Below are 288,358 nucleotides of genomic sequence, written 5' to 3'. Positions count from 1 at the left end.
TAACTTTGAGCTTTATCGTTTTGGCAAGATCACCACTGCTGATGGTGTGTATCGGATAGAGGACTGCTCTCACTCAAAGCTTCAGAAAGAAATAGAATCATAAAATCGTTACAGTTGGAAAAGACCTTTAAGATCATTGAGTCCAACCACTCACCTCACAGTGCCCAGCCCAGCACTAACTTATGTCTCTCGGCATCTCATCTATGTGTCTTTTGAATACCTCTGGGGATGGTGACTCCATCACCTCCCTGGGGAGCCCATTCCAATGCTTAACAACCCTCTCAGTGAGAAAGATCTTAGCCTCATGTCCAATCTAAACCTCCTCTGAACACTGAAATAAAACGTCAACTAGTGTGTCTCTTCAGCCAAATGCTTTTCAGTCACACAGTCCCTGACATAGCTTTGTATCCATGCGTATGGCAGGAGAGAGGCTCTGACCTTGTCTTGGGTGCTCAGGGAGACATCCAGTGTCAGAGAGCAGAGGCTGAGTGTTCCAGTGGGCTCCTGTGCCTTGCCACTGGTGCCAGGTAGGCAAAAGGGAAGCTCACATGCTGCAGGCTGTGCTACCCTGGAGAAATCTCTCCCTTGTGTGAGAGAATCTGCCTGGTTTTGACATATCTCAAGGGTTCTGCTAGCCCTTCAAGAGGGCGGGTGGCCTCCTGGGCAGCGTGGCTGGGTCACGCTCCAGGCAGCCCAACTTTTCCCCACATGGTGCTAATGCAAGACACTGAGAGTAAACATGTTTCCTGTGGAGATAGCAAAAGGTAGCTCCTAACCTCACCTAGAGGTTAGGAAGCTTGATTTATGTTGTGTTGGTTCTTGTTATCAATGACGAGCAAAAATCCTCCCACTGTATGCTGCTAAATGCCCTTAGATTCCCCTAACTGAAGAAGTCCATTTTTACCATTCTACTGTAATTTAAATACTGGCCCACTATGTTGCCTGTCTAAAATGCAATGGATGAGAAAATGAATGCAGAAAAATTGTAAAGGTGTTTGGGCATTATTCCTGTTCAGCACCATCTTGAGTTAATCTCAGATTAATAAGTAGTCTTTCTAAATTTAATATGAATACTACTTTACAAAAGCTATATGCAACAATCTCAGAATAATGCAGGTTCTTTGCTGTCTATTTACTTTCTAATTAGCCCTATGAGAAACTTAACTCTCTTACAGTAACTTCAAAGATATTTGATAAGAATGAATGCTTTCAGATTAATACCTTTTGCTTGCTAGAATAAGGTTGTGTGTATCGTTTCCATCAGGTAGTCTGCAATAATGCGATGTCTTTATGTAATATACTTTTGTTACATATAATGAAGCTCATTACCAACTGGCTCGTTCAAATGTTGACTCCATTCTTTTGCATACAATTTGTTTTGAACTCTATTTGCAAATGTGCTGTTAATAAAATGTTTTACCTGTTAACAAAAACTGATAAGCATCACATTCGTGTGAGGTGATTTTATACTGATACAAATATTTTGTGCAATATTATGCACAGACCCTATCATTTGTTGGTTGTTAGTGATTAGAAAGTAGCCTTTCTTGAGGTGCTGAACAAAGTGTCTTAACTTACTCTATTTTCTAAACTGGGCAGGTGTAAGACATTGGACTATAGTATTTGTGGAGAGTGTCAGAGTATTCTTAAGCACTTTCCTGGTACTCTTTGTCAGGTTGTCTCAGGAAACAAATACATTTTTAAAGCGCTGGTTTAGTCTCCCATTCTAGCTTTAATTTGTGCAACGGTACCTTCACCATATCAGACGAACTTGATGATTGACTAAAACTGTGCTACCTCACTTTCTGCAGAAACAGCTAATGCCGTGTGAGAAACCCATTTTATGTGTCAGAATATTTATATGAGTTTGTACTCCCACTCCTGTGCACACTTCACTGCACTTGTTCTTTTTGCTTTGATCAACCACTCCAAAAAATATTTGCAAACTTTCACATGCATTGGAATAGGATACTCAGTCCAATCCTGTCCAGCAGTGTCTTATTGTGAAAGTGAATATGTTATTTGGTGGCATTTAAGACATGTATGCTGTTATCTTCCAAACGGTTACAACACTGATACGTACTCTTTTCATCTGTGAAAGATCATCTGTATCCTTCCCTAGCCAACAAATTCTGGCATTGATTAACCCAAACAAATCTGAGGCTTTTGGCTTTCAGACTCAGTCCATTAATTCTATCCAGAATAGAGGTTAGGATATACAAAACCTATTCTGTTTGGCAACTTTTCCTGTAGCTATTTAGAAAAGCCAAGCTGATGTCAGAACAGCAAAGATTTACAGTGCAGTGACCGGGGCGAGTGTGTAAGACCCTGTGTGTCAAATGAGTCAGTCTTTCCTCTTCAGGACAGCTCTAACTGCATCTACCATCTAAGAAACCTGTGCGGCCCATTTTTGTAGAAAAGAAGAAATCATATCAGAGGAAAATACTCCTGGGTTATTTTTTTCCCATGTCTAAGAAGAAAGGACAGCTTGTCAACAACAGGCAAGCTTAACTGTTAAAGAACCTTCTTCAACTGTATCCCCTCACTCAGTACTTACCTCAGCGGTCTTCTGAATTCTGCTGTGTTTCATCAGTCTCCCTGCAGCTGAATAACGTGATCTCTTTCGACAGCTTCACTGGGATAGATTTTTGGAGAACTTCAAGAATGAAGGTATGTGGCACCCACATGCATACTGCAGGTGTGCAGATCAACCTGCTCAGGCAGCTTTCGAAGTAGCTTTATTGGTTTAGAGCATAGCATGCTAGTGTTGCCAAGGAAAAAAAGAAAAACATTTAGAAAACGATTTCTGCCTGTACACTCTGCTGATCCTAAAGAAGTCATCTGCAGCAGGAATATCCCACAAGATTTTCACCACCTGAAACTCTCATGCAGGGATGAAGTTTTTAAGTAATATCTGTGAAGCACTTGAGGGTAATGGAATAAAACCATGTTTTAAAAAAGGTCCAAGAGAAAATTTACTAGGATATTGAGTGTTTTGGTAAATAGCTTTAGATTTTTGCAAACACAACTGGAAAATTACTTTTCCTTTGTATGCTTCGATCTTTCCCCCATGGGAAATAGTTTTCCACCAATGAGAAAATACTCTGCTGATTTTTTTGCCCTCTAGTGAATGTAAAAAAATATGTATTTACAGGTGTTTGTAACAGCTTGGCTTTGGTAGCGGTTTGTTAAGGTATCTTTATCCAGTCTCAAAGATAATCTATAAGCAGAATATACCTAAGTAGGCACATAAAGCAGTTACTTATTGACTAGCCTGCAGACCAGAAAGGTAAGATTTCACAAAACGTTAGGCTAAGCATGAGTGTGCTCACCCAGCAAGGTATCTGTGGTGGCTGTGCTGGCCAGGCAGGCATCGGGCTGGAGGGGAAGGGTCAGTTCCTACAGCTCCCCAAAGCAGACCCTCCATGTTACCACATTTACAGCTTCTACCAAGCTCTGTCAGTGTCCTGGCATGGGTGGCTTGTCCCAACAAACCAACCTGATGCATCCTGACTAGCCTCACCCTTTGCTTCCTTTAGTTTTTATACCTTTCCATGTTGCTGCTTTCCCTTCTGAGTCCTTGAGAAATTGTGATGCAACAGCTCTACCTCTGTTACCTTTCCCATTTCTCCACTGACTTTCTCACAGCTTTTTTTCAGCAGTCTGAGGCAAGGTTACACAGCTGGGCTGGATCAGGACTGGGCCTTGGTGCACAGGCAGCTGCAGCCCTGGGAGAAGGGAGGGAGCCATATGGCTGGGGCTGTGGCAAGGGGAGGGATATATTCCAGATCTTCCTTGTGTCAAAAACATTTTTAATTGCAGTTGGAGGAGAGGGTATTCAAAGAGCTCCACGTGTTGCTGTCTTTGCCAAAACAGAATGAAAACTAGGTTTCAAACAGATATAAGGGGCCAGTGTAGCTAGGTGGAATAAAATGCTCCAGAAGTTACCAGCTGTGTATATCAAAAGTTCATGACCTCCTTTAGCCCTGCTCTGCTCACTTTCCATAGTTCAACAAATTCCAGCTGTCAGTAGGCAGAAGGCTCTTACGTGAGTGGGAAGGAGGCAGCTCTTCAGCAAGTCACAGGCTTCACAGAAAAAAGTCCATTCCCACTTGTGCAGTCGCTGTGCTGTGAGCTCTTGAAGTAACAGAAGTTACTGAACAAAGACAGCAGTAGGGAAGTCAGCTTGCATATGAGAGTGGGAACCCTTGAGGTTTAAGTTCTTTCTTAGTAAACTATTTGCATTTAAGAGAGTAGTTTAGCTCCATCTTCACTATGGTGTCTCTGGAAGCAGCAAAGCTTTACCCTCCATTTCAGGGTGAATTTTGTACCAAAATTTTGTACCAATTTTGTACCAAAGTGTTGAAAATTCAGGTTTCAGTTATTTAAAAAGAAAAAATAAAATAAAATAAGCAGTTCCAGGAATTCCCCTCCTGAAAATATTTTGCAGATGAAACCAGCTATTCATCTCTGGGAAAACAATTTGGGACAAACCATACCATTGCGTGTGTTGCAGTATGCTCAGCTCATCTGTTGCCGATAATGAGCATCTGATCAGCCCTGCAATGCTCAGTGCCGCCCCGGCTCAAGGCTGGAATCAATTTCCTAAGCAACATCGTGCTCATCAGCAAACCCAACCACTGGGACGTGTCCTTTTTGCAGCAGACTCACACTGGTGAGGGAGTGCGGTAGAGCCCCAGGCTCAGAGGGGCACTCAATGCTGGCCTGGGCTCAGGCTCTCCCCACTTTGGAGGGGGACAGACTGGAGGGACCCTGCCCCACGGCTGCTGCTCCTCCAAGGGGAGCTGAGATAACACCTTATCTTGCAGCCAGCAGAGGGCATCTCCGCTGTAAACTGAAATAACCCAAAAAGGGAACTCCCATTCATAGGATGTAGTTACGGTGCATTTGTAGTTCCCTATTTTTGAAAGCAAAACTTCATCCTGCCTTTGCACAATACAATGTCAGTGCTCACATTTCTAATAATGTGGTTTTACTCATGATTAAGACCGCAATAGGATTGTCTTTTATCAGAGGGAAAAAAAAGCCGTGTTCTTTTTTTGTTGTTGTTGTTAATGAAATGCATAAGGGTGCCTTCACGGCACAGCAGGCATGGGGGAAAATTTAAAAAAAAAAAAAGAAAAAAAGAAAAAAAAGAATCTAATCAAAACCACAACATTGCCAAAAACACAAGTGCTCCAGGCAGGGTCAAGGAGAACCGACAAGTAGCTCATATGTGACAGACGAACACAAGAGAAGCCAAACAGCAAGGGAATTCTGGAGAAGTCAGGCAGACTGCAAAAATTCAAGCCAGACCAGAACAAGAAACCTTCTTCCCACTGACTCAAAACCAGTCTATTTGCATGTACTCTTGGAAACATCCTTTTTATTGTTATTATATCAAAACAATTGAAAACACATTTGTTTAAAACACAGTGTAAATGAAATACACCCCTTTCTCGGGAAGTAAATAAAACTCTGAAAAGAAATTGCTTATCTAGGGGGCTAAATGAAAAATCTATACTGCAAAACAGATATAAAAGGCTGCTCATTTTTTGCAAAGTTTATCCAAGAAGATCTTTCAGTGGTTATTAAAGGAGATTTCTTATGTATTTTATTTCTTATGTGTCTATCCAGGTTGCTAGTACAGATGGGGAAGATGGGAGGAAGGGGCAACAGGAATAGTTATTTTTGCTGCCTTGTCTCTAACTGAAGTATAGCTTGGATCTAATGAATAAATTGACCATAAGCCATAGAGGATGACAGTGTTTTTTCTAGCATCCATTTTGGTCACGGGGAACTGGCTTGCCTACACATTTCAGGCAGTCACGTTTGCCTCTGGTTTTGCTGGACATTCAGATTTATACTGCATCATAAACGCCCTAGGCAAGGCCAATGACTCTGCCCTGCACAGTCTTGCTCTTAGATGTGGACTACAAGAAGCACTTGTTAATCTCTGCCAGGGATTTTGTCACTCTTCAAAGTAATGAGATGAATCACTTCTGGACTAGGCCAAATTACTGTATCAGGCACAATGAAAGACCCAAAGAGCAACCAGAACAAATAGGATGGTTCATAGACTTTCATGAATAAAAATACTGTAAGTCTGGAAACATAAAGTATTTCTCTGTCCTGAATATGCTTTAGCCTTAGGCTAAACACTGCACAGACATAGGCTTGAATTTCTGGAAAAGGGTCTGATCCAGGCGTGTGTTTGCAATTATTGAGAATTGCTTTTTATATTGAATGAGGACTGGGGAGAAAAAGACACAAATCCCTCCTTCCCCCCAAAAAAATCCCAAAATTTCAGACTGGAAAGCTCTTCTGTGTGTTTTTTCTTTGCAGTCTCAAGTAGTTGCAATTATCTTCTTTTGACATCCGACTCAATGTCAGCATGACTGTGTTTGTAATAGGTTTTATATGCTGCTGCAAGCAGAACTCAAATTAGGATTGGTGTGACCAAAGGACAATAGCTCTGCCAACAAGACAGACTTTTTTTGATCTGACTAGCAGATGCTCTGTTAGCGTCTCTCACTTTTTTGCTTCTCTCTTGCCTAAAGGACTGAAACCAGCCTGTCAGTGTGATTGTACTCATGGGAGCTACAACTGTTTGCACAAGATCTGAATCTAGCCTAAATATCTACTTTAATAACTGCTTCCAACAGCTACTTGTGAAGGCTCTGAAGGTGAATTCCATTCAATATATCAAAGCTTTAAAAAGCAGAGATTTTTCCAGAAATGGCTACTCTTTTTATGGAGGCTATTTTGCACCCTAGTGGTTTATTTTAGATAGTGACAAATTGTTCCTGCATATCCATGATCATCAAGCACTTGCAAGAATAATATTACAGGGGGAGGGGGCTAGAAAGAGGCCCTGCTGTGATTCAAACCTTGAATTTCTTTTTTTTTTCCCCCTCCCATTGCTTGACAGTAGTTTTGGAAGAAGAAGTAACTACAGACATATTAAAGACCTGGCATAAAATATTGGACCAGCTTTTCAGGTGTCATTGAAGGGCAGCAGGTCTAGAGGTGTTTCTCCAGTCCAGACTGAAGATCTTAACTAGCTTCAGCTTTTCAAGCAAGCCTGAAGGCTACTGACTGTCAGTCATCCTGACAAGGTGATGACTAATGGGGACAACTAGCTCCCTCCCCTAACATGATGTCTGTCATGGCGATTTGAAAGGGAATAAGAACACTTTTCCCTAAGGAAACAGGTTGGCAAGTGGGTTTGGGGCCGTTAAAGCTTTAGTGTAGTTTCATATTAACAAAATGTCAAAAAGTTGTTCCAACTAAGAGGAGGTCCAAGTCCATAATGTCTGCTCCATAAATTCCTATTAAATTCATGTTCACATATTGAAAAATACACTCTGTAGCCAACCTGTAATTCCACAGGAGTAAGCTGCAGAATTTCCATTGGCTTCAAAGGGAGAAAGATACAGTTTTGTATTGTATGATCCATAAAGTAACAGCATTTAAAATTTAAGTAGTAACTAGTTAAACTGTCTAGGAGTTAAAAAGTAGCAGCTGTCAGTAATTTACCTTGTTTCTATCACTTTCAGAATGGTATTTCCAGTTAATAAACAGAACTGAGACACATCTGACTGGTTATTATTCATTATCACCATTTTCCAGATGCTAATTGTTAAAGCTAGTGCTTAAGGAAGTGTCCCGCGTATCTGACGGATTGATTTTAGCACCTATCTCTCAACAAACTTTATTTTTGGATCTGCTGAGTGCCCAGAGCACGAAGGTCAGTTTGTGATTCATATTCATTGCTGAATTTTAAGAACCAAAGTGCCTTCACTTCCTTAGCCCACGTCTTAGTGAATGAGCTTTAGTATGGCTGACGGCATGGATCTTGGCAGAACTTACTGAAAAGAAAGGAGAAAGCCAAAGGAGTTACCACCAGTGAATTAGACGAGTTGTGACCAAGTGACCAAGAAGCAATCAGGCTATAATGTAAGAGCCACTGTGAAAAGCTACATGACTAATCTGTATTGTCATTGTGTGACTGGTAAAAGGAGGGAGGATGTAGCACAATAGTCAATTCACTGGAAGAACAATGCAGTCATTCAGCAGGGCACTATTCTGAACTAATTTAAATGACAGTAGAGCAGCCCACTCTTGACTTAAGAAAACACGAGTCATTCAAATTCTGTATCTAATAATGAAATTGTTCCACTGACTTATTTGTTGACATAAATTACATATAGCTAATATGTTCCTGTTGCAGACCCCGAGGACTCTTTGTTTATGCTAAATGTGAATGTATTCTAGCACATGAATTACTATCCTCCTGCTTGCTTCTTGGGCGCCTCCAGAATAAGTAATATGTTGGCATAACTTTGCCATTTGTCAGCCAGCAGTCTGGTAGCACATTTGCTCGTCAATCTAATTTTAACCTTTTCTCATACAAGCACTTGGTAGTTCATGTAAATCAACCAGACAGTCTGTCATTCAATAGGATACTATCTTCATAGTCTTCTCAACTATGTGCTCTATCATGTGTATTCATTTTTTAGTAGCAGAGGAAAAGTAAAACTAATATATTACTTCTGGTTTCTTAATACCAGAATGCCAGGAATCTCTTTATTACCACAATAGAGACAAATGATATGTCTAGCAGAGGCTTTGGACAAGGGGCCTGGTAATGCATTCAGCACTTTCTGAATGGAAATGTCTGTTCTGAATGGTAAGTAGTGCAATGCATGATTAGAGGCTTCATAGCACATATTCTAAGTCTGTTCCTATTGTCACTGTAATTTAAAGCTAAGAATACAAAAAGCCCCCCATGCAACTGATGAATTAAAATTTTATTTTTAAATAATTATTCTGTGGTTCCAACAAGTTTCATGGTAAAATACTTATGCTGACTGCAAAAGTGAACGGAATTCATTCTGAAATACAGATGAGTTTGTAAATGCTCATTTCTTGTGGTAATTTGTGTAAATGACATGAAAGGTTTACTGGCACGTCCTTTTTCATGTTCTTCAGGAGTTGATTTGGCTATGAAAATAAATGCTTGAAAGGCAGCTATTTTGTCAGGGTTGCTGTAACTATGCATCACTTTAAGGTCTTTCATTTTTTTTAACACGAATGAAGTTCATAGTCCGTTTATGCAGCTGAAAACTCATTCTGGCTCTTTCAGATATTTTACTGCATTAAAAATGATTGAAAAATGGCAATTGTAAAGTTATACTGAAATGATCTGTGGTGTCTGTCCATGTGTGATTGAGTCCCACCTGACACCTGTAATAGTTCACTGCATGGTACAATAGTTAACTGTTTTAATAATTATGAAAATTATAGTTTGACTGATCCAAATTCTCCTTATTAATACTCTCAGATTAGTAACACTGTACTTCATTAAACTCCACTCAGGGTTATGGCTATATATATTTCATACTAGACTCTGTTCTGAATACCAATTTATGACACTGTACATGGTCTGGAGCGGACTCTAAGGAGTTCCTGCATTTGGCCTCAGCACGGTGCTTAACAGTCCCCTTACCAAAGAGCAGACGTGAAGCTCCTTCCCTCCTGTATCATCACAAAGCTCATGTTTAGTCCATACTCTCTTGTGCTGCTGTTTACCTGCAGACTCCATCATGCTTCGAGTCCCTTCCTACTGCCATGCCACCTTTCTAGCAGCTTTTGTGCATGATATTTACTCCAAAATTTACCTCTGTTGCTGTGGAATTAATTCACTTGTGTTTAATTCCTGGGTATGAGCTGTATCTAATGATATTTGTGCAATTTCTGCCACAAAGTTATGTTTTTCATTTGAGTTAGCACTGTAATAGAAGTAATAGTACATAAACTCCTTCCACCACCTCCAGCATCTATCTACAAATCAAGTACAGGTAATATTTGCCCATCATGATCTAAAGTGATGTAAGACTTAGTTTAGCACTGACCCAAAGTTTTAGCCACGGATTAAGTAAATATCTTCAAGAACTCAGGTCTGAGATTTCTGATCATCTTAAAAAATATATACATCAGAAGAATTTGTCCCATGAAATATTTGGGTACTTCTATTACTAAATTTTGTATAGCAGGGGCATACATGAGTTTATGCTCCATGCATAACTGAGGAAGTCCTCACATGGGAGTTTGTTGGGCTTCTGTATCTAGACTTTTTATGCCAGGCAGCTGCAGCTTTTGCTCTCGGGGATGTATCTATGCAAATTCAATACAGTCAGTGAGGTGGACTGTCATAACTGGTGACAGCATTTGATTTAAACTTGTCAAAAATAATTTTACATGTAAATTTTTCATTACACCTTAGACCCTTCAGTTTACCACCACCATTCGTGCAGCTGCCAGCTTTACCTAGCTCAGGGAAACATATAACCAATAAATGTTTGCTCTGAAGAAAAGTAGTGAATTTGTAGAGGTGGGGATGGGCTGCATTTTGTTACAGGAAAAATATTTTGTGATCTTATTGTTTGTGCATGAAGGCACATGTAGTTGTGTTTAATGAACGTCCCTTTTCCTCTCCAACTTTCCATGACTCTCAGTCCTTATGGATTACTTAGAAACGTAATTGATCAACAGGAACTGAAGTTACAGAGTTATATATAGGGTATGAATCTGACCTCAGATCTTTATTTAAGAAGGAAATTAATCTTTTAATTCTGTGCCTGGATGAACAAAATAGACAAATTATGGTAATGAGTTGCTACTACTGCGACTCATTGTTTTTCCCTGGGGTACATATCTAAGGACAAACGCGGTTCTACTTATTAGCAATATATTTCTCCAGGACCCAAAGGTAAAATCCAACTGTCTCTATTGGGAGTGCTCAGTCTTTCTCTTTTCATGTGAATTTTTTACATTATTCAAAAAGCCCTGAAATGCATTTTCAGGTACTGCTAACAAGACATCTTTAAAAAATATTTCCATAGAGCTGTCAATCATACTGATTCTGTTAATGGCCATTGCTTTATTAATCTTGACTCAGACCCACTTGTTAGATAGCAAATCTAGATATCAAAGTCTAAATTCAGCTCACTTCATTGCTTACATAACGTTTCCTCCAAAAAGGGAAAGCAGATGCAAGCCACAGGACAAGGACAGCTCTTGGTTATCATTTCTAGCAACCTCAGTGTTAAATTGGTGCACAAAAGGTAAATGCCACAACAATGTACTGTCAACCTGAGTTCCATGTATGTAGGACCCATATTCTAAGGAGAAATGAGGATATTCTGCTCACTGCAGCGTATGTCTGGCATTCTGGCTGGTCAGTCTGCATATTGGTCCTCATTGCCTCACCAGATTAAAGAAGAAAGTGAAAGGACATAGGTGTTGTAGTGGTGCAGGCAATATTCACTCAAAGACGTAGAGAGTCTAAGTAACGCACATGCAGAGACATACACAAGCAATGCAGCACAACCACCAGAGTTGACTCAAAGCCACCCTTCCTTTGCTAGCTACCTCCTTATATGCTGCTTCTGCCCATGAGATCACCCAGGGCCCAATTGATTAACTTGCAGCACCTGTTTCTGAAGTAGCTTGCCAGCTGCATTAACTTATCCCTACCATCTTTATTCAAGCTGGCTGGTCCAAGCTACATTTGTGCCTATACACAGGGATGTGGTTTAGTGGTGGGCTCAGCAGTTGTAAGGTTAGTGGTTGGACTTGATGGTCTAAAACATCATTTCTAACTAAAATTATTCTATGATTCTACAAAAGAATAATGTGCTAAAAATGTAGCTATAAACACTCTCCTGAAAGGAAGATTTGGCAAGGTACACTTAGGAAGAGACTACATTTATTTAAGTAAATAATAATACTAAAACCAAGAAACAATCCTCTCAGATCTAATAAATTACCTGGTATCTGTAAGTTTTGGTCTAATATCTTTTGATAGATTAATGGTACTTTTATGATAAAATGATCATAACAGTATATTGTACTTTTCCACTGTACTGGAACGTGGCCCAGATGTTCAGTAGAGAAATTTTATTGCAAAGTCAATTTGTAGACATTTAAATTCCATTTTTAAGAGCAAGTAACAGAATTCCCTCGTGTGTCACAGTCCTGGTGCCATACTGACAGTAAAAGCTCAGGAAAATGGGCTTTATGGTTTGTACTATAGAGACAGCTATAAATGCATATGAGTGTCTGTTTCATGGGGCGAGGCTGCTGGGTTTACTTAAGGTTGGGGGAGTTCTCCAGTGCTGGGTCCTGCCCCTCACCTCACACTGCCAGGAGCAGTTTGTGCTCTTGGCACATCACGGGCACACAGCTCAGTAACCCCATGTGCCAGCCATGGCTTCCCAAAGCAATTTAGGACTTAGTGTTTCTGACTAACTGCAGCTGACATCCAGAAACAGGGGAGGGCAGGGAAGCACCTCTTACTTCATGGGACTCCTTGCTGCATTCTGCTACATCTGTGTTCTCCAGGCTCTTCTAGCCTCCTAATCAACTGCCAATTTACAACTTTAGGCCCTAATTAGCTTCCAGGGATACATCGGTGAAAAGCCTTGAGGTGGGTTTATGAGAGGCAAAAAGTGTTATTATTCCTTCAGAGCAAAATTTGTCCTGTGCTAATTTTTCATCCAATTCTAATAGACTCTTCCAGTATAACTTACAACTCTCACTCTGGCCTTACTTTATCTCTTATCAATTCTACTTTGGGTCCATGCCCAGCTCCCTGAAATCTGCTTGCCATTTGTTCCCCTCTTCCTCCCCTTTGAAACACCTCTGCAACTCAGCTGGTCTTGGAGGAAATTGCCCTCCACCACTTGTCCTTTCAGATCCCAGCACAGGCTGGACTGAATACAGAGCCATCTCCAGCCCAAGGCAACTTTCTGTGAAAAAGCAGACACAGGCGTAAGTGAGACTACATTTAAAAAGTATCCTCCAGTGGTGCCCACAGTTCTCCTCCCTGAGGTGTGCTCTCCAGGCATGGTTCTGACCAAGTGCCACATTGCAGCTCAGCCTGCCTCATCTGAAGGTGGCTCAGAATAGGGACAGGTTGAGTAGAGCCAGAGTGTCTAAGAGCTTTGTGAGGTGTCCTGTGTCACTCCACATGACTCACCCTCCAAGAGAGGCAAGAGCTATGCCAGCAGCTCACCGGTGAGAGTCACCCACAGTCACAAACAAGGTGAGTGAAGTTTGCTGAGGCTGTTTAGTCTAGAAAAGAGGGGCTGTTTAGAAAAGAGGAGACTGAGGGGAGAGCTTATTAATATTTACAAATATCTAAATGGTGGGTGTCAGGAGGTTGGGATATCCTTTTTTTTCTATAGTAGCTAGCAACAGGACAAGGGGTAATGGGATGAAGCTGGAACACAAAAAGTTCCACTTAAATATAAGAAAAGACTATTTGACTGTTCAGGTGAGGGAGCCCTGGCACAGGCTGCCCAGAGGGGTTGTGGAGGCTCCTTCCTTGGAGGTCTTCAAGACCTGCCTGGACCTGTTTCTGTGCGACCTGATCTAGGTGAACCTGCTTCTGCAGAGGGGTTGGACTAGATCTCTAAAGGTCCCTTCCAACTCCTACCACTCTATGATTCTATGATTCCATTTCCTTGAAGGCAAAGAGGAGGAGAGGACAATACGGGGTGTTCATTCTGTGACAGCACACTCCATATGCTTGCAGCATGAGAGTCAGCTCAGAGCCCCTTTGCCTCTCCACCTGTGTGTATCAGCACAAGGGGCTGTGCTTCAGGCAGCATGGGGTGAACCTGATGAGGGAGGGTGGAGCATGAACTGATTGTTATCTTCCCACTTGCATCTTGCAGTAATGGGGTGGTGGCTCCATAGAGGGAAAGAGGTAGTACTGTGGCTGGGGTTCATGGAGGCTGCATTTGACTCTTCTGCCCCTGTAGTAGGACAGTCTGGCCATGGGGAAGGGGCCAGTGGGCTTATAACCTTGCTATGCTACTACAGGGTGCCACAAGAACCACAGCTCCCAGTCCTGCTCCAAGTAATACCCTTTCTCTGCCTCTTCTCAGGTTTTCCTAATCCTCCACTAAGTGCACCTATAACCCAACATTAGATCCCCATTTCATCCCTGCCTACTTTCTCTGTGCTTTCCTTTTCCTTACAGTGCTCCCCTAGCTCCTCATCCTCTGCTCAGGGAGATGATGTATCCACTGGGATGCTTCTGCTCTTTATGCCCAGCTTCTGACTTAGTACCTTAGAAGAGAGTGTTGATAGCTGTTTGCTGCTCTGATTCACAACATGGCTGGCTCTTATGTTTCCTTTTTCACCCCCTAAGGTAGTTCTGCCTCTGCTATTTCTAGTTTTGTCTGGGGTTCCTCTGTTGTTTATCTCTAATTGTATTCTGCTACTTAGATCAAAGAACCTAGTTTTATGCCTGTTAAGGTGAACCTGCAATATGGTTTATTGAGAAGCATCTTCAGAAATTGTGTGACCTGGGCAGAAAGTAAGTGTGAGAGAAGTGGGAGAACTGCATTGCAGAAAGAGAGTGGTTTAGTGTTATAATGAATATAAAACTAAAAAACTCAGAATTGCTTCAACATTACTCTTATGGGTAATAATGGATTAATTGTTACAGTGACATTGTGCTATGTGTCTCTGTGCTCAAAGGGCTTTTCTTCCCTCTGGAGGGAGGAAAGAAAGTGGTTGCTTAAATCACTATTGACGTACAGCACGCGAATTCCTGTTGTGATTTTATGAACAGCCTCTATCATCGTGTCTCGTGTGGACTGCCTCATGCCCATTGTACTGTGGAATTAGACACACTGTCACCATTCCTATAAATAGCCTGCTTGGTTTTGAAGGGCTATTCGTCTTTCGTCTGGGAAGAATAGGACTTTTGACTAATGGCATTTTAAGCCAGTTTTCTTTAAACTATTCGGAGGAGATAGGATTTGGAGAGTAGGAAATCAGCTAAAACAAGTCAATATTCAAGGTATTAACACTTGAAACACAGACACCCAGTGAGCCTGGAGAATTTGCAAAAAATAGCCAAAGTTAGAAGGAGCAGAAAGGTGGTGTGCTTTTGAAAAGGGAGGCTTGGCTTCAGGGCTGGCAAGGAGCAAGGCAGGTGCCATATGAAGAAAGAGAAGCTCCCTCTGATCCAGTGGAAAGCTGAGCTTCAATGCAAGGACAACTGCATTGTCAGAGTCTGCTCTACACCTGAAAGATGCACAGGTAATGGCAGGTAAGGCTTTCTGTCTGTTTTTGGAGGAAAGGAGGAAGTAATTGCGTGTAGAAAACATTGTGTTTCAGCTATCAGCTCTTTAGCTGTTATCATGGTGTGGAGAGCACGTGCAGGCAAACCCCCTTAGGATTGATTTGCTAAGGAAGGATGTTGCTAGGCTTGTGGAGGGACTGAGGATCCCTGATTATAAGGACAGAGATCATTTGGGCTGTGCAATCCCATTTCTGTGAGTAAATGTGCTGCAGACACTGAAGGGAGCACAGGTCCTGCTGGCCAGCAGTGAGGATGATTTATTGCATGCCATGCAAGAGGCCAAACACAGCACAGCATCAAGTGACAGATGACACGGCTTGGTAGGTGACTTCTCTTGACTATTAAAAGTAACAAATGCCAAGATATTTGGAGATTTTCTTTACAATTAGCAACTGATCTGGAATTCAGACTCCACCTTCCATAGCCTGGGAAGTTTCTAGGAGCATATTGAACTGACAGCAGCACCTTTTGTGCAAACAGTGAATCCTTACCCCAGAAGATTGCCTTCCTGAAGCAAAAGGAGTAGAGCATTGTAGTTAGGGATGTGACTTACTTCTGAACAGTGATGAAAGCACCACGCTTTCCAGTTTTCTCCTCTGTGTGTTTCCTCAGTTGCGGCTGGGGCCATCTGATGAGCATTTCCCTTTCACTCGCAGTGCAGTGCAGCCTGTTTGCTGTCAGCAGCTAATGAAGTCACTTGCAAGACGCCATTCCCTGGGGAAAAGCGCTGCTATGAATAGACCTGCTACTTGCGTCTCTGGTTGCAACACTCTCAGCACTTTTATTCTGCCCCCATCTCTGATGATTGTGCCATTTTTTGAACAACGGTCTTTCGCTCTATATCTACTGTTATTCAGGATGCCAAAAAAGGGTCCTCTCCCTTCTGGCAGAGCTGCAGAGCTCAATGAGTGCTTCTGTGCCGTCCTCAGTGAAAGACGTGGGTTCTGAGGTACCAGAGGCTTGCCAGAAACGTGTAGAAAGTGGATGAGTAATCTCTTTGTGGCAAGTATTTTTAATAATAGCCCACAGTGCACATCATCGATGATATTCCATCTATGCTCATCCTGCACTAAGGAGGGAAAAATAAAGCTTTTCTTTTCTGAGAACAAGATATTTCCATACCACTTAAATAGAAACTGCTAATCAGATGAAAAATAATAGAGAACGTCACCTATTTGCCCAGCTGAGCTTTCACATCTAGGTATGACTAAGCTTGTAGTTTTATAAGGAGTTGTGTGTTGGCCTAGACAGAGGTGAGATATATAATGGATTAAATCAGCAAAAATAAAGACAGATAAAGAAAATATGAATCATGATAACATATGGTCCAAAAGAAGTAACATCATTTAAATATTTTTTACAATTTGTAGAATATACAGTCCTCCTTAGTGCCAGTCAATTCAAGGGCTATTCAATGCAGTAAGTCACTTCAGTGGCTGAGTTGTGTGGTTGAGATCTAACCCAAAATAATTTTAGAGATTAACACCCTTCTAAGAGACTTTAGCTGATGATATCAACAAATGATGAAAAGAGGAAAATTGAGACAAGTTGCATAAAGCTTGAACATTACCTGTTCTTTCTTTGGGAGATGTGGGGGAGCATTTTTTAAAGGATGAGGGGTTTTTTTATATACACAGATCTTTTTACCAGACCTGATATTCTTAATGCGCTCCTGTCAAATCAAGTTGTCAACATTTTACTTCTCAGGAAGCTACAGTGAGGTCTTCAGCAAAACACAAATGTTGTTTCTGTGCTGTGATCTGAATCATTTCTGCATAAGCAGAGCTAAAGTTGTTCTCTGGTATGAACCTTTGTTCAGATGTCTCATTCTGCTGCTTATATAAAACTGAAACAAAAAAAAGGCCCCTGTTACTCCTACTTTTCATATTAATTCTGGATGGCTGAATAAGTTTGAGTGATTCATGTCCTATATTAAAATTTAACATCAGCCTTTAATGTGTTCAGCGTGACACATGGTGTGTCTTATAATATTGATATATCTCATCGACCCAGCAATCTGCATCAGCTTGCTGAAGCATGCCATGAAAGGAAAATGATACAGTAGTCCTGATCTACTTCTCTGTCAAAGCTTTAATTAAAATATTCACACTATCTGTTAAGAGTGAAGGGACTTGGGGAAATTCATAAGGTGCCTGTCCTGTCATTCAAAACATTTCATTTTGAAAGTTTATGGAGGTAGAAATATGCTTCTTAAACTTCTGTGACCTGGTCAGCATCTGTGTTACCCAAAACTTTCATACAACTTGCTCTCTGGTGTCCTATACATAAGAAAATACAAATTAATGCATCAGATTTTTCCCCATACACTTGCTCAGCACTTTCTCCCAGTAACAACCAAAGCAGCTGGGCTGAGTTCAGCTGACTAGCAAAGCTGGAGCAGTGCTGCCGTTGCAGCAGTTCTCATCCTTTACTCAGGGGTCCCAAGGTGCAAACCTGAGGCCAAATTTCTCCTTGATGGTTTGTTTCCCATTGCTGGCACCCAGACAGTCTGAAAGCTGTGACGGAGCAGCACTTGAGCATCTGCAGGCTTGTCATCCATGAGATAGAACCTGTTCAAAATGAGGTTTTATTTAGCACTAGCTGCCCCTGAAATGAGACCCTGCCAGACTACCTAAGAACGGCAATCCTATGATAAAGCCTCTGGGCCGTGTCTGCAGAGGTGTCTTATTAAAGTCATATAGAGATTTTTTTTTTCCTCCTTTAGAAGAACTGTCTAGAAAGTAAATGCTGCTGTCCTTCCCCAGGGCAGAAAACTTACTTGTAATGATGATCCTCATCATCAGAAGATGCTTCTGGTCCCCTTTGGTTTCACAGTACCATGCTAGAAGCAATTCCTCTCATTCAGTAGAAATGGGTATCAAAACCACAGAAAATAACTCAAATGGTTCTTTAAAATCAGCTTCAGAAAGCTTTGCTCCCTTTCTGACCTTTTCCTGGCTTCTGCACCTCTTGTGCTTGGCTGTCTTCCACTCAGGCTTTCAGGCCCAGATTTGGAAATCCCCTGTTCCTGACATAAGTGTTAATTTTCTGGCAGTATTTACCTGCTGTCCTTGTAGAATGGAATCAAGGACTCTGTGATGTCTGTGCTGTTAATCAGAGTATAAATAGACATTTTAAACAGAAAGAGGTTGGCAGATTTCTCCCGTAAGTGCTGCACTAAGGAATTTCTTCAGCCCAGAAGGCTGCTCAGGTTGGAGCTTGTGATGTTCTGTCTGACCCTGAGCCTGGACCCATTCTGGTTGTAAGAGAGTAGTTTCTTCCAAGGAACAATCTTCCTCAAGCATCACTATAAGATCAGTAGCAGCACAGTATCAGAATCGTAAAGAAAACTGTATACTATGAAGACTGTGACCTTAGAAGAATGTAAGCAAAAGCCTGAGTGTCTAAAGCTTTGTCAACATGTAAGCATGAGCTAAATCAAACTATCATTGCTCCACACACAAGCATAACAAATAAACCTGAGAGGGGATTTTTGAAGAGGCAGGGCAAGAAAAGAAAAACACTACTATAAAAGTCATAAAGATGAATCAGCTGGTAGAGCATGGAAAAATAAATATCAATTCAAGATGAAGGAAAAAGAAAGGATTTCTCACTCCACGTGAGCAAGCTGCTGAGGAAGGAGATCTAGTAAAAATGAGTATTTTTATCAGTTATATAACTGCACAGGCATCACGAGTAGTTGTGTGTCAGCACAGTCTGAATGGATAACTTCAATGATTTTGTTTGCTTTTGCATATGTTTAAACCATAAATATTGATTGACTTTCACAAAATGAGACAGAAAATGATGGCATCCTGAGAACATGATAAATATGTACTTTCCACAAGGTGTTATTAGCATATTAACCGGCTTTAGCAGCGAGGTTGGACTAGAGGTCCATTCCAAAGCCTAACATTCTGTGATTTTGTGTGTGATTCTATTCAGTCTACTGCTGGCACTATTTATTAGATTATCTTGCTTTGACGTGTAGGTCGTGTAGCCATCCCCTTCAATCTTCAGGTTAACATGCACAGGCACAAGAGGCATTTGTGTTTTCCCTGCATGCAAGAAAGTTCACAGATTGCAGAGCAAGAGAGGACTTCAATAGCTGTGAAGCCCAGAATGACAGTAGAAAAATAAAATGAATAAACAACACGTTGGATTGACTTTTTCTTGCCCAGATTTCTTCTGCATAGCAGTAAGCACTTGACATATCAGAAATCAGTTTGCTCTGGTCTGTGCCTATAGAAAATGCAGAGTAAGGCAGCTCCTGTGTGTCAGCCCTACAGCCACAATTGCTGTTCCCTGGGGGTTTGCTTATAACCACAGTCATGGCTTGGCATGGTCTCCGAGCACAATCATAGCACCAATGTTTGATCTGTTTGAATTATTCCTTGCTCTCTCCTATTGCTCTCAGACATTACTGAGCACAGCTGTTATGCTCTGACGTAAAAGGCCATTCAGATGCCTCTTCCAAATGAACGTTAACTCACCAACTTCTTTACCCTTATGTATATTTGTCATACAGTGTACTTAGGCACTCAAACTTCTCTCCTGATTAGGATGGGCAGGGTCTTGCTCTAATTGAGAGAGCCTCATCCACCAGATCAGTATCTAACTGTAAATCAAAAGCAAGAATAATGTTGGGAGGAATCACATCATAACTGGCTGAAGTATAATGAAAAACTGACAGCTATGACTCAGGGTCTGCATTTCTGCCCTAACACAGCACTGTATTGTAGACTGACTTTGAATTGCTTTTTCCCATACTCTCAGGTAATGATTAACTCCCAATGACTAAAATATCTCCAGGACAACTGATGAGACATCTCACATGGTTAATCAAGTTCAAAAGTATATTCAAGCTTTCATTTATCTCTTCCATTCAAAAATGCATTTCTTTCAACTGAAGCTATTTTAAAACTGCCCCAAAAATGGAAAGTCAGCAGTACTATTGCAGCATATTTTCAAGCTAAAATGATTGTATTCCAGGCAGATGTAGTTTTATTATTTATTCCATTTATAAAACAGAAGCTATTTTAGCATCTGTGGCAATGCAGTCATCTCTGGGATGAAATATAACTTTGTACCAGCTCGCATTGCAGGATAAGAGACTGAAGGAGGGGGCACTGAGAACACCACAAAACAGGAGAAAACGGAGAGTAGATTTGTTCGGAAGAAAAGCTCCCACTGCAGCATTTCATTCCTGAAGAGGGTGTGTTAAAGCATGCAAGATAATAAAGAGCAGCAGATGTCCTAAGAATTGCTGTTATGAGGAGTGTTGTAAGGCATTTAACTTTTGAGAGGAAAGAGGATTTTTCATCCAAGCTGAATTCCACTGGAGCAAATGCGGTATTAATCTGGAAGCAAGGTTGCTATCATTGATGTCACTATAGTATAACATGATTGCATTATGTAGCACACTACAAAATAATACGTGATAGCAATATATATTTGTATATCAGTAAAAGGGTTGTAAACTAGGAAATAGGGTGGAGAGCTAAGAAGAAGATAAGCCAGGAGAAGGGTGGGAGATATTTGCAACTTCCACACCTGGTTGTGCAAAGCAGAAACCTGTGAACATATTGCAGAGAAAGAAGTATCGGAGGGGACCAAAATGGACAGGAAAAATCAATAACAACATGGGTGGGGACATGGTGTGAATGGCCTGGATGTCATGAATAAAGGTATGTGAGCAACATAATTTAAAAAAATTGCACCTGATGATAGAAGATGAGCTGAGGTGTTTGTGTAAAAAAATTGTGCACAGAGCCAAGAACTACAACACCCAGTAAGACCCCAGTCTGCCAAGAATAGCAAAGTATAGTGGATGAGTATTCTAAGGCTGAAATGCACTTAAACCAATGTATAGACAGTTAACAAAACTAGAAATAAAGACAGAGGTACAGAGGTATCATTCGGTAACAACAAAGTTGTCTGCAGAGGCAGAGAGAGGTAGCACAGGCAGAACTGAATTTATCAAACTAAAGGTCTTCTGAAGGACCGCTAAGGAGCTGTTGCTCATAGATCTAACACAGATGACTACAAGCATGAAAGAGAAACTTCCAAGCATTGCCTCATTGCAGGAGATTGTAACTGCTCAGAAATAGAGTATAAAGCAAATGTCGCTGATAATAGTGGAGCCTGTTATTCCAGGGTGTAATAGCTGCCAAATTTCATCACTAAGCAGTCAATGGACTACCATGATGCTATTCTAGGTGGTCTTTGTTAGGTAGTGATGACATAGAGCAGCTGGCTGTAAAAAATAACATAGCTAAAGTTATCCCAACTTGATTAAATTGAAAATAAGTGAAAGAATAAACAAGAATAAGCCTTTTATTTTCTCCAAACTTATCCTTCTGAAGTGCTGTACCTGAAGAAACTAGTTAGTGAAGTCAAGTAGGTGAAGGTTCCAAATCTGAGTATTAGAATTTCTTTAATTCAAATATTTTTTAAATCTGCACTTTGCACTGTAAGGGTGTTCACACTTTATTGGATGAATAAAACCTTCCAAAACAAGACATTAGGAGTGAGCAAAGAGAGTGAAAATCACAAGGGAAGAGACCTCCACCTTATCAGATGATCAATGAGAACAGTATTTTGGGAAGCCAGAAGCAGAGGGTGCAGTCAGATTTGCTGAGTTTGCAGACCTACCATCTGTAAATAAAATTTGAAAGACTGAATGTTTCTTCTACCACACAAATAAAAGAGAGGCTGGTATGTGAAATCAAGGGGCTACAGATGAAAGATACTGCCCAAACAAAAAAAAATCTTTCTTTCTTTCTTTTTTTCCCGTGAAGAGGATGGTGTAGATGGTGGAGAAATAAAGAATCAGGGTGCCAAGAATCTGTAGAAATAAAAGCTAACATTTACAAACTTGAAAAGTAAATCCAGAGCATAGTAGGCCCAGAGTGGAACGATATCTGTCATTTATCCTAAAATGCTGGAAGAATGAACAAACTAATTTCCAAGCACGAGGGCAAGTTCTTCTTAAAAAGAGAGAGAGGATCTGAGGAACAAGTGACCTCACATCTACAGCTTCATTAATCTGATCTTAGTACTGTGGAAATTTTGGACACATTTTTGCAAGAAAGAATAAATAAGGGTGTGGAGTTAAAAAGGAGAAATGGATGAAAGCAATAAATGTTTAATACAATGTATAAGGACAGAAGAAATGTATACCAGATACCATTTGCTCTGTGAAGGTAATTATTGAGCTGCCTAGAGTTGGGTAGAAATTTTCAAGCATCACAGTTTCACCTAGTCTCTGAAAGTATTAATACTTTTGTTGCTGCTAAAAGTGGCATGGTTAGATGAGGAAAAATATCCATGCCATTATAAAATTGTATAAATTGTGGAGAAACTTGAGAGTTGGAGGTGTGGGGTAGAATTTAATAGCACAAGTGCCAGATCATACACAAATTGAGTGGAAATTGTGGCTTATCGGTTGGGCAAGAGAAAGACCATAATTTCTTGGTCAGTTGTAGAAGGATGCTGAGAGAGCTGGGCTAGAGCCATGACAAAGGCAGAAATGATCCTCCTTAGATTTGATGCAGGAGATAAGATGGGATATGTACATACAGACATCATTATAGAAGGCACTGAAAAAAGCTCTTTGGGTGTATTATGAAGAGTCTGTCACCCATAATTAGGAAAGAGCATTGAAAGAAATGTAGAGAAGTAGTACAGGAGAAAACAAAGAATGGGGGATATAGAATTGCTTTCTATAAATATATCAAGGGGAGGGGAAAGAAGGGCTGGGCAAATACTAGGAAAGGAGAGTTATTTAAGTTACCAGACAATGTTGTCATTAAAACAAATGGATATAAATTGAAAGTTAGTCCATCCAGGCTGGAGCTTAGAAGGTTTCCAGCCATGAGAAGAGTGATGTCTGATACAGTCTTCTAGTAAGAGTGACAGGAACAAACCACTTTAGGTGAGGGTATCACAGTAAAATGGAACTTGTTTGCAAATTGGATAATGGGGAATTCACATAGTTCTTGCATATACCATAAAGGTGAGTAGAGATACTTTTAATTTGCCTCTCTGCCAGGGAGATAAGCAGTCTGAGTAGTCTTATGGTGGCTTTTAATAAGCTAATCAACACAACTGTGTGAGGTGAAAGGATGCTTTTTCATTACCTGTGAGGTCCTTTGCATTGCTGTGTTCTCTGTTTTGTGCTATTGTGGCATGAGGATTTTTGTAGTTTATTGTATCAGATGGAAAGTGTGACTCCATGGTTACCTGTGACATGCTACAAAATATTAAGACTTAGATTTTTTTAAAGTTGTTTAAAATTATGGTAATCTGTGTGCTAAGTGTTCAACCAAAGCGTGGCAATAAAGTTGTAAGCAAATAAGAAGCATAAGGTATGAGTGGATCAAATATTATTAACAGTATTTACATGATCAAAGATTTTGATTGTTAAGGAAAATCTGCCCTGTCTACTCAGCCAAAATAACTCAAAATCGATTTAGGAGGGGTTTTTTTTTTAAAGGTGTTTCTCTTTCCATGTTCTTGCTCCTCCAGGAGTTTAGTTTGATATAAATATCAAGTTTTTACCAGTTCTTTAAGAGGAATTGTAGAAATACTAATATTTCTACATAAAGTCATTTTTCCAATGTTTCTATTTAAAAGTGAGAGATTTAGATTTCCTTTTTGCTATTTTCTTTAAAAATATCTATGTAACAATAAGGCAAGATTTGAAAAAGACAGTAATAATTTATATTGACAAAGATGTCAGAAACAATTTCTGACTCTTCAGAGTGATGTAACTGAGCTTGTAACAAAGACACAAGAAGTGATGCTCTGTTCATTGTGATGGATGATAAGGGAACTTGTAAAAAGCACACTAACAAAAAATTATAACTCTAAAATAACATAAATGACCAAATTGTTTAACAAAGATACGAGCATCTCCAAAGATCTTCACACATGTAGCAAGGCAAAACGTTGCTAAAAGATAGTAGGGCTGTTAGTATCTGAGGGTCTTCATACCTCTAAGCTTTAAAGGACTAACTTCTCTACTCCAGAAAAGCAGTGGCCGTCAGGTGGCAGCACCCTGCACACAGAGCTGCTGAAACCCTCCGTCCGCCGTGTTCCCAGCAAGAGCCTGCACCGACCGCAGCCTGCCTGTAAATAGAAACTCCGGAGGCCAAGTTCAGAATAGCTCCTGGAAAGGTTCAGAAATGTAGCTGCTTTCAGGAAGTGCCTGAGCACGTTTGCCTTAGTTTTTAGCCGCTGTTTGGGTGCTGAGATAAACATGCTTATCTGTTTTGGTTATTCTAGATTAACCTTATTCAAACCGTGTGTTTCAGCAAAGCCCTGGACTTCTGTAGGTCTAAGTACAGCAAGGTCAACTGTAAAATACATTTCTTTTCTGTGTGTAAAGCCAGAGTCAAATCACTTTTTACAAGTGTTTGAATCTCAGCTCAGTAGTTTAGAATTTAGATCTGGATGAATCAGACCTGAATACACCGTGTTGACACAACTCTAATGACTTTGTCAAAAGGAAATCCTTTCTCTGTGCTGTCACCTGGCCCAGCTTGCTGCAGGACTGTGCTAAAGCTTTCTGTTTCTCTTGGTGCTGCTATAACCAGGACTGTCATTGACCTTTCTGTAACGAGGACAGCAGGTCCAGTTGGCACTTAGCATTAATCTGAAGGGAGTAAATTACAGAGAGTACTTCAGCTGAAATGCAGGAGATGTTATGGAGGTGGTGCTCAGTGTGATTCCTGTCACTGATGTATTCAGCTTTGCACCAGCACTAAATGAAGGTGCTTGCTCTGGTGCCCCAGAACCAGGCTTTTATAGCATAGGGAGAATAAAGTGTACCTTTCTGAGGATAGATTTTTGTATGGCATAGCTAGAACAAGGTGTACCAAAACTGAGGATAGATTCAATATGCTCTGTGGAAATCCCTGGCATGTTTTGGGTGCCGTGGGATGGCTGGCTGGCAGTCCCATTTGATTTTTCCCATAAGTTCCACATGAGCCCTTCTGCCTTTCAGGGATTTGATTGTTTCACTTTGAGTGTGAGAGTGTATTCAAATATGAAAAGCAAACAACTCTTTCAAGGTGCTCACCCACGTGAAGGAAACTGAGGACAAAGGTTTGCTCACACCCTTGGCTGGAACCGGCTGGGTCAGAGCTGCAGGCAAGGTAAATACAAGTTGGAAACACCCTGGGTTGCCTGCCTGTTGTTCACTGCACGGTGAGCAATTCCTCCTTCTTCCTCCTCTTCCTCTCTCTTTGTTCAGAGGTAGGTTGTTGACTTCATTTTCCTCCCTTATCTAACAGCAGTGCACTGCTCTGGAAATGAGAGGACACTAGAGCATGAATCATGGCCTGAATCACGACTCTCCAACACCCAACTTTACTCAGAGCTGGAGGGGAAAAATTCATTTCCTCTGTGTGACTCTTTGGTTCCTGTGACCCTCTGGAAGGAGCTACAAACACCTCACATCTACTTCTAAAGCCACTCTCCATCATGTGTGGCAGTTCTTGCAAACACTTTGACCCGTCCCCATCTCAGATGGGCTCTGTGGCTTACCCTGCACAGCAGTGTTTTGGTCCCAGGCCCCTAAAGGGCTATGATATTAGTACACTGCAAATCATGGGAGCTGGAGTGAAGCAGCTCAGTTGCTGTACATTTAGACCTTTGCTTACTGCAGGCTGCATGCTTATAGCGGTTTCTTTGGACTGATGTCATTTTCAGTTGAAGCAGTACTCATCTCTCACTGTGCTGATTAACAAAGGAAGAGATAGCAAATAGCAACTGGCATTTTAACTTTATAAATTCAGAGGCATTTATGTGTTTTACACAGTGATATGATAGGTGGAACTACTGGTTTAGATCTAGAAAAAAAATCAAGAAAAAAAAGGTAAAAACTACTGATTAGTCGCGTTCACCATCACTGTGAATTTCCCCATTAAATAAAACTGTTTATTGGGGATTGTTGCTTCCTCTTTAAACACTTTTGCCAGCTTTTCCTAAAGTATTGTTGGGATCTGTGCAGCAACGAAGGCAGAGACAGGACAGTCCTTCCAGTATCATTGCAGTGTTTGTCTGTGCTGGATTGTCCTGTTTACAGGATATTCACACCGTTATGTGGCTACTCAAATCACCTCTAGTTCCTTGGAGATTGAGCCAAGTTTCAAGCTTGAAAGTGTTTTTCCGAGGCTTCATTGCTTAGCTAATTGACAGGCATCCTCTGAAACATCTGTCATTGCCGTTCTTTGGAACTGGGTCTGTCAGGTTGCTGAGGGATATTTCTGGGTAGACTTTTTCTGAAGAAAATGCCTTCCATTTCTGCTGGCCCCAGAGTCCAGAACACATGTCTTCTTTGGGAGACATTCTATAGACTTTTGCCTTTAAAGTCTACTTCGATTCCCCATTAGAGATCATCAGGAGCTCTCTAGACAGATTTAATTTGGAAGCCAACCAGGGAGAGAGTAAAGTCACTAGATGCTTCCAATACAAAACAACCTGCCTCTGACCTAAGGAGTGTAGGTAGCCCTTTGCCTATTACAGATAGATTGAGGAGATAAATGTCACTGTATATGATGGACAGAAGGGAGACCTCACAAAACTCTCTGCTGAAGGGCAAGGAGAGATATTTTCTGAAGTGCAGGAGATGCTTTCCCCACCTTTATAAGTATTCTGAAAACTGTCTCGGTCTATGGGACGTTCAGACCATAAACTGCTTCATATTTTTCCAGGCATTCTGGGTGAGAGTATATGAGAAGAGCACTGGGAATTAAAAACTGGGGTTTGTGTGAGGCTGAGAGATCACTTACAAGAAATACTCCTCCATATAGCTAGGTATCTAGCTTCTAATTAACAGAGATTTTCCTCGCTCTGATGAGCTTGGGACATACCGATCTCTTATGTTGACTGATAAGCTTTCACTGGAGCTAACATGCCTCCTCTTCCAGGTTTTGTCTAGTACAAGAAGAACTAATTACATGGGCTGGTCTCCTTGTATCTGTAATTATGTTATATCAATTGTCACCCTGTTTGCAGGAGGAGTTGGTATTTTTTCTAAAATGAAGTAATTTTTAGATTTGAATGAGCCCATGTTGAGGTAGGCTTCTGTAGGCAAACACTTGCCATTCTGGAACCTTTACAGATCCATCACCAGGCTGGCTTGTGGAGTTCAACTCAGTGTGCCAGAAAAAGATACATCATTATATAGGTGAAAAGAAAGAGCCCACTATTATTACTAAAATGTGACTTGAGTGTACTGGTTTTTAGTTTATTTCTTATTACTTGTCCTCAATATTAGCTTGCTTTCTTCCTTTCTTTACCTTGATATTCAATGTTTGTTACTTGCCAGTGAGTTTTTAGAAGATTGGTTTCATGAACAGAGTATCTTCCTGTGCTATCTCCATGTATTGAAAGTGCCAGATACGGGGGTAAATGCACTAAAGATTTTATCCTATACAAATTTTATTATATTTGGATAAACCACAGGCTTGCATTGTTCAGCATTGTCCATAATGAAAGATAAACAGCTACTTTCTGTTCTGATGTATCATTATAGAAATGTAACCTTCATTTAATTGAAAAGAGAATTTGCTGCAAAATCAAGGTGTACTGGGTGATGAAAACAACAGTGTTTGTATTCTGTCTGTAATATAAACTACCTTTTGTAGTAGATCAGTAGTACCTTTTCATTTGCGTGAACGAAACAAGACTTGGGGTTACAAACCTTATAAAGAAGGGGAATTTTGCTGTCAAACCAAGCAACACTAGGACCTCAAAGGCTTTTACACATCCTCCCCACATCAATGTGGCTACTCAGGATTGTGATTCTGCTCTTCTAGCATGCATAATAGTTAAAGCATTGCATTAGTAGGGGAATTCCCTGGTAACTTACCTTTAGGTATTACAGAAGATATTTGATGACCTTTCAAAACAAGAATAATTTGTCAGCTTCCTGCCTAGGTTTTCTTACCTTGCCTGAGATCTGCTCTAGGTACATGCTATCTTCCTTCCTGGACCTCTATTAACCTCCTGTGCCCCATCAGTGAGTTTTTTATTTCTACTCTGACCAGTCAAGTGAACTTCTCATGGTGAATTTCTTTTTTAATCAAAGCTAACCTTGATTTTTCTTTCCTTTTTCATAATCATAGAATCATAATCATAGAATAGTTGGGGTTGGAAGGGACCTCCAGAGATCATCCAGTCCAACCCCCCAGCCAAAGCAGGTCCACCTAGACCAGGTCACACAGGAACACATTCAGGTGGGTTTTGAAGACCTCCAGAGAAGGAGCCTCCACACCCTCCATGGGCAGCCTGTGCCAGGGCTCCCTCACCTGAACAGTGAAATAGTTTTTTCTTATGTTTAAATGGAACATTCTGTGTTCCAGCTTCATTCCATTATCCCTTGTCCTGTTGCTAGAAACCATAGAGAAAAGGGATGCCCCAACCTCCTGACATCCACTATTTGTGTACTTGTAAACATTAATGAGATTCCCCCCTCAATCTCCTCTTTTCTAGACTAAACAGCCCCAGTTCCCACAGCCTTTCCTCATAAGAAAGATACTCCAGCCCCTGATCATCTTGGTGGCCCTGCATTGGACTCTCCCTGTCCCTCTTGAGCTGAGGAGCCCAGAACTGGACACAGGACTCCAGATGAGGCCTCACCAGGGCAGACAGGGAGAAGAACCTCCCTCGACCTGCTGGCCACACTCTTCTTTATACATCCCAGGATGCCATTGGCCTTCTTGGCCACAAGGGCACATTGCTGGCTCATATTTAGTTTATTATCAACCAGGAATTTTTTTCCCTCTGTATTTTTGCAATTGGTTGTTTTACTATTTTCTTTTCCTTCTCATTTCTCTCCAGATAATCTGGGGAGGTCTGTTCTTAACAATTTGCAGAAACTTAGTTATTTTATTTAGGCAAGACTTATCCAGATAGTCTTTGGCAGTCATCCCATTCAGAGGCAGGCACTTAGCCTCCAGTCATGCTATCCTTGCCAAGACCTATATAAAATATTACTATATAAGCAAGTGAGAAACTGATAATATCAAACAGAATTTGTAATTTTATGTAAGCTGTATTATTCATTCTCTCTGCACTGAAAAGTTTGCTATCTTGAATCTACAAATAAACATTTTCTAATTGCCAGCTGTTTAGCTGGCTGGTCCTTAATCTGAGATACTGCTGGTGTCTGGTACCTTTTGGTGGCTGAAGGACTGCCACCAAGTCCTCTGAGTACATGTTTTGAAGTGTTACTATATGATCAGGGGCCAGTAAGAGCCCCAAAGTGACCTTCTACATTGAAAGGAAAAACACTGGATTTTGGAGTTCCATAAGGCTGTAGACACAGTGACACTATTAAAGGACAGATATAAAAATGTAAATTAAACACAGGGAAATAAGATGTCTTGGATGGCACTTACAGGAGGATTTTTTTCTTAGTATGAGCAAACATTTTCAGTTGACTCCACTTCTTTTTGACCTTACACAGTTACAGACAGTGTCCTCACAGAGTTGCATCTTCACCAGCTGAGGGAATATAATCTAATCAATGTTTTTTCATACTGCAGGAAATTGCTGTAGCTGACCAAGTGCCTTGCAAAGGACACTCCAAGGTATAGAAACCAGTTGAAGTAGACTCAGGAATGTTAAGGTATGGTTCCACAACAGCCTAAGATGGGCTGAATTCAGCCTAATGTATTCCCACGTTTCCTGCCAATTCTGCCTGTCTTTCCTGTTCCCTTCCTTGACCTGGGGCACTCACTCGGGACTGGGCAGCCACACTGCTCAAGGGACCCGTGCAGGTCAAAAATAGCTCCCCACCTTCCCCACAGAAGATGACTGGATTTTAATGGGATCAGTTTGAATCAGCTCACTGTTTGTTTGGACTGGAGTACTGCTAGGAGGAAAGAGGTGGGAACACAAGAGCAGAGCAAAGGTAGGCTTGATGTAATCCAGCTCAAGCTGCTATGAAACTACTCATAGACTGTGTAAATACTAGTAAAATCAGATGTGCCTGGGAATATTTCCAGGCACTAGAATGAGATTGAGTATGCTATTAAACTGTTAAAATGCTCCCTGGCATGAATTTGACCTTTTCCAATTAACACTCTCTGAAAACAATTTCTGGGCACAATTTGGTTGCTAGAATGGTCCCAATAGGCAATTTGCAAGCATAAACTCCGGTCTTTCTGTGCCAGTTGGCCTCAATGCCCAGGAATGTTTCCAGGCATGTTGAGTTTAACTAGTATAGACCCATCCCTACTGTCACGTCCTGCCCCAGGATTGCAGCTACCACTAGTGTGAAAGGGGAGATCTGATCCTGCCAGTTCTCTTGGTGAGAGCAACCTAGTCCTTATGAGTTAGCTCTGGTAGAATTTCTGGCTGTATTTAAAAAAGGCAGCAACAGAGCTGATGAAAAAATTTTCAGCTGCATTGCATAGGGTCTATTGTAAACCCTTATGTCCTGAGCATATGATTTTCAAAACAGACAACAGCAGAGCATAAAAGACTGAAGAGATGAAATCTACAAAGAAGAAATTTTATTTCCTTTTAGTTATAAGAAATGCATATTTTGCCTTCATTCCAGGTTGGAGGTGGAGGAAAGAGATAGCTGTTATATTGTTTTATCTATGCTGTAGCATATTTGGCCACTTATTACACAGAGTTAAAACTGACATGATTTTTTTTCCAAGTCAGTTGTAGAACTGTAAATGCAATTATTCCTCCTTCTATGTGTTTTTTAAAAATCCAAAGCTGCAGTATTTCCTTTCAGTTTGCAATGTTAATGAAATAAATTTACTCTGTATCTTGAATTACTGAAGCCGGGTCCCCAATTATAATAAGTGGTTGCTTTTTTGTTTTTTTCACAGTTGCCTTTAGAAGTTTCCCTCCACATCAGGAAAACTGAAAAAATGGGATTTTTACATCTCTCCAGGTATACTCACTTGGCAATCATAATGATCCATCTACCTAATGCATTCCCTCAGGGAACAATTAAAAGCATTGTATTAGAGGAGCCTTTTAAGAGTTGCTGTACACACGAAAACCTGCTCTCTTGGCTGGGTTGCTCTAGGACCCAGAGTGACTGGGATTGACAGAAGTCTTCACCTGAATGAATTTTCCCCTTATACCTTATAAGGAGTCCAGGAAAACAAGGAAGTGATAACCACGTTCATGTTACTTTACGCACAGCTTATTCTCTTTACCTGCCCAGGTAGCTCTTGTTTTCGCTTTTGTTCATGGTCTGCCTCGGTAGGGTTGACGTTTCCTCACAATTCAGTGTAGGTGACAACTGAAAACTTACCCTCCAGAAAGATATGATTTTTATGGCACTCTACCTTTACATCAACAATAATTAACACGTTAATTTTTTCTATTTATTTTTTTTTGTCAAGCAGCCAGCACTGAAAACGAATGGGGATTGAATTGCTTTGCCTCTGTGTCCTACTTCTGCAAAGAAATAACTATGTTCAAGGTAAGTCTCAGGGGCAGGGAGATCCATTTTAGTACCTTTTTTTGCATTGTTTTCTTGCTTGAAGTTTACACAAAATAGCTTTCTGTCTTCTGTATTTAATCATTCCTTTCTGTTCAGTGGGTTTTTTTCTTTTGGTCAGACTGCTGTAGGGCTCCCCTGCAAATTCATCTAATATTTATGTGGTCATTACAAAGCACAACTTGTATGAAAGAGACAGGCATTTAAGCTATTTTGGTTATACTAATCACTGTTTGATCTGTTGAGAAATTTAAAACTATACATATGACACTATTTCACCGGTACTTGTACAAGAAATTAAAATCAAATATCTACAGACCTGAGTGAAGCAATTTTAAGCATATAGAGTGAATGTAAATTTGTTTGTTTAATATCCCTGGTTATGTCTTACAAGAAACACACATAGCACTTTACCAGGTGCACTGGAGAAAACAAATAACGTGTTTCCAGTGAAAGTCATAGATAAAGCATTCAAAAATCAGTACGTTGCCAGAAATGGTGTGATTTTAATTTTTATTAGAGATTTAATCTTCTACCAAAGGAAATACTGTTATGAAGGAATCTCATCAGCAATCCTAAACATGACTATATGTGTACACTTTTCATCTCTCACATTCTTTAAATGACAAGATTCTTCAGAAATTGAATTATTAAAACCATCATTAATAGTCTTGTATCTTCTGGGACTGAAATTTAGGGACCTGTTCTCAGGAAAGTGCAGTGACTTGTGAAGATTGTTTGCTTTCCGGACCACACTGTGCTTGGTGTTTTCAAGAGGTAAAGTAAATGATAACCAAAAAAAAATCAAAGTAAGGCTTTAAGTGTTTGTAGTAGCTCTGAGTGATGAATTATTGACTTCATTGGGTTAGCCCGTGGTTTTGTAATGCATGCAGCACTTAGTGAAGCCTTCCTGGGTTCAATCTCTCCTTTATGGTCTAATATTCAATGCTGTTTTGTTTTGTTATTTTTTAAAAAAATACACAACCTTCCTCATCTAAGGCAGAAATCAAAGTGCTGTTAGGGAGGCTTAGGTCATCAGTCTCAGGGCTGACTCATCCTCAGTGTTGATGAAGCACCAGACATCGTGTCAGAGACCAGACTGCATCTTACATATTACATGCCAGGCCAGACAGTGTAAATAGAAGCTGCTTCAGTTTGCATACACAAAGGATTAATCTGTGGTTGATTTTAAGTATGATGTCAGTTTGTAAATTAGTTTGATATAGGTGCAAGTGTTTTAACTAAAACTTTGGGTTTAAAAAAAAAACAAACTGGATTTGTTTCCTGTGCATCTGTTTCAGACTTTCTGTGTAACCCCAAGCAAGTCACTTAATAACTCTGCTTTTAAAACTTCTACTTGTAAAAGATGCTAAATATCCCCCTATTTCATAGTTAATATTCTAGGTCTTAGTTCATTAATGTTAGCAAGATAGTCAGCTATCACAACTAAAAACTTCCCAGAAAAAACACAGAAATAAAGTAAATCTTTTTCATGATAGTTGCTGATTTATGCTTTTGCTGTTTTGAACAGAAAAATGATGCCTGGGATAGACCTAACATATTGCTTTCTGATGTAGCTGACAAAGACCAAACAACACATTTTCAAAAAATAAGTTTTCTAAAAATAATATAACTGTTTGCAAAAAATGTTCACAAGGGAAAAAAACTACTCACATTACGTTACTCTGTTTGCAGTAGTTTTTGTTTGTACTTAACAAACAAAACAGGATTTTCTTGAAATGAAATGTGATCACATAATATTGACTACTGCCATGTATTTTCAGAAAACAAAAATGAAACACATTTATTGATTTTCTTTCTTTTTTTTTTAAGCCAAACAACTCTTGAAAACTTCATAGTAGTAAACATGATTTTTTTTTTTCCTTTATTCATAGACTCATTCACTTGTTTGCTAGAGAACAACACATCAAGAGAGTAAAAGATGTAGGGACTTTAATGTCAGAGTAAACACAAGTGCCTCCAAGGAAACCACTGTTTTCTGTAGGATAAAACCACATCTTTTAATTGTACTTGTAATATGAGTTTGCCTCTTCACATGTTTTGAAAAGTCACATATGTAGCCAAAGGAGATGATATGGATCTCACTTTGAAAGTTTTATAATAGTACATGAATTTTATGCACACTGTATTCAAGAAGTAGTTGGTGAGAGTTTTGCTTGAGCAAAGAGATCAGCTTTGATCTGAAGAAAAATAAACCACTTTTCCCATCAGGTGCCTCAGGATTACTTCCACCAAAATATATAAGCTCCCTGATAATTTTCAGGCATGAAGGGATGACATTTTGGTGGAAAGAAGGGTCTCAGTTCTGGTTTTAAATGGTTTAAAGTAAATTTGGTTTGCTTTGCTAGAAAGTTTTTCAGTGACTGAATTCAGAGGACATTTGTGGCTTAATGGCTGAACCCCAGGTTGCTTGCCTAAATCCAGAAGAAAAGGGCAGCCCCATGTTGTGCTCCTGTGACCATCAGCCAGGAACTGGCTGTTTTGTTGCTGGTTCTGCCAGACATTGCTGAGGTTTGGGTCAAAAGTTCTTGCAGGCCAGAGCAGTTTCTGGTTCAGGAAGCAGCTGACTGATTTTAAGGATTTAAACTCTAGACACAGCTCTAGGAATTGATAATAAGGCACAGAAGTCTCTTTGTAAAACTAACCATTAACTTGACCGCTACGTGGGGATTGTATCTACCCTGCAGCAGTGTAGTGGAAAGGAATGCATAGCAAGTGCTTTGAAATCAGTAACAAAAATAAACTGCAAGCTATCCATCTGATATCGATAGGCCTGTGATTTGACAGGAGAAGGTCAAGTGGGACACTGGGCCAAACGTAACCAAATAGACATGGGCATGCCAGCAGCTCCACTGGCACTGAGGAGCAAGGGAGGGAGGCTGTGGTGCTTGTTGGGCACCAGGCAGGCTAACCAAGACTTGCTACCTGCTTCAGTAAACACGTTAAATAAATGTTGAGGAGAAAGAGTAGGTCAGAAAAAAAAAAGCAGGTACTTCATTGTCAGTTTGTCACAAATTTTGTAGCAGTTTATTATCTGCGAGATCTCTTTTGTTATTAGATTATATTGTTCCATTGCAGTTCAAAACTATTTAGGAAAAAATGATGAATTTGGAGAATAATCTTGCACCAGGAAAACTAGCATCTGATGGAGGCTTTATGTTATCATTCCCAGTACTGTGAGAAGCCGAAAGCAGTTAGTGTCCCAATTCCCATTCCCCAACAATAGAGCAGTTTCTCCCAGGATACCAAGTCGGTATAAGTTACATTAATTATACACCTGTGTGACATGATCCATGAGGGGCAAATTTAAATCTCTGTGCCACCTAGATCTTTTTCTGCTCTGATTTTCACTCACTTGCACCTTTGTTTCTTTTACCTGCGATGGACTGACCTTTTGTCAGCCAGGCGCAGGTGGCTGGTCAGTAAATACATTTAACTCATCCATTCCTTCTCCTGTTTGCTTTAGAATTACACAGACTCGACTGGAATTCATGGGAGGTGTGATACCCCAGAAAACCTTTTGTCAAAAGGATGCCAGTCGACTTTGATTGAATTTCCCATTTCAGAAGTACAAATACACATAAACAAGCCTCTAACTGTAGTGACCCAGAAGAACAATTCTGATGTCACACAGATTTCTCCTCAAAAATTAACTCTCAGGCTGCGACCGGGTAAGTCGCTCAGTTCATAGATGAGACTTTTTTTTTTCAGCTAGTGTGGTATACTAAAGCTTCTCAGACTGAATGATCTAAGACAAATCTTGACAGAATGAAGATAAAAAGCCGGTATAGAGTCCAAATTTATCTGTTGACTCATCAAATTAAAACTGGGTTCAACCAAGTTCAAAATGCTTTCAGAAGTGCTGGGTACATCACAAAATGTTAAGCTGTTGTTGTTCGTGGTTTTTTTTGTTTTCTTCTGTTCTCTTGCCATTGAAATGGCAAGGAGAGAATGGAAGGAAACCCCCTACAGCTCCCCAGTCCTGCTCCTGTGCCTCACCTCCACGGGTCTGGCAAACAACATGTCTCAGAGGCAGCAAAAAATCTTGCTTTGAGGATTTCCAAGGTACTAATGACATTTAGAGAAATACTCCAGATCTACTTCGAGGTCCTGGAGATGTGAATGTTTTCTGGAGAAGATTTGGAATAAAGAAATGTAGGAGATTCCCAGTTATATCATATCATATCATAGTGTTAGAACCAAGGTTAAGACCTGCATGTACACTCCACTTTAAATTTCTAAAGTACGTGGTATGTCCCATAAGTGCTACCTTTAGTCTTAATTGGCTTCATATCTAAATATTCTAAAGCTGCATACTGTTGAAGTGACACTCATATTTTTTTCAAATGATAGCAATCAATTTTAAATTCATGTTTATGGTTTTGCTGAAGAACAGTTTAGAAAAAACATCTGGAACTGCTTTTCATTTTTCAGACCCTTGCTCGAGGTTTGTGTTGAGAGACAATTTTTGAAGTTGTATTAATTCTACTGGTGATTTAAAATACAAGATAATTTTCATATATATACATAAGTTTATGAAGAAATTTCTAATACCATCAGTGCTAATATGTATTCCATTTTCCTGTGACCTTAACAGGCCATGAAGAAACAATACAGATCAAGGTTCGCCAAACCGAAGATTATCCAATTGATCTCTATTACCTCATGGATCTTTCGGCCTCCATGGATGATGATCTGAATACAATCAAAGAATTGGGTTCAACTCTTTCTAAAGAAATGTCAAAACTGACAAGCAACTTCAAACTGGGTTTTGGATCTTTTGTTGAAAAACCAGTTTCACCATTTATCAAAACTATAGCTGCAGAAATAAACAATCCTTGCAGGTAGGCAGGGAAAATACCTACATTAGTTTGCATGCCAACATTCAGTCAAAATATTAACCTTTAGGATAAAATTCAATTCAGCAGCCTCACTGGAACGTCTGCACTGTTCCAACTGTAAATGAGTCAGTTTGAGAAACACGATTTGATTTTTCTAGTTTCATACTTCAATCATTAGTCTCTTGAGATTTATTCAATTGTTGAGTCTTACTGAGAAATCTGAGAGTGACTCTGCTTTTTAGCTCTTGCTGCTAGTTTCAAATGTGCTTAATGGGTTAGCAATCAGGTATACAGAATAATTATGTGTTTTTCTTTAATTTGCTAGAATACACACATATGTAAGAATTTCATGACATTGCTATATTAAGCAGGTACAATCTCAAACCCAACATAGAATATCAGTTTCATTTACCATCAATGTTGTTTTCCTGGGTTTTTTGGCCTTAAGGTCTAGTAGCAATACCTCAGTCCAGGCTGCCCTAGCCCTTTCCTAACCTACATGGAGGAGAAGCTCTGCTATAAACCCTGAAGCAGGACTGAAGCAGCTTGGTGGTTCTCTCTGAATGTCATTAAGCAACCACAGATCCTAATGTGCTTTGGAGTATGAAAATAAGGCACAGCAGGAAGCATGGCAAGGATGGCACCTTGTTAACTGCTGGAATTTGCTCTAGCAGGCATTTTTTCCAGGCTTTATGCAGATCTTTTGTGTTGTCTGCCTCATTGGATGCTCTTTGTTTTTCTTAAGTTTTTCACTATATCTCTCTCAGACACAGAAAAGAGATATATGACCAAAAACTAATCCCAACAGGCTTGTGAAGTAGCCATTTTAGTGATTTTTCACTCTGTAGTATCCATAAGCTGTCTCACTTATCTTGTAGAAGTGTACCATATGAGTGCTTACCCACCTTTGGATACAAACATGTTTTGCCACTAACAAATGATGCTGAAAAATTCAATGAAATTGTGAAGGGACAGCAAATCTCTGCTAATATAGACACTCCAGAGGGAGGATTCGATGCAATTATGCAGGCAGCTGTTTGCAAGGTAATTGAAAAATCTAGATATATTATTCATTCTTCTGTATATTACCATTTCTAGTATTATTTGGTTGTATTTCAAAACAGCAGATCATCATTTCTCATGACTTTTTTTTAATGCAGTCCAAGAGCCTCATTAGATTTCTGTGAAAATACTGTTGGCTGTATTAAGTAAAACATCCATATTGCAATATTTTACTGTTTCTTTTTAATTGCCGGGGAGGAAAGACAATAATCCACTGTATAATTACTGGATCTGTTTTCTTGATTGTTTTTTCTTTAAATATTTTTTATTAACTATGTTTAGAGTGGTGAGCAGATTGACAGGAACATGGCTGGCCCGTGTTATTAAACACAGGAACAGGGAGACAAAATGTAAGCCAAAGACAATGGAATGAACATCATCTCTTAAGAGATATTGTGATGTTTTTGACACTCCCTTGAAAATTGTTCCCTTCATTTATTTTGAGGTGTCATCCTCCAGATCCTTTGCTGCTTTTCTATATTGTGAGTGCAATACAGCCTGCTAAACTAATGTATTTTAAATGACAGGAAAAAATTGGATGGAGGAATGATTCTCTACATTTGCTGGTGTTTGTGAGTGATGCCGATTCCCATTTTGGGATGGACAGTAAACTTGCAGGGATTGTTATTCCTAATGATGGCAACTGTCATTTGGACCACAATAATGAATATTCCATGTCAACTGTTCTGGTAATTTATTATGATTATTGTACAACTTTGCATTCTGGAAAATTAAAGATGAGCAGCTTGGAAAATACTGGAAGTATATCTTTATCACAAATGTGTAAAAGCTGAGGAAGCCAAATATTTCATGTAATCTATTTCATTTGTAATTGCTCTTTTTTTGTAAAAAAGAAAACAGTGTGTTTGTATGGAGTTGGGATAGAATGCAACTAGAATAAAAAGAAAGCCCAAATCTGATTCCTGCGAAGTCAGAAAACACATTGAACAGGAATGACTAGTATTTCCATCTGCAGGGAAAGTTTGAATTAATCATTTTCCCTGTAAAAGTGTGAACACTTCTTACAGGAAGAGTTTGAGAATTTGTAAGATATTGTTCATGTAGGACAACTTACTAGCCTAAGAATGCATGTTCAAAAATACAGAATATAGAAGCTATGGTGTTCAGTGTAGAACAAACACCCCGTTGCTCTGTGCAGTGTTATTCTTTGAATTATATATATATATATATATATATGTATATATAATAGTTGCTACTGAGCCAAGTGTCCCAGTATAGAGGCTGGCACCATATTTTTCTCAGAGGGGCTTCCATAAAAGCAACATGAGGAAATGGTATACACTGCCTTATTTTGTATACATGTAGTGCCTAGTTATAGTATATACTCTCCAGAGAATACAGTGTTAATTACAATCATTTCAATGTGTGGTTCATGGGAAATAATTGACAACTGGATACACTTGAAACAGATTGACGTGGCTCTCTTCTGTTTGTTTGCAGGAGTATCCCACAATTGGACAATTAATTGACAAACTTGTGCAAAACAATGTTCTGTTAATCTTTGCTGTAACGAATGAGCAAGTTCACATATATGAGGTGAGTAAGCTAAAATGTTCTGTTCGCCAGTATTTGTTTCAAAGTTTGCCCTTTTTCTCAGCTGATACAGGAACTCTAGTACTAAGGGATGAATTCTGCAAGATTTTAATACAATAAAAATAGCTAGGAAATTATATATTGGAGGAACTGTTTCAGGTATTGATTTTGGTGTTCATAGGTGTTCAAATTTGGTTTCAAATTAAATCACACTAATTTTTTACATCAAAGATTGCCAAACTAGGCATTGCTAAACTATTCAGTATGATCATTATGATTAGCCTTTTGTATTTTATAAGGCTACAGAAGGACAGTTGAGCCTTTTCCTACTTTTGAAAACAAGAATGCATTCTGAAATATGCAGTTGTCTTCAACTCTGAGATAATGGGATTGTTTCTTTTTAGCTGATCTGAGAGTTTTCTTTATTTTCTTTGTTTTGGTGTCTCTTTCCAATGAGACAAATAGGAAAGTAGCAGCAAGATTAGAAATACAGAAGATGATGGACAAAATCCTCTTCCCTCACATCTACTGAGGGAAAATATTTCATTACAAGAACATTTTTAATACATTTAATATAAATCACACTAGTATTCATACTATCAGTCATCTGTGCAGGCACTTGTTTCCAGCTTCCACAGATACAAACTGTCTTGAAGACCCATGCTGCTTTTGGCTTGTTGGATATTCAAGCTGTGAGCTGATGCAATGCTGCTAACAGCTGCTTAACTGCTTTTTGCAGTGAATATGAGCAAAAGCCTTCTAAGATAAAATAAGAGGGATATTAGCAATTCTTATTTCCTTTTCTGTCTGGTCTTGTTGCTGGGAAGAAACCTTCACACTCAAAAGGAAATTCTAGATAGGAATTTGGTAAGGATAAGAAGGGTTTTTGCAATCTGAGTTTGGCTGCCTGGCCACATACTGTTGCACGAAGGGGAACAAGAGGCAAGAAATTGTGTCTCCAGATTTATTCAAGTTGTTTGAGATGGAGTTAATAAAGGTGATCCTGCTGCTATGATAAGCTCAACTTTCCGAAGGAAAAGTCTTTGTGCAACGTTCCTCATTAAAAGCCAGAATTAGAGGAATGAGAAGAAAGGTGCCCCTCTGGTGAAACAACTACGTGGAAAATAGGAAAGAAAAGGTAGGGAAAAAAGTCCTGTGTCACAGCAGAGAGAGCAAATGGGTCCTCGAGGTGCTCACCAGTATGATGGTTTCCAGTTTCTGTCCTCTGTGTAACCCAGGGAAGACCTCCAACAATGTCTGATTCCAGTTGTAGGGTTGTCTTGACTAAGACTAATAGTACAGATGTTTGACAGAAGTTAGAAGCATCACATCTCAGAAACTGCTTCCCAGATTGCAGTCTTGACAAAAGAGGAAACACTCTGCATCTTGGAGCACTGACTGCCTGGCGTTTTTAAACTCTACGTTGAATATTGAGCTGAAGTGTGAAAATTTAGATCACAATAGTAGAAGTCAATCACTTACAAATGCAGTGAGATTCTGTAGTCATAGCAAAAATTGGTTAAAAATTGTACATTAGAAACTTCTACTAAATCTCATTATTGGTCAACAATTTTTTAATGGAGTCCCATGTAATGACAGGAGAAATCTTTTCCCTGATTTTAATAGGAGCTGTGTGAATAAAGGCTGTTCTAGGAGGCAGTTTAGAAACATTTCTTTGATTTACAGAGCCTTATTTTCTCCAAAGAGTATTTTGTCTTACTGATGCCATTGTATTTTCCCTTGGACATTTCTGGTGGTCACCCTCAGAGTTGGCCAACTGTATTCTTATCAGTGGGGATCTATCTCAGTATTCCTGTGTCAGTGGTATACCAATATTAAAGTTACAAGTGGCACCTTCTGTTCACTGGGAACACTAAAGGCAGATTTATAGCTAACAAATAATGCATGCCATTTTTAATCCAGCTGGGGAATGGTTTGTTCTTTTAAATTTCTTTGTTAGGAAAAAAAAGTGCAACTGTCTTCAACCTTGTAGGGTATATAGTAATCCCATTCAACATATTCTATCTGTTGCTCTCATCTTTTAATACAGTGCTTATTTGGATAGCTATAGTTGTTACGATCTACTTTCCGTCCTGTGGGTGATGTGGAAAGACAGTCAAAGCAAATACAAAAATAATATATGTCTCATAGTGCAATTTTTCCACATTACAGTATACTTTCAAGGGTCTATGTAGGATCTGCAAATGGCACACTAGTATTATGTTCTCATCCAAGTGATTCAAATTTGTAATGGAAATAACCAGGTATCCATACTCAAGAATGTAAAAAGAACAAAGCAATACAATGAGAGCTCTTGTCTTAAGGCCACTGGTCAGGTAACCTGGAAGAGGTGGGAGACGACCCTAAACTGGCACTTGGACCTGGCCATTAAACCGCTTCTGTCTTGGTGTTTTACTTCTTTTTAAAAGTCTCAGTGATGGAGATTCTGCAATCTCCCTCAGAAAACCCTCCTAAACCTAATTATCCCTTGAGGTGGAAAGCCTCTCCCAAAATATCTCAAATCTATTTGAACTCAGCATCTAATTATATGAGATCCCAAAATTGACCATTGCTATTTATAATTCAGTTCTTAGGGACAAATATACATTAAAATTACCGTGAGGACTTCAAAAGCATCTCTTTAAATAGACTTGATAGATTCTGTTAGTCTTCAGTGCAGTTTTTTTATATTTTTTATTTCTAGCCCTGTATAATCCCCAACAATTTAGTGCAAAATAAATCAGTCATTTAATATTCTTGATCCTCTTCAACTGAATTTTTAGTTTATTCACTTCTATGTATGTGTATTATTATCTAACACATAAGTATTACAGACTGCACAAGAACACCTGTGCTTGGAACATAGCTGGTGTTAGTTTTGATCCTTCCATGCAAGCAAACAGCTACTGCACACCAATCTGAAACAAGGGGAATGTTTAGGACTAGTGATCTCCCTGACCAGAAGGACTTTAAAAGCCATCACATGGAAACATTTATAAGGCCACTCAAAATTAAGTGCAATAGAGAGGAGGATGTTCCTCACACTGACAGCTGAAAATATGGGATTATTTATAAAAAATATATATTTTTCCTCCCAAAATGATCTTTTAAAATTTATTAATATTTTCTAACTTTTTGCACCATTAGTCTCAGCTGTGTCTTACCAAAGCAGCAGGGAATGTTTTTATTCTATAAAAGCTGTTCACTCAAAAAACACCTTTAAATATTACAATAATAATGACATTTTTATAAACTGTGTAAGTTCTCTTTTGTTGAAAACATCAGTCTTTCATGAAGCATCTGCTGCTATTGTTGATATTGTTTGTTTTCAAGCAGATTTTTTTATTATTATTATTATTATTATTTAAACTCAGATAAGGAAAAAGTATCCTTCTTTAATCCTGACTAAGCAGCACTTCTTTTTAAAGAGAAATTTCTCTTTTTTTGGGCAAATATTTGCTCTTCATATCCCAGGAGAATACGACTTGAAAATTGGGGGTTTTTTCAGACTGCATTTCACTGCTGAAAATTGAACTAAAAATATTCCAGTGTCCACACTGGTACAGAATTTCAAATTATTTTTATAAATTTGGCATGTCACTCTATTTATTATGAAAATACTAACATTTACACAGCTAAAAGTTAGACATAACCACACTGAAATGAAATACAAAATGTTACTAACAAGTCACATTATCTCTATAAAAGAGCAGTTCACCTTTTAATGAATATTTCTTAAAAAACTAAATTTCATTACATCCTTTGGGTGTTTTACAATAGCAGCACTCCACAAGCATCAGTCTGTTTCACCTTGTTAATATTTAAACAGAAATATTTGGTAAAAGGTAGGGTTTAACCAATGGACTGGAGGCACACATTTAGACAGGGCTTGCAATGACATCCTTGTAACACCATGCAGAATTTTTTTTTTCAAATAGGAAAGATAAAATGAAATCTTCAGAACAGTACATGCCTGCTGTTTATTTGCATACCATAGATTAAAGGGTGCTATACTTGAAATTCCAGGTTTGTGATCTTTTCCTATAACTATCTCCTGAAAGGTACAAACAGCAGTTTCAATATTCTAGGAATTCTTCAGAGAGCACTAATCACAGGAGGAGTCAGGAATGCAAAGTCACCAGCTGTAACATAAAATGCAGTTAAGCCCACTGATTTACAATAGCATTTTAGAAATTTAATGAATGATAAGTATTCCATACATAATATGTAAAATAACCATAGGGCTTTTGGAGGTGTAAAGTATAAGAGGGATACAAGGATATCGAATCATCCATGTTTATTAATAGATCTCTGTATTTTTATAAATTAAAATAATACCATTGATATGATAAATTGCACAAGAAAAGGAATGCTACAATCTGCTTTTCTAATGATGAACGCTTACTATTTCCCAAAGGCACAGGTACAAGCAGGAGAAGTTCATGTAGTTAAGAAATAGGCAAGATAAACCTTAATTGAGCATATTTAAAATCTAGCTGCCAGTTGTCATCTTATTGTCAAAATATAATTTAATGCAAAAAGAAAAGAAAACTTACCACTGAAATAAATCTTAGCCACAGATCACTGGGGTACATGTGAGGTGTTACATCAAACATAAACCAGCAGCAGTTTTTTAAAGGCATTTGTTCAAAATTCTTGTAGCCCTTAGTTTAAACTTCTTCACTTCTGTGCCCTCATTAATCAGAATTAAAGTCACTCTGTTGCTTGCAAAGATTAAAAAAGTGACTGCTGTTTGTCTTGGGCTGCTTGGTCGAAGACTAGCTAATAGTACAGCAACAGTAGAGCAGTTGAATCTGGTTTTGATTATTTTTATTAGTGAAAAACACAACTGTTGATAGACTATATCATCATCCTTCTAAATTTGAAAAGTTAGAGCTGAAAAATACCATAGTATGAAACTTTCAAGCACACAGAGGTGATTTGGCAATGCATGTCCCATTACTTCATTTTTCGGTGAAATGAGCACTTCTGCATAGGACTGCTTCAATAGAGTGTGTGTTAAATTTGCAGTTGACATGAAAGTGTCACTGTTATTTATTTTAGTTGGCTTCAATAGATGTTGTGTTTTTTCCAGATGGTAACTATTTGTTACCTAGTCTTTTTTGCGCTTTAAATTCTTTTTCATATTTTCAGAACTATGCAAAGCTTATTCCCGGAGCTACTGTTGGCCGACTACAGAAGGATTCTGGAAATATTCTCCAGTTGATCGTTGCTGCATATCAGGTAAGACAGTTGTAATGTGTTTTCTTCCTGCGTGGCTATATTTTCAAAATTAGATTGCAAATTGATGTAAACAAGTGTCTTTGATTATTTTTCTGCATTGATTACAAGAACTTAATTTTGTATGCTTAGTTGCTGACCTCAACAGTAAAAGCTGTTCCCCCTGAGGACTGAGTGAGCACAGGAACAAAATTCCTATAACCTTCTGGCATTCCTTAGTTCTGCTGGAATGTTAAATTCACATCAGTCTCTTATCCATCCTGCTTTCTTTACAGTTCTGTATTTCACATCTATTCTTAAGCCTTCTTTAATATAGGTAGTCACGTCTCTCAGTTCAATACCCCAACAGGGACTCAACTCTCTTCCTGTTGGTAGTTGCCACCAGGGCAGATGTTCAATTGCTCTGCAGGAATCTCTGGGGGAAAAAAACCCACTATCCTGTGCTCTGCACTCTTCTCTGGTTTAGCAATTTGATGCTGCCCCTGTGAGGCTGTTCTGAGGTTTTTAAAAAGCAGAAGGCAGGAGCCGAAATGGATTTGTTTAGATAATACCAAGGCTTGAATGGGTTTATGTAGATAATAACAATAAATAGTGTAAAGATGACAGAAACATAAATACAGTGCTGCTTCGCAGAGCTTTGTTTGTAAAATGCAACATGGCTGCCTGGTTCTTCTCTGCCAGGGGGATGTTTATACACAGTTTTACATGTCTTTATACAGATATATTAATTAATATCTATGCTGATATAGCATAGACTTGTCTCTTCCATCTCAGCCTCTTTTTATTAAAAACCTGCTCTAACAGTTGCCTACAATGTCAAATAGCTCTTATAGCTTCAGATTCTTTCCCCATTTTTTTTCTGCTCATCCTTCTGTCATCCAAATGAGATGATCATCATTATGTCCAAAATTATTTTGGTCTTGGTGATAGGAAGGTAAATGAAATTATTCTAACTGTTCTATTTCTTAGAAAAGCAATACAATTGGTGAGTTACAATTTTTTTTAAATGAAATCCAGAATACCACATATTTCTCCGTTCTGTGGAAAATCAAGTAAACAAAGAACTTTAAGGTTAATCGTGTGAGTCAACAAATTGTAGTGCATATGGGGAGAAATCTTTACATGATTATTAGACATTCAGCAGCACTTCTGGTGTCCAACCTCTTTTTCACCACATCTGGTTCCTATGAGGATTTCTTGAGGCTGGCACTGTAACATATAGACAAATGTTCCTACATTTAACAGCTGAAATACCATTTTATTGTCCAGTAAGTAATGGTAAAACATACAATAATTGTCCCAGTGCTGTGTACTGGAGCTCTTGCTGAAATATTGTCTCAAGTGCAGAATGGTGCTTCCTCTCATTGCAGTGTCATGGCACTTACTGCCTTGCTGGGACATCAAAAGGTGGAGAGTCTATCCTTGTCTCTTCCCCTTAGTGTCTGCTTATGTACCTACTGCTACAATTTTTTTTTCTGTTCTCCTTTTTGAACCTGCTGATATTTTCGGTCTCCACTGCCTTCTGTGGCAAAAAGGTGTTCAATTGCACTGCATCAAGATACATTTTTCTTAATCCCATTTCAAATGGTTCCTTATGCTTTAAAGTTTCACTGAGGGCACCTTAGTTCTGGTGTTGCAGGGTTTGGTGAAAAACAACTCTGCGTTCTTCTTATCTTAGTGTCTTCATGATTTCATAATATTCTATCAGTGAGGCACCTTTCACTCCCTCAGTCTTCTCTCCTATTTGTACAATCCCAGCCTTTAAAATCTTCTCAGTTGCTCCATCCCCTTGGTGACTTTTCTTTACCCTTCCTGAGATGTAGAGGACAGAAGAGTACACAGTACAGGACATACTAAGGCAAAATGATGCCCTCGCTTTTCTTCTCAGCATTCTTGCTTGTGACAGCCAGGACATCCATCCAGGACAGCCGCTGTTGGCTTTTTAGCTGCTGCATGTTTTGAGTAGATCATCTCCCTGAGCTGTCAGTGGTGACCTGGGTACAGCTCCTGAGTTGTTTCAGCTGGTCCTGGTTTCAGGTATTCTGTGAGCAGGGTTTGGAGGGGGCTTTGAGCTCCGTGCTCTCTCCCTTGGCGGGAAGGCAACTGCAAGAACAGTGCTCCTGTCTCTGGGCCAAAACGCGTGTCCTTGTTCAGGTACAGCATGTCTGGACCATGAACCAGTGTTGCTCATAGGTTCTTAACATACATTTCAAGACGTACAAAGTGTTCAAGTAGCAACATGTCACACTCAAAATTTCATGGAGCCCATTTTATTACATTTAACCTTAAAGGTTAATAATCTTATTGCTTCATGATTGAAAGTCTTCCAAGCAGGAAACCCTGAAAACTACTTTATTTGACATAAGTGAAGACATCTGAATTTTTTTGGACTGGGAAGTGGGAAATGAGGGTAGGCCTACAGTTAAACATCCCATGCAAAACAGAAGATCTAATTCCATTTTTGTCACAGACTTTTCATGGTACTCTTAAGAGTATAAATGCCTAATGTCTCTGTTTCTTTACTTACAAAACCAAAAATTAAATAAATGTCTATTTTTCCCCCAAAAGCAAAGTCACACTAAATCTTTTAATGTGCTCTCAAGTCTTTGCTTGCCATACAAACACAAGGTTTGCTAATACCATTCACCATGTGTTGCTATCTAAATGCTTTGGACAGGAAATAAGCAAGTTAAGAAAGTCTGAGCTGTCAAAATATTTGTTACAAGGAGTTCTCATGTTCTTTCCAAGTATGATTCATTTTCTTCTGTAAGCATATTTCTGCTTGCTTTGTTTAACATTGAATTCTGCACATCTTTGTATTGTAGAGCTTTATGATAAAATGCGTTGTGACAGATATCAGGCCATTTGATTCAAGTCATTCCAGGATTTTAAAATTTCAGAAAAGATCCTTTTTTTTTTTCAGTTCTTGGTACTTTTACTTAAAGGAAAATAAGACCAAAGTAGTAATATATTTTAAAAGGACAGGAAATTCAAGGGCTCAAGTTCGTAGCACTGCTTTGTTGTTTCATTCAGAACAATTTTTTTGAACAACAAATATTTTGCTGTGAATGGCTCAGTAAACTGACTGCTATTTGCTCGCAAACTATGGCCAGGCAGCTTAATAGATTCAGAACACCATTAGAAGTCCTCATGGATACCAAGATCTAAGAAACTAGTTTGTCACGGTTTATGCATTCATTTTCAGCCGCCTAAGTTGCACATCTTGACCTCTCACAACAGCAAGGCTTGTTCAAATGACTCGGTACAGACACTAGGATTCAAAGTACTATGACTTGGCATTCAGCAGTATTTAGTTTTTTCTCACAGTTGCATTCTATTTGAGCCTTGCAGTTTTGCAGCTGGTGGAAGAGGGACTACTTGATGATGTTTCCTGTAACACTAGCACATACCAACATTTGTTTGTTATAATTCATCCTTTGCTGAGAGCCCAGTTATTGCAAACAAATTATCTAGCTCTCTGCGTAGTTTCAACATATAACAAACTTGAAGGGAAAATTGGACAGATCCAGAGCTACCAGCATTACCAACCTGATGCCCAGGGCACAGTTTTACTGCTGTGAGCATGTACTGGAAAGAGCTCTGAGTATTCTGTGAATGTGTCTTGCGCAATATTGACATTGTTGCTTTGGTTTACTGACAAGGTTTTCTGAATGAAAAGACATTAAAAAACTCCCACCAAATACAATCCTAAGACAAATTTTCAGGCAATCCAGCACATGTACAAAGGACAGGGAGTTGTTCTCTATGCAGGTTTTTACCTATCCTACTTTTACTTTGTTTTACCCCACCAGATCTTTATTCCAGTGAGTCATCCTGATGCCTTTTCTAGAATGACTCACTGAAATAAGGTCAGCAAGCTCCTCATGCTCTGATTGAAGTGCAGGGAATATTTTGTACAGCAATTAAGCTCAAAATAAGTCGGTGAGACTATTGCTCAACAATTGCCAAGGAACTTTTGAAATTTTCCATTTACTGGATCCCCAGTCCAATGAAGTCATACAGAATTTCCCCACGGTCTGCCATGGGCTTTGGATTAAGGTTAAGTTGTGTAAACAAAGTTGCTATAAAATACTTCAAAGAGTTAAATGAAAAACATAGTATGAGAGTTCAGCAAGTAAGATTTTCACTGAAGAAATGAAATTTTGATTGAACAAATAGATTTAAGAAATGAGAACTTTGTTGAATACAACAAGCACCAGCAGGTCATGAAGTGGGAATTTCCATCGGGAGGAGAAAGCCTTGCAGCTGCAGAAGTTCACTGTGGGGCTCAACTAGCCCTGGAAATGCCACACTGACTCATGGAGGCCCTGCAATGAGGCAAAACTGAGCTAAGAGCCTGTGCTGCTGTGAGAAAGATTGTGAGATTTGATTCTAACAGGAGAGATAAAGAGAGAGCAATATTGACATAGGCTGTCTAATCAGGAAAAACCCGGTGCTAGCAATGCAATCAGAGACACAAATCCATTCCTCAATAAGACCAGAGCTAAAGGAAAACCTGTATAAGTCAGCAGAGCACTTAGTGATGAAAGATGATTTAATAAAACATTGATTTTTTTTCTTCTGCAAGGGCAGGAAATAAGCCCTGTGATACCGGATATTAAACTGATACCACCATTGCTTTCCACTGAAAGCTGGTTCTGTCGGCACTTGCTTTGTTTCACTTGTTCCTCATTTTTCTTGCAATAGAGAAGCCTGCAAATGAAGTGCCTAACCCATGAATTTACTCCTGTGTAAGTCAAGATAAGTTACAGTCCATGTTACACAGACATGGAGCATTAGCAGCACTTGGCAGTGTTACATTGCTCCATTCATTTCACACCTTTTTCCCTTAAGGAGCTGAGGTCCGAGGTAGAACTGGAAATCCTGGGAGAGACAGAAGGACTCAATCTCTCTTTCACAGCCATCTGTAACAATGAGACCATTTTTCCACATCAGAGGAAATGCTCTCGTGTGAAAGTGGGAGACACAGTAAGTAAAGAACAAACTTGCAAAAGATATGAAGTCCAGAGAATTTAGAGCACCAAGGCAGAGAATTTGCTCTTTATTAAATACTCTTATTAATCTTAATAATAAGACGGCACCTATGACTCTCTTGTTCTGTCCTCTGCATGTGCTTCCAGAGCACCCTGCAGAGTCACATGTGCTGCAGCTCTGAGCAGCTGCCATTTTCTCTTGCAGGTCTCTTTCAACATGACTGTAAGTCTCTCCTCTTGTGAAAAAAACAGAAGGCATATTGTGATAAAACCAGTGGGGCTTAGTGACACATTGGACATAGAAATTCATCCGCAGTGCAGCTGTAACTGCCAGACAAAAGCCGAGATGAACAGCCCAAAGTGCAACCAAGGGAAAGGATCATTTGAGTGTGGGGTGTGTGTCTGCAGCCCAGGATACGTGGGGCCACACTGCGAATGCGACGAGAGCTCTCTGGGCTCCAGCTCCTGCAAGGGCTCGGCAGGGCAAAGCTCCTGCAGCGGGAGAGGCGACTGTTATTGCGGGCAGTGCCTGTGCCATCCCTCCCTCTATGGAAAGGTGTATGGGCCGCGCTGCGAGTGCGATGACTTCTCCTGCGTGAGACACAGAGGGCTTCAGTGTGGAGGTACGGTCCCTCAATGCCATTTTTAGTGTCTGCGCTTTAGAGCTTTGTTGTCTCCCTCTCAGCTATGTGCCTGTGAATTTATGTTTTCATCACACACTCAGCTGCAATCAGTTCTGTATAAAGTGTAATTTGTTATTTCTGAATGATCTGTAGACCGAAAACAAGAAACAATTTTAAACCCTGTTTTCAAATTTAAAAATGAGACACCTTTAACCACTCCATAGCTAGTCTAAGTTGGCATGGCTTTATTGGAGCACATCAGCTACCAACACACTGGGTCAGACTTTTACTGGCTGTAGGTAATTGTAGCTCTAAAGAACTCTAGATAAGTATATTGACATACATCAGTGTACGATTTCACTTTCACATAATTCTCAAAGTATAACAATCTTAATCACGGGATAATTCTGAGATTTTTCTCATTTTAACCCAATAACCTCAATGATTTTTGGTTTATCTTAGTAAGACACAATCAAAATTTGAGAACTTGTATTCATGATTTTTTTCTTGAGCTGTAACATTACAAATCATAAATGACTCTATTGAAACAATGACAACAGCATTAAACTTTCAGGAACCAACAATGAGATTGTACTGAATAGATAGGCTGAAATTATGCCGCTATAAATGAAAGAAGGATTTACCCAATAGGTTGTGCACTGTCAGGAGGTGAGATCTGTGCAGAGGACTCTGGCAAAGAGAATGGAGCTGCACTGCCTTACAGCCAGTCTAGGCAAAAAATTTGATCCTCTGGCTTAAAACTGAAAATGCTGGGAAAAGAAGAAAGATCTTTAAGAGAAGAGTCAGAGAGGGGGAAGTATCTGCTTTTATGGAGAATGATTTTAAAGGCCATCATTCAGATTCTTATTAAGAAACTGACCTGAAGTATAATAAATGTTTTTCCAGGCAATGGTGACTGTGATTGTGGGGAATGCATGTGCCACAGTGGATGGACTGGTGAATACTGTAATTGCACAACTGACACCAGCGCCTGCATTGCTGAGGATGGGACACTGTGCAGTGGGAGAGGTCAATGCATCTGTGGGTCGTGTGCTTGCACCCATCCAGGGGCTTCAGGCCAAACGTGTGAAAAATGCCCTCTCTGCGGTGACCCTTGCAGTTCCAGGCGGTAATGTGCTGGTTTTAAGTCTCTGATGTTTGCATAATCCAGGTATCTATTTCCTGCACTGCTTCAGCAGTGTGCTTACCGCTGCTGCTGTTGTTAATTGGATTTACAGACCACAGCCCAAGAGCTTCTTTGACCTTTTAGAGCAGTAGCCATATCACATACATCAACCATTTATCAGTCAGTCTTGTATGAAACAACTTTATAGAAAACTGTTTAATCAACTTCAAGCAGCACAAGTAAAACATCACACTTGCACTGCTGTCCCTGACTGTACAACCAATCAGAATGGTGGCCTTATGTGATTACACCAGGCAAAACCAGGTGAACGTCCTTCCAGTACACAATACAGAATGAAAACATCCCAGCACAGCTGCTACAGCAAAAAGAAGGACTCACAGAAAAAAAAATGGCTTTTAAATTACCATTCTCATGCACATGAATTAATAAGGTCATGCTGTCTGCTGAAGCTTTACACATGTGCAAATTCCTAGTCCAAATTCAGTTAAGCTTGGCTGAATTAAAGAGGCACGACCATGATAAACTAGGTCATAGTCTGGGGATGAAATCAGTGGGTAGCTGTATGTCATGTATAAGTTGAAGATAAATTGACTGTAAATGGTGCTGTGTCTTCTATTCACTGAGCATACAAAATTTATGTAGCTTTCCCGCTGTGAGGCATGGTATATGCCATGGTGCATGATAGTAAAAGCAATCAAAAATGTGTGTGACATAAAGCTAACCAATCTAAGTACACCCATACTTATATTACATGGGCTCTTTTAGGGCTAAAGTCAATCCAAAATGAGCAGTATTCAGTAGAAATTTAAACTAGGAGTTGGATTAAGCTTCACAGAACACAGGTTATTAAGGACCGTGGTTTTGCCTGCTGAGCGCCAATTCAGTGTAAGTTGCATTAATATTTCATGATGATGTCATGTCTACTTATTTAGATTTGAGGCCCATTTCTCTTCCGTACCAGATCTCCACCACTGCACTTTCATGCTTGCCATTGCAGTCTACACCATATCTGAGATGAGAAGCTATTCTGTGGCATGGGATTAAATAATCATTTATGTTAGTGCTAAATTTGACCTACAAAAGCAAGTCGATCCGTTTGTTCAAAGCTTTAAGTAAAGATAATTTCTGCATGCCACAGCTCTAAACATGAATGACAATGCTGCTGCTTTGCTCTGCCCAGCTTGTCAGAGAATAAAAGATATACAATTACACGAGGGGCATTACATTAGCCTATTTAAATATGTCTATTGTATGCAGTGTTAGGCCTTTTCTCTCGGTTTCACTATCCTCTCTTGCTAAAACGCAGGTCAGGGAAAGCCAAAAGAGAAATAACATTGGGCATACCTGGGCAGGGTAACTGAGAGAGCTGAAAAAGCAGGTCAGAGGGGATTGAGATCAATCATTGGGCAGCTGAGAAAAACAGTGATTGTGTGAGAAACATCGGAAATATGACAAAAACACCACAACACTGAAATTGTCTCCATGAGATAGAGGCTATCCCATTACCCACTTGCTTTTATTATTCACTATCTCCATAGCTAGTGATAAGGTCATCTCCATCCCATGACAATCATCTCAGCAGCCTTCAGCATATTCCCATGGATATATGTAACTCAGTGAAACAGGAGATGGGCAGGGGTTTTTGGGGATGTTTGTTGCAGCTATTCTCTTTTATTTAAGCAGTTGTTCCTCCAGGCTGCTTCTGGCTGAAGCTATTTGTGAAGAATTGGTGACACATTTTGCATCAAAATATATGAATTTTGTTCATTGTTCCCTTTTTCCACTAAAAAACTCTGGATTTACGAAATTCCTCATTGAATTTCTGAGAAGATTTTCAGAGACTTCTAAAGAATATGGTTTAGATTGTCTTTTGAAATAATATTTCAGTCATTCCACCACTAAATAAAGTAAATAATTTTCCAATAAATTGCATTAGTATAATTAGAATCTAAATCAGTAACTCCTGAGACAAGTAATCACATTCAAGAGACATCTGTTGAGACACCTGAATAGTGTTTTAATACATTATTCAATAAACTTTCAACAAAGGAATATTTATAGTAGGTGCCCCAGCTTGATCCCTCTGAAGTTGATTTCGGATATTGTTCATCTGATAGGCAGTCCTTTGGCTGGTATTTCATGTGAGCTGCATTCAGAATATTTCTTTTTAAAAACGAGTGTTATGTGTGAGTAACGCCATGTCTCTGATAGACTTGCATGAATAATGTTGCCTGGGGTTCTGCCTGGTAGCTAATAAGCTGGGAGAGAAAAGAGGACAGAAAAGAGAGAGCTTATCCACAATACCTTTATTCAGGTGGAGGGTTTTTTGGTTGTGGTTTTGGTTTTTTTTTCTGTGTGGCAATACCTATCATATTTCTGAGAACTACTGTATCCCTAGCACCAGACCTTTTGTTTTGCTTCTTTTTAAAATGCAGATGCATACATGCTGGCTTTTATACCGTTGCTTTGTGACAGGCAGAGATTGATGAGTTGCTGAATTATTTTCCACAGGAGCTGTGTGGAATGTCACTTGGCTTCCGATGACAAGTCACCAGGAGAATGCAGCGAAAAATGCAAATTGGTTGATGCAACTGTCAGCACCGCAAAGGGTTTGTATACCCAGTCTTCCTTTTTCTGTGTGTATGTGATTAGTGATACTTTCCACTTTCAGTAATTTTAGAACTGAAAATAGCCTTGTTTTTCTGTCATGGAAATACATTAACGCTCACAAGGCAATTGCTGTTTGTCTACAGTACCGTAGAAAGTAGGAAATGCAGATCAGGGCTGGTATTACCCTTCCAGGCTAATTAACTCACTGGATCACACCTACATTCTAAGCAGTTTATGTAAGAATGTATAGAATTTAATAAATGCCAGTCTCTGAAAATCAGCAGCTGATGAAAGCCCTTGAGTTTAAGTCATGCTTGTACCATGAGTTCCAATATGGCTTCTTATACCATACCATAATGACTCCAGTCCTTATGCAGACTCTTCATTACAACTGTCAATTAGACACAGCCCTTTAACCTGTGGCAAAGATATTTCTAGCATTCTAAACACTAAGCACAGATTTCAGTTGTTCTCTGTATTTGGAAACAACTCTCCACCAACAGGAATTTCTGGAATAGGAATTAACCTTGAATAAAATAGTTCCCTCAGAAATAAAGGTAAATCAGAGAAAAATGTACCTGTAGAGGAAGGTGCTTGCCTATTCAGTACACAGTCTGTATTTATTTTAATGGCAATTCTAGGCTCAAATCTATGGCAAAATGCAATTGTGAGGTGAGGCAGGACAAAGCTATATTGCATCCACATCACAGATGTACCCTAAGCATTAAATAAGACAAATGTAAGAATTATATTGACAGTGCAGAGTGCTGTATGCACATCTAAGGTATGTTCCTGCAGGCGTTAAAAGCCCATCCTGAGCTGCACGCATGTAGAAATGTCACTGAGGTACATCTTTCCAACAAAGCTACACCTTTTGTTTTTTATGACATTACTCCATAACACAGAGCTGAAAAGTTACAAATATTGCCTTTGTAAGGAACACTAATTCTAATTATGTGTTTTTATTAAAATTATCATCATGCTTTGCCATTCTGAATATCAGCTTCAAAAACATACAAGCACTTTTATTGTGTCTCTGTAGTTAGTACAGTTGCTTTTGCCAGATGGCAGACATTTGTAGCTAGGAGTATATAAGACATTCTGCTTTCAAATACAATGAATACTAACCAAGAGCAGAAACAGTCACTTATATGGCTCTGTTCACATACACAGAAGTCTCAAGAATATGAGCGTGGCAACATCATCTCCTTTTCCTGCTTATTTCCTTTTTTTTTTAATGTCCTATGTTTCCTTAATTGGGACTGTCAGCTGCTTCTTTAGAATTAATATTTCTTTGCAGCAGTTACAGCAACTGCTGTAGTGAAGGCTGGATAACTGTTCCCATCCTCAAATGCTTATGTAATGGCTCAAAATATTTATTTTGGTATGGAGGTAGCCTCATTAAGAAGTCCTCAGAGGGAAAAAAGTTCTTCAAATTAATAATACATTTTTAAAGTTCCCCAAATCAAAACTGTATTACCTAAACAAAACCACAAACATTTGAAAGTGTTCAAACTAGACCACCATATAATATTTAAGACAGATTATTGAGTAACTTCATATGGTAGCATACTGCTTCTTTCTGGTTTATATTTCCATTTCTTTAATGCTTCAAGGCTTTTTGAAAACTAGAATTAACTCTAGATTAAATAAAATATTAGCACTTTAAAGATTTTCTTTCACTTTTGCATGTGAATGTTGCAACACAATGGCTGGAACTGTGAAGCAATAAAACAAGCATAGGCTTTACACTTTCCCATGTCCTATTTTAGACTCTGAGTCATGCCTTTTACCTTCACTGCTTTGGTTCTTTGCATGCCAGTGGTTTTTCTCTTGCTCCCCAGCAGCAGGGACACTGGTGCAGCCCCTCTGCCTGGATATCTCTCATGGCACAGGGTGGCACAGCAGCTCTGGAGGTGCTGGTGGCTTCATATTTACTGGGCTTAACTCCATGGCAGATATCACTTTGAAATATTTATTTTCATACATTTTTAATATTTGAATATTAAATGCAGCTAATTTCCTCTTTGCCAGATGGCTGTAAGTGGAGCCTTTGTTGCTCTACTCGTCACCCAGGAGGAACAGCAATTCCTTAAAAGCAACTCTTGCCACCAGCCTGGTCACAGGGCACCAGGCTGCTTCTGCCACCAGCCCAACAGACACGGTTGCACTTTCCTTAAAAAACTTTTTCCTACCCCACAGGGCTGACACCACACAAATTCCCAGTGCTGCTCTGTTGTTACGACTCAGTGAGATGAAACCATTCAAAAAAAAAGCATTTAGTTGAGCAAAATACAAACAAGAGAGGACATAACAAATTTACAGACTTTTTTTTTTTAATCCTTTATCTAAGTATCTGTTAGAAAACAGTCTTTTGCATTTCGAGGCTTCAGCTTGCCACTATTACTCAATTCTTCCAGTGTGACACCAGTGATTTTAAATATCATTCACATTAATGAAATTAGGCTGCAGGCAGAAGTGAGAAAAGTATGACGACATACAGCACAATGCAGAAAATTACACAGGTGTAAATTACAAGAGTTTACCTACCTAGGGAAGTTTTTTTGCTGATGAACTGAAAATAATCTGTGCAAGAGTCTCTCTTAGTGATCCTTCATTCTAAAAATAACGTCAGAGAAATGAAAATACTAAGTGTGAACTGGATTCTGAATAGCTTGAACTGCCATCTTTGCTTTCATTTCCACATCCTTGCACATAATTAGATTTCTGCTTTCCTTGGTCTCAAATTATGACAACAAATTAAAAATTACAATTTAAAAATAACTAATATATTTCCAGGGAGAGCCTTCTGGATGACATTTGGAATATGGCTGCAAGTTTTTCTCCACCTTCAGGATAATTAACAACTGTCTCTTTCTTTCTTTTCTTTTATTAAAAAAAGCAATCTAGTATGCTTTGGATCCGCTGACTTAAAAGAGTTGGGAAACAACAAACATTGCAACACTTGTGACAGCGTTACTGGGATTGTGACCCAGCAAAGAGTGCAATTAATTCAGTACCGTCAGTCTGCAGTTTGTAGTTCTTCTAACAAAACCAAATCTTGTTAAATCAGCAAGTCTTGTCTGCCTGTCACCTTAATAGATAGTATTAAGCTGTGCCACCAAGGACAGGTAATAGGTTAAATGCAAGATTATCACAAATCAAGAGTATATTTCCATTAAAAGGCAACCAGATGCATTTCTCTTTTTTATAAAAAGCAGAAAAGGGGACTTTAGAGTAGTCAAGTATTTATCATTGAATATTTTCTATGGTGTTTAATGTTTTCTATAAGACCAAATCTTACAATAATAAGCAATATGGAAAGAAAAGGTTTTAAAAAGTGAGCTCTTATTTCTTTATGTGTCACAGGCTTCTTTAAAATCCATATACTTGTCTGATTCCTACTTTATATTTCATTACTCTTCACAATAAAATTTGAGGACTTTAGATTTTTAGCACAGTTGCCTGTAAAATATCAGCAAGGCTTTTGAAAGGGTAAGAAATAATGGAGAGTGCCAATTATTTTTAAAGAAATGTTTGAGAAGCTTACTGTTTCTTTTTTTTTCTTACCTCTAAAAATAAATTCTAAGAAGTTTTTCTAAAAATGTATTGAAAGGTATACCTAGATTTTCAATACTATTCAAAACATGGGTTATATAGCAACATAATAAGTGTTCATCCCTAGAGGAATTATTGCACACACTTATAAGGTCAGATTCTTTTGCTCCATAAAAATATTTTATAATGGTTATGGTCCAAATCTCAGCATTTCTGGCTCTGGACCAGTAGTCTCAATTTTCAGTTGTCTTATTTGCTTCATATTGTCCCTCATAGCCAACTTCCTTCTGTCTCCCTGTTCGTTTCGAATGAACTTTTCTCAGTTAGGAATCATTTGGGGCGGGGGGGAAGTATTAAACTTTTGTGCAGATCTACATTAAATGGAGAAACAACTAAATGGAGGCAGACTGTCAGCTCAGGTCACTTTTTATCTGCTTCCCTTGGAATCACACAAGGACCCCAGAATCACTATTTTCTTTTATTAGGCTATATTTACTGTTGTGACAGTGCTGGGCACACTGATCTGTGAGAGGGCTATTGTAGAAGAAATAAATGGCAGCCCTTTTTACAGTATCCATTGCTGTCTGAGGTATGTATATCTACTTCTGAAACATAATCTAGATACACATGGTAGGAGTAGCTATAAACCAAAGAAAACATACTGCTTACTCTGTCTTATACTTGAGGGCTATTACATTTCCTAGACAGCTGGTGATTAAGCACTTGGAAGCATTTCCAATTCAGTGAAGTTCACAGTAGGCTAGATTATAAAGGTGCACTAGATGGTCAGTGCAGATTGACAATGCCTGGGTCAATTCTTCAGAAGCGTGAGTGAAAAACTGGAAGCAAACCAAGGCTTGGGTTGGAAGAAAAATTGTTAATTTTAGAAATTCTGAAGGTATTTCTGCTTTCACCTTTCACTCTGTACCGTCCATAGATGAGGCTGTGACAAACATGATGCTAGGAGTATATCTTTTTATTCATTGTTAAATTTAATTTGATCTGATGAATGACTTTTTTTCCCCTCCTTCTGCAGATTATTCAGAGGATAAATCCATTACCTGCTCTTTGCAGGGGGAAAATGAATGTATAACCACATTTCTACTGGCTATAGATGAACAGGGAAGGACAGTCATTCACAGCATAGAACAGACAGGTAAGCGGTGAATATTGCCTTTTCTATGTGAAATCTGATTTTCAAACACAGGCAGGGTGAGCTATCCAAAACCTGAGCTCTTTTAAGCAGCACTGCACCTCCTTGTGTTTGTAACTCTCCTCTGCCCAGCCAAAAGAACCTCCTCAAGTACTAATTTATTGTGGTAGTAAAATAAATACTTGGCTTTTCATGAAAGATGGGAGGATTGATCCTTGGTCTGCAAGAATAAGATAAGTTTTCTATAGCTCTTTTATCATCATTTAAGATGATACCAAATGTCATTTGCATTATATGATAAAACTATAATTCACTTGGGAATGACATATATTTCATAGATGGACTATATAATATCCAAAAGACTGGGTACATGTGCTGAAATTCTACAATATAGTTATAGTCATGTTTAATGTTCCAGTAGTATTAAGTTTTTAATATTTTGTGTAACCAACAGATATTCAACAGATCTCTTTGTGTCCTTTCATTTAATATTGCTTCTTTATTTATTGTTGTTTTACTAGTGATTTTCCATTAAAGCTCCTAATTATGTAGGACAGGAGAGAACACCGACAGCACTTTCCAGCTGCCAAATGGTTTCCAGGCAATAAAAATACCCTTTTTTTTAATTTTTCTTTTTTTTTTTGACACATCCAGTGCAAAGCATTAGTTACATTTTTTAAAAAGTCGTGTAGATTTTCTGTTGGCACAAATGGTGGGGTTTTTTGTTAACCCTTTCTGTAGCCTTTCTCTAGCATACATGTGAGAATGAAAGTGTTTTCACTGCACAAAAATGAAGCTTCTACCATAAGAAAAGTAGCCTGGTTTTGCATAGCTTACAAAGATGGTTGTAACAAAACTAGTACTAAAGAAACACATCCCTTTGTACATCCCTAAGACTAAGATTGATTCTTTCTTATATATATTTACTACACCCTTTAAGTATATCTGAAAAAAACCCAAAAAACAGTGAAAGACACATCTTAAGGAAGGCACAGTTCATTAAATGCTGTGTAGTGGCTTTCTCACAAGCCTACAACAACAAGCTTCGCTGTCATCTGCTCTTCTGCTCCTGGACCCTGAAACTGTTATGCTGTCATGGCTGCAGTGCATATGAAGGCAAACTCAGATGAGACCTTCAGAAATGCTCCAGAAATTGATTTAATTTCTGGAACTGACATTAAGATGACACCAGCAGCCAGAGTGTTAACCCACTGCTCAACCCAGACCCCTCAGAATAAGCTAAATGGCGATATAAATCAAAAAAGTAATGTGAAACAATCATATAAACCAAATAAGACTGATATTCATTTTTCAATGAACTTAAACCATGTTTGAGTGGAAATTGTTTACTTCCATGAGCTGTATTTTTTAATATTAAACTAATCAGACTTCTTTGTGTTTTGGTGAAGCAAAATCTTCAGATTTAATTTTGACTCTGAAATACCGTATGATAAAATTTATTGCAGAACTTGAAATGCAAGTTTCCTTCAAATTGTTGTCAAACGTTTTCAGCAAGTCTAATGGATTTTTTTCCTCAATGCTTTCACGAGTGAAATGCAGCTTCCTTTGCTTTCTCAACATCATTGGTGGCTTCACTCTGATATGGGTCTCACTAGAATTTTTCTTCTGCAACACACTGAATATCAGTTAATTGAAGTAGAGTTTCAGCCATAACATTGCAAACATAATCTTGTCAACTCAGCCCTGGTTTTTAGAATTTTATTGACACCGGTACAAAAATCATTTTCTGACTTTTCAGAATCTGTATCTGTATCCAGCAGCTGTTAATTGAAATAGTAAAGGAGCAGTGGAAGAAGTTAACCATTTTTTTAACATTTTAACGCAATGTTTTTCAACCCCTTTCACAAGCCCTTTAGCAAGCTATCAGGAGGAAAATAACATGGATTTGAAGCAAAAAGCATGCACAGCTCACAGCAAAGAAGCAGCCCAGCATGCTTCTTATCTGGTTTTATTTGCTTAACATTTATTGATTGGATATCCACAGTCATAACTGGGTTTTTTTCCACAGATTGCCCACAGCTTCCAAATATCCCAATGATAATGGTGGGTGTCACCCTTGCTGTCCTTCTCATTGGCATTGTTTTACTTTGTATATGGAAATTACTGGTGTCAGTTCAAGACCGGAAAGAGGTGGCCAAGTTTGAAGCAGAAAAATCAAAAGTTAAATGGCAAACGGTACGTTAACTGTATTTTTTTTCTATGAGGTTCTTTAATTTCACTGCATGATGCACAACTCCCTTTAAAATTTTGCGTCTTGGTTTTGTTCTTTTAAATTAATGGATTTTACCAGTAGGTTTTCACTACATTTAGTATGCTATAATGTAAAATTACAATTTTTTAGGGATGAAAAATAGCTAGAGTTTAATCTCTTGGTTTGATCTCTTTCACATGCAAAGCTGTATTTATAGCATTTTTTAAATTAGTAACCCACCTTTGATTAATCTTAACAAAATTGTTTGCTGCCTATGTAATTATCCCAGCAGAAACCAGGACAGAGGTGTAACCCTTTTCCCAGAAACAGAGCCTGATTTAGGAAAGAGAGATTACTGATGGCCTCTGTCATGATGAGAGCCCACTAACACAGAGGAGTAATGAATGTAAACTGCCCAAAATGTAGGTAAAAGGACAGAGAAAGTCAGGCTTTATCTTCTATCTATAGTTTGCAGATGTTTAATGCAAGCTTATACCACATGTTCCCTTTTCTTTTTTCCTTTCTGCCCTTGACTTTTTTGCTCTTCTGCAAATCTTTAAGACTTCTGAGGCTCTTGGAGAAAAAGCATGTTGAGTAAGCATTTGTGGTGGGTGCCAGGAGGACAGGCAATATGCCACTGTTCACCCAGCTCCATTCTTGTACAAATCCCTGCGATTGCAACATTTCTGCAAGAATGGACACTGCTGGCTGCTCAGCTTTTGAGATGGGAAAAATCAGTTACTTACAGGCAAGACTACTTCAGAATGTTTTCTTAGTCCTTTGAGAGGGCTGCATATGGTAAGAGGGAAGGGAAGGATACACTTAATAGAAGCATTTTAATTTTCTTTTCTGTCACAAGAGGAAATGATGGGAAGTGAATAATGAGAGGCCAGGATTAAAAGCCCAGATGGGACTTGCCCTTCTCTCAGTGTGTGGTAGCCCATGTGGCTGAAGTAAGAGGATCATGACAAGTCACACCTCTCTACCGAGACAATATCTGTGCTTTTAGAACAATCCAACCACAACACCTGATACACAAGTTATATTGCATATACTTGATAATATATTGTTTAATGATGTGCATTACTTTAATCCGGGAGGCATACGTGAAGCAAAACATGTTCCTGACCCTAGACTGGTTTGTGCTGCCTCATACAGACCAGCCTGAATTTCAGTGCCTCAAAAAGTAAGAGAGCTGCTGAGGGCTATTCTAAAATGATCAAAGGTACAAAATCACTTCTGTACAAAGAATAGACCAGAAGTCCTCACTAGGGAAAAGAAACAGCTGGAGGAAGGTGTGTTACTGCTCTGTAAAATTATGACTGAGGAAATTGAAAATGAGATGTTGGTGCACTGACTTTTCCCATAGAAGCATGGTGAGATAGCAGGCTTCAAAGAAGCCAAAAGACATCATTACACAACAACTAACTGCTTAGGGCCTAAGATTTATTTCCAAAGATATTCTGGATTATAAAAGTTGGCATGGATTCAAAATGTCAATAGACAAATCCATAAAGGAAGACATCATCTCTGACCCAGGAGGTTTGTAAAACATGTGTGAGACTTCCCATGGGCAGCTTACATTGCTTTCTGTTCGGTACATATTGCTGGGCCAGGCAGATGTCTGGCTTCAGTTTCTCATGAAGTAGAGTACAAATAATCTTCTGCACATTGGGAAGCAGAGTGATAATAGCTGATGCATATGCAACCTGCATCATAATTCTGGGTCAAGAATCATGGACCAAAACAATCCTTTTGCTGAGGAGGTATGCCCAAGGCAGTGGTGTGCAGCTACAGCTGCTTACAGTTTGAGCAATGGCAAAATGAGTTAAACATTGCATGATTCCCATTTCTTCTTTTTTGTTTGTCTTTTTTAGGAAACAAATCCACTGTACAGAGGGTCAACAACCACTTTTAAAAACGTAACTTACAAGAACCAAGAAAAGCAAAAAGGTGCCATGGCTGCAGATTTCTATTAGCACCTCTGACACTACAAACTGAGTTTTCCTGTCAGGAAATCTAAAACCACTAGTTTCTTCTCAGTTGATTATGTGATCTTTGTTTGCACATTGCAGTGCTATAATTGTTCTGTTAGAGAAAATATATCTTGTGTTGAGAAAACTGTAGGTAACATATTAATGGTAAAGATTAACAAATTTTTTTTTAAACCAACTTTAATATTAAAAGCCTCCATCTTAAAAAAATTAGATCACAAATAATTTTCATTTTCTCATTAATAGAGAGGTTTTAAAATTACCATATGTAAGCTTATTTTTCTGAAATTAGGTACAAATTGTCCTGCGTGAAACAGGACAAGGGGTAATGGGATGAAGCTGGAACACAAAAAGTTCCAGTTAAACATAAGAAAAAACTATTTCACTGTCAGGTGAGGGAGCCCTGGCACAGGCTGCCCAGAGGGGTTGTGGAGGCTCCTTCCTTGGAGGTCTTCAAGACCTGCCTGGACATGTTCCTGTGTGACCTGATCTAGGTGACCCTGCTTCTGCAGGGGGTTTGGACTGGATGATCTCTAAAGGTCCTTTCCAATCCCTACCATTCTATGATTCGATGATATACAGTGAGCTGCTTTGTTCATACACACAAGCCCATGTATCTGCGTTTAGGAATGTATTTGCACCAGTCTGTTCTGTAGGCTGGCTTATTTTTTTTCTTTTTTTCATGAATGCTGCTTAAACTTCTGAGATTAGAGGTTCCCCATATCACCTGTGTGACTGAATAGTTTTTCATCAGAAACAAGTAGTATTATTGTCTGTCTTCTGTGTATCTAAGGTATACAGAAACATCTCTCTAATTCTTTTTTCTCCTGTTTCCAATTTTCTTTGTTGTTGTTGCCGTTTGATGTTCTTTAAGAATCCAGTCCCTGGAGATACCTCAGGGAAAACTAAATCAAGCCTTTACTCAACTTTGCAGAGTTGTTTTCTGTTCCAGGCATAGACTGGTTTGGGTTTTTTTCCCTCTTTTTGCTTTAAATTCTAGTAGAGAGGATCCAGAGCAAAAGAGAAATATCTGTAAGTTAGAGACCTCAGCAGAGTAACTTTAAACCAGAGGATTACCAGAACTCTATTTCACCATTTACATCTTGTTTAGGCACTCAAAATAAATGTCACATGCTGGACCATGACATGAACTGTTGCAGGAATCCTTTATGTACAGGAAAAGTTCACACACACAGACTTAATATCACACAGTACTCTTTAGCTGATATATCCAAAATTGCAAGGTTCTTTCAATGCCCAGCAGCCAAACCCTTCATTCATATGTAAAATAATGTATTCATCTCTTTTGGGCTGGATTTTTGTGAGGGTTTTTTTTCAGGCTACACAACAAATAGGTCTATGAATTCCACTTCATATTCATGTTCGTAACATTAATGAGGAGTGTTAGATCTCAGTTTTAGCTAGTTACTAATGACATCACAAATCCTTATGTTGTAATGCTGTTATCATGCATGGCACTGGGAAAAAAAATAAAGCCCCAAAAAAATCAACTAATATGTTAGCATAAACAACATTGGGCTATTGTAAGCTAATGATAATGTACATTACTTCTTCGTATCTCTTTTCCTCTGCAATTTTTAGTACTCTGGAACAGATGGTCAAAATGTACATAGGAATGTACTTACAAAAGAACACTTGCAACTCAAAGACACATTGACACAGTCACACGCAAATAATGACCTACATTCCCTATGCTAAATCATTTATTTGATCTAAACAACTCTATTTCCATTTTGTAATAAATATTTACAAAGCCTGTGCAACTTCAGTCTCTATATCCTCTACAATTCCTGGGTGTGAGACTGATATATTAGCTAGCTCTGACCCATGCCTGTTTTAGGGCCTGATCCAAAGCCTACTGGAGTCAATGGCTACAGATGAGGATCTAGTTTCAGTGAAACTATTTGTTTTGGTTTACAAAAATTGTTTTGTTTAAACAAGCTGGTTAATACTATCTATTAGTGGATTGGATCCTAGAGTATATATTTCTGTGCAAAGAGAAATAAAGAGTATCGGATGCCTTTTGAAAGGTCATGCTATAACCACATATTAAACACAAAATTATTGCAGGGTGAAGGAAATTGTGGCTGTCATTAAACTGGAAGAGATTAATTACAGGTCCACATCCGTTTTCTTCAGTATTCCTGCATATCTCGTAGTGGAAACTATGCCATAGACGAAGGCTTGCATTTGCAGCCCTTCCAACCACTAGACTCCCACAAATGTCAGTGCAAGTTACAGATTGTACCAAAGTCTCTTTCCCTGGCACATGGATAAACTCACAGGAGGCAAAGCTTTCCCCTGGCTTCTATCTCAGATTCCATTTGGGTTGGGATTGCCTAAGGGACTAGGGAAATCTGGATTTAGCCTATGCAAATTATCTGTTACTCTTTTGTTTTTCACGTAGAAGTCATCAAATAACAAACTTTCTCTGAAAGTATTTTTATTACTTTTAAAGTAATCAAAATCTATGCTGTTTATTAAATACTTTTAAAATTCTATTTCTGAGAAGGCTGATTCTGCTTTTCAGTATTAGAGTTGAAAGCCTTTCTTCTGTAGTTCACCCATTTCAATATTGAAATATATTTCAGTATTCAGACATTAACCAACAAAGTGATGTTTGCATTTCATGTTAAACTCTTGGTGGTCTACATTCCCTGTTCCCAAAGGAGGATTCCATTTCAAAAGCTACTCACTCTTTTTCCATCACTTGCATCTTCTGACCGTCAGCAAAGGTCCAATTTAGTGTGTAGACAATGCTTACAGTCTAATTACTCCTCCTAGCAATCTATCTCCAAATTATTAGAGGTCCAGAAATCAGTCAGTATGTCTTGCAATTTCCCTGCTGTGACTAACTGTACTATAGATGTTCTGTGCACCTTCAAAACCATCAGGATGGAAATCATTCAAATAACTAAGAATTCATCAGAAGAGAGAAAATAGAAGGGCTAGGTGAAAAAGGTCTCTGTTATTAAGAGGTGTCAAAGAATTAGGCTCATTTACATGTGCCATACTTTTAACGTATTAATTTAGATCATAAATTTTGACTTCAACATCCAGATTTCAAAAACTTTCAAGATCTTACTTGGCATTCACCTTAGAAACACGAGTGGTGTTCATCTTTTTTATTAACTGTATTATTTTTATCTTTTAGGATTTGTACCAAAGTTTATCTTCTTCTTTTTTTTTCCTTTACCAAATTATGAGTGTGTTTCTGTGTGGTGAGTGGGATGAAAAAGACTTTCTGCTCTTTTTATGAATATTGTTTTGACCTGAGGCTGGACCTTGAGAATGGCCAAAACATTTTAATAGTAATACTTCTATTCACTGAAGAGTTAAACTGAACAAAAGAGTAATCATTAGCAATTTCATGGTATTTGTGTATCTTTTACACCCTGTAGAATGGTAATTTCAGTAATGTATATTAAATGGATAAGTTTTCATTTCGTTTGTAACAGTTGCATGTTAACCTGTGTTGTATATGCCCAGATTGCATTCAACTTTGTTTGGCAGTATAGTGGGTAATAAGTGTGGGATACAAGATTTGGATGTCAAGTGCAATACTATCTGTGCCTTGTCTGCCTTTATACAGAAGTTTAAGTATGTTTTGCAGGGGGCATAAGGGAGTTATTGCCCCCAAAATCTTATCACACAATCTAAAAATAAAAAAAAAAAGAAAGAAACTATTTTTATCTAGGTCTATTTGAAAGAAACAGGTAAATGACTCAACTTACTTCTGTAAAAAAAAAAAAAAACAAACCAAACTTATCTAACCTTGAATAAAGATTTTAAATTTGAATGTATTTTTAAATATACTTTTATAGTTTGAGGGGTTTTTTTTTCCATTTTGGCAAGTGTCATTATCATTGTTTCCACGTGATTTGATGAATCTCAGCAAATTTCTCATTCTTTGGCATACCTTTGCTCTTACTTCATGACTTCCCTCCCTCTTTTCTAAGACAGTACATGAGATTTAATGTCTGCATTTTATTCTATTTGTGATCCTTTTGCTTTTCAAGGAAATGAATTAATGCTGTAAGCGACCTATTTCTGGATCTCTGATTCATTACATATGGCATTCTTTTATACAGTGATCCCTAAATTGCACAACTTGCTTAAGGCTAAGGATCCATATGTTCTGCAAGTGTAACAGCAGGAATATCTTTTTGGAACTACATGGCAAAGTCCATATTTTCTCTTTAATCTCTTTAATCCTTTTTCCTCTAATGAAAAGATACGTAATTCAGCATCTGATAATGTCCTGCTCTGAGGACAAGAACATTCCTCTGCACCCTCAACAAGACTGTATTTAAAGTCTATTGTATTCTCCAGATGTGCAGTAAGATCAGTTCTCTTGCATTTCACAGACTGGCAAAACTGAAGTTGACACAATTGCATAATGTGTACACATGACATGTAGTTAAGATTTCATTGTACCACCAAAAGCCTACTTGTTTTGTTTGTTTTTAGGAATGTGCTTAGAAAATTTCCTTCAGTATTTTCACTGATATAAATATCAGCTAATATTGCCAACAACAAAAACACAATAATGACAGGTAGTGTAGATAAACGTAAAGGCTTTGGCTTTTAAAAGATCTTGATAGATAAGAAATTTGGTTTTGGAAGCTGGCTCAGTCTCTCCCTTCTACCACTCATCATGCAAAAGCAGAAAGAACTAAAGCCTGACTTTCATTGCAACCTTTCACTTTCTCATCCTATTTACACTAAAGTTTAGATTAATTTTTAATCAAATTGGACAATTTTGTATAGTTTCAAGACACTTCTGTATTCAGATAGATGAAGTTCTCAAGGCATGATGTATTTTTTTTAAGAAGAGATTTTTCCCACAGAGTAACTTTTGCCAAAAGTATTTTTTTTCATTACTATTTCCACATTTAGAATAGACAGGAGTGTAAATAAAGCCAAGGTCTTCATGTAGGAAGAAACAGAAAATTTCCATTTAGTGTTCAACAGTTGGATCTTACTTGTGTTTGGAAAAGTGTGTACTACTAACTTTCAGCTTCAAAATTAATAACTCTAGTTCAAAGGCAAACTGTATCTCTTGTTGATCTTCTTAGGTGAGAGGTTAAAACTTGCTTTCTCTAGAACTCCCAACTGACTTAAAAATCAGATCTACAGTTACAGTATAATTATCATTTAATAAAGTCTCAGTTGCTTCTATTTTAAGTTATGGTAATTTGAAAAAGAACATATTTGAAAAAGAATATATTTTAAAAAGAGGGAAAAAAAATGACCACAAAAAACAACCCTTCACCCCAATCCAGACAGGAAAACCAAACCAAACACAAAAAAAATCAACAACAAAAAGTCCCTAATAGTCTCAGCGGTTATGGAGAAAGTAAACCTGAAAATATATCAAACCAGAAAAAGAATGGTTTAAGCTCAGGGTTCCAAAAAAATCCTTAAAATCAAAGAATGTTTAAATTTTTTAAACACTTCCTCCCTCCCTGCCCAGTGTCTGCAGGGATAAGTCTTCTGTGGTACTGTATCGTGAGCCAACATACAAGGCAGCAATCAAATGAACCATGGTCAAGAGAATTTTACTTTCTACAGATGAAGTGGTCTGCACCTTTCATATTCATCTTAGAGTACTTACAGCAGTCTTCAAGCTGCCTTGGTACAGCAGCAGCAAGAAAACAGTTCAATATCTCCCACTCACAGATTACAGGTTTTGGATTCCTGTTCTGCTGCTCTCTGAATCTGGCAGATACAGAGGTTTATTAGAGAGACAGGCTTCTCGCTGAGCACAGTGTTTACTGTGACAGATTCATCAGCATCCCAAAAAAGCTTGTGGAAAGACTGTCCCTTAGGGTTTGTCCACTAGTGACACTCAAAAAATTCAATACAAAATACATCTAGGAACTTATAATGGGCTGGATAATCCACATGAAAACTGTGTACACAACATTCACTTTGAATTGAACTGGTCTTAATCTAATTTATCTTTACTTCAAAGAAAGGACACGAGTGTCTGAACATGTTTAATTCAGTTTATGTGATTTGCTGTACAGTCAGAGATTTAATTAATTTAGATTAAATTTTGAGTTCTTCCATGTTGAGATTCTGAGGAGATAAAGGAAGAGAAAGATGAATAGCTGGAAACTTTCATGCTTTTCTCCATCCCAAAGGCTAAGACACCTGGCCTGACCAGTTTAATAGCATTGGTGGCAAGTTGATTCCACTGGTTAGAAACTCTTTAGAGCCCTTCAGTGACTCACAGTCAGAGCATCTATTCTATAGCAATGAAAGCATTTCTTGACTGGACATTTGCATCTGATGATAATCAGCCTCAAGATAGTAAACACAATTTCCCTGCAGAGAAATTATGCTGTTCCCACCAACACATCTAGCTCTTTCACTGGAACAATCCACCAGCAAATTTATTCTCTGCCTACCTGAAATAAGCAGTGACAGGAAATCATTGGTTTTATCAACCTAATTATATTTCTCATGCCTGTTAACAAATTTTTAATTTGGGCATGGAAGGATACAAAGGGAAAATATTCTTGCTTTCTCTATTTTCTTAATGGCACCAAATTCAGGGAAGAGAGCAGAAATTTTAACAAGTGATTGCCTGCTGCCTACCCATCTGTATGTGAGTGGATATAATATAAAATATGTAAGAATGAAGAGAGACTCTACCATGGTGTGAAGCCAATGGGAGCTTCACAGAGTCTGGCTTCCAGACTTTCTTAAATCCTGGTTCTTAAATCCTCAAAAATGAGAGTGACTGTATATCTGTTTCACCATAAAACAAAATATTGAAGACAACAAAAAAATAAATGTCTATGCATTTTTACTGAATACAAAGTAAGGTATCTAATGAAAAAATTATTCCACTTGAGAAGAAACTGGTTAAAGAGGAAAAGTAAAATTGTTCAGGGTTTCTCAGCGTGCATGTTCTCTAATAAGCACTGTAAATGTATCCATTAGATTTATGAGTCTAAATGAGTATACACAGATGGAAAAAAAGATCATCTCTTTTGAGGAGGAGTGTACGAGGTGCAAAGGCACACCCTTTCCCAACCTGTGAAGTCATGTCAGCACCAGATACACATTATGCCCTTGTATTTCTGCAAGCATGTATCCTGGTTCTGAGCGTTACACCCAGTCAAGTGGGGTTTTTTTGAGACTGGATTGATGGTACATTGTTCGAGCTTGTCTGTCCTTCCTAAATTGTTGTTCTTAGTCTTTAGTAAATTACAAAGCTTAAGATTATGCCTAGCCCTCACTTCTGCTCACTCTAATTTTCACTAAAGCCAAGCCCAGCTCATGGCCCACACTCTCAGACACCATTAAATCAGCAGGATGGATGCACAGAGAAGTAATGGGACCCAGCAAGAGGTGTTTTGGTGGTGGTCACTGGAGATCAGAAACTGCAGGCTTGGACTGCTGTCGGACTGCCTTGCAGGTCTGCTGCCAAACTGCCGCTGCTGGCTAGTGGGCCGGTGTTGGTATGCAGATGTGGAGGCAATGCACTGACTGCAGGACTTGTGCCTGAAAGCATCAGTTTACCTGGATAAAAAGTGTACTCAATGGTTGACTGTCAGAATCAATGTCCACTCCTGCTTTTTATGGTGGAACCTGTTTATTCCCTATTACTCTTGATTTATGAAGCTTAATTCTGATAAAATGAAGAGGGATTGCACTTAAAGAATTGATTAGCACAGGGTAGAAGATACATCCAGACAAACAAATCAGAACAGTTTCACCAACAAACCTGTTTGCATTATGATCAAGAAAAACACAAAGAAAACTATCCATCCTTAGGTGCATTTAAACCATGAAACAAAAGTTGCGAAAGTTTTCTGGGATTTATATTTATTCTAAAATGTCTCCTAAGAAGAAAATGAGGGCAGGACAAGGGGTAATGGGATGAAGCTGGAACACAAAAAGTTCCTCTTAAATATAAGACAAAATTATTTCACTGTTCAGGTGAGGGAGCCCTGGCACAGGCTGCCCAGAGGGGTTGTGGAGGCTCCTCCCTTGGAGGTCTTCAAGACCCGCCTGGAGATGTTCCTATGCGACCTGATCTAGGTGCTTCTGCAGGGGGGTTGGACTAGATGATCTCTAAAGGTCCCTTCCAACTCTACCATTCTATGATTCTATGATTCTATAACATTTGTTGTTCACAGCGTGTGTCATTTCTGAGTACAACAAATCATAGGTTTGTTTAGTAAACAAGTCTACAGTCTAAAATTAAGAACTTTTCTTGGGAATACACCAAATACTCTTTTGTAGAGACTCTTTGAAATAATTGCCTTATTCTACTATTGATTTCATTATAATGAAATTATAATTCATTATAATTATTGATTTCATTATTGATTTCATTTCATCAAGGGAGCCTTCTATTGTTAGTACAGGCTCCCTCGATGGCAACCGTGTATATTTTAAGCATGCAGACTCTAGGTTAGCAAAGTACTTACATGTCTCAGTTACTTTAGAGCATATATAAAGCATATACAAAGCATAAAGTCATTACAAGAACATAAATGCTTAAAACTTAAGCAAAAAATTAGCTTACTTGCCAGAATAGAAAACTTAGGTTAAATGCTGAGCTCAGTTCTGTGACAAATACTTGAAATGCTTTAGCCAGTGGATTGGCTGTATGTTATGACTCTGAGCTCTGTAAACCTTCACTGGTTAACAAGGATAGAAAGACTGTGGAAAAATATCTCTAGGCATAGGCTGTCTAGGGCAACAAATTCAGGCGTGGGCAGCTAGGAGCAGAGTACTTAAAAGCTGCATGAAGACTGCAGACAAAATAGAGTTCTATTGACTAACTGCTCTTTGCATGTAATTCTCTTTTCCGTGGTGTCCATGTGATTTAATTTTGCTCTACTTATTTAAAGTCCTGACCTAGAACTGGCATTTCTCAGAAGTTCAGTAAAAGGCAACTAAGGGAAAATCCAAGACTGTTCCCTGCACAACATGGTAGCATCCCTTCTCTCAAAGAGTGCAAGACGGAATGTTCAAAGGGCAGGAGAGAGCCACAGCTACTTCCCTTCTTTTCTCAGTGTTCGCTGCAGAGATGCTGACAGCACTTTTGGGACGCTGCAAAGAACTCTTTTCTCCCTCTATTTTACCCATGTCCTTCTAGTCCCACTTCTGAGAGGCAGTTGGAACTGGAGCATGTATAATTTATAACTGTATGTGTATTTTTGCTCTAGCTGTAGGTATTTAAAGTTATACGAAACACGTGATATTTGTGTGTGTGTATTAGCATAAGGAGGATTTATAGTAACATTGCTACGCAATATTAAAGCATCTATATTATAATTAACTATTCTAGGTTTGTGACAAGTGAGCAAATGCTCACTAGCTAGTGTCCTAGCTCACTAGGACAGAGAGCTTCGAATGGTGAAGATTCACTAGAGGGTGGCTCGTGTGGCACAGTAACAGCCACACAGATAGTTCCTCTCTCCATTTCATGCCCTTGCAGGAATAGCAGCTATCTAGCAGAGTTTTAGAAGCATATGGCTGTAGTAATAATGCTCTTGGTGTCACTCTGTGGTGGTTTAAACCCAGCTGGCAATTAAGCACCATACAGTTGATTGCTCACTCCTCCTGCCCCGGTGGATGGGGGAGAGAATCAGGGGAGAATCAAAGGCAATTTAATGGGACAACAAAATGAAGCTAAAATAATAACAATAATGTTAATAAATCATAATATACACAAATCAATTGATGCACAATATAATTACTCACCATCCAGTGACTGATGCCCAGATAATTCTGAGCTGTGGAGTCCCCCAGCAAACTTACCTCAGTTTATATATACTGGGTATGATGCTTCATGGTATGGAATATCCCTTTGGCTAGTTGAGGTCAGCTGTCTCAGTTGTGTTTTGTCACAGCTTCTTGTGTACCACCAGCTTCCTCTGGCAAGGCAGGTGAGAACTTGAAATGTTCTTGACTTTGCATAAGTGCTGCTCAGCAATAGCTAAAACATCAGTGAGTTATCAACATTATTCTCATCCTAAATCCAAACCACAGCACTATACCAGTAGGAAGAATATTAACTTTATTCCAGCTGAAGTTAGGACATACCCTTGTAAGGGAATTTTTCACTTTGGAAACAGAAGTTTCTAGCCTAAAGTTCAAATAGCTAACAAATAAAACTGAGTCACACTTAGGAAAAACCCACATTCTGACCAGTGAACATTAAACTGGCAGCTTACAACTAGGGATCTCAGTCAGTCTGAAACTGGACAGTGTAAGCTGTCCCATAGGGTTGTCTTATCGAATGGGGACTGAAACTGCCGAGCCTGATAGCAGCAGTTGCCTTGGAGGCTGGAGTGGTGTAACAAAAAGACACAGGTAAAGCTGCCAAAAGGAAAAGGGGTGTCGCTGGGAATGGCTGGGACATGTCAGAGGAGCTAGAGAATATGGAGGCAGCGCCTGCAGTGCCTGGAGTGGCAGAGGTGATAAATGAGAGTAGTTCTGCCTTTGAGGTAAACAGGAAAGCTTTTAAGTGAAAGGGAAGATGAATAAAAACTTGGGAGCTGGCCTGAGATGCATTTTTCAGAACTAAACAGGATCTACAATGGTGCCTCAGAAAAAGATGGAATTGTTGCTTGCTGGTCACAGCTAATGCAACCATTGTTGGTTCTGCGTTTTCTTCATTTGGCATTCCCATTCTGCCTGGTAGGGAAAAAAAAAAAGAAGAGACTTGTCCTCAGACTTCAGATTATGAACAGAAATTACTGCATGAGAAGATGCTGAGCACGACACGCTGGATCTGTGTGTATGCCTTGGAAAAGCAATGATTTGTGAGAAAATGGAATTAGTGTGAATTTGATGTGGGCTTGTATTTGTGGATGAAGGCCATGAATGCACACTATTTCAGATCTGCATACAGGTCTCACACTGAAGGCTGAGCTTATGTGTAAGCAAAGACAGAAGGTATTGAACATCCGTAGAGTACCTAAATAGCAAAGGCAGATCAGCTCAGACAAATGCAGATATATATATACGGGTCCAAGTATATACAAAAACAAACAGATAGAAAAGAAATGATGAGAAAAATATTTACAAAACCTGGGTTCCAGTCAGAAACTGAAATAAAGGAGCTGCTCCAAACAAAGAAATAAATTAATAGATTTGGAAAGTTACCCAATTTACTGTGCAAGATAAACATGTCATCAAGTTTACTTCAGAGAATGTTGCCAACCATGTTGGTTTTACAAGCCACACCACAGGAAAAATTGTCTTATTATCGCAATTTAGGCATAGTTTAGCTATAAATATCTAGGCCAGTATTACTGCAGATGCAGTAGAAAGGATTTATCAGCTGAGTAAGAACAGAATAGATTTAAGACAGTAAAAAACTAGTCGAAGAGGAAGATCTGAATATCAAAGAAAAAGAAGAAACAAGGAAAAGTACTCAGAATTAATAAGCTGCTAATTTGCATTAAGTAAAATAATTATAAAACCATTGTTGATATGTTCTTTATTAGGAAACCGTAATCAGAACACGCTTGCTTTGATCATACTGAGCACTGAAATGAAGGAACCCCTGAGTTCCTTCCCACAGCCCAGAGCAGCCTCATTTTTGCTCACTGGCACCTTTAATTTTAAATGTAGTATCACAAACACAGCTTGAGCTCTGAGTGTGACCCAGAAGCAGGTTCTGAAGCAAGAGAAACCTTTTCAGAGCCTCAGTATTCAATGCAGTGGACAAATACTCTTATGTAGACAGTTCTGAGTGGTCAGATTCTTGTAAAAGGTTCATTAACAAACTCCTCTTGCAGAACCTGAAGTCCTCTGAAAGATGCAGCTTTGCTGAGAGGTACATTACACTTCCTTGAGAGTTACAACACTTCTGTCTTGCAAAGTCAGGTCTCTTCTAGAACAGCTTGCTCAGCAATGTTTCCTGCTGTCCTCTGCCAGACACTATTATCTGTTAAACCGGGAGAAACTCTTTCAGTTAGCTATAGCTTCTTTCTAGTTTGGCTTCACTTCTCAATTCTTTTTTTCCTCTGAATCAGCAGTGAGAGGCTCCTGCCAAGTCCAGAAGTTTCTGGTTTTGTCCCTGTATCATGATTGAGGTGGAATAGGGGAACAGAGGTTCATTTAACTTATGATCCAACACTGTACGTGTATTTTTACACATTTATGTATACATTTCTGTACATTTGTATACTTGTCTGTTATACATAAAGACCAATGCAGAAACATCCTCATGCAGATTTAAAATGAACTATCCTGCTGATTCTGGTAAAACTATGTTTAACGCAGAGGTTCTGCTTTCAACTTTCCTCTGCTGTTAACAGCTTCCCTAAGATGAAAACTCAACCCAAGAGGGGCAACTCATGCAGATATTCGACTGAAGGCAGAGATGAACAACATGGAAGAAGGCAATTCTTTTTCCTCATGCCTAAATGTAAAATGATTTCGAGTTGACTTGCTGACCTAGTTAAAAACTCAAGTCTCTGAGTGAGGTCTGTGAAAGTGGGGATGCTCACGGACAAGAGCAGCAAACACGGACTGTGCTATCAATGGTCTTTCACCTCCGGTGTCTATTTTCTGGTTCTTTTTAGGATGAAAGTACCCGGAGTGTATGCATGAGAAAAGGAAGTGTTTTCAGACGGAAAATAGGATGAATACGGAGCTTTCTGTCCGCTTGAATCCACCCCGTGATGTGAGCAGGCGGCCGGGGCTTGCACGAGAGGCGCTTCCGACCCCGGCCAGGCGGCCTCCCGCGGCGCCTCCAGCCCCGGGCCCGCGAGCCGGCGGCTCCAGCGGGCGGCCGCGCCCTGCCCTGCGCCCCTCCCGCCGCCGCAGGAAGGGAGCCCACGGGCCTCCCCCCGGGCAGGGCCTCCCCTCCTTCCCCCGCCGCGGGCCGCCGACGGGGTGGGATAGCTCCTCCGCCCTCCCCGGGGCAGGGCTCGGCGGGGCCGGTCCCGCGCGGAGCGGGAGCGGGTGGGCGCAGTGCCGCTGCAATGCCGGGCGTGCGGCTGCGGCCCCATGCCTGCTGCCTGCTGCTGCCACTGCTGCTGGGCCTGGTGCGGGCCGCCGTCGCCCTCAGTCGGGACGAGGTGCCCTCTCTGCGGAGTGAGTGACGCCTCCGGGGGCGGCCCGGGGATGGGGGGAAGCGGGGCGCGCAGCCCGGGGGCCCTGCGGCGGGTCGAGTGGCGCCGGTGGTCGGCCAGCGGCGGCACCTCGCTCGGCGCTGAGACTTTCAGCTGCCCCCCCACCCCACTCCGCCCGCTCCTGAGCCCCGGCCTTGGATGCGGGACTGGTGGCGGGGGGGAAGCCCGTGGAGCTCTGGCTGCGGGGTCTGCCCCACGGCCCTAGCTGAGCCCCAGCAGCTGCGAGCGCTGCGGGCGGCTGGGACGTGTCAAGGCAGGGACGAGTCTCCTGCTGGGATCAGCCCGGCCCCGGCCGAGAGGGTTTGGGGAGGGTTCAGATCTCGCCCCGCACAGGGGTGAGGGGTTTTGGAGGCGAGAGGTGCCGAGGGCAGGCAACGAACCCCTGCTAACCGTCCCACTGCCTCAGCCCTGCGCTCTTTTTGCCCTCCCCACTTGTTATTCCGCCGTCCATTGCTTTCATTGCACTTGGACAGAATATAGGTGACTTCTTTTCTCTCATTTCCAATAAATTCCCATTATTTTCTCCATTACCATATAAGCAGTTCTCACTGCTTTTTGGGGCGGAAGGAAGTGGCAGGTGAGGAGGAAGGAAATGAAGATAGCTGTCTCTCCTAAGTTTTCTTACAGCCGTTTATTCACTATTAGCTGTGTTGAACCTAAGTAAACAGGAACTTGGAGCTGCTGGTGAACTGTCACCTTGGCATCTGTGGCTTCACATTAGCTTGAGGTTTCACTTCTGTGAGTTAGGCTATTGTTGCTTTGTGCTTATACAGAGGGGCCTGGATGTGTGAGAAGAGGGGCTGTTTCCAAAGGCCTCCTTCCAGCCTCTCAGTTCATAAAGCATAAGCTATCTCTCTTTGGACTTCTGTGGCTTGCAAGTTTATAGAGCCTCATTTTGGGTGCATAATCCTCCCTAACCCCAGAAGCTTTGTAACAAAACCCTTCTATGGAAGTTCCTGCAAAACGGATGGCGTAGCTTCACAAGCAGAAAAGAAGGGAGCCCAGGAAGCCTTTCTAACGCTTGATGTTTCTTCAGCTATCTCATTGCCCCACTTCAGGAAAGGGCTGAGCTAGGGCCTGTGGAACTGTCACTGAGCTTGCCATCGCTCAAGTCTTGCTTCTGCCTTGAGCAGTCTGTTACCCAGCAGCCCTCAGGCTAGCACAGCTCTCTTGACAATTGCATCTTGTAGTTGGGGAAGCAGAAACCACATCCACAAAGGAACTGGGGTCTCACAAATTAGTCTGGTGATTCTTGGTATAAGTTGCTGCAGAATGTAAAAGGGCAACACGCTGTTATTCACAGAGATCATCCATCAGGGTTATTTGTGCAGGCTGGGTAAAACTCTTATCTTTTCTCAGCAGTTGTTGCAAGTCTTAAGAGTCTTACAGATAAAGACATTCAAAGGTTGAGAATCCTTTATCTTTGGGTTGTGATGTTGCTCCCCTCCACCTCCAGGAGGCTACTGCATGGGAGCTGCTGAGGGCTGTCACCACAGAAGTAGAGAGGGAGTTGGCCTAAGAAGTTTATTTAAACGTGAATCCCAGTATCATGGCAAATTAATTGGTGTTTACTGATGCTAACAACATCACAGCTTCCACTTATCTAGCAAATTAACTGTGTTTTCTTGGTCAACCAAGATAAGACTGCTGTGGGAAACATAGTCTAACGATAGAAACAAAGACTCTTTCTGGCCATGTAGATAGAGATGCCCGTGTTGCCCATGGAGGACTGGGTTAGACCGGAAGGATGGAATGTGCACGATATGCACAACTTCACAGCAAACTCAAAAGCATTGGCACAAAGCATTGTCTGATGGCTTTTTTTTTAACTAGGCTCTGACACCTGAGAGCTGTAGAGATTAAGGTTAGGGACTTAACATAGAACAGCTGCTTGTTGCTTGGGAGATTTTAAGTATAACAGGCTGATTCTCACCTGCTACCAGTCAGAAAGGCTTGTCCCTGCTCTGACACCATCCCAAGCTACCAATGCCTCTAGCCATGCAGAAGATAGTTTTTTACCAGTGGTAAAGTTTGCACTGTGACTTTGTCCTTTCTGTAGGTCAGACTGGTTGATGTGCTCTGTGTAGAATCTACAACCAAAAACCTCTCTGTAATCTATATTCTCTCTGTTCTGCTTGTTGTGTGTATGTTATATTGGTGAGCTGATCTCTGGTCTGCACAGCACTGTCTCACTGCTGCTTGACAAACGCCTTTCTTTTTTAGAGCTACACCTAAGATGTATGTACTAAACCCAAACAGGGCATCTGGGTAGAGCTCTGCATCTCTTACTTTTGATGTGGGCTATGTTAGTTTGAGAGGGCTTTTTTATTACAGTTACTGCTTCAGGATGGTAGGTGTAGTGAATTACGGCAAGTAGAAAGAACACGTGGCAAAAATCATCACTGTAAAATTTCAGGGCAAAATGGAAGCGCTGCTTATGTTTTCAGTACATAATTTCTAGATGCATAAAATACATCTCTTGCCTGTAACCTGAGCAGAACTCCGTGCATTAATTACCACTGGATTTCAGAGTGAATTAAATAGCTGAGCTGTTACAGGTTTATATTTTGCTGATTTTTCATTTCCTCAGCTGCAGTCCTTTTTTTTCAGTCAGTGTGCTGTTAAACATTTGGTCCCAAGACATTAAACAGCTGTCTTTTTTTCCACATGCTCACAATGTGATATCACATAGTCCCATGAAGCTATACATGATTGCAAGAAAGCGGGGATGTCAGGCCAAACCTGCAACATCTGCTGTGGTCCAGGGTAGTCATGTATGGTTCAACAGTTACACATTGAAGAGAAAAGGCATACTTTAACCTTGGCTACCTAATCCTACCCTTTCTGTATGTTATTTAGAATGCAAAATATTTTCTTCTGCATCTGCTGCAGAGAGTAACGAATGAGTATGGCAGGGAATATGGCAGTGTCAGCCTTAAACTTTTTAGCTTTTACTTTAATTGCACTCTTGAATCCCACCTCCCACAAATTATTTTACAATGTGCACAGGATGAATTCTTGTAACAGTTAAAGCTGTACTCTATCACTGGGTATTTCTTGGTGACCACCACATTCTTTTTACTTTGAACCCTGGTGATTTTTGGCACTCCAACTTGAGAAACAGTACATAGCCTTGTTTTTCCGATCTTGCAAGCAGTCCACGTGGTAGAATCTCACCTGGCAGTAAATTTCGACCAGTACTCTTATTTTTTGAAGTGCAATTTATTCAGTTATTCTGATGGATATTTTCAGTTTTCTTCCTAAATAGCTCCATCTAGAACATTTGTGTTTTTATACTATTTGATTGATTGCAGTATTCTACAGACTGGAACTTTTCCCTTTTTTTCCCCTTCCCTACTACAGATAAAGGGATATTTATTATCCAAAGTGAAGAGTCCAACTTATGCATTAAAGTGAACACAGGTGGCCTTGTTCTGGAAGACTGCAGCCTCCTCTCAGAAGACATGTTGTGGAAATGGGTGTCCAATCGCCGTCTTTTCAACATAGGCACGAGTACCTGTCTAGGACTGCACATTGGTAGGCCAGAGCAGCTGTTAAGTATGCTTGAATGTGATTCAACTCAGTACTCATTGTGGTGGAACTGCGATGGAAAAACATTAATTGGTGTATCAGGGTACAAATTAGCTGTTGAAAATGGCAAACGTATCGTGGCCAAAAAAATTTCTACTGATGGGTGGAACCAGTACATGTCCTATGGCGAAGACCTTTGTGAACACCCGTTTCAAGGTAAAAAGAGAATTTTTGTCATACAAATATAGATGGGAGAAGTTTTCTAATGTTCTTTTGAAACAAGATCAGGTGCTTACGATCCTTTCCAGCCTCTTTTGTGTTTTGGGGTTCAAAGACTGAGTTTTTATACAAAGTGGTTCAGGTGAGCATGTCACACAATTGATGGGGGTTTTTTATATGTTATATGGACCAGAACAGCTTTTATTATCAAGTAAACCCAAAGAGAGATAATGAGGGATTCGGAATTCCTGTCGCTCAAAATCAGCAGTCACAGCATGTGTGAACCAAGTGTTTGCAATGTTCAGCAACTGGACTCTGAACAGGCCCAATTTTGAAGCAGAGATAAGGCTTTTGATTAATCCTGCTGTACAGCTAGTGAAGGCATAGGAATGTATGTCAAGGTCTAGGTCTTCAGACCTGAACTGTTTTCCAGGTATAAAGAGTAAGATGAACCTGTTGACTGCAAACAGCAGCAGGCAGTCTGTACCTTCACCTCTTCCTTGGCATTTCTGTAGAAGAAAGACCTAGTGTTTACACAGTGTGTCTCAGACTGGAACTGTTGACTCTCCGCATTTTAACAGCATGGTTGGGTTGCAGATCTGGTCTCAGTGGTTTCCTCTATGGGTGTGGCTGGACTTGGCCTCTGCTCTCACCAGGGTCCTTCCTTTGGGACCTGTGATAGATAACCAGGAAAACACTGTAGCATCCAACCTTTTCTTTAAAAAGAAGTGTAGCTTAGATTTAAGACCAGAGAGAAAATATCTAAATCCACACAAAGTCTTACACGTTTGCTACGTACACATCGCGAGATTAAAGTACACCTGGTTTAGCCCTAGTACTGCAACATCTGGGAGAAGAGGATCAGCCTTAGACAGGAACTTGTAGCCTAGTTTCAGGAACAAAGTAATTGCATTGTCAACATCTGCATTGCATTGTCAAAATCTGTCACATCCCATTTCTGTTTTCCTCCTTCTACCCTAGCTTATGCACATGCATATGCAACCCAGCCTTTTAGTCCAGCAGACTGGGGGTGGCATCTCTGCCTTCAAAGAAAAAAAGTGTATATAGCTGTGGTAAGAAGCCTATAGCTGTCAAATTTGGGTTCCTGCCAGGACTGAGACAATCCCCGGCACGTCCTTAGCTAGTAGCATGGTAGTGGGCAGACAAAGAAGCAATCCTGATATTTTTTTTACCATTGTTTTTTGTATTATCTCTTTATATCAGAAGGCTTTAAAGGGGATTTATGGTGTGTAAACTACTTTTTTATATGTGTGCAGCCAGACGTTAACTCTGGAAACCTCTAGGAACCTGGCAATATGTACTGATTCTGTAGTTAAAGGACTTTGATCTTTAGGCTATCAACATGGGATCTTTGACAAACAGTTTAGTTTTAAGTGTGATTGTGGTTCTTTGACCTTTTGTAGAAGCTCTGTGGTTAAGGACACGCTCACTGAGGTAATGCTTTTACAGCTTTTAGTTGCACTGGATTCTTTCAGTATTTTGGTATTCAAAGTACAATAGAAAAAACTATTTTATAAAGTATTAATTGATTGTGACAGCAGATGTATGTCACAACAGTTCTTTAACTAGCTGATTATTCCCCATGGTATAAAAACTTATTTTTGAAAGCTTATTTAATATTCCTTTGTCTTTCATATTTCCTTTCTCATAGAATGACAGAATGGAAAAAACATTAGAAATCCACTTTATAAAGAATGGGAGGAGCAGGGTAAATAATGCTAAATTACTCCTATGTCATAAACTGAGGAGCATGTACCAATTCTGCTATTGTTTTATGTAGTTGCTCTGAAATATAAGTGCAGATTTTAGCCTAGAGAAGATGAGGCTGAGAGGAGACATCATCACTCTCTACAGCTACCTGAAGGGAAGTTGTAGTGAGGTGATGGTCAATCTCTTCTCTCCAGTAATGAATGATAGGACACGAGGAAATGGGTTCAAGTTGTACCAGTAGAGGTTTAGATTGGACATTTGGAAGAACTTTTTCACCGAGAGGGTTATGAAGCATTGGAATGGGCTACCCAGGGAGGTGGCGGAGTCACCATCCCTGGAGATATTCAAAAGACATGTAGATGAGGTACTGAGTGTAGTTTAGTTTAGGACATGGTTTAGTTTAGTGACAGGATTGGCAGTGTGAGGTGAGTGGTTGGTCTTTATGATCTGAAAGGTCTTTTCCAACCATAACGATTATATGATTCTGTGATTTTGTTTAATTGTTCAGGTTTTCATTATTTTTTTCAATTGTATTAAGTTATGAGAATGTGCTTTGTTTCATGGTGGCAAAGTTGGTAAACTATTCTTTCCAAATTCTGTTCACGCTTCACTGTTTGCTGCTCATACTTGTAATGCCGTGTTATCAATTATAACTTAAAAATGGAAAATTACTTTAGACATTTATCATTGCTGCTAAAACCAAGAATAGTGAAATATAGGGGCAAAGAAATTTCTGTGGTGTGCATTCTTTTAATTGCTGCATTTTGTTTCTTCCAGAAACATACACCTTGCTGGGAAATTCTTTTGGTTTCCCTTGTGTTTTTCCATTTAAATATAACAACAAGTGGTATTATGAGTGTACCAGAGATGGAAAGGAATTTGAGTGGTGTGCCACAACAGCTCACTATGAACAAGATGAAAAGTGGGGATTTTGCCCAAATGCTGGTAAGATGTCGCCTGTCTTCTCTCTCCCCCGCCCCCCAAGAGTATCTTTGTTCTTTACTGGTAATTTTAGAGCACACTCTGTTTTAGATTATTTCCTTCTATTAGAGGGGAATGTCTCTTTAAAAAATGCAAAAGAATACTTCAGCAAATTTTGCCATAATTTATCATGTTTGGCCTTTGGAGGCCGAAGTCCTCATCCCAAAAGCAAAACTACAGGGGGTAAGCAAAGGAATGTTATTCCACACAGCCCACTGACCTTACCCTGCAGCTCTCTCTCTTCTGTCCCAGTGATATATGGGTAGCTTCTCTGAAGCATGTAAAATAAAGGTTGCTCTTGCGAAGTCACGTTCTGTGTTTGATTACCTTACATCTTTCTCATTCCTTTTCTTCCATGCACTGCTTGGCCATGTCTTCGGCAGCAAACAGATGCAATAGCTTTAAAAATACTTGAAATCAGAAAGATTTGGGATGTATAATCTTGATTAATATTTCAGCTTCTTTCATAAATAAGCAAAGTAATATTTCCTGTCAGCAGAACCGGTTGGAAAAGCCCTCTCTACTCAAGCTACATTCCATATCTCTGTTCCAAAGCATCTTAAAACCAATTGTAGATAAATCTTAGTAGTGGGGATTTCTGGGCAACCATTTTAATAGATGGTATGTTCAGCCTTGCTTAGACTTTGTAATTACAGTAAGTTTGTTCTCTTGAGTACAATACAGAAGGAGATTCAGTGACAGCTCCTCCACAAGTTGGGTGATGTGTTCATATTTTGAATATTTCAACATTTGGCTTTAGGAACAAATGATCAACTGGTGTAAATCAAAACATAGGTCTGTTGGCTTCATGAGAGCTCTGAAAACCACTACCAGCTGCAGATCAGCTCCTGAGTGTTTTATCAACCATATGAAGTACGGAACAACATTTTATTCTCTTGGTGCCTTATTTCCATATGTTCTTTACAAAGGAACATGAAAGGAGTCCGTAATCATGCTTCCTTTAGAATCCTACTATCATTCATTAATTGAATTGTTTATTTCAGAATTATATTTCTGTTTGGTTTGTAGTCTTGGGCTGTTGATGACAAGTTTGTTTTTGAGCAGAGAGTGGCTGCAATGGTTTTTGGAAGCAGAACGCCGACACACACCTTTGCTACCAGTTCAACTTTATGTCTATGCTGACCTGGCGTGAAGCACGGGCTGCCTGTCAGCTGCAAGGAGGAGACCTGCTGAGTGTCACTGACCCTGAAGAGCAGAACTACATAAGTAATTTAAGCAGTGAGTAGACATTTCGCTGAGGAACTTGTAGGAAACCTGTAGTTACAGTTCCTCTTTACATGTGAAAAAGAGGTAAACTTTGGATCTTAATACTGTGTGACGTCTCTCCCATTGCTGCTTGTGAGGCTTTATCATGTAACACACCTCAGTAGAGCTATTTGAAAAAGCAAGGGTGAAGATAAGTTATGACATTAATAACCTTTGTGCAGAAATGGTGGTATGTGTTACATGACGATGTAGTTGTCTTGGTTCTCCCTTCCACAGAGAGTCTCCCGTTCATTCTTGCAGCTGTGGTTATGGAGTGTGTTTGTTTTCTTTGGAATACAAATATTTACCTTCTGTGCAGTATACTCTGGTGTGCCTTACTCCTGTTCAGTTTTCTTTACAAGCTGAACATGAATGACAAGAACATTTCTGCAGGCTTAAAGTAAACGACCTGTGTGGGGAAAATGCCAACTCTATTTTCATAAGTGGATGGTATTCCTTCTTTGCCAAGCCTTTTGCTTTCCCCCTTGCAGCAAGCATCTCGGAGAAATTTGGGAGAGCCTTCTGAGAGCATGACTTTCATGGGTATTTTAGTGTGCCTGGAGAGGACCAAGCAGAGGAAAGGGTGGAAGAGCTGTGATGAGAAAGGCTGCCTCAGGTTTCTTGACCGTTGCTTCCCATTATTGCTCGTTTTCAATAGCAGGATATAAGCTAACAGGAAGTTTTAAAAATTGTTTCATTAGCTTTTTGATATGCTGCAGGCTGTAAAGGGACTGCGAGTTGTTTGGTTTACAGAAGACTGAAACAGGGTAATGTTTATATAGCTGCTTGTTCTAGGTTTAGCTTCTAAGGTCAGCAACAACTTCTGCAGGAAGGCTTTACAGAATGAGTAGCTTTTGAAGGATGCAGACTTCCTAATGTATTCCTTTTCATCTCTGTGTTGATTAACAAAGTAATAGACTTTTTCTAAAGACAGAAAAAACAGCCTGAACTTTCTGGAGGCTGATTTGAAGATTCGTTTATTCCTATTATAACAAGTCAAGACAGCTGATCTGTACCTGTTGGTATTCGAAAAAATGGGGAAAGCATGAACTATTATCTTTTTTCGGTTTCAGGGCAGTTAAATGCCACAGACACGATGCTGTGGATAGGCCTGAGTCACCTGGAGGAAGATGCTGGCTGGCAGTGGTCAGATGGAGCACCGCTAATGTTTGTGAACTGGAGAGCAAGTACTTGATGTTCTTCTTGGATATATTATAGCAGTGTAACTATACGCTCTCTGTAACCACAGCTTCATAGAAGACTACTGTTCCTACTGCTACATTTAAAAAGTGAATCAAGTGAATGAGTGGACTTTTTTGGGGTAGAAATATTTATTCATATTCATGAACTAAAAGCACCTCTAGGGATGTAGCATCATTCGAGATAGATCTGTTCAAAGTGTTAATCCTCCAGCCCTTTTGTCATTTAAAGTTGTTTTTAAGATTCGAATTGCGTGTTTGAAAGCTATACTCTAGATGGTTTCATGGAGGGAAGGAGTTTCATTCTGATTACATTGAAATGCTGTAATTAACATTAACACATTAATATGAGCTTTGTGACTTAGTTTGCTGCATTTTGAAATCTGTCCACCAACAGATGTGACATAGGCATAGAGCTTATTTCAGCCTTTAATCTGACAGCAGCAGCCAGGGAAAGATTGTTAGACATGTACAAAGCATGATCAATGTTCAGCTGTCCATACTATTGGTGTAATATTACTAGAAGTTTGAGTGTGCAGGGTTTATACATTCATTCAGTAAGATGCAGAGAATATTACAACATTTTACAGGCAAGGACTGATTTTTTTGTAATTTTGTACTTCTCCAAAATGTGTTTTCAGATGTCTCTGATAAGCATTCTAGAGCAAATCGTTGTGCAGTGATTAATTCAAAATTGAAGTATGGCTGGCAAAATTATTCATGTGAATCTGGATTGCCTTTTGTATGCAAAAAATATTTAAGTAAGACAGAGCATGAAACGTTGGGTAAGTCTCACTGTTACTGCATCCTAATTTTGAGTGTGGAAGGAGAACAAGGCGAAGCCATCTGAACATAAAGTCAGAACATGGTCTTAACTCGACTAAATACACGGGTTTGCTAGTTTCACTTAAATACAGTTTATTTTAACCTATGTAGTGAAACTTTCTTCTGTTTAAATGCAGTCTTGGAAAACATGTTGAGAGTCTTAAAGCTAACAAGTAATTTTAACATATATAGCATTTAATTGGTTCCTTACGTGATCAGAGGCTTACGGAATGTTCATTCTCTCTGTATTACAACAGAGACACACTTTTGAGTTTAAGAATAGGTTTTCAGCTTTGAGTGAAATTAACCACTGGCCCACAGAGAAGAAAGTTGTACAAGTGCATCTCATAATCTGCAGTTATTTTTATGGCATGCTGTACTTTTGATATACAATAAGAGGCATTGTACACATATTTTGTAAAAGCTTATATCATAAATATGGGATATATAGTACAGAGAGTGCCTCAGACTCCTGTTCTGTGGGAAAGTCAAACACAGAACTGGGTTTATTAGAACATTAATTTGCATTGGTTCAGCTTCTTCCTAAGAACTTGAAACAAAGTTTCCGCACTTGTTTCAGGTAATGAGAAAGGACTTACCCCAACTTTTTCTTCATAATACATCTGAAAAAGCTGTAGCTGGCTTTGAATCGGGTTCAGAGATAATAAGAGATACAGCATATTTTAGAACTAACAGATCTGTTAGTGTGTTTGCACTAGTGCAGCCCAAATGGTTGAATCCAATAGTGAGAGAGATTTCAGTTTGCTTGATAAGTGATGTTCCATAGGTGTGTGTTTGTGACGTTGGCCCCCGTAAAGCATTTTAGACTATCTGTTTTCAGCATTTGAAGATTAAAAAAAAGGGCTCTGAATGTGTTATGAACAGAGCATGGACTTGACAATTCCATCTAATATACACAAACTTTATGTGCTTAATTAAAAGATACGTGGAAGTATTATACCACTCGTTGTGATGCTGGCTGGTACCCACACAATCGCAACTGCTACAGGCTTCATAAAGAGGAAAAGAGCTGGAACGATGCTTTGATCTCATGCCAAAGTGACAGTAGCGGGCTCGTTAGTGTATCCTCCATGGCAGATGCAGAGCTGCTCCTTAACTTGCTTGAAAGTGGTGAGTTTTGGGAGTCAAAATGTACAGTGTTTCTTGAAGTGTTTTGTGATGCTCTTTTGTGCAACCCTTTAACATTGTTAGCCACTTAAGCACTATATTATATGGCACACCCAAATGGTGTTTACAAAACCAGAAAGCATGGTGCATGCTATTCTAGGAGTCTTAAAAATGTATAGCATCAACTTCTCCAACAACTAGACTTACAATAAAGAAGTAAATCAACAAAGTAAACACAGTGAGGCCACAAGACATACGCTAGCTTTTGTCCTTTCCAGTTCTTAGCTGGTTCCTGGCAAACTGTTGCAAAATACTCAGTGATCATCTTTATGCAAGACTTGTGCTTATAAGAAACAACAATTCAGAGTACCTTTAGCTTTCAAGCTGGCCTTGTCTGCACTGCAAAGCTGCTGCTGCTAGTATGTTGACAGTTTCCTTTGATGGCAGCAGGGTGTATCAAAGGAGTTCTGCAAGTTCACAAGAACTTGTAAGACGTGGCATAATTACACAAGAAACTTAAGGAATTAAAGTTCTTTGGTGTAGTAATGCCAACAACAAAGAAAAGTAAGTGTTTTATGCCTTCAGATGACATCAGCATGCTGGCAGAGCTGCACAATTTGTCCATCATCTTAGGCTTCCCAGAAATGGGGCACAATGACATGTTTTATCAGCTATGTCCCATCAGCTGTGCTTTCAGGGTGGTGTGTTACACTGGATTTACTGGACATTGTCTCCTATTATCATCCCTCCTGCCACCCACCCTCTTTGCTGTCCTGTCTGTCTCTTAGGAGACGGACCACTGTATCAGCTTCCTCACTTCTATTAACACCTCCCCATAGGTACCAAATACTGTTATTTCCAGAGATACTGTAATGAATAGATGTAGTTGTTTTCAGTTTGCATTCAACTTCAAAATCTGCTGCATCTATTTCAGACCTACTCCAGGCTTCTCAGGAGAAAGGCTTGCATTTCTAAAAGCCTGTCTACTTTTTCTGGCTGTAGTAGCTGGTGAAATTAAGACATTACATCAGACCGTGAGCCTTGTCTTTCTTGTTTGCCAGCCACCGTGGCTTCAGCTGTACTGTTACTGGAACTTAAAAACATCAGTCAGAGAAACCTAAAACTTGAGTATGTCATGGAAGATTGTAAAAAGAAATATTTCCCTTCCATGTCAGGGTTTCTGCCCTATGCACTTCAAAAAAAGTTCATATGCTCTCGATTTGTAATTTTCAGGATTTCAAAGTGTGTTACTGCGTATGTTGATTTATTTTTGAAATAATTTAGTGTTCAGGGTCAGTAGAACATGTTCTGATCAGTAAGGTTTCCTAAAGTATATGCAGATGTATTTTTTCCTGAGGGAAGATAATTCTTATGAAAATCCCATGAATAATTTTTTTGTGGTGACATTGATGTTACAGGAGCAACAGACATCATTTCTTCACCATTAATATCAAAACTCACTTATTCTTTTCCAGAAAATGTAAATGAAACGTGGATTGGGTTATACAGCAATAACACACCCATTGTTTTTAAGTGGTCAGATGGCACTCCAGTAAAATTCTCAAACTGGCATAGCCAAGAACCGCACATCTTTCAAGGAACAGGACAACTCTGTGTTTCAGCACAAGGATCTGTAAGTTTCCTTTCCTTTTTGAAGGAATTAGACAGACATTTTTAGCTCATAATAATTTGTTTTCTCATAGTATGTACTTTATTTAGTATGACTTTGGGATTTGATTCCTAATATATTCATATTGTGATAAATGCAATGTAGCATTGTTCAATTAAAAATGTTACACATAGAAAGCTTGCCAAATGGAAGAGAACAAATATGAGTAGGTGTTTTGAGAAAGATGAAGTAATTTAAAATCATAAGTAGTTTATATTAATGTATATTAATATTATAATAACAACTAGTTCTGATTTTGAAAGCTTCAAAGTCATGTTTTGGAAAACTGTCAGATGCGTCTATTTTGTGTTGCTATCGGTACTTCTGAATTTTATGTGGCATCTTCCAGAAGCAGATAGTAGTCTAGATCTGCATAAAATTACAGAAGTTGGCAGCAACGAGATTGACGCCAAATACTGTTGCTGTAAAACAGGAAGTAATGTTCAAATAACATTATATCCTCTCTTATCGTATTCATAGCACTGTCAATGTTTTCATAAAATGGTCATAATTTTACTTTACTTTTACAATTAACAGTACTTGAACTGAGAAATACATGACTTTTGTAAGTAGCACTATTGATTTTTTTTTAAAGTATGTTTTGTGTAAGTGCGAAAACTCTGTCAAAAAAGGTTTCTGTTGTGTCTGCAGTAGAGGGTCCAGGTTGCAATCTTTAACTCATGGGAAAGCCGAGCCGAGACAGTTTCAGTGACCTGGAAAAGTGGAAAAAAGTGACCTGGAAAAGCAGAAAATAGGACTTTTGTAAAATTATTTGGTTTAGATACACAAAACTATATTTTACCCAGTTTGCAACTGTAAACAAACAAATGAAAGTGTAAAATACAAAGGAAAATGAGGTTCAAAATAAAATTCTTTAGGCGTAATTTTTGGTATATGTCCAGTACATGTAAATGTCTGAAAATCTTACGAAGTCATACAAACATTGTAATATCATGAATATATCAAATATAAAGATCAACCTTTCAAAGAAGTACAGTAGATGAGAAGAAAGTTCCTGACTTTTCTGAAAACTGAGGAATGCTCTGGCATGACCACAGTGTTAATTAAAATGCATTATAACCCAAAGAGTCGTTCAAAGAGACAAAGCTTTTTGCATGATTGATTTGACAAGTCCTGCTGACAGTGTTGGTACAAATAAATGGAGTGAGAAAAGTTTCTTGCTTTTACTGAGAAGTTAAAGTAAGAGGATGGAGTTTAACCCAATGTGTGTATAGATATGCATGAGAATATGAATACGTACAGAACATATTTATTTTTATATTTAGGAGGGACATTGGAAGGTTAAAAAATGTGAAGACAAGTCTTTCTACATTTGCAAAAAACCAGGGGAATTTAAAAACGTCTCTTCTGAGCTGGAATCAAGTTGTCCAGAGGTAAGGGGTTTTGGGGTTTTTTAAAATAGAAAGTACACTCACATCACTAAGTGTAACCATGGAACACATGAATGTAAATAGATTGTTTTGTTTTGTTTTTTTTAAATTAGACACACATGTTTTGCCAGGAAAGATCTCATTGTTTGGCCTTAAAGTGTGTAAACTAAATTTTAATGTAAGATTAAAATGTTTCCCATGATGCTTTCTTGGCTTGTTGTCTTGTCAGCGGTTGTGACCTAGGTTCTTATTTCTTTCTATATCAAAAGTGAAAACCCTTTTGTCCACCATCTGTGAAAATAAATGGCTGTTATATGATGCCTCATCCCACACATGGTTTTCATACATTGAAATGGAACGTCAGAGTGGAAAACAATCGGTTTCATTGACACGGAGAGTGAACTCTTCCACTCCTACATTAGCATTCCTTTTGCTTTCAAGCAGAAATGGGAAGGAGCACATGCTGTGTTTTCAGTGCAAATCCAAAGCATAGCCCCATACTAGCTTCTATGGTGAAAATCAACTCTATCCCTGACAAAACCAGCACATAAATTTACTGAAAGCTACATTTGATTTCGGACATTTTGTCTTGACAGCTCACTTTGTTTTAACATTTGATGTGTATGTTGGTGCTAGTTATTGGCCTAATTTTCCTGGACTAAGTATTTATCTCACCCAGATTTAACTTTTTACCCCATTTTTCTGTTGCTGTTTTACCTTAAATGTACAGAATATCTAGTGGTGTTTCTCACATTTGATCTTTTGCTTCCTTAACCTCATACTGTCATTCCTGTTGGATTGCAAGTAGATTCCCAAGGAGCTTTGGCCTTAGGCAGAGTTGTTTGCTTTTCTAAAGCTTTTTAGTCTTATGTGTTATTACTGAGCTTTCATCTCAGTTGATTTCATGACTTGTGCATCAGATGAACCTGCCTTTAACATTTTCTGTGGTTCTGCTGATTGCAGTTTTTGCAGTATGTCCATATCAAGTTACCAGAAACCTGATCTTTTTTTCCCCTTAACTTCTGTGCTAAGCACTTTCTTCCCTTAGCAGGTCAACCATTCTTTTTCTGTAATCAGCAGGCTATTGCTGAGAATAAATATTCTATTACAAAGATCAGGTTCTCTGAGCAGTTTTCCCCAACACTGAAATAACAGGTTTGAAACATTGTCTTTCAACCAGCTCTTGAAATGGGTTGTGGAGCTGTCAGCTGCTTGATAATCAAGTTGGAGGTTTTGTGTACAGAAATAACTCTATTTGTACTGCTGACTTTCTCCAGTCCTTTACACTTTAATTAGTGCATCTAAAAAGATAACAAAGTGTTATGGCTATTTTAACAAGAGAGAAATGTGCTTCTCAGAAGAGTATTTCTATTAAGACTACAAAACTTTGTAAAGAGCAAGAAGGGCAGCAGTTCAGATTAAAGGTCTGTTCAGCCTTGTGTGCTGCTTCTCATGGGTGACTGCAAGTTTGTTTGGGGAAGAGAAGGAAAGGGTAAACACAGATAATGCTTTCCCTAGTTTTCCTTTGACCTCCAACCATTCAGGGAATTTACTGAGCCTTTTAAGATTTGTATATGTAAGAGCCTACTCTAGTAGCCCCTCCAAGTGCTTGTCTGTTTTCCCCTTGAACTCATGTGAACTCTTTCTCTTCACAGAATTGCTCAGTGAGGTGTTCTATACATCTACTATACTGTGAATGAAAAAATGCCACCTTCCTTCTATGTTGAACCTTCCTCCTGCTAGCTTAGCTTTGTTTGTCGTCCCCAAGGTCCTGTACTGAAGTAGTTGCGCAGCTTCTTGGCACTGACCATTTTGTAGACCTGTTGTGCTCTTCTTAAGGCATCTCTGTTTTCCAGACTGAAGAATCCCAACCTGCAGTCTTACTGCTTATGTGGAAGTGATACATTTCATCATCCTCGATGCCCTTCTTTTCTAATATCCTTTTCTGAGATTGGGGCTCAGAAGTAAAAAAAAAGTCAAAAAGTGAATTTAAAAGGACAGAGTAACCTCCTCTGTTCTTTCTCTCACAACTCTTAAGGTTCAATTTGACTTTTTGACTAAGATGATATTTTATGGAACTTAAGCATCATAACTCCAAGTCTTGTTGCAACATACTGGTAATGAGATAACTGTCCCTCACTTCAGACATGAAATGACTGCGGACTGGAGGGAAGATTCCCCTGTTCACCACTTCATATTTATTTGCACAGAATGCCGTCTGCATTAAAGTTTCGGCTTTAAAGTTTCGAATTTCTCAATCTGTGCTTACCCTCAGTGCAAACTTCCCAGCCTCCAGCTACTCTCTTTACTTTTTTAAGTGAAGATTAATGTCAAATTACTCCACTCTTCAGGCACCAAGAAAGCTTTAAGGAAAAGGTTATACAGTGCCATTTGCTCCAGATTAAAATTTCCGAGAGGTTAGGATGATAGCATTTGCTTCATTCAGACTAATGTATTTATCACTTAAGAATTCCAGTTGAAGGAAACTAGACATTTGCTGTTTCTTACCTGTGTCCACATAGAGGGATTTTGGACAATACTTAGCCTTCTTTCAGCCCTGACTCCCTCGAGTTTAAGTGCACATCAAAGTGGAAGTGGCGTTGCCCTGTCCCTCACGGGACTACTGAGAGCCCGCTGGGTGCTGCCAACATGTTTGTCCCATGGGGAAATCCCAGCACACTGGTACAGAGATAGGGAAGAGCCTCAGCTCAGCTTATTTGTGTCCTCAAAGCCAGTGTCTGAGCAATGCATACATGTTGTTCTCAGATGAGATGACAAAATTGATAGTACAGCTCCTTTTGCTTCTGTGTTCTCATGCCATACAAAGGGCTGCGCCCAGCCATCTTCCAAAAAAAGAGGGGTGATAGGAAAAGGCAGCAGAGCTGTCAGCTGCCCTGGCACAAAACACACGCCTAACTAGAAGCTTAAATTTGCCTCCCCAGATTCAGCAGGGCTGAAGGACGTGTGTAATAACTGATTGCTGTCCTGAATAGATCTGCAGCATTTTCTTGTGCGTTTTGTTGTACCTGAGGATGGTTAGTAGAAAAAGAGTTTATCCATTTCCCCTTTTTTCTCCTTTTGCTGTTAATGTCACCATCAAGTGGTGCTTGATGGTGCCTGCCTGTGTGCTGCACTTGCTCCCTGGTGTGCTGCTTTGTGAGCTCTCCTGCAAGCAGCACCTCACTCGTGGAAGAGGCAAAGCGAGATCAGCCGGTTCTCCTGTCTATGTGTGGCTTCATGTTTAGACAAAGATAGTTTATTATCTTTTTATTATCTTGATTATTTAAAACACTCGAGCAGAAAGGCCAGGCAGGTATGCCACATGAACTCACATAGGCAATGCTCACTAGGCCTGGTGGCATGTTCTGAACACCCAGAGATGAATAATAAGAAATAAAATATTAATTAGAAATGAGACAGCTGACCACTGACTGACTCAGTGTTCTGACTCATCTGATACACCATGAAAATTTGTCATTTCAATTCTGTGTTATTAGAGTAGGATGATTAATCTATTTTTTAATTATTATTTGGAAGTTTGATTTGAAAATGAGAAAGGGAGACGAGAAAAGTTAAATAACTAGATTGCATTGCCAGCGAATTCTAGAATAAATATTTCTCTTCACAATTGAAGACAAGGGACAGCTGTAGTCTTTTTTTATAACAACTTAACTGAACGCAGTGTGACAGTGTTTGCCCTGTACTTCAGGTATTAGATATCGGCAATGAGGTCCTACAGGTGGAAACCGATGAGTGCCACTACACACTTCATACAAAGAGCTGACCGTCTGAGGGGCCCAGTGTACCTCCCCAAAATCTGTCAGTCAAACAATAGTCAACATTTAAAACTGAAGCAAAAGTAGTATGTGGAGAGGGTGCCTTAACTATTGCCCACATTTTTGTGATACCTGTTAAAGATGTAACTTTGGGGGGGAGAGGATGTGTGCGTGTGTGTGGGGGTATGTGTGTGTGTGTGTTCAGCCATTTTGCACACGATTTAAAGATTTAAACTTTCAAATTCTCTTAAATTTACCCATGTTTACAGTGACCTCGAGGGTAACTACTCTTGAGCCAAAGTAGAAAGCAAAAGAGCTGTAGGGATATTAGTTATGATCAAACAGAAAGTACAAAAGGGGATCAAATTTTTAACAACTATATAATAATTAATAATCTATAAAATAATGTCCATTTCTTTTAAGGGATGGGAAAGACATGGTGGATATTGTTACAAAATCGACAGTACCCCTCGAAGTTTTGAACATGCTTCCAGTGGTTATTTCTGCCCATCTGCACTTGTATCAGTAACAAACAGGTAGTTAATCCTATTAGACAGTGTGAAGATACCTTTAACAACAGCTATTCTAACTTTAGAAAGTGTTGCATGGCCAAAGATATTGCTGTTATGAAATAATATTTGCGTGAGAGGTGAGCATAATTACTAACATTAACTGAAATCAGAGATGTGCTTTGCTTTTATTCACTGAAAGTAAATTTAATTAAAAACAATTATTATGCTAATAAGCATTTACAGCAATGTGCACAATGAGCATGCAGGAATCTAAACAAAACACTTTCTACAGAGGTATGTAACATCTTTAAGAAACTTTATTAGTGTACTTGGAAACTGTACAGGAAAATTAAAATATAGTTAATTATTATAACCAAAATACATAACATTTAAATCCAAATCCATTAATGTTTTATGATTGTTTCTGTTTGTGTATGCATTTTACATGAGTTCTCAGCAAATAAGTAAAAGCTTGAAAGCACTTGAGGTCTGTCTTCCCTTGCTTTTTTCCTATTTACCTGTATTCCAGCTTCATCAAAGGCTTTCTCCTCTGCAGATGTGCAGATAGTTGTGTTTTCTCTGACCTCTTCATAATTACCCTATATGCTGAGTTCCCATTTAAGTTTATGATACAGATATATTACTTACATACTTTAACCTCCATACATCTATTGTAAAAAAAACCTTAAATAAAAAGTAGGAATCTCCTCCCTTTAGGATGGAGGAAGTACTGTAACCACTATCAATCAGGTGAAGCATAACTAGAAATTTTAGGAAAACACAGATGACCCCTCATAAGGGTTTACGTGGATGGGAATTTGGCCTGCCAGGTGGTTTCAGGATTGTGCACAGTGAGTACAGCATTGTACTGCAGTACAGCACTAACCTGTATGGGGAGGATAAAGAACAGACTCTCACAGCTGAGCGTTTGCAACTCAAACATCACAGGGAGCTGAGTGCACACTGCATGTCACTGAAAGCATGTCTTCTGTCTTTTTCTGCTTACTTATTTTTATTTCATTTGTTGTGGCTATCACTGTTTATTGTGTTAGTTCCCAGTTCCAACAGTGGAGTCACAAAGGAAGAAGCTAGTTGTAAGTTTAACTGTTTTTTTTTTTTAATTACTGCAGAAATGTTGATGTTCTGGTGTGAAAAGTGCAAAAACTTTTATATTTATCGTAAAATATTCAGTAAAAAGCAGATTGCAGAGGGCAGAGAGTTGATATTAAAAGAGAACATTCAGAGGAAATGAAAACTAAAGCCCTCAGTCACTCTGAGCATAACAGATACCTTCAAGTTTTTATGTAACTGTCATCCTTATGGATTTAGCCTTTTTTTTTTCACAATGTAAAAAACAAGAGGTTGTGTAAGTCTATCAAACTGGGAATTTACTGTATGTGTTTTCGTAGGAAGGTGGTTAAATGTGCTCATAAACTGAAGCATTTTGAGCAATGCTATACCAATTATATCTGAATAAATTACGTTTAAGAGATAAATGGGTTACTATATGCAGCAATTATTACTTGTAAAAACGTGTAAATCTCTCACAGGATTTTAATGAAGAAATTAAAGAAGGAAAAAACAGTTCCTTCTGTAGTCAGGTCAGCTAAGTTTTGTGTCCTTCAGCTCTGGTTTCTTAGTGCTAGTTTGTGTATCTAGTTCTAACTGGATGCTTCTGTGCAGAGCTTTTTCTTCCTTCTGTAGCTTTTTCAGATCCCTCTCTCTTCTACTTCATACGAGGAGTTTCTTATCTTCATTTGTGCACTGTGAATACATTCTGTCTTCACATCTTGCAATTCAAGCATTGAGCTTATAAAATCTTAATCTACTGTTTCTTCTATGTGCCCAAATGCTAAGGAAGATATTGTGATTAACACTACACATTTATGCCTGAAGTTCCCCGCAGTATTCTATAAATTAAGTAGCTCTTATATATTTTTCTCACATAATTCAAATAATTCCATGAGAGTTATTCACTTAGATACCAGTTGACCTATTTTGTTCTAATAAACATTTTGTCTTGATTATTTTATAAAGGTTTGAACAAGCTTTTATCAACAGCATGATCCGTAGCCTGGTAAAATCTGAGACAGCTTACTTTTGGATAGGATTGCAAGACCTTAACAACACAGGAGAATACGTTTGGCTAAGTACAGCAGACAAGAATCACTCCGTGAGCTACACAAACTGGAACAAGTACCAGCCACGTGAGTAACATGCTGATAAAAAAATTACTTGGAGGGGGGCAATGTGTTCTCTTCCTCCTGCCACCAGTGGCTTAGCACTGACTGGGGTCCCAGTCTTTTCCTCCCTGTTTGATCAAGGGAGCAGAGAGATAAGTTTACATTTTCTGTCAGCTCTGTAACTTCGTACCACATCGAGTTACCTGAGTTGGCAGTTGTGGAGAAGCCAAGAGCTTCCTTCCCAGCTTCCCATGTGGTGCTGTCATAGTGGGCTCTGCAGCTGTATCAGGATGCTGGACCTTCCCATCCTTAGGGTGGCAGGGGTGGGGAATTGACAGCTACACTCTCATTGCAAACACAGCTAATCCCTGAAATTTTGTTTCACTGTGAGGTATTTCACATACGTTTATTCTTTTATGGCCTTTTCAAGGAGGCCATCAGGGCTTCCCAGCAAAAGGTCTCAGAGAAGTCACAAATTCTATTCAGTAACAATCACAGTTTGTCATTTTGCATTTCATATGAAAAAAGAGGGGAGTGTTTATCTTAGATACATTTCTTTCAATAATAGCACTGCGTGGAAGGTTTTTTTACTTCCCCTTTAGTTTGCCGATTCTTGGTTTGTTTGATTTTGTTTGTTTTATATTAATCCAAAGGAAAACATGCCAAGAAAACAAAAACAAAACAAAAGTGAAGTAGTTATTCATCCTTTGAAGCATAAACATTTTAGCAATGTGTGAGAATAGAAACGTAATAATAAAGACACTTTATTTCACTAACTGCTTCTGAGGTTTGGACTCTTTACATTTACTACTTTAGTACTGCAGTTTGCAAAAGTAGTTTTAAATTGCATTTCATCTCCCACATTTTGTGAGGGGAATCCTTTGTCATAGTTTATTTCACATGCTCAAGTCAGCCAAGATAGGCTTATAAACTAGACTCTGACCATGGAATTTGCAACTTTTCTAAGTTCATCGAGGTTTTATCCATAACCTGATGCCAATCGAACAGTCTGCTCACCAAAAATTCACAAAACTCAGATGCTTTATTCTGATACTCAGCACTTGCTTCCATGTTTAGGTCATTCTGGAGGATGCGTGGCTATGCGAGGGCAGCACCCTGTTGGTTATTGGGAGGTAAAAAGCTGTGAGAACTTCAAAGCAATGTCATTGTGCAAGCAAAAAATCAATTCTTACGAAGAACCCGAACTTACTTTTCAAAAACATTTGAGTTCCTGCTATTTTGGATGGGAGTCAGAAGCTAATCTGCTAAATTGCTACAAGGTACATGACAGACTTGCTCCAATTTTTTCTGATTCTGCATCAACTTAGGAGTATGCCATTCCTAAAATAGTTTTGATAAAGCCTTATTTCTTTGACTCAACACGCAAAAATCTATTGTTACTATACTTCACTACGATTTTAAGCAAGCGAAAGTCTTGCGACTTGAATCAGAACTATATTTGGAACATACATGGCTTTATTGTAGGAAAAAGTGCATATAATATTTTGTTTTATGGGTTTCTGAAACAACTGCTATCCAAAATCAACTACATTTATGGCAGTGTTTATTTTATTGCAGATATTTCACAATGAGAAAATTCTGACGAAAAGAACATGGGATGAAGCAGAAGAATTATGCCAAGAGTTTGGAGCACATCTTGCTAGTTTTAGCCATATCTATGAAGAGACATTTTTAAACAATTTATTATATACAATTTTTGATAGGTAAATATATTTTTTAACACCAACAAGATTTATCTTAGTCCTCCTAATACGTAAAAATAATCTACAATTTAGATTCTTCCATCCTCTTTACTAGTGTCCGAAGAAATCTCTCCTCTTGACTAACATGACCTTAGAAATGATTGAAAAGAAGTGTATTAGCAACACTGTAATGTGATTCATTTGAAGATGATCTCTATAGTAGATGTCAAGCAACTGTTAAGGTGATATTCTTGCGATTTAACATTCCCTGTTGAGATGGAAGTTTAGCAATGTTAATGCTATCTTTAGTGTTTTCGGCTTTAAATATAGAATTTAATGTTTCATTAGGAAAACCAGAGTTTACTTCAAGGACACTGAAAAGATAAGAGATGTATTACAGAGTGATATATTGAATTCAAGAAGAAATTAATATGGCTATTTGCACTATTTAAAAAATGATCTGTGAAATAGCTAAGGAAAAGTGTGTGAGGAGTGTTATTTTCTTTGTTTCCATCATAGGGCAGAAGACAGACAGTTCTGGATTGGATTTAATAAAAGAAACCTGCTTTCTGGAGGGATGTGGCAATGGTCTGACAAAACACCTGTAACTATCTGTATTCTCCATATTTCAGTAACCTTTCAAGTCACATCTAAGCATAAGTTCACTAAAATAAGCCTTGTGAACAAACGTGGGGCAGGAAAACTGTTTGGTTTTCCTGTCTACGTACTTCACTTAAAATAATGGTTACAATTGGATTAATAGCACACTTCTATTAAAGTAACAGTCCATACAAAACAGCTGTGCAACTGTGAAAGGAATTTGGCAGGATTATAAACTTCTGCAGCTGCGTGTTTTCCTGCGTAGCAGGTTGCGTTTAGCCCAGGACTAGGCATAGGCAAAGTGAATACACGTGTGTGAGTGCATGTATGTGTACATATGTATGTACATATGGATGCACACACACACCAGAAAGCCTTAGGGCTGTGCTTATATGCTTTATTTGTTCTCGGACTATTAGGTTCGTGCCTGCACTCAGAGCTAAGTCTTTCTGGGTTTTTTTATACCACTTTTAATTTTGCATTCTGGAAGATGTTAGTGCCGTGTGCTGCAGTAATGGTTAGTATCTGGGACATAAACGTCAAACAGCTGAAGAAGGATCCATTTTTAAACTGCAGTTGACTTTTAGCCTTAAAGAATGGTGCCAGTGCTGCCATCAGTCATTTCAGTATCCGAGTTGGAAGTTCAATCATGCAACATGCTGAACCAAAGCTAAGGTTATTAGGTGTGGGCAAGTACTGCCCATCATGTAAAAAATAATCTTAGCTATGCATTTATTTTTATGAAGGAGGAGTTTGATATAAATGGGAAGATTGAACATGACACTGAGAGAACATGATTGTGGACCTTATTTTTTGGATTATACCACCGTAATTTAGGTGGTCCTCGAGTTATTTCTTATGGTATTCTTACTGTATACACATCTGCACATCCTTCCTTTTTCCAAGATGAAATGTTTCATCTTGGGTTGTTGGTGAAAGATTTTGTGCTGTTTTCAGGTTGTATCTTCATTTTTGGAGAGCAAGTATGTTGAAGATGACTCAAGAAACTGTGGTGTGTTCAGAGTAAATAGAACAGTCTTTCCAGCACACTGCAATGAAAAGCGTGAATGGATTTGCAAAATACCAAAAGGTGAAACATTAATTTACATATATTGCGTATGATACCCATTACTTGCAATTCAGGAGAGACAAGGGGACAAAATATAGCTAAAAGCCTGCTTTTTGGCCACATCTGCAGTTCTCATTCATCTTCTGTATGAAGTCATGGCACAGCTATATATGTGGCTGTCAAGAGTTTGTTGGCCATTTAACAGGTCTAATATGTGCAGTCAGTTTAAAAATGGATAGCAATGATTATCAGTCAATTAGCATGAGTTAATAAAAATTCTTTTTTGTAAAGATTGCTGAAAATATTGTTTAAGTGTGGCAATTATTTTGTGTTTAACTCCTAGAGGGTTGGACTAGATGATCTCTAGAGGTCCCTTCCAATCCCTACCCTTCTGTGATCCATTTTTTTTTGTCCCTGAATGAGAATAGCGATATTCTTCAAGATTTTGATTAAATTCTTACCAGGAAACAATTTCAGTGAAATATCTCTTTTTGTTCTTAATCAGCAATGTTTTAATTTATTTGTGTATTTTACAGGTGTTAAACCAAAGAATCCAGATTGGTACATCTCTGGTATGAGAACACTTATTTTTTTCACATCTTGAAACATTACGACTTGGAAATAAAATTTAAGCCATGGGTAGAAATAAAGCAACTAAAATGTTATGAACTTAAAACTTACATTATGGAGCTCTGTGGGCACTTGTTACAGATCCAAATCTGCCACTCCTTTGTTTAGGAGCACTGAAGCATCAGATACTGCTTTGGTAAAGTAATGTTGCCAGTAATAAGCATAGGAATTTGATAACCTCTCCATCACAGTAAAGCTGCCTTTTACAAAGGCTGGAAAAATCTCTTAATATTACTGAAGTATCACAGAGTAGAATATTTAAAAAATATACTCGTGGTGGGTTTTTTTCCACATAAATTGACATGTTAATTATGATTCTGCTGTTAGTTGTGGAACATTTGTCCTCTGATTTGTGGCTGAAGGCAGGCCATGCAGATGACAAAGGCTTAAAATGAGTTTTTACCACTGCACGCCACTGACTTTTGTGCTCATTTTCTAGAACTGCCATGGTCATATTACCAAGGAGCAGAATATCTTTTCCATGTGAATCCAACAAACTGGGAAACTTTTGAGTTTGTCTGTGCCTGGCTCCGCAGTGCAGTGGCAACAATAAATTCTTCTCGTGAACAAGACTTTATTCAAGATAAAATTAACAAGGTAATAAAAACTAACCCTTTGAAAAAAATAAACCCTCAAGCAGTAACTGGCTATTTTCTGATGCATTTTTTTTAACATCTGGCTGCCTGTTGCTCTGGGTTGAATCTGAAAGACATTTTACTTTAGAAAGCTGTCTTAATTTCTCATATCTGTCCCTGAAGCTCTGTTTAACAAAAGAAGTCAGTAATGTTTCAGAATCTGCAGAATCATCTCTAATGAGCAGTTTGGTCAGTCTGCCTCAAAAGACCCAAGAAGAACGAAAACCAGCTTCCTAGCCCAGAAAGAACATTTTGTTTCACGACTGGTGAACATCCATTGTTTCTTTTCTTCCCTCACCCCTCCATGACCAATGGGACCCATTGTGGTTCTTCAAGTGTCACACAGTCGTTCTGCATCCACTGGGATGTCTCCTGATCCCACACAGTTGCACAGTTCTCATTCAATGACTTGCATCTGGACATCGAGTAGCAACACCAAGGGACATTTCAGTGGGTAGATTAGCATGATGTGGGCAGTATTGAAAGGATCTTCATAGTTCAAATCTTCAACGTGATTTATTTGAAAGGTTACTTTTGGGAAGAGCTGGACAAGAATGAAAAATTGCAAATTTCTCTGCACCTTAATCAAATTTAGAACTCTAAACCATAGAGGTAGATGTTTATGACCATGGAAAATACATTACCTTTTCCTCTGAGTATGCCAACTGAGACAACATTCCCATCTATCCACACATTTCTATAATATCTCTTGAATTAAATCCCTTTTTGACTATGGATATTTATAAGGGAAAAAAGACATCAGCCTCTAAATTCTCTTCTCTGGATGAAAGCAGAGGTTTTATGGAATGACTGTAATGTAACAATCAGATTTGAAGCTGAGAAATAGCTGCAGAAGCAGACAAGTTCCCAAGAAACTAAGTGATGAGGTTTTTATATTTCCAAGGAATTATGCATCATTTTTATCTTTTATTTAATTAATGTTATATTAAGTCACAATGAACTGGATTTAAACCAACAGTTCATGGCAACAGTAGCTTACAATGAAAAAGTAACATAGGCTGTCTTCTTCCATGTCTACCAGAGGTTGTGATGTGATGCGGTTCCTGCCTTGCATAACACTGAATGTTTATGACTCCAAAAATGATACAACTTTTTAAAGAAGATGTATTTTTCCAACTTAAGATCACTTAAAATGGCTAATCAGAATGGTTCTTTAAATGCACATTTACTTACAAGAGATCTTTCAAAAGCAGATTTACTGTGAAAATTAGTGGGCATTGCAGCATTTCGTTCTGCAGGGAAAAAGCCAAGTTTGCTCCTTTGACACTGGAAATCAGGGTAACTTCCCTAAAGTTTTGCCTCAGATTATAACGTAGGTAATTTTTTTTAAAGCCTGCTGCCTTTGACTAAGCTTTCCCAGTATATCCAGGTGTGTCCCTAAGTTACTGTTACTAGTTAGGTGTGGAAACAGTAATAAGGATCGCAATCATTAGAATAATACTCAGCAGTGCTAATGGACTTTGTGTGCGTCTAGAAAACTTGGTCAAATTTTCTTCGCTTGAAATTTGAAATCACATTTTTCACTGTTTCTTTAGAAACTGTAATGTGTAGGCTGAGCACTGCAATTAGAAATTTAAACTCGGGGCCAGGCAAACCAAACCAAATGATTTGATGGCTGAGTGGGATATTGAAGACACAATTTCATTTCTCACGTAAATAAAATTCAGCCTATATTACCTTTAATTTATCTCTTTGTTACAGTGTTTCTCTTCTTTGTCAGAATTATGTTTTCTTCATTTGAAATTGCTGTACAAACTGTAAATTGGTGAAATCCTAACTATAACTCCAAGGACAGTGTGACTGCCACAGTACAAGCTGCACTTCTTTCTGGAAAAAAAATGCACTCTTCTCTGAGACAGGGTGACTTTTCCAGTGGCCTGCACATACAGAACTTTGTTGTTTGTTGTTGGCTCTTTCTCAACGACACCAAAACTGTGACTATTAAGTGGCTAATGCTGAAAGCGAAGCTGGTTCATAATTTAAGGCAGAATCAAGTCCCCACAGCAATAAGTGGCTGTTTGCATTCCATTATTTCTGTGATTTTTTCATAATACTTCGCTTTTCATGAGTGGAGGTCTAGACCCTTTCATGAGAACAGCAATCAGTCCGGAAGGCATCTCTAGGAATATCTTATATGAGCTATACAAAGCCAGTAAATGTTCACAGAAAACATTTTGGAAATGTTACAAACCAGGAGTATATCAATGCTGAAATGAAATATTTGCTACTGTCTGTTTTTATGAGCTGGGAAAAAACAAATTCTGACCTAAGGTTACGTTCCTTTTCAAGCCAGATAGGCTGTAAATTCCTAAAATAGTAAATTCCTGGTTTACAGAAGATCCACCAGCAATCCAGTGGAAAGTGGGGGCTAAATCACGTCCCACTTAACGTGTATAACCTTACTGAGCATAGGCAGCATTTAGCACCTGTTCTTCCCGTTGAAACCCAATAGATATGCTATTTGTCTGAATACACAGTCAAACTATAGGAGTTTATGAATAGTTTGATAAGAAGGCAACAGCTAAACATATGTCAAACCATTTCTTTCTAGCTATCAAGTAATGATGTTCACTGGTGGATTGGCCTGCACGCAGAAAATGCCAGTGATGGGTTTCGGTAAGAATCCCTAAGCCTCAGCTACTCTGATCTGTACTTGTCATGCCCTGTTTGCAGGCTGTCCTGCAGTCCCATGGGCTAAAATGGTGTGATGACTGAGTGGGATATTCAAGACACAACTTCAGTTCTTCTGTAAATATAGTTCAGAATATATTACCATTAATTTTTCTCTGTATTACAGAGATAAATCCGAAAGGGTTGTAAAAGATACAAGACAAAGACATGAATTTCAGCCTTGTCGGTGGTTGTCTGGTTTTTTTAATGCTTAGTCAATAAAGGGGCACTTTCTACCTTGTATCGCTGTATAAACTCTTTTAATGGAGAGTGCATTTTTAGGTAAGGATAGGAAAAGTTTAACTACGCTCTTAATGTTTCTGTGCAGCTGGAAAGATAAATCTCCAGTAACATACCAGAACTGGGATGAAGAGAGGGAGAGAGATCTGCAGAAACCAGGGAGAAGATGTGTCTTCATTTCATCACAAACAGGTTTATTTTATATTTCTTTTGCTGCAGAAGTTATGACTTGATTCTTTTGTTAGCCAAGGGGTTTGTATTTTTTTTAAATTACTCTCAAGAAATGCAATCCATATTAAAGTCCTCTTATGTAAGAATGTGTATAACTTCTTTTTTGGTTAGGAAAAGAATAAGGAAAAATCATTAATATGCACAGAGACGAGGTTTGGGATTTAAAAGGATAATAATAGTTCCAGTTCTCTAGTGTAAAAATGCAAAGATTCTGGAAATAGTGATAATTCAGTTTTACGTAAGAGTCAGTTACGTGGCACAGCAAACATATTAATGCATTACTGTCAGTCTTCTCTTAACCAAACGAGCCAGATGGACTGAGCTAAGCAACAGGTTTCCCTACATTTATAAACTATTAGCGCACAACTTTAAATACTCAGATTCCTACCTTATTTTTAATCTGAGGGATTTTTGAGTACTGTGGTTTTGATGATAGCCTTCACATCATCACATAGGTCTATATGTTACTACAGTAATAAAAACCAGTGCTACTGGTTCCAGTGATTTCTGTCATCTCACAGTCTCTGTTTTCTGAAGATCTGCAAGTCATATGAGAAAATAAACGTGTCAGGTTCCATGAAAAGAAAAGATACCCAGTTTTGTATTTCTGAGAAGAGCTGAAAAAAAATAATCCAGCTGCACTCTTGTAAGCTCAGCCTCAAAAACCAAAACTATGAAAAGATAAAACTTTATTTTTTCCACAGATAATCTTGAGGTTTTGATTCATGACTTTTGAATGCTTGAGTTTGGGGTTACTAGTAGTATTGGCTAAAAGGAATAGACACCAACCCTTGCCCCTTAGCTGGCCAACAGATGGGAACTGGTCAAGAACTTGAGTGCACTGAAAAATCTGTTTCCCTCCTATGCAGGTCAGCAATTTATATCAGTACCTGGATCTTGCCAAAAAATTTCAATGTAAGGAAGTCAAGCTATTTTATCTGGAAGGGATCATTTTTTTAGCTTTCCTTTTTTCTGCTTAACTAATTTTTTTTTTTACACTTGATGATATAGGCATATGTTCTGTGACTCAGTGAGGTGGAATTGATTTAACCTAATAAAATCAAACCAGCAATAAAAGTATAAGCCTCATGGACCATCAAATCCACTGTAATGCATTATGTCCAAATGCAATTGATGTACAATCTTGTCTTATTCAACCACTAAAGGATACTCTTCTTAAGAAAATCTAAGCTAGCTCAGGAAAAAACCCTTTCCAATTCTTAAGCCAATATTGAACTGTGATTTTCCTTTTTCCACAGGACTCTGGGGTGTTGAAAACTGTACTGTCTCTCTTCCTTGTATTTGTAAACGTAAAATTCCATGGAAAATAGAGAAGGAGGTTCCAAAAGAACAGAAGCAACAAGGAATATGTCCCAAAGGCTGGTTGCACTTTGGATTAAAAGTAAAACATTTCTTTCTACTGTTTAATCATTCCTATATTTATGAAAGAAATTGGATTTCTTAATGATTATTCCATGTTTGAAGATCTTCTTCCTTTTTGAAAGCAGGGCCCTTAGGTTTATAACTACTGACACAGCAATACAAAGATTTATGGCTATTAAGTAGCTGTGCACAGTGAAAGTTGTTTTAATAACGTGTCAAAAATTTTACTTCAATTCAAGGAAGTGAATACTCACATGTGCAAAAGCTATCTAAGTGTCTTTGTGCATTTACTGTAAAAAGCCTGCTCCATCCTCTCTTTCCGATTTATGACAATTCCAAGAGCCTTTTATGGTCTCAAAACAGGTCTATGGTCCCTTGTGCTAAATGGATCCCTAACTGCTACCATCCACTGAAAGATGCTATTTTGGATAGGGTTCATCAAAGATAATTATAAACCAAAGTCTATTTGTAATTGAAGGTCAGAAGGCAATAATTTCATCAGCCATCTCTAAAATACATACCTTCCTTAATAGCAACGTGCATTGAGGTGGCTAGATATATCCTGCTGCTGAACTGCAGTGACTGCAAGGACGAATTCAGCTCAGATTATATTTGCCTTTAAGCAACCAGTTTGAATCCATGCCTGATCACAGCTGAAAACCGATATCAGACTGGTTGGAGAGGTCCATTGCAGGACAGAAACTATTGAGATATGTAATATTTAGTAACAGTGTGTGAAATGTTTTTGTATCGCTCTTACTAATTGAGAGATTGTTTTAAACTAGAGAAAAAATAAAAAAAACAGTTTTGAGGTTTGTTTGTTCTTTTGAAACAGTGCTTTTTGATACAAATTCCAAAGGATCCAGAGCATCTGCGAAACTGGTACTCTGCACAGGAGATCTGCAGTAGCTATGATGGGTCACTTGCTTCCCTCGAAAATGAACTGGAACAAGGTAGAGTACTGAATATATTGTTACATAAATAAAATTTCATCTTTGTTGAGTGCTGTAGTAAAATTTCAACTTGGATACAGATTTAGGATAAAAGATCATTCAGATCCTATTCGAGGTTCCACTGCTTTAAACAAGTTAGCATCTTTTTCTCAGTTTCCTAAAGTATAAAGATACACAGCTACGACAGGTACGTTTTGACAAGCAATTGTAATTTCTTTTGTGCTTACTACCATGCATTAGAAATACCAAAAAAAGAAGAAGGAATAGACATTTTAAAATTTGCAGTTCAAAATTTCTACCTTATGAATGTAACATCACACTGTTATGAAAGCAATCTCATTTTTATCCTTTAACAACACACAGCACCTGATCTATAGTACAGCACGCAAGTGTAGCACTAGGCTGGAACTGCCAGAGAAGTAAACGCCAGTATGTTGAGAAATATTTATAATCACTATTCATAAAAATCTGAGATTGAATACATATGTTAAACCATGAATTCGGAGGTGGGAGAAATGTCTTTGGCTATCTTTAGTTGACAAATCTTCTTTCCAGCTAAAACTGAGAAAAGGTTTTTCAGTGGACCAGTACTAATACTTGAGTCATTCAAGCTGGCATGAACATTTATTGAAGAGTTACTGGTTAATGTACTAGATCTTAACCCAGCTGAAGTTAATCAATTTACCTGAATTTGTAATTAGATGGCACTGAATCACCACTCATGTTCTTACTTTCTAGTAACTAACATTTTTCAGTGCTTTAATGCATTGGAAAAGACTTCTTCATTCCCTAAATGATTACCAGTTAATTATCTTTTATTCCTGTTTCATTTTCCAGCTTTCATAACTATGAATCTATTTGGACGGAAAACTAGTGTTTGGATAGGTTTCCAGAGTGATGATTATGATAAATGGGTGAATGAAAATCTTCCCATGTATTCCAACTGGTCTCCAGTTGAAGTAGTGCATGTGAGTATTTCCAAGGTATTTAAGGACAGGGGGAAGTTGGTTTATCCATAAAAATCATGACTAGCACAAAGACAAGGCCTAACTTGTTACAAGAACTTAGTCTTCTCTTAATTTTTTGCAGCTTCAAACAATTGTGTGGGCACAGGTTTATGGGGACAACTAGAGGTTAAAAAAAGGCACTATTGAGATTATTTACAGAATTTGTGGCTATAGTCCCATTCCCTTGTAATTGCTTTTAAGCACCAAAATTTGAATTATATGGTTAGTGTCATGTGCTGGCTCTGAGAAAAGTTTAGGAGTAAGATTATGAATTTCATATTTTAATGTTTTGTTTTATACCATATCAGTGTGTAGTGTTTTAGTTTGTTTAATGAAAGCTTGTGACTTTTTTATTATGAGGTTATTGTTTCAAATTGTAATTGAGAGTGTTCCTTGCTCTATCTAATATTTATAATGATGACTTTCACGTAATTATTCTTCTAAATTTAATGTAATAGTTATGCATTGTTTTTACACAGTGTCTTCTAAAATTAATATAAGGTTCTGTGTTGATTGCAGAGGCAGCATTATAATGGTGCAAATACTCAAGAGCAACTTCCACTGTGTACATTGGTATCAAATAACCCTAATTTTTATTTTACGGGAAAGTGGTACTTAGAAAACTGTCAGAAAAATTACGGGTTTGTCTGCCAAAAGACTCAGGGTAAGGTTTTGTTTTGCTTTGCTTCTATCCTCTTTTCTTACTGTAGTGGATTCTCTTCTGTTTTCTTGCTGCAATGAATTAATGTTTGGGTTTTTTTTCATCTAGAAGCAGGTTGTTACAGATACCTGTAAAACCAGCAATGTAAAAGATTTCTAAGAGGATTTAACTTTGATGTTTAGGCAGATTGGTTCTACAGTACTTAATAAATCCATAGTTGTGATGCAGAAGGAATTTCTAATGAATTTTACGTTTTCTGTCATGGCAGAAGAGTAACTGCATGAAATTACAAAAGGCAAAACTGAGGTTAATTCTGATGAAGGGATGATTTATTGAGTAAGGATGGGGCTTGCAATAATATATCAGAATAGACTCTAGGAAATGTATTTCTATGAACAGTGCGGACTGAGTGGCTGATCAAATGGAGTTTGGGTTTTCTTTACGTGCTTCTCTGATTCTATTACCATGAAGTTCACTTGCCAGCAGCACAAAGCTTTTGCAGGGAATGCACGTTATTTGGTTTCCTTGAGCCATGCTCTGGCATTGCCCCTCAGCCTAGGAACCTCTGTCATCACCAGGGTGCTGGGGCAGCTTTGGAGCCCCAGCCCAAGGGTTGCTGCAGCTCTGCCAGCAGTAACCTGCCAGAGCATGTTCCCAAAGTAGACCAGCAGCAAATTATTAGCCCTAAGACAAAAGGAGTGCTGTAATCTGAGTCTGTGAGGAGAATCCTTGGGTGCTGTACTTACTGCGGGGGTGATTTTTTTACAGCTTAACTTTATACATTATCTCTTAGTTAAGCTCTGGGTCTAAAGAGACAATCCTCACCCACAGGCTACATAGGAGGCGAGGGAGAGGGAGAAAAGTAAAACAAACATAAAATCTTTGGGCAGTGATCGCTTGTGGCTCTAGCAAACCACAGCCATATTTGACATCATTTATTATGAACTACAGTTGTGAGGAGTGCTGGAGTAATCCTGTAGTGTAGGAAAAACAAGTAAATGCATTTTCCCGCTGGCATGTTTTGTTTACCTCCTGAACAATTGTATTTTAACCCGTTGCTGCTGCTTGAGACATTTAAAAGGCAGGAAAGAAAACTGTTGCCTTAGTGTGGCCAGGCTGCAGGGTGTGGGGGGACTGGAGCTGCAGTGGGGGCTCAGGACCCTCCCCATGATTCCCAGCTGAATGAATGTGACCATGACGGAAGGTCCCCAGCTGAAGCGTGAGGGGGGATGGGGGGAATGCACTCTACCCCATGGACAGCAGAGCTCTCAGGGGTGAAAGAACCAGTCCAGTCTCCCCAGTGTGACACCCATGGCACTCTCCCAAACCATCAGGCATTTCAGCCTGCTAATTCACCAGAAAACTTTCACTTTTTTTTTTCCCCCCCTCTCCTAATAAATGTCATTTTGTGCAGCTTTTCAAGGCTGCAAGGGCTCAGTGTGAGGTTAGGCAAACACCAGAGCTGTGTATGGCAATATGTAGCTGGAGGAGCAGAGAAACAAGGAAGGGAGAAATGAGACTGCCTCTTCCTGGCTGTAGTGAACTGCTAGATTTGCTCAAATGTCCAAACAAAGTATCAGTTCCTGGAAAGATGAGCTGGCGCTATGCTTCTGCCATCCTGTCTGCATCCTGTCTCCCTGTTTTTTAATTATTCTCTGTAGGAGACTAAAATGAAATAAACCAGCAGGAGATCTGAAGTGAGCTCTGATCTCTTACTGATGCTTCAGTTAGGATTGTGTCAGCATTTCATTGCATTTCCTGCCTATTCTCTTTTAAAGCAGTGATATGCACTGAACGCGGAACAAAATAGATTACTTCAGCTAGCTCAAGAGCAGGACTTTTTCATGTTTAAAGAAGTTCTAGTTTACTATTTTAAGATGCTTGCTAACACTCCTCTCTTAGTCATAAAGGGAATGAAGCTTAACTTCATTTTGTAGTGACTAAGAAGTTTTACACATAGAAGTAATTAATCCAAACTGACAACAGGACTGAGGCATTGCTTTATTCTAATCATCTTGTTTAAAGTATACTTTGGGCATACATACAGGTCAGCAAACCATTTGCCTGCTGTAGGAAAGTAATCCCAGCAGCATCACAGACTGGGCTGGGATGGATAGTCTCTGTCTCCTAATTGTTTTCTCATGGGAGACACTCTTTATTTCTTAAATCAGAAATACCTACTTCTTAGTTTCATGGTTTTTTGGACATTGCTGTGTTATTTTATCATGAAGAGATTTAAGTCTCTATGCACAGAGGATTTCTCTTTAAGTGCCAGCATTGTGATCTTCCCTTCATTAGCTCATGGATGGTAAAGATGAGCTCAAAAGCTCCTTAGCACGCACTTTTACTATGAGCCGCAGTTTGTCATCCTCTCAGTTGTGCTAGTACAATTATTTGTGAGGCCAAGATTTGTGCTGTAAACTGATCTTGGGAATTCTTAAAGGTCATAAAAGAGATAATCTAAATTTCATGGAAGATATCTGAGATAAGAGCACTCTTCATCCCACTGCTATCGGACATTTGGGGTGTGCTCGGGTCCCAGGTGATTTTTTACTGACCTAAGAAGAGCTTACTCCCTGTGGGTTTTCTGTTTTTTGTTACACATTAAAGTCATTCACTCCTGTGATGAGGTCTGTGCTGTGATGACAAAAATGTCATCACATACCATTCTAATCATCATTGTCTTTTTCAAGTTCACGGTGCCTTCCTGAATCTAAGGAGGCTGTCAGTTTTAGATTTGTTTTTAAGGATAGTCCTGATTTTTTTCAGACCTGTTCTGCTATGTTCAAGCTGTCTGTTTTAAGAAACAAATCAAGCCTTTCTTTCTAACAGACACATCCAGACATGTCATCAATGCATCTGAAATGTACCCTGTGCCAGATACTTTAGAGTATGGAAATAGAACATATAAACTAATTCGTGGGAATTTTACGTGGTCTTCAGCTTTGAAAACATGCATGATGAATGGGGCAGAGTTGGTCAGCATCACAAACCAGTATCACCAAGCCTTCCTTACGGTCATTGTCAATCGACTGGGATTCAACCACTGGATCGGACTCTTCACTTCGGATGTATGTAGTGGACTCCCTGGCTGTGAATGTGGTACTGCACAAGAGTTTTTCCAGTAACAAGCTAATGAGTTATGCCATTCAGTTGAAGTCACAGGGAGTTGCCACCTGGAAGTGAAACGCTGGAAAGCTTGAACCCTAGCCATTTTTTGCAATGTAGTGTATAAATCTAATGAGAGCTGGTTTGGTGCAATGACTACTGAAAACAAAAAGCTATAGAAAACATTTAAAGACACACAAAAAATTATCTTCTAGTGTCAACACTGAAATTGTGGTGTTTCATTTATAGTTGCTTAATGGCCTAAATACCCACTTGCTGAAAACAGTGAGTTTGATGCAGTTTGTGATCTCCCAGAAGCTGGCTGGGAGGATCCTTGTATCTATCTTTTTTAAATCCTTCTAGACTTAGCCAACCTTCAGAGACATCAAAGACGTTCTGTAGTATCTAGTGAGGCTGCCACCAGAAGAAGATGAACTTGTATGGTGCTAAAGCATGTCAGAACAATGATCTGAAATTTGTTTTGGCAGAATGGGCTTAACTTTGAATGGTCAGATGGGACGCGATCTTTATTCACCTTTTGGGAAGACGACGAGTCCCAGGCCTTTGGCAGTTGTGTTTACATTGACACTTCGGGGCACTGGAGGAGTGCTAACTGTGAACGGATTCTGCAAGGAGCAGTTTGCCACGTGCCACCCAGTAAGTCAGTGAAGTTTATTTGAAATCTTTGCAGCTGCGAATACTGACGTTGGAAGTATGTGAAAGGAAATTAATTGGTTGGAGGTTAAGCAACAGTGATGATAGTACACAAAGTATATTTCAAGCATTTCCTTGTTATTTGTGAAACCAATTTTTTCCCTATAAAATATTGGCCATCAGGTGTGGTCCATAGGAGAACAGAAAGAATTTTCGTAATAGAAAAGAAACAGGAAAATTACTTACTCTTCAGTGAACACTGTATTATCTATGAGCAATGATGATTGCTAATAACTTTGCTTGAAGACAAATAAGTTCATTTTCCTGCAATCAACTGTGGCATGGGAAGCCTTTAGAGCAAAGTAAAAAATTAGGGTCACATCTTCATGGATTGCACATAAAAGATTTTCCAACTTCTTTGTACAGATAAGAATATTTTCCTTTATTCTAAAATACGTTGCACTTCCTGTGACACTCTGTCAATTATTTGGGCTTCATTTGAATCCAGAATCTGGCTCTTGAACTCCGTTCAGTCCAGGACTGTCGTCTCTGGCAGCATCCAGTTCTCAATAGAGTTCCTGTTTGGTGGTGTTGATCACCAGGGGTTTTACTACAGTTTGTTATAGCTTTTGGATCTGTTGAGAAGAAAAGCATTTCGGAATCCTTCAGTACAAAAATTATTCTCTAACATGGCTTTTGTAGCAAACTTGTCTGATTTTCTGATTTACTGCTCAAGTTGTGTAATCATATATAGCCTAAGGTTTGCTTCACTTTAAAAATAGTGTTTTATAGGATTGTAGCATGCACGTAAGACCATAGGTAGCATAGCTCAATCTACAGCAATGCCAAAAAGTGATGCTGGGTATCACAAAATGAGCTTGTAGAGTCACCCGAGGTCAGAGGATCTCTTTGCTGCAGCATGTTGCACACTGGAGAGGCTGGCTGCTGCTTACTGGTGGGAAACTCTCTTCTATGCCATGGTATTTGGTATGGAGTTATTTCTTAAGCTTAGTGGAGGGAAGCTCTGCAGTCCTTGGAAATCCCCAGCCCTCTGGGAGACGCTGAGCAGCTCCAAGCCCTCTGCTGTGCCCATAGTTTGCTTATAACTCTCTCTGCACACCAATACGGGTTGGATTGTCCTGATAACTGCTGTTGCAATCCAGCAAGGTTTTTGATCATAAAAAAAATCAGCTTTGCTTTTCTAATACAAATATGTACAACCACTAGATTCTCACTTTGAAAAATAGAGGCATGATGCAATAACATGCTTATTAACATTACTCCAAAACAACGTGTGGAATGTTATATTAATGTATATGCTGTTGTACCAATAAAGCTGTGCTGTTATTTCTGTCACAGAAAAGAAACTCCCTGCCTATAAAGGCTTGTGTTCTGAAAAAAATGTTCCCTGGATCAAATTCAGAAACAGTTGCTACAGCTTTTCCACAGTTCTGCAGGGCACAAGTTTTGATACTGCAAATGAAGTCTGCAAAAATCAAGGTGATTATTTTGTAGCTACAAAATGGTATTGTGATATCTTAAAAAAATACTTATTTTCTGAAATGACTGAAATTGTGGCATGTGTTTTCTCCAGTTCAGGTTAATGATTCTGTGATGATAGTGAGGCTCATAAACCAGTTATGAAATTGGAGGCAACATACATCAAAAAATGTTCCTTTCCATGTGAAATGTTGAATTCTGGAGTAACACATAAAAAGATATTTTCACTTTAGTTGCAAATCTAAGAACTTAAAATGTGTCAACTGACTTTTCAAGCTTGACAGTTAAGGCTCATAGTACCAACTTCTCGAAATGCTGTGGCACATTTTAATGGCATGGACTGTTTGAAAATTTGTTCGATGTTTAATTTGTAGGATCAAATCTTCTGACTATTCAAGATGAAGATGAAAACGCCTTCATTATGGAGGAATTACACAGTTTTGGTTATTCTGTACAAACGGTTTGGTTGAACAATCTGCTTGTTACAGACAGTAAGTTGAGGTTGGAAGAGAACTACATGTAAGAATCTGATTTTGGTGTTGGTTGTTTTAATATTAGTGTAACCATCTTCCAAAGCACTGACTTATTGAGATTCTTTTCACTGCTTATTACCTGTTTATGATGTAGTTAAAGCAGTCAAGTTTTTTGTCACCATTGCTTATTAGTATTCTGAATATTCCATATTATATGCATGCATCCATGTGAATGCCTTTATGTCATTCTTAAAAGAAGTTCTAGAGGCTGTCTTTTGTATCAGCTACACAGAATGTTTTTAAATACTTCATTTAAAAAAAAAAGTAGTATAGTGGCCAGACAAAATCCTAGCATTCCATAATAGAGTGGGGGTCTTTAGGTGAAGGTAAGTCCAGCTGAAACGGAGATATTTATCAAAATACTGTGATATTTTATAGTAATTTGTAACTTCTGCCCTTAGATGAGACAGTCTCCTGGTTTGATGGTTCTCCCTTAAATTATTCTAACTGGGGCATCAGAGAGCCTGAATTTGATCATCTCAAAGGGAATTTCTGTGTCAGCGTGAGGACCACAGATGGAGTCTGGCAATTATCTCCATGCAGAGAAAAAAGAGGCTTTGTTTGTAAAATGGATGCAGGTATGTTCTTCCATAAAAGTAGGCAGTTGTTTCCTTATAACCATTGATTTATATGTTCCATGTTATTTACTTACTTGCTCTTAGTTTTCATTTAATTAATTGTGTCCCTTGGTGTTAGGAAAAAATCCCCTCAACCAGCCAGGGTGACCTCCTTTTGAGGACCCTGAGCAGCCATTGCCTTATCACTGATTGCAGCAGCTTTTTTGTTATATGGGTGAGCCATGTGCAGAGCGTCAGGCTGACTTCCACAGACCCTGTAGGATGGGCTGTCACAGCCTGGGAGAGATGCACAGACATGATGTCAGTCTGTGAGAGAGCTGAAGTGTTTCCAGAGCCCACCCAAAAGGCCTGAATCACTGTTGGACCCAATAGCCTGGTGAACCAACTGCTGCACAATTCTGCTCGGGTATTTGTACTTTAAAAAGAGGATGAATATTGCTGCTCATCCTTGTACAAATGTCAGTTAATATATTCTGCCAAATTTAAGGGATTTTAGGTAACAGATTATGTCATGTTTAACTTGACTAGTTGGAATCCTATTGACATGAGTCAAATTAAACAAAGAACAACCTGCTCTTGTGTGGTTTTAGGTAGACTGTCTTCTCAGTATCAATATTATAGTGAGTATATATAGTAAGTTTTGTTAGCTTGTGGGTAATTTTATGACCATTCTGGATTCTATTTCAGATGTCAATGCAACAGAACCCTCTGAAAAAGGTAAATTCCTTCTCTACTTTGCTATTTTTTTACAAAGAGTAATGCCACATTTTGAGTGGTGAATTTTTAACTGTTAAACCTGCTGTTTAAAAAGTGTGACATATAAGGAGTCACAACATGTTTTCCATAAAGCATCTATATGTTTACATTTGGAATTATCTCTAATTATAGCTATATTTGCTTAGTAACAATTTCTGTCCTTCCCTTTTAGAGTCATACCATGGGCTCGTAGCTCTGGCTGTTACTGTGACATTAGTGATGCTGGCTGCCATTTCCCTTTTCCTGTGGTGCCTGTACAAACAGAACAACCAGCTCTTCCGCAGGATACTGTGGGTCAGAAATGCCTATTTGCCACAGATTAACACTGATGTTCCTGCTTTGGAAGAAAGCATCCTCATTTCTGATTTTGACAGAAGTGACAACAATTAATTGATCGGAAGTAGCAAGTGGTCACGTCTTCTGTGTGAAACTCCACGATCTACAGCGGTTTCCTCCTTCTCGGGAGTCCTTCAGGGTACCCATATCCAGAGAAACCCTCACAGCCATTCATATGAATGCTGTAGGGGCTCCCAACCTTGGAGAGCTTTTGCTTTGTGGCAGGATGAGGTGAGGATGCAATGTAGAACCACAGAGAAATTGGCTCCTTTGGGACAAGCCAGTAACTGAAAATACTCCCACACTAGAAACCTCCAACCACTGACATGGAGCAGTTGTGTCTGAGGCCCTGAGCAGTGTGCCTTTTTGTGCAGCTTTTTCCTTCAGGAATATTTGGCGTTTTGTGGGGTTTTTTAATATGTTACAGAGTCCACTTCTGAGCCAGCATTAAAATCTGGCCTTGAATTTAGGAACTCTGAAACATATTCCAAGCATTATGGGGTAGAGTTTTTTTTCTTAATCACCATTCCTTCTGCAAAATGAACAGTTATTTTTCAGACAGTGTGTTCTTGCCAGGTGGATTTCCAAGCTTGCAGAGAGATGAGATCACTCTTGACTTGGCAGTGACAGAGTTTTGGTAGTTTGGCCCATGATGCTAGTTCAAGTCAATACTTTAGTCTAGAGATACAATATCATCCTGAGATACTTTGTCATCATTAAGTTAATATATTCATTGGATATGCTTCCCACATCTGTTAAAGACTGAACTGTGTGATCTCTCACATAGGTTATATCAGAAATTGAATCCCATCAACCTCTTTTAAAGATATTTTTGGGGCAACATCTATCTGAAGAAAAAAACTGTCATAAATCTTGCTGAAGTTATGGTAATTAATTGCTTTATTATTCACTTACAGTGTTTCTGCAAGCAGTATTCATGTACATTCTTCTGAGACCTTGCTCTCAAAAGCAAAGGACTATATGTAAAGGAGCCACACTGCTCTTCCCAAAGGGTGCTCTGGTCCTCTAACCTCATGTAGCAGACCTTCCCAAGGACACTTTTCACTTTCAGTATTAATATTAAGGTGCTAACGAAGGAGATAAATTTCACTGACCAATCCTTCTAGAGGCTGATGGTTGTGAAAGACCCAGCTCAGGTCTCTGCACTACCTCATTTACAGCAGGCCAGGACAGCAACACTTAATCTCCGTGGGACTCCCACTACCTTAGCCAGTCCTCCAGCCATGTCTCTGAAAATTCCTGGAACATTTCAGGGATATGAGGTTTTATTTTTATTGCAGCATGAAAAACAAGTGGTTAGTCATGATGAGTTACTTCAGAATGCATTTACTGTGCCTTCAATCATCTCTAAAAGCTGCTGCGAAGGGCTGCATTTATTGTTGGGTTTGTTGGTTTGTTTCTTTTAAGATGACTCATTCCAACAATTTTGCAAGAGCCCTAAGATGGAGGTGCATTCCTCAGAATTAAGTGAGCAGCCAAGGCCAACCGAAATGTTTTTATGTAGTATTTGTGCCCATGCACAGGAATGTACAACTGCCTTTTAGTTAGATTTCACGTGGTCAATTCTAGAAATAAAAATTGCCTGTTCATGTCATAATCATGTTTAGAGATATTTTTAAAAAATAGCACATGGAATATTTCTGTGCTTGTTCACAGAACTGTTCAAAAACCTTATCAAAGAGATTGCACGTGGCTTTGATCCCAATACCATTTTCAACTTACTGTTTTCAGCCACTTCTATGAGTGTAGCTATCACAAGTTCTTAATCTTAGACTTTTCCATCATATAAATAGGTTTTCTAATATTCTGCCTAATGACGTGACCCCATACTTCAGTAATGTTTTAAAAGTTTGGGTTTAGTCCTCTAGATTTTTCTATGGGACCGTTTTTACATAAAGTCCATACTGGAGTTTTTGGACTACAACTTTTGAGTACCATTGCCACCTAGTCTGACATTTTATGGCTGTGACCATCTCTCCCTTCCCGGTGAGAATTTCATCTATTTAAACTACAGTTGGAGGAACTTAAACCAACAAATGCCCTTCATCACGTTCACTGACAAGTGGCTTGCAGGATCTTTTTTTTTTTGTGAGAGTAAGCTGCGTCATCTTTGAGGACATCTATAAGGCTGCAGTGCTGTTACCTGGTTAGGCAGCCTCATGTCAGATTTTGCTGTGGTTAAAAAAGGTGTATATTTTTTTTTTTCACAAAACTTGATGTAACTTTTGTCAATTTTCCATGAGGTAGGTTCCAATCATGTGAATGCATTCAAAGGACAGTGGTATAATAAATACAACTAACCTCAAAATAGTGATCATTGATTAACATCGACTCTGATGGAGATGATCTTGCACTAAGGGAAAAGCAGTTCAAGCAGTGCTTTCTTTCTGCTTTGAAATGGTTTTGAGGGAACAGACCCTTAAATATTTATTTTTAAATCTTTCATCATTTAGCTTTCATAATTGCAGGTATTATTCACTCAAGAATGTAATTGCTGATTGCTTTCTAGTCCTTGTTCTGGATTTTGTTACCATAGCTTTTGTTTGTTTTTCCTTAATCAGAGGTCTCCAATACTGTTCCTGATCAGAGTGTGTGGTGACTGTGTTTTTACTGCTGACCTTGATGATATTGGCAGTGGGATTTGCTGTATTATTTCAACTGGAAAATTAAAGCGTGAATAATAATATTCTGTACTGTAATTTTTCTTCAGTCTTTCCCCAGCTTTAATTAGCTGCCAGGATTTAGTGTCTTGTAACAGTTGTCCCCAGGGTTGACCCCAGATCATCCTGATAGGAGAGGCACAACTTATACCAGCCTCCTTTCTGGCTACATTTTGGGACCTGGACCCCCAGGCACTGCAGACAGTCACTATGTGTGGTGGCCCCAGTGTTTCCTGGACCACACGTGAGGATGCCCTGGAACCTTCACACAGGAGGTGCTGGGAGGAGAAAGGAGCCACAGCACTATCAGTAAGGATGATGGATAGGAACATAGTGCTGATGCACAGATATTCTCCCAGCCCATAGCCCACTCCCTACAACATTGGGAGCTAGGGCCACCAGGAGTGAATAAGGGACTGGAGGAATTTTCCTGCTGGACTATGAAGTCTGTGTTGTGTGGGACTCCTCTTTTTGCTGCCACAAACAAGATGGAGATCCATGGACTGCAGCACAGTAGCTTCCATGGCAGCACTGAAGTAATTTCCATGTCTAAGACCTAGGATCCCCAGAGCCTGAGCAGGAAAATGAATTATGTGCTTTCCTCTGCTGTGTCATCTTCTTTGAATTTGTTTTCTGAAAGGGAAGCGTTAGATGTTTTCGTACCACTCCTTTGCTTGGGGTATGGAAAGGTATCAGACACTACATTCAGGCCAACATATGACAGACTTTTTCTACCAGTTTTTAGGGTTTAGAAAACAATCTGAGTGCTTATTTTTGCCAGCTGTGTTCCAAGAGAAAATTTACCTCCTGGTCTCTTTAGCAGTCCTTGCAGCATGTCTCTGAGGGACAGAGATGTCTAATGCAGCTGTCACATCCCAGCTGGACAGGAGTTTGCAATGGGATTGGAATATGTGTTCTGGAGATGTCCAATGTGCCTGAGCAGAGCAAAAAACTCTGGCACAAGGCTGTAAGTGGGCAACGTGACTCCTAAGCAAAGCCCTTTCCATCTGTGCCTCTCCTGGGTGCAGTTCTGCCCTTCCTCGTGCAGGGATCCTCCCTTCTCCTCTCCTTTCTTCCCCTGCCTTCACACTTTTGTGTCTGGCTCAGGACAGAGGGGAACTGTGGGGCTGCTTAAGACTATGCTGTACAGTCTGGAGGGAGCACAGGGGAAAAACAGGGTTTTGTATCCTCTGCGAGACTTGACCAGGTCTAGTTCCCAGGGCATCATTGTACAAATTTCCCTTTTAATTTAGCCCCTTATTTTTTCTTTCATTGTGTTGCCCCTCCCTTAGTGTACTAACAGGCATCCTCAGTCTCTTGCAATAATAAACCCACTGTAATGAAATCCATGGCATACCCTTCCTCGAGGGCATTTATATATAAGCAGAAGTTTTTAGTCAAAAGCTAAATTGCATGCATTCGGCAACTGGGCTCTAAGTCTTCAGCTCAGAAAATTAAAAAGAGGCCTCTTCTTGAGCTATAATAATATTTCCTTTGGTAATCAGTGGAATGTATTTTAAATCCCCACAGGCCAATGCTGATCTGATGCAGCCCTCACGTGTAAGTCACCATCGGCAGCAATCACAAGAGTCAGGCTATTCTGAGGAGATGGTAGGAGTGAGGGTTGAACTTGGTGCTTGGGAATACAGCTCCTCTCGCTTTGGCCAGTAGATGGTAGTGGTACACACAGAGCTGACAAAATGAGCCGTGCAAGAGGAAAATGCAGAGGGATCTGATAGATGTTTAATTAAACAAGCAACGAAACTCTCAGGTCTCAGGACTGTAAATGTCAGTGTCAGTTCTCTGCCATGGCTGCAACATTACAAACGTGTTGAGCTCCCCAAGTCTCACTGTTCATTCTCAACGACTTTAATGGGGTGCATTGTAATGCTCAGAATGGAATAATGCAAGTCCTTATCTTGGTCTGTGGGTTTTTCTTTTATTTTGTGATTGATGTGAAAATCGACTTGGGTTCTTGAGTATTAATGAAGTAACTAAATATATCTTTGTGGTATGTTTTTGTTCTGATCCCCTTGATGGAAGGTAATTAATGGAAAATGCTCCAGCCAGCTCTCTTATTTAATTTTTTATTTCTTGACAGTATCAATGCAGGCATTTACTTACTAATTTGCATGGGAAAAGTAAAATGAAGACATAGAAATGTAACTTACTAGACATTTTAGACATCCATTTCACAAGTAATCATTCCACAGCACTGTTGAAAGCAGATATATTTTCTCCTCTCGATTTATTCTGTAAGTTGCTTAGAGCATAAGAGTTGCTGATCCCTTTCTATATTCATGATCTTTATGCAGGATGACTGTGATTTGTATTCTGATCTTAGAAACTTTACCATAAAAAAAGGACATTAAGAATAATTTTGTAATAAAGTCTCACTTCAAATTCTCAGTTTTTATAGTCTTGTTTCCTCATTCTGCAGCTCTTCTGGACTTTCATGATTGTCCCATGACAAAGCAACTGCAGTTTTCTAAGGAAGTGCACTAGACTCAGCCTGCTGCAGTGCTTGCAACACCATGTAATTTATAATCACTAAAGTGATTCTTAACTGCAGTAGTTTCCAAAGGTGCATAGACAGGTAACAGTGAAAATGCTTCTGCTACCTTTTCCTTTATTTCAGATGCTTATTTTGGTTTGTTGGCTTGTTGCTATTGTAACAAATCCTACTCTTTTCTCAACATACAAACTAAATCTCCACTGCAGTTCTCAGAAAGAAATGCTTCAAAATATAGTTTTAGTGAGAACAACAGCTAAACTTGTAGACACAAGATAAATCTTGAAATACTATATGGGCTAAAAGCTTCTCTCCTCTGCATGCTAGCACAAGAAAATAAGGAAGGCTCTTTCTCTGAGTCACGCACACAAAGGCCCAGCTAACACCCCGCTTTCCACAGAGGGGTCAGCCTGAAGCTAATGGTGGCAGTCACTGGGTGCTGAAAGCCAACCCACCACCACTGGGTTGACAGGTAGAATGTCAGAAAAACAAACCTATCCCTCTATCTTTTCAGACTTTTCTGGATGGATGTTCATCTTAAGAAAATAAGTTTCCATTTGTGCCATACACAAAATCCTTTATGTTTTTAATTTTAGATTTTAGTGAATACTGAAAATTATCCTGTCAAGTACATTCCTCTTGTGAAGCCATATGTTCAGCTCAATTGTTCTAAAGCATGATCTTAGACCTTTGAATGCAGTTATAACCTGGCTAAATGTGCTTTGCTGCTTCTTCCTGCCTTAAGCTTTGTGTGCACAGTAGGTGAGAAGCCCCTGGAAAGCCCTTGCTGGAAACCAAAAGCAAGCTTGCGTGGAGCTGGAAAAAGACAGACTCTGCCTCATCAGCAGCTTTGGGCTGCGTGACTTCACTGATGCTGGACTCAGCACTCCATCCCAGAACTCGATGCTTCCAGGTTCATTCAGGTATGCAAGCAGAATCCCTAACAGTGGATATTGCCAATGAACAGTACAGAAACTTTTAATATCAAGTACATTCTAAGTCATGTAAGGCTTCATTTGTTACAGTCCTAGCAGAGGTTACACACAATCCTGCTTTATTTAGTTTATTTTGGGAAGTTTCTCCGCATGCCTACCCGTTATGTATCTGAAATCTGACACCTACCTAAATGCGTAAGCTCCACACTGGAGCCTGTTCCCAAATACAAGGACACCCAAAACAGATGCAAGACTTAATTTAAGGTGCACAGTGCTATGTCAGTGCTAGTGTTTATTATTTTTATGATTGCATTTTGAAGCAGTCGTTCCTTTGATCCATACTAACTGCTGGTCAGGGAAAGGAAAATAAAGCTTACATAGAAAATAACAAAATTTTCTGGCAGGAGGCCAAAACTTCACAAGAGAATACTGAAGCCTAATATGTTTTGTTTGACATCTTTGTTTCTGATAGATGTTGACTGAATTCAGGAGAATGATGGCACTTTGAACATAACCAGCTGGGGAAGTCAGTTTGCTAATTATTAACCCTCTAGGGAAAAGATTGAGTTAGAAATGTATATACAAAACATTCTGGCAAAATAATTCTTAAAGAATAATGTAGATCTCTTTGAAAAGTAATACTTACACTGTTGCTTGTATTTTTAGCAGAAAGGGAGAAGACAGTTTGTGATTTATGACTGAATTCCTCAAGATGGGTGACAGTTCATTCTTAGGCTTGTTTTCTTCCTGTAGTGTGATTCAGCACTCCTGAGACTGAAATAAGTCTAAGGAATTAATTTAGACAGTGAAGAAAAGTTATACATTTATTGTGATACAAATCATAAAGTGGGGAGGAAGACTGTTGTCAGCCTCTTGATCAATTTACAGCTTTGAAAATTTCTCCTTATTGCAAAGAGGAGAGGATCATCAAACTGCATACTGTGGCTTAGAAAATACTATTCAAAAGCTATTCTGATAAATATTCAAATACTTAATGCAAAAATGTAAATAACAAAAGGGAAATAACAAAAAACCAAAAAGCATAATAGCCTTTGGACTGTAGGTTCTGCTGTGACATAATTACATCTCAGTCTATCTGGATGTTCTCACCTTTCTTTTACAAACTGGCCAGAGACATGACTGCATAGTATGTGTCGAGTTTTTCTTCTATTTCAGCTGTTTTAAGGATGGAAGAAAGGAAGAATTAGATATGGGCACTACACAAAATTCCAGTGCAGTTCAGTGTTTAACCCGTGGCCATGCTTAGTTATAATTATAGAAATGGAAACACAAACAAAAAGAGATTAAAAGGAAAAAAAGTACAAAAAAATCCAACAAACCAACCAAACAAAACCCAAAGATCACAGAATCATACAGTCTTAAGGGCTGGAAGGGACCTCGAAAGATCATCCAGTCCAACCCCCTGCCAGAGCAGGATCACCTAGAGTAGGTCTCACAGGAACTCATCCAGATGGGGTTTGAATGTCCCCAGAGAAGGAGACTCTACAGCCCATCTGGGCAGCCTGTGCCAGTGCTCTGTCACTCTCACAGTAAAGAAATATTTCATCGTGTTTCTTTGGAACCTCTCATGTTCCAGCTTGTACCCACTGCCCCTTGTCCTATCATTGGCCATAACTGAGAAGAGCCTGGCTCCATCCTCCTGACACCCGCCCTTTACATATTTGTAAACATTAATGAGGTCACCCCTCAGTCTCCTCCAAGCTGAAGAACCCCAGCTCCCTCAGCCTTTCAGGAAGAATTTTCACCATTTGCTGAACATTGGAGCTCTTTTCCAGCTTCATACATTGGTTGCAGCACAGAGACATCTGCTGTCAGCAAGTGAGTGCCAAAATAGATGCAGGAGAATGCATTATTGTTTAAAACAAATAGATCATGTGTGATGAACTGATCATGCTGAACCGATTTTTGTTTCCTTCCCCATAATTTAGTGTGTAGTCATTTTAGGTGTCAGATTGTTAGAGAAAAATCTTACTTTGTTAGGCAAACTTTTTAAAGTTTAATTGCTTGACAATTCATGTAATATCAGGGATGTGCATTTTTAAAAATTTTAATGCTATAGGTAGTATTATCAACTTAGCTAAAGTCAATTCCAGTAGGCAATACAGCACAGGTACCTTCTGAACTTTTCCCTTCTCTGATTGCAGCTCTTTTTAGTTGCTTTTATATAATTTGTGTGTGTGTGTGTGCACTGACAGCTATTACAAGTGATTATACACTTGCAGTGGTTATACAGTGTGCCTTTTCTAAAATGCTACAACAGTCCCCCGTCCCTTCCAGGACTGATTTAAATTGCAACTGGTTATGTAAATGGAACACTCAGAGTGTTTTTAACAGAAAGAATGAAACGTAGGCATCCCAGAGTGACCACAAATGAGAATCCAAAAGTATTACCATACACTTCAAGGTTAGAGTGGAAATCCACACATTTGCACAGGAATTAATGCAAAAGAGATCCACCCTGACTCCTGCTGGCGAAGTACCAGTTGTATGAGATGCCTTAGATTGCGGGACCTGCTGTTTTCATCCTGTCCTTTTGAGAAAATAACCCAAACCTCCAACTAATCAAACAAATCCAACTAGTTGAATATTCATGACGTATGGGCGTGCATGCTGTTTCTTTGCAGTTACAATACTAGTAACAATTAGCTAAATGACATCAGAGCAATGGTGAGTCATTAACTCCATGAATGAAACAGTCTTTATTTCAGAGAAAATGGGCAAAGGGAAAGGAAAAGCTGTGAACTTTACTGTTGTGCTGTTTAGTGGCAGGTACTGGGCAGTGGGGACATCCAGGCTGTTTCCTGGTTTTACTACTATCACTAGGTCATCTTGGCCAACTCACCATTTTTTCGCTTTGAGTATTCCACATATAAAAGGCAGGGGGAAGGTGATTATTCTTTGGCAGTCTTCTAGGGAGAATGATTGCCAAGTACCATGCAATTGCAAAAACAAGACCTTATTAATAAGAGGAAACCCTCTTGCAGGAACAGTGTGAAGTACCTCAGTCCCTCACTGTTTCCAGACTGCTTCTGAAGCCAGGCAGATATATATTTTGCCAGAAAAATTGGTGGTAAAATTTAATTTCCAGAGTTCTTTTTTTTGAACTGAACTTGTAACTTTTGTTCTCAATTCAGGCTGACAGCAGTAACAGGAAGGAACTAAAATAACAATGTAATGAAATGGATAAACCAAGTGTATTTTCAGTTATATATTGGGTTAAAAATGTGGGATTATCAGCCCAAACTTGTTTCATTACAGCATTGTTACGGTGTTATATTACAGCGTTAGCAATCCTTCCAAATCCACGCTATTGTTTATAAAAATAAAGTAATTGAAGGCAACTTCTGTTTAAAGTGTTCTCTAGCATAATGTTTTCATTTGCTCATGCTTCCTTTTTTTTGTCCAGCACTTGTGTTTAAACACGTTTTGTTAGATGATTAAAATATACTCTGACTTAGAGTCTCCACTAACTTTTGCTTTTAAAGCCAAGACTCTCAACTTCCCTTTTGTTTCTTCCTACTTTGTCACGTCTGTCATGTCCTCGCTGGCAGGGCTTGTGGCTGTAAAAGTGTGTGGGAGTAAAGGTTAAAGATAAATGCTAGGTTTAATAAATATGGTTATTGTTGCCATAAGGATAGTGATTGGAATGTTCTGTTTTTAAGGTAGGATTACAATTGCATTTCACATCCATGCTGGAGTTAAAGTTAAAATCAAGATACTTCAAGCACTTGGTCTTTCCTAAGACTTCAAGTTGTCAGATCAAGGGCAAGATTCATAAGGGGAACTGTCGGACTTTATACCAATCAGTAAGTGTTCAACAAGTTACAATGAGAATATGAGTGAGGCTGCATTCCAGTAGTAACAATACTCATTTGTGGGGAAGGGAATGAGGGAGACATAAATTCCACTTTGTGCTCTTGCATTGAGCAAAGTGGGTAAGCTCCAAAAGGAGACACTGAGAACTTGCTTTAGCCTGGAAGTTAGTGCATTATTCTGTATTAATGTGGGTTCAGATTCCTTTTAGAAAAAGGGATAGCATTTGAGTCTTTTATAGCAACGATGCCTAAGCTTTTTAACCATTTGTTAAAAAGGGGACAACAGCATCATCTCTTTCTCTATTTGGGACCAGTCCATTGACAAAGTTTAGTGCAAAGTGAAGACTGAATAGCTCTGTACTGTCAAGACTTCTGCAAGGGTAGCAGCAGCAAAAGAAAACTAGGGGAAATGTGGGCCTGCAGCTGAACAGGGTGGTGGTAACAAAGGACACAGAAGACACAGAGGTACTCAACAGCTTCTTCACTTCTGTCTTTCAGAAATCCCGGGCCCCTGAGACCAGCTGGATTATCTGCAGCAGTGGAGACTTACCCTCAGTAGAGAAGATCATACACAAGTGCTGAGGGTTCTGGGAGATGTCATTGCAAGGCCAGCCTCAAGTATTTTTGACAAGTCACACGATGTTCAATACAAATTTCATGCCTGGCTTCAAGAAGAAAAGAAGGGAGGATATGAGGAACTGCAGGCCAGTCAGCCTTACTGTGATACCCAGGAAGGTGATGGAGCAGATAATTCTAGAAACCATTTCCGAATATATTAAGGACATGAACGGATATCATCAGTATGGATTTAAGAAGGGAAAATCATGCCTGACCAACCTGATAGCCTTCTATGATGAAATGACTAGCTTGGTGGCTGAGGAGAAAGCAGAGGACATTAATCACATTAACCTTAGCAAGGCTTTCATCTCTGACTGTCATAGTATCTTCATTAACAAACTGCTAACTAGACAAGTGGATAGTGAGGTGGACTGAAAATTGGCTGAAATGCCAGGCTGAGAAGATTATAATCAGTGGCACAAAGTCCAGATGAAGGCCAGTCACTAATGGTGTACTCCTGGGGTCAATAGCAGGGACAATACTGTTTCACATCTTCATTCATGATCCTGGACAATGGGACAGCGTGCTCCCCTGGCAAATTCTAAGAGAGCTGAAGACTGCGAAGAGTGGCTGATACACCAGATGGTTGTGTTGCCATTCAGAGGGATCTCTCAATCAACAGGCTGGAGAGACTGGCCAAGAGAAATCTCACCGAGTTTAACAAGAGGAAATGCCAAATCCTGTATGAGTTGAGTAGTGTCTCCACACACTACCAGGGGCTGGGGACCAACCATCCAGGAAACAGCTTTACAGAAAAGGACCTGGGAGTCTTAGAGAACACCAGCTTGAACATGGGCCAGAAATGTGCCTTTGCAGCAACAGTTGACAATAGTATCCTGGACTACATTAGGAGAAGCGTTGCTAGCAGGTCAAGGCAGGTGATCATTTACCCCTACTCAGCACTTGTGAGTAAAGAAGAGTAAAGAAGATGGAGCCTCATTCTTCTCAGTGGCACTCAGTGAAGTGACAGGAGGCAATAGACACAAACTGAGATGCAGGAAATTACTTTTTAACAGAAGAAAAAGGGTTTTTATTGTGATGGTGGTCAAACATTGGAGCAGGTTTCCCAATGATCTGTGGAGTCTCCATCTGTGAAGACATCAAAAATGCAACTGGACACAGCCCTGGGCAACCTGGAATGCACTAGACAATCTCTGGATATCCTGTAATTCTTTACTTAGTTACTTGGACTCATTTCAAAGCATCTTGAGTATTTCTTCCAGGTTCACTGGAAGAGATTTCTAATGTTTCCAAAGTTTTTGCATGCTCATGGGACCTAAATATGGGCCAAAGTCTCTGCTGGGGCATTTAAATGCTGCCTGTGATAAATCCAGCCCCAGGTTATTCTGCATGGCCAAACAATTTAAGCATCATGAAATACACACAAAGAAATGTAGATATATTCCTTAAAGAATTAAGACTATTTAATTAAGCATGAATTAAAAAGAACACTAACTAGAACTCTACATGCAGTTGGATTTTCTTCACTACTCTTTTTGTTCATTCTCCTCTTTTTTTTATATTTTTTAATTATTCTTTAGGTGTAATTGGCATAAATATCTATAGAAATCAAAAAGTGATGATAGCACTGTTGAATTAGTGATTATTTTACTATCTTTTTCCCTTTTTTTCACTTAAAAATGTAACTAGAGGTACTCATGCAGTGTTGTAAAGTCAGTCTTCCGTAAGATACCATAAAAAGCAAGCTTACACCTTGACAGCTTGGAAATGACTGATGACATCAACAATGGGAATACATATTACACAGAGGTGATCTCTGGAATGATCAAACCCTGAAGGCTTTATCACTTCAGATCTACTCTGAAGTTTTGTCTAGAAACTGATCAGTGGTTAGTGCATGTGCAGAGCACTGCAGGTCTGAGTCATAAGTTATCTATCTTGTTCAGTACTATCTTCATCTTCCACATTCTCCCTCATAATATTTTGCATCAAGCACATGAAACCAGCTCACCAGCAGTACTTGTGCAGTGATGAAAAGCTGATAGCAGTTCTCTCATAGACTCCTCCTGATTTACCTGTGGTGTCAAGCACAGAGAGGAGTTCTATAAACTCATTTGTATGCACTGTCCACCCACAAACTTTATCTCAAGAATGAGCGTTGAGTCACAGACAGGTAGTTCTTGTTCAAGTCCCAGCTTCATGTAAGTTGTGAGTAATAACAAAAGCTATTTCAGTCTCACTCTCATAAATAATAAGTTAGGTACAAATAATTTCTTTACAACAAAAGCCCCTCAGTAGAAAAATATGAACAGCAAGTTCCAGTTAGGAGTACCTGCTGATTTGTTCACCCAGTAGGAGCTTTCATCCAGATCAAGGCATTACTGGTGGCCTATTGTCAGTCAGATCACCCTTGTCTGCATACATGCTGATCTTGTCAAAAAATGTCTAGAGACAAATGTCTAGATGGTAAATACTACATTTCAAGAAGATGTGTTGGCACTGCCCAAACGGACCATATTTATCCAGGTGCACACTAATCTGTCCTTTATTGCAGTTTCTGCTGCCTTGCCTGGCACTGATGTTAGGTTTGTCAACCTTCCGTATTGTCTGTCCTCACCACTCATTTCAGCCCTTTTTAGAGATTGATGACCCTTCAGTCTCTGGGCACAGAGCAAGATTGAAGAGAGAGGCAGGACTATTAGTAGATCTTCTGTTTCTTATCCCCACTTCCTTAGAAAGCAGGATTGCCTGGGGATTTTTTTACTCTCTGTACTTCAGATTACAGCCTTTCCCTGTTAGCACAGTTTCAGGCAGAGTCTCTGCTGACTCCTCCAGAAAGAAGGATTCAGATATGGGAATCGTGCTTATTCCAGTAAATGCAACCAAATACATCATTTAGCTACTCCAGAAATGTTTTGGCCTCTCCTCTTTTTTATTCTGCAGTTTTTATTTGATCCATCAGCCTCCAGTGTGCTTCTTGGTATGTCTAAGGAAACATTTAATACTAGTTTGGATTCTTTTTGCTAGCTGCTGCTCACACCTTTTTATTGTTCTCACAATGTGCGTTCCTTTAATGTGTCAGTTAACGATCCTTTCTGTGGTTTTCATTTGGAGATGACTTCAGTTTACTATTTCTAATAATCTACTCTGTGGTGAGATTATCTGTGCCCACTTCCTTTTGCCATTTCAAGACTTTTGAGTGTTGTGCTGTGCATCTTTCAGGAAATTCAGGTCCATCTGTAAGAATTTACAGCTCTTAGCTGCTCTTTTTTGCTTCTTCTTCTGTCATGGTTTTGTGAGGAGCTGCTTTTTGCTTGGGAAGAGGAGGAGGGGGTAAAGAGTTCCTTCCTGGTAAAGAGTTCTTGGACTTTCCCCCATTTCTGGGGTTCAGACCCACCGCCGGCCTGGCTGGGCCAATCTGGCGCCTCTGCCATCACTATTTTAAGGATCAGAAATTGAAATGCATGGGAGGAGGTGTAAGAGTGATACAAGATGGAGGCGACCACACAGACCCCACAGCCAGAGAAGGAGGAAGGAAGGGGGAGCGCCAGACCAGAGACCCCTCTGAAAACCATGGTGAGAATGCAGCTGTGCCCCTGCAACCCATGGAGGGCAACTGCAGGACTGAGAGCCACTGGCAGCTCCGGTGTGAGGAGGCGGCCAGCTGTGCTGGAGAGCCCACAGGCTGCAGAGACCCACACAGGAGGCAGAGAGGAGCTGCAGCCTTTGGGATCAACGCATACCAGAGCAGCCCGTGCAGGGCTGCCAAGTGTGTAAGGGACCCCGTGCTGGAGCAGGGAGGATTGTCAAGAAGCCCATCTCCCTTGAGGATCCATCAGGAAAAGACTGACTGAAACTCCCATTCCCTGCCCCCCTGAGCCGTTCATGGGGAGAGGAGGTAAGACACCAGGATCAGGACTCTGAGCCCGGGAAGAGGGGTGGGGAGAAGTTGGTCTTAAAGCGCTGGTTGTGCTCCTCATCATTGTACCACTCTGTGTTATTTTCTGTTTGTTATGTTTCAGGGTTTTATGGTTATGTTTTGGTTGTTGGTGGATTAAATTATTTTCTGTTTTCTTCCCCAAATTTAGTAGCCTGGTCTGTTTTGTCCTGGACGGTAAGTGGCAATTAAGCCCTCCTTGTCCTTCAAGAGTTCCAAAGTCTGTGGTACTTCAGTCTAATTGCGGTCTTTTGTCTCTGGATGGGCCTAAACCATGACATCTTCACAAGCTTCCTCATTTCTATGTCTGTTTTGAAACTGGGTGCAACTCCTGTGAATGCTTGGCCTTTGTCAAGCCTGTGGGAATTTAAAATTTAAAATATAAACACAGGAGCAACAACTGTGAATTGGAGATGTGGGGCAAGGTGTCGCACATTAATGAGGACCAAAAGGACTGCACCTCTTCCATGGCTTCCCTGTCCAACTGCTCTGAGAAGCAGCATTGATGGCATGTAGTGTTGTCTGTGTTGTTCCAATGCTGCTCTGTCCAGACAAGACTGGGCTACCCAAAGTACAGTTTTGGTTGTATTTGCCACTGTCTTTGCCCATCCAATCTCTCTCAGCCTAACCTCTCTAGCCTTCTGATCAGGCAGGCAGCCTGCAGACTCATTGCAGACATAGTGTAACATACACTTAAAGCTGGCATTTGTGTCCATGCAAATTCTGTGTAACCTGCTGGGTCCCTGCTCTGTTCATTTGATTTGGTTGTAAGTTCTCACTAACAAATTTCACTACTCCATCACCAGCAGAGGTGACTGATTTCTGTATATTTTATGTTCTGGTGCTGCAACAATGTCTTGCACATAGCTAGCATGTCATTGTCTTTGCATAAGACTAGGCATTTACTTGATTTCCCTCAGTCTATTAATACTTTAACATTTGCATAAAAGCATGTGTTTTTGCAGTGCTTCTTTCTTCCTTCACCTCCTATTTGAGAGGCACTCTATTTGCTTTCCATTCCTTATTTCTGCTCTCTGGCATCTCCTGCACTCAAAATGGCACGATTTCTATGCTTTTGCTGATGACATGCTGAACTGTGCATTCTCCATACCTTCTCCTTTTCAGTTTATAGCTTAATCAATCACAACCTTTAAGTGCCAGCAGTTTAGCCCCCAACATGTCTTCTCTTTCCACACAAGCTCTTTTTATCTGAGAAGTGCTCCCAAGTCCAGATCAATCTGAAATTTTGCTCTTTATACAGTCCTCTGAGGTGTATGTTGAAAGTTTGCCCTGTTCTGGTCACACATAAGGCAACGGGGGAATGTTGGAAAGGGACTTTTTTCAACCTCCCTTGAACAAGGTGAATTTTGAGAACATCATGGGAGACTGAAAGCCAGAAGCTCTTCCCCAGCACTTTTAGGGAACTATTTTTCTTTTCACATTTAAAGAAGAAAAAAAACTCTTTTCATTTAAATTTGAAAGCTCTTCCACCTGAATTAATTTTTTAGTTGCTTAAAAACATTTCCCAAATTTGAACTGATGTTCTTGTAAACCATTCCTCCAAACTATGTTTTTTGCAACAAGTGTAATGTGGTACAAAACATGATCTAAGTTGTCAGCTCCCACAATCATATAATTGGAGTAATAATCCTACACTGGCACAGTGACAGCAGAAAACAGCTTTGGACACTGAGCATATTAACGTTGCCAGTAGAGCTACTACACTGAGGCACAATTTCCTTTAGCGCAGGTGTCAGAGACCCTTTCTTACAATGCTACAAAAGTATACCATTTAACACTTCCTTTATGACTTTAAGAAGTTCTCTGAATGTTGAAGTACTGCTTGCACCATTTTGTTGTTGTTCCTGGAGCACACTGAGATTGCAGGAGGAGTCAAAGCTAAACCAACACCCAGAGAAAGACATTCCATGCTATCAACAGGCAAAGGTGCAAAGTGGATGTGTCCACACTCCTTTCTTTGTCTTATTTCTCAAACCTGTTTCTCGAGTGTTTCGTTAGGCCTTGTATAATCTGAGTTTGAATATACAGCAGGACAGAGCTGGAGGCAGCACCCCAGGAGTTAGCACTGTCACATTTGAGTAAAAAAAGGAGGTTTGTATTTGAATAAGGGGTTTACTTTCTTTTACTATTTCTGGAAGTTACCTATTCAGACTGTTTCTGTGCGGTGGGAGAAACAGAACAATCTCTAAAATGCTACAATAACATCTAGCCTATTTATTATGATGACACTTTAAGACACTCACATATGAGGATCCCTAACAATAATAAACCTTTCAAATGCATGAAAAAACTCAAAACCTTGGAACTCGTGCCAAATATTCATATATAGATTGTTAAAGAGATGTAAGAAATACACAGAAATTCTGCTGAGAGAGTGTGATTTCATCTTAAGTTTATTGTGCAACATGACAGCTTCATAACGTGCAAAAAGGTTAGGCTCCTACCACCGAAACAGGAAATCTGAAGCAACAACAGAGAAAAGACATTTTCCGTTGTGTTCCTTTTCTACTGAAAGTGAAATATTCTTTAATGTTAAAAAACAATCAAGTCCTTAACATCCAGGTAAAAAAGCAAGGCAGCAAATAAAGTTAGTGTCCACGAAGAAAAGACCATACAGGTGGAGTGAATGCAAAAACAAGTCAAAACTATTGCTTAAAGAGCTCTCTGGATCTGATATCTCTGTATCCAAATCAATTGCTGGGATGCTTTGAATTTTAGTGATTTTTTTTTTCATGTCTATGTGTGGGATTAACTCAATCAAACCAAACTTATGTATATGTCAAAAGGGAATCATTTGGGTTTTAGCCATGATTAAGTTAAAAGCTTCAATTATCCAGTTCTCTTTCCCATGCAAGTGTCTTTACACACATCAAGAGATGGTATTTTAAATGGTTAGCAGGCACTTTGCTCAAAACAGAGCCACGTTCTAATACTAAACTTAGCCGCAGAGTCTAGGTAGGACTGAAATCTTTGTCTGCTGGCTGCTTTGTGGGCACCATCAAAGTCCTCTGCCTCAGGAAATAACTCTGCTTCTTCAACTCTTATATGCCTTCATTTGTTGGCTTCTTTGTTTGCTTGTTTGTTTGGAGTTGGTTTGGGTTTTTTATGTAAGGGCCTGAGTATTGCAAGCACCCATGTTGCAAGGTAGAAAAAAGTTATAAACAGCTGGTGTTTCCTGGTCAGATGTCTTTCCCAGTTTGAAAGACACTGCTGGGAGGAGCAGAGAAGAGCAGACATTACCACGTCCAGAGTCTCTTCCCACTCCTGGGATGTGCTGGAGGTAGCAAATCTTTTTCCAGCATTCCCTTTGTGCTCACCAGCATGCGCTCAACCCAGCCAGAAAAACTGGATTACAATGTGTTGATCGTTAAAGAGGGAGGAAGGTTGGTCATGCAAAATATCTATTTCATGTGGTGAGCAGAAGAGAGATGGGGTGGAGATTTATGGATAGACAGGTGTTGACACTTTCTACAGGTAATGCTATTGTTATAAACATACGGGCATAAAAGCAAAGATGTTATCTGTAGATGAGCAAGAAAGACTCCTGCTAGAAATACAAGGTCTCATAGTCCTTATAGTTGGCACCTCAGAAGGCTTTTTTGACTGGAAAGGCAAAGTGATCTGCTTGGAAGGAAGAGGAAAGGCTGCTGTGCATTACTGTCAGCTTCATGGTTGGGTTCCTCCTGGATCTGAAATTCTGGTTTTGGTTTTCTCTGTAGACATGCTTGAAGCTTGCTCTGCTATCAGTGCTGCCTTGCAGTAGCTATTCCCGTGGACATGGTAATGTTTGTGATGTGCAATACAGAAATCATTCACTGATTACGCTGTGAGTCATGCTGCTGCGCAGTTCACATTACACGCAGAAGCCTCATTGATAAAGCTGGGATAAATCCTTTAAGAAGCAGGCTTTGGCAATGGTATAATTTGGATAAGCTTTGGTACAAGCCCACTTTTTCAATTGGAAGAAAACTGCATTCAAATTTCATAGCTTATCAAATAACATACACTGATTTAGCTTTTTTTTTTTTCCCCTGCACTAGTCTTTCCAAAAAGATACTGATTGGATGGTTTGGTTTCGTGTGCTGAGTGATTGCTCCTCCTTTGACAGCCATCTATATCGAGGAAATACTTCTAATCCTCCTTTTTTAAATCTCGCATGAATCATAAAAGAAAGAAAAAGAACTCTATCCTAGTCAAAACCAGGACAAAGAGCACAAGAATCTTCCTTGAGAGAGGCTGCTTATATCACAGGATCAGCAAATTCAGCAAATATTGCTTGAGACATTGCCTTTGAAAGCTAGTTCCATTGGAATGAGACGTGGGAATTTTTCACCTTTTGGGGGGTCAGAGTGCCAATATACCATGTACATGTACCACAAACTAATGTACATTGTACCATGGAGGGCAGAGGAACAACATGACTTTCCAAGTTCTGCTCTCTGACCACATGTAGCAGTGTTATGTGGAACTAATACCAGAAACAGAGACCAGTTATATAAATGTTGATGTGCACTAACTCTTTCAGGAAACAGAAACATGTTGACTCTACTTACGTGAGGAGCTGGCAGTCTGGAAGTTACTGGTGGCAACTGGTAGTCTTGTATAGACACTGGAGCTGGCTTTTTTTTGGGTAGGTTATGTGGATTTCTGGTTCAACTGTTGAGATAAGAGATTACCTAAGGACATTTCCCAGTGCCTAGGTCCTTCTAACTCCCATAGCACTGGTCTGTGCATCAGTGTCCTCTACTGACATCAGTGCTGTCATGGTCGTGTTTGCCACACACAGGCTGCCAGGTAACCTGCCAGTCCTTTGCCTTATGGAGGAACTGCGTGGCATTTGAATGCTCAAAATTTGTTTAGCCACAGAGATACTGTGCAAGCCCACTGAAGGGTTAAAGTTGAATATTAGCTTATAATTGATCATTTCCACAGACCACAAAACATTGTACCACAATTTATTTTGTCTTAGTAGAACACAATAAAAGATAAAGATTAGGTTTTTTTAAAGATTAGGTTTTTTTAATGTAAAAAACAGCAAAACAACTGTTTACATGTGATTTATCAATAACTTCCTATCTTGTAAGCTTCTGTCATCTTGTTTTGTGTGTAAAGCACTTTATCCAAACAGTTTTACAGATATGAGTCTGTGTATTCTGATCTGTCTGCTGCTTGGCTGGGGGCAGAAGAAAGGGATGTATTTTGGTGGGCTCAGCGGGGCTGTACATTGTGTAGCTCCCCGTACGCTCATGTAAGATGGAGCTTAAGTGTAGGGCACACACATGCACACAAAACTGAAACTAAGAGGCAGCAGTGTAAATAGCAACCTTTCCGATCCTTGGTCATTCTTTAATTGTTGAGTCAGGATCAGAGTCTAGTCCTGTGTTATCCAGAGTAGTATTTTATAAGCAGATAAATGAAAAAGGACCCCATATTGAAAGTGCATTTATATGTTAAGATACTCTAAGAGAGCCTCCCCCTATTAACACAGATATTTGCTGATACATGTTTGGTGAATAGAGGGCTGTTAACTTCAGAGTTGCTGGTGTATGTTCAGCAAATATGCACTGCACGCTGTTAGTTTCAAAGTCAAACTCTTTACCAATCTCCATACCAACCCTGGGACAGTCATTTATTACACTGAAATGAGCACACATTCAGACAGGTTTGTGGGGATGCAGAGTTCACACCTACTGCTTTTTGTTACGATGCTTTATTTAAAGAGAGACACATCATCCCACCACTTATTTAATTTTAGTTTCAATAGCTTGCTTTTGTATCAGGCTCACCAGTGGGGAATTTCTGCCTCCCACTCTCTGCGTGGAGACTTTGAGAGCTTTGCTCTTTCTTAAAATGAACCATTTGTGGTAGCACAGTGATTTTGCTGCAGCTACGGACCCCTCTCTGCCTGAACCTGATTTCTGAGTTTTTCAAATAGCTCCTGCCTTGGCAGTCAGGTGTTGCTCTGCTGTTTCCAGCAGGAGAAAACATCTGCTCACTTATACACGGTTGGTTTTGTTCCCTTCTTTCCGCCCAATTCCCAGCCCAGCACACCCTCAATTCCTGCCTTCCCCGGGTGTCCAGATTCCTACATAATGGGCACATTTGAAACACATAAAACAGACTGCACATCGCACTTCCCAGAAACTTGGTATTTCTCTGAACAACGGCTCCTACAAGTCTAATCAAAATAGATTTTCCTAGCCAAATTTTTTTTCCTTGTGACTTTGCAAGCATTTTCTTGCACAGCTGGGGTTTGAGCTATATAGCCTTTCCAGGTCAGCGCCAAATCACCCAACATGCAGCTATAAACAGGCATGATTTTATTTTACATAGTTTCTGTCCGTTTCCCTTCTTTCTCTTTTCTTCCTTTGAGCCAACTAGTTCTCCCTGTCTTTGTGCTTTTATTTTTGGTTTCTGTAACTTCCTGTAGTCAGCATCATAGTTTTTTCAGCAACAGTTATTTCAACTGCACCCAATCTCATTCCCGCCTCCACCTTCACTGGCACAAAGGAATCAGACAATTGCAACTTTAGCTGCTGGCTCCAGAAAACTCTTAGAAAGTGTGGCAAGTCTGCCTGGCCCACTTCTCCAGCTTTGCAAAGGTTCACTTAGGCCCTATGGGGTAATCGTGAGGGGCAGATCTGTAATAGGGAGGGAGAGGAGGGCTCCAAGGCCTGGCCATGGGGGTCCCCAATGCTCCCCGTAGTGGTGAAGACCGTGACCCCGTGCCGGACTGCCAGCCACATCCTGACACAAGCCCTGCTGCGACACATAATGACCCTACAGCCACATAGGGTCCCCATGGCCACCTCCTGGCAGGCCATCGACCCCTGCCCCATGCCCCATGGGGGTGGCCACTGGCCCCACAGCCGTTGGCCCAGTGCTCCACAGCCTAAGGATGGTGTCAGGGCCCTCGCTCCAGGCCTGGACAGCACATGGCCCCGCAGCCAGAGGGGGATGGGGATCACAGGGTTAGTGTTCAGAAATTTACCATTTGATCCATTTTTAGGCATTTTCCTTCAGCGTCTATTATTATTTACTAATTTTGGTCTATATTCTCTTCACTTTCTGCCCTCTCTTCACTTTTAGCACTTACACTTTTTCCGTTCTTTCCCAACTGAACTTATAAAAACATTTTTGTTTGTTTTTACTTTAACCACCAGGCAATAGATCTGCTTCTCTGGGTTTTTTTCTTCATTTTTTCCTCCAGTTTCCCCCATTTTATCCTCATTTTCTTTTCATTTCTCCCACCGTATCTTCCTCATTTTCACGCCCACTCCTTCACCTCCCGCGCCTCGCTGCCCCCAGCTGTAACGCGGCTCCCGCCGGGATGGGGCAGGGCCGGCCCGGCCCTTCCCCGCCGGCCCGGCCCTTCCCCGCCGCCCCGAGCCCTCGCACCCGCGGCCGCCGCCCCGGCCCCGCCCCACCGCTCGTCGCCTCAAACCCGCCGCCGCCGCGCTTCACCTGGCAACAAGTGACGCTCTGCGGGACGGGCCAACCCGGGCGGCCGCTGGCGGTCCCGGACAGCCGGCGGCGGGCGCGCCGCTCCGGCACAGCGAGCCCCGGCAGAGCGCCCGCTCCGCGCAGCCTGCGCGCCGCGGGAGGATGGCGCGGGCGGCGGGGCTGTGCCGGGCCGCCTGCGGCCTCGCCTGGCTGTTGGTCTGCTGCGCGGCTCGCCGGGACCCCTCAGGTAAGGATAAGCCGGGTGCCCGTCTGGCGAGGGCTCAGGCGCTGCGCGGGTGCGGTGCGGCCCTTTTCTGCTCCGGCAGACGCCTGAGGGCGAAGGGCGGTGCGGTGACGGGCCTTTCGCCCCGGCGGTTCTCGGCATCTCCGGGCGTTGCGCTGGGTGGCAAAGTCCAACTGCGTGGAAACAACGTGGGAAACTTACAAGGAGCAGCGAAAAAGGGAGGAATTTTTCTTTTTTTTTTAAAAAGCCAGCCCCGAGCCTCCCCGTCGGAGCGTGCCTGTCCCCTGCGGCGCCGCTGCCCCGGCCGCTGCCCCGGCCGCTGCCCCGGCTGCTGCCCCGGCCGCCTCCGCCTGCCACCTTCCCCCTGCCCGCGGGACCGGCAGGCGGGCCCTCGGCCTCTTACCTCGCCAGGGGAAACATCCTGGAGTCGGGCAAGTCCCCCGCAGGGCACCCAGACGGCGCTTTTATTCGGCGCTGTAAGCGCAGAGAGAGAGAGGGGCATGAAGCTTCCCCTGTCGTTCAGAAAGCAGGTGGGAAAGTTTCACGTTGAGCTAATTATTGTAAGCCAGAGCCGCTAGCTCGGTGGCAGCTGCTGGGAAACAAGTTGAGCTCTTCGCTAAATAGTTGCACCTCGCATACTTTTCTGTCCTTTGTAAGGTTCGGGTTTTGTGGCTAAAGGTATCGGGTAAAACTTCACGGCTAGAGTGTTGGACTGGACTAACTGAGCACCGGTGTTCAGAAACTGCTTACAGAGGGAGTTGGTGAGACAATATCAACAGTTTTTCTCGGGAAACTTTAAAAACCGGCTTTCTTCATGATGTCAGAATGAGAATTATATGAGAACTGAAAGAAGAATAAGGAAAGGGGAGATCTGAGAAGAGGCTGATGGCATGTTACAAGAAGCTGAAAAGAAGAAGAAAGTCTGAAGAGGAGAATGAAAAGAAAAAAAAAAAAGCAGATGTAGTCTTGAAAAAGCACAGGGAATAAATATACTACAAAAGCAGGTTTTATTGTTAAAATGTCTTATTTAGTTAATAGGATGAAGGAGGTGGTTGGTTGACGTGTGCTATTCAGAAAAAGTCACTGCAGTGAGCGGCTGGCTTAGAGATTCTTCTTTGCAGTTTGACCAGCTCAGTACTATTTAGATACTATTTGGCACTTACACAGTGGAAAATTCACAAGTACACTGGGAAGTAGTGGTAAAATTCACTGCGTAACATCACTGAATATTTTCCTTGCTGTTCAGCCAAACCTATTATTAAGTCATATTAAAAAAACGCAGTAGGAATGTGATTGACAGTGCATTACTATTAAATACAAAATGCTACTCAGCAGATTCCTTATTTAAACAGCAGAGTAATAGCCTTGTGGGTCTGGGACAGCCAAGGTCCATTTCAGCCTGGTTAGTGAAAGACTTTATACTGTGAGGCCATCTTTATTGTGGCGTAGAAATAGTTTTGGGGCATTTCTTTCTTGGTTAGCTTATACCTGCTGCCACGTGTCATAGAGGTGCTTTTGTACTGGCAGAGGTGTCAGCTTGTATCAGTAAGGTGACAAATATATTTTTTAAAATTGTATATTAAGCTTGATCAACTTCTAATTTTCTTTGTCACAACTGCAAATGAAACTAGTGTTCGTGTGTCAGTACTGCTAACCTTTGCATGGGATAGGAATGCTAAAACTCCCACTAAAGCAGTGCCAGTTATCTTGGCAAAACTGCAGTTTCACCCACAAACTGGTTCACGTATGGGCCTATTGTGCTGTGTCATATCTGATACGATGTTTTTAAAAGGTAATGTGCTTATGAAGTGAAGGTTATTATTGATTATATTTTATAGTACCTGCTGTGTGTAAGTGCATTTGCATGTGGGCACGAAAACAAGATTCTTTACCTAGTAAGCTTTCAAATCAACCAGGGGTTGATCCAATCAGTATATGTTCAAATTTAAAGGAAGAATTCTCATTGATATGATTGTGATTAGAAAACAGCCTCGTTTTATCTCCCCTCGGGAAAATGAACTTAACGTGGCTTATATGAAAGTATAATGTACAAACTACAGTTGCTGTACTTTTCTGGTAGCATGTAATTAAACTTTTAAAACTGAAAGTGATACTGAATCATACCTATATGTGGACATTTGTTTGTTCTTACACAGGCAACGATGCTTTTACCATTCGCCATGACACGCTGAACAAGTGCATGCAAGTGAAAAACTCGCGGATAGTGATAGATGAGTGCCAGGAGACAAGCGATGCTTTATGGAAATGGGTGTCCCAGAATCGCCTCTTTCATTTGGGGTCCAAGCAGTGCCTGGGACTTGATATATTCACCAAATTACCATCTCGCCTGAAAATGGTCGATTGTAACTCTGATCTAAGGCTGTGGTGGCAATGTGCTGATGCGTCCATCCTTGGTGCATCTCAGTACAAAGTGACTATCAAGTCTACCTTTGTAACTGCAAGCATAAATGCAACAGACCAGTGGAGAATCAACAGTTCCTCTGATGATATATGTCGGTATCCTTACCGTGGTAAGTTTGCAGAGGAGTTTTGGGGATTTTTCTTTGTTAAGGGCTTTTTGCTGTATGTCTGTGCCAAGAAATTCTTAAGATTAATCACATGAAAAGAGTGATTGGTAAATAGAATGTTTTGTTATAGAGAGGTATGGGTATTCCAGTATGAAACTTGAGTTATTTTTAATAAAAAAGAAATATGCATAACTGCAGAAGTTATGTTACAGAGTGGCCTTCTTAGCATGTTTAAATCCCTCTCCCATGTCTTAGTGAGAGCCTATTTAATTATGAAACATCAACTACCTTCTATCAGAACTGACACTATCCTCTTCACAGTGATGGGAATTTTGGTGTTAGGAGGGTTTGAAGATATTTTCTTTGATGGTCGGCTGTACAATCAAATTCACTGCATGCTGCTAGCTCACAGCTTGTTGGACTGTTAGGAGCCATGCTGTTGCTGTGCTCTAGTAGTCTGTCCACTTCCCATGGAAGTCAGTCTCATCTGAAATCTCCTGTTAACTGGAAGAAATAGGTGAAAACGTGCTCTACCATATTTAAGAGCAGATTTTTTTTTGGTATTCAAATTGTTCCAAGTGGCCAATCTGAAAAGCCTAGTAGGCTCCAGTTTGAAGTGTTTTCCCTTTCCTGCATATGTTGATCCCCAGAGCCTTGTTCTGTAATACTCTGTGCAAACCACCTGAGTTTCAACAGAGCTATGTTATCTTATCCCTAACTTGCCATGAAGAGGGAAACAAATTTCTGCTGTGTTATGCCCTAGTCAGAAGAAAAAGTACAGGAAAAATATTTTTCGTCTTATTTCCTTCAGCTCTGGTGTTGCTTTATGCTATCTGTAACAACAAGGCACAGTGATACAACAAGACCACAAGTGCTATTTGCATTCCTTTAACTATGTCTGCACAAGCAGTGACATTCATTTGCTGTCCTTTCTTTCCCCCAGACTTGTATCTACTTCTTCTTTTTTCTTTTTTTTTTTTCCCTTGCAGAGGTTTACACCAAAGATGGAAACTCTTATGGAAAACCCTGTGAGTTCCCCTTTCTGTATAATAAGACGTGGCATCATGACTGCATTCAGGATGAAACACACATGGGTGGGAAATGGTGTGCCACATCTGAAGATTATGCTCATGATGGAAAATGGGGAATCTGCTTACAACGAGGCACGTTGGGTATCTAAATAAGTGTCCTGAAAGCCTTCTGTCACTTCACCTATGTATGGCTCCACCTCAGTGTAGCATGTTGCTGTTAAATTGGGTAAAAGCAGGTCTCTGTTGCAGTGTTGACAGGACAGTCATCATGTACTTACTCTGCAGTACACGTGATTACCAGTGTAAAAATCAATGTACCTTCAGTATTATGATTTTTCTTTTGAAACTTTCATAATGTTTCAGTGTAGCTGTAGTTACAAGTACTTTCTTTTAAACAGAGGATGGTTGTCATGATATCTGGGAACATGATCCAGGTTCTGAAAGTTGCTACCAGTTTAATACACAGTCTGCTCTTTCTTGGAAGGAAGCTTATATTTCATGTCAAATGCAAGGAGGAGACTTAATTAGCATCCAAAGTGCATCCGAATTAAGTTACATACAAGGTAGGTGTAATTATTCACATCTGGATATCAGAAAATGTTCACAATACAAAGTGAAGTCAGCATTTTAGTTTCTGTCTTAAAATTCTTGGTTAGAACTTGATTGTACCTAAAATCACAGAATTTCAAGGGCTGGAAGGGACCTTGAAAGATCATCTAGTCCAATGTCCCTGCCAGAGCAGGACCACCTAGAGTAGGTCACACAGGAACTCGTCCAGGTGGGTTTTGAATGTCTCCAGAGAAGGAAATTGAACAACTCATCTGGGCAGCCTGTGCCAGTGCTCCCTCACCTGAACAGTGAAGAAGTTCTTCCTTGTATTTCTTTGGAATCTCTTGTGTTCCAGTTTATACCCATTGCCCCTTGTCCTATCATTTGCCATCATTGAGGAAAAGCCTGGTTCCATCCTCTTGACACTCACCCTTTACATATTTATAAACATTAATGAGGTCACCCCTCAGTCTCCTACAAGCTGAAGAGCCCAGTACTTTCATTTGTATAGTAAAAATAGACAGCACTTTAGAATTTTGGGGTTTTAAAGTTGATCTGTGTAATTTCATTGTAACAGTTAGCTGTTGTTCATATTTATAACTAGGAATGTCCCTCAAATCTCAAATACGGGCCAGAGCGGCAGCTGGAGTTTTAGCTGTATGTGATCCACTCGTGATTATGAAATTGTCCTCGCTGATGTTAAGGTTTAGCCTTGGAGGAATTATCAGTGCACCTTTGGGAATGTAAAACCAAAGGACAGCTGTCTGAAGGCATTGGGAGGGAAGACTTACATGCATGAATTCCTTTCCTCAAATGCATGCCCTTTCAAATAATGTTTTTAGTTTAAAAGAGACCCACTAAGGATGAGCATTTTATACTAATTGTTTTCTTGATATATTTATCTCCAGCTAAGGATGGCATTGCTCAGATATTTTGGATTGGCTTAAATCAGCTGGACGTTTCTGGAGGTTGGCAGTGGTCAGATCACAAACCTTTGAATTTTCTTAACTGGCATCCAGGTAATGATGTTTCAGGTGTTGTAAAAAACATTAACAACAGTAACTAAGATTTTGCTTTGGGTTTTTTTGTTGTTGTTGGGATTTCTTTCCCCCCCCCCCCCATTGGACCTCATCAAAACAGTCATTGTCTTTCCCCTTCTTTTGCTCCTAGTCGGTGAATCTTCCTGCACTTGTTCTATATGTCGATGATTAGGTTAATATCTAAAAAGGTAAAACTTAAATAGTACCTTTTGAGGTCTGCTTTAGAAAAGAATCTCCGGCTTCCCTAGCTGTTAAGTTTCTCTTCTCAGTGACAGAATGGCATTGATGTCCCTCTAATATTAGTTACTGATGCAGTTGTAAGGACTGACATTACTTACAGGCATAATTTGCGTTTTTAAACTTTGAGGTTGCTTAAATTTGTTGTCAGGTGAAGATGAAAGAAGTCTAAAACCTTTGAAAAGCCTTTTAAAATTACTCTTAACTTCCTAGTAGAATTGGTGAGAGTCTTGTTTGTTTGGAGTTTTCAGCATGTGTTTATAATATTCTCCCAAATACACCATGGATGTGTATCCTATACATGAACCCTGCTGGAATAAGCATCAGAAGTGCTGAAGCTAATATTATTCTGTCATTCAAGCTGAATTTGACCTTTCTAAAATGAAATTCAGTCTTTCAATGTGAAAAGATAGGAAGTGGTTTCTGTTACTTCTTCAAAAGCTTTAGGGAGAAATTTCTGTGAGATTTGTCCAAATGTGATTTGTTTTTTTTTCTTTTGGAAACGTTGTTGCTGTTTGTACTACTGGCTGTACCTCTGAGACTGATCAAACCTAGTGCAGGGGGAGTTGTGGTGCTCTGTGTGGGACACAGCTTGCATTTGCAAAGAAAAAGCCAAAAAGTGCCCCTGGAAAAGGGCTCCAAGGGAAGCTGGGGACTGCAAAAAAAAAAAAAAGAAAGAATTCTCCTCTGTGATAGTTTTAATTTGTGGCCTTGTCTCAGGTTTCTGTTAAGGTAAGGGTTATGTTTGGCACTTAGAGCTGGGCTTGGACTGGGATTGAAAATGGGCTGCCAAAGGAAACTGAGGACTGCAAAAAAGGTTCTCCCCTGAGATATTTCTAGTCTGGGAAAGTGCTCAGCCAAGAGTTTGTTGTATTGTAAATAGAACATTCCTCTTGATTCTATGATTAAACATTGGAAAAGAAGGCTAGATTCCTTGATTCTGAAGCTTTCTCTTACAAAAATATTCCTATGAGACCTATGGTAGGACAGGTAGGACAAGGTGCTGCACTCTGCAAATTATGTAATTCTTGAATTGAAAAGCAATAGGAAAAAAAAAAAGCAGTTCCTACCTTATTGTTTGTGCTCTTCTGGTTTTACTTGTTCATATCTGTAGATATGCAGACTTTGTCCCCTCTAGATGGGACTAGCTGTGTGGTGATGGATGCTGCCTCAGGTCAGTGGCAGAGTTACCACTGTGGGACTCCACTTCCATATGTTTGCGAGAAGTCACTCAATGAAGTTAAAAGCCTCCCAGGTAGGACAGCTTGCCTTCTTGGGTTTTTTAATGTTCATATTCATATGGAGTGTAATATTCACTTATGGAATCCTTTTTCTTTCTTTTTTCTTCCCTCCCCAAGCCTTTTTAGGCACCTCTGCCAAAGCACTTTCACAACAGCTTTGGGTTTTTTAGCATAACGGAAACAAACTGTATCTTCAATGTCAACATGTTGCGTCATAAACAACTGCCATTTTTTGCAGCTTTCTTATTCGCACATAAAGCATTTCCCAGCACAGTCTTGCTTTTGTCACATTTCCTTTCACGGTTTGTGCCTTTGTTAGAATGCTACTGAAAGCCTGAAATGGGCAATTGCACCTCAAACCTTTCAGTCGCTGCTTTGAGTCCCTTTCTCTCACTCTTGGCTTGTATTGACATAAAATGGGACTTGGATCAAATGCATTTGAATTCAAATAAAAGTAGTTAAATGACCTTACTATCCTTTTGAAAACAGGCCCAGCACTGGAAATCAGAGTGCAAGAGTTGGTAGCTTTCCAGTGTGTAATCTTTCCTGGATCCATAACAGGTCTTACAAGATTCTCTTGTCCCTACACACACACGTAGAGTCCTTGAGTTTTTACAGTGTCTAGCTGTGACGTATAACTGCTCCCATGGTTTTGCTATTTACTTATACCAGGTCATCCAACCCTTCTCATATCTATGGCCGCCTTCCTATGCTTTAGCCTTAGCCACTTTCCAGGGCTCATGCTTGTGGAGCTCTCCCAGAAAAACTTTTACTGGGAAGTGATTGCCCTTGAATGAGGAGGACAACTAGGGGATAAGAGAGATGAAGCAGTGTCGTGGAGGTGGAAAGTGTCATGGACTATCTCTGCCTAAGGCACATTCTCTTCAGCTGCCTCAGGAGAGGAAAAAAAAGTAATCGGTTTAAATTTGACTGAACTGGTTCAAATTTTTAAATGTTCCCTTGAAAATTATCTATCAGTGAACCATCCTTATCTGTTGTCTGGCTTCTCAGTGGGATATATGGAGTTGTCATCAGTGTTTGTACACTGTTTACTAACTAAAAAGCCAGATTTTTTTTGTGATTGGAGTATTTTAAAGTGTGTGTTGAAGGGCTATTTGTATACTTTTTCAGCATGCATTAAAACCAGTATGGATTCTTGAATGTCTGTCTTTTTTTTTTTTCTTCTGAAAACTACAGTTCAAGCCAAGCTTTTGTTTCATTGCAAGCTATTGCAGCTCAGTCTGATGCGTGGTACTGCATCCAGATAATAATGCCTTATAGAAGCGCAAACTCCTGCTGCAACTTGTTTTGAAGCTGCTGTCCTGCAACGAAATAACTGAATTTGCCTTTAATTGCTTTTGAAGTCTTGCTTACAATTACTCCTGAACCTTTTGCTTACACTAAGACCAGCTTAATATAATGCATTCCAGCATTTTTCTCCTACTAATTTCCTTATTCTCCTGCCTATTTCATGGCCCCAAAATATTGCAGATCCCCCTAATGCTGGTCAGTCAAGTCCATTTGCTTGGCTAAACTGTGATCCTTTCTTAAAACATTAGCCCGGAAGAGATATGAACACATTCTGATCACTGCGTTGTGGCTGTTTTTAAGGTGCTTCTGGATTTAAAACACAAAGAATGTGTGAGCCTGTTGCACTAGACAACATGAAACAAAAGCCTCTAATTTTATTTGTCTTCACTGTTAGAGTTTTGGAGGCACTTGGATACTCGCTGTGATCCAGACTGGCTTCCTCACAATGGTTTTTGCTACATGCTGATAAATACCCAGTCGTCTTGGAGTAAGGCAGAGGAGATGTGCAAAGCAAATAAGAGCAACCTCATCAGCATACACTCATTAGCAGATGTCGAACTGGTTCTTACAAGGCTTCATCATGGTGAGTTGGGATTCTTGTGAAGGTCAAGCACCAAGTACTTACAAACCACTTTCCATGTTCCGGCATATGATTGTCATAGCTGCGGGCTTTTAAACAAAGGTGTTAATGCTGACCTTGTACCCAGAGTAATGCGGAGTGTTGCTGTTCAGATGCAGGCCCTCTGTTAGTTCTTAGTTTGGTTTGATCTGTTTTATTTTTTAATTTGACTAACCTACTTTTAGTTGCCTAATAACTTGTGTTTAACTTTGTCATTCAAAAACATAGATAGTTGAGCCAATATTTTGACTACTGGGTCAGTGAACTAATAAATGTTATCTGCATCCTTTGGTCTTGTGTTTTTGTCTGTGCTCTAGAAACTAAATTTGGGTGAGCTTTTTTGGCTTGTGTGTTCATTGTTTCTGGTTTGTGTTCTTTCTGCTTGTTACCTTCTCTGTGAAACTTACTCATATTCATGTATAGAAGTTAGGAAGCAAGATAAAAATAGATTGTACTTGCCTCAATCTCCTTTCTCTCTGTAAGAAAAAAGTGGCATTTAAGCTGTGTAGTATAGTGACAAAAACTGTTTTTGCTTATTTCACCATTAGTTTGAATATTATTTTGAAACTACAATGTTGTCCTAATTTTAAATTGCAGATGCTAATGAAGAAATGTGGATGGGTCTCCGGAATGAAGATATACCAACCTTGTTCAAATGGTCAGATAACTCAGATGTAGCTTTTACATATTGGGATCAGAATGAACCAAAAGTTCCTTTTAACAGCACTCCTAACTGTGTGTCATATTCAAGCAAGGTAGGAATACAGTGTTGGGTTTTTCAGGTTTTTTTCATGGTAGTAGAGGCAAACATTGGTGTGTGTGAATGTCAAGGACGGGGATAAAGCAGATAAAGATTATTCCAGAAACAAAATCAGTTAAAATAATTTTCTACAAGCAAATTCCTTCCGATATTTAGCTGACACTTGGTAGCTGTGTACTGTAAAGGATAGAAGAGATCACTCACAGCTCTGAGTCTGTCAGTGGCCGGCCAGTTGTCCTTGTCACTGTGCATTTTGGGTTACTGTATTCTTGTGTGTGTCCAGAGAGCTAGGAAGGAGGTGGGCTAAACCAGTGAAAGGAAAAGGTGGATTCAGTTGTGTCCAGGACCAATGTGGGCGACCCTATCTGAGGACAGGTGGTGAGATACTTGGATAAGAGTAGAAGACAAGATGGACACTGCATGGGATACAATAGAAATAGATACAGTACAGAAGAAAAAAGGGATGTGTGTGGGGGGCAAAGGTCACAAAGGTGAGTGGAGATGGAAGTTAGCTGTATCCCTTCTCCTAGATTCTGTGGAAAACTGGGGCAAGCATCTGCTGGCTGTGCTATCAGACTGGCAGTGGAGCTCATGTGCCCATCCCCACATCAGCAGCCCCCTGCACCCATTCCCTCCCTGATCTGAGAGAGCTGCCACTACACTGTCCTTTTCTTCCCTTTTCAGATGTGATGCAGAATCTTCCCACGTCCACATTTGTCAGGTTTCTCCTTCTCTTCCCAAACATGGACCTATGCATATAATACAGGGCATCCTGCCCTTGGTGTTTTCACTAGAGGCATTTTGGCTTTCTCCCTTGTGAAAGCTCAGCCCTTGCAGCAAGCAAATTGGAAGACTTTAGAATTTTTAAGACTTCTTTTTTTTTTTCCCTTTCTCACAGTTGGGACAATGGAGAGTCAAATCCTGTGAGGAAAAACTGAAATACGTATGCAAGAAAAAAGGAGAGATTTTGAATGAAACAAAATCAGATAAAAGTTGCTCACTGGAAGAGGTACTAGGATGTCTGTATTTGTTTTGCTTTCACTGGGTTTAGAAACCTGAATAAGTCACTTATTTCCTCAACTTCCTGTTTCTTCCTTGTCTGTACAATAAAATCTAAGGGACATCTTAGAAAGAGGACATTTATATAGCGTGAGTCAGATTTCAGATTCTCCTAAGCAGACTCTGGAGGTATTACCAGTCTGTTCATTGATGACTGAATTATGGGCTTGAACCTCAGAAAGGTTGTGTTTTACTATTTGTTTGAAGAAAAAAAAAAAGAATTCTGTTGGCAATGACATAATCTACTAAAGCCACCTGTTCTGTGTTTTTTGCTTTAAGTATGTTTGAAAACTTGGGATAAGCACTTTGCAACATGAAGATATGCAGAGATTGATAATTGAGATTAGGTTTCTGTTACATTTCACTTGACTCATTTTTGTTCTCTGACTCAAATGTGGGGGTTTTGGGGGACTGGTTTTTTGTTTGTTTTTTTACAGTAGAACGTGTTACAGTATAAATAAGACTTGAAAAGAAGTTTTTCAAGCTGTCTTTAGATGGTATTATTAGCTACTTCAGAATTATTTGGTTCGGTTTTATGTGGCCTATTGCCTGCAATAGGAAGTGTGTTTACCCCTTATCTTTCTTTCTGTACAACCTTGGGGTATTTCTGCTCTGTCTCTTGAGAGGCTGCCAACACGTGAAGCTGCAGCTTTGTGTGCTGCTCAGACACCAGTTCCTTGAAATTTCAGTGTAAACAGAGGGAAAAGATTTTAATAATAGAGAAATTTTATAAGTTCACACATTTTGAGTGTAATTTTTTTTCTTTCAGAAGGAACACTAGCAATGCCCTCTCTTTTTTCCTCTGTTTGTATCCTGCTGTTGGTGAAACAGCATGAAAACTCCTATTGTTTTGAATAGGACTAGGCTGTCACGCTTGTCTTTCTCTCTCTAAATGCACATAGCAGTCAGAAGACTCTGCATAGTCAAGCTAAAACAGTGGTGCATTATTGCTTAGAACTGTGAATCTGAGAGTTGATGATACCAAACCTTCTATGCGATGCACTGCGTTTCTTTCTTCTATGTGCTGTGCCAGCTTGTGGGCACCAACCAATGTTAGCAATGACTTCATTTCTCTTGTAGATAATGCCTAAATTAGGTTGTTATGCATAAACATGTTTTTCATTCTCTAACCAGGGATGGGAGAGACATGGAAACTACTGTTACAAGATTTCAAAAACTGAAGCTTCATTTGGAGCACAGTGCAATCTGACGGTGATGAACAGGTGAAGCATGTCTTTCTACTTCATGTGCATGTTCTACAGTGAAATCCTGGGAATATTGTCAGATATTAAAACCTCTGTATGCTAATTAGTGGCTTGCAAAGGAAAAAAATAGAGATAGAATTGCTTTTGCAGACAACTAGCAAACTATGTTTTCCATGATGTGACAAGGGTAAACTTTGGAAGTATGTGAATTTCCAGCCTGCTGACCCAATGCTGATTGCATTGGACAACCACGTGAACTAACTTGGTTTTTCCAGGTCGTCTCAGTACTTCACATATTGACTGAAATTACTCTGTAAATTTCCAGATTTGAGCAAGAATTTATAAACAGTCTAATTAGAAAACACACCAAAGTTGAAGAAAAATATTTCTGGACCGGTTTGCAGGATATGAGCCAATCAGGAATATATTCCTGGGGTACAGTGGATGGGGAAAAACCTGAAGCTGTGACATACACTAACTGGAATTCTTTGCAACCAGGTAAATTTATCAGTTTTTAAAGTGTGGAAAAGTGCTGTTATTTTTACATTGAACAAGCATCAGAATACCATGTTACCGAACTCCAAGGATGAAATGAATTAGTCATTCAGAAATCTATGGATTTTTTTTTTTTTTTTTGGAAAACCAGCCAGTAGTTTTAAATATGTCTTTTGGTGGCTTAAATCTTAGAGTTTTCGGGAGGATGTGTGGCCATGCCCAGTGGAAAGTCTCTTGGAAAGTGGGAAACTAAGGACTGTAAAACCACTAAAGCGTTTTCCATCTGCAAAAAATATATCGGGCTGCCCAAGGAGCCAGAAGTGCTCCCAAAGCCAACTGATCCCTGTCCCCCTGGGTGGCACAATGGATCTGGCCTTGCCTGCTACAAGGTAAAATGTTATTCCAATTAGATGTTAATTGTCTATTAACCATCTTGCAGCAAGTATGTGATTATCGATTTTTGTGGCTCACAGCTGCTCTGAAGGGTATTTCAAAGATGTTTTACACTGGGAAGAGGAATTCATGTCGATTCGGGTTGGCTGCCCCTGGATGCATCACCCTCTGCCAGTTCCTGGAAGCTGCAGTGTGCCTCTCCCTGCCCTTTATGTGGCCAGCTCAGCTATGGCCTTTGCTCCTTACTGCACTCGGGAGCCTGGTGGTGTGGCTGTACTCGAGCCTGCCCACTAGCGTCTGCCACCATGTGCAGAGACACCTGTAGAGGGAAGGAAGGCACTTTGCATCATCCCCCCTTGCCATTTTTCTTTCTGTACTCGTTGAGAGTGTAGATAGCAGATGTGGATTTTCTCCGATTTGAATATGGATATGAAACTTTAACAAAAAAGTGCATCCTCAGTTGTATTTTACTGATTTTTTTTAAATAGCAGAAGTAAACATCCATGCTGTTAGCTGTAATGGCTTAAACAAGTTTATATGTAGAAATGAATTTTTTTTCCCTTCCTATTAACAATCAAATCAAGTTAAAACTGAGGCTGTTTATTGGATTGTTTAATCATTATTTCTGGACTCAATGTCTGCAACAATCTGTGTCTTGTAAACAGCTCAAGTAGCAAAGTGAGGAAACCTGGCTTGAATAATAAGGCTTTGGGCAAGGATCCCAAAGGGTTGGGTCTGGCTGATGTGCAGCGTAGCTGTCCCATAGCTGAGGGGATGTGACAGCTGGTCCTGGCAGCTTCTCCAAACCTCCTATTGACCAAGCGCTGCATATCTGTGCAAAGAGATCCAGCTGATGGGAATTGACTTGGACTGAAGTCAAGGGGATCAGGTTGACATGTTAGCTGAGATGTATGAGCTAAACATGCAACTCTGATGCCTACAGGTAGCCAAGGGCATGCCAAAGAACTTTCTTTGCCTGCTGCACCAAGTGGGTCTGCTTACAGCAAACACTGGCCTTTGCAGTTCAGCATAAATTGGAAGGAACTACATACTTTAAAACCTATAATTGGGCTTGTAGTCTTGGAATGTGTTGGATGTTGTTTTGTAAAATCTTTCTGGTAAAGAAAAACAGAGAAAGGCTGCCATATGGAATATGTTGCATTTGAAACAAATTTTGTCAGCTAAACTTCAGAGTCTGGCTGTTGTCAAACAAACTGAAAAGAGTAAAATAACTAAGGAGTCAAACTCTCTCCTTATGAAAGCACGAGTCATTGATTCCTACCAAAGGTGGCTGCATTTGAGCAGTACAGGAGTACTTTAAAAATTCTGTCAGTTGTGTCACTTCGTACTCTGATGTTTACCTGCCGTGAAGTTATTCCACAGTGAAAGAGTGCTGCGAACCAGGACCTGGGAAGAGGCAGAAAGGTTCTGTGAAGCACTTGGAGGTCATCTGCCCAGTTTTAGTCACTCGGAGGAAATCAAGGCACTTCATTCTATCCTGAGAAAAATAATCAGGTAACAAACTACCCATGTGCTAAAATTTTGATTTCAGAGGCATTCTGCAGTACATTGTAAATGCTGCTGCTGACCCCAAATGGCAAGTATGAGATAGTCGCCACACACTGTGTTTCCCAAAGTAAAAATGGCTGGATGTGGCATTTGAACTGCTGGTCATGTCACTGCCTTCCTGGAAAATGTCAAGGGAGTACAACTTGGGCAAACATTTCATATTGCTAGAGGGAGCACAGGAAGGAGATTTGTGATTTGCTCTGGGTATCTTCCACTACATGAATTTGAGTCTCTGTTGTTACAGTAAGCATTTCCTTCTTTATGTTGAATTTTGACACAACTAGATGATAATTGTTCCTGTTCACTACTGATACACTCTTCAGTGAAGGGTTATTATTTCAGTGTTTCAGATAGGTCTCATCTTTATGCATGAAATGCTTCCTGACTAAACTGGGTGCTGTCTTTTGAAAATGTGAATAATGTAGTGTCCAGCAATCTGGTTGGCACACATCCCATTTGGCATAACTGCAATAACACTATATGGGCGTTAGATGGGTGTGTTGAGTTTTCTGGTATCAACAAATGAAATGCTACATAATTTATGAGTCTAAGGCTCTATTTTTAATCAAAAGAACTGTCACTGCAAAGCTTTATTAGGCATTGGTGTGATGTCAGATCTGTGTAATATGTTTTTCCTGATTGACAGCTTGTTTTTTCAGAACTTTTGCCAGCTTAAACTCAAATGCTGACAGTTACATGGTCTACATTTTTTCATCAACAAACTAAATCAGGATTATTTCAGAAGCTGCCAATGCACAACACTGTGATTAAATGTTAAAACTTGATGACTGAAGAGATGCCTTCTTGAAAACTCAGTGAACTTTTTTTAGAAGTGCACAAGTCATGAAAATTACTCAATGTTTATGTTAATAAGAGACAAAACCAAACTTGTGTGCTCTATATATAGATGATTTAGCTTGTATGAAAGCTACCCGTGATTCCTTTGCTAAAGTGATTGAAGTCCCTGGAGTAAAAAATAGGGCACCAATTATTTTTAGGTGGAGATATCATTATATTGTTTTGCAATTGGAATTTTTTTAGTGTACCCAATCTACTATGAAGCATGAATAGGGAAGTAACTCATTTTACTTTCCTACAAGTACTTGTAACTACTTTACAGATTGAGATCCATCTGAGGTATTAATTATAATTAGTGGACTTTTTTTTTATGTTAGGAGTTCAAATGTGGACAATTCTCTTTCTAGTCAGTTAGCTTGCTGCTATAGCAGTTCCCATCTTCAGGCTAAGTTCAAGTTTCCTGAAATAAGGAAAGTCCCAGTACTTCAGCATTATTCTAAGAGAATTTAAGTAAAGGGTGGTATATTCAGCTCAGTAAAAATTTACTTTTCTGTCGGGGTTACAGTAACTGCATGTGTCAAATATATCCCAAACCACAGTATTTTCATCTGAGTTAACTCCTTTCTCAGCGTTGCAGAGCTTCCTGAGTGGAAATGCTACATGTTTAGTATTGCCTGAAGTCTTTGTTTAGATAACATAATGAAGTATTTAAGTTAGTTATAAATTACTCAGAGGTGGTTATTATAAGTAAGTATTTTGGAGATTAAGAGTAAGGGTATCTTACCTGAAAAAAAGCTCATTTGAAGGAGAGAAGAAACCAAGTGAATTATTTCACCAAAACCAAATAATTTAGGTAACTGGGAGAAATCATCCTAAAATAATGTTATATGTGATCAGCTGCTGGAGTGTGTGAGCATGCAGTTTATCTGTGTTCTCTGAATTTATTCAGTGCAAACTCTGACCCTAAACCATTCAGTGCAGTCATTTCAGCCTGGGGAAGGAGCCACACCTTGACTTCTTTGGTTTCGTTTTTGTCTCCCCTTGCACAGTTATCTGGTGACTCATTGAGGACTGTTTGTTTTTAAATGTTAGTAAAGTCAGTTTGATTCACCAGGAGGGCAGCTTGCCTAGTCCATTCTGTTCTTTACTCAGATTCCACCTTGGAGGCAAATAAGGGCTAGAATTGCCCTTCTCCAGCCAAGTCAGGCAATTGCCATTGGAAAAGCAAACAAAATTTGTCTGGCAACATTTCCCTGTCAGCAAGAAATGGGAGATCACTTCTTTTTGCTTTAAGGGACATGATACCAACAGAATTGATCCAGTTCATTTCCATTTTCTTAGGATTGTTTTTTGTGAGCGTTCTGCAGCTTATAGCTGGCAGCAACGCTCAACAAAGGGAAAGTAACAGCTTGAATTGGTTAGAAATGACATTTCGATGAGGACACCTTACTGGAAAGAAATCATTTGCCTTTTATATACACGGCTCTGCTGTTGTAGTTGTTCAGAATCTGGAAAGCCTTACTATCCCTTGAGTTTGCAAGAAAAAAACCTTGATCTTATTCTCAACGTGCTGGCCAAGACAGTAGTAAAGCTGAGTTGCAAGTTGTGCAGGTCATATTAATACAGGTTGTCTTTTCTTACAGTAAAGAGTTAGTGATTGGTGGGCTGGGGATTTAGCTAGTGGCAGCAACCTGTTAAAGGGAAGAGCAGAGGGTCAAATGAACTTCACTTTTAGGCCATCAGTCACTAAGATTTAACAGTGCCTTAAGTTGCACCATTAAATAAGGAGTCAGCCCAGATGTGTTTACCTCTTGTCAAGAACTAGCTACAGTAACATCACTTAGCCTCTTAATCTTTTGTTGGGGCTGACATAAGGAACAGAAAATATCCTTTAACCATTTCAACTGTTAGAATGCAACAGTAGAAAAATTACTGGTTTGTATTCCTTTCACATTAATCTAAACTGTATTTATCCACTCCTGCACAGCGTTATCTTTTATGAGGTGTTAGTTCTGTGTGAGAGAAACTACCAGTGTTCTGCAGGGATTGCTGGAGATTTAGGGTCTTTCACTGTGAATCAGCATGGAGTCTGTTGTAAAGCATGAATTGCACCTGTTTTTTTTAGGTTAAAACTCAGGATAATCTGGATTTAAGGGTGGGTTCCAGGAGTGTACCTCAAAGAATACTCTTGCACTGATAAATACAGTCCATAGGATGAGTATTGAGGAGACAGATACCTGAAGTACAAGCAAATTCCTTGCTGTAAGGTTAGTTGCAATAGAGAGTCTCAATTTATATTTGTCTGAAATAGTTGGTGGAATTGTTTTCTGTGATGAGATGGTAGTAGAGTTTCAGAGGGCTATCGAACAGCTTTACTTAAGCTTAAAGGTGCTGTCAAGGATAGTGTAGCAGTTAGTGAATTACTCATGTCTGAACAGTTCCCAAAGAAGCAAAAAAGGCACATTAATCTGTAAGTACCCAGTCAGATAGAAAGCTTTGTGACTTTGCAGGCCAGTAATTATAAACTAGGAGATAAAGTGGAGAAATTCTTGACTTGGCATGCTTTATGTTTTTTTTTTTTTTAATATTTATTTATGACATGAAAGCCAAATGCAAGTTGAAAGACTTTGAGAAATTGCTCTAGTTCCTCAAGTAATTACTGCAGATTTGTTTTGAAACGAGTGTCTCAGATTTTCTTTTTAGTAGATATTCCTCTGTTATGACCAGTTGCTTAAACAACATTAAGCCTGTAGGTGATGATTAGGAGAGGAGAGTTAAGCAATGTCTGATTCATAATTAGAAAGAACAATCACAGAAACATAAAATACTAAAGGCAAATTGCCAGAAGCCACTTAGCTGCTCAATAGCAGTGAATATTTGGCTCACAATTTTCCCTCCAGAGTAATACGGGGCATTTAGGCTCTTTAAAGGCTCCTTAGTGATATCATTAAAAGACTAAAGACTATTCAGTATGATAAGATCACACTGGTGTGATCACACCATTACACCAATGTCAGAAAATTAATAATGGAGTTGGAAAAAAAAAATGGCTGGTAGATGATGCTTTTGTTCCTGATGGGAAGCCTGTCACATGAAATGCTGTCACCCTTCTCGGATTTCACGTGCTTAGCCCACATACTTTGGGCTAAGCTGTTGTGTGTTGGTGCTGAACTGTCAGCCATTTCAGGCTCAATTTAGCATCTTTAGGAGGATATGTGTGGAAAGGTAGTGATGAGTCTTAGCTAAGAGTTTCTGAAGATTGACCCATGATTTCATAACATTGCTTGTGCAGATAAACCTGGGTCTGATTCCATCGTTCCATATAATAAAGTTATTTTCATAAACTTTCAAAGTTCTGTCTTAAAATAACTTTGTCAGCACTACTTTTTTGAGAGCTTTTTCCCAACTCTGACCTCTGCTGGTCCAACATCTTTTCCTAATTTTGAGCCCAATTTTATATCCAAGTTGTGGTTCCTTCAGATAGAATGGTGTTTTTGCTCAAATAGCTCCTCATCTTGAGGTTTAGTCTCTTAATGTAGCATAAAGAACAACCACATCCTTTCCCTGTCTTTCTTTGTCAAATCTAGACAAGAAAATCTTTATTTCTTTTTAATAACTTAAACTCTTCCTTCTTGAAATACCCCATATTCCTTCTTTGTGCTTGGCCCAATACAAATGTATAGAATAGTAGTTCTGATGCAGTTTTACAAGAGCCCTGTGCTATGACATCAATACTATTGCTGTCAGACCAATTTGATGAGAGTCCCTTTTCCACAACTCTGTTGCAGATGGGCTTCATGTAGTCTGTGATTTCGTAGCAAACTTATGGTCTTTCTCCCCTCTGCTGCTTCCAACCAATACCACCATTCAGAAAAGTGCCTATTTCCTTTCTTAGGCAGGGTAGCAGATTGGAGTGAACTATCCTAAACTTTAGTACCTAGCACAAAAATGATACTTTGAGAAGTAGAGGTTATAGTACAAAAGTAACCTTGCAGTTTGACTAGAACATGTATCACTTTATTACAGTATCTTTATAAGCAACAGTAAGTACAATAAAGGCTGTTACTGTAGGTTTAAGTGTTTACATTGTAAACCCTTTTGGGAGGAGGCAACTTTATATCTTGGAGCACAGCTTAAACTTTCAATTTAAGTATCCCCTGCTTTTGAAAAATGAAGAAGTCTGTTAGAGTTCTAGATGTAATGCTGTAAAGTGGAGTACAATTTCTACTGCAATTCTTTCATGCAAGTGTTGGAGGCAGCAATATATTGTGCTCATTTATGTCTCTGCCTTTTTTGTTAAGGTGCATAATTGAAATATGTGCCTATGGTTGTTTTGCTTATGTGGCTGACAAGGGAAATTATGAAACCAGTTATTCTGTAAGAGGAAAAGATTTCATATGGTTTGAGGAAGAGTATCTTTGAGCTAATAGTGGAGAGGTGACCTGAGGTGGACATGAGAAAGAAAAGCAAGCCAAATAAACACTGTGCGTGTGTTGTTCTGGGAAAAAAAAACTATAGAAGAGAGACCTTTATATCAATTAATAACTGATGAAGTCGTGATGCAGTTGAATGAAGGAGTTACTTGGCTTAGTTTTCTCTGTGATCAGAGAAAGACAACCTACAGATTTTCTAAAAGAAAAGTGTAGAAGAGGTCCTAGCCCTTACACCTACTTTCTGTTTGAACTGCTACGACTTGCAGTAGTAAACCTTTGGTTTTGCTGCTTGATCCTAAGTAATGCCATGTCATAGGTCAGCCTTTCTATAAATGAGCCAAATCATGTGCTTGGCTTCAGATTTTGTCTTAATAGATTTACTTATGTATTATTTATGTATACTTTTACAGCAATGACAGGTGGATATGGATTGGAATGAATAAGAGGAGTCCAGATTCTTTGGGAACCTGGCAATGGAGTGATGATAAACCTGTAAGTTGACTTTTAACCAGGAAATGTCATGTCCTGATTTGTTTCAGCTTGTACTGGATTGAAAGTAAATTGATAAACATTGTAATTAAGATACATCAGATCCTTCAGCAGATGAATAATTCACAAGACTGTGTACTTAAGAGCTTCCATCCAGGCAGATTTCCAGTTAAAGGCATATATTTAATAAGATTAACTTGATTTCTGTTGCACTGAAATATTTTAACAGAACTATAGTAGTAAACACCTAAGAGCTGATGGAGAGAACAAGATGTCATCATGCCACAAGAAAGAGGCACATTTATCAGTTCAAATCCTTGATATGTCAGACTTCTCCAAAAATATCTTACTCGCTGTAATTGATTTATTTGCCTGAAATTGTGACTTCTTTCCCTGTCTAACCACTCATAATAACAGGTATACAGATTCAAAACTGATCCAGCAACTGTTAACACATCTTTTAATAGCAAAAAGCACAATGGGATCCCAGGTTTGAATGGTTATCTTAGAGGATTACCATAGCAAAAATAATCATAAAGTAATGGTTCTTTGATCCTGCCTATCCTCTAGGTAACTAGTGTTGTTATGCCACTGGATTACTTGGAAGATGAATATGATACAAGAGACTGTGCTGCATTAAAGGTTAGTTTCAAGGATTTTATGTATAGCATGAATACTTCTGCATAGAACTACTAAGGAGAAATGCTTTTACCAGCTGCATACTGAGTTTAGGTTGACAAGATCTTTTCTTTGCATAGTGAAAAAGTTGTGAGTATTTCCTGTATCAATCTATAGCTATTATCAATTTTGCCATATTCAGGTAATATTTAATGAATATTTAATGGTGCTGATAACCTTTTGTAAGACTGCTTTTGAACTACAAAATATTGCATAATGCCATACTATGTCTCTCTTGTATATTACATATAACACTTAAGGATGTAACGTGGCGTCTAAAACAAGAAAGCAAACAGAGCCCTACCAGTAACATTTGAAATCTAGATTAGTATTTCTGAACTGAAAATTAAGAAAATGTTTGAAACCTACAGTAGGGAAACACGGTAGCCAGGATAGAGAATGTGTTTGTATTTATTGTGTGTGTATCCTTGTTTCCTTGTGAGATAGGCTGTAAGTGCTGTGTGATTTCTAATGCGAAGTGTCAGGCCTCTGCTTAAGTCCTAACTGTGTACTTCATGAGGTTTAAAACAGCCTTTAACTTTTCTGAAGCATCACTTGACTTTTCTTAATAAGATCATTTCAATACTATCCCTTCATCTAACCTAATTAGAACCACCTCTGCTATCAGAATTTACTGAAGGAAATAGTAATTGCATCACTTTGCTTCTGTTCACAAATGTTCCCCCTCAGTTGCTCTCCTGTATTTGTGACCCCAGGACAAGAAGCCATCAGCATTAAGCTACTAAAATTTTTAGACAAGAGGAGAGCAATTGAAGGGGATACTGTAACCACCTTCCCCTGCTTGCTACATATAGGCAGGTTCTTTCACTGAATGATAAAAATTCTCCTTATTGGAGAGGTCTGCAATAGTTAATTTAGATTTGAGGCTTGAATTGTAAGAAATAGCCTTAAATCAGAAAGATTGGTTTTGTGCCAGTTCAGATGGTTTCTTCTTTTGAACAGAAATGAGAATTGCTTCAGGGCAACAAGTTGCAATGGATAATTCACTAATAAGCATTGATAAGACCCTGTGCCTTACAAAAACCCAAAGAAACAGCATTGTAGGAAGGGAGTTTTTCATGTAGACTGACCTTGAGCCCTTTACCTAATTGCTTCACAAGCTTAGATAGGATGGACAGTTACAGTTGAAGAATTACAGTTGTATCTGCTCATTTTTTTGCAAAATAGTTTTTGGGGTTAACACTGAAGTAAAATATGCTAACTTTGCTGAAGTACCTTTTTAATACAGTTTAATTCCCATTTCAGAGATCTATATCATACTAATTCAGTTCTCTGTTTCTACTTTTATACAGACCTCTCAGTTTTCACGGAGATCATTTTGGAGATTTTATTTTCATGAAGGCAGAGACCTGGAATTTTACTTCAAGCCTTTTGATTGTGAAGCTAAACTTGAATGGGTCTGCCAGATAACAAAAGGTCATTTGCAATTACCTGTATTTATTAATGTAGAAGAGTTTGTTTGTTTATTACCACCGAGTTGTCATAATTGCCCAATAACAGAAACTTTGCAAACAACATCTTATCATTTCCTTTCTGAACTGTTAAGAGGACAGTGCATGAGATGTCTCACCTTTATCATATACAGACATAGGTACATCAGAAAATGACCATGGGAAGGATGCAGTAGCACTTCCTCCTATGGTTGCTCTTGTCCAATGAGGTAAGAAGTGGCTTCTTATTAGGTGAGGTGATTCAAGCCGCCAAGTTGCAGCAATTGTGGACTTTTCTTACTCTTTCTCATTGATATTTATAACTATATGACCATAGACATCTTGGATGTACAGTTTGCTTCAATCTTAAGTGAATTAGCCTTCTTCTGGTAGCACTGGTGTATAAGGTCCTCATTGTAGTGAGACATCGCATCTGTTACTGGTGACCATGGTCTTGTTAGAAGGTGAATTTGAAGTGACTATTCCTTTTTTTTTTTCCCCCTTGGACAGGTAGCACTCCAAAGACACCTGAGTGGTATATACCAGGTAAATGGACTTTTTGCATATTCTTCTACTATGTGTATATAGTTGTTAATACTCTGTATCTGTTGTTAGTTTTGTTATTTTACTACTGTAATACCTGTTTGAGACCAGCAAAGTCACGACTGATAGAATTTGATTCTGAGAGTGTTAAGACTACAAGGAGGAGCCTTGTCTCTCCCTAGCACCAAATTGAAATTTCTTAGTGTGTCCAGAAAAAAAAAAAAAAGGATGAGTTTTTCGGGATTGATTTCTTATGCATCTGCATCTCTTTCTTCTGCATAGATGAAATTGGAATTCACGGACCCCCAATTGTTGTTGATGGAGCAGAGCTGTGGTTTGTACCAGATAAAAACTTGAGTTTCCAGGAAGCTATTTTCTACTGTCAGAAAAATGATAGTGATTTAGCTTCTGTGGAGTCTTACCCAAAACTACGGACAATACTGTCGCAAATAGAAAAGGTAAGGGGCCGTAATCTCTCTAACAGATAGTATCCACTATAGGGAAATTTGTTTGCCGGTTTCTCTAAAGATAAACACTTTCTTATATTCATTTACTTATTTTTCCTGTTGGCCCTAATTGTTTTCAATTATACTTTAAAAGGGAAAGATGAGTTGGAAGAGAATTATTTTAATGTCAGTTTTGTAAAAGAATTTTTGAATTTTAAAGTAGCCTTAACAGCATGAAAAAAAAAAGCAACTCCTGACAAGAAGTTACCTGGAAGGAGAAGTTAAACAGCAGAAGAAATTGAGTGTTCGACCTGCTGCACCTCTACAGTTTTCATGACCTGCTTGTTGTTAGGCTCTCTGCTGGTAAAACAGAATTATTCTGAGGAAGGTCCTGAGGAACTGCATCAGCTTTAGGCAGCTTGCAACTGTGTTGTGGTTGTCTGGTAGAATTGCTGCTATGAATTTTCTGCGAATTGATGTATCTAGTGCACACTTAAAGACATTACTGCAAGATTTCCTGTAGCTTTATTCAGCACAGTGGAACATATGGGTGTTTTTTTCTAGTAGATGTAGGACTCCATCTACTTGATGTATCAGTCTCAAACTGTATCCTTTCCTATTGCTGAGGAATAGTAGTTTTAGAAACACTTTAAGTCAAAGTTAAATTTGTTACTGATTTATCCTTGGAAGAGTCTGTAGCTTTTTCTCTGTGGGTTATAAAATACTGGAGGTTTTGTTCTTTATCTCCACAGTTATCAAACAGTGAACAGAAGTGGTGGCTGAAGTTTATTGACTATGGCTACAGCTATCATTCACCGTATGTAGAATTATTATGGGGTGCTTTACTATAAGCTTTTTGCTTTTTAGGAATATGATTAACTAGAATTGTTTCAAAAGAAAGATATTCTTCCTCAAATTTGTAAAAGGTTACTGCTTTTGTATCATACCAAAGTAAGATAATTTGAACTAAGCTAGGAAAAAATACAGCATTATTCAGTGACCACTGCTCTCTGCCTTTATTTATATGTGCCAGCTATTTTTGCTGTGCTAAACTTAGTAGACCACAGAGTACCTAAAACAGAGAGAGAGTAGAACTGTGTATTGCTCAGACAAAGCAAACAGTGGTTAAGGCAGCATGGATGTACTATTAGAAAGTGGGTATATTTCAAAATGTTGGTGAAATATTTTAATTAGCTGCCAAATTCTGGGATCCCATTACAAGTGTTATTGACTTCAAAAATACTTAATTCATGATAATGTAATACTAACAGAATCCATAATCCACTTCTTGTGTGTCTATTGGAGCCTCTAGATTTCAGGCTGTTGGGCTTTGACATCTTATCTTGTCAATCTGTGATTGTAGTAGCTATTGTATTACATTGCTCTTTAAAATGCTTTTATTGGATTTAAAGGCCATTTACATCTTCTGCTAATAATTGGGGAACTGAAAAAAAAAATCTGGAAAAAAAGAGGCCCTGTCTATTGGCTTTGAGGATATCTGAGAAATGCCTGATAAGAGGGAAGTTGGTTTCAGGCATCACTCTTCCAGTTAGGTAATGTCAAAGTCTTGGAGGCTTACAGTGTGGCCCTGTAGAGCTGAGATGACTTAGCAAACCTTACATTGTGCCATTCATGGCTGCAGTGAAGGATCATGGGCTTACAAGGAAAATTCTTCACTTGGCAAAATGCTGTAACAATATACTACTGTGAAAATAAGGCAGAGACTATTGCTCATTCTCCTCATTTGTCCTGATAAAGTGCTGTGATTGCAGCGACGTGATAAATAATGTCCTGCCCCCTTGTTCTGCATATCTGCTCAACAAAGGTAATTTGAGCATGGTACATAAACACTGAACCTGCCCAGTATTCGTTCCTGGTCTGGTTTACCCCACCTCTGTCATTTCCAATGTTATAGGATGTACCCTAGAAACAGTTACCAGTCCAAATTTTAGTTTGCACTAGCTCTGTTGCTATCAGAGTTTCTGCTTGAAAATCACATTGGATTGGAGATTGACTCTGAAATGTTTATATCCAGTTTACAGTTATTTTCACGCTTCCATGATCGATTCCTGAGAGATTGCTGGTATGTTTCTAGAAAGAACTGGTATAGAGGTAAGGCTGGTTTAATTTTTAATTATTTAGAAAAGAATAAAAATTACTCTTCTGCCCAAACTCTTACATTGAATGGAAATTGATGGTCAATTAGGACTGAATGGCTTCTTGATGATAATCTGATTGAATTCTGAATCATTTGTTTCTTCCTCATGGTAGAAGCCCTGGTAATGTTTCTTGATGGCCAGAGGTAAATCTGATTCAGATGACAAATTTTTTTATTGATTCTCACTGTTTTTGTGATGTAAATTAATTAGGTGGAATCTGAGTTTGATGTTTACCCTTTTGTGCTACATACTCTGAGCTCTGTAAATTAAGTGTTAGAATTGCGTTAGAAGAGCTTGACTGAATACTTGCAACTGCATCTGAAGGTGCAGATTTCTTTAAGTGATGGAGTCATGGCAGAAGAGGTACACAAAGTCATGGACATGCCACCTGTTGGTACTTGAAGCTTCTGATTTCCTTTTTTCAGCATTGTTTTATGTTGTAGAAAGTCATAGAATCATAGAATGTATAACCCCTGGAGAACAAATAACTCCTGATGTCTATTAACATTTCCACTTTAAGGCAGATTTTCCCCATTTTTCTGTTGTATGCTGCTGACCTGTTTTCATCCCTATTAGCCAAAAATTGCTCTTGACCAGGAAAGCAGTCCAGTTACTGTCAAAGTCATGTAAAGTAATAGATGCCAGATGCTCTGTCTTTGGATGTTAAACGATTCCTTTTGGCTTCAATGAACTTTAGGTCACATCCCTTCTGCCAGAATGTGAGATTAGTCCTTGTGTTCAAAATCTTATTTCATGCTTTTTTTTTTAATTTGTCTCTGACCCCATCAAGAGCTACAACTGGAAGTAAGGGATCAGACTCTGGATCTTTAGGAATATCATATTACTGTCTCATATCAATCATTTGTGTTTGTCTTTTGCTCTGCTGTTGCTTCTACTGCTTTAAATTGCCTAGTCCCTCACTGTGGTTACGCTGAAAAGGACTTTACTTCAGACTGCTCTTTGTCATGTCTTTAATAAAGTATGGATGGCAATTGGAGTGTGATAGACATTACTATAAGTGTTTCTTAAAACTTCTGTTTCTGCAGACTATCCAATTAACTGTAATGTGAAACTACCCTTCATCTGTGAAAAAAATAATGCCTCCTTACTAGAGAAACACGATCCCAGCTACAGCCCAGTCAGAGGAGGCTGTCCTAAAGGTTGGCATCAGTTCCGGAATAAGGTACAGAGATCATACAGCTCAATCGTCCTTACCTGTTTTCATAGCCCAGTAAGCTGGAGTACCCTGCTGAAAGAAGTGAGGAAATAGCCCCTGTGTTCAGCAATGGTCTGGGAAGTGGCTTTTGAAAACCGTGTGTGGCGATTAAAATCGTCTCTCCCAACCCTCTGTCCCTTAATCAGGTTTGATGGTTTCTTAATTTCAAAGCAGTAAAATCACAGAATCATACTTTTTTTTTTTTTAAAGACATTTAAAATTATCAAGTCCAATCACTCCCCTCACAGTGCCCAGCCCAGGATTAACCCACGTCCCTCAGCACCTCATCTGTGCGTCTGTTAAATATCTCCAGGCATGGTGACTCCACCATGTCCCTGGGCAGCCCATTCCAGTGTTTAACAACAGTTTCTGTGAAAAAGTTTTTCCTAATTTCCAGTCTAAGCTCTCCTGGTGCAACTTCAGCCTATTTCTTATCACTTGTTTCAGGGAAAAGACTGACCCCCACCTCACTGCAATTTTTAGATTTTTTGTTTTCCCATCACTACCTGTTTAGATCTGAGAACAATTGTTTTATTGTCTAATTTTGGGCTCTGCTTTGAAGGAAGAGAAGCCTTAGAAAGGGAGAGGATGAAGTCTCTGTGGCAAAAGCATTCTGATTCTCTGAGTAGTTACAGGCAGACAGCAAGCTGGCAGACATCCTGCATCCTAAGTTGTTGCAAGGACTTGACTCACTGAAGAATTAGAAGCCACTTTTAAAAGTTAACTAACAGGTCAGAAGCCACAGTATAGTAAATTTCAGTACTATGTTTTAAGGCAGTCAGATGAAGTTTTAGTGAGACTGATTTCTGTTATTTGGCCCACTATTATTCTGTACATAAGGAGTGTACATCAGACTTTTACATTACGCCAGTTTGCAAATTTATTTCAGGTCATTGCAGAATGCAATTTTTGAGTTCTCATGTAGCTTATCCAAAAGGTAACACATTATAAAACAGATTCCTGACCCAACTCACTCTGAGTTTAGTGTTCATGTGTGAACTTAGAATAAGTTCATTCTTAAAAACAGTAATCTTGATGTAGCCAAATAAAACACTAATTCTAACCTTCAGTGAATGAGGAGTTAGTCAATGGGATCATTTCTTATATATAGCTACTGTATTCAATCTAGTAATAAATGCATACGTCTAGTGTCAGTTCCCTTGCCTTCTGAGCAAAATAATTGTATGTTATTGCAGGAAATGAGAAGTGAGGTTTTGGGACTGGTTAAAGAACCTTTGTTTCTGAGTTATTTCTTAGGAAGCAATGGTATGATGAAAATCAGTTTCATTATGTTTATTTTGCAGTGTTTTCTAAAGATGAAACCTGAATATTTAACATTTAATGCAGCTAATGAAAAGTGTGTAACTTTTGGAGGCTCTCTTCCATCTATCTCAAATCAAGCTGAGCAAGGTATGATGGTCAAGTGGAGACACTTGTATGCAGCCTCTTTTCCATATTCAGTATAGATCTGTCTAAGAACTTCACTGTAAAATCACTTAGTTATCTTCAGGGATAAGAGGAGCATTCTAAAAATCCAAGACCAGTTAAAAATGTGTTGTCTGTTGTTCGCGTCACTGGAATCATAACATGGAAATGCAGTCAGCAAACATTTGAGCCAGTTCAAAGAGCAACTATTCTATAGGATCTTAATCTGTTCTGAAAAGAAAGCTGGAAAACCTTGCATTAAGGTTTGAGGATGGAAGGGTCACCACTGAATGAAGAATTCCCTTGTTTTACTTTACAAGTAAAACTGACATTGTAAAGTTTGCACTGTGAAAACCGTCTTAGGAGCTGCTTCCAAGACAAAAGCTCAGTTGTCTGTGTGGGAACAAGACAGCAAACACAATGCCTGCTGAAGCACATAGGACCCTCTGTCTCTATGCTAAGCAGCTTAATATGACAGTGTGTCTGAAATGACCGCCTCCAAGCTCTCCAAGACACTGATAGGAGGATGGAAAGCAGGGGGACTGCAAAACACAGAGTTGTTCCACCTTTGGGACCTGCCTCTCAGCTGCCATATATACTAGAGTCATTGCAGGGAGGAAGAAGTGTATTCTCATTGGCTGCAAGTGTTGTTCAGTGATAAACTGCTGGACGAGACGGCTGTATTTGCATCTGTATTCTTGTGGGTAACTGATAGTTCTCTGCAGGTTTGTCAGAAGTACCTCAGTTGAATTCTGCAATGTGCACGGTCTGTATTTCCTTTATAAACAAAGAACCTGTTGCTAAATGGAATGTGGAAAGTGGACTAGGGAGGTCACTAGTGTACCTGCAGGCAGCAGCTGAATATTTTTTTTACAGCTGTTACTAGGGAGGAATAGGGCTGTAACTGTACAGGAACAGTCTCAGACCTGCATAGTTTTGGATGCATTTAAGGTTGTAAAAGCATAGCCATTCTGAAATGGTCCCTAGCAGGATCTTTTGTTCAGTTGGGTGCATATGGAAGTGCTTGTTATTGTTTCTTGTTGATTTTTCTTTTACCCCTGCAGGGGAGGCCAACTACATAGCAAGAAGGCACAGTCCTCTTGAAGAAGCATGTCTCTTTCTGTAGGCAGCTTCTGCTCTTACCAGTGGCATTAGCTCACTCAGATATGTAAATCTTCAATGACTTTGTCTCGCTCAGAAAATAGGCTGTGGCTAGTCTGGCATGTGGCCAATAGTTAAGACATGTCAGCAGTAGCTAATTACAGTTTGTCTTCCTAATCTAGACCAGCTCAGTGAATGCCTTTGGCAGGTCACCAAGGCCCATTGTTTCATGCAAGAATACTCACTAAGACGGGTCTGATTTAAGATTTTCTTGGCTGATGTTGTTTCCAGCTAAACCTGACTTCCTTTGTTGCGTCTTGCTTTCTCTGATGATGGGACAGGCAAATTCTGCAAGAATTCAAGAAGTAGCTCTGATTTATGGTACGTCAGTCAAGAGGAAGATGGGAGCTAAGACTTCCTCCATCAATTCAGAGAGGGCAGGTGGCAGCTCTTTTATTATCTCTATGGGGAGGCAATAGGTGATCTTGCAGGCCTGTGGAAAAACAGCTTCTGAAATTTGGATGCAAGTGCAAGAATACAAAGTAGTGGGCAGAGAGCAGGTTAAATCCACTGTTTACTGTTCAGCTGAGAACTTTGAGGACCAATACCAATTTCTGCTCCTTTCAGATAAAGTCAATGTGAAAGATATTATGGAAGGAAGGGATGATAAGTATTTGGTAATCATAGAAAGCTGGGAAAATAAAGTTAATACAAACACAGGCTGCTTTATCTTATTTAAGTGTTTTTCAGATGTTTACTGTTGTTGTCTGAACCACAATATGTAAATTTACTGTTCTACCCAACAGATTATATAACATCCTTGCTTCCTAGTATGCCAAAAGATATTTGGATTGGTTTGCAGTTTCTCTTCAGCACAAGAGAAAACAAATGGATAGATGGGAGTAGACTGCTGTACAGTAACTTTCACCCACTCCTGACAGGAAGATTAAGGAAAATTCCACTGGATGTAAGTTCTGACTTTGACTTCTCTTGGCTGTTGAGTAATAAAATTTGGAGAATTGACTGTATCCCAAAAAAAAAAAAAAAGGCCAAAAAATGTGTAACAGACCAAATCCCTCAGTCAGTGGTTTCAGTTGGCAAATAAGGTGACTGAGTGTGATGGGTTTCTCTACCTTTATTTGGATAACAGCTTCTGAACTGAGATATGAAACACTGAAGGATGAAGAAGAAAACCTGAAAGAACTGTTTGATAACCCTTCTGGAGCTTCTATTTGCAATTTAAAGACTTCATGAAAACAGTTGTCCAAAAGATGTCAATAATTCTTAATTAAGTTAGACTTACAATGCATCTGTAAAACATGATAAAGTGATATTTTACCCACTGTCAGACATAATAAATACAATTGAATCACACCTACAAACAAGATTTATTTTATGTTAATTTCATTTCAAATTCTCCCCTGTATAAGCACCTGGTAGCGTTTGTAAAATAGGTAAGCTGTATTGCACCACTCCTTTGAAACTTCTTAAACAAGTTCAGACAGCTCCAGTTCTCCTGGTCTCATGTTAGCACCTTCTCTACACACTTGTTTATGCCTTATTTGAGCCTGATAAGCATATTTCTGGTTTTCAGCTTTTTGATGAAGAATTTAACAATCAGTGTGGTGTGATCCTCAATGATCCCAAATCGCAGTATGTTGGAACATGGAATTTCACTGCTTGTGCTGACAAGCACTTCTTGGGCATCTGCCAGCGGCCTATAGGTAGGTCTGAAGAGTCAAAATAAATTGCAGTCAAAGTTTGTAGGCATGTGCCAACTTAATGTGTGTAAACTGTTGCCCTTGAAGAGCAAGATTCTTGTAGAAACTGAGGTGAATTTTTGGAAAAGCAGACTGTGGATAATGATTTGGGACTGATTTTTGTCAGCCATTCAGAATTTGCCCTTTTGTTTTTTGTAGCCTGGTTCAGAGGGAGTCTCTTCTCCTGAGACTCTGTATGGTTTCAGCACAACCTTACCTCAGCAGACAGGGCTCTGATGTTCTCTGGGTATAGAGGTCATGTACATCAAGGAGTGGAACATATGACTCCTTTTTCCCTCTCCAGAACTCTGGAAGTGAGAAGGCCTGGGAAGGACTCTCACAGTATTTTCACCCTCCTTAAACAAATCCTGTAGCTTTTAGCACTATCGGAATATGAGATATTGCATAATGTTTAAACTCAGTCTCCCCAGAGCAAAGCCTGAGGCTGTGCATGAAGAATGGTAATTTGGAGTGATGCAGTTTTCCCAAGCTTCATGCAGGTCTGTTGGTGTGAGTGGGCTTTCTTATCCTGAACTAAAAATAATATTCTGATGTAACCGTGTGGGTTGGTCGATACCATTTACTGGAATCAGATGAAACGCGTAGAGCTGTTACACACGTTTAATTACTGCTATGGGCAAATGTTCAGCATACCCACTTCTGAGCATGTTCCTCTATGTAAATAGTCCTTTTAAGTACCTAACATACAGTCTTCTAGAAAAAAAAAGAAATTGCAGGTGTGAAAAATGCCCAAGAATATGCTCACCTTCTTCTTTCTCAAATAGGCAGAGAGATTCCCCCACCACCATTTAACACAAAAGATCTTTATTTCAGTGCCAAATGTTTCAGAAATTCCAAGTGTCCACATGAGAAGTCTGGAGAGATGTAGTCATAAAAATTCAAAACGGGGATTTTTATTAATAGGGCATTGATAATCTGTCTGTGGATCAACATATTATTGGGCTGGGCTGACTAAAATACTAAGCACTTCTCCCTTGCTATAGCTGTAGAGGGTGTAATAAGAGAGGCTTTTGACTGTTAGAGAATGTGTCCTGGTACAGTCTGATCTTAAATGATTGTTGTATTAGAGATCTAAGGATAATTCAGGTTAAAAGGGGCCCTCAGCAGATTGCAGTGACAGTTGTGAGACAATGCAGGTTGCCTGAGCTTTATCCTAGGGAAGACGATTCATGTTCCTTGGAAATCTTGGCATGATTGTAGTTTGCAGAACTTCTTGAGGCACTAATCATCGGCAGTTCCTACTTTCAGAATAGATACTTTTCCATAGTATCTTCTTTCCAATTTGGTACCTCTTGATGTGTGATAGCACCATTGGTTGGTTCTGTGGTGCTTTTTTTATAGCTGTTCACCAAGTGAAAGCATTTGGCAGCAGGCACAAACATCTTGGAACAATCTGTTTTCAGCCTTGCTGTTTTTCTGTTCTATTGAAAGCTGTAAATGTCAAATTAATATTATGTTTGTCATCTTATGTTTTGGAAAATGGCCCTATCAGCCTATCAATCAGCCATTTATTTCTTGTTAGTTACAGAGTGATTTTTTTTTTTCTGAAAAAAAAAAAAGTCCCCCCTAAGCCTTTCTCTGCTCGAGATATTTTAAGTCTCAGGGTTTTTCTCCCTTTTGGAGAGCAAGTTTATTTTTAGTTGTATATTCAGTTTTGGTGGTTAGCAGGTTTGCATGCTTTAATTTGTCCCCCATGGGAACATTTTCATCTTTTATTAACAGCAGTTCCAATGCATCAGAGTTATACGTCTTCTCATATGATGCTGGTAACTGTGGTAACTCTCAGTGCTCAGAACACAAGTAGTGATTTATACCTCTCCCTCTGTAAGGTGGATTTTCTTCAATTAGTTATGTACATGTGGAGGCAAAATCAGTTGCCACTATTCCTAAGATGGCAGTAAGAAATTCAGTGGCCTGTTAGATTCATGCAAGCAAAAATCCACAGGCTGTAGAGAGATAAAGGAGTCGAGATTAGCTGTTGCTATATTGCAGCAGAGAACAGTAACTCTCTCCCATTCATGCATTTAATTAAAGTTATAGAATGCATCTTTCGTTCCATAAATAGAATTCTTAACATTATTTAGCAGTTAGTTAAAAATAGCAAATATAAAAAGATGTGAAACTCAATTGAGAGAAAGATGTATGGAAATAAGTTGGCTGGAAATCCTTGTAATTTTTTCTTTTATCTATTTTCTATCTAAAGCACCAAAGCTATTTGCCTCAAACTATAAATATTAGCATAATCTAATGTCTAAGGTTTGTTTTTTTTCCAGAGGAATTCAAACAGGTTGCTCTACTTGTTACAGAGAAACTGGAAGTTTAAAATGCATGCCAATGTTTAACCATCTAATAACTGGGTTTCTTTCTTACGTATAGGAGCTGCTGATAACCAGACAGAGCAAATCTTTAATGAAACGTTGAGCTATCAAAATGTTCAATACATGGTAATTCTAAAGAATTTGTCCTGGAATGATGCAATGGCTACATGCATAAATAACAAGATGCAGCTGGTTAGCATCACAGATCAGTTTCAGCAGGCTTTTCTTGCTGTTCAGGCTGCTCTTCGTAATTACCCACTGTGGATTGGACTCTTCAGCAGGGATGTAAGTTTTGTTTTCCACTCAGACTGTAGCTTAAGTTAATTTTTAGAGTCATGTGCAATAGAAACTGTGATAAAGAAATGGAATGAAAAATTAATTTATAGGGTAACTGTTTTCATTTAGGGATAATCATCTGGAAGGTCTCAAGGTTAGTGTTACAAATCTTCAGTTTTCCAAGTTACATAGCTGTTAAACTTCACTGGATGGACTGATGATGAGGAGACAATTTCTTTAAGAGATGATAGGATGAAGGGATATGTTGTAGGGTGGCAGCCACATAGATCACTGAGGCAGCTTTGTTTCTTTTGTTAGTGAATGAGTTCTTGGTGTTGCCTTTTAATGCTATCACCACTGTTTTATCATACCACTCTAGAAAGACAGCTCTTTTTAAGAAAATATCTTAGAAAAACTAGAAGTGGCAAATAAAATCCAAAATGAAACATTGAACACTTCTGGAAATACATTTTTAAAGCTTAACTTGGGCTGTTGCTATTTTGGAGTTAGAGGGAGGCAGGTTAGTGGGCTTTTCTTTTTTCTTCTGTTTTGTCTTTGGAAAAGTCAATGCAGGAAGTACTATTTTGCCTTTATTACCCAGAGGACCTCTTGAAGATCTTCATTGTGGATTGGTTTTTTTTGTCAAGCTCATGAGTCTTGAAAAGATAATTTCAAGAAAAAAGTTGAAATTTATTTGAGAAGTACCTTACCTATAAAGGTCAATGGTGCTCACTCAGCAGCAGCTGTGGTAGTAGGATCTTCCCATGTCAGTAACAGGCCAGTGAGTGAGTATTCTAGGCAAATAAGGGCAAACACCAAAAATTGAGTATCTGCTTCATAGAGAAGGGTTTTTTAAAAGGAAACAGGCCTTTAATCTTAGTGAAACCAGAACAACCTATTTTCCCTCCTTTTAAATCTTTATCTGTAAGTGAAGATCAAGTGATTCATTTGCTGTGTACAACTCAGGCATGCACTGGCTTTGCACTATTGCAGCACTTCATTATTTGGGCACAATTAAAAAGTCACATGAAAGAAAATTATAATGAAACTGGTCAACAAAACTTGTTACTCCAGTGCTAGAATCAAAAGAAAGACACAAGATAAATTAAATTACAAAGTGGCAGGGGGATTTCTTGAAGAGGACCTTTGAAAGTAAGATTCTTAAAGGACGGTGTGTTGCTCATATGTGGGTTTTTTCTTATTTCTCCTGCATCCTCCAGGGCAGGAATGTTTCTGATTCATTAAATCAGTTAATTATGTAAGAGATTACTTTCAGCTTGGTGTGTAGAAACTGAGACTGGGCCTTATTCTCAGATGTTACCACTTTTCCAAGAGCATGATTGAGTTGCACATGTGAATGATGCAATTTGGACATGTCATTGTCAGGCTTTCCTCATAGAGCATAGTAGTTAAACATCACCATTTGGTACTTTGTCATCCACTTCACCTACTTCAGAGACACTGTAAATGTATAGCCAATGTGAATATATTACCATGTCATTTTCTGTACCTGACGTTTTTTTATTCTGTAAGCTCATCCCTTTTACTTACCTGATGCTAGGGTGGAAAACATTATGGCTGGCTGGATGGGAAACATGTTAGTTTTAGTCGCTGGTCTGAAGACGATGAAGAAACAAGTGAAGAATGTGTGTTTTTGGACACTGATGGCTTCTGGAAAACTTCTGACTGTTCCTCTGAAAATCGAGGTGCTATTTGCTATGCATCAGAAAGTATGTATCCTACCTTAATGTTTATAAAGTTGAATTATGTTTTATTATGGAGTCTATTTGATAAGTCCAGATTGTAACTTCAGTATTACACCTTTTTTAAACTTGCATTTCCTTGGGCTGATTTGCATGCCAGGAAAAGAAAAGAAACAAGCTTCCAATAGGAAAGTGTGCACCCTTGGTTTTAGTCTACAATAATTACAAATGAATGTCATGGATGCATTGGGCCAGGCTGTACACTTCTTATTACCAACTGATTCCACTTTTGCACTGTTTCTGCAAGAGTCTTGTATACTTACCTCTTCCACTTGCATGTGGAAGAAGATTCCGCTACCTCTGTACTACTTGCATCTTAATATTGGGACTTCCTGAAATCATTTCAGGCATGGAATTCTATACAGGGAGGAGGTACATGACTAGATGGAGGAGAAAGATAGCAGGTAGACATTGAATTGAAAGATATAAACCAAGTCATTTGCAGTTCACAAAACCCTTCTAAATACATACTAATTACAGCAGGACAGGTAGGGATATAGCAGGACATCTGTATGCGGAGGGGTGGGCAACATATTTAGCACATATCTTTTCTGAAGAAATAAAGATCATTCTGAGAGATCATCACCTATTTCTTCCCCATGAGACCATTATAATTTGATTTGTGTTCTTTTTTTAATAAGGGGACACAGTTAAGCCATTGTTGTATTTACTGAGTCTCAATGAAGTGTATACTTGTCATTAACTATTTTGTGCTTCCAACTGAAGCAACTGCAGGAAGAGTCTTCAGTCCTCAAGTATTAGATGAAGCCACAGAACTAAGATGTGTTGCCAGCTATGAAGTAGCTTATTTCTTATGATGGTCTGCCTTTGTACAAGAGGCAGTAAGAACTCTTAGTTACTGGCTCACACTTATCTCAACTTTCCTGAGATTTAATTTGTACACCTGTATAACGTAACAATTGTGAAAAGTTGTAGGCATCTGTATTCTTTGATAATTACTTCTAGTTTCTGAAAAAAAAATTTACCATCATGAGAAAACTTGAAAGGAGCAATGTATGACACATTTAGAGTACAGTGCTTCATTTGTCTAATTTGTTCCTGAAAGTGGTTTGTGGTATGTCAGGTCAAGTATTGATATTAATAAGCCACATCCTCAATATCTTCTTTCCTTTCTTAGAGAAGATTGAAACTGAACAAGTTACGCAAGTGAAGTGCCCACATAAGATTAAAAATACACCCTGGATAGCATTTAGAAACAATTGTTACACCTTTATGATAACAAAAAATAGATGGAGAGAAATGAAGTCTCAAGAAGCTCATCACTTATGCAAGAAAATGAGTAAGTACTTTGACAGATTACGGGTATTTATGGACTTAGATCAGCTTGAGGTATGAGTTTTAGATCTGAGTCATTGTCTTACAATGACAGCAAAGTGAGAAAGGAAGGTTGTAGCATTTAGTTATGTGCATTTTGTGTTGCACTGCCTCATGCTGATTGCCCTTGCTGTACTCTGATTAAAAAGTGCCAAGAGTATGGGTGAGAGAGTTTGAGATGTGACTAGGAACTATTAAATTCTGAGCTCTTTGAAAAAATGGAAGGTTTCGGGGGTTTTTATCTATGATATGCAAATTTCAAATAGGTTGATCAGTTATCATCTTGGCAATATTCTAGCTTCACAGTCACATTTACTTCATGGGGTTTTTTTTCCTTTCTTGCTGTGTGGAACACTTAGGTGGACAAAGTAAACAGATTGAGAATAGTCCAATTTGGAAAAGAACATGGGCTTTTTCTGCCCATCCTGAACAAAGTGTAAGCTTCCCCCTTACATTGAAGCATTGCTTGTGGCACTTCAGGCACGCATCTTTCTGTTGCAATTTTTTGTGAATTGGTTTTGCTTCAGTCTTAATATTGCTTCTCTACAAGACAGTTGTAGAAAACCATGAAATATTGCTGATATTTTTATGTTCTATGCAGAAAATTTTTACTACATACAACTTGAAGTAACACTAGGACCCACAAATATCTCTGCAGCTGATATCTTTCACTTCCCCACAAAAGCAGGGGAAGCACTGTTGATAATGTATTTGAAAATTGGTTTTGCACTGTTCATTTAGTTACCATGTTATAAAAAAAGATTAATTTGTAAGACAGTAATTCAAAAACTTTTTCAACAGATCCAGAAGCATTTGTTTTGAGTGTTCGAGATGAAGAGGAGAATAACTTTGTTACTGAGCAGCTTCATTCATTCAGCGGTCTGGCCATGTGGGTCTGGCTGGGTGTGATTTATGATGACAGTGGTAAGATTTAAGGGTTGTTTTTTCTTAATAACTGGATTGGAGACAAAGTTTGCAGCAGTAATATGCATGTTTTATGCATATTTCAGTAAACAACTAAAGTAAAACTGAATGCAAACCTATAATAATGCTGTACATATGTATTTATCTTCCAGTAAAATACAAAGGGACATACTTTCTCTCTGAGTGATAATTAGATCCAGTGTTCTGTTTAATCTACATTTGATTTCACTGGAAAGCAGGACTTAAAAGGGCCTGGATGAGTAATAATAACATATTTAGCATTGTATAGGGAACTGATTTACAGTAACTGATTTACAGTATCACTGCATTTTTTCCAAAGCGAAAGTCTGTTAATGTCATTGACTGTAGTCAAAGTTAAATGGTATTTCTGTGCATAATGCCCATGTTTTAATAAATATGCCGTTTTCCACAGATGAAGTTCTCAAGTGGTATGATGAAACTCATGTGACTTACAATAACTGGAGGCTAGGAAGACCTAACATAAAGAAGAACAGTTTTTTTGCTGGTGTGAATCTTGATGGTTTTTGGGATATTTATAATTATTCTCAAAGCTGGCATGCTCATCACTATAATGTGTACAGTATTCTCTCCTGTAAAATTGAAAGGGGTAAGTAGTAGTGATGTATGTGTAGTATTGGAGTGTTGGATGAGGATCATAAATTTAAGTCCTGGTTCTGCAGTACTTGCTATATACTAGTGAAACCCATGGCATGGCTGTCGTGGACTCCTGGGGTTCTGTGGGCAGTCTGTGCAGCTTTGCTGTAATACTCTGATCAGGAGGAATGTGGTTGCTGTAATCCTCCGTCAGCTGCTCACAGCATTCAAAGTAGCAAAAGATAATTTACTTGATGTACACGGCTTGTACTGAACACTTCACTGCTTTAGTTACATTGATATAGATGAATTTTAATGCTCTCTGTGCATTCCTGGTAGCATGAATAAAGTGTGCAGCACTTGTTCTTCAAAACAGGGCCCCAACAGCACAAGCCTCCATTGCCCGAGTCTATTCCACATGGAAACAGAACATACAGAGTCCTTCAGAAGAAGTTAACGTGGTACGAGGCGTTGAGAGAATGCAAACAAAACAAGAGTGATTTAGCCAGTGTACACAGTGAATCACAACAGCTGTTTCTAGAAGACATTGTGAAGCGGGACGGCTATCCTCTGTGGCTTGGGTTGTCAGTTCATGATGTAAGTACATACTGTTGGTGACATCAGTAACTGAGCTTGTAAATAACTTTCTGCACGAGATACATTTTTCCAATACTAAGTTTCTTAGCCTCTCTGTTCCACGTAGTAGACTATCTACTTTTCAGTCCTGTGTAACATATGTTGAAGTGTATTAAACTTAAGTCTATGGAGCCACACTAACTTGATATGTTAAAATAATACAATGGTCCCATACAATTCCTTGCAGCACAGGGGGGTGCCACTTGCAGTGCTACCTTTAGAGGCTCCAGGTTTTATGACCCTCTGAAGGATCAAATTCCATTAACATATACAATTAGACAAGGCTGTATAGAGTCTGTTTCGTCCAGGTCAGTACTGGCTCTCCAAGGCAGTTCAGGAATAGACTCTTTAGCAAGTTGTGTCCCTTCTCGCAGGAGGCATAGCAAGAAGCAGCTGCAGATTCTTTTCCTCCTTTGTCTACTTAACCTTGGAGCCAAATGCCTATGGCCCTGACCCTGCTCCCCACACCTGGACATAGTAGTTAATGGGCAGATATGCCTCTCTGCAGAGGTGTGTGATTTCTGTGCGCACCTTTGCCACCTCTGCCTGTTGTCTGGGTCCAAACAGGCCCCTCCACTTCTCATGATTGACTCCTTGTGAGTTTCCAGCAGTCTGCTGGAAGTAGGAGCTGGCACTGCAAAGAGCCCAGCTTTACTCACAGGCCATCTCAACAGTTTAGCAGTTTGCAAAATGTCTAACAACATTTATAGCAGGGAAGGCAGACTGCTTAAATGAAACAGCGGGATGAAATTAAGGAAAACATTCCCAAAACCAAGGCAATCTGTGGGTTCGAACTTACAAACATGCTGCAGTTTCTCCATTCCCACAAACGATCAGGATTTCTATGGTAAGAATTAATTTGCATTTTCCACCCATGTTGTACATTTATGTAGTATGGATTTAGAAAACAAGGCCACCTGCACTTCAATTTATTACTCTACAAGGGGAAAGTACTGCTATTACTTGCTAATGATGGACAAGATTTAAACCACAACTGTATGCTGTGGTTTAAAAGTTGTGGGCTTTTTCTTTAATTAGGGAAGTAAAGCTAATTTTGAGTGGTCAGATGGAAGCAACTTTGACTATTATCCTTGGGAACTGGAAAACTCAAATACTACTGAGAACTGTGTTCTGTTGGATACTAAAGGATCCTGGAACCGCACAAAATGTACAAGTGTTGCTGAAGGTGCCATTTGTTATAGTCCCCCAAACAGTAAGTGTTTTTATTAATGTTTTGTGTAATTGTCTTCTGTATTTATGTGTTGTATTTGTAACTAGAAATAAAGGCTGAAATACTGCATGATTCCCTCTTAAAGAGGTGTTGTCCATCAGCAATGATAGAATGCTTCTTAATACTTCAGAGAGATCAATTCTCTCCATTCTGTTAGTGGTGAAAATCCAAACCAGTCCTGGTCACTTTTTGATCACCGGAGATATGAATACCAAACTGTATCTTTTTGGAATCCAGCTCCTTTTCAAACACATAAAACAAACCTCAAAACCCACTAAAGGGCAAGAAAAAATGGTTCCTGAGCCTTTGAGACTTGACTTATGCTTGTTTCCAAAAAGTCACCTAAGACACATGACGGGATGTAAGCTAAATGAATCGTGGTTGTTGGTAGGAGTAGTTGCCTTTAAATGCTTACCTGTCCTTTTCCTACAAAGAGACTATGTAACAGAGGTAACACCAACTTTGTCTTTGCAGAGAGACAAATGCAGCCAACACAAGAGAGCAGAGCCCCAGGATGCCCTCAGATGAGTGATGCCCTGCAGTGGATACAGTATAAGGATCATTGCTATGCCTTCGACATGGCATTCTACAATTTCTCAGTATACAATGTGGAAGATGCTAAGAAAGTCTGTCAGAAACTGAGTATGTTTAGACTGTGTCACATTACAACTTGTATTTGGTCCTCTATTTGGAAAGAAATACAACAACTGAGAAACCTTCACTGATTATACTTCTGGTTTTAAGCTGCTTTAGTTTAGGAAAAGTAATAGCAAGGAAATCATTTTATTTGCATGGGGTTAACTATTTATAGTAAAGTTACTACTGTTAAAGGTGCCTTCTTATAACACCCTTGTATTAGCTGCTTACTAATAGTGAGCTTCCTAGCCTGTCAAACTGGTTCAAAGCATATACTATATAGATATTAAGGCACATAGTATCACTAAAAAATATCTTTGTGTCAAATTAAAGGATTTTCTCTCTTCTTTGATAGGCCGTGTGGGGAATTGTGTTGCAGAAGATGATGTTAAGCAGTCTCATCCACAGAATTTTTAATCACCTTATCTTAAAGCCAGTGCCTGTTATAACTTTCTTTTACTGAATTATCTTATGGAGTTGAACTTGCTATGTAGGAGGAAAAAGAAAAGGTGAACGTAGCATCAGTCTTGGAGGCAGTTTTCTGTTGAGTCCTACCTGGCCTAGAAGTTGGAAGAGGAAGAAATGATTTCCAAATTAAGCTTCTGGCCTATATTTACATATACTTGTAAAGAAGTGTACTTGGGTACTCTGAGCCTGTCTCCAGGATACTTCTTCCTTCTCCTTCCTCCTTCATTACTATAGCACTCTGAGGCACAATGAGGGATAGATTTATAAATGAAGCCGGAAGAATGCTGAGCTCTCGTTGAACTACATTTTTGAAAAGGGCTTATTACTTGGACAAGCCTGGTAATTCTGAATGTAGCATATCTTCAATGTACATAGTCCACAGGTGCAGTAAGTTTACTGCTGTTTGATTTTTGTGTGACCTGCATGAATAACCAGTCACCTGAAGCCATCTTGTGTGACGTGCTGTATTTTAGCGAATGGGATGATAATGTCATTCTGCAGGTTGTGTCAAGCTAATTTTACAAGCCCAAATCAGCAAATCTTTTCCCATAGTAATTGCTTCTGCAGAAAACTCAATCTAAAAGCACAATGAAAAAACTCTCTGAAGCTGCAATTCTTGACTGGTTTCCTTTTCCCCTTAGATCCTTCAGCAACTCTTCTGACTATAGTCGATGCTGAAGAAAATGCATTTGTCAGCACACACATCAAGGAAAATGATCTCATCACTAAGAACGTATGGCTTGGCCTGGCTCAAAGCTCTAAAGGTAAGAAGTAGCAACCATGAGCATGAATGCTTCATCTGGTAAATATAAATGCATAACTCCTTGAATAAGAATACAGTTTTCTACTGTTTATAGCCCACAGTAATTTCTGCCTAAGATTAGAATCGCTCATTTGGCATTAGAAAGCCCTTCGGACTTCATTGTAGCTTAAGACTATTCCTGTTGCACCCAAAGTCACTGAAATTGACTTTCCCCAACACTGTCATTAGCCACCAATGATTAAGTTGCAGATGTATCAAATGCTAAAGGTCTGTAGAAAACGTGGCTAAAAGCAATGCATTCATACTAATTACTTTCTATGTAAGGGATATTCAGCTCTGTTTCCTTTAGCAACGTAAATAAATCAATAGATTGTGAAGGACCTTGTTTAGGATTACAACACTTCTTTTTTCTCCCAATAGATCAGTCCCTGAACTGGCTTGATGGCTCATCAGTTAATTATGTCAACTGGGAAAATAATACTGCGGAAGTCAGTGAAAAATGCAGTGTTATCCTGTCCACAACTGGCACATGGTCCAAGGTTGATTGCAGTCAGAGTCAAAGCAGAGTGGTTTGTAAAGCTCCTTTAGGTATGGAAGCATTGATTTTCAGCAGAGACTTAATTTTGTAGTGACTAAATGAATGATTTTTTTTTTTGATTGGGAAAGTCTGTGTTGAAATTGTGAAAGTGCAGTTCATCAAAGAACATATCAAGTACCTCTGCCAAAGCAATAACCTTCTGTTGCTGTTCTGCCATAAATTGCATTCAGGGACAAATTCTCTTGGTCTAGCTCCCTCTGTCTACTTAATGGGTAAGGGAGAGAATGGACTTTTTCACTTAAAAAAAGAACATAGAGTAGTTGCTATTGTTTCTTACCACAGGCTATCTCTCATGGGCGAGTCTTTGGAGGTGGGAACAGAAAGACTTGTGCTTGTAAGAGGTGCTGAGTAAGAAGGGTACTGCAGGTTGTGTTTTCAGTCTTGAGGAGGCTTCTGGAAATGGCACCCAGTGGCTCCAGAAGGTGACTGAGGCCTCATGTTACTTCTTCACACTCTGCTCTGTACAGGAAGGAAAGCGGTTACTGAGTGTTAAGCAAATTCCTGAGCAGCAGTGGAGTCTTTCCAATTTTTGCAAATATTTTCACTGAAGTGGAAAAGCAAGGATTGATTTCACTTCATGCTGCTATGGACAACCTCAACAAGAGGTCTAAATGTGATTCAGAGATTGCCAACAGAATGACCAAAAATAAGACACGGAAACCTAACTTCCCACATGATGAAGGCTGTTAAAATGATGAAGCTGTTTGCCTTAATCTCAACTAAACAACAGTGCAGTGTTAGTGTAGAGCTACCAAAGTATCAACCCTATGGCAAAATATTCTCCCCAAAACTCTTAAAGAATAACTGCTGGTGTGTTGTTCTGTTCCAGGTTCTAGCCATACTGGAGTGGCTGTAGCATTTGCACTGCTGATTATCTCGGTCTTCGTTGTGGGATTACTGTGGTATCTGTATAAGAAGAAGCGTCTCCACTGGAGCGCCTTCTCTTCAGTGCGCTACCAGAGAGGGATGAATGATGATGAAACTGATGATATGTTCACAAAAGATAGCTATTGAGAGACTGTCCTTTCTGGGTAATTTAGCATGGACTTCACCGTGTGAAGCCATAAGGAATGAACTGCTTGGTGGTTTATTACTTCTTTTGGAAAAGTAATAAGAAGGCTATTAACAAGGGCTAAATGTTACTCTCTTATACAAGTGCAATTTTTACTCAAGCCCATGGTAACTATTTAAATTCAACCTCAGCCATTTAAGGTGCAAGATTCTAGAGTTTTCTGTGTGTTTGGTTTGGTGTTTTAATTTGCAGTATTTTCTCTTTACTGGGAAGAGTTTTTATTGAAATAATGAATGCCAACAGTACTTCATGCAACATCACCTTAACGAATGCACTTAAAATTGCTACATGAATTCTGTCACTTTGTACAAATATCCGTCCATAACTCCATGCCAAATGATGTACCACTTTGATATGCTTATAAGCATTTTGCTTCTAGCATTGGGTTACCCTGTGGAAGCAACTTCTGAATTAAGCAGCTACAAATTTTGATACAGCAAAGGAGAAGGGAGTTGCCAGGTCTCTGAGTATTCATTCCCATCCAACTAGAACTTAAATTTTCTTGTTGTAGTGGGGGAAGATCATAGTGTGATTTCACATACACACCCACACACACAAAGACACCAAAAAATCGTGTCAGAGTGGTGAGAGAAGGATCTTCCTTAGAATGCAGAATGAACATTTTGAATAGAGAGTTATGGGGAATACCTTGTGCTAAAGCCATGCCATCTAGGATTAGATGAAATAAACAGAATATTGGAAGCCTGAGACTGTGGCAAGCTGGCAGATCACTGCTCTTATCCCTTGAAGGGGGGCAGTGGGGCTAACAAGAGTACCCATTGAGGGCTAACTGCAAACACAAGCAGAACTCAAGAGGTAATAAAAGCCTTAAGCCCTGTGAAAGCAGAGGCATAAATGTTACATTTTACCCTGTGATGTAACTGCTCTTTGAGTAAATCACTCAGTTTCTTTTCACAGCTCCTTTCACAAAAGTGAAACATTCCTGCTATTTGGGCCTTTATGTTGAAAATCAGTATCTGGACCCAAGTATTAATTAAGGTTTAAAACCTGTACTTGGAGTAGTGTTTGGAGACACATATACCACATTCTGCCATATGTCTCCAGACTGCTCTAAAATCAGACTTGAATGATTTTCTTGCAGATCAAAACACAGAACAAAGACCTGCTCCATCTAATCATCTGTTGCACTATGACACCCAAGGGCAGGAGTGTTGTAGGGACAGTAACAAGATCCTCCTGACATTTACTTCCCCCAACACTCTTATTTATACCAGGATTAAATGCTTGCCTTTATAGGTGAAATATGTCATCTGTCCAAGAAACAAGGTGAAGATATATCTAAGGAAGGAGTGAGAAAGAACATATGATAAACAAACTTGTGTACATAAATGCTAAAAATACTTGAGTGTTTTGCATAGAACTTGATTTTTGAACGTGATATGTTGCCATGGCCTTTCCTATGCAGTCCAAAGAAAGCTGTAAAGGGAAAAGGGAAAGACAGAATTGTATATGCTAATTAATTATATAATCAATTGAAAAACTCTTTAGACTTTTTCGATGCACAAGACCAAGAGCAGGCATGTTTAAGTTATGAAAGAGGATGGGGGCGTGATGCCATGAGTAGGGCTGCGTTTGGTCCGATGTGTCGAGAAAAGAACTACTGACTTCTCTGAGGCTCAACTGCCTTTGTTCCCCTGCAGTTTACTTATGTTGACAGCACTTTTCTTTGTTCCTGTTTGCACTATTTTGATAAGCGAGTGTTTATCATTTGTATTGAGAAATAGAGAACTTCTTGTCATAGGGCTGGAGAGCCGGGGCAGCCTGAAGGCGCAGCCAAGGAACCCTTGTGTCAGTTTGATGGAAAGAGTTAAGCACTTTTGTTCTTTTATTCGGTACTTTGGGCACAATTGTGAGTGTTTTCTTTCTTGAGGTAACTTGTAGAATTGCGATACTAGTTACTATGTAATGAAAATAACCCTCAGTCACCATCTTAAGTTTAGGCTGGTATGAGAAGTTTGAAACATAACAAAGCCGGGTTCCTGCCGTGTTCCGGTTTAGCTGATATGCCCAACTGCTTTACCAAATGGCTTCTAACTTAATGGACTAAAAAAAAAGTGTTGGTTAATGTTTTTTTCTAACAGTAGTAAGTGGGAAGACTATTTACAAATTCTCATGTTTTGAGATTTACTAGTTTTATAGGTGTTTATACTTCGAGCATTTTTAGGTGTGAATCTGAAATGGAAAATGGAAATTAGCAGAAAAATCCTAATTCTCCAACAGACATGAATATATACTTTTATAAAAAATGTATATTTTATTCTTATGGATGATGTAAATAGTTTTTTAAGGCCTCATTTCTCATGTTTGTTTTGCCATACCCACATTGTCCAATCACTGGTAGTTCTTGAGTGAACACAACTGCCTTAGTGCAGGTGAACACCCCGCTTTTATTTTAAATGCACATACAGGTTATTTAGCAGTATTGTTATTGAAAGAATAAAGTTAAGTAAAACACTAAACTGCTTACCCTGGTTTTATTTCTGTGGAAGCAGTTATTAGAGCTAAGGGCCAGCTCATTAATCATTGGGTAAAAAAGCTCAGAGCTCAGGTGCTGTGATTATAATTAAAGCAAGTAAGTATTACCGTGATAAGAAAACTTTAGAGGTTATAAAAATCTGTGATGTAATTAAAAAGAATGCCAGTTACTTTCTTTTTGCAGTTGAAAACAGACTTTATCGTGGAACATGGTTATACCTAGCTTTTATCAGGCTGCTTCTGGCCTTACACTGAAAGGGAACATTCCTCTCTGCCTTTTTTTTTTTTTTAATCAAGGTGAAGTTGATTAGCATCTTGTGGCCCAAATTAACTCCAAAGTAGTTTATAAGGACTCTCAACTCCTCATTAAAATATCGGCAAAAGTAAATTACTTCCAGCTATGTAACATTTGCAATTAGAGCATGAGATGTATTAATCATTTAAAGTGTCATCTGAACTCTGAATTCCAGACCTCCAAAATCTGCAACTGCTGGTCAAAAGGCAACTTTATTTTTAGCTGCAGCAACAGCTTGCTGGGAGAAGCATCCCATTGTGCAAGACAAACAAGGTCATCTGCATCAATCTAAAAACTGAAGAATCGCAGAATCTCGAGGGCTGGAAGAGACCTCAAAAGATCATCCAGTCCAACACCCCTGCCAGAGCAGGATCACCTAGAGTCACACAGGAACTCATCCAGGTGGGGTTTGAATGTCTCCAGAGAAGGAGACTCAGCAATGCATCCGGGCAGCCTGTTCCAGTGCTCCCTCACCCTCACAGTGGAAAAATTCTTCCTTGTGTTTCTTTGGAACCTCTTGTGTTCTGGTTTATACCCACTGCCCCTTGTCCTATCATTGGCCATCATTGAGAAGAGCCTGGATGATGAGCAGGGAAATAGAAACACAGACATGAAGTGCTTTCCCCAGGTCCTGGAGCAGAGGAGGGAAGACATCCTGAATCTTCTTTATCCTGAAGCACAGACTGGTCTGTGGTAGGTCAAGAAAAAAATCTATGCAGTTTCAGGTAAATGCACAAAGGTTTTTCCACCCTGGCAAACTGGCCTCTCTCTGGTTGGGGCAGAGCTCCCACAGGCACAAGTTCCTCTTGGGGTGAGTGGAGCAGCATGGGGTTTAGTTCGTCGTCCTCAGTTTTGCCCCATCTCTGAAAAATCTGTGTGGTGGAAAGGTTAATCCACATCTGCCACTAGACCAGCTAGCATTTTTATTTTAACATTCTTTCTGTACCAATAACTTGACACAGAAGTCAACCCCATGTGCTTATGTAGGAGCACTGTTGGGGGCTGATGTCTATTTCTTACCATTTTTACTTTTAAACCAAAGGCACCATCTGCTCATCTCTCTGGACATATGTTGCACATCAAAACGTTTTCGAAAGGAGGAAGAACATTATGTGATGCCCTTTTGATGTGGCTGCAAATGAACAAAGACCAAACGTGAGGATTTCTGTTGCTAAAGTCAAAATTCCAACTTGGACCCTTTATGCACCTCCTGGTGCTGTGGCTATGGAGCACAGCAGGATATGTAAATTCATGTTTGTAAAAGTTACTCAAATTCATTCTGTTGTCAAGAAGTACATACAGTTCTTATTAACCTAATTAAATAGACTTTGCCCAGTTTCAGAGTGACAACTATAAGCAACATTAAAAGAACTAAGCATAGGAAAACCAGGAAATTCGCTACCAGAGAGAGAAAATCAGTTGTTACTCTAATGGACCTTTCCTGCTCTGTGATGAGTTTTAAGGTGAGTTGACAAAGCACTAGAAAAGGTAATTTTCTGATGACAATGAATTAACTTGCAAATGGTGTAAAGTGTAAATGTCCTTATAAGATGCTGTTCTCTTTTTATGCTTTCATGGTATTTTAACATGGAAAACTCCCGTGCACTCCATTGTCGTGTCTGCCAGTAACTAAAGGATTAGTAACAGACTTGAGGGGGCAGGGGAGGATACCAGATGAGAGGTTTATTGTGATTACACAGTAATGCACTACAGACTGTAAGTCCTTCTGGGCTCTTATTTTCCAAGGCAGGCGGGAGTATAATTATAAACAGAACAACAGTTGTTTGTGAGCTTTGCTCCTTTGCAGCATAAATAGTCATTTACTCCAAGGTGGTTTTTAAGAAAGTGGAATTTCAGTGATGCAAAATAATTATTGCAAAATGTGTTTTCTTTACTGTGGTGGCCCCTTACATGCACATATTTCGTTGGAACAAATGAGAACAAAGATCTTCCTGCACGCTGTGTCTCGGGACACTCACAGGGGCCTGCTTTCAGTAAAACTCTGCATATGTCATGTGTTACAGTTCCCCTTTAGCAGATGAAACAGAACAGATAATTATACACGTGTGGTGTTTACACTTTGTAAAAACGAGCAAGCCTTGTGTGCGTGTTCAAATTAAACTTACAGCATACCTAGGTGAGATATTTCACAAGTACATGTGATTGAATGCCAGCCCCATTAGGAACTGAACTGCTTTCTGATTCATTGAAGTGTCTGTTTTCATAAACATGATCTGGACATCACAGAATTATTCAGGTTGGAAAAGACCTTTAAGGTCATCAGGTCCAACCACTAACCTAACACTACCCTGTCCACCACTAAACCATGGCCCTAAGTCCTACATCTATACATCTTTTAAATACTTCCAGGGATGGTGACTCCCTGGGTTTGACAACCTTTTCAGTGAAAGAAAAATCCTGCTATGTAGTCTAAACCCCATGTGGCATAACCACAGGCTCTTTTCTCTTGTCCTTTCACTTGGGAGAAGAGACCCACACTCACCTTCCTTCAACCTCCTTCCAGGCAGACATGGAGAGTGATAAAATCTTCCCCCTTTGCACACACATACCAGCACTTCACTGTCCATCTCCTGCTGCCACCACTCTGCTTTGTATCTGTTCTGTTTCATACCAGCTTTACAGCACTGAAAATTGAAGCCACCCAATGTCAAAGAGACCACCACAGCCCCCGCCTTGCAGCCCTACACCAGTGTAAGTGCTGGGAAAGTAGACCAGAAAGCATCACATCCTAAGATGCAGCAGCCAAATGCAGCCTGAAAGGAGAAAAGGAGCCTGAAAGTAGAAAATGTACTCCCAACAGCCCCAAAGCACCAGTACAGTGTGCTGGGAAAGGGCTAGAACAGCCAGCATGGACAGCTATAACATCTGTGGCACCACAGCCTGGGCAGGGATGAGCCTCTTCCCCTCCTCTGTGAGCAATAAATCCGAGGCAGCCAAGCAGAGAGCAGCTCTCTTGCCCCTGGCCTAAGCACTTAGGTCTGGCTGCAACTAAGAGCAAAACACTGGTGCAGAGGCCAAGTAGAGGGTGAGATGGAGTCCTTCCAGGGTGTAGGAGGCTGGCCATCACACAGCCACGTTTCAACAGCAGCATGTTCCAGGCGTATAGAGTGGAATGAGTTTTGCCACCTGTCAAGCTCCCAGCAATCTCCTGGGTCAGGCAGTGGTGTGGGGCCAGAGTGTTGATCCAGTTGTAGCATTAGGAATCTCTGGTGTAAAATGTGGACATCATCTTAGCAAGCTTGCAATCCACAGGTTTGGGAGCTTAGATTTTACAGTGGAGGCTGGACTTAATTTGCATGTGAGAGGTTTGCTTGAATGCCCAAGGGGAACATGTAATTTTGAAGTTAAAGCAGAGAGTAATAACACAACCTGCAGCCTGCATGGGAAAGGCTATGAGTTTTAGAGGAAGAGATAAATAGAGGGCTGAGGTTTACAGTCGAGTTGGTTTAATAACTAGATAGATGTGCTGGTGATAAAACTTCCCAAAGGCTGTGATTTTGTTTACCACTTTGTTTACTGTGTAGATGCTGATAAATCGTGCCCAAAATTCCAACACCTATAGGCTTGAACTTGTTTCACATAAAATCAATGTTAGTTAATTCAAGTTTGTGTGTCGTATTAGAGAAGGGCTGGCATGGAGGCCAGCAGGGACTGTGTGTTGCTGACAGAGAGAGCAAGGGGCATCAGAGGCGGGTGAGGGGAGGCTGTGAAGCAGCTGTCCTGTCAGTGGTTTTCCCCTTGTTACAACCAGGCAGAAATGAATCTGTGCATGCTGGCAGAGTAGCACAGCAGCACGTGTTGTCATGGTGGTGATGTATTAGATGAAGCAAGGGGAGTTTCAAATTCAACAGGTGCCAGTGAGGGAGATAGATGGGCAAGCTGGCTCCTGCACTCTCCACAGCCACTGGCATTGGTCTCTGCATTTGTCACTGAGAAAAACATTCCAGTTCAGTGGGCTGTGGCTGCTGAACAGTCCTGCCAGCCCCTGGAGTGGCCAGGAGGTGCTGTGGCACCAGAGGGGCCTTTAGGAGAGGGGCAGGCCAAGCAGTCTGCCTGTGGCTGTGTCTATGGGTGACATAAAGCTCCCAAAGCAGAAAAGAGGCAGAGATGGCAGTGTTGGAAGTGCATGGAAAGGAATGTAATAGCTGGGGAAAAAAGAGAAACTGGTGAAGTAATCAGAGGCAGTTCCAGCCTCAAATAAAGACAAAGGATGGATAAACTAAAAGTCTGTGAACACTTGATGATGAAATTGCATAGACTTGTCTCCAGAATTCCCAAAGCTCTCAGGGCATCTGACCGAGTGATATATGAGTATGTATTAATGTAAATTAGGCACCACTGCTTGGTTTCCATTCCTGTGCATGGATTGAGGGAGACCTTGTCTGCTAGACTGTCAGCATTGCTGACAGCTCAGCTGCTCCCCCTCCAGTCACCACTTCAGTGGCACATGCTCCTGGGAGGGCACCATGCCTGGGTCACAATAATGTATGTGAAGTGCAGGCAGCAGCTTATTTGCACTAGGTCTGATTTTTCACAGTGACTTTCGAGCTGCCAAAAAGAAGGGACAGAGCTGACCCCACAGACTGGACCTTTGAAGAGGATGCTTTCCTTGCTCTGTGTTCACCACAGTAACCCTCTCAGCAACAGTCCCTTGGCCTCGCCTGGGACATCTCCCACTGACTAAAGGCATGTCTCATCCCAGACTAGGCAGCAGAAGCTGGAAACAAACCTTCCCTCTTGTAATAACAAACTGTTTTCCACACTTTGTTGGCCACAAAGGCACAATTTGCTTCTGAGTAGAAGGGCTGTTGTTTCCTCATGCCAATGCCCACTGTTCACTTGGGAGTTCTGAGCCTTGGACCTCCAAGTAAACATCTTAAGATGAGCACACAACGTCTGTGAGTGAATACAGCCTGTGCAATCCAATAATTTATTAAACTTTCATCTTGTAAAGCCAGTTACAAATTAAAAAAAGACAGCAGAAGGATCTTGTAATAGAAATAAGCAAAATTACAACAAATAGTAATGGGAGTTACATTTCAAAGTGGGTTCAAGCTGCCTGCAGCAACCCAAGAGCCAGAACACGGAGCTAGGACAGAGTTAGGGCAGGGGTAACAAGGCTATTCTGATAAGTAAGGAGAGCCAGTGTAAGGACCGATACAAGGTGTTGCTTCTTGGGTTGCCTCTCCATTCCTGTTCTCTCTCACTCACAACCTGGTCATCTTTTTATTCTTCGTGACAAGAAGGGGACGTTTGTATGCTCCTTCAGTAAAGCTATTTAAGGCAAAACTCCAGTGGCTGGCAGGAGACCCAGAAGCGACTGTGCCCTCAGGCTGGGCGTGGGGCAAGTGGACAGTGTTTGCACGTGCTGCAGCACAGTGGAAACAAGAGAAGAGCACACACTCTGTACAGTTGTTTTTCTTGTAGTCAGCCTCACAAGGACAGTGTTCTGTGATACTGTATTAGTGATGTGGCACAACTGGGTGATGAACTGGAATGGACCCTGTTGCATACCGACTCTCAAGTTTTCTACCCTGTGAAATTGCTGTTTCATAGCTGACAGGCTGTAACTGCTGCTGCTTTGGAAATGGAGACGGCTGATGCCAAACATGGAACACAGCCCACGTTGCATGCAGCTCCTCAGTCTCACTGAGAAACTGAATGAGCCTTTGTGTTCTGGGATTTCAAAACTAGAAAAGGGTCACAGAAAACGGCTGCCACCAGGTGTATTGACTGCTAACACAACCAATTTATGATTTGACTGATACTGAATATTGTTTTCAACAATGAAATCAAGCTTCTGAAGTCAAGAGACTGAAGACAATGACCATCTTTCACTTGAGAAGAAAAAATAAAGTTCTGCTCCTTCAAATTGCAAGTAGCTATAAAAACTTCCAAGAAGCAGTTGTTTTGGCAAAACAGCATTGTTTTCAAGTTTTGCTGATGAGTAGGGACCTAGGGGAGACTGGAAGGGGATTTGGTGATTCATTGATGGGAGCACTTCCAGTTAGAATGTGGAGGAGGGTGAAGGTTTTGGCATATGCTTACAGTAGTACCAAGGAAGTGAAAGTCTTGCCTGTAACAATTTATCTAGACACCTACTCCCTCAGTAGGAAACAGTTAACTTTAAACTTCAGGAATCCCAGTCATCTTAAAATCCCACGCAGAGAAAGAAGGAACTTAATGCCAGCAGACTGCTCACCACAGAAACCCCTGACCTCCATCTAAAACCTGGAGTTTGGCAAGAGCAGCTCTTCTGGAAATGCAACTAAACCACCCTCACCTCCTGGGCTGTACAGGGTAGGGGAATGGCAGTCACTCATTTCTATGCAACAGGTGCTGCTTGGAATGTACCCTGAATGGCATCTGGTGGTCTGTTTCAGTGGTGGGGGGCCCAGGGGTTTTTCCCTCCTATGTTGGAGTATTTAGAACTTAAAGTGCCACTTTTTACAGCTGTGTACCTGTGAATTTCTAAAGGAAGGTAAAGAATCACCTTGAGAGGGCTGGTTGGTTGGTTTAATGCTCTCTCATGTAGTGTTTGACTTCTTAGCTAGACTGCTTGGCTTAAATTATACAAAGCCATGTTCTTTTAAGACCAGATCATATCCTGAAGAAAAAACCCACAGTGACTTGTATTTTAGAGCTGCTTGCAAAATAAATAAAACCCAAATATTCTTTTAACAGACTATGCAGCGATCCCAGATGTTTGCATGTTGGAAACTCATAAGGAAGCTTAAGTCTGTCTCCTGTAGTGCAGAAATGATTCTTGAGAATTTTTCTGCCAGTATGACAGGTAATGGTGAAAACAGCAGTGAGGACACGCAGGAGAAGGAGGATGCTTCTGACTTTGCTTCTCTAACGTACGTTGCTCATCAAACAAGCAAGGGGAAAACAAGTGTTGGGTCGCTAATATTAAACAACAGTTGTTCCTGTTTAACGTCTTTGGGCAGAGGTGCAAATCCTGTGGTACTGCAGATGTCACTTCAGTTTTTAAATACAGTAGTCAGTCAAGTGAAGTCCTTTAAAAAACATCTTTGCTACACTTGTGCTGGCAAGCTGCAAACCCCAACCATTAAAACAACTGCCTCTCTCTTGTGGCAGTTCCTTCCTATCACCTGGTCCAGACACTGGCACGACTGTCCGCACTGGTGGCTGATTTGACACTGCAGCGTTTCTTCACAATCATGTTGATGTAAGCCTTCATGATCTTTATTATCTCACCCACCTAGAGAGAAACCAGAGTAACAGGATAAGCACAAGTAACAGGATTAAACACCTCATTCCACTGAGCTGTACCAGTCACTCTGCAGAAAAAGCTTCCCCTTGTCCCAAGTCACGGCACTACAGATTTTGCATGGAACTGTATGTGAAAGTGACAGCAACGAAAGGAAAGCGCTGAGATGGTGCTGTGTTGGAGTAACACTTAGAGGGCTTGTAGCTCAAAGAAAAGCAACTGTACTGCTACTGCTCCTTTTTTTCCCTTTTTTTGAGTTTGTGAACTCACCACTCATATACTGGAAGTGAATCAAAAACCAAGGACACTCAGGAGCACCCAAAAATGAAAATTCCCAGTGGACTGGAAAATCTTTCAACCTCCTTCACTTTCTAACCAGCATCATTTTTTTTCCCTGTTTATCCCTGTACTCAAGAAGAGGTGCCGTGGTGCTTTAGGCTTAAGCTCCCTTCCTCTTGAGTTCTTGCACACAAACTTGTTTAGTCCTTGGAAATTGGAGCTTTACTGAAGGGGTAATAAAATTGCACACACAACATGTCTTGTGCTGTCATATACCTGAGATGTTTCAAAGAACATTTCTCTCTCATCCACTGTAATTTTGAAGGTGTTAGGCTGTGGTGCTCCGAAGAAAACAATGTGCTCATACTGGAAAGTCTCTAGTGGCTTAGGATCCCCTCGTTTGTAGACAGACACATTCTCTGTGCTGACTCCAAGCCAAAGATCATTTGGAAATCCACCCTCCTTGCACTGCAGAAAGAGAAACATGAGATTTTGCATAAATCATTTCTGATTCAAGGAAAAGCTCCCCATTTCTAGCTCCTATAGGACATTCCATCTCTTCACCCCAATAGAAAAAATGGGATGTGTGCAGAAGGAACCTTATAGGCACTCCTGTTGCAAAGGTTTAGAAGTGACATGGCTGTGTGTCAAATATGAGTTGAGTAATAAATAACTGTAATACCCAAAAGCTCTCATCAGATTTTGTAGTGATTTAGGAAGTCAATATTCCACTTACTATTTTATAGAGAATACAGTGAGTGCAGGCAACTGGCATGGCCATCAGCCTGGGCAGCACCAAAAGGGGCCAAACGGGCACTGTGGGCTCCTATTGTAGCAGCCTGAGCACAGCGATCCAAGTGACCCCTTCTGAGCAGCCTCTGTTGTGCTGCTGCAGAACAGGATCATTCTTTTTGCCAGTAAGGACAACAGAGCTTTGCTTTACTTTTACTTTCAGTAGCCATCACTTTCCTAAGCTCCCCCAAATTTCCCCAATTCTGTTGCTAGCTATGGAGTGGGAATCCATCTTCTCCCTCCATTTACCAAGGATGCAGCAGCTTGTTTGCCCCGTGCTCTCTGTCTCACCTCTCTGGGGATGCAGTAACACAGGCTTACCCTGAGCTTCCTAATGCTGGAACTCTCTCCTGCTGCTGAGCAGTATCATGTACCTGGCCGTGGCTGTTCTCCAGCCTGACACCTCTCCTTGGCAGTAGTTACATGAGTTGACACATCACTCACCTCAACATCAAAGAGGGTTGATCCGTAACCTGGCCACTCCTTTACAATAGACATGTATTTCACCATGGCCTGATGCTGAGAGAGTCCCTGCAGCTTGGTCCATTTCTGTGCTACGCTTGCCCGAGCAGCTGAAAGCTCTTCCTTTACCCACATCTCCATCATCTGCTCCTCTTCTACCTTCTGCTTCTTTACAGAGCCTGTCTTGAAGCTACGTTTCAACGTCCCTTCGAGGAAGCTGGTCCGCCTCCTCTCCAGAGTATGACTGGTCGTGCCACTGCTCTTGGTGGAGTGCAGTATTTTGGATTTTAGTCTGTTCACTGGGTAGACTCCGTCAAGGCTCCAACTTATTTTAGAATAATCTCCATGAAGATACTGCAGCCGCAGAGCTGCCAGGCGCTGCAGAGTGTCCTCCGGTGCAGGAAAATGACCAGCTATGAGGCTTTCATGAGCCTACAAATGAACAAAAAGTCCCCCAAACTCATTAGAAAGCAGAAGCACGCTCCAATCACAGCTGGGGCCCATGTACACGTTCCTATGGTGTCCACCCATCCCAGGAGGGAAAGCCAGTCCCAGCAGGAAAGGAATAATTCAGGAGGTCAGAGCAGACATTCTCATGAAGGAGTCAAAGTCTGCAATTGGTGGATGTGGGAGGAACACCACTCTACAAGCCTGGACAGGAGAGAGATCTCTGAGGGCCTCCTGTCCTGTACTGAAAGTCTTACAATGAGGTCTTTTTAGCTCTGGAATAGATAGGAGAGACCAGAATTGAGGAAATTTGTTTTGTGCTGTACCAGCTACAGGTCCTACGTGAAGATTACATTCAACACAAGAGAGTTGGATTTAATAAGCTCAAGACTCCTAACGTCAGTGTCACTGCACACCAGCACCTGCCACCTCTTCCTCTTTCACCAGCTATCTCCCCTAATCCTCTTGCTTCCCTTTACCTGTTTGTGAAAAATGTTTACAGCAGTTTTTTGCTACACCCATCTAATGTCTGGATAACATCTGATCTCCTACTCTAACTTCTCTTCCAGCACTCTCTGCCAGTGAAAGCCTTGTCAATAGGGAGGTGGTAAAACTGAGTTTCCACATATGTCTTGTTCCCGACTGTCCTAGACATTCTGTAGTCAACAACACTTAAATCTTCAAGAAGAGTCCTCTTAGGGAACCACTGTCTGTGTGATGTACAATGTACCATCCGTTTGGCCATCAACCAGTTTCAGTCTTTACGCCACTGACCCCCTTTAACACGTGAAATATTTTTCCACAGCTGTAATTTTCTGAGGCAAGAACAAAGAGTTCCTTGGAATCAGTGATGAACTACACAGCTGAGTACTCCAGTAAGTTCAGTCTGACATCACAACTGCGAGGTTATTTGATACCAGTGTAATCTCCAGCCTAACCAGCATCCCTGGGCTATGGAGTACAGTGACTCCAACAAAGATTACTCAGCAAAGACTGTTAACTTCATTCTCTTTTTCCATAGTACCCTTCTAGTGTCCCTCTGTTAATCAAAAGAAATTGTCCCAAAGATGGGGGTTTCTAGTCAATTCCTGTAACACCCCAAGGTTGTGTTGCACTTGTAAGCTGATATGCAGGTAGCGAAATTTTCCACTCTTCTCTATACCTGTGTTCTGGAAGCAGCTACTTTTAATGATTCTTTTTGAATCACTATCCATATTTCTGCATCTTTAAATTTAAAAGATAGTTTTTAAAAGCATCTTATTACCATTGGTCTTCTAGTTTTCTGAAGCTCTTGTTTGTTTTTCTTGCTTTTGTATTAATGTTCCTATTCCCTAGAGAACTTTGCAGTACATCAGCTTGGTCAATTCCAGGGCAAAAATCCAACGGACAAAATTCTTCTGTTTCAACCAGCATTTCCACTTCTACTGCAAAGGTAAGCCAATGTTCTGTACCCTCGTGTGTGCTTCTGCCACCCTGGAAACCAAAACATTCTCCCAGAGTGAGCTCACCTGCTCAAACATGAAGGCAAACTCCACCCCGTCTTTGGGAACATTCTCAATATCCAAGAAGCAATAAAGCTTAAAATACAGCTGCCATTGTCCTTCCTCTTCCTCTTCTTCAGAGCCAGCAAGTCTGTAAGACAGGAAAGAAAATGAGAGGGGGAACAAACAGCAACCAGAAGAACCACGGTACTGGAATGTCTACGGCACAACTCACAATATGAAGGTACCCCTGGATTTCCGAAACATGGAGAATACACAACTACCTAATGTGCCAGGACAACCTCAGTGCAGCAGACTTTTCTACTAATTTCCATTTCTCCCTCTGAGGCACGTAACATTTTTATTCAAGGGTCTCAAAAGTTCTTGTTAGATATCCTTGATCAAAAAATTAGATGAATGGTTCCAGACAAATGTAGAAGTTGGGGGCAGAACACAAAGCATTCCCCATTTTCAAGATACTGTCTCCATGTAAACTTGTGACTGTGAAAAGCACCAGCCTTTACACCATTTGGAACCATTTTATTTTTGTCTTTAGAATAGATATAAAGTAGGCAATGGCACTGCCAGCTTCCTTCACAATTGATTCCTTTCTTTGTACATCTGGCCACAGAATCACAGCCCACAGTAAGAAAATAGAGTCTCATACCTATGCCCAAATCTTTGCTCTCTCTTGTGATATAGCTATTATGACATAAATTGACAAGATAATTACCAAACTTGAGTAAATCTCCCCTGAAGTTTGCTAGTAAGCAATTACTCTTCACTAAAGGCAGGACAAATTTTGTCCTGATGAGCCTGATAAAGAAACGCTTCTTTGTCACAGACACAGATGTGAATGTGGGTTTCCATGCAGTGAAAAAGGGCACTTGAGCCCTACCAAAATGGTTAAGTCCCAACGAGAGTGAATGGCTGGATCACTGCAGCTGCTCTGCATAAAACTACCTGACTGTACTACCGCCTAACCCAGTGTTCCATCCAACTAGGAGTTCAAGGCTTTATGAAACATTTTTCTACCTCTCAAACTTGGCCAAGATATCAGCCACAATCACCCGGCTCTCCACAGCACGGTCCACGTGCTGGTTATGTTCAAAGAGGGCAAACATGTTACGGCTGTCCTCCATCGCGAGCCCTCGGATCAGCTTCTCCACCACCTGCACAACCAGAGAGAAACAGGTCACAGGGCAGGTATTACACACACTTTCACAACAAAGAATCAGCACCTTTTCAGGACACTCATCATTTCACAGACCTCCACACTACATTCCTCCCTTAGTTATCTCATTTTCAGACTGAAGGATTCTAACCCTAAAAGATCATTCCCTGCAAGGAACTCATTACTTGTATTTGATCTTCCTTGCAGTTCTTCTCTGAACCTTTTCAATCTCCACTGCCCTTTTGAAGATGGTGAAATTACAACTCTGCATAAGATCATAGAATAATAGAATGGTAAAGTTGGAAGGGACCTCCAGAGATCATGGATTTTGATGTCATGATGATATTCCCAGTACCTCTAGTGACAATTCCACTCTTCACTACTATTTTTACCTCTGTTCAGCACTGATGTTGACACAGACATGCCTACTATAACCTGGAATCTTGTTTCTGACTGGCTAATGATTAAGTTACTGGTAGAATACCTCTTCCATAGAATCACAGAATCAACAACTAACACAGAACTGCCACATCCACCACTAAACCATGTCCTTAAGGCACCTCTTCCATCTAATGTGATCCAGAAAGGTAACATTATTAACTGGAATTTAAACTTGCCCAGAAAACTGTGTTTAGCAAGTCTTCAGAATTATTACCTTGCCAGAATTATTACCTTTCCAATGGGCAGAACACAAGAAATGTTTAGATTGTGCAACACAATTGTTTAGTGATACCCAACAACCCAGGCATAGGCCTTGCATAATCCTGAACCTGCAAAATATCTTGAGTTTCACAGACTGATAGAATGATTGGGGTTGGAAGGGAGCTTCTAGAAGAGATCATCCAGCCCAAACACCTGCCAAAGCAGGTTCACCTCAATCAGGCCACACAGGAACGTGTCCAGATGGGTTTTGAAAACCTCCAGAGAAGGAGACTCCACACCCTCCCTGGGCAGCCTGTGCCAGGGCTCCCTCACCTGAACAGGAAAGTAGGTTTTCCTTATGTTGAAGTGCAACTTTTTGTGTTCCAGCTTTTGTCCATTACCCCTTGTCCTGTCACTTGAGACAACAGAAAAAAGTGCTGCCCCATCCCCTTGACATGCACCTTTCAAATTCTTGTGTTAGCGAGATCCTCCCTCAGTCTCCTCTCATCTACACTAAATAGCCCCAGGTCTCTCAGCCTTTCCGCATAGGGAAGATGCTGCAATCCCCTGATCATCTTGGTGGCCCTGCACTGGACTCTCTCCAGCAGTTCCCTGTCCCTCTTGAGCTGGGGAGCCCAGAACTGGACACAGGACTCCAGGGGTCCATTCAGCAGGATCCAGACACAGAGATGTATTTGCATCTGGTTAAGGCTACTAAGGCATTACCTCCCCAGCACTTGTGTGGGAGTTGATGGTTATTTTGCAGGAGCCACCACCATGGCAGTACACTGTGGTGGTCATTTCCTCCCGGGTGAGAAGAGCCTGGATTTCCTCCTGGGAGGGCACAAACTCCCTTGTCTTTGTTCTCTTCAGGGAATCGTTGATGAATTGCGCGTACCTGTCTATTTCTGTGCCTGGAAAGAGGTCTTTTACTCTAATTGTAAAGAAAAGCAAAACAACCCATTACATGGTGAACAAGAAAGCACACACGTAACCGTGTAACTTGGACTAATATATGGAGAGAGCTCAGTAGAGACAGTGATGTCAAATGCAACCATGGGAAGAATGAGCCCACTCATTACCTAAACCATAAAACCTGCTTTTACTAGTCATTCCAAAGTCACTTCAGTGGCATTTCGCAGCAATGCCTGAAGTAAGCAGTTAAAACTTCCAGTTTAGTATCAGCTGAAGACAGTAGGACTATCTCAGTTGACAAAATTAAGATGAAAAATGGTGAAATCAAATGTAAATCTTTTTTTTATACATTGATTCTTTACTGTTTTTTTTTAATTTGATGGCTGTGCCTGAGCCCCTTTTACAGCATTTTTTAGAATCAAGAAGCTAGAACACAGATGCTTGTACACGATTCTCTTCCCTCCAAGGCCAGCAGTTCTAAGTATAATATTATTTGCAACTTCAATGACAAAACTATGCAATGGCAACATGGAGTACTGGCATAAATTTCACCTCACTTCCCTAGCCTGGAAGGAATCAAACAGATTTTATCCATCTTTCTCATCATGAATGAATGGAGTTAGGCTACATGGCTGCAGCTCAGCCCCAATGCAGACTGCTGTGGAAAGCTCCACCAGATGCCAAAGATGAACTGGGAAGAAATACAAATGATTTAGTTCATGAAACTGGAGGTTAAAGCAGATTAGATATACGAATCGTGAGCATTATGTGCTTAGTGAAACAAACAAATATTGACAACTACAAAGTGCATTTGCAGTGTATCTACTACTCCACAGTACACATTTTTCCTGTGGCAGCTGCCAAGGTAGTTCATATTTCAGTGTTTATGAAAGTAAAGTCCTCATCTTTCCTGCAGGCTGAGAATGTTTATATGGACATTAGCAAGCTGGTCATCAGCTGTAAATCCACTTTAGCACAGCCTCACGGAATTCTGTTTGGGTGGCCCTTGCTTTCCACATCCTTTCAACACAGCAGACGGGTGGCAAGGAGGAAGTTTGAATACAACAGAACAACTGGCAGCAAGAACTGTATCCAAAGGCAGGATGCTGCAGCCTCACAGGAAGATGTTTTCACAGGAGGAGGGTGAGATAGGTAACTTTACAACAGGCAGTGGCAGACAAGCAGAAAGGAAACGAATGAAAAGGACATGTACCTTCTCAGGTGGAACTTGAGGTAGCGCAGAATTCCTCTACTAGGCAGGAAAGTGCAGCTCATGCATGACATCAGCTGCCAGTGGTGCAGGTTCCCAGTGCTATTGGGATGTGGCATGTGATTAGTTTGTTTGATGAGCTGGCAGTAGACTTCATCACGAAGGGGCTTCAGATCATGGCAGGTCTGCAGAATGCCTTGGATAATGGGTATGGGGTCAGACACCGTCTCGATTTCCTGAAGGGAGTTAAAGATCTTCACTGCTTCATCCTGTAAGCTGCTGTAACCCTTCTCTTGTTGCACTGGGGAACAATCACAAAGGTGGCAAGAGATGAGCATCTCCCTCATTTTCTACTGGCCCAACTGTGTTACTCTGTCACAGAACAGCAACAGAGCATTAGTTTATGTCCTGAACTTACATATATATTTATAGTCCAAATTCATTAGTGCTTCCCCTCTATATGTGCAAATGCAGTTTTCATGAGTATTTGCCAACATCTAACTTAGCACCACTGCAAATCCATTTTTGGATATACAGTGCAGAAAAGCAGAGTAATGTGCTTAAAGTGGCATTGAAAGGTACTTCAGGCTTCAGTGCCTGCAAATGAGGTGTCTAGAGACAGCTTTCGGCACCTCATCTGAAGACACAGGTGAAGGAGCAGAATATCATCTCTCTGTAAACTGTCTCCTCATCTGAGAGCAGCTGTAAAGCAGAGGGTCACTAATGCAGTGGAGGCTTTAGACATCTGAATGCAAGCACTGAAGTCTGGCTCGTGTACTTCCACAATTCTGGGTTGTGCCTGTATTAGCTTTGACCCCTGAGCCAACACAGAATTTTGGCAAACTGCTAGACCACAGATGCAGCTTTTACCTGCCATTTACACTTAAAATGCCTACACTAAAGTTGTTTTTTTTAAGCACCTACATGTCTGCTTTGAACTGTTCAGAAGTCTGTGACACTACCATGCTGCTGCAGGCTTGTATTCTCCTTCACACATCGCTGTGGCTGTACGTCCTTCCTAATGAAAAAATGAATTATCCTCCAATGAGGATAGTCCTTCACAGGAGCTGAGACACTGCTTCCCCAGTGGCCATCCATTAATTGCACAGTACAAATGTACAACCCCATAGCACTAAGTTCTCCAGTGTGTTTGCTCTGTAATTTTTCTGTATTTCAGGATTTTTTTTCCCATGCTTTTCATCTGCCATTTAGTTTGATTCTTGCATCATAAGTGACAGTGAGCAGTTACTGCCTCTTTCACCTTCACTGTGACAGTCCTCTAGCCCTGAAAACTTCCTTTTGAGGCTGAGGAGTCCTGCTCTATTTAGTCTCTTAATTGTAAGCAAGTCTTTCTATGCCTTCAGTCACCTTTGGGCAGGTTTACACTTCTCCTGTATCTTTCTTAAGAAATGGAAGGCAAAACTGCATTCCATATTCAAGATGCAGGTGTATGATACATTCATACACCCACACAAGGGCTTTCTTTTTCCTTTTCTAAGCTACCAAAACCTCTCATTAGCTCTTTTGTGCTCCACAAAAGAGGTGACATTTTCATAGAGCTATGTAGATTTGTGTTCACTTTCCTAAGCAGAGCTGGATCACTGTGTATGTAGCAGACATTGCTTTGCACATCCAGATTGACATTCATTTCTGAACAGACTTTGTGGCCCTGTCACTTTGCCTGAGAGATCCTATAGGTCTTCAGCAGCAGCTTTCAGTTTTAGTATGCCAAACAGTCTGGAATCTTTGGTTTTCTGGTAGCCTATCAAACAGCCTAAGCTATTTCACGTTCCTGAAGCATTTGAAGCAAGGATCTATTCAGTCTGGTTTCAGAGTAGCTTCTGTACTACTATCCCACTGCCAGTTGCCTGAAGTAATCCTGTCATAGCATTCCCAATGGAGCCTTTCACAACCCTGTTACAGCTCAAGGATGATATGTTGCACATCTCCCCAGAAGGATGATAAACCATCTGCCCCTATTTACTTTAAGTGTTCCTAAGGCAGTGGACATAGAATACATTCTGGGTAGAGAAAGAGACTGCTCCCTCTCTGAACCCTGTGGGCTATGCTGCCCCAAACACACTTCACGCACACAGAGAGAACTTACAGACCACTTGTGTGGTGCTCAGGTTCCACACTGATCCTTAAAATGTGAACAGATTTTGTCATATGGGTAAAATACTTACAATTCACACTAACATCTCCATATGGTAGTGGGAGCAACGGGGAATGCAAGGGGTGCTGGGTGTATCGCAGGATTGGGTTCCTCCTGTATGTCTGTTCCACTACTTCAAAGTTGGTGCTGTTTTCCTAAAAGAAAAAACCCAAGAATTATCCTCAAATAGGGACAGTCCTTTGCAGGATGTCCTTATACATTTAAGTTTAAAATCAACTTCCTTTATATAAGTTTCTGGGGGTCCATGGAGGGACTAAGTGACCAATTTTTACATGTAAAAATCCCTCTGTACTTTATTTCTGAAAATGAAACCTAAGAATAGCCCTGCTGGGTCATACCAAAGGTCACCAAGCACAGCACCCTGAGGTCAAATGTGGCTTGCAGCTGACACCTAACAAAGGCACGTAACAGGCATGGATGGCCTGATAGCTCCCTGGTATATGTTTCAAGGCTTCGACAGTAAATGGTTAATGGACTTTCTGACCACAGATCCACCATGTTTAGTATGAAATGATGAGCCCGTCCTCCCTCAATTTGTCTGGCTGTACTACATGTGTTTAGAGAACTGACAACCAAAATGCACAAGGTGTTCAGCATCTGTGGTTGTCACTATCATACACAATAGCATCACATTCTTCCATGTTTTGTCTGATACTCCTTCCCTAACAATACTTCAAACAATACCACAAACGTGCCATTTGTCCCTGAACCCTGAGCTGAAGTTTTCCAAGATTCTCCACAATCCCTCCTAGCTCCTTCTTCCTGAATAGTTACTCCTTAAACTGCATCCTGTACAGAGCTCATCACAATGTATATGTTTACAGATACGCTGCTTCTGAAATATGTTTCAGTGTGTCTTCTAATAGGATTCTATGATCAATTTGCCACAGTTTCTAGAAATAAGCCTTTTCAAAAATTAATCCTGCTGCAGTGGCATGATTTCTGCTATTCTGACAGACATTTTCTTCCTGCCCTTTACTCTGCTATTTAACCACATAAGCCTAAGGTACAAAGAGGACTCCAGGGTACTGCAAGGTCACATGGCTGGTAGGAATGGTAGTATAGATGCTTAGAAGAAGAAAGGATAAAGCAGGAATTTGCAAACACTTGGTGGTGTAATCCTGCATGCAATTTATAATTGCACACAGTTGTAGCCTAGATTTATGTAGATGAATTCAAAACAAAATTCACAAAAGATTTGATTATTTAGCTGCACAGTCATTCAGGTTTTTTCTCTTCCCCCCCCGCTCAAGAAAGCAATGCAGTTTCTTGCCACATTCTCAGCAATGACTGGGTATGGCCAGTACTGACCTGGTTGCTACCAACTGACTTGGGAATTGGCATGATGCCACCTACCCTGATGTCACGAATGAGTTGCTGTGTAGGTGTTTCTATGGGAACTTTGCTGTCGATGACACCTTGAATGGCGGAGGCCCAGCGCATCGCTTCATTCAACAGCTTCGTGTACAGTCTGTAGGAGTGCTTTCGCCCATGGACAATGATGTTCCAATAGCCTGTGGACAAACAAAGCAGCTGAGAGGTGAAACTTGCTTCCATGTTATGCAGTTGACCAAAGGTTACCAAATGTGCCACTCATCTACAAGAAGGGCTGGAAGGAAGAACCGGGGAACTACAGGCCTGTCAGCTTGACCTCAGTGCTAGAGAAGCAGATCGTGCTAGCAGCAGATTGTCTTGAGTTCCATCATGAGGCACATACAGGACAACTGGGGGTTCGGGTCCAGTCAGCATGGCTTTGTGAAAGGTAGGTTCTGCTTCCCCAACCTGATTTCCTCCTATGAGAAGGTGACCTGCTCAGAGGATGAGTGCAAGGCTGTGGATGTAGTCTACCTGGAGTAAAGCCTTCAGCACTGTTTTCCACAGCATCCTCCTGGAGAAACTGGCTGCCTGTGGCTTCGATGGACCTACTCTTCGTTGGGTGGAAAACTGGCTGGATGGCTGAGCCCAGAGACTGGTGGCGAAAGGAGTCAAATTCAGCTGGTGTCCAGTCACCAGTGGTGTCCCCCAGGCCTCAGTGGTGGGGCCTGTTATGTTTAATATCTTTATCAACAATTCGAGTGCACCTTCAGTAAGTTTGCAGATGATAGAAAGCTGGGCAGGAGTGTTGATCTGCCTGAGAACAGGAAAGTTCTACAGGGGTTCTGGACAGGCTGGAGTGATGGGCCGAGGTCAATCACATGGGTTGGATTAGATGATCTCTAAAGGTCCCTTCCAACTCTACCATTCTAAGGCCAAGTGTTGGGTCCTGCACTTGGGCCACAACAGCCTCATGCAGTGCTACAGCCTTGGGGCAGAGTGGCTGGAGAGCTGTCTGGCGGAAAAAGATCGGGGGTGTTGGTCAACAGCTGGCTGAATATGAGGTGACAGTGTCCAGGTAGACAAGAAGGTCAATGGTACTCTGGCTTGTATCAGAAATGGTGTGACCAGCAAGACCAAGGAAGTGATTGTCCCCTTGTACTTGGTGCTGGTGAGGCTGCACCTTGAACTCTGTGTTTCATTTTGGGCCCCTCACTACAAGAGGGACACTGAGGTGCTGGGCTTGTCCAGAGATGGGCAATGAAACTGGTGAAGGGTCTGGAGAACGAGTCTGATGAGGAGTTGCTGAGGGAACTGGAGGTGTTTAGTCTGACAAAAAAGAGGCTGAGGAGAGACCTTATCGCTCTCTACAATCCCCTGAAAGGAGGTTGTGGTGAGGTGTGTCTCTTCTCCAAAGAAACAAACAATAGGATGAAAGGAAATAGCCTCCAGTTACACCAAGAGAGGTTTAGACTAGACATTGGGAACAGTTTCTTCCCTGGAAGGGCTGTTAGACATTGGCACAGGCTTTCCAGGGAAGTGCTGAAGTCACTATCCCTAGGGAGGTATTTAAAACACTTGTAAATGTGGCACTGAGGGACATGGCTTAATGGCAGACACGGCAGTGTTAGGTTAGTGGTTGAATTCAATGACTTTATAGGTCTTTTCCAACCTAAATGATTTCATTATTCTTTTTCTGCCTGCAGCACATGGCTGAGGAAACGCTTGCTGCCTTCATATGGTGTGTCTGGTTAAACCTGACTAGATAGACATTAACATCCCCCATTCCCAAAACATATTTGTCAGCAGGAAGGTCTCAATCCAGGTTTTGGTACAAAGGCAGCTTTCCAAGACACACAGATACACAGGCAGTGTTTAGGCTACACCATGTTGTTAATGAGAAAATGACCACTTCACACACAGCCAAGGCCATTCTTGTGACTTGTAAAAATACTTTGTTTGACACAGACTGAGAAAACATGTCAGGGCAATGACAATTCACTCTGCTAAAGGCAGCCCTGGACGTCTGTTGAGATCAAAACCTGACAATTTCTTGTGAGAAAGCAGAATAAATTTCCTTTCACCTCATTTTACTAAATGCCTTCATCTCTTCTTAAAAATACCCCAAGTCACTTCACTACTCCAATGTCCAGTATTTCAAGTCCTGTTCTAAGGTTCACCTTCTTTGTCAGGGAGCTCCACTCCTTGTCCCATAGCCCAAGCTCCCTCACAAACTCATAGAGGATCAAGCAATGGAGTTATCATGCCAGATTCTGCCTTCCCAGAACTGTGTCACACTGCACAGAAAGTAAACATAGGAAAGCAAACAAAAATCTTTGTTTCTAACAAGTTGAGTGATGTTACAAAAAAGACTTAACACCCGAGCATACACTGTAAGAGAATAACATTGATCTCAGAGACCAACAGAAGTTATGCTACAAAGTCACAGTTATTTTCAGAGATGTACTGATAATTACAGCGTCAACTATAAGAACTCTTCCCCCTTTCCCTATCTGGGGAACACTTATCAGCACAGTGTATCCATCAGATGTGAGGGACATCATCCTTTGCACAACTACTCTCTGGCCCTTTGCAAGTCTCTTTTTTTTTTACCCCCTCATTTTCTGTGGGGAAAGATACTTGCAGCCAGACAAGGAGCCTCAAAAAACATCAAGAGTACCACCTCAACATGACACACCATGACATCACTGCACCATCCCCTCTTCAGGCAACTTCATAAGTGAAAAGTGTGCACATTACTGCTTTCTTCCTCTCACCTGTGTCCTTGAAGACCCTCTCATCAGGCTGCACAACAGAGCAGAGGCTATTGAGCACAAGTGTGCCGAGCTTGGCAGCTGTGCGCTCAGATGACTTGTAGTAATCGAGGGCAGTGTTTGTCAGAACAAACCAGCGCTTCTTCATCTTCAGAGAGGACATCTTGTTGCTGCTCTGAACCTCTTTATGAAGCCAGCCTAGCACAGGAACACATACATGTCAATGGTTTTATCACCACAGCAATCCTGTCTCTTGCCTGGTGGCTGTCTAACTCTGGGATAAGAACATCATCATTTCTCTGCAAAACACTCATGCTGGGACGTACCAGCTTTGCTTTACTGCCTGTATCAGTACCCTGCACGCTCACTGTAAGTTTCCACAGAGCTGTTTTATCTTTCAGCCCTATGTATTTTTTTATCAGTGATCTGTGATTTAGTTTCTCATCACCATGAGGGCACCCTCTCCATTCAGGATGCTTCCCTCACAAGTCCCAAACATCTGAATAAATAATTTACAATTCGTTTTTCCGAAGAGATGCCAAACGCCCAGGTGAAACTTGACGGAAGGAGGTTTGGTGATACATGTCTTCCAGTAGAAACAGCTGTAAGCATTACATGCATCTCTTCCTCCCACAATCAGGGAAAAATAATTTCACTCTCATTTTACATTTCTCACAAAGAAGAAAAATAAAAGACAATTCCATTCTGTAAAAGAAGAGACAGTCTGTGTTGCTAAAGCTGTCAAAAAGACAATTTTGTATTCAAAGCTGTAAAAAGCTATGTCCACCCACAAGGAAAAAAGTTCAAATGTGGGACTGAACCCAGACGTTCCACAGAAAGAAAAGACAGAGAGACAGACCTTCCTGAATATCTGCCTTTATGGTCACACTAGTGGCACACAGATATCTTACTGCAAAGTGTAGAGCATACATTGACTGCAAAGAATCATTCCTTTGTTTCTTTAATTCATGAACAAGATAAGATGAAAGAAACTGTTGCCTTGTAATTAAGTATTTTGAATTTAAGGTACTCAAAATGTCATCTGATAATTTGCTTTATATCATTCAGTCTCCTTGAAATGCTCAGGGCAGAAGGCTTATGCCACTTTTTGGTGTGCCTTTTCTCCCTCTTCTCCTGCCTTGCCATGACCACTCTCAGACCTTCATTCCCTCACAGATACTTTCTGGAAGATGTAAAGCAATTTGCTCATACACTTGCTTTCCACAGATTGGATTGGGATTGTCTTCATACATTTAAGATCATGTGAATGAGCTGACAGTACTAAGGAAATGTTAAAATATTTGAGACAAATGAGGGAATATTTTGCAACGTGGGCGTGATCACTGCTCACACATCAGCTCCTCCTTCTCCATCTAAGCTCTAACTAGAGACATAATTTAAATCTTTCCTCAGCTTCAGAGAATTATTCTCACCTCACTATGTCTACCTTAATCAAGTTTGTTTATTTAGCTAAGGAGAGCAACAATCCCACAAAGCTCTCTCTCTCTCTCTCCCTCTCCACATGACAGGTGTCAGAAGGAACAGAGCCTTCTGAAAACAAAAGCTGCAGTGTCATGTCATAGTCAGTCAAAGCCAGCTGCTCCTAAAACAGCAGCCATGCTCCCTCCTAGCCCGACAGCATTTGCTGCATGTGTTGAAACAGGCTACAGAACTAACATCAGAAAACTAAATGTATAAAGAAGTACTTTTTTTCTCCAGCTTTAGCTTCCTGAATCCACAGGGAATCACATAAGGGTCAATGTCAAAACAACACAGGATGTGCCAAGCAGTGGGTAGGAAGGTGGAGGGGGTAGAGAATGATCAGTTTTGGGAAGCAGGTAGAACCTAGAATGGATTAGCTGCAGTCAAACCTTCCCCTCAGATCACAAAGAGAAGATGAGTTTCATACGCTGTAATCGCAGGCATTTCCTTTTACCTCTCACAAGGAATTCCTGGCCATCGACCTTAGATTCGCCTTTTGGTTTCTGCAGCAGGGAGATCCAGTGATGCATCTCCTCAGGGGTGTCACTATTGCAGTGAATCACTCGATTTGCTGTGATGATCACAAAAGAATTTGGTCTGCCAGGAAATAAAAGCATTAAAATGAGTCATAACCCTACAAATACCTCAACTCACAGCACAACCAAAGCCACGTCCTCTACCTTCCCATAAACAATGCAGAAAGATCCTCTGAATACAAACTACAGAGAGTGTAGAAACACTTACGAGTAGTTCTGCAAACTGATGAATGCAGAGACCAGATAAATGGAATGAAGCATCTTTGAAAGGCTATTTCCAAAGAGTAGAAAACATTAATTAGCTAATGACCAGCTGTAAAATGTCCTGGGTTCATAAGCAAAGGACTTTGTTCTACTCTCACTGAAGTGAGGCAGTGCTAGCACAACTGGGCTGAGCTACTGCTTCAGCCAATCTCCTCATAAAACCAGTGATGCAGTAGCAAACAGAGGTTTCAGCAGGGGCAGCTGAAATGGGTTTGAGATTGGTTATAAAAATAATGAACTGATCCTGACAAAGCAGAGGAAAAACTGTTATGTTGCTCCTAGATGACTTTGTCCTTCTCTTGCAACAAACAAATGTGTCCTAACAAAAGAACAGTCACAATTCTGCAGGGAATTGATGCTTTACAGGAAAATGGAAAAACAAAAATATGACCAGTTCCATGAGGAGAGATTCGGAAAGCTTTGAAAGCAAACATTAATTTCTATGAGAAAACAGAGGAATGGAACACAGGAGAACATAAGTATGAAGCAAAAGGTCAAAGATGCAACTCAAGCAATTGTCTGGCCATTGCATAAAACTATGGAAAATGAAAATAAGCTGCACAAAAGCCTTGGTTGAAAAATAAGCACCTTCTTCAGAATTTGTTTCACGTTGATTCAAACACTGATAAGTCCAGAAGTGTGTACCTCAGCAGATGCATGAACAAATTTGAGCTGTTTATCTTAGTATTTGTGCCTAGTTTTTCACCAGTACACAGATGAACTGTGAGGAGCCCAGACTGAGAACTGGCTAAAACATTTAAATCAACAAAATCTTAAAGCACTGCTGAGATATGCGTTTTCTAAACTAGTAACTCCAACTGGCAACTTGTGTGAGGAAAAAACCAGACCACAGACGTAAAGAACTTAATAGCTAACATTTTACTTCAGTACTGTAGTAAGAATCTTTGCCCTGGCTGAACTCGTTAACACTGTGGGAAATAATTAAACATCAATGTTAAGTGATGTGAAATGTCTCACCGTCTCTTCTCTGAAACTAACCAATCTGTGAACTAGAGATCTGTTGAATTGTAATGATTTCAAGAAGAGTACAGATTTCTAAATTCACCCATTATACTTCCACAATGCTCTCTCTTTCCCCTAAACTTACAAGATTAACCCAAAATTACTCTGTTGAAAACCTGCAAGTGCTGCTTTTGCTGAACCTTTTTTTTCAGTGTTAATAAATAGACAAGACTGTAATTCCTTGACATTGAGACTATGCTGTGGCCACATTTAAGAGGGAAAGGAGAAACTTGCACTCAAAGAATATACATTTGTGAAGCTGGAGTGGCACAGCTTGAAACAAGCTAAAGACTTCAGTTACATTTATTTGTTTGGATATAAATTCTTATGAGTTTAAACAAATGCAAACCCCAGTGAAAATCTGGGCCAAAGTATGTCAGAGAATTTCTGATCTGAGAGATGGTCAGGTTGCTGTACCTACCTATCAGGATTATCTGAGGCACAGACAGAGTCGATAAGCCCAACATCCAAAGTTCCCTGTAGAGTGAGAAAGACACAGATAACAGGAATAGTTTGCATCTTAAATTACAGACATTCTCCTCTGTGAACAGGATTGGAACTGAAAACACTCTTCTGAATTCCAATTGTTTTGAGTAGAAAGGAACATATGAGAAAGGCACAGGACATCTTTGCTCCCGAAGCAGCATCAGAAAATGTGTAAGGGCTCCATGGGACTGGAGGAATGACAGTCACAAATTCCCAGAGAGTACCACAAAGGTCTGACATAACCTTTGCTAGCATTCCAGTACTGACAAAACACATAAATACATTGTTCTTCCCAGCTGCATATCTTCTGTCCAGAGTAACTGTGACCCAGACTAGTCCTATAATCCCATCCAAAGACATTTTACCTGTACTAGTCAGACCTCCTCTTCCCCTCAAACCAAAGGAAGCTATCAGTGATAAAGGTGAGCCACCCACCACCACCACCAAGTTGCCCACTGCTTACCCTCTTTTCTATCAGCTTTGCCACTTCATTACAATAATTGTCCGGTATTCTTACACTGCTGATGAACTACAGCACTGCATGTGCTGGAAAAACATGCACAAAACAGTTAAGAACTGAGGGCTCTAAACGTGCCCACAGACTGGTTGCACAGTAACTCACCACAGCATTCTTTGGATTGGCCTGCTCATCTTGCATTTCCCTCAGCTGCTGCGCTGTCGCGCTGTGTACTCGGCTCAGGACGTTAAACCAACCGCTGGCAACCGAAACAGACTCAGAGTTAAGATCTGGGCAGTGAAACTACCTCTAGAACACGATCAAGGAACCTGGAAAGCTGCCAGTGGGAAGATTTCTTCATTCACAATTTCCTGAGGACTATGCTACAAAATCTCTCTCGCATTGACTGTACCAGATTCTAACATCTTCCTTCCTCCTTATTTACCCATGAAAATTCTGTGCATGTTCTCCAACCCACTGACAGCTGCTCCCACAAAATCCAGCTTTCTACTTGATATTCACACAGGCAGTGACCTTACCAGAGAGCACAAGTCAGCAGACTGAAAAGAGCATATAGAAGTTGTAAAGACAGGCTCTGTGGGGAATCTATGTGGACTAGAGTCCTAGAGACGCCTGGGAGCCTTCTTAACTAGGCTCTCTCTGATCTGCTCAAAAACCTGAAAGTCATATGGCTGTCAATTAATCATGGGTTTTTTCAGAAGTTAATGTGGAGTTATTTTGTCTGTGAAAGGGCTTCTCAGTACAGACGTATCTGGAGGCTAATCTCTGTTGCAGAACAAGCAGATTCTTATCTGCAGCTTCCAGTGAGATCAGCAAACATCTAGACTTCATGGACGATTCTCAAACTGAATGCTCTATGACATCTGCTAATCTGCCCTTTGCCAGTGCAAGTGTTGGTGCTTTCTTCTCTTTCAGTACAGAGGCTAATATCACACTGACAGAGGCCACATTCGGTTTACACTTGCCCTAGCAATCTGCAATGTTATCTTAGGGCATTTCTATGCCAGTTCTGGAAGTTCTGGGTTAAGAAGTCACTGTTTCTTCAGCTACTGACCCTTGAATTTGCCTGCTTCTTGTTCACCTGGCTGCTTATTTTTCTGTCAGTTTCTGTCCAAAGATGTTCCCCTTTCATCTCCCTACACCCAAACAAAACAACCTAAAAGAACCTAAATAACTTCACAGAATCGGACTAAAGTAGATCACAGAAACAGTTACACCGTCTGGGCTGAGAGAGCAGAAGCCTTGGTAAGAGTGGGAAAAGCGGGAAGATATGAGCAGCTAAGGACAGTAACACTTTAATTTGGCTTTGTATAGCCTAACAGGTTGTCCAACCTGCCCTTAAATGACTGATTCCCACTGCCTGGCCAGGACACCAAGAAGGAAGGACATGAGTCATTTGTTTGCTTTGCACTGGGAAGATTTTATCAGGTGACACTACAGACTCTGATAAGCCGCAGCCTTTTTCTCTGTCTCCTGGATAAAACCCAGCTGCTCTTGCAATCATTTACAGACAACATGAATAGACTTTTTGTTTGATTCAAGATTCCATTTAATAAATAAATCAGCTATTAGATGTTCCAGTTTATATTAAGGTTTTGTGTGTCTCCTGAAGTAACCCTTGAATTCAGCATGTCCACAGACATATGACAAGGTGGCAGTTCTGTGACTAAACCACCATCTCAGTAGCTGCAACAGGGAGTCCCCAAATTAGGTGAGGTGCCCTCCAGTAAGCACAAAACAATACTCTGGAATGAATCCCCTCTTTTCTCCAGCAAAAGGGAAGTGATGATGATTCTCAGGCTCTTCCATGAGTCATTGGGCCAGACTTGCACTGAATGAACAAAACGCAACACATCTCCCTCTTATACCTGGCATCTTCTGGTGATTCTGCAACAATGTGATAAACCCTGTCTTCCGTCACAATGTCCAAGGCATTCTCCTTTTCATGGATGTCCACAATCTCCCTGGAACACAGCAAATCACAAAGGCCACAACTGAAAACCTTTCACAGGCATAAATCCCATCTGGCCCATCTTTTTCACAGCATACCATTCACCATACAGAGGGGAAATCACTGCTTCAGACAGCTTGTGACTCCAACAAAAATATAGAATTCCTCCAACACACATTCAGACTTTTAGGGTCCTCTTAAAAAGATTTGTACAGTTCATTTACCCCAAAAGCAAAGCTTCAGTCATTGAATGGTTTTTCTTCAACACAGGAGCAGACTGGATGGAAAAATAGGTAACCCAGTGAGTTTGATATAGAGAGCCATTTGCAAAGTGGAGTGTGTCGCTCTTTTTGGTACTTTACAGGCCCACATAATGTTACTAGGTGACTAGTCTCTCCTTTCTTACAGCAGGAGCTGAGGAATTGGCTATGGCAGCAAAAGGAACATTCAGGACTCAGGAAAAGGCGTAGCATGTGCTGCCAAATTCAGATCCTGCTGTGAGCTTCACACCACTTCTGTGAAATGCCCAGAGAAGCCAGGAAACAGATGGAGTCAGGGTAGGGGAGAATGCAGGGGGTATGTACTTAATTAGCCCCTCCTGGTCTGGCTCCGTCTATGGCTTGGGAAGAGCTTCTGTTGGATTATGAAATGCAAGACTGGAAAAAGTAGGATCAAGTAATTTCAGACTCCCTTCAGAGTAAAACTAGAAGTTCTAATTGTCTTTTCCTTCCCTTTCGTTTCTGATTCTCCCAGCCCTATGAGAGATACACAGACCAACAAACTGGCAGCACCAGACACTTCATTATTGATTTAGAGAGTGAATGCTAGGGATCAAAAGGGTTTACTTCTTCACTCACTTTGCTCTTCTGATATCAATTGTCCCCTTCAGCTTTTCCTCGCTATCGTTCTCAAAGTACATCAGCTTGGATTCTCGGAGCACAAACCAACGGCGTTTCCAGTTGCGGCGTGAAAGCGTTGACATGCCTCCACCTTTTTTGTAGAGCCAGCCTGACTTCAAGGCCTCTTGCTTGGTGCGGAACCACATGAAGGCCTCATTCTTCAGAACACACCAGCGCCGCCTCCAGGGGTTCATGAGACCTCCTGCAAAGCGAGGGAGCAAGATTTCATCAGATACGCTACAAGGGTCACGTTGCCATTCTGACCCTGCTTCACAAGCGCTTAGTTGTCGCTTCAGCTCATACATGAAATAGAGAAGCTGAAGGAGAGAAACAAGGTTGTGCTGGTTTGGACAGACGAAAACCAGAACAAGCTTGCAAAACAAATACAAAATAGAGAAATCCATGCACTTCTCAATCTTTTTGCACCGCCTTCAGTTTTGTAGCTCAGAATGCATCATGTAAGCCCACAGCAAGTGGGTACAAGTAGGTCTCAGTGGCAAAGATAAACCTGACATCCATCTCTCTCGCTTTAAATAAAAGAAGAAAGAACAGCGAGTAAATCGGAGAACTAAAAGCAAGTGAGGATGATGATTCTGGAGAAATGGAAGAGGAAAGCAGGTTTCTTGGATTCTAACCTTCCATGGCTTTGGCTGAAACCACTTACCTTTCATGTAGAGATAGCTGTGAAAATAAGGTGGTCCCGAGCCATTGAAGATAGTGACTCGGCCATTACAAAACTCTTCATCTGTATCAATGTAAACATCTACTTCTTCTTCACTCTCCAGAAACTAAAATGGAAAAGAAGAAATACAGGCTATTTGGATTCTCCTGGTCACAGGAGAACTGGAGCAAATTAACAAGGCTAGAGAGGTCATATGATCAGAAGGTGCAAAACTACACATAGTCCTTTGACAAAAAAAGCAATACAGTAAAACTAGAAGCTTGACAGCTTACCCATTAATGCCTAAAGCAAGAGTCTCCAGAGCATGGCATTTTCATACCAGAAAGGAGAGTGACATTCGGCAGTGAGCAGTTACCTGCAGCTAACAAACCTTCCTGTTTCACAGCACAGCTCATGGTCCAAAATCTGACTTAATGGGATTAAGAGAGAATTCTTCATTTTGGAGAAGTTTCTTGATTTTTTCTGGCAGACAGGCCAGGACACTGGACAAGATGGAGCACTGATTTAACCCGAGCAAAGAAATGCCTTGCTTTGGGTTGATTAGGGAAAACAAAGCACATTCCAGGATAACTGAACCCTACAAAGAAGGATCTAAATTACTGAAATAACTGTACTGTATTTACTCATCCCTGTTCTCCAACTAGATAATGGCCCTTAGCCATAAGAAAGTACTTCACACACGAAATCCCAAACTACCCTGTAATTTTCTACTTTAAAATACAGCTTCCTTTGATCAGCTGTATTAATTTAATGCTAATGAAGTCAGCTCCTTAGACCTTTTCCTTCCTCAAATGCATGTTGCACCTTTTCATTTTTCCTTTCTGCCCTCTCTCTGTGACCCCTTTGTGCTCCTCTTTTATCTCAATCCTGTTCCACTCACTCATTTTCGCTCTCTTGCCATTAAGTTTCAAAAAGCAGGTAATCTTGGATGGGATCTTGACCCAGCTGCAGTTATCTCTTCCTGTGGCTCATGCTGTGACATAGCATCAACTAGACATTTCACAAGTCTTACTCAATAAGGAGCCTAATAAAACCCTCCACTTCTATTTACATTTTAAGAAGGGAAGAAACTGGCCTAGGCTGTGACAGAATGATTCATGACTTGAAGATTACCTTACAGTGATCTGTGAGTACCTGCCTGCAGAGAAGGTACCTTTACTCAAACAGATCACGTCATAAAACATTCTGATGGTTGGCAGTTGACATTAGGGAAATGCAAACAGGAAAAATCGCGTAAGTCTTTAACAAGGGTCACAATCTGCCATTGGAAAAGAACAGCAAAGGAAGTAAATTGAACTCCTTAAAAAAAGAAAACTCAGTGGCTTCCTAAAAGATATTTCTCTATTCTCAGGGACATAATTTATCTGAAGTATTTTTATGGCTGTCATTTGCTTCACACCTGAACTCCACACAATCTTATGTGGGCTTATCTGACATCCTGGTCTGTAAGGGGACTTATCATTGCACTATTAAGCAACTAGCCCAAAGGCACTCAGGAAGCCCAGATCCTAGTGTGGGATTAGGGCTGAGATGCTTTAAGTGTGAGGCTAATAGCTCAGATTTACTACCCTGTCAACATCCCTGCAGTAGGAATGAAAAGGTTCAGTGATCTTGGGTATTCACAACAGGGCCCAGCCTGGATCAGCATAGTCACTTCTTCTGTCCCTAGAATAGCTTAACTTGGACATAGCAGCTCCAAACAAACCCTTGACTCTGAACAGTAACAGGACAGGAATAAGAAGATCTTTAGTGACTGAAACAAAAACAAACCTCAGCTGTCCCCATTTCCTCTTGTGCCTGTCCACTGGAAGCTGAGGCTACTTCTGTGAAATCTCTCTAAGGTAGAACATATATGTACAAGATACTAGTTGTCTACTTTCAGTCTTCCTAAAGGGTATTACCTTAATGTACAGTGATGGAAACAATCTAAAACAGCCTAGGTACATATGTGCTAGCTTGGGTACCCATAGGCACCGGACAGTCACAAGCTCTCTGGCCTTCAGCCTATCTTCCCTTTTGCCCAAGCTAGCCAGTAACAATACCCAGAGCAAGCAGGCATACAGTAACAAGGAAAGGATGTTCTAAATATAAACAAAGTCACACAAATGTCTGGAAAGGAGACAAGAGGGATTCTTACTGAGTCCAGGCTGCCACGGTTGGAGTCCAGGCTGGTACCATGGGAGTGTCTCAGACCTTCCTCACCATTCAGAGGCTCAGCTGAGGCACTACCTGCATCTCCACAGCCATCAAACTCCTCATGGTCATAGTCAGACTCCACATCTGGGGGGCAAGTGTAAATCGGCTCTCCCACCTCTCCACTGTTACTCCTCTGTGCATCTGAGACAGTACTGTAAAGGCTTTCTGCTGGGTCAGAGAGGGCTCTCTGATCCTGAGGGCTGGTGGTTCTTTCCACAGGCTGTCCTGGAGGAGGGAAAACCTTTCCCACTTCCCTCTGGAGAAGTGAAAGGCTTGTGTCTGCAAACTCCTCTGAGTAGTTATTGCTGCTTCTTGTGCCATGCTGATTCAAGACCACCAAAGTAGAGGTTGGCCGTCCTTCCTCATCAGCATGAAAACCCTCATCCACTTCCTCTTCAGCCAGTGGTGCCACCAGGCTGCAGTCAATGTTGAGTGTTCCCTCACTAGAAAGTGAGCGCTCTAAGTTCTGCACACTTTCATCCAGGTTGCCAAAATCCAGAAGCTCCAAGAACTCCTGGGCAACCCTAGATGCCTCTTTTTCCAGCCTCTGGATCTCTTCCTCTCGTTGCCGATTGATCTCATTCCTGGTGTTTTCACAGATGATAGACATGTGATCCTCTTTCTGCTGCTGCAACTTCTCAATCTCTTTCTCCAGTCTTAAGATCTCCTCCATCTGACGTCTTTCCTCTTCTTGCAGGGGAATATCTGTGTCCTCAGTCTTCACTGCTTCCACCTTAAAAAAAGTATAACAGCGTTAAAGCGGTTTCTTCAACCTGTATGTGCTTTTTTTGCCTAGACTTTTCACTTTTCCTGTCTCCTGTGCTTGCCTTGTACTTTCCACCTGCAAAATGATGACTCTAAGCATCTTGCAACCACCCATAGTGTAAAAGTTAAAGGTAGAGCTACTTCAGGAACCTCCTTTTTTCCAGTGGGCTGCTTCCCTTCTGGATCAGACAAAGAAGCTTACTGGGATAAGTGAATTTTTAGAAGATCCTCTCCCTCTGCTGCTCGTTACAGCCCTTTGTACACTACAATTCAGTTAAAAGCATTCTGAAAGTCTGTCCTGCCTGTCTTCTTTAACTCACTCACACACAAACACATATATAGGAGAAAGTAAATAAACACAAATATATCTACACACAGCCTGCTTAAGAGCTGAAGATTTCCCAGAAGTTCATTGAAAAATTTGGGCAGTTCTTTGCCTCCTGAGTTAAGGGTCTGACCATCAGAATCTAGGTCTGGAAGGGATATTTGTAATGAAGGAGGACTGCATTCACTCCAACCCCACCCCACTGAAACTCCGCCCAGAATTTCTTGGCATTCGTTAGCATCACGAGATGGATGATAGCTGGCTGCTTAAGACTGTCTTCCTCTGTTCTCCACACTGAAGGAAACTTCTAGCAAGTACACAATAATTAGAAGATGGAAGATATTGGCAACTTTCACTGATGTTCAGCTACAAGATAAAGCCACCTTCACCTCCTCCCCTCCATGGAGAACGTAGGAAGCACACACATAAGAAAAAGCTAAAATAAATTCTAAAAGGACTTCATGTACTTCCTGACAGGGGTATGACAAGACAGCCAATGAACTGGTCCATTTCATAGAACCACAAAATGGTAGGGTTGGAAGGGACCTTTAGAGATCATTTAGTCCACCCCCCCTGCAGAAGCAGGTCCACCTAGGACCATTTACACCACAATCCTTGTTTTCTTTACAGTCACCCTGTTACTTGTTCCCTGCTTGCCTCTTGTGGACAAATTTATTTCTGTATTCCCTTCTGTCATCTCTCCTTTACAGAGCTGGCCTGAAACTAGAGAATGAGTGGTTTGGGAATAGAAGATACACAGTTGTTTTCACACACCTCAGGGTAGGTGGTCTGCTCTTTGATATATCAAGTACCAACAATTAGATCAGTTACAAGTGGTTTATTTTAGCCATGGCAGCAGCCGGCTGCACTCTTATTTTGGCTGTTACAGGCAACAATCCAGCAAACAGACTGTGCCTCAGTGTAGCACATCACAAGGTCATGTAATAAGCTCAAGCAGTAGAGATAAAAAAGGATGCTGCATGTTCAATACAGAAATTTTCAAGTAGCAAACCTGCAAGCTTATATACAAGCCTCAGAAAAAACCCTAACTTGTTAACTCTATGCCCCTCCAACAAAGGCAAACACCTGCAGGCCTGGAGTGAACAAAGCTCAGTTTTTAAATCCCTTTCCCACAATAACAGTATTAGCTCCAGGTGAAGCACCGGCAATGAAGGACCCTTCACAGACACTACAGAGAAGATATATGAAAAGAAAAACTGGTCAACTTACTTGAGCCACCTGGACTAGCGCTTTCAGTTGCTCCTTTTCTCTGTTAAAAAAAGAGACATGACAGTCAGAGACAGACCCAGTTCTCCTAGAAGAGGATTTCAGAACTACACAGACACGTCATCCCTCCTTGGATAAGGTTAAAGTAAAGTACCTGTTGCAAGACTGATTTAAAAGCTTTTGTAATTTAGTAGAAATCCAATTCTCTGTGGTTGGCGTGACCTTTGTGTACACAACAGATTTTCCCCATGCACTTAACTTGAAGATCAATCTGGAAATTGGATTAGTTGGAACACACTAGGAAGGACATTGGAAATGGTGACAGAAAGACCTATCAGTTAGACTCATGATAAATGTAAACAGAATCTTCTGAAGTACTATATGTTTGTGGATATCAATGACACTGTACATGCAGGATGGAAAGATATGTGTTTTTTAAAAAACAGAAGTACTGCAATTCCAGCATTGAATTTGTGGTTTGTTTTGCTTTTACTGTATTAAATCCCCCCAAAGCTATCAGGTTTTTTTGCACTTTTTTCAATGACTAAGCTGAAGACCTGGGTGCTCCACCTTGCATAAGTTCTCACTGGCATGCAAAACCTAGTTTGCCAGTAAAGGCTGTAAGAGTCAGAGTTTGTCAGTAAATATGAGTAGAGAAAAAAAACCCTATACCATGGTGCTGCACTTCCACTCAGATCAATGAGGTTATACTCCAAGGGAAAGCTGCCACTTATGGGCAGGTTCTCCATAGCAATCACACTACAAGCAACTGAACTAGTGGACAGACAACTGCCAGGGTCATGTATAGGCAGCATAGATAGGATGTGGCTTGATGAAAGAGTCTGCCTGCAGCAGTCACTGTGCAGCTAAATTCAGGCTAGCAGTGGTAACTTTCAAATCTACAATTCAACCCCAAGCAGAACAGGAGGGCAACAATATTTATTTCCCAGGCCCTGTGGCTTTTCCCAGCCAAATTCTAAATTGCAGCTGCAAGTCACAAGGTCCTTAAAGCTCCCACTCTTGCACTCTTTCTCTCAGAAAAAAAAAATTCCAGGAAATGTTTATAAATGAAAGCTGACAGAAGTGAGATCCAGATGCTTCCACCTCTACTGAAAGATCTCTAACTGCTTTAAATGATGAAAGTTCAAGAAGTAATTTTAAAACAAATGAGGAATACCACGTGCAATCTATGCATTAATTCTTGCAACTGTTCTTCACATTTTTTAGACCTCTGCTATTTCTTGCTGCTTCACATCCACCTCCAACTGATCCACACTCTTCCTGAAATGTGACACCCAAGACTAGAGACAGTACTCCAACTGAAGCCTTACCAGCACGAAGTGGAACAGAAGAATCTCCCCTACATCTTATAGAAACAACCCTGCTTACAGACAGCATTGGCTTTCTCCTCTCACACAGCATGACACTCATGACTAATACTCAGCTTAGCCTCCAGACCTTCTTCCTCCCATTGAAGTAAGCATTCCTCTTCCTTTCTCTGGGCATTCCTAATGGTAGATCCGTGTATGTCTGTACTGAAAGTTATCCTATGTGTTCCAGACTGTTTCTTTCATTTGCCAAAACTATTTGATCTGTAATCCTGTTCAGCTATATGCTCCTGTCCAGATGGTTTTGTCTGCACACTTCATAAGGATATTCATATTTCCTCATCCAGTGTCTTATGAAAACATTGCACTAGTACCATATCCACCACAGACCATGGGAGAATTCCATTCAAGACTTCTACTTAACAAAAAACTACAACTGTTTACTAATTAAAATGCAATGATAAAATGCACTAAATCCACAAATCCTAGACTTGTTTCACATACTTTTTTCCAAATCACATTTCTGATCAAGTCTTAGAGGATTGTCATAATATGTCAAAGCCTTTACCTGCCCTCTACCTCTCCAAAGTCAAGTTACCTACCCTCTAGGGCTTTTTGCTGTCCACAAGGCATGTCATAAGCTATCACAGAAGGAAAAAGGGATCTAAAATGTTTGTTCTTCAGAAATCCACATTGGCTCTTAACTCCTTTATCAAGCACTTAACAAATGCTTGATTATTAGTTTCAGTCTCTTCCTGAAACTGAGGTTAAGCTGACTGGTCCACAACTCCCTCTTTCTTCCTTTTCCCATTTTAAAGAGAGATCAGTGTGTTTGGAATTTTCCAATTTTATGGAAACTCCAGTGCTATCCACAAAGGACAAAGAGAAGAGTTACTGATTCAAATCACTTCGGTTGGTTCTCAAAGTACCTGAACATTAATTTCACCAGCTCCAGATAACTTTCTTGTAATCTATCTGAGCATTCTCTAACCTTTTATTTCCCTGCTAGGTTTTGAATTCTTGCACATCCGTGCTAAATGTATTTAGTGACCAACAGTTAAGCCTTTTGGGGAAGACAAACAAAAATAGCATCAAATACCCTAGCTTTCTCAACATCATATTTTTTTCTTCCTGTTGAACAGCAGACCAAATAGCTCCATGTCTCCATTTTATAAACAGTGTATGACCAATTACTGCATGCCAACTTTTAGTTTATTAACACTCAGGTTGCATCTTGGCCGTTCTAATTTTGTCTCTGCATGTGTGTTGGGTTTTTTCACTTGCTCTCAGTAGATCAGCTGAGTTGCAATTTCTGTGGACTTCCATCTCATTTTTTGAGGTCAAATGGAAGTTCAGGATTGAGCCTAGCTGGTCTGTCGTACCTTTTTGGCTCCTCACTTTGAATGAAGTCTTTTGACATCAAGTAGAAAACTAAAGCAAAATAAGACATTCACCCGATTCCTAGAAACACAGACCCTTCTTTACATGGATGCTGGCTTCCACATATCTTTCACGGGCTGGGAACTAAAGGGCAGAGGCAGAAACACACTAGAACAAATAGGCTAAATAGGCCCTTTTATCTAAAACTCAGTAGGAACAAGCTCTGCTTAGTACAATGAGAACTTTAGACCTGACAGAGCGTCTGTAGCATTTGGTATATGACATTCTGAACTTGCATAGCTTGAGGCTGTTGTTGAAAATTGACACATTTAGCCTTCAGCGTTGTTCAAGAAACTCCTTGACTAAACTGTTCATCACTGGTGTCACTGACTCCATGTCTTGACCCAGCAGCTACATCACCCTACTGTCTCCAGTGAAACCGCAGGCAATCTCTTCTCCTTGTGATATGCTCCTAACCTCAGAACTTTCTGATCATTTGTCATATATCTTACTTTCCCAAGATCTAATTTTGAGACAAGTATGTAACAAAAGTCTGTAAGAAACACAACCAACTATTTATGAAAGACAAAATGCCACAGAACTGTTTCTTCAAACTTATATAGTAATCTCATAGTTGAAGTTTTATGCTTCTTAAAACAAAAGACTATATCAAGAGAGACACCCAGTTTGGACAGGTAGGTAACCACGGAGACAACAGTAAATGGTGCATGAGATGCAGGATTCTCAATAGGAGTACTGCCACCGTACACAGATTGCCTCTTTTTGTCACATTAGCCTTTCCTTTCCTCTGCCGATCTCTTGACATATCAGTATCCATGATGAGAGATACACAGCAGCAGGAACAGGAAGAGCACATGTATTCTCATGAGTGTAAGAACTGCAGCAGAAGCAGAGGTGTGCTGGACACACCAAGACCAATGATACTGGGCACCTTCTCACACTGCTAATCCCTACCGATTTTGGAAGACTGCTTAAAACTGCCTTTACCACTGCAAAGGCAATGAGAAAATGACGCATCACTGCCTGGTCAGTGAAACTGCCTCCTTTCACGTACGTTCCAAAGCAGAAAAACATCAACAGATGTAAAAATACACCAGAATTAGCTTTCCTGAAGGAAGCAGGATAATCCTTTTCCATGCTGCTTTTCTATCCTGAGTTGCTCAGCCCACCCCCAACTCTGGCCCCTAGCACTGAAATAGGGTCTCAACACTGTTCCACTGTGACCATCACGCCCATGTTCCCAGACCCACTTTTACACCTCAGCAGCTTCAGTGTCAGGGAACTGTGAGTGTGAGACACCATCTTGTACCTTTCATTCACCTCTTCCTCTTCCCGTTTCCTCCTACGCTCCTCCTCTTCTTGCCATTGTCTTTCCTCTTCCTCTCTTCTGATCCGCTCTTCCTCTTCTCTCCTCTTCTCCTCCGCTTCCTGTGCCTGGCGGCGCTGCTGCTGCAGCAGCTGCTGGTAGCGGCTGCGGGCCAGGCGGCCACGCCAGTGCTTCTGCAGGGTGACCGCAGAGGCCTTCAGCTGCAGCAGGCTCTTCTGCCAGAAGTATGCCCGGTAGTTCTTTTGGATTGTAACGACACTGGCTAGCACCTTTCGGTACTTCTTCCTGAAAACAGAACCAGACACTGAAAAAGCGCCATCAAGTAACACATCCTCTGTGTCTCTCACGCCCTGGCAATACTGACCAATCTTACCACCTCCATGGGAAAATGAATTTGGAAAAACATTGCTCAGAAATGACACTATTTCTGTTACTCTACTGCCACCACCCAGCAATCGTATTCTCCTGTAGAATCATAGAATGGTTTTGGCTGGAAGAGACCTTTAAGATCATCGAGTCCAGCCTTTGTCCCAGCCCTATCAACCACTAAGCCATTTCCCTAAGTGCAACATCCACCCGTCGCTTAAATACCTCCAGGGATGGTGACTCCAGCATCAACCTGGGCAGCCTGTTACAGTGCCTGACAACCTTTCCAGAACTCTTCTGTATCTATTAAAGGGTGGATGTCAAGAGGATGAGGCAAGTCTTTCTTCTGTAGTGTCCAGCAACAGGACAAGGGGTAATGGGCATAAACTGGAACAGAAAAAGTTCCACTTAAACACATGAAAAAACTTCTTTCCTGTTCAGGTGAGGGAGCCCTGGCACAGGCTGCCCACGGAGGGTGTGGAGTCCCCTTCTCTGGAGGATTCCAAACACACCTGGACACATTCATGTGTGACCTGAACAAGGGGAACCTGCTTTAGCAGGGGGTTGAATTATATGATCTCTAGAGGTCCCTTCCAATTTCTACCATTCTATGATACTATTGGGTTGTTTCCGTGGGCATCTACTTTTGTGAAGATCCTCAGAGGATGAAGGACAAAATATCTGACACATGGAAAGAGAAGTTCCACTGGCCCAAAGTCTTGTATTGCATGTACACATGTTCACTGGGTAATCAGCATAATCACTCAGTGTGGGCTTATCATAATAAAAACATACAAATAGCCTTACTATATGAGAACAAAACACCATACCACTCCATCTTTTAAGCTGTCAAATGCAAATTTCTCCAGGAAAAGCCAAAAAGGAGGGAAAACAGATCTAGTCACATTAATCTCACGTTGTTTAGGGGCAAACACAGTGATACCACAAAATTGATTTCTGAATGTAACACTGTAACAGACTCCCATAAATGTAACACTATCTTTCACAATATTTTGCTTAAACAAATAGCAATATCAAAATCAACTCTGCAGCACTTTGAAACAAAAAAAAAAACATGGTAGGGCCCCAAAAGAAAGGAATCATCACTCAATATTTCTGTAGTCTAATGCAGTCCTAGAAAAGTCAGTTCTTGCCTTTGCATTACAGACTACTTTTATAAAGGACACGAAAAAAAAAGTCACCGGTAGAAGTTTGCACATGATACACAAACTGGGCAAATAACAAGAGTTACTATTACAGAGTAATCTGGATCAATTTGTAAGCTAGGTTCAAGCAAACATTAAACAAGCCAAAAGAGCCAAACATAAGGTCTTGTATCAAATAATCAAAGGCCAAACACACCTGATGTGGGACTATGTTAGGAAGCAGCAAGTCAAACAAAGGATTTTGAGGTCACAGGGATCATCAGGTGAAGGCAAACTCCCATCAGAATGCTACAGCAAAATATCCTACTGGGATTCTACGCTTGCAAGCAGAACTACTGTGCAGAAGAGGAATGCACTGCTACTTTTATCCTGTGTTCAGTGTTAGTACCTCCATTTCAAGAACAATGTCTGACCCACCAGTGATTTCTGAGGAAGAAGGACTATAACCTACTCTGTGACCTTAAGAAGAGAAGGCTAAGGAAATGCTTGATCCCAGTCAAAGCACCTACATTTTTTGGGTGGCATTTCTATGTATCCAACAGCGGACACAGCAAGATTTAACTGACCTGAAGCTGCAGTCTATTCAGGCTGGACATAAGCAGACATTTTTTAAAGTCATTTAATATATTTAGACACCTTAATATCTTGCTGTAGGGAAATGATCATTGGTATTACTCAAATCAAAACCTTCTTTATTTCAAACTAGAGTCTGCAGAGGGAAATTCTACAGGGTCGTTACCCAGGATCTTGGGCCAGCAGGCTACAGTAATCCTGTGAGGGCTTACAGTCCTAGAAAGCTTGCTGGAAATAGCACAGTATTCTCACATATCCTTCCCATGGACCTTCTGCAAACCCCTGAGGAAAAGACACACCTCAAAATCCACTTCCTGGCAATCATAACCCCTTCAAATGGCAACAGGGATGCATGCTGACAGCTTGCCACCTCCCTGCACATCAGATATATCAGCCTAGTCAAGAAAATCAGGGGAGGGATGCTAACAGCAGTAGTATGCAGAGGTCATGCTCTTTTCTTTAAGTATTAAGTCAAAGGGAGGAAGCATAGAGAAAAGAAGAGGAAAATGAAGAGGTGATAAGAAGTGGGAGGTTTTAGATGAATTGCTTTGAGGCCACATTCTCCTCACTCCTGCTCCTGCTGTTCTCCCCATGCCCTGCACACAGGTTCTGAACAGCTGCACACTCACTCTCTGCCAAGGCAGATATAAGTGCATCAAAAAGGGCACTCTGACTTTTACAAAAAGCATCTGCCAGAAACTCTCTCAAGTACAACATGTGCCAAGCCCTGCCCAGCTACAGGCCAGCTCTGCCTGCTAATCTGCCAGGCCCAAGTGCCCCCTCATTCCTCATGACCACAGCCAAGCTTGCAGACGCTCTCTGGCTGGAACTGCTGCACACAGGCCACAAATTTCATTGCCCTTGTTCAGCCTTCCACTCACTTTCTTTGCACTGGCCAAAGAAACTCAACATGCAGCCCATGCCGAGGAGCTGAGACATCCTGACCACGTATCACAAGAGAAGGCGGGGTGACTGCAAGGCTCCAGTGCTGCATTTGGAATTTAGTTAATTATTGTGTTGATGGGCTGTAGTTGGCAGTTATGCCTCCAAGGATTAGAGAACACAAGGCTATGGAATAACTTCCTACTGTCTTTTTCCCCAGAGCAATAAGGTCCTGCAGAATCCAGGGACGCAGCCAAACTTGTACATGGATCCTGCAAGCCTGGGGGTAGTTACATACATTTTAGCTGTTGAAGCTGCTACCTGCAGCTCGGGGTTCCACAAAGGTGCAACAAAAAATAGGGTCATTTGAATAAGCTTCACTTTCTTATCTCACACTTAATAATCTATCACACATACTGAGCTGCAGGGAAGGAGAGCAAAGAACATGTTCTCACTCTTAGGACTGGTTCTCCAGCCTCACAGAAAAAGTTCTCAAAGTGAAATCCTTCTGTGGTGTACCCTTCTTCACCAACTTAGTTGGCATGAGCCCAAGCAAATTTAAATATCTTTGTCCTGGCAAAACTAACGAGCTCAAGGCAGCACACGCTAATACTCCTGGCCCAGCTCTGCACAGACCCTGCAGCACTTGCCCATATGAACTCTCTCTAGCTGGACCTTCTCCAATACAGGTGCAGAGCAACTGGGAACAGTAACAGTTTTCCAATCTCCCTCCATAGCTCTTCACTCCCCAGCTCTCCTCTCCTGCAAAGTCCGGTTACCTCCAGCTGCTCGTGAGGATTTGCCCTCTGGCTGCAGGAGCACAGCTTGTTCTTAAAGATGAGCCTCGGAAGAGCAACATGTGCGATAAGGAATTCAGTCTGTGGAGGCTGGAGGACCACAAGATTTTTAGCCAAGAGGAACACTAGCCTGTCTCCATCATAGCCCTACATGGCAGCAGCTACCTTCCCAGGAACTCAGAAAAGCAGTAATCCAGTTTGCCTGTGCTGATGTTTCCCAGAAAAAAACAATTTTCCTGTGCTAATCCCTACCCGTCTCTCCAAATGCTAGACACAAAGTAAAACAGAGCAGAGGCCCTCACACAAAGAACTTGCAATCTCATGTACAAACAATAGAGCTAGCTCATTTGTCTTCCTAGAAGGAAATAAATAAATGAATAAAAGCCCCCGAGACCAAATGTGTATTTTGTGGCTATTCCACACTGGCACAGCAGGGTACAACCTTGGCAAGCGTTTCCCACCACAAAAGGAGCTACCTGGTGTAACTGGAGCTCTAAGAAGAGTGTCTGCTGGAACAGCTCTGCTGCCCTGGGATTTCACCTCCTCACACCCCTAACTGACAGGTGCCTGGAGCACAGACCAGCCAGGAAAGAGCATCTTACTGGGAGATTAAGTGTGCATGCCACAGCCATTAAGGAGTCAGCTGTCACAGCTACTTGGAGGGGCAGAGGAGGGGCGGTTTGTCTGCAGTTGGTTCTCCCTGCCCTCCCCTGGTCAGGTGCAAAAGGGAGGGGCGGGAGGAGATTACTGGTGCAAAGCTGGCCAAAAACCAATTGTGAAGAGTTAATTAAAAGGAGAGGGAGATCACGAGGCAAACAGGCAGGGCGAGGAAAGAGGGTGAGCAAAGGCAGAGCTGCAAGTGAGGAAGAAGCGATTTTGCAGGGGGGAGCAAAAAACCAGAGTTGACAGGCATAAGGAAAAGGAAAGGAAAGGACCCAACGCACAGGTGGGGCTCAGCCAGGAGAGCCCTGAAGGTGAGGAAAAGATGTCATCAGAGGTGCCTGCAGCAGTCTGCTGAGCAGCACCAAGGAAGGGTGCAAGCCTGCACGGAAATGAAGAAGAGGTAGCAAAGGTGCAGAAACGTTTCAGCTGCGCTGATGCCGGCAGGGAGGGCACGTGCTGCACCTCACCCTTCCCACAGAGGGGGAGAAGAAGGGAGGGATGCGAAGGGACTAGAGAGCAAAGCAGGGACTCTAGGCAACCCAGGCACACAAGCACAGGGATGGTGGGGCAGCCCCCGGCACTGACCTTGCCATGTAGCCCAAGACGTGGGCCCGGATGACTATAGCTGCTTTCCTCAACTCCTCTTCCCGATCCTTCTCCAGCTTCTGCTCAAGAGCTTCCTTCAGGAAAACCTGACGCCACGGGGAGGAGTTTCAACAAACACAAAGAGAGGAAAGAAGTCAGTCCCCGAGAGAGCAGGGAGATTCATCCCCGGGTGACCGGCGCAGGGTGCGCGGGGTGGCCGGGAGCCGGGGCCAGCGCCAGCCCCGGCGCCTCGCCCCGGGCTGCCCGCACTCGCAGCACCGGGACAAAGTTTTGCAGCCACATGAGCCAAACTCTGTGCCCAACCCCCGCCTCCCTCACTCTGTGGTCAAGACTTAAAAGAGAGAGGGAGGGAGCAGAGGAAGGAGGGAAAGAGGAGGGAGGAGGAGAGCCCGTGCTTGTGCCTCTGATTAACTCTTTCCCAGCTGACAGCTTTCCCTGCACAAGCCAGTACCTCCCTGTAGCGGGCACTGATGCCTACTTGGACGATTAAATATTTGGCAAAGAAACTCCTCCGCGTTTCAAGGAAAGGGAGGAACAAGTTAGATTTCTAGACTCCAGGAAGAAATCTTAAAAGCAATCCTAGTCATGGAAGGCAGTTAGAAAGTTAAAAGCCCTGCTGAGGTGAAAAGCTGAACCTACTCTGAGCCTATCTGAGCTGAAGCCCTCCACCAGCCTCCAGAAACTCCAAGGTGGAGATGCTTCCATGCTGAAGTGGTTCAGCAGTGCAGCACATGTCAGGGGAAACCAAGCCCCGATGGGAAAGGTCTCCAAGTATTGTGGCTGCACTTCAGTGGCCAGTATTTTAATTTTCAAGCATCTTCCATCACATGTACTTCAAACCTCTGCTCAGTACAAAATGCGTGTGTGAGGGATGATGGTGCTACCTTAGAGATAAGAACTGAGATACAGAAGGGTAAAGGCACGTTAACAGGAACTGTGCTGACATATCTGAGCTACTTGAAATCGGCTGGCTTGCATTATGTTAACCCAGGCTTCAGCACAAATTGCTGAAATAAATGCTTTTCTTTTTGAGCTGGCCCACATGGAGCTCCAGGGCACTGTGGGTGCCCTGTAGCAGTGCCCAGCCTAGAGTAAGCTGGCTAAGGTATGTCCATACAAGCTGCAGTCACAGCAGCAACTGCCATATGGACATGCTCGTGTGACCTGCTGCTTGACATTGTCTAAATCACTGCCAGGGCCAGCAGCAGAAGGGACTGCACTAGGAAAGTGCTGCCCTACTTGTGAAAGCCCTACCCTGGAAGCAGGCTGTGAGCCGACGCTCAGCAATCTGCAGAACTACATTAATCAGTGAAAACTACGTACAAATTTATTGGATCCATGTCGCTTTGTTGAGACCCCAGAGAGATTTGAACATTTGTCCAGTGCTTTGCACAAATTCTCCCTCCTCACCACTTACCTCCCTCCCTCCCTTATGTGTCTGTATACCTTCCCTTCCATCACTGCTTTTGGCTTCATCACTTATTTAGACTTTTTTTTTTTCCCCCTGCAATGACCACTATGTACTGAAACCTCTCCCTGAGTTACTGCCCCTAGCCAGTGGCTTCCCTGGACTCAAATTTCTCCAGGGGAGCCATTTCCATTAAGATGGCTTAAGAAATGGGCTGTATTGTAATGACTAAGTCACCGTGGACAGCCTTAAAAGAAGGTTCATTATCAAGGTACTGCCAACCATGAAGCTGGCATCCTTCCCTACAAGTTGTACATCCACTCCCTCTGTCAACTCAACAACCTTTTAAAGACTTCTTTGAGGCAGAGATTGCATTTTCCATTATATTCCAGAACCAAGCAGCAGTCACCCATTTCAAGAAAGTAAAACACTGTCTCAGTCCATTATCTGAATCAAATTGCAAAAATACTCTGTCCAGCAGTATTTCCCTAGCAAGCACAGATTTTGCTGTGCCAGTAAGGACAGGGAAAAAAAACCCCCTAACTTCAGAGCATTCAGAGTTCAACAAGGCCCAGCCCTAATCCTATAGGATTTTCTCAGTATGCTTGAGAGAGAGGGGTTAATCTCAAATTACATAACAATAACTAGTTATAAACTACTGGCATTTTGAGGGTTTTTTTTTTAGACTCCCATAGATGACAAGGAAGAGTAAAATGTGTTCAAATCCAGAAACATTTTTTATGCCTCCTGGAAATAATTTGGGAGCTGTCTGTTTTGTTGTCATAATTCACAGTCACTTTCTGAAAACAGTAGATCACTTTCATATGAGAAAGGAACGATTGAGCAAAACATACAGGGGTACTTCTATCGTATCTGCTCATATTAGACACTGGCCAAGTTTTAAACCCCAGTGCAGCACCGGTGTTCCTCACACAACCTCAATGCCTGCATACACCATCAGTGCAACAGTGGACATGTTAAGGTTAGGTGTAGATCAGCAGACACAAATGTAGCTGCCTGTGCACCCATGTGTACATAAGTGGGATCATATGATTCTTGGGGACAACACTGGGAAAGCAGGAAGTGGGTCACTGTGACCTGGATGCCAAATACATCTACAGAAACCTCCTCCTTCAAACAGGCCCTGCAAAACAGCAGGCTGAAATATGGAAACAAATGCTTTCAAACAGCAAGGATTGCTGTGTTAAACAGCTGTATGAAATCTGTGTTGTGGTATGGCAGGTCTAGCTGCACTGAGGAAAGGGGCACAGAAGCTGCTGCTTCATCCCAGTACATCCATCCCTGGTAAAGACAAGGGCACCTTAGCACAAGCTCTTCCATCATCACGCTGCTTGTTTGTATCCAAGTCCTCATCTCTGCTATGCCACCGGATAAAACCTGCCTTCTATACATTAATACCTCTTACAAACGTTAATTTGACAATTGCCAGCACAGCAGCTGCTCTATTCTTAATGAAAAATACAAAGATCATTCTGCCCTTCCTCCTCCATTTCCTTTCCCAAGCTTCACAATCCCCTACACTAATTCACAGAGTCTTTTCCTTCCTCCTCCAAACAATTGCTAGGGATATAATTATCCATCCATTCATTTCGCAGGAAGTATTCCCCCTTCTATGAGCCTTGCTCTTCACCCACCCTTTATACTTCTTCCTAGGTTACATCCCCATTGGCCTGTCACACCTTATTCAGTAGCTACTCATGATTCTGTCAACCAAGGTTAGTTCTGGGAATCGCTACCGGGGTACCCAGAGCTGCAAAAGTGGCAGCAAGGGCACACAGGAGACTTCCTCTCCAGGACAACAACCTACACTCTGTGCCCCTTAGCTGCTAGCTTCACTTCACTCTTACCTGAAAGCCTTTGGGGAAATTAGGGCTCTTTTCTTTGTCGGCCCAAGTATTCCAGGCTTGTGTTACCTAGCACCAGCTAAAACATGAAGGCAGACAAAGCACTCCGTAATCCAAAAGCAAGACACAACAGCTGGGTGGAAGCAGCAGGGAAGGGGCTTCCAGGAAGCACCACTGCTCTGCACGGCCTTGCCTTGGCAGCTCCTCTGCCAAGGGCAGGCTCTCTGGAGCCACTGCCACAGAGCAGAGTTGCAAGAGGGGTCTCCAAGGGAGCAATGAAATGGCTTTGCCACCATCCGAGTATGGGAAAGAACAGCAAGTAACTCATCTTCAGAATGAAATGGCAGGGCATTGGCAACAGCTCCTTGGAATAGTCAGGGGCTGGCCAGCCACTGAGCACGGCAGCAAGAGCGCAACAGGTCAGGACAGCCTTGCAATGTCTGTATCCTAGAATTGCTCTCCTCTACTAGGACAGACATCTCCAATCCAAACCACACCAAGTAAAAAGTAACTTCTACAGCCAAACAAGATGGATCAACTGCTGCCCAAATGCTTTCAATTCTCCTTCTTATACATACAGAGAGAGACAAAGACTGGCATTCTTAATCATTTCTTTCTTCCCACAATATTCAGAGCTGACAGCAATCAGTGTCCTAGGAGAGAGATTGCCCTTTACCAACATGCCACATGTAGCCCTTCTGCCTGGCTTTAGTTTATAGGACAAAATTGTTAAAAAAAAAATTAACTTAGAGTATATTAGTGCTTTGACAAAATACAAACACATTTTGTTTGCCACAATTTACCACCTATACTGTTTTTTTTCAAAATAATTTCTTTATGCAGGTCAAAAAGTGAAAACAGAGAGATGGACTCAGTCCTGCAGGATGCAGCAACGGGGACTGAAGAGAAAAAGAATCCTATTGCTGCCAGGGGCTCAAAGCAGACTGGATATCCTGCTTGTCATCAGTCTGTGGTAGTCCCTAGGTTACAGCTGTATAGCTTATAACCTTTTATACCCTAAAAGGTATGAGCACGGGAGTTTGGTCTTCACATGCGTTTCCCTGCTACCGTTGCCCAGCAGTCTTATGTCTCTTGTCACGTCAGGAAGAAAGTTCAGACTCCAATGTTACCAGTTCTAACCACTCCTTTCTAAAGCTTCTCACGCACAAGGAACTCTTGCAACACACAGAAGCTCTGCAGAGGCTTTAAAGCTGAAAAGCTGCAAGACTGGCAGTACTCAAGCAGTATGGGTTATCTAGGGACAAGAATGACTAGCTTTTAGTTTGCAAGGACCAGCGAGCAGACACTAGATTCCCAAATCAAAGATGGGGAACATTTCAGTCGTAGTGTGGAAATACATCTCAGTGATAAAAACTTTCTTTCTTGAACATCAGCAGAGGCATGTGAAGGAAGGCCTTAGAAACTTCAGGTTAACATATCTCCTTCCCAGAGGAACAGCCCGTGGTTTCCTTGGCTGTCACACAGCGTTCATAGCCCAAACTACCAACAGGGCTACCACTACTCCTCTAAGAAGGTGAAGAGAGATCTCATTCTCTAAGAAATATTATAGTCTATCCACTCATTAAGAAATGATTGCTGAAAACAACAAATATCACATAAGATCTCCTGAACAAATTAAATACTAATATTCACTAGAATCACTTCCAGTTCCATTGTGACACTGGAAATATTCTGAACTACTGAAGCCTTTTTTTGAAGGATTGAGGGCAAAAAATGCAAGAAAATTTGCTTTGATTGACCACCATCTTCTCTGGATATGGATTGCATACTGATTGCTTACAAATGCCATCTGCACTGGACATCATCTTGCAACACTCTTTGAACAATTTACTCGAGTATGCAGAAAGTTGGGATGGAGACAGTTTCCCACTCCCAGATCTTTATAGGAATACCTCTCACAATGCTCACATCTATTTCTGTTTTAAGCTGTCTCAAAGCTTGAAAAAAAATCAGACTGAAACATCTAACTACCTCCCCATTAAATGAAAGACAATATTTCCAAAACCAAACAAAACCAAACCCCTGGAGGAAAAAAACAAACAAAACCAAACCCCTGAAAATCCAGACTACATCAGGCAAGAGAGAAGTGTTAAACACTCACCAAAACAGAAGCAAAATCTGAATTATGCAAGCAGGGAGAAGCATTTGGATGTTTTTTGCTAGAAAATGTATGCTGGCATCTGGGCTAACAGCACAAACCACCAGCTGAGCTCCCACAGCAAAAGGCTGTCACCCACCTGGTGATCTAGCTACATATTTACAGTTTAGAGATAGACCAAGTAGCAGCTCACTGCCTCCTGCAAGAATTTCAGCTAGCCAAGCAGAACAAAATATCTGGCGCAAAAGGCAAGAGTTAATGACACACATTGCAATTGCATACAATGACACCCATGCCTGGATCTTTATCTTGGAACCAAAAACACCACAAAACAATCAGAATTGGACAAAGAGAAGGAGTTTAGACAAAATCAAAAAGCCTTTGACATCTCTAGGTACATAATATGGGAGATACTTGAGATGCTGCAGGCCAGTGGCATAGTCTAATATATTTAAAGGGTCATCACTACTTTGCCCTTTCTACTGGTTTCATTCTCACCAGATGCAGTCGCATCTGCCAGCAGCCGGAACAAAGCCATATTCTGCCCCACACTTGATGAAGTAAGTACCTTGGTTTTACCCAGCTGCCATTCTTTCTTGCTGCTGTCATAGGTCTGAAGAAAGCCTGCACATACAGCTTTGCTGTTGTCTGAGAAACTTGGCCCCTTCACAAGCATCTTGTACCTAAGAATGAAACAAAGTCTTACAAGATTATGCACGGCAGTAACCCGCCCCCCTCCCCCGCCCCAATCTCTTAACTCTAATTATCCTCCTCCCATTAGTCCTTCTTCCTCTGGGACCTCCCTTCTTCATGTTTGCTTTCCAATTTGGAAATTTCCATCCCCCAACCTTTATCTGTTCCTACCACACTGGCAATTATTGTTGCAACTCCAGTAATAAAATACAAACTCAACAGCATTTTTCAGTAAAGAACACTGTCTTTCTGAAGCATGTGCTTTCATCAGACACAAGTTATTTTGTTCAGTACAGGGGTGGCATTTAATGCTCCAAGAGACAAAGGAAGCAATGTTCAATAGTCTCGTCTAGTCTTAAACTTCAAGAAATCCTTTTGATGCAGCTAATTAAAAGAAATAATCACTCTTTCCTATATTAATCATCAACTGTACTGTCCATTAAAATTTGCTTCAGCCTGCCAGACTAAAGGTTTTAAGTATGATATTTTCTTCTTACACAGTATGACCAGCTGGGTTTTACAGCATCACACAAGCAAATCTGTGTCAAAGCTACAAAGAAATAAAAGGATGGTCTGGCTATTTCTCCATTCTGACTTTTACCCTAAAGGCAAGTCTTCAAAAGGTCTTCCAAATCAGTCTATGATATAGGCAATAAGGGCATGGGTAGAAAAACCATCCCATAAATGATCCATATCGTAATGAGATATAGAGGAAACATATCTATAGAATCATATGCCTTGGGGCTGTTACAGCCTGGGGTGCAGTGAGAGCAAATACCTGCTGAGAAAGTCGTGGAAAAGGCGTCGTACAGGGAAACCTGCTCTGCGAACTTTCACTGTCTCCAGCATCCCTGAGTAACGGAGCTGATTTAGCACCACATCAGGACTGAAGAGGTTTGGCGCCTATGTAAGCATCCAGATTCAAAAACAAGCAAGAAGAGAGACAGAATAAGTGTTGATCTCGGCACTGCTTCTTTGCTGACTTGAATAGTGACTGTTCAAGTCTGAGCGCTGACAGTCACAGGTTGAGTATCTGTTTCTCTGTAGAAAGGCAACCCTGAAGATTTGGGCATGCTAGATGAAAAGAGGGAAGTTTGGGTCAAGGGGAAAGCAATCTCACAATACATGTGCAGAAAAAAGGGACAAAAGGGAGTTCAGCAGCTCCTTGAAAAACTGATTTGCAGACTGCTGTCATCAAGCAATGGCATGATGCAAGAACACACTGAAAATGCAGAACTCTGATTCAGTTCTCTTTGCAGTTTCTCTCCAGTCAAACTGGAGACAAGCTGCAGAATTCTTTTCTGGCATAAAATCCCCAGCAGGCTTTCCTCTGCCATATCGTAGACCCACACACAGAGAAAACAATCAGTTGAGCACTCCCCCCACGATCTACTCAGCAGCACATCCTCCAGCCACAGTGCCAGATACAAGCAAGAGCTGGCCTGTCTCTAAGCATCCACCTCCTCTGCATCAGAGCCAGGGATCTGCAGGAGATGCTTCATACTCCACAAACCCTGCTTTCCAGAACAAATTGACTATAGGCACTACAAACAGGACCACGACCCTGGGCTCTGCATAAGCCTGGTTCATCTTCCAGGCTTCACAAGCAGAGATATAGGTGGGAATGGCTATATCATATTCCCCATGCAGTACATATGATATGCATATATATATATATATATATATATATGAGATGCATAATCATATCATACTCCCCATGCAGTCTTTTCATCAGATTACCAGGAGAAGGATGTATTTTTCCTCAACTATAAAACAACTAGAAGGAGAAAGGGACGGTGAAAGGGAACTGCACTCATCCTCAGTTTGGACCCTGACAGAGGCATCTGCCAGTGAGTGCTCATGTGTCACACACATACATTTTGCTGGAAGACAGACTTGCCTTTTCTGTATTTGGTTTGATGCAACGGATGAAGAATGGGTTGGAAGTACTAAGCGTGGCCATCAGGGAATGGAGAGAATCCTAAAAAGCAGTAAGACAAAGCCCAAAAGATCAGTAAAAACAGGAGGAAAATGGGCTACATTTGGTGCAATAGGCTCTTCATGCAGTGAAGAGCACTTCATCCTAGTGTCCTTTAACTCTGCCTACCGAAACTTCATTAATCCAGGAGATCCCTTTCTATCTGAAAGAGCCACACAGTTAGCCTGCTCTAGCACTGTTTACATGGCCATGCATGTTCTCAGAGATGTATGGCTGATGCCAGTTATTTTTACAATTCTTTAAAACTTTAAATATAGGGAACTAAAACTGTGACACTAACAGAAGGTTTGCAGATGATCTAGGGGGAGTGAGATCCATACCAGGTTTCATAGTATTGCCACTGTAAAACTAAGGTTTTATTGGAATTGCCACTATGCCTGTAAAAGTCGTTGCCTAGAAGGACACATACACTTATCTGAACCCCCAAACCAACATGAAAGAGCGAAGAACCTCGACAACTTCATATATTTAGTAAAGCACTCTTTTCCTCTGCCACCCTGCTCAGTCTCAGCATCTCACATTTTACACCAGATAGAAATCCTTGGGGCAGTGGCACTGTCTTTTTTTAGCATTACAACATTCCTCCACATTTTCAGTGCTGGACACAAAACAAGGATGAATGACTCCTCTTGGCTGCAGGCTTTGCTTTACCCATCTGCTCCTCCCCAGAAGCTTGCTGTTCTCTTGGAAAACATCCTACCCTGAACTGAGAACTGACAGTCGGTCTGCGCCTCTGGGTGCCCATCTTCAGTGTCTCTTCACTGCATCGACTGCAGACTCTTTCAAAAAGGTCATAGATGAAGTCCAGCCTAAGAGAGAAGAATTAAAAATGATGCAAGACACCCACCACCTGGGAGAAGAGAGCTCTCATTCTCAGCTGCTGCCCTCCTCCAGTGTGAAACTTCATTCTTATTCCTGCTGTGCCACAGAGTGTCTGCAAAACTACCTGGAAGGTTCTCCGTCTGGATTGTGTGCCACCACACCTCTCCTGACCTAGCTACTTCAGGGCTAGGCTTGTGCAATTGCAACCACAGCCCTTCTGTGGCCAGAGGGCTTCTAGAGCTGTCCTCAGTGTAGGTGAGCTCTGGGGAATCTTTCAGCATTTTGCCACTCCTTAGACAGTGATGCTGGTTCTTACAAAGCTGCAAAGCACTCCAGAGCTGCTTGTGCCAGTTTATCGTTAGGATTGCTTCTAGTGGAATTTCCCTTTCTGGCTTCTTGAAACACCCGAGTCCTTATATTATGTTGGACAATAGTGACCACAATTCTGGCTTCAAGCCCGGTGTGAAACATTCCCCAGATGCCACTGTCCAAGTCAAGCAGCAACAAGCAGCTCACACTCTCAGCTCCCTCAAGGTTGTTTCAAGGCTGCTCACAGTGCAAACAGTGCAGCAGGCTTTTGAGAAGATGCACTTCTGAAACAGTCTCATCAGGCTGGAGCCCAAAGGCAATACATAGACTGTGCTAAGAGGCACGTGGTTGAGTTGCTACTCAAAAACTTAATGGGATCTGCTATGTTATTAAATGCCTCTGTATTTCTATGAGGTCCCACCTCTGTCTTCTAGACCTTGCTCAAGTTCATTTCTCTCAGGTCATGTTGCAGCACTGGGATATAATTTTAGGGGCCAAGCCTGGGCCCACAACAAGGGCTCAGTCTGGCTCAGGGTGAGGATGGAAGATCCCACTAAGGCTGGAAAACAAGTAGCCTCTGTACAAAGGCTGGCAATTGACAGAATGACAAAGAGCTTTGACTCATTTTGGGGCAAACTTGCCATTGTTGGGACAGGGAGGTAAGAGGAAAAAGAGGAAAGAGAGAAGAGAGGAGGGAGAAAATGAGCATCGCCTTCAGGGATTTCTGTCATGCTTTTATAGCTCTTTTCAAAACTGCAACAACAAGAGTACTGACTAAATCTGTGCCTCATGTGACTTCTCCAGCTCTCCTTTCTTTTGCCAGGACACTTAAGCACCAATTGAAGAATGATAAATGAATGATGCTCAGACAAAAGCAACTGCTTTCCTTGGTCTGGCTATTACATAAATGTGGCTTAGTGCAGCCCAAAAGATGTGGCCTCCTCCCAAGCATCAGGTGGGGATACCTGCTGTCTTTCAGCATGTTTAAAATGTCATCTCGAAAGGTGTCTCTGTTCTTCTCCAGGAAGCCTCTGACATCATATAGCACCTGCAATGCAGATAAAGCTGCTAGAAAAGCATCATACAAATCCTTAAGCACTTCTACTTTAACATGCCAATATACAAGACCTCCAGAAGAGCTACACATGCTGCAGGCATGTGCCAAGATCCAAATTTCGGGGGTCAAAGAGCTCCAGAGTTCTGCAGCTACCAGCAAGAAAATGGCTTTTAGCCATCAATTAAAAAAAAAAAAAAACAAAACCACAAAAATACCTCAAACGCAGGAGCCAAGTGAAACAGCTGCAGAGATTTGCCTGGGGTGTGTAAGCAGGGAAAGCCTCTGCAAGGTGTGAGGTACTCCATTTCACTTCAGGAAATACTAACTATGCCATCCATTGCCCTCACCTCCCAAACACTGGTGCTAAGCAGATATGATTCTAGGAGGAGGTTAGCCCTTCTTCAGCATGCAGGTTCTCTCCTTTGACATATCTCTATCTACTCCGTATCTCTCCACACAAAGAGCAGGATTTAACCTTAAAGGCTTGGGAGATCTTTTCCTTTTTGCATTAGCTATTTAGCCTTTTCTCTTCCTTCCCAGAAGTCAAATTTCCCTGTGACTTTTACTTTTTTTTTTTGTTCATGAATGACCAAGAAAAGACAACATGAGTAACAGATACAAAGAGGAGTTTATCTCCCGAGCCAAAAGTTACGTGAGAAACTAAAATAAACATCCAAGCTGGAGAATATAGGGAACAACACGCTATTTTAAGCCCATCACACTCCCTGTGCTCTGGTATAGGACACTAACTGTGTGGAAACACACAGCTCTGAGACATATTCTTGATTTTTGGAATTGAAAATCAAGGGCCTCAAGCCCAAGATACACCATGCATCTCATAGATACAGCACGAACACCTACCTCCCCAGCATAATGTCTTATGCCAAATTGATGGTCTGTTACTCGAGGCTTCACATAGTAGTGGTTGCTCTGAAATGAAAGAAAAAGAAGACTTCTTGTCATGCCAGTGTGAGAATAAATAGGCTCAGACAGAATCTCTACCATGACTATGACAACGTTGGCATGGGCAAAAACCTTAGTTGTTGGAGAGACCAACCACATTTGCTGCAGCTGTCTGCAGCTACATTACAAGTATGTTATTCAAATAAGATGGAAAAATCCAGCCCTTCAAGGCATTCCTCATGTGAGCAAGGGCTTGCAGAATCAAGGTTGGGCAGGCATGCCATGGATGAAATGTTAATTCTTGCATGTCTGGCACCTGAGGAGACTGAGTTCCCCACAAACCACGTGGTGCAGGACATGGGGTCAGGATGCAGGGAAGATGGCAGCTTTGCAGAACACCTACACATTTTTTCTTTGACAAAGGAAATACTACACTAATCTCCTGCCTTCCTCTATATTTCATCATCCTGTGCATCTCTCTTCTCTTTTTTTTTTCAATATTCATTTTTCCTTTCTTTTCCTAGCTGTTCTACTCTCATTTTCCCCCTATTTGTTTGGTTTTGAAAACTCATAACGGTCCATCCAGATGATTATTCTGCATCCTGCAATGGCAACATAGGAGCAGAGTAAGAACAAGGCAATTAAATGATACTTTTATCCTAATACTCTCTCAAACTTCAACTCTTTTCCTAACTAGTAACCCCCACTGGATGTCTCTCTGAAAGACTTGCCCAATCTACACCTTAATCCATGCAGACTTCTTGCAGACAGAGTGTCCTTTTGCAGGGAGTTCTTAACCAACTGCACAGGAAACTGCAGCCTGGCTCCCATTAGTGCCATTTGCCTTCAATGGGCCATGTGTGACTTTTAAGTCCATTGCATTCCCTCTCAGTCACATTTTCTCCACACTCAAGGGTCCCTTCAACATAGTTTTCCATAGCACTGAAGCCATCTCAGACCTGTCGTTTACCATGTAAGATATAATCCTTTCTTAAGTGATGAGGCCCAGTGGTGTACACTGTTCAAAGTGCTGGTGATCCATGGATCAGATAGTGCCATGATGATGCTTTCCTGCTTTTACTCCATTTCTTTCCTAGGAATTTCTAATACTTGAGCTGGGAATTTTATTACCACTGAGCACTGTGCTGATTTTCCCAAGGAACTAGCCATCACAGCCTGTGTCTGGGGCTTGCTCCTGAAGAGCACCAATCAGCTGAGAGACCATCATTTCAAATGTGAAACTGGGACTGTTTTCCTTCAGGCACACCATTCTATATTTACCTACACTGCTTTTCATCTTCTTTTACAATCCAATCAGTCTTGCAAGGCTCCTCTCAGTCCAGCCTTGCCTCATGAATCATCAGAAAACTGTCACCTCGGTGCTTATAAGAGCAGAGTCTCACAGGCCTCCCACCATTGAGGTAACTAACCACTAATGTTCTGTGGATTTACTCAATAGTGAAATAAGGATTACAGGCCTATATTTTCTTAAAATACTTTCTAAAAATTAAAATAATTTCCCACTTTTTAAGATCCAAGTACTAAGAAAATTTTAAGTAAGAAGTTGCACAATTCTGTGAGTAATTCAACTCTTTCAAGTTCCCTTAGCAGTATCAGGTGAATGGCTTCTGATCAGTAGCACTTTGTTAGTGCTACTGAAAACTTTTTCATTGCCTTGTTTCCTTCTCATATTGATCACATTTCTTTGCTCTTCCCTTTCCCTCACTTAGTCATCATCTTCCAGACACAAATTTCTCTCTCTTCCACTCCAAACATGACCGCTACTGACTCTCATGTGGACTGGCACTCTCCTCTCCTCTCCTCTCCTCTCCTCTCCTCTCCTCTCCTCTCCCTCTCCCTCTCCCTCTCCCTCTCCCTCTCCCTCTCCCTCTCCCTCTCCCTCTCCAGTAAGCCCTGGTATTTCATCCAAACTTGCAAGACTTCTGGTTCCATCTCACATCTTCCTTATTGCTCCTCTCCCCAGTTGTGTAAGAGGTCATATTCTTTTAAATTCCAGCTCTGTGCTTTTCCTCCTTAAGCCTACTGAAACTCACAGAAAACAGAGAAGAAAGAGGGCTTTCCAGCAACATTGTCTGGATGCCTTCCAGTGTTCTTCCAGACAGCACTAGAGACTTCAGCTGGTATGAAAAACACTTTCGCCTTCAAAAAATGCAAACACTAGAGCACTATCTGCTTCATCATTCCTCCCTGCACTTCAGCTCCTCGGCCTCATTCGTCTCTCATAAGCTCCCTAGGGTTTCATGTTAACTGCTATCCCCTCAAAGCAGACAGAGGTGACACTATGGAAGGCTAATGAAAAGGCTACTCAATGCATGAAAATCACCAAAAATAGCAACCAAAACGTTGTGGGGCATAAAGGAACACAAAATAATACTGATAGTCTCATGCCACAGGTACCACAGGTACCTTCTTACCAATGGAACTGCACTCTGGTCTGATTATTTATCTCAGAAAAGAATAGAGAAAAGATGCACAGGGATTCAGAGACAAACAGCAGGCAGAAAGAGGAGCTTTGAAATTTCTCCATTTGGAGACAAACCAAAGAGGTTGGGACAGTTCAGAAAGAAAATTCAGAACAAGTGATATATTAAAAGTATTCATAAGTTCTATATTAAAAGTTAACACAATACCAACAACAATAAAAAATTGTAAAAGGTAAATCAGGCAGTTTCATATACCCTGATCTATAATACAATGGAAAGCCACAGCAGACTAAATTGAAGGCATCAGGTTAAGCCTAAGGAAAGGAAATATTTCCACAAAACTATGTGTAAATAGCCAACCAGAAGTCATTGGTGTTGGATCCAATTGATAGTTGTGAGTACCAATAGCAGAGTTAAGTGTAAATATGAAAAAGCAACATATCTATGCGAATTATTAAAAAAAGAAAAGTCAGACAAAGGATACAAATGTCTATGTTTGCAGGCTTGGAAGAAGCCGGAATCAGAGGACTGGGAAACGTGATCGCTGACAATGGTCTTAACTAAAGTTGTAAATTAGTCCATAAGTCCTTGATACAAGGTTTAATTTGCTTTGTTTCAGTCTCTTTACTATTAAGAAGAAAAGAGTGTTGGCTGTACCATAGCCAGGGTAAGAGATTGCTACAGTGATCTCATTGTGGTTTCTGTGTCCCCAGAATAACTTTCTGACCTGCAAGAAAAAGCCCTTCGACTCCAGTGTCCAGAATGTAAGAAAGAGGAGGAAAGAATTCAATTAATTAGGAACAATAAGAGAGCTTTCATTACAAGTCACAAGGCAAAAGCTGTCCCCAGCCCCAGGAGACAGAGATCTGACGTGCTGTGGAGCAGACTCCTGTGAGTCAGCAGGCTGGGGAAGCCCATGCACACTGTGCAGCCACATCCTGTGCCTGGGGTGCTGCCTCGTGTCCTGACGCAGACAGCAGGATCTGACCTCCACTCCATGCTAAAAATTCAATCCTCCTCTGCCCACAGCTTGTGGAATACACACTCCCTCTCTCCATGTGCACAAGAGACTATTTTTGAGTTTCTTCACATATTACTTTTCTTCAGTGCACCCTTATTAAACACTTGCAGGTTTGGGCCTAAGGCATTTTAAATTTCCTGCACATAGAACACATTTTACATCAACAAAACCTTCGCTTTCAATTTTGAGGGGCTGATGGGGCTAACATACTGATGATTTGCCTGCCAGGTTATTTTCTTACTTACCATATGCTGGCTGTGAAGTTTTTCCAGAAGGGTGTTGTCTGTGCCTTTGGGGAATCGACTCTCTTCATTCACCAATGCCAGTAGACCCAGTTTCTACAGCCAAACAAGAGATGAGCTTTTACAGTCAGCAAAAGTTCTAACTATGCAGCATCAAGCCAAAAATTGGAGATCTGAACAGCACATTGAGCAATAATCCCTGAGTTATACCCAGCAAAGCTCAAGCCAAAAGCACATTTCTGGCTAATCAACACATTCAGCAAGCAGAACATAAGTGGAGGTTATTTATTTTTAAAAATCGCATTAAGGTGATTACTTAAACACTGCTCCCTGTCTAAAACTATGACACTCTCCCTAAGCTTACTCTCAACAATGAGGAGAGATCTGCTTTCTCGAGCCAGGACTATGGCTAGAACAGCTCATATTTTTGCTAGGTCACAATGGGAAGAGGATCTAAGCAACTACCCATTTCAAAGCCCAGGAAATGCTAGGGGAGTTCTCAAAGCAATCGGCAGTCCCCTCTGTGATCCCTGGAAACAGTCACAGCTAATTGCTCACCTTCTCAATAAGGTCCAGGCACTCTGCATTATCCATCCAGTCAATGGCTTCCCAGTTTATCCCTTCCCTGACAGTCAAGAACAAACAGAACAAAGACGTGAAATGCAAGATCCAGTGCCCTGAGGTGCAGAACAGAAGTAGCTGATCATGGCAGCCGTCCCAGGACTCAAGTTGATGTTCAGGAATTAGGTTGTAGCATGGCTGAGGAAAAAGAACAGGATACACAATGCACTACTAACAGAAGGAGATGGAAGTAGGAGACAGCCTTTCTTATCCATCCCTGTGATTTAGACTGATGCTATATTGTAGTCATTGACCAAATTCCACACCAAGCACTCAGAAATTCTCATTGCTCTCAGTTGTTCTTTCAGGAGTGATGAGCATCAGCCCAAGTGGTGGTGATGATGGGACAGCTTGCTACACAACTATAACAGTTAACTGCTCGTCCACCAATCTGTAAAGCAGGCCTGAAGCACGTCTGCCAGAAGACTCAACCACAGTTCATAGGTCCACCAGAAGAAGAGACAGGAGCAACTTTTCAGGGAGTGTTCTGTAAAGGATCATAGGGTGGTCCTGCATCTTTCAGAATGGGAGCTGGTGCCAGTAGAGCAGTGCAGTAAGCATGCTTCAAAAATCACCCATGACATTCCATAAATGTGCTGAATGTGTTTCCCACCTTCTTACACTCTGTGCTGTAACACAGGCTGTTTCTGTTTTCATAACTGAGGGAAGCCTGGGAGTAACCCTTGCTGAGGAATCCAAGGAAGGATCCTGTAGTCACAGGCTACCTACTGATGTTCTGAAAGATACCTTTTAGGTAAAGGCTAACGTTCTGAAGACAACTAAGCTATTGTCTACAAACCCTTCTGCCTAGGCTTCATACTTTCAGGTTCAAAAACCTGTGGGCAACAGTTGGAAGCAACGAACTGGAATAACTTCTGAAGAATGGTAGGAACTATCTATCCCCATCAGGACACAGAATATCTTATCCAATTAATGACAAAAAAGTACCAGTTTCCAGTGTTTCAGATTTTTGCAACAATGGGTGTTGGAGAGGCCATATATTTTTACAAAGAAAGACCTTACATTCCTTCTAAGAGCAAGAACATCTCCCAGACCTGAAGGGAACACAGTTTTCTGAAACAAATCAAATGACAAATTAATCAAGTTGTCTCTAGTGCCACAGACCTCTTGTCTAATCAAATGCTGGAACACATGGAACTAGCTACTAAACCTCAGGAAGCAAAGCTGGCACTGTGAAAGATGAGCTTTGAGCACATCACCCTAGAATAACTTGAGTAGCTAATAAAATTCTCTCCTTTTTTTCCCAAAGTTCAGCCACAGAACTTAAACTCCTATGTGATCACCAGCAAATCTTGTCTCGATGATACCATTCCTAACACAAACTTCCTGCACTGGTGGAACTGGCCTGAGAAGTGAGTGCATAAATAGCCTTGCAGTTTTGTAGTCTTTAGAATTTCATGAATTGCCTATTCAACTGTCTCCTTTTACAAGGCTGCTCTCATTTGCCCTCACTGACCCTATTCAATTGCTTCATTCACAAACACAAAGGCTTCTGTTTCAGAGCAAGTACTGAAGAATTTGTCTAGCAGCCTTATCTAGAAGCAAAAATACTCTAGAACATCCCAGATACTTCACAAAATACAATCCAGTATGAAGCCCACAGAAGAGAAACAGCTGTGCAGAAAGCCTCATGCTCTTTAAGCTCAGGAGACAGCCTGATTTAAATCTTGCTAAGGAAAAGAGCACTTTTCACAGCACAGGAACCTCTAGGACCAAAAGGGCTCTCGGATATCTAAACATCTCTCTTTAGGGACTTAATTTTTGACACACCAAGTTTCCACCCGCATGACAATACCACATTATAACAGTACTGCTACGTTAGGTAAATCATTAGTGGAGTCAGTAATAAGGCCAGTGACCATGTATCCTAATGGATTAAAGCCCAACATCTGCCCATTCAGCTGAGAGACAGAAGGGAATTTGGACTTTCTAAATACTACAAGAGAGCAAGCTTTTGCTTGGAGACAAGTGTCCTAGGCTGGCAAAGCACATGGACAGTGCTTACAGAGACACATCCACAGTTAGGGTTGCACTAAGGCCCAGTTGCCTCTTTTGCCTTAGAGGTAGCGACTGGAGAGCACAGAGGAATGATGTCCTCCATTCCACCACTCATGAAAGCAATAGGAGCCTCAGCTCCCTCCATTTGTCACCTGTTGTACTCCAGTTGCTCCAAGGAGAAGATGTGTTTGTTGAAATATTCCTGGAGTTTCTCATTTGCATAGTTGATGTTAAACTGCTCAAAACGATTCACCTGTAAGAAGAAACAAATACCATAAAACTTAACATTCTTCCCGAGCTCTAAAAGAATTTATAAGACCGATGGAGAAGGTGCCTGGCCTGGAATAGAGCCAGAGAGCAAGGAGTGTCAGAGGGACATGAGGAGGACACTGTGGGGAGGTCCACTAGGAGAACAGCTTTTATAACTCATGCAAGGTTAATTCAGTGAGCCTAAATGGTAGTAAAGACAATCACACTTCTCTTATTCTTAGGAAGAAAGAAATGGAATTCCCTAAGCATTGGCCCACATGACTTTCTCTTCTGTGAAATATCTGAGCAGTCACTATGTGGCTGTTCAACAACATCCCTCATCAGTCACAGGCAGAAGCACTAAACACAGGATTCTCAACACAAGGCAAAACAGACGTAAACAAACAACCTGCACATAAGAGTTGGACATTTAATTTGTATATGAGTCAAAAATTCAGTTTTACCTAGCACAGTGCATTTGTTCAGGGTCTGTGTCACAAACTGGACCTTGAACATCAGCCTACATGAATACAGGTGGTAGAAATGGGCAGCTAATTGTATCTTGCTGCTTCCAGGGAGAAGTGGCAGGGAAGAAATCCCTGAATGCCCTATGCTAATCTAAACAATATAAATCAACCAAAATCCCTTCCTATATGCACTGACATCTCCAATACCAACCCATCCTGAAAAAGACAAAATCCTGACCTGAAAGTTCTCAAAGCCAAAGATATCCAGGATGCCCACAGACTTGAAGTTTTCCTTGCCTTTGATCTTTGTATTAATCTTGCTAATGAGCCATGAAAAGCACTGGGAATAGAGCGCCATAGAGAGAGAGTCCCTGGAGTCAGCTGCCTGTAAATACAGAAGGAAAACATGAGTCACAGAGAGGATATAAGGGGGACCATGAATCTCCATGGGACTTCAGGTTCCTCCACTCCTCTTCACCTGTATCAGCATCTGTACTGGTTGTGTATAGTGCAGCATTTATATGTATAGTCAACACTCAAGTTTTCAAATAGCCCAGACACACACAGATGTACTATATATATGACCTTTGGGCTACTGAATTTGGGAGGCTGAAGGAAGTAGCAAAATCACTGACATCTTTTGCAACAAGTGCTGGGGCAGGGAAAGTGGATAAATACTCCATGACTGAAGCTGCAGCAGACATTTGCATCACCTGAGCAAATGTTTGCAGTGATAGCCAAGGTATCTTGATTCAGTATTCCTAGTAGAGCAGTCAAATGGGTATCCACTTGGTTTTTTGAAAACTGTTGGGGCAGGATTTAATAGAGTATTCCTTCAAAAATCCCTTCTCCAAAACTTCCCTGATAACAGCATTATCTCACTGGAAGGCAAGTATGCCAGCCAACAGTCAGGATACATACCCTGAAAGAGCAGGGGTTGAGAGACCCTTCTGGAGCTGACCCAATGTCCCATGCAGTGATCATAACCAAGTGTCATAGGTGAAAAAAAACCCAAACCCTTAAATTGTGACAGCTAACTGGCAGCAGATAATTTGGTGTATGTAAATGTGTGGATGAATGTCCAAAACCAAACTTCAGAAATCTCAACAAAAGCCTATTACTTGAGAGCTATAAAAAGCAGCTTTTAAGAGCAGTTGTAAATTTTTATAATGCTTGGACTAAACAAATGTGGCACATCACAAATCCTCCAATTAATAAAGACACGTGAGACAGAATCACAAATTAAGAGGCTGGTTGCACACTGTCCTTCTGCACATACACTATTTAGACTGGAAAACCAGGGCTCGGGGTCCTGGAAAGAGAGGAGGCCAAAAATAAGGGTTCCCAAAAAGAAGGTATGATCCCAGAGAGCAGAAAAAGGGGCTAAGAAAGAAGACAGCAAAGATCTGGACTGGAAGAAAGATGCTGGAAGTGGGGAAAGATCTTGGAGATCACAAACACATAGAGACAAATATCAGGGTATGCCCAAGGACATTTACTGGTAGTTCCTCAGACTAGTAACTGCAAGGAGCTACACAACATGAACCAACACAACTTTCTGCCCGACCCTCCCAGACAAGCAGTAATCTCCCAACTGGGAGAAGTTGACATCTAATGAACATAATGCTGAGGGGCAGGTAAGTATGTAAAAAAATCAAGGATAAAAGCTATAATCTTGTCATCTCATAAGTCAACTGCAGCATCTAGATGAATTACAGGTTGTTTACTCTGTCTCAATTGCAACACCAGAGTAATTCATTCAGTAGGCCCAACCAGCAACAATAAGACATCTTCTAAATGCACCCTCATCCTCTTCAGTTCTTCAAGTCTGCATAATGTGACTTCTGTTCTGCTTTGCTAGTGGCACAGGCCAACTGCCTCTGAATCCTCCCAACCCCTTTCAAACAAGCTCTTGAGGCCCAGTCTGCAAGATCCTGCTTTTCACCCAGTTTCACAGTTTTTCTCCTCCTTTCTCTTCCTGGCTTTCTCTTCTCCTCTATAGCAGCCCAAGGCCAAGGACACACAGTAACCTCCCTTCTCTACAGAAGAGAACATGGCCACACATGCCTTTTCTGGCTCTTTCTTCTCTCTGTCAGCTGGTCTGTTTTACTATTTGGGATTGAGAATGCCCTCAAGATCATGCCTCTGCAGTGTCTCTGGCCAGTAAGTTGGACTCATTTTCCAGGAACACGACCTCCCCATCCAGCCATTAAGCAAAGATGCTGTCTCCATGACACAGCTCAAATGAGATTCTCAAAGGCTCCTTTCACCCTCCCAGCTTTGGCCGCCTTCAGGCCAGTTCATCCATTCAGCCCACTGAAATGTCAAAAGCTCAGATGGGTGACGAGCCCATTACACAATGTGAAACCCCTGGCAGCTCTGTCAACGCCTCTCTGCAACAGCAAGTGGGAATAGGTGGGCACAGTACCTGAGCGCTTAAGTGGGAACAGTGTTTACAGGCCCAGCATTCAGTGCCACAGACTCACCCAGTGAAGACAGGTAAGTAGTAGCATCCACCTGCTATAACAATATTCTTGTAGTCTTTAGTACTTCACTGAGCTGCAAGCAGTAAGTGTGGAGTCCAACATGAACAAATTTCAGGAATAGCTATGCTATCAGGGAAATCTCTGCTCAGGGAGACTCCTGTAAATCCTACAACTCCACACTGTTGCTCCAGACCATATGGTGTGTCTCTGGCATTATTTGTTATCAATTCTTGTGCTCTGATATAGAAACACGTAGCTTATCTAGGACAGGTGACTAGGAAGAGAAACTGCAGTACTAGATACTGAAGATATCTACCACAGACTTTGGGCTGAAAAATAATTTTCACACAATTTCACTGCAAAGAAAGGTTACAGACTATGAGAAGAAGATACAATTTCTTAAAAGCAAAGCATGGTCTGTGATATATTAGCAGATGTGTCCATAGCAAGAAAAGAGATTGCTCAGCTGTAATGAGCACTGCTCATTACTGAAGTCTCCTTCAGTTTGTACATGATGCCCAGTTACTGGTGTACAACTCCTTGAAAGATGTGGGGAAACAAAATCAGAAGAGGAAGAAGAGATTTAGATAATTACTTACAAGGAAACACCCAAGGAAGTGGACTGTTTAGCTTAGAAAAGAGAATATCACATGAAAAATTTCACCAAAGTGGAAGCTTATAAGGTGGACATCTGGGATGTCAAAGGTAATCTAAATACAAGGAAAATCTTTTCAGCTCCAGACTCCACTGCAGTTAGAGCAGGATACCTAAAGAGGCTGTGAAATTCCTTCCATGGGAAATCAGAAGGAAAGTTAGACAGACATTCATCAGAGAGAGCCTAGCAACTCTGGTTTCCCTGCCAATGTAAGGATTAGACTGATAACCCTCTGCAGTCTGTGCCAGCACACAATTTCCATTAGAGATGTTCATATTTTGGTATACTATGATGCTTCTTCCATTCTAATAATATTCCTTGTTTCTCAGTGTCTTGCATTTTATTAATGATGGAAGATTTTCTACAGTTATCTGTGCATGGACCCAAAAAAACAAGAGTGCCCTCAAGTGATCAGCAACACCACAAGCTAAAGTTCATAGGCACAACACTGTAATGAACCTCAGAGAAATCAACAGATAAGCAGGACTGACTCCAGCATGTAGTACAAGTTCAGGAAATGAGCATCATATATCAGCTTATTTGGTCCTCCTCTGTGGTTGTATGGGTACAGAAAGAAGCTACTGTGGGGTAGCTACTCTTTGCCTGATATTTTGTGTGTTAGCTTTTATCTTTCAGCAAATGCAGCATAACTTGAGAGTTTTGCAAGGTAAACGCACATGCACGAGCAATTACCACAAGCATCTGATGTACCTTCTGCATGACAAAAGTATGACCAATTCCTATTGAGTGAAGGTGGCTTAAAACCAGTATTGTGCATTGCCATTTTCAAATTATCTCCTCTGTAAAGCCTAGAAAGTAGAACCAACATTGGGACTCAAACTACCAATAAAGGCAAAATACTTGAGGATGCAGGTGAGCACCCTAAACTTGAACGGATGATACAAGAGAGAGACAGAGAGCCTTGAAATGCAGAAGTGGCAGAAGCAGTAACACACAGTAAGACACTTACCTGTTCCACAGTGAGAGGGGAGCTGATCTCTTCCCCACGCAGAATCATGGACCTCTGTGTCAGTACTTCAGAGAGCTGGAAGGCGTCTAAGCCCAGGAGGTCACTGGCAATGTTCAGCACTAGTAACAAAGGAGGACATACTTTTTTCTCCTACATGGTTTTCCATCACTCATGGGGGATCCATATTCTGCAGCTCAGTGAGGAAATCCCACGGATTCCTCCAAGGAAAGTGACTAAGTCCCTGCTCAAAACACATTCCCCTTTACTTAATTGCCCTTGGCACATCCAAAGCTGTAAGCTCACCTGTCCAGACTCAGGCAGGCTCAGCACCCATTACAACCCACTGGCAGACACTCATACAAGTCAGCCTTTCTGCTAACGACAGGAGGAGCAAAGCACTGTGTAAAGCTCAGCACCAACAAAATATTTACTGAATGAGAAGACATATTTTCCTAAAGGCACAATAGTGCAGTGTGAGCATGGAATTGCTAAACTTGGATGTCAATAAGAGAGGCAATTAACTAAAGACTTGAAGTACTGGTAATATATATATATTTATTGCTTCTATCTTTTTAGGGATTCACTTTACCAGACCAGCTCAGACTGGGTAACTGTAACAGAGTGCACACTAGCAAATGCTTCATGAGAAGATATGGGAAAGTCTGTAACAGGCTAGTTTTATCTCAAACTCCACCCTGTTCCTACTTCTTCCTGCTCTTTCAGCACATAAGAGAAACTGTGACACTGTAGACTCAGTCTGAAAGTATCCAGAACAAATGGATCACAGGACCACAGGCCACCTAAGTCATACCAGTGCTCCGAAGCCATGCATCCTGAGGCAATGCTTTTGTTGGGTTTGACTGCAGAGAACTTTTTGGCAAAGGCACTGCAGACCAGCACAGCAGAGAGAGAAGGGACAATGGAGCAAGCTCTACTGGGGGCCTTTTGGGGCTTTGTGTGGTCTACTAAGTTGCCATAGTCTCACTTACCTGGTTTTGTTGTAATCTGGGCCCCGCCAGCTGTCATGAACTCAACGTTTCCCAGATGAAGTGTGCCAGAAAGAAGTTTGAAGATGTCTCTGATTTCTTCAGTACTGAAGTCCATCACCTTCATGGCAGTCTATGCAAAACCACATAGCTAATGTTGACTGTACATACAGCGACAGTACAATGCAACCATCACACTCATGCCCAGCCCATACAAGATGTAAAACTTCAGGAATTAAAGTGAAATAGGAAGGCACAGCCCTTCTCTCAGCTACACAGATGTCAAGCATCTTCATTGGTCTCACATTCTTCATTTACCCTACCTCCATCAAAGGCAGATAGGCATTTGCCCTATCCTCAAGTTGAACATCACTGCTGCCATTGCCTGCCTGTCACAGGAAGAATGTGTTTGTCTGTGCCTATGTGAGGAATCCTTCCTTGAACACTGGCAGTGCAGGTTACAGGTGTCACTGGACTGCTTCCACATTCTGCCTTATTGTCTTCCCTGAAAGAAGGTTCCATATAATAAATTTACTCTGATCCATGTAACCCTCTTAATTTACTCTAGCTTAGAATAGTAGATTTATGCAGCAAGACTTAAAACCAGGCTTTCAGCATTAACTGCTAGAAGGCTAGAAATGGGTTACCAGATAATGAAGATGTGTGGCACATTCCCTCTGCTTAGTGTATGTGAGCCTAGCTTCTTGGGCCATAAATTTACTTTGAGAGGTAGGACCTACTGTCTGTGCATTTCCCCTGGCAGTGGGACACTCCAGGGTTCCAGATCCCTTCCTTTCTCCAGATGCCTCCTTAGCTGAAGTGCCATGTTGGCACCAAAACCTCTGCTGCACAGGAGACGTTTCCTTCCCTTAAATCACACCTAAGCAGGAGCTATTGAAATCCTCTCACCTTGTCTATCCAGTTGCACTAACATTATTGAAGCCCTCAGGCCAATAACCACTTATGGAACAAAACATGACTTGCGTATTCATCCCACTAAACCATAACCTCTGGTAAAGTTACTGACGACTATTGAAATCTGTGTGGTGTTTCAGAATATGCCATTTGCGTGGGTGATACAATTTACCAGAAGACTTCTGGAGAACACTATCTTCAGACCAAACTTCAGACCAAACAGTCCATGTGAGGTTTCCTGCATTAGGCCATCTAGAGGACTCCCAGGAACATGGGAGGGAGTGAGGTTCATGCTCCCTAAAGTCTCCATCATTCTAAATTATTATTCATGCTTAATTCTTTCTCAAATTCCCTCATTTCTGTACACTAAAAACACTCTTCAAGCCTCGTTTTTGCCATAAACAGGTAGAACTGAGCTTCAGACTCACTGAACACATGTGAGATCTGGGCCCTGCAGCATGTATATGAGCATGTGCCCAGAAGATCAGGAGGAGTTAAGACAGGACTCACCATGACCTTACTGAACATCTCTACGTCATTCAGGTTCTCATCAGTCACACAACCAGACTGGTTCAAGTAGCGATAGGTCCCTGGCTCAGAGAGGGAGAGGCTCTCTGCATCAGAAGAAAAAGAGACAGGGAGTACAATTTATTTAGCAATCAGCCTTTTTATTCTATGATCTTGGTCTCCCAAAACAGCTGCATATGTTTATCATGGAGAAAATTTATCTGAACAGATTCTATATGCCTCAAAGCCACACCCTAGACAGTGAATGCACACAGGAAGACGAGAAGGAGGGTGTGCAGTAACAAAGCTTGCAGATGGTATGCAAAAAAAACCCCAGACAAATCCCAAGCTGCAGAGTCACAAGAGAATGTTTCAACACTGAATTAACTCAGAACAAAAAAAGCGACAAATCAAAAACCAACAGAAGATAAAATCCAATCTCATAAAGTGTATAGAAAAATAGTCTTATCTATATGCACACAGTAATGACCTCTAAATTAGGCCTCACCACTTGAGATAGAGTTCAGTGAGTCACAGTAAGATTTCCAAAAGCAACATCTCAGTGCTGAGCAGTAGTGAAAAACTGAACACAGTTCAGTTCCTTCAGTTTTAGGAGGAACACAAAACAAAATATAAAACCAGAATTATATCTCTGTACATACCCGTAGCACAAGCACATATTAAATACTATCTACAGGTTTGATCCCTCATTTCAAAAAGATTAGAGGAAAACTAAAAGATCTACAGAGAAAGGAGATAAGGACGATCAAGAGCCAGAAACACATTACAGATGGGTGAAGTGAAGCAATCTGGGACGCTGGCTTGGAAAGGGAGATGGGGAAGAAAAGCAGAGGTCTGCTGAAGAAAATAATCTGGTTTGTATGCTTTTCCCAACTATCTGCTGATAACCATGGTCTCCACTATTTTCCTTTGCTTTACATGGATCTCTGAATTGACCTACATGGCCACTCCTGCAGGAACTTCCTAGAACCAAAGCCCTACTTTCTTCCACTCTGTGTCAGGCCCAATTCTTCCAGTTGATCATTCTAACACACACAGAACAAAGGTATAAAGAAATATCCCAGTCCCTCAAAACGAGAGCGCAACAGCATCATGATCCTGCCCACCTATCTAATCTCTTCAGCAAGACCACCAGTGCTCAGCAGTGCCCAGGTTAGGTACACACAATTGTTCTTAAGTGGATGCTGTGCTACAGAGGATTCTTTCTCAGCCTGCAGCTGCCACTTTCTCTGCATGCTCTCTTCCAGACCCACCTCTCCCTTCCCCACCTACAGAGCTATAAACCCTTTGTTCAGACATCAGATATATTTCAACTCTAGTCCTGACACTACATTGCTGGTCTCTAATTCTTATCTCTCCTGTTACCTCTACTGAAGCTTTGTTGTAAATGTGCATCTGTCTCTGAACTCCTTGAACGGCTTCCATCAGCATTTGAGTCAAGACTCTTAACTCTTCCTTTGCCTCTAGCCAGTTTTATTACTTCATCACTTTGCACAGACTTTTGCCTGCAGCTCAGAATGCCTCAAGTGTCTTTTCTCATAAAGCATTTCTGTCATTCCGAGCCTTTCTCTTAATTCCTCTTTCTGTTTCCCAGAAATCACCATATGGCCTTCAAGAAAAAGTTATATATCAAGTACCTGAAATATCCATGCTCTAACTGACTTAGACCTGCTCCACGTGCTGGACTGGAAGGAGGACAGGGTCATATCCCAAAAACTGAAATTACCTTTCTGCTCCCCGCTCACACCAGCTAGCAGAGCATAAAAGATGTGGTAATTCCTCTCTCCAGGGTTCTGGTGTACCACTCTGTTCTGAAACAAAGAATACAGGAGTAGCCAGTGGAAAGAGATGTCACTTGTGATTGCAAAGGGAGGACCAGGATACAGCTACTTCTCCAGGACCAATGCACCAGAGAGCTTCTTACGGTTTTAGTGATGGTGATGGCTAACTAAGCACTACATCAAGTTCCTGTCATGTGGCTGTGCAACTGAGCACATACAGACTTCTCTGAACTCACTAAGAGAGTGTACACACAGACAAATTGAACCTTGTCAGTTCTGGCACTGCTCCTTGGTGTAAGCTACATCAGAGCACAGATGTCTGCATTAGGAGTCGTATCCCCATAATCCTCTCTAAGGAAATGAGTTTCCCCTTGGTAAATGGCCTTTTCTTGGACTCTTTCTGTAATGCACAGAATTTATAAAAGACAGGAGAATAGGTTCTGATAGATATTGAACAAATATTGTTCCTTCACTATCCTCTTTCTCGGTTGGGACAGTTGCAGTGGTAACATCAACGTCCATGTGCTGTGATAAAGGCAGTATCATCCAGGAAGAGATCTGTCTCTGCCTCACTATGAGGAGAGGTCAATAGAGGCTGTCAGTATAGGTGATACCTACCTTCTCCAGTAAATCTGAACAGCAAGTTAAGGAGAAAACATTTAAATGACATACGCACAGACCTCCTGACAAGTCACAATCTTCTAGACACACTGGGCTGAACCCTGTAACAAGCAACAAATCATTAAATAATTGACACTTTGGAAAACAAAGAGCAGTCTCAAGCACCATCTTCAATCCTCCTCTCAACTCCCTGTCCAAGAAGGTATTATGTGCCAAAGAGATACTTAAAAGGGCAAGGTCAGATAGAGCACAGGACCTGCACAGTGGTGAAGTATCCTAACAAAGGATGAGCCACATTAGGGACATCCAGAAAGATTAGAGGCCACTCTAATCTGAAAGTCTGTATTGCACAGAGCAAGTCTTGCATCAGTTCTCATTGCTTCTGCAAGAGACTATCTTTAATCTACCAGCAGCACAAAGAGCAGAGACTAAACAATCTCAGTCTGTTATTTACAGCAGTAGTAAATTCCTTTGGCTGCTACTCCAGTGGAAATTGGTGTGGTTTGCAGTGAGCAGCAGCTCTGAACATCCACATCAAGAAATGTAGCCAGGGCATCTTAAGGTGCCTCATGTAGCTAAAATATATTCCAAAGCCTGAGGAGAGGAGTACATGGACATATGGAGAAGAAAGTGATCATGGCACACTGGAAGAGGCTCCCCAGTAAACTGGTCACAGCACTAAGCCTGTTAGAGTTCAAGGAGCATCTGGATGATGCTCTTAGTCATATAGTTCAGTTTTAGGTAGTCCTGAGAGGAGCAGGGACTTGGACTCAATGATCCTTACAGGTCCTTTCCAACATGAGGGACCTTCCTAAGCAGTAAATTCTAGGGATTTAAGTATTAAGAGTCATGGTTGCTGAAGTGAAAAGTCAAACTATGTCTCTTCCTAATATACCCAGACAAAATGCACCATTTTGGTGCTGCAGAGCCACAAAACAAACACCTCTTCCCTCTTTTTAAGTTGCAAATTAGCCCACAGCTATAAACCGTCTTTGAGAAATCGTGATGAGAGACTTCTCTGACCCAGTCCTACAAAGGAAAGGATACAATCAGTTACTCGGCCTCCCTGGATGTGTCCATGTTGAGAGAAGTGCAGCTGGATGAACTTCCCAAAGCGGCTGGAGTTGTTGTTATAAACCGTCTTGGCATTTCCAAAGGCCTCCAGAATGGGGCTGCAGAAACAATACAATGAAGATATGATTGATGATGGGGTACCACTAAGACAAAGCATGTGCCCAGACTTGCCATTAGTTCAGCATGTGCTGCCGTGTGAGATTCAATTGTTATGGTATCAGACTGGACAAGCAGAAAGAGCTCAAGGGAAAGGAAGGATGGCAAGAGCAATTTAACACACTGCTAGATAAATTTTAAACCTTTGGGATTGGAGTCAATTAAATCAGTCTCAAATCAATAGGAGGTAGCTGATGTTCACACTGTGGAGGACATCAGCCCACCAGTGTGGCTTCAGGAAATGATAAGTGGCAAGACTCAACCAGATTGTGGCCTTGACACAGCACCATTCCATGAAATGGGTTTGTATTTTTTTCATGATTTCCAAAAGCATCAGACATACAGGTCAAACACTGTGCAGTTTTAAACCACATACTTCTTTGTTTGCTTCTGCCTTTGAATGAGAAGATAGTACAAGTCAACCTTTGAAGTTATAAGCAAACACTTCAAACTAACAAACAAACACAGTACTGAACTGATTTGTTCGGTACTGAGATTTGCTATGGGAACACACATGCCCTTGTTACTTAGATCTTGCTTAGGTTGATACAAGCCATGTGGTTTCCCAGTGGAGGGACTATACACACATTATAGATTTGAAAACTTCATTCTAAGAGAGACACATCATCCACTTGGGGAAAAAATAAAAATCTTATCATCAAACTTCAGTTGGTTGACAAACAATTCTGTCTCCTGGTCATCTTCCTGTCTTCAGAAAGGTTCATACAACACAGAAAAAGCCATGTTAAAATGTAGTTTGACTCCTGCTTCACAAAACAGCACAAAGGAAAAGCTTAAACCACTCAAATTGGCATGCTGAATCCAGGATTAAAATATATAAAATAAAATATAAAATAAATATGTGCAATTTAGCCAGTTCTACAATAATCTGAAGGCCTGACAAGCAATGAGTCACAGAGATGTACAAGAACAGCCTGAATTGGTCATGGCTGATTTTAAAACATACATAGTTTTAAACAAAAATGATGTTATTATCCTGAGAAATACTGGCTTTTTAAACATCACCAATCTACTGTGTGGTTCTACTGGAGTGACAGGCAGCTACAAGATTATTCACAAGTTAATCATTATAACATGACAATCACAACTACAGATATCACTGGAGTTTGCTGACAGCTTCAGGCCTTGCAAGTGTTAGCTGAGTGAGAGCTGAGGTTGAGAGAAAGGCCCAACAACCTTCAGGAAACTTCAGGAAGTGTTTTCCTAATTTATCTCCTGAAAATATCACTTCAAAGAAACAAAAGCACAGAAATGAAATTGCTCTGTTGTAACACATTGCAACCACAGAAATCTCAGTCATAGAAATCTGTGTGCACAGAAAAGGAGTTAAGTTCCTTGCCTTGGAGAATTTCAGCTCCAAGACCCACACATCTGAAGTATGTAATTAAGGACATGGCACAGGAATAAACCTCTGAGCACTCCAACATTGTGAATCAACAAAAATTCATGGGGACAACCAGAAAAAAGGAGGACAGGGTTATGCTATATGACTACCACAGATGCAGTGAGAATGCAGTAAACAGCCAGACAATCTTTAAGGCTCTAAATCATGTTAAATTAGATAAGCAAAGCCCAAAGAAGTATCTTTAGCAACGGGCTCACGCAAATGAGTGCACAATCCTTTCAGGGGTGGGGGACGACATAGGCACATGAGTGTCTGAGTGCAAGGCAGAGGGGTGAGTGAGCTGATACAGCCAGGAATGAGGCTGCTCAGCTGGATGTGGGCAGGGTGTGTTGCAGGACTCAAAAGGATAGGAACCAGCTTCACCAGGGCAGCAGAAAGCAAAGCCTGGATTTTAGAAATATTGCAACATAGGCAGCTCCAGGATTCAGATGCATAGCTGAAGACAAAACAAGAAGATTCAAAGATTAGAGGGATGAATAACAGGAGAGGTAGCTATGCTGTCAGCAGGGGCACTCAACATGGAGAAGAGAGCTTCAGAGTGAAGCAGGCTAGAAAAAAAACCCTGAAAGTTAGCAGAATTTTTAATGAATTGATGAATATTTTCAAGAAGGAAAACAGACCAAATCAACAGTGCCAAGGGAGTTCTAAGAGTCAAGTTTCTGAGAAATACTCCAAGCACGAATGTTACAACACACAAGTAACTGATAGAAAGCTGACATAACATTTTGTTTGTAATGCTGACATGGAGAAAGAATCCATCGTTCCTGCGTATGTACTGGGGTGTAAGGATGAAATCCAACATAAGCTGACCCAAGGAGGGCCACTGACAAGGCAAGTGAAGCTGAACTGCAAACATATGAGGTAGACTCCTTAGCAGCGGCAGCAGCTTCTGGCTCTGGGCTACATCTACAGCTTTTCTTCTTTAAGGAAAATGTGACAAATGAAATTCTCTTGCTCTCACGTTGCAATAGCTCAAGTAACACTAGAGATGTACACAAAATGGATCGTGAGCTCTTACTCTACCTCACAGTTGTGGGATCTTGCAGACTCAGGAATCATCTACCTACCACCATAAGCCTTCTGGATCACAGTCAAGTCACCACTTAACTGCTAAGAGGGCTTGAGCCTTTTAAGCCACTTTGCTTTAAAGCAGATTTTGCAGATCTTCAGTTGTGACTGCATTGCACTTAAGAGCTTTGTCCAGTTTGCCAACATCCCTGGTAAAATCTGTACATCTGCAAAAGACAGATCATCCAACAACAGTTTCTTGAGCACCAGGTCCAAAGGCAGCAACCCTTCTGCTCAATGCTGTTCCACTTATAGGAACCAAGACACTGAAATGCTCTTGCAGCTGCCAGGTTAGACACTGCATGTCTGTTTATGCTGTTTTCACCGCAGTTACTAGTAATTTTTTTGCATCACTGCCTTCCAGGAAACATTCCTTCTCTCTCTGAGCTATGAAATAGGCCAGTTGCACGAGAGTCACTTTTACAGAGACAGTTCAAAGAATTCCAGCTTATTATATAACTAGATCTTGCTGCAGACATCTGCTTTATTCTTCTGGAGGTTTCTGCAACAATCACAGGCTCAAAATGGGACCAATCTACAGACTCACCCATAACAGTACCAAATGGCAAGACTCCCTGCAAGGTCCTCCATTCACAGGTGAGATGGTCTTGTGTTGGGAAATTCTTGTTTCATTTATTATTTGTTTATTATTAAATAGAATTCAAGTGTTAAGAAAAAGAAACAATAAACCAGACGGTTAAGTGAACATCTTTTCTCTCTTTTCAAGGCTTACTTTAGACAACCTTGTCCTACTCTTCTTAGCCTCAGCATCCATTTTTACTTCAGGTTACAACCAGTCCCTTACAACTACCCCAGCAAGGCAGCAGGCCACAGGCTAGGGTCACACATAGAACTGTTTCTTTCTGTCATTCTTTGCTTCCTCGTATTCTCTGCTGCTCTTTGCCTCTTACTGTTTTTTTCTCAGCTGCACTTTGCTTCCTCAGGTTTTCCTGACACTTTTTTTCATGAGTCATGGTCCCTCCAGGGTGCCAGGACCTTCTTTGGCATGAAGGATCCCCCACAGAACACATTTCCATCCCCTCCTGGCTGCTGATTTCTTTCCCAAACACATTTGATCCAGGCGCCACGCATTTCCCTGCCTGCCTGCTGCCTTGGCAGGGTTTTAGTTAGGTGGTGGTTATTCCTCAGTGCCAGATCCAACCCAGATCAGGTCTGACCAACCCAGAGCCTCCTCCTGTACAGGCCCTGCTGCAGCCCCCAGTAAACCTCCTCACTCGTGCCCTTTACAGCTCCCATGGACATTTCTCTATGAAATCACCTGTCTGGACAGCAAGAGAGCTGCAAGGCAGTCCACAGGACCTCTGCGGGTGGCCTGGAGACCAAGGGAGAGCAGAGGCTAAAGGAGGAGACCAGGAGTCAGAGTGTGACTGAGACTCATAGTAAGCACAGCCACAACCAAGAGATGTGGGAGATGGGGATGACCTGGGACAGACAGGGATGGATGTTACCCACATCCTCTCCAGAGACTGACAAGAGAGACATAAAGCTGGAAAGGACACCACAGTGGTGTGTGAGTGAGCTCAAGAGTGCAGCCAGGCAGGCATGTGGGATAACTTATTGAAGGACGGAGAAATCCCAGCCTTGTGTAGAGCATTAAATCTCTGGCTGCCAAACGCACCCCACACTGCTCTTGGAAAGAAGCCTAATTCATCCACAGGCAGCTGGGAGAGCCGCCAGCATGAGGTGTCCTGGTGAGACCGCGAAGGCCGCATTTCCCTGACAGGCCACCATTCAGCTGCCTGCTCCTGAGTGCCCAGGCTGGACTCTGACAGGCCGCCATTCAGCTGCCTGCTCCTGATGCCCAGGCTGAGCTCTGACAGGCCACCATTCAGCTGCCTGCTCCTGATGCCCAGGCTGAGCTCTGACAGGCCACCATTCAGCTGCCTGCTCCTGATGCCCAGGCTGAGCTCTGACAGGCCACCATTCAGCTGCCTGCTCCTGACGCCAAGGCTGAGCTCTGACAGGCCACCATTCAGCTGCCTGCTCCTGAGTGCCCAGGCTGGACTCTGACATGCTGCCATTCAGCTGCCTGCTCCTGATGCCCAGGCTGGACTCTGACATGCTGCCATTCAGCTGCCTACTCTGGAGTACCCAGGCTGGGCTCTGACAGGCCACCATTCAGTTGCCTGCTCCTGAGTGCCCAGGCTGGACTCTGACATGCTGCCATTCAGCTGCCTGACCCTGAGTGCCCAAGCTGCGCTCTGTCCCCAGTATGGCTGCCCAGAAGGCCGTGTCCCCACCACAGTCCGGCTGCCCCAGCACGCCAGCACCTGCAGCGACGTGGCCCCCGGTGCCCCTCAGGGTAACCATACCTGCTCTCCAGGATAGCTTCCTCTACACGAGTGCTCTTCTCAGACACAGGGCTCCCAAGGGAGGTCTGGCTCATGGCTGACAGAAATTTCAACAGCAACTTGGTGCTCTCAGTCTTTCCAGCTCCACTTTCTCCACTGTTAAGAAAAAAACATACATTTAATTTACAAATCCAGGACTAAGGACCATTCCACCCACGGCAGAGAAGTGATCTCCAGGAATGAACATGTGGCACCTCCACTGCAGCAAGCAGGGATCAGGCAAAGGGTAGGGAGGATGGTGTGGATATTCAGGCAGATGTCATTGCAAACAGAGCAGCAGGAGCAAGGCATGGAATGCAGTCAGGGAGTAGCTGGTTCTCCCATTTCTAACCTTATCAGCACACACTGGCTGTCATGACGCTTCCACAAGCAGCAGTAGCACTCGTTAGCAGTGGCGAAGATATGGGGAGGCAGCTCACCCAGGCGGTGCTGTCTGTACAGATCTATGGCATCCACACTGTACAGACCAGGGATGGGTTTGTAGGGATTTACTGATGCCAGAATGGAACCAATGTTGGTCTAGGGGGAAAAACAAAACACAACAAGAAAATAAAGCTCCTGGAAAAAAAAAAACCCTGCAACAAACCTGGGCCCTGAAATAACTCATGGTGAAGGGAAAAAGCACAAATAAGGAAGCTGAGCTTCAGCAGAGAGCTTCCCAGTTTAGCAAAGAATATCTAAACCCAGGGCAGGGGCTGCACAACTGGGTATGGATAGGGCAGTTACAATTTCACTGCTTTATAATAAAATGTTCCTAGTCTGTTGTCTTTGCTAAATTAAGTTCACATAATTTAAAAAGATTAAGCCATCTTCACACCCAGCTACCTTGCACTGTGCTTGAAGCTGAAAAGCAGAGCCAGGACTGAAGGACTCATAGGAGATATCTTCAATGCCCCTATATACAAGTCCTCAGTTGAGGAGGCTTGGAAGGGTTCAAGCACCTCCTGAGCAAAGAGATGGGGATATGGAGACACACCGACATGCACACATGTGCAAAGAGCCACTAAAGCAGATCAGTTTTCTTCCACTGAAAAATGCAGTTTGGAGCAGCTTAAATCACTTGGTAAATCAAATAAAAATTGACAGATTAAGATTAAGATCAGGAATTCAAATCAAAATATTTCTACTTTTTCTAAACATTTTATTTTTAAAATCTCACAGTTCAAGAAAAAAGTCAGTAAGGTTTAAAATAAAATACCCTAAGACTAACATTGACTTTCAAACATATTCTTTTGGGAAGTCAGAAGGAAATTCATTTTGGTTTTTGGAGCATGACCTTTTCAGTTCAGCCAACCAGCTCAAATCCAGTTATTCTCAAAGCTGCAGTTCAGTGCCATCTCTCTCCTAACAATAGCTTTGTAATATGGTCAACATCCAACTTAAATCCTGCTGTTGGCATAGTGGCCTCCTTCTCAGGGACACCTTGGGCTGCTCTACTCCAGAATACCCATTCTCAGTAGAGCTGACGGAGGAAACAGATTGCTGCAGTAGGTGACAAACTTTGTGGTCAGGAACAATATCTAGTAGTATTTCCAAACCATGAACTACAAGTCATCAAACACAAGAGTTTGCACACATCCACTGGAGAAGCTGCAAATGAAATACTTGGTGACAAGAAAGACGCATCCTTTCTCTCTGCCAAAGGAAATCTGGGGCCATACTGCAATGTCAAGCTCTAAAGCCAGAAGTCAGGCTGATAAGATGCTACAGTCACCGAAATATTTAAGACTCATTTATTAAACCATCAGTGAGAGATTATCAGGTGAAAAAACCCCATCACCTAGGTCTAATTGCATTATCAGTATTAACAGGCCAGCATAGAACAAGTCCTGAGGACCCTCTGACATGGGCCTTTGTGGGCAGAAATAAAATTAACTGATGATGAAAGCAATAAGCAAGCAGATGATCCTTGGCAACACAGGTGGGAGGAAACAGGAAAGCATTGAGAGAGAAAACAGGGATCAGGGAAAAGCACTGTACAAGCAGCTGAGCAACAGATATTGTCCAGAGACTACAAGACAGAGATACCCATCCTAACACTTCTCCCAGACTTTCACATCGTTAACTTTCAAATGTTTCATTTTACATTTCCCGCTCGAGTTTTGATTCTCCCAAGGAACGAAGCTCTCAACACAGTCCTTTCCAGAACTTCTTCCACTAAGCCATTTTTTCAAAGGTGTTTCTAGGAAATATTTCCATCTCCTAGTTGCAATTTCCTCATCACCTGCAGTCCCTTACAGATGATTTCTTCCCACAACTTTTAACAGCAGTAGCATTTGTGCATCAACCATGTACATGCCAGCCACTCTGTTAGCAAGGAGTGATCATCCCCACAGAACTCTGTGGAGCAGGACAAGCCATGCATCACATGTCTACTTTTCAAGACAGTAGATCCTACTGGTGGTTAGGCATGGCAGAGCTAGGGACAGCACAAAACGTGGCAGTACAGGCCCTAGCTCATTTGTACATCACTCACATTAGGCTGGGTCCATTTTTATTAAGGGATACAGGAATGGCAGGAATGAAGGGGAGAGATGCACTCCTAAAAGCTGCAGGCTGCTGCTGTGCTCACACAATTTCTTTAAACAGTTTGGTTGAGCTTGAATAGTATTTCTCTGGAAAACAAAAGGTACTGTTGAGACTGTCAGTATTCCTGTAGCAAATTAATTATGACTACCACACCAGTCTAGCTATACTGCTACCTACACTCCATGACCAGAAAGGATTCCCTTTAGGAGCTCATAGTAGGATGCCTCCAGGCATACAGCTCAGAACTGTATTGCCCTTTTCCACAGTGGTTATCCACTTCACATTCTCAGTTTTCCATCCTCTCATTAACTCTTTTTTATTTTTGTTTGTTATTATTTTTAATACTAGTTACCAATGTTCCAAGTTATCCATTCCCTTGGGTGAGTTTCTTTTCCAGAAAATGACATTTTTCACCTGTTTCTGATCCCTCTGATTTCCTTCCAAATATTTTTAGCCCCATCTGACAGGCATTAACTCCTCGCAGCAAAGGTTCATTTGCAACCTTAGACTACTATGTTCTGTCTGTGGAGACCATTGAGGATGATGTTAAATGAACTCAAGGCCTATAACATTCATGATATTCACAGATGACTGCAAGTCATTACGTGTCACTAGAGGTGACATCCTCAATTTCTATGTAACTGAAAATTGTATGCTACTGGGCTATGGCAAAAACTACTAGTGATCAGGTAACTGTAATATTAGTAGCTGCACCACAGAAATACAACACAGCACTTGTATGCTTTGGTGTCCTCCAGGTCAGACCTTGCACAAACATATACCCAGACACAGTCCCACTCAAGGAGGGGCTTACAGTCCTCCACTAAGGCGTTTTTCCCAGTGCTGAGCATGTTACAGAAGTCAAGCTCCTTCATAAATCTCCAGAAAACTCAGATCTGAGGTGTGCAGCTGACATTCATGTACCGTGCGCAGGCAAAACATGACATTGTATTTTAATATCTTTACATATGGACAGAGAAAGCACAGAACTAATGCTGAATAGAAGGAATGACATATTAGAGTTAGAGGAAAGACTTAGGGAGATATAGCCGCTGCAACACTGTCACAGTGCTGGTGTTGTGGCATTTCTGGTGCAAGGCACAGACTGAATCCTGCCCCATATTTCAAAGTGTGAGGAAGAAAAAATGGGAGGAATATACACAAACCGTCAGAGAGCTGCATAAACACATAGCATGTGTCAGACGGGTCAGGAAGAGCAATAAGGACAAGGTTCCATCAAAAGAGCATGTGCACATGGGTACTTCCTCAGGGTCACAAGGCTGTGTTCACAGACAACGGGCAAGGGAGTCTACAGCAATGGAAAGGAGAATTTGCAAACTCCTCTGCATCCTGGTGCAGGAGGTGGCTCAGAAACGGGGTCACTTTATTGATCATTTCCTGGAATACAGGTGCATATGGTTTGGTTGCTGTGGTAACAGTTGCCATGCTACACAGCTAGAGATTTACATTTTCCCTGTCATAATCTGAAAAACTCTGAGTGCACACAGCATGGACAAGCAAGGGAGGAGTAAGGCAAGCTAAGGCAGTCTTGGTAACATATCCTTCTTATCCTTCCCAAGCCTCAGCAGAGCATGCTGCCAGCCCAGCACTCCAGGGATGCCTTGTCCCAGGTGTGCTTTACCTTGCAAGTCCCTTGCCTCCTTCCTGAGGGCCCAAGAGGAGAATCAGGACATGCTTTGAGTATTCATCCGTGCAAGGAGAGTAGAGCAACTCAAAAGAGACACAACTGCATATAAAAGCAAAAGAACTGGGCAACAGGTTTGTTTTCCCACTTTCATCTGCATCCGGTAGCTTTATCCAGATCAGGAAGAATACTCAACAACAGCCTGTGTACTCTGCACTTCCCAGTCTGCTTGGCCATCTAAACCATTATAGCAGTAACGGGGAACCTTGGGAACTTGAATACCAGCTTGTAAGACACAGCTGTTCTTGGAGGATACGGAGCCACACAATTAGCACGAAGCCTAGAGGCCAATATTCATGTTTTGGAAGTTTTCTACACATGCAAAGAGGCCCATCCGGTAGGGTTAGGATCTCACAGGGCTGATGGAGCTGGCAAAACAGAAAAACCCCTCCATTTTTATCCATGTGAAACAATGTTCAGGAAATAATGCTCAAATCAGTATTTCACATGCAAAGTGGCAGCCTCAAAGCTAAACAACAGTCATATAGCCAGAAGTACTTACATAGATGTTGCCCTGTTGGTAGCGCTGGTGCAGGTTAAGCAGGATGGCAGCTTCATGCAGATCTCCCAGCATGGACATGTCTTCTACCCCATCAACGCTGGTCTGGTGCATTGGCAAGACCTTTTCTCTGGAAAGGGAGGCCTTGGGGTAGTGGAATACCTGAAGAATGGGGAGAAAGACAAATAAGCTCATGACACCTAGGCACATGGTCTGATTTCCTATCAGAAACGTGCCCCTTTCCACAGCTTTACAGTTCAGCACTGGAAAAGGAAATAAGTAAGGCAGAGATCTGCTCCCTATTTCTATAGTTGTTCTTCCATTCCTCTCTGTCCAGAAACTATACACCACACTCCCTTCTTTTGTTTCAGAATCAATCTCTCACCTTCACTACTGACAGGGACACATCAATGTAAGGTTACTTGATTTTTACTGAAATCTCCTTAGTGAGAGCAGGGCACCAGCCTCCACTAGGCAAGACGGGTATCACATACTGCACTCACAACTGTGAATAACGATGGCAGCCCTCCCTGAGAGACCCGGAAGAGTCTTTTCACAAAAACACATGTGGGAACATGTCTCTGACTAGTGGGAGGTGAAGGCAAAGCTTATTCACATTCCAGGTTTGGCCCTGTGCTCTCCCTAGGAGCAGCCAGAGAGTTATCTGGAAGAGGCTGTCATGTCAAGAGCAAAGCAAAGCAGGTGAGAAGCCAAATAACGTAGTGGCATCCTGTGTGCATGCTGGCATGTATCTATATGATTCAGCTTTCAAAATGTTTGTACAGTGACAGCTATTAACTTCTATCACTGCTCTGGGAAGAATCCACTTCTCTCTCTCTCTGCAGTTGCACTCTTCTTTCGTCAATTGCTGCATCCTTCTTCCTGATAAAGCTTCCTTCTCAATAACCCACTCTTCAGCTATCAGGTCACCTTCTTCACTCTGTTTCAACACAGATGAGATGATACGACTGTTCTCCTCCACCACAGCCACATCCCTTCCTTCCTTTCCTCCTCCTCAAGCACGATACTGGCATTTCACAAAAGTTATTTCAGTTGCTTCCCACTCTTGGATTCAACCATGTGCCATTTCCCACCCAGCACCCCAAGCTGTGCTAGATGGTAAGACCCAAGATAGACACTTTATACAAGCAGCCTGGTGAAGCAAACTGGTCCACAGTAACCCTCCCAAAGAAACCTTTTCCTTTCCTCTGGGGCTCTGGTCCTTACCTCATTTCCACCCCTGCTTGTCAGCCCTTCCAGGTGCCAGCAAGAAACTGAGAGAGTCCATAGGGAATGAACCCTGATTTATAGCATTGCTCTAACTGGTTTCTCCTGCCTGCTTTCTTGGGCTGCCATACTGCCAGCCAGGCAGCTGCAGGCTAAAGACAGAATGAGGTCACCCTGCCCCCTCCAGCGAGCCACCTCTGCGAATCCCTTGCAGAGCACTTGCTGCTGCAGCGCATTGCAGGTGCCTGGCGAGGACCTCTGCTCAGCTCTGACCTGCACTCTTGCCAGTACAGGAAAGGAATAACCTGGCACAGGACCCCTTTACGAGAACCTCATGATGCCTGCAAAAGCCTGCACAACCAAAACAGCAGGTCTGCTCCTGGAGGGAGATGGGGAGGAGAAGCAAGCTCATTTCTCCAATGTGTTTCACCCCAGGTCTGCTCAGTCACACCTAATGTGTGACCCATATGGACTCTGTCTCTTCTACTGGGAGCTGCCTCACAGCCCAGTTTTCTTACCAGCCAGGAGGCTCTCAAAAGTACATAGTCCATGTTCATTAACAGAGTGAAATAAATCCCACTCAAGCACATAGGCTCTCCCCAGGCCTCTGGTCTTCTCCCCATCGCTCTACACCTGGATATCAGTGAGGTATGACTCTGCCAGGACCCTCACTCTGCAAGCATGGCCAAAAAAAAACACCACATCCATTTTTATTTTTCTTCTTCGGAGCAGAGGCCTAAGGCACTTCCACAAGAGAACTGAGAGAGCAGGAACAGAGAATGGGACAACTAAATTCAGGAGACAGTACAAGCTGCACATTCACAACATGAACAGGAGCAAAACCACTGCAGCACTTTGAAACCATGAGGCAGCAAACCAGCCTGTCTCTCTCTTCTCTGCTGACTTGGAAAACTTTTGGATGAGGACAAGTCCAAAATGGTATGACGTGATCTTTTCTTACATCTTTCTGGCACTTACTCATTTACCATTGCATTGTCAGCACTTGGGGCCATTTGGGCCAGAAAAACATTAAGAAAACATTTAGAGAAAAAGCTGAGTGGACACGTGTCCCAAAAGATACAAGGTCTGTGCCAAGAGGCTCCTGTTTATGAAAAACAACCACCTGATGGGTCAGAGCTTGTTTACTTGCTTTTGAAGACAACATGGGGGGGGGGAAATGGGACCCTAAATACACAACCAAATGATTAGTAGGGATTAGATCATCACCTGTTAAACCTATCTTGAGCTGCTTGATTGGTGTTAATTCAGTCATCCCTGTCTAAGAAAAAAACTGGTCCAAGATCCCTGAAGAGTTAAGCAGGTGCTCTACAGGACTGCAGTAAAGGTGGGTTAAGAGCATTAGCTCTGGTACTCTCTTCACAGAACCACTGCAGAGGTGAAACACAGTCCCTGGAGGAGTGGTCTGATGCCACATGGACACCCTCACCAAGGCCAAAACATGACCTGGCTGTCCCTGAGGCTGGGGAGGTTCAGAGAACAACCTTGCCCATCACTGCACCCCTAGCAGCTCATCCTTCCTCAGGCAGAGGCTGGGGCCACCAGCCCCACTGTGATTTGTCAGGTGAGGTCTCAGTGCCTCTGGAAGGCACCTGTGGCCGGCAGGAGAGACTTCAGGCTATCCCTAGCACTGGGATAGAGTTGACATTTAATCTGTCCTTCAGGGTAGAGACAAGTTTCCAGCCTCTACATCACCAGTAGGCTACAGGGATCATCCAGGGTCCTGGAGACAGACATGTGGTGGTTTTCTTATTTCCAAGATTGTGTCACAGGGGCTCTCCCAGAGGAGCTGTGAGGTTTGGGACACAAACATTACCTAGATTTGATGATCCCCAACCCTTCCAGCTTGCAAGGTGCTGCACTGATCCAGGGCAGACAGGTTCTTTCCCACTTCAAGACAATCCAGTAAAGAGGCTCTTGTAACCCCACTGCTCTCTTCTGGACCCCTCCAATAATCTGCCAGGAAAGCAGCTTAGGAGAATATCCTTCCCATCATGCTGTTCCATGTAAAGCAAGCCAGGCTAGCTTCAGCAGCCTGTACCCGAGCTGCATATGCTGGCTGATTTTGCCTGACACAAGTGAGAACAAAGACAAACTGATCTCTCATATGCCCTTTCCAACAAGTTATAGGTGTTAATAAACAGATTTATTATTTGGGAAGACAAACCATCAGCTTTCAGTCTAACTACACACAAGACATCAAATACCATACAGACACTTCACAGCACAGCCAAACATTTCTACTTTTTTCTCCAGTGATTAAATGTTTTTGCCTCACACTTAGCCCACAGTCAGAAGAAAGTGACCAACACTCTCTCCAAGCTCCTGCAATGGTAAGGAACAAAGCAAAACCTGGCTGGCAAACAAGCCAGTATGTGTGGAGTGGGTTTGTGTGGCCAGGTTTTGGTAGTAGGGGGCTACAGCGGTGGCTTTTTTAAAAGGCTGCCAGAAGCTTCCCCTGTATAAGGCCAGTGTCAGTTGGCTCTAAGATGGACCTGATGCTGACCAAGGCCAAGACAATTAGCAATGGAGTTAATGCCTCTGTGATTAACATATTGGATGAAGGGGAAGAGGTTGCTGCACAGGTGCAAAGAACAGCAGCAGAGGAATAACTTCTTTGCAGACACCAAAGTCAGTGAAGGAGGTGCTGTAGGCCCGAAGAAGAGATTCCTCTGTAGCCCACGGTGCAGATCATGGTGAGGCAGCTGTGCCCCTGCAGTCCCTGGAGGCCACTGGGGAGCAGAGATCCACTCACAGCCCGTGGAGGACCTCATGCTGGAGTGGGTGGATGCCTGAAGGAGGCTGATTCCGTGTCAAGCTCATCCTGGAGTGAGCTCCTGGCAGGACCTGGGAGTCTGTGGGGAGAGAGGAGCCCACACCAGAGCAGGTTTGCTGTCAGGACTTGTGACCCTGTGGGGGACCCATGCTGGAGCAGTTCATTCCTGAAGGATTGTTCTCCCCATGGACGAGATCCATGCTGGGGCAGTTTGTGAAGAACTGTAGCCCATGGGAAGGAACCACATTGGAGAAGCTTGTGAAGGACTGTCTCCCGTGGGAAGGGCTTCCGACTGTACCAGGAGAAGAGTGAGGAATCCTCCTCTGAGAGTAAGAAGTGGCAGAGACTATCTGTGATGAACTGACCATAACCTCCATTCTCCGTCTCCCTCTGTCACTCCTGGGGAGGAGATAGAAGCCCAGGAAGAAGGGAAGAGTGGGGTGAGTTGTTTTAAGATTCACATTTTGTTTCTCATTTCTCTACTCAGTTTTGATTCTTAATAAATTGAACCAATTCCCTTAAGTTGAGTCTGTTTTGCCTATTATGGTATTTGGCCTTAACTCAACCTGAGCAAAGCTCCCATACAGCATTGAAGTTCATACATAAAGCATGCGGCTGGTCTGTCTAGATTGTGGTTTCCAATCTTGTGTTTCCTAACTGTCAGTTCCTCCATTCCTCACAGGAAGTCAAATTTCTGATGGATTTGTTGCTTGAAGTGTTTTTAAAGAAGTGAAAACAAATGGCAAAAGCTCGGGAAAAAAAAAATCCATGACTGGATTTTTTTTTACCTCAGAGCTGCAAGGATGCTGGGCCACAGCAAACATGAGGACACTAGATTTAGGGATTCTAAAATCAGAGGGATAAACTAGCCCATCCAATCCAACGTAAAGTGGATATGTCGTCTTCTGAGTTTTCACCTTTTTGCCAGTCTCCCCACAGTTATGAAGCAATGAAGGAGGCAGCTGAGGGAAGCACACAGAGCAGCTGTTGTGAAAGGCACTGAATAAAGAAAGCCCTTTAATGATCACTATGTGCTTTTTCTGCATCAGCCATAAAGTACATGCTCCTTCAGACTAGTGGTTTCTTCTCCATCAAGGAAAAAAAACCAAATCCAGTGTTTTTTTCATCCCTGTGACTCCACCCAGCATTATCCTGTGCCCTTTTTCTAGCACAGAGACGGGCTGGTAGTGGGTGCACTCAGCCAGCTCTGTGGTTGGATTTCTGGTGTCCTTTCAGAGGTACCAGGTGGCTCTGGAGGATTTTCCAGGGCCACAGAACCATATCAAAAGAGACAAAACCAAGCCTGTGAGAGTTGCAGTAGTACTCACCATTTGTTGACCCTCCACAGGCTGCAGCATTACCTGTGATGAATGCCTGAGTTAGTGGCTGTGCAGTATCCCCAACACAAGGCAGCTCCTCAGGAAAGGATTTGAGAGACTACAGTAACCACATGGAAAACCTGTGTCTGCTATCTCTGAGAAAAAAATCTGGCTCTTTAAAAAAGGAGTCTAGCTCTTCCAGAGCAAGACTGAAAAATATGACAGCCCTACCATTGACTCTCCATGCTAAATCCCCTTTCCCCCTTCATCCTCCTTTGTTTGCCAGGTAAGAGGTTGAAAAAAACCCTTGCCCAATTTTCTGTAACAAAGAAGCTGCCTGCAGAGCACCTTTCACCAGAACAGCTGAGCAGACCTAATTGCTCACAGCTGGAGGGCACAATCCTGCCCATTTCCTCCCAGCCTAGTCACCAGTTTGACTCATAGAGAACCTCAGTGAAGGCAGTGAATAGTTTTTCCAGGGTTAGGAAGATGAGCTGACTCACTGAGGATTTGGATGATCCCCAGCGGTCCCTTCCTATTCCACAAGTATTGCAGCAGGCACACCAGCGTACCACAAGGAACACATGGCTGGCAAAAAAAGGCAGGGAAAAGACCTGCCTGGTTCCCATCGCTGGCAGCAAGCTCTGCTCTCATAGGAGCTTGGTGTACCTGTTGAACTGCATGGCTGCTGCACTCACACTGCTGACTGACACTGGGAGCTCACTTCCATGTGCCCCCGACCCAAAGGGCTGCTGGCAGAAGCTGCTGAAGCAGACGGTGGTGAGCACAACAGCCCTTACAGCAGCACGGCTTGCAAGAAGTACATCCTGGCAGAAAGGGCTGCTCAGCTGATGGAACTGCCTCCTTCCTTGGAGTATTTTGCCAATATAATGGTTTTGCTAGGTTGGTAACGCAGCTCCTTTGAAGATGGCAAGAGTAAAACCAAGCACAGTGAGGTGGGCAGGCAAATGAACAGAAGAAAGAGAATCACCTTCTCCTTTTAACCTTTGTTAGACCTTTGGCATGATCTGTAACAGAGCTGGGTCGCTTTTCAGGCAGAATTGAAGCATTTCAGTTGATACATTTCCTTCCTGTTAACAAGGTCATACAAGGCCAAGAAGTCCATCTTGCAACCTGGCACGAGCTACAGCCTCATGCAAACTTCACTTACCGTGCCATAATCTGAGGTGAAGAGCACGTTTCCATCGGCACATGAGCCAACAGTGCATGGCTGCAGTTGGTCCTGCTCCCGCAGCCAGACTCTGGCACCCTGCAAAAACCAGATGACCTCCTATTAGAAAGAACTGGAACCAGCCAGGGTGCAAACACTCACAGAAAGCTGGGGGAAGTTGTGGTATTCAGAGGCTACTTCCAAGCTACAGCTGCTTAAATTTTTAAGCAAGTCCTACTTACATTTTCAGAGAAACTGGTTTTGCTTTTTTTAAACACAACACGAGAGGAAGAAGAAGCAGTTTTAATCAGCTTCATGTGGAAACCTACATAAGGAAACATTAATTTTTGTAGGAAGAGTCATGGAAAAATACAAACACACAAAACAGTGGGTTTGAGTGTCTAAATGTTTTCAAACTTGGAATAGCTGGTCATTAAAAGTCACGCTATAATAATAATGGAAAATGTAAATAAAGCATGTTTACAATTTCATACACCCACACATCATTGTAAGCCAAAAGGCTTCCAGAAATCATCAGCATCAACGAAGGAAACTTCACAGAGCTCTATTTGCCTCTCTTGCAAGGGTTTCCTTCAGGAAATGACACGACTTGCCTGTTTCTCTGATGTGTATATACTCCAATGCACATGTGATGGCCCTGATATATATATAGTTTCACACACACTACCTCATCTTAAATTGCTCAGCATCTCTGAAGACAACCCTAAGCACAAAGGCAGATTTCTGGTAACACTTAGGCAGGGATTTGCAGAGCAAGCAGATCTCATAGCTTGCCTTCCAAAAAAGTGAAGGGGAAATCAGGTTGTTGGATCAGCCTCTTCTACCCCGTCTGACTGTGGGACCTGTTACAAGGGAAAGAGCAGGAGCACAGAGGCCAATCAGGAAGAACGTGACCTGCAGTTATGGAGAATTAGGCATAACCTCACACTGCATTGCAGTTACTGCAAACTCATCTGTTCCACGTCTTCCCACAGAAATTGCACAAACTCTGCTTAGATAAGCATTGAGAAAAAGTCAAAGTGCTGAACTGTTGAGTAACGTTAAGGCCATCCTTTTCATCGATTCATAGACCTACTTTCTTCCTAATTTGTTTTCTGCCCCTAAGTTATTGATTATAAAGGCCCATCTTATCCTCTTAAACTCGTCAGCACCATTAGCTCTTTGCTCATAGGCTTATTATACCTGAAGAGAGGCAATAGTATTTCTATATTACATTATACAGAATGTGGAACACTAATTCTATTTTTAATGATTTATTTTACTTTAGGTGGGGTTTTTTAAAACTACTTTAGTCACTTAAACACTTTAGTACCCTGGATTTTCCTTACTGTAGAAGATATGTCCATTGGGCAACCTCCAGTCCTCTCAATAAAGGAACTGGTTTTAATGATATTTAAAAAGACCTACATAATTAGAGTTTTGCTGCTGTGTTCCGCTCTAAAGTTTCCACAGCAAGCAGATTACTTTCACCAAGTGAATGAAAAGCACCAGTGCACTGATCAGTACCTAAATCCAAGGGTGGTGTGCCAAGACCACCCTCATGGTGCAACAGTTAGAAATGTTTTCTTGTGTTACAGGTTCAAGTTTCGAGATCCCAGAAAGTTGGTGAGCAATGCATCGAATACAGATTTGTAGGAACTTTAGGAAGGTCTTCATGACATCCTCTTATATTTTCTGAAACCCTTAATGCTTGAGATAAAGTGTCCTGAGGCATCCACGCAAAACATTACTGGTGAGAACTCATCCATTTCCCAAATCACATTCTTACTATTCTGCATAAACATAGAGCAGCATGCATTAGTAGAAGATCTTTAGTCTCCTACTAGTATCATAGTATAGAGCAGAGTCAGAAAACAGCAAAGTTCTTTCTGGAGTTCCCAAAAGTGGGATGATAGAAAACCTTTTCTAATACATTAATCGTAAACTCTCCTTCCCAACAGTGAGTTTCAGTGCCCCTAGACCCCAGTAAGCCAGGTACTCACAGAGCCCTACCATCATCTGTCCCTGCAGGCCAGGACTACACACACTCCTGAGCTCAGAAGTTAGTTTGGAGATAGAGGCAGCTGATAATCTGACACACAAGAGACACTCCACAGGCACGAATGCTGTTAATTTCTAGGTACTAGTTAGAGGAAAAGAAGAGAGAAGATGGACAATGAGATCTCTCTGGTATCTTCAAGACCTAAAAATCATCAGAAAGTCCAGACTGACCTAGACCACTTTCCCAGCAGTAGCAACGAATACTCCCAAAAGGAGACCAAGTTCTTTTGTATAATGCTGCATCATTTCCTACAGACTTATGGCAGATCCTCCTCAGTGCTGCTAAGGAGAAGAATGCAACACGATGAAACTCCCAGGCACTGAGGCATTTCAACTGCCCAGAGCTACTTACTTCAGTTTACTTTGATGTTGTAGCTGTTTGTACAACAGCAATTGCCTTTGCCCAGTAGAATAACTGCACTCATTTATGTTGTTTCCAAACGGAACATCATGCTGAGATAGCCAGAATAGGAACCACAGAGCAAATAATTATTTAACTTCTGCCCAGCATAGCCCCTGTTTCCTGAAAGGCCAAATTTGTTTTAGTGCATCTCCTTCCATCGGCCCTTTTTGTCTAAACGTGACATTCCCCAAGGAGCCTTGACTAAATACAGAAACAGATGGTGATACCAGAGAGACTGCCCTCACATTGCTCCCCTCTCCCCCAATACCACACATTTAATTGATCAGTTGAAAGGATTAAATTGAGCAGAAAACTTCTAAGAACTGCCAGGCAGAAAGGCTGAACTTCCGTATCAGAAACAAGGGCAGCAGAGCATGGCCCTGCACTGCAGAGTGGTGACCTGACAGCTCTGGGGGATCCCACCTCCCAGAGGCATCACAGATGATGGAAAAACCTTGCTCTCCTAGTGTAAAGATTAAAAAAAAAAACAACTCAGTTTTCAAATTGGGATATGGAAGTGCTCATCTGCATCCAGAGACAAAACAGTTTAACAAAATGAAGCAACAAGCAATTATTGATTTAAAAATAAAACCTTCAAGGACAGTTAAGGAGTAGTAGAGCAATGACATCATGTAACAGCTTTCCACTGAATAAAGCTGGTTGAACAACGATGATATATCATGAGAATAGCTCATTCCCTCCCAATTCCTCTTTTAACAATGAGTTTATTAGGGGGGTTGTTTTAAGTGCAATAACAACAGTAGGTACTGAAAGAAAGAATGAAGTAGTCATGTATCAGAGCTCCCGTATCAAGGGTAGGTCACTTGGACTTTAACAAACTCCCAAAGATCAGCATCCACATTCCTCTGGCCTCAGTGACAATCTGTCCATGAACTGGCCTTGCCACAAAGTGCATAGCAAAGCATAATCCTGAAAACTGATCCCATAACATGGGGTTATAATTCAGAAAATAAAGTTGCTTCGTGCTGAGATCAGTGTTTCATCAGTACTGCCTCACTCCCACAACTCTTTCACTGTGGGCAGTAAACACATGGACTTTGGGATCCTAGACCTGGAAATAAATAACACTTCCTCGTATCCATGATATCCAGAAATCACTTCAAGGCACAGATTTCTTTGGCCTTCTGTGCCTTTTTTAGGTTGACTGATTCCAGCAGTTCTCTTTTGCATTTCCACACCCGAATCCACATCTCAGTGGACATGGTACGTTGTGTCAGCAGGGAGAGGACAAGGGAGACTTTGCACACTGTGCCCCTTCCCTGGGAAAGGCAAGCAGCACACAACCCTTACTGCAGAACCAAAGCACCCAAGCATTAAAGCCTGAGTGTGCAGTCACCCATGGGTGCATCCTCCTCCTCAGCTACCCAGCTATTGAAGGCAAAGCGAGCTCCAGAAGTCAGAACCCTCTATCCACAGGTGCCTTCGCCTCTTTGGAGCCTCCCAGCCCAGCAGGAGACACATTCAGGGATTGACATGAGCAAGCCACTGTTCTGCAGCTGTACCACACTTGAGAAATGAGCCATAGCTGCTTGTCTTCTTATTTGTGTATTCTGGACTACCCTTGAATCTTCTTATTCTCCTGGGATGTCCTCTGTCTTCTGGGAACTGCTTCTTCACAAGGACAAGTGAGAATGAGATGCCCCAGCTGTACAGAATGTGAAGAGACAGCAGTGCTGCTTCTCTCCAACAGCACACACATTCCTCCTGCATCACTCCCAGGAGTAACATGCTCAGCAGGGGCTACAACCAGGATGGGTGCACTGATTTTCCAGGAGTCACCCAGAGAGGAAAAGTGCTTTTGTTTGGAAAACACCTTCCAGTGTATGCACACAATTGTCCCCTACTTCCACTATGGGATGTTTTTGTAATTGTATTCTCTGTGAATGAACACAGCTCTCAGCCTCCAGATGTACCTGCAAACGCAATACTACAAGAAAGTCTTGCAGGGCCTGGTTTAGGTAACTATCCCCAATCACTACTGCAGCTATTCTGCAAGGGGCAGGAGGGATGTCTCAAAAATGTATACTCTTGCACTGTGAGCCCAAGCCAAAAGTCTCTGTGAGTGCTCTAAGCTTTTCAACTATAATTATTGTGTATATACATACCTTCGTCCTCCTGGCACTGTGGGGCTGTTCAGTAGGTATTAGGCATCTAAGCTTTGTGTTTTTCCTGGTGAGGGATCCATATTCACACCTACCTCCTCTCTGTGCACCTTGTGCTCATGGCAAAGGGCAGCCTTGAAGCACGGGAAAACAGTTGGGGGTTCACTCCCTCAACTTCCACAGTGGAGAGCTTGGAAGCAGCATTACGCTAAGCCAGCTCTCCCCAGCCTCAATGGGCCTTGTGGTTGTAAACCACACAGCAGAGATTGGGCTAGAAAGGCCCCTGCAATCCAGACAAAGCCAGGATCAGGTTTCAATAAATGCACTTTTCAACAGATTGATCTAGGTGATCATGAATAAGTGATAGGACAAATGTAAAGAGACTTAGCTAATGGATACAAGACTGGTGGGGGGGGGAATCCCTGACACCCTAGATCCATATGGGAAGGAATGCAACCTTGCTTTTTTCCTGGTGTTGGGATGAAATGAAATCATACTAACAGTCCCTGGGTTATATCTTATCAGTAAAACCTGGACTAGCTACTGGAAGTGAGGGGGCAGCCCAGGAAGCCACAGGTAAGAGAGAAACAGAAGCAACAACAGCTGAGGTGGCAGCAGCCAACATAGAGCAGCTCGGAAGAGGGACAAAACCTGCAGCATCAGGGATAATAAAGCCTATATCTTGTAAGGATGGATTGGATTTCACCTGGGAAGGACCTATGGTTTCCACTCAGTAGCCCACTGAGCCTGCAGCCCCTGCAAGCCAACAAGGCTCAGGGAGCTGAGCACAAAGCTGCAGCTGTGGCTCCTGCTGCTCCAGAGCTGCAGCCCAGGCTGAGCCCATGACTCAGACTACTTCTACCAATTAGCAGCCCCATTCCTTACTAATTAAGAAGCAAAGCCCTCAGTCTGTCAGAAGCTCTGCAGAATAGGAGTATCAGGAAAATGTTTGTGCATTTTAAACCATCTAAGAGCAGTTTGTCACTTCTGGTCACTGATATATGTGCACTGCTTCCCACACCTCCTTTGCCTCCTCCTCCCATCTGTTCTGTTCCTCTCTCCTCCCCCAGTTTGGCTGCTGCACAGCTTCTCCACACTCTCATGCACGTCTCCTAATTTCAGATATGCCCCAGGAAACGCCAGGTCCTTGAAAGTAATTATCTTCTCAAAACAGCAACTACCCACTACAGCAACCACACTAGCTCTTCACTGTGGAAGTTGAGGGAGTGAACCCCCAACCGTTTTCCCATGCTTCAAGGCTGTCCTTTGCCATGAGCACAAGGTGCACAGAGAGGAGGTAGGTGTGCATACTTCCAGGCTTCACCACACCTCTCTCCAGGCTCAGTTTAAGATGAGCTCTCTCATACTTTGCAACCACTCAGGAACTTCTCACCACCCTCGAAACTGCAGACTAAATCTTGTTCACTTCATAAAAGCCAACACCATTTGCATGCCTTCTCTATGAGGCTTTTCCTCACCTAAAATTTGAATTAAAACAAGTCATTCCCTAGGGCAGATCACTCATATGACTATCTAGAGATGTGTGTTCCCCATGTCTAAACACCCCTGATACATCACAGCAACAGCATGAGCAAAAAAACCCAGCATAGCCCTAGCAAAACCTTAACTGACCAGCTAGCAGCTCCAAACTGAGCAAGTGAAGAGCTATCCCTACTCTGCCCTCAACTGGGACACAGCTTTGGCTCTCCTCTCCCTCTTGTCACCAAAAAGCAAGGCAGCTTTCTGGCAGCTCCCTCCCTCTCTCAAATTCAGCCAATGGCTTTAAGGCTGAAGCTGGTCTGATGGACTGCTGAACAGTATTCAAGGTCCAGGGAGGAGAGAGCTCACAGCCTCAGGAAGCCATGAGGATATAGCCATCTATCACCAGCTCCATCATCCTGCCTCCAAGCAGCCACATTGCAGTGCATTCTGTAAACAGCTCTGAGAGCCCTGGAATAGTATTTATCCTGCAATGTTTACTACACATAATTTGGGGTTATGGCCAGTACCTTTTTGAATCTTGCCACATTATTGATTTCAACAATTCACTGCCACGTGGAGTTCCACCATCTACTCACACGTTATACGGAAACATACACCTTTTAATTAGTCTCATCACTGTGAAGCAGAAAACCTTTTTCTCACAGTCAGAGGTGGAGGAACACAAGAATACAATCCACTTTCTCTGTCTCATCCATTATTTTCTGCTCTTTTGCCATGTCTCCCCCTATTTGTCATTTCACTAATAAAGTATTCTCAGGGGTTTTGAACTCTTCACGTGAGACCTTTCCCTGGTGTTTGATCGTCCTCACTGTCCTTCTCTCAAACACCACACAGAAAGCAAGGGGAATGCCTCTAAGCTAGGATACACTGCAGCCAACATGAAATAAGGGGGAAAGAAGGCAAAGAGGGGGAAATGGCCCACGCAAGTAAGAAGCCAGGGTACAGTAAAGACAGTGGAGTCCACGTTTCACTGTTTTCTCTCCTAAAATCATTGGGGACAAAGACGTGTGCTAGTAGCAGCATCCAGCTACCAGATGGGGATGGCATTGTGAATAACAAGAGACATGCAGAAGTTTTTAATAAATATCCCTAGGAAGCACCTCTCTTGCATCACAGTGAGATGCTGATGTGCTTTCCCATATAGTGCTAAACAGAAAGGACATATTAAAAAAATCAATAGATCCAAGAGTTCCCAGAGATCAGTCCAACAAAGTTTCTCACCAGATGACACTCATTTTTTATAAGCCTGGAAATTCTGAGGAAATTCCAAGAGACTGGAAGGGTCAGAGCCTAAACAAGGATGATAGCAGGGTTATCTTAAGCAATGATGGGTTGCTTAGTCAGACAACCCCAGGCAAAGCACAGTTTTTGCCCTCAGCTTTTCCAACTTAAAGATACTCTAGCTTTAATGACTGTCCAGTGCCATTCAACACATGGGAAGGAGTCTAATCAAAAAGACTTCTTGATTCTTTGCATCCATCCAAGCACAGGAGATAAATAGGCCAGTAATAGAGTCTCCTGGCATTGACCACACAGAGCACAGCATTCTGGTAAAAGTCAGCCCTTGAGGAGCAAACAGCAGCAAAAGGATCTCAAAACAGCTGTTATGAATGGCGGAAATCATGACCAACTGAGGGACTTTCTAACAAAACTCTGCAGAGACAGGATTGGTGCTATTTTGTATTCTCATCAAGAACCTAAAAATCACAAGAAGTGCCATCGATACTAGCAGATGCCAAAAATCTGACAGATCAGTAAGTACTGACAAGGAAGACACCACCAGAGCAATGTGGATTCCACAGCTCGCTTGTTTGAACAAAACAGGATTAAAATACAGCCAAACTGAAAGGTCATCTTCAGGGGAGGAGGAATGCAAGGAGCACTTCAAACGGAGGAATGTCTTCTGGAAAGTCACAGACACAAAGAGGATTGCAAACTGCTGAACAGAAACTCCCAGGACTTTTGTTTGCAACAAGAGTTGATCATGTCTGGGATGTATAAACAGGAGTAAGGAAGTTTACTTCTTACTTAGGCTTTGAGGTGTGAGAAAGAAGCTCTCCAGAGAAATTTTTTTTGAAACTCCATCATTTTTGCTATTCAGAAAGATCCCTTGTATTCAGAAGTATTTGTGAAAATGTAAATGCCATTATGTAGATTTGCCAAGCTAGGGCTGCCCTGTCTAGCCCCAGCAGTGATAACAGGGGATCACAACAGCATGTGGCCCAGCACGAGCTTCAAACCTCACCTCGGTCTCTGCATACTCAACCGACCACCCTGCTGCAAGGATGCCACTGCCAGCAGTACTGAGACCACTGCTCTGCTACCTCCTCTCTCACCTCTGTCAGCAACCCAGAGACACAGATAATTTCTTGCAGACAGAGAAGTTATTTGGGATGAAACAACTCTCATGAAGCAGAAGAAAAGTAGGACCCCAAAACGGATGGAGCTGCCAGACACTTTAGAAACGAAGTAGGATTTATTTTAACACAAGGTTGTGTAACCACTTGAAGAAACTGCAAAAAGCGGGGGATCCTCCAGAAATAAGAAGCCTTTCCAGAAAGTCTGATTCAGACAAATCTAAAGATCATTGACTAAAGATGCAGGTAGCAGGAATACACAGCCCTTGTCCTAACCCTCATTTTGTACCTTCTCATCAAATATGCTCATCACTGAAACTATCAGAGGCCCTGCCACTGGTTCAGTTGCTATGATAGCTACCACATTTGTAACGATAGGACCCAAGAGTCCCCTGGGTGCTGTGCCAAGTGGTGCATGGAAGATGGGCCCTCTGAAGGCGTTTTTCCTGGGAGTCGGCTCTAAGCACAGCTGAACTGTGTGCAATCTGGGATGGAAATGCCAAGACAGAACCATAGAGCTTAGGGTAACTGGAGGATAACCACAAAACACAGACTCGATGAAGTTTCGGTCTTAATGATCACATTTGAATATCTCACACATTGCCCTTCAAGTAAAATGGGAAAAAAGAAGTTGCGGAACACAGTGATTATTATGTTTAAAAAAAAAACCCCTGAGGCAAGAAGTGAAACCAGAGCAGTATGAGGCAGTTTTGGAGGCAGCAGTGGGGCAGCAGCAGGCTGGCCCAGGCAGCCCTGGCTTCTGAAGGGAACCCGGGGGGTCTGGCCCAGCCCAGCACCTGCACTAGCCCCAGTCCACCCTCGTGCCACTGACAGGATCTGACAAGGTCTCATGCAGCCTGGCTCCAGATGAATGCCCCAAGGAGGGAGCTAACAGGGCTCGTTCTCTTCTGCCAGACACTTCTTCACATCACCTTTTCCACCAGAGCTTTCCTCCCCACAGCTGTTGCTCCAGAACAGTGGCCAGGCCCTTTCACCCTACAGTTGCTTCTTTACAACTCTGAATAGGTTTTGGGGAGATGCAGCTGGGATGCAGGACTCTGTGTGTAGGGACATCCATGCTACACCAGCCCCATGGATATCTTCAAGGACAGCAGTACTTTTCTTTAGCTGAACCACACAGCCTAATCAAACAGAGAGCAGTTGATCTGCTTGGTGTTGCAGCAAAGAGCATTACATACACAGCATGGATGTAACAGTCAGCATTTCTTTGTCTCTTCCCAGTCTCTCTAGATCCTCTTTTCTAAGAGGTCACAATATTTTTGGTGAACTACGAGATGGTGGTCAGGGAAAGCTGACAAAGTACATGTTCCTCCTATGAAGGAGAGGCTTGGTGGGAATACTCCTTCACAGAGCAGCCTCACTCCTGAAGAAGATAATGCTCTATCTACCATTTCTTTCCAAGCTGGCATTTTCCTAAGACAAGGGTTGTTAACACACGGGCACTCGGCTCACTGTTATCTGGAAAGACAGCACATCACTCATGGTCAGCATCATCTAAGTCAGCTGAACCATTTCCCTTGTCTCAGACGAGAGTCTCTGGAAGGATTCTCCGGGACATCCGGCCATGCTCCTCTCTCACAGGAACTCCACCTCCTCGCAACTGCAAGGAGCGTGGGGAGGGCCAACCAAGCTGTTGAGAAACCCAATCCAGCATGCCACGTAGGAGTCCTCCCCACCCAGCACAAACTGGGCTCCCTGGGGACACCCAGCTTCAAATGATGCTGGCAGGCAGCTTCAACCAAGAGCTCAAAAACTGGTGAGAATCCCATGAGCAACTAAAAGTCAGCCTGGGCCTGTACCTGCTGCAAACCATGAATAAGGCAGGCTCCACACTGCAAAGATGCAGTCGCAGACAAGTCCCGTCAATTCTCCTCCTTACCCATGTACTCTGTCTGCAGATGTTTGCACACAAGAGTGTAGAGGAGGAGAAAGAAGCTGTCAGATGCCCAGAGGATAGTGTGTGCAGCTGAGTTTCATGTAGCTACTAAAGAGCCACATTCTGCACGCTGGCTGATGGCTCTGTGGAGCACTCAGACACTTCCCAGTTGCATTAAGCAGTCAGCACACCCACACAGCAGCCATTGACTTGAGTGTGAGGCTCCCCCTTGGCCTGCATGTGTCCCTGGGGGGGTGGCTCCTCTCCCCAGCTCCATGGCAGATGTCCCAGGCCACAAATAAGAAAAAGGCTGTAGCCAGGGGAAGATGGGGGACAGTAAGTAAAGGCCAGGCCAGCTGTAGAGAGGCCAAATCATAAGTCCACAGCTGTGCAGGACATGAGCATAGGATCCCCCCCATCTTTCCCCCAATAGAAAGCTTAAGAACTTTGGGAGATGTATTTTACAACACAGCAGTGAGAAAAACTGTTTAATGCTTCAAATTCCAGCATTTCTAGGCCAGCGGCACATGAGCAGAAGCAGAACAGCATCTGAGATTCCACTGGATGCTGCTGCTCAGTGTAGGCTGACCATGGGGCTGTGCCAGCTGGTCACTCCAACTAGAAAGCAGAGACGGATGGGATGGGAGAAGTGTCTCCTTTAACCCTGGCCATGACATTCCTGCTCTTCAGAGGGAATCAGAGAGCGAGTCACATCCTCTGTGTCACCCCACATCCTGCCCACACTCCAGACATGCAGGGAAACCATCATCCATCACCATGCCACAGCCCTGGCCTCCAGGGCCCCTCCTCCCTGTCTGGGCACAGGACTCGCTGCAGCAGCCACGAAAGAAGATCGTGGCTCCTCTGCTCATACCCAGCTGGAGCAAAGGTGTCATCCGTTGCCTCTCTGAGCCATGCTGCACACCAGGCCTCAGATGGCAGAGGCACACCTCTTTGTGCTGTGACACTTGCTGAGGGTGATGGCTTTCTAATCCAGCCTGCTTGGGATATTGCAGGGCAAGAGAGGTGGTAGCATGTACCCTGCCAGCTTGCCATCCCTGGGGTCAGCAGTCAGAGGAGTGTATGGCACGAGGGAGCTGGTACAACCTCCCAAAACTATTCCCCCCTTAGCAGAACCAGGATGATAACTAGGTTAAACCCATCACTAAGCCTCTTATTATAGATAAGCTTCAAAGAATAGGAACTCCTTTGGTGTCCAGCATGCCAAAGGAGGAACTAGAGAAGCTGGGAAGACTTGCGGTATCCCCACCTAACCCCAGACACTGACCACATCGCTGAGCATGGTATCTAAACGCTGCAAGCACAGCATGGGAACCTGCTAGGGCCAGACCAACAACACATTGGGGTCTAGGCTACTCATTGTAAGGGATGACATGCATCCCCTGGGACAAACTTGGCTTCTGCTGCAGCAGAAAGAGGTGGAGCAACTCCCTTCTGCTCAGGCATTGCCCTCCCACCAAGAACCCCCCATGGAGGAGGAAGAGATGCAGCAAATGCCAAACATTCCCGCTCCAGGGAAGCCACGATCCCCCTCTCCCACCTCCACTGCCTTTCCTGCAAAGCAAAGCCTGATGCTTTCCCATGCACGCTCACCCCAGCTCTCCAGCCTTGGCCACCTTTGTTCACATGGTTAAGTCTGTGATTTACAAGAGATGTGAGATTCCTAGAGAGTCTCTGGCTTCAGGACTGCTCCTCAGCCCTTCCCTGGAGATCCCTGTTTCTCCAGACAATGGTGGAGACACACCTGGACAAGCAGAGCTGGACAAGGCGGGAAGTTCTCGGCTGGGTATTTCTTGCTGAGACACGCACCTCTAGGCATGCCCTTTCCAGCCTCCCGTTCCTATCAGGTACTTCAGGCTTCTCGGTGGCTACTCCTGTTGCAAGAGGCCAGGAAGTTCCTCGTGACAGAGGGGTGAGCGTAAAGGCTCTGGCAAAATGGCCCTTTGGGAAACCCTGGCTTGTATCTGATTAGATACAGACAGCCCAGGCTCCCAGGAGCAGCAGGTTAATCAGTTAATGGCTGAGAGGATCCTGGGCAATGAGCTTCGCATGCTGCCAGGCAGCCCCAGCCGCACAGCCCCAGGGCAGCCACTCCTTCCTCACTGGGGTGAGCTGGGAAAACATCTGTTCTGATAAAGTGCTTCATGGGGAGGGGGCAGGCCTGAGCCCATCAGCTGCTCCAACCCACCCACGACAGGCTGCCTCAGAGGAGGCTCCCAGTTCCCCCACTGCACCCTGGCCAGGACACTGGGTTTAACAGCCTGAACACGAAAAGGGGATCAGAGGGAGGTAGATGTCTGATGCCCCTGGCCCCAGACAGGAAGCTTTCAGAGCTCAGCACCACATCTCAGGATAGGTCTGTCACCCCACAGTGCCTGCTGTGCCCACTGCCGGTACCTCGGGCACTCGCTGTTGCCCATGGGGCCAGCAAGGGCAGCCCTTGCCGTGCACCCACCCGTCCCTCACAACTCAAGGCAGCATCAGGTAGGGCTGGAAACTCATGTATGCTCAGGCAAGGAAAGAAGCAGAAAGAATTTTGGGGGAATCTAGGTGAGCATGGCACCAGGCCACATGCATTAAAGGCTGCACATCACCTTCCCCTTCCCCATGCGGTAAAATGCCGCACATGTCTGTAGCAGGCCCCCAAGAAATGGGCACTGCAGGCACGTGTGGGACCAGAGCCCAAGTCTAACAGGTAGGAGCCCGACTCCAGAGGAGCCCGTTTTACCCATAGCGTGACGGTGACTGGGCAGAGGCACCGGGGAGGCAGAGGACCGAGGCGGTCGCTCCCTCCGTTACACGCTTCCCGTCTCCTCACCGCCCGGCTCTGGCCCGGCGCCACGTGTGACATGCACACACAGGCAGGAGCGGCTCCGGACCCTTAAGTCGCTCCAGGGGATTAAAGCAGCAAGAGAGCCGTCTCTGGGCAGCCATGACTACCGCGCGACAGATCCTCCCCGCTCCTGCAACCGGCCCTCAGCCCGAATTGCTGGAAGCGCGCATCCCTCGGGCTCTGGCTCCCGCACCGCGCTCGGCTCCTCGCAAGGACTGTCCGAGGCCGCGCTGGGCCTGGGGACCACTCGGGAACAAAACCCGCCGCACCTCAGCGCTGAAGGAAAAGCAGGGCCGTGACTGCCTGGGCTGCGGGCACAGGTTGCGGGCCACCCCGCCGCTCTAGGGGCGCACCCGGCCGGGGCAGCGCCCGGCGGCCCCGAGGCTGGGCACCGCTTCCCGGACCGCGTCCCACCTGGCGACCTGACCCATCCGCCCGGCTCCCTCCCCGGCTCCCCAGCCCTCGGGCAGCGGCCGAGCGGACGGACGGCCCCCGCCGCCGCCGGACCCCGTCCCCACTGCCCACCTGACGGAAAGAGGCGTCCATCGGCGGGGCCGCCCCGCAAGGCTAGCAGCCGGACGGCCCTCCGCACAGCACCGTATGGCACCGCTCCGCGCCGCACCGCACCACCTCGGCAGGGCAGGCACCGCTCGCCCGCGCCTCGCCGCGCTCGCCCCGCCCCGCCCCGCCCCGCCGGCCGCCGGCGACCGGGAGCGGCCGCGCCGCCCCGCCCCGCTCCGCCCCGGGGCGCGGGGCTGGCCTGCGGGGCCTGCGCTCGAGCCCCAGCGGCTCGGAGGAGGGCGGGTGGTCACGGTGGCTGGGGAGGAGCCGGCGTCACGGGAGGAGGATGCTGGAAAGGATTTGGGGTGCGGGATCCCGAACGGTCGGTGGCACTGTGGACACGCAGCACGGACCACCTCTATACAGCCATTTGGAAGAACAAGCGATGATCACATCTGGAACAACAAACCTGTTGGTTCCGGGAACCTTCCTTCAGCAGCTCATCATAGCACCACCATACAAGGAGAGAGACTGTCAACAAGAATCATCTGTCAACAAGATAGAGCCTCAAAATGATGTCTCTGAGATCTGGAACAACTAGCCCTGAGCAAGAGACTGGGTGATGTTTGTCAGAAAAGTATGGCCAGATCCTGGTCCCTGAGTGCCTGTGCATGAGGGTGCTTCCTGCAGTAGTAAGGAATTGTTTCTTTATTCTGAAATAAAGGATATCTAATGGAGAAGTGAGGCGTCACACAAGTTTTTGGGGCTTTGATGTGTTTGAATAATGTGCTTTTTTCACTACTTAAGACAGAAGTAGGGTTTTGAAGGAGGTGTCAGTATCTTGTCCAATCTCTGCCACAAGACAGAATCACACCCAGGCCACTGTCTAACCTGCAATGACCACCCCCACCAGCCTCCTCCACCTTTACTATCTGAACCTTTTGGTAGGGTTTCACTGTGAGCTGCTGTCAGTGTGTCGTTCCAATTTGACACCAAGTCACTGAGAGCCACCCTGGACATGACTCTCCATCCTCTTTTGTACTTGTGCTGGATTAGTTTAATCTACACCACTTTCCCTAACTTATGAAAACGTCACGCAAGATAATGCCAGAAGTCTAACTACAGTCCTTATCTCCCATCTAATACTTCTATCCGCAAGGCCAATTACCCTGTTAGTGAAGGGGATTAGATCAACTCTGCAGTGATGTGTCCTTGACAGTCTCCTCTGCAGCCACACGTTTGTCATCGGACTGTTTCTGCCATAGCCTTCTCCCCACAGGAGGGCTGTTCCTCCTCCACTACTGCTGCTTCTGCAGACTGTCCAGCTTCTGCCTTACAGGTGGTCTCCAGGGAGCTGTAGAGCTCCTCACAGCTATGGGAAAGCTGAGGAGCATACCTCTTCTTTGCCTCTTCTGACTGCCTGCCAGCCAAGGATCTTCACCAGAAAGCATCTCCAGCACCAGATGTCTCCTCCCATACTTCTCCAGTGGAGGAACTCTGGCCATGGTTCCTGTCTTCCAGGGCTAGGGTACCCATCAAGGCATGTCCATCACAGCTGTATGTTAAGGAAGATCTGACAGTGAAGTGGCAGGCTAGCAGCAAACCTATTCCCAGCAAACACACCAAGCAACCCAAATGCACTCATAAACGGGGGGCCTTGCCCTTGTTTCCCAGGCCAGGGTCCTCATGAGCTCTCTTTCCTGTTCATCAGCTCCCACATACTGTGGAAAAATATTTCCACACACACTGTGGAAAAAATTTCTAAGCCTGTAACTGCTGCAGTTTTGAGCACAGTGACAGTGGTGCAGCACATGTACTGTTGGGCTGGAAGGGAGCAGTTGCTTTTCCAGCCTGACAGACTTCCCTGCAGCTCTGAGCCAGGGGACTAACAGGGCTTGAAAGCCCAGGGCGAGGTCAGAAACCAATCCAAAGACAAGGGGTTTAGTATCAACACTACTGTTGACTGACACCTCTAAGAGGGAAGAAGAAGGTGGCTTGACCCAATTCTTAGAACAAAGTATTTTTCCAAATGATCAAGGCACTAAGTATTGAATTCTCAAAACACAGCAGCAGGGACTGATGCTCTAAGCCCTGTGCTCCATCAGCCTGGTAGGAAAGAATCTTGATAAGATTCTTGGTATTTGCTGGTATTTGCTCTTCTGTCTTACAGGATTAAACTGCTAGTCCTACATTCACGCAGCCCATCTGGAAATGGGGATGTCTGAACAGTATCCTAAATCTATTTAGGTACTGCTTGCCAGGAAGGGGTGGCTACCACCAACTGTTTCTTCACAGAGCTTAGATAAGCAGGCGAGTGCTGATTTGCCATTGCTGGCTGCCCTGATGCTGCCACCACCCCGTGTCTGGCACCTCAACCCTGCACCCCAGTGTCTCCGGCACTGGTGCCACATCATCAATGCAATGAACACAAAGCACTTAATGAGGGCTGGTATGGACCTTACCTCCCGGGAAAAGCCTGGGACCCCTCTCCAGCCCATCAGTACCCCGCTCACCTCAGGGATGCCTCTTGTCCCAAGACAGGGCCAGTGGCACTTCCAACATGTTCAGCAGCGATGCCGACAATGCAGCAACTCCCAGCCCTCCTGCCAGCCCAGCTGCAGATAGCACAGAAACCAGAGTGCAATGGGTGTTCTCTGCTTGTCTACAGAGAGCTGGGCTCTGGCAGGGGAGAGGCAGGGCGGGCGGGTGCTGAGGGGGTCTGGCTGAGGAGCTGTTCCTGCATCCATGAAAGGAGCAGCCTTCTGGGCTGCAGGCAGCAGAGCCCCGCACCCAGCCGTGGCAGCAGCAGACGGTGAGTCAGCTTCCTGCAGGGTTTTCCACACCAAGGGAAGGTTGGCGGAGGACTGGCAGGAATGAGACAAGGCAGGAATTCTTCCTGGACACCAGACAATATCCTGATTTCCTCCTCTGCCACATGTCTGGCACACAGCTGGGAGGCGGGCAGGCCAGTGTGCAACCACTGTGGGCAGTGAGCATCTGCCAGACTTGCTGTCCCATCGCCTGCAAGGGAGTGAGCTGGGACACCTCTGCTGCATGTGCCACCTCCCCAGTGCCTCATCTGAGCTGCAGTTGTAGGGTCAGGAACTGATGTCCTCTGCTGTCATCCCTGAGATGATCTCACTCAGAAGAGCCAGCAGCTGAGGCAAGATACTTTGGACCCAGCCAGGAGGCATGGGGAGGCACAGATGCAAGAGGAGGGCACCCGTGCTTTGATATGCATTGTCACTATCACAGCCCTCGCCACCAATCCCTCCTTGCCCAAAACACAGGGCAGCCAGGAGAGAGGTCTCCAAAGAGGTAGAACTGCGGAGAAGCAGTAGCCAAAAATCAAATGTACTCCCTTGCAGGAGTGGCCTGACCCTGGCAAAGCACCAGACACCGAGGCACATTCCTGATGGAGATCACATGGGTGTGAGAAGGGGACACACAGCAAGGCACACATTGACCCCACAGCTCCAGCCCCTTCCCTGCTCTAGTTTCACAATTGCTTGAAATCAGCTTAAAAATGAACTCTTCTACAAGGCAGTTCCTCCCTTGTCCCGTTCCCAGCCTGTGGGGAGCCTGGCCACAGCTCTGACCCAGACAGGGTCTGGTCAGGCTCGGACTGCCCCAGCGCAGCATGGAGCTGTGGACCTCTCCCCCTGCCCTGCTGCTCGCAAGGCAGCTTGTCCCCTGCAAGGTGAGGATGGTGATCATCAAAGCCGTGCCGAAGCTCTCTCTGCCCGTGACTGCTCTGAGGCAGTGCAGCAGGAATTAGCTGAGGCTCCTTGGGGACAGGATCACGTTTGTACCAGATGTGTCCCTGCTCCAGAGGAATGTGATTAAGGCCGCCTGGAGAGGCTTTCACAGGGTCACACCAGGCACTACGGCACCTGGTCCCCTGGAGAGCAGGAGTAGGAGGGGGAGCCCTTCCTGCAAGGGGGGTTGATGGGGTTGGGGGGTGTTTGTCTCTCCTGGGCACTCCATTGGCTCCTGTCTCTCTTCAGCCACTGTCAGCAGCAAGCTGGTCTCACTGCAAGGCAGAGTGCTGCCTTTGCACACTGCAGAGCCCAGGCCAAGGGCGGCTACACCTCTGCTTGGTCTGACCACAGCCGGAAAAGCTTTTTCCATGCACAGGAATGCCCTT

General features: G+C 41.4%; 4 protein-coding genes across 10 annotated transcripts; 3 read left to right on the top strand and 1 right to left on the bottom strand.

The window, feature by feature from the left end:
- The first annotated feature begins 29,722 nt into the window (after positions 1-29,722).
- On the top strand, positions 29,723-65,186 carry ITGB6 (integrin subunit beta 6). 4 transcript variants are annotated; one of them, XM_062004790.1, is made up of 17 exons: positions 29,723-29,807; positions 31,027-31,091; positions 31,555-31,631; positions 32,347-32,426; positions 35,137-35,341; positions 36,268-36,514; positions 37,390-37,555; positions 38,101-38,262; positions 39,035-39,130; positions 44,282-44,371; positions 49,223-49,357; positions 49,568-49,985; positions 50,892-51,114; positions 53,644-53,741; positions 58,337-58,456; positions 60,483-60,649; positions 62,543-65,186. In XM_062004790.1, exons 3-17 carry the CDS (start codon positions 31,571-31,573, stop codon positions 62,642-62,644), a joined length of 2,370 nt encoding a protein of 789 aa, XP_061860774.1. In that variant the 5' UTR covers positions 29,723-29,807; positions 31,027-31,091; positions 31,555-31,570; the 3' UTR covers positions 62,645-65,186. The 4 variants fall into 4 exon arrangements, with proteins under 4 accessions (XP_061860774.1, XP_061860776.1, XP_061860775.1 ...); XM_062004792.1 differs by lacking the exons at positions 29,723-29,807; positions 31,027-31,091 and adding an exon at positions 31,332-31,370; XM_062004791.1 differs by lacking the exons at positions 29,723-29,807; positions 31,027-31,091 and adding an exon at positions 31,367-31,437.
- Positions 65,187-75,592: 10,406 nt separating this feature from the next.
- PLA2R1 (phospholipase A2 receptor 1) lies at positions 75,593-127,493 on the top strand. Of its 4 annotated transcripts, XR_009819453.1 has the most exons (33): positions 75,593-75,760; positions 79,162-79,545; positions 82,057-82,224; positions 83,326-83,499; positions 84,600-84,713; positions 85,367-85,510; positions 86,493-86,681; positions 88,154-88,311; positions 89,634-89,741; positions 93,938-94,050; positions 96,064-96,233; positions 97,287-97,489; positions 97,788-97,933; positions 98,432-98,516; positions 99,470-99,602; positions 100,118-100,153; positions 100,651-100,808; positions 103,419-103,483; positions 103,866-103,969; positions 105,268-105,410; positions 106,227-106,344; positions 107,182-107,312; positions 107,871-108,015; positions 110,845-111,083; positions 111,609-111,777; positions 113,134-113,274; positions 113,649-113,765; positions 114,209-114,385; positions 115,073-115,102; positions 115,314-115,708; positions 121,416-121,593; positions 125,289-125,432; positions 125,940-127,493. XR_009819453.1 is itself a non-coding variant. In XM_062004870.1 (30 exons), exons 1-30 carry the CDS (start codon positions 75,649-75,651, stop codon positions 115,529-115,531), a joined length of 4,392 nt encoding a protein of 1,463 aa, XP_061860854.1. In that variant the 5' UTR covers positions 75,593-75,648; the 3' UTR covers positions 115,532-118,184. The 4 variants fall into 4 exon arrangements, 1 of the variants encoding a protein (XP_061860854.1); XR_009819454.1 differs by lacking the exon at positions 125,289-125,432; XR_009819455.1 differs by lacking the exons at positions 121,416-121,593; positions 125,289-125,432; positions 125,940-127,493 and adding an exon at positions 120,599-120,657.
- A 10,090-nt stretch (positions 127,494-137,583) lies between these two features.
- On the top strand, positions 137,584-183,337 carry LY75 (lymphocyte antigen 75). Its single transcript, XM_062004961.1, has 35 exons — positions 137,584-137,668; positions 139,822-140,196; positions 141,183-141,356; positions 141,623-141,787; positions 142,682-142,792; positions 144,165-144,305; positions 145,997-146,185; positions 146,819-146,976; positions 147,880-147,990; positions 149,175-149,263; positions 149,571-149,743; positions 149,933-150,129; positions 151,506-151,648; positions 157,344-157,425; positions 157,993-158,064; positions 159,414-159,537; positions 160,062-160,097; positions 160,377-160,552; positions 161,293-161,357; positions 162,576-162,652; positions 163,746-163,882; positions 165,220-165,325; positions 167,248-167,408; positions 168,036-168,165; positions 170,599-170,825; positions 172,378-172,546; positions 173,718-173,879; positions 174,716-174,838; positions 175,272-175,466; positions 175,830-176,050; positions 177,128-177,302; positions 177,795-177,962; positions 179,066-179,188; positions 179,608-179,775; positions 180,615-183,337. Exons 1-35 carry the CDS (start codon positions 137,584-137,586, stop codon positions 180,797-180,799), a joined length of 5,193 nt encoding a protein of 1,730 aa, XP_061860945.1. The 3' UTR covers positions 180,800-183,337.
- A 5,229-nt stretch (positions 183,338-188,566) lies between these two features.
- LOC104552764 (unconventional myosin-X) lies at positions 188,567-284,378 on the bottom strand. The gene is made up of 41 exons (XM_062004673.1): positions 284,236-284,378; positions 270,513-270,611; positions 264,005-264,163; positions 259,600-259,787; positions 259,230-259,364; positions 254,220-254,344; positions 253,170-253,183; positions 252,497-252,581; positions 250,753-250,856; positions 249,331-249,460; positions 248,342-248,460; positions 244,469-244,615; positions 243,667-243,767; positions 241,433-241,499; positions 240,878-240,970; positions 237,126-237,194; positions 236,173-236,255; positions 234,777-234,885; positions 233,978-234,058; positions 232,856-232,980; positions 231,953-232,067; positions 225,972-226,078; positions 220,922-221,224; positions 216,887-216,926; positions 214,508-215,299; positions 212,353-212,476; positions 211,647-211,890; positions 210,707-210,802; positions 208,983-209,076; positions 208,296-208,351; positions 206,506-206,648; positions 204,573-204,767; positions 201,838-201,995; positions 200,492-200,615; positions 198,309-198,606; positions 196,907-197,114; positions 195,400-195,536; positions 194,392-194,515; positions 192,419-192,868; positions 191,459-191,650; positions 188,567-190,894 (listed from the first exon to the last, which is right to left on the bottom strand). The coding sequence occupies exons 1-41, from the start codon at positions 284,254-284,256 to the stop codon at positions 190,781-190,783; spliced, it is 6,168 nt and encodes a 2,055-aa protein (XP_061860657.1). The 5' UTR covers positions 284,257-284,378; the 3' UTR covers positions 188,567-190,780.
- Between the last annotated feature and the right edge of the window lie 3,980 nt (positions 284,379-288,358).

Source organism: Colius striatus, chromosome 11, assembly GCF_028858725.1.
Source record: "Colius striatus isolate bColStr4 chromosome 11, bColStr4.1.hap1, whole genome shotgun sequence".
Lineage (NCBI taxonomy): Eukaryota > Metazoa > Chordata > Aves > Coliiformes > Coliidae > Colius > Colius striatus.
The sequence above is the reverse complement of the archived record's forward strand: the minus strand, read 5'-3'. Positions and strand labels throughout refer to the sequence as shown.

What these genes read in the sequence shown, in the direction of transcription:
- LY75 (XM_062004961.1), top strand. Translation starts at nt 137,584, where the DNA reads ATGGCGCGGGCGGCGGGGCTGTGCCGGGCCGCCTGCGGCCTCGCCTGG. An exon ending in TCTTACAAGGCTTCATCATG is followed by an intron (nt 146,186 to 146,818) that starts GTGAGTTGGGAT and finishes TTTAAATTGCAG; the next exon opens with ATGCTAATGAAGAAATGTGG. An exon ending in CATCTGCCAGCGGCCTATAG is followed by an intron (nt 168,166 to 170,598) that starts GTAGGTCTGAAG and finishes TCTTACGTATAG; the next exon opens with GAGCTGCTGATAACCAGACA.
- ITGB6 (XM_062004790.1), top strand. Translation starts at nt 31,571, where the DNA reads ATGGGGATTGAATTGCTTTGCCTCTGTGTCCTACTTCTGCAAAGAAAT. An exon ending in AACTCTCAGGCTGCGACCGG is followed by an intron (nt 35,342 to 36,267) that starts GTAAGTCGCTCA and finishes TGACCTTAACAG; the next exon opens with GCCATGAAGAAACAATACAG. An exon ending in GACCCTTGCAGTTCCAGGCG is followed by an intron (nt 51,115 to 53,643) that starts GTAATGTGCTGG and finishes TATTTTCCACAG; the next exon opens with GAGCTGTGTGGAATGTCACT.
- PLA2R1 (XM_062004870.1), top strand. Translation starts at nt 75,649, where the DNA reads ATGCCGGGCGTGCGGCTGCGGCCCCATGCCTGCTGCCTGCTGCTGCCA. An exon ending in CTACATAAGTAATTTAAGCA is followed by an intron (nt 83,500 to 84,599) that starts GTGAGTAGACAT and finishes TTTCGGTTTCAG; the next exon opens with GGCAGTTAAATGCCACAGAC. An exon ending in AGTTTGCCACGTGCCACCCA is followed by an intron (nt 111,778 to 113,133) that starts GTAAGTCAGTGA and finishes TTTCTGTCACAG; the next exon opens with AAAAGAAACTCCCTGCCTAT.
- LOC104552764 (XM_062004673.1), bottom strand. Translation starts at nt 284,256, where the DNA reads ATGGACGCCTCTTTCCGTCAG. An exon ending in GGCAGCTGGGTAAAACCAAG is followed by an intron (nt 226,079 to 231,952) that starts GTACTTACTTCA and finishes CCGTGGCGTCAG; the next exon opens with GTTTTCCTGAAGGAAGCTCT. An exon ending in GTCTTGGGCTACATGGCAAG is followed by an intron (nt 221,225 to 225,971) that starts GTCAGTGCCGGG and finishes TTCTGTTTTCAG; the next exon opens with GAAGAAGTACCGAAAGGTGC.